We start from the raw sequence: 268,525 nt of genomic DNA, 5'->3' as shown, positions 1-268,525 counted from the left end.
GGATTAACAGCTGGGAGAGAGGGGTTTAGGAAAGGATCCTTGACAGCGTGGCCCTTGCTCTCAAGACAAGGGTACCGAGAAGTCTGTGGGAGGCCAAGGAGTCGGTAGCTCTCCTGCGCTTCATCGCGGTTCACCTGGCACAGGCTTCCCGATGCAAGGGACAAGGATTTTGGATCAGGGGACAGGGAAGGTGGGGGCGTTAGTTCAAGCTTTTCCTCCACTCTCCTTTCTTCAACTATCACTGATCAAATTTGCACAAACAAAAGAATTTAGCAACCGATGCATCACCTTTATTTGTCAAAGCTGTTAATTTGCTTCCAACTCCATCCCAGAAGGGGATGGTTGGTATTTCCTCTGTGGATACCCTTGGAAAGTGGAAGAAAAGCCACTGAACAAACTTTTAACAACCCTTTTGAAAAATTTCTTTTCCCACCCTCCAGGGTACCCAAAATTTGAAAATAGATCCCTCTCTGCTGTGCTGACAAATTTCCACCCATTTTCCTTGATGTTAAACTGCCGGCACAGCAAAAATCCACCCTCCGCTGCAGCAAAAGAAACAACTTAACAAACTAAAGATAAAAGTTCCAGGGCCGGACTCGGGGACAGGGTGCTTTCCACAGCCAACTATTGTGGCCCGTAGGTTCATGGCCCCACCCTCCACTGCTCTAGGGGAGCAATGTACCCTTCCCACAACTCATAAACACCCTCAGCCTAACTTGGGGTATACTCACCCTCCTTTGGTCCACTTTGGACAGGGGCTGCAGGGAAGTCCTCCTCAGGCAGGTGGTCCTCTGGATGCTAGAGTGTTATCACTTCCTCTCCCCTCAAGAGCCACCGGAGAAAAACCAGTCTGCTGCACTCAGAGGCAGCTGACGGCCAGAACTTCTTGGATAAAATCCACAGTTTGTCCGTGGGGTCCGTTCACAGGGCCTCACGGTGGGCACCAGCTATTGCAACCCACCGGAGCTTATCTGGCTCTATCACTTCGGCCTGCGACAGGAGTGGGTCACACCCCAGGAGCAGGATGACCCGAGGTGTGACTAGAGCACTCGCTCTACGGCTTTTGGCTGTCAGTCTGCACTCTGAGGAAACAAGGACGAGAGGGAGGTCTTTTGCATGGGATAACAGAGGATTTATTGCTCTGGGGAATCTTGGGGGCAAAAGACAGAAAAGGCGAGCGTGCAACAGCTGAAATAGGGAGGCGGTTCAAAGGGAGGGTACAAAGCATCAGCTAATCAGAGATATCCTGAGGAGGGTAAAAGGCAGGGTTCACAAAATCATCATCCTATGAGGGAGGTAGTGGGGGAAAGTTGGGTCACATGGACTAATCAAGTGTCGAAGTTTAGAGGATTTCTGAAGAGGAATTCCAAGCATGCGGTGGGCCTAAGATTGACAGGAGACTCAGGGTAGATTGACAACATGAGATGGGTGGGTCTCATTTGGATTAAACCGTCAACTTAGGTAATAACCGAACATACCATTAACAAGAAACACACTGCAACACTTCCTGTGCTGGGACCCCAGGGCTGAAGGCAGCCCTGCATGTGGGGTCTCACCAGAGCAGGGCAGAGAGGCAGAACCCCCTCCCTCCTCTGCTGCTCACAGGACTCTGGATGCAGCCAATACCTCTATAAGGACATAAAGGAATTAATTATTCTTTCTCAGTTTTTAAAGCAATCTACACAGTTCCTAGAAGTTCCAACAATATTCTCTTTCAGCAAACATTGCCACTCATCTTTGGAACATCAGGGCCTGCTGTACACAGTGATAATCTCTTTTATAGTAATTTCTTTATAACTATGTTTCATAATTGGTGTGTACAATGAAATTAGTCATATATTTTTCTGTCCTAATACTTTAATGCTAAAAGTTCATAGTTATTCATTGTTGATTTGGGCTTTGGGGTTTTTTTGTGAGGGATGTGAATTACATTTCAATTGGCTATAAGAATACCACTTTAAAAGTTATTATTTCTGGAATCTTATATCAATAGTATGACTGACGCCTCTTGCATAACAGAATACCTTCAAAATTGCTATATTCATCATGTTCAAATGAAACTGGTAGGTCCTCACCCTCAGCTGCATTTCGGGAGAGCACAGAGAATTCTTTCACAAGAAACACAAAGGAATTCCTCGACAAGAAAGAATGTTTTTCTTCTAAACTATGTCTTTCTAGCATTATCTCTTTCTGTTACTGTTTCATTTGGAGGGCTAAATGTGCCACTATGACAGGATTCATGCTGCAGGGAAACAAGACACTCATTGCCGGTGGTACATCTTGAAGTGGACGATCTGATTTGCTGCTGCAAACAGAGAAGAAGCTGTGAGACTCTGAGTCACCTCTGCTGCAGTTTATTTTGCAATTATTTATACATATTAAACAATGTTTAATTTGTTTGCCCAGGGTTGGGCCATTATCATAAATAAACTATTGCACTGTCTGTTTGGGCACTGCACAAATATTTTAAAAGTTTGTGTCTGTGCTTGTTAACATGTATGGAAAGGCAGAGACTAGTTCTTTAGCTGTCATTGCATGGTGCTCTAAGAACTTAAACCAGTGATACATCAGCCAGGGTCTGAGCTAGTCCATAACTCATCTTTCTTTCTACCTTCTCCTACTTCTCATTTATTTTTCCAGAGCTTGTCAGAATCCTTTTCTCTGAAAATGCAGAAAACCAACTTTTCTTTAACAGATGATGAAAGTATAAATGCAGGAAAAGAAGAATTAGTTAATCAGGATGCTGTCCATGACTACTTTATCAAAGCAAAATCTTCAAAGGGCAGGCAGGCTGCAGTTTTTTGCTGCCAAGAAGGAAGCTGAGATGTCAGGCATGGCAACTATTGAATGCCCACCAAATCCTCCCATCAGCAGCAGACATGACATCATGACCCACATCTGCCTACTGTCCCAACTCTTCAAGGCTTTTCATCCCTACTCTGCCAGCTCCCGGACTCTGTACTCTTCCAATTTTTGCATCAGAAATTTTAGCTAAATCTTGTCAACACTTGCCAACACTTAGAGAAATAATTATTTTATTCCTTTTGTTGGATTCTCTTAAGTGTGTACAAACAATAAAGTCAGAAAAATATTGTAGAAAACATGCATTATGTTTTTACTTGAATTGAAATTACTTTTTATTTTACCAATATGAAAAAACAGTTATTACACATTTCTACAAAGTCTTCAACAGTGTTTTTTAAATGCTATTTTTGACTGTCTTCAGATTTCCCAAATTATGAATAGTGCTGCATTGAGCTTAATTTCTTTTTTAATACCAGTATTAGGTCAGCTAAGTATTTTAGTCACAAGGGAGTAATTTTTTTTCCTATTTCAACATTCCATGTCTGCTGTAACAAATCTGTTCAGCTTTCACTCAGCTTGAAACCAGAGGTGAGACTGAGTAGTTTTTTTCCAAATTAGTGAGTGCAATTTCACAAGAGTTCTTTGGGTAGCTGCCAGAAGTGGAGAATGTAAATATGAAAAGATTGATGCTGCTGCTTGAAACATTGTTTTAGAACTATGTTAATATGTTTGAGACCAGTTTAAAAAATCCTGAAGATTTAAAGGCAACAAGCCATAGTTAAGTAAATCAAAGAAGTATATCAATATCACTATCTTAATTTATATCATTTGACTATCTGGTGAATGGCATCTTCAAGACAGATAATAAGCTGGCTCAAGTTCAAAATAGGAGAAACTTAGTATAGGTGTATAATTTACATATTTAATGTATTATTTTAGGATGAACTGAGTTTGCAGGACTGTTGCCGCATTATTTGTTAGTTTAAGTTACTTATACCCTGAGTTCAGAGCACACAGTGAAACTTTGTATTACCAAGAATTCATCATTAGCAAAGATAAGGCTCTAAATAAAACACCTGGAAGTCTGAATTTGGCTGAATTGTGAAATAATTTCTCCTTTGGATCCTAAAGCAGATCAATTAGCAGTCATTGCCAGATCCAATGTGCTTTAAGCATTATGTTTACTTAACAGAATTGAAAGATTACCTATAGAAATACTATCTTTGGGGAAGATTCCTGTTCAGTTTGATAGTTCCCAGGACAGGCATTATAATAAGGCCATCAATGGTTTTCTCCTCAATACCCAGGCCACATATTACTAAAACACTTTTCTGCTGCTCCATGGCAAATTAAACTTGTAGAAAGTTTTGTTCAGATGTTTTATATAAACTATTCAGCAAAACAATATCTTACATTTATTATTGCCATTAATTCATTTAATATTTTGCATCCATTATTGTCATTGTTTCAATTGACAGGTGTTACTTTGCTACTAACATATATTTTGCAAATATGTAAACATCTGATTTCAGGTGGTCTAGTGGCAAGGGAAACCTTACTTTTTTGTTGGCATTTGCATCGATGGAAACTAATTCTGTGAATAGAACGGTGTCCATTCGCAAAGAGAATTTCTGTACTCAATCATTTCAGTAGAAAATGAGGAAAGATATGAAAATGGAAAGCACAAATACGAAATGTTACCAATTTTCACAATCTAAAGTCTTCCAGCTGTTTTGTTTTCTTATCAATCTTTTAGCAAAATAAGATATTTATGTTTTAATTAAGCAATAATTCATTGAGGAGCCTCTACTGCCATTGTAAATTGATTCTGGTTGCTGGCAGGATTAGAAGAGAAGCCACTTAAGTCACTGGAAGACAAGTTAGTTTTAGGATAAAAGGAAACTGTAAATGATGTATTGCTAAATTGCTTGCACTTTAAACAGAATTTGAGTCCAGACCTAGGCAGCCATATTCTTGCACTTAATTTTGGTCCTTCAACATTACCCCCATGTATGTCTGCATGGAGAAAACCGAATTTGCTATCTTTTCTATAAAATCCTCTCTGCTCCCATTCCAAGTTATGCTAGCATTCTCACTTTCATCCAAAAATGCAATTAAAGGGTCGTTTATTCATCTTCTACCTTATGATAATGTGTCTATTGACTGTGGTCAAAAGAAACTGTTGATAACAATATGTCATCTTTATTTGAACAGCTACACTTGATTCTTCTTCTTCTCTTCCAACCAAATGGAAAAAATATTCCTTTTCTAAATAATTAATATTTTTAAAATAGATACATTGTGTATATTCCTTCTGTCTTAAGAAAAGTAGGGCATTAGTAATTTTTTCAATCAATATGTGAAGATTCTAAAGCAATGCCTATGCATTTTTCTCATTCCTCACATAACTAAATGGTATAATTTGATAACAGAGACAAAAAAGAATCTAGAATAGTCTGCTTAAAGAGATACAGATAATTCTGCTTGTTATCCATATGTCTAGATTAGAGATCTCAGAAGATTGCAGATATCATACCTTGAATACTGGTGAGCTAACAAAAAATGTACCAAGTTAAACACAGTGTAAATAACAGAAAGAATATTTACAATATTCTTTATTGGAAACAACAGAAATTGAATTGCTAGGAACACTAATTGTTGAAAAAAGGAATGTCTGTCATTAATATGTATTTCATTATTTTAGAACTGAAGTACAAAATACAGGATGCCATATACTTACATATACATTCATGTTAATTCTGTTCTTCCTTTTATGTGAATGAACTCCTGCAAATAGAAGCAGAAGAAGAGGTCCAAGATATGTCCAGAATGTACCAAAACCAGGGTCATTTTGAATAGTAAGGTGAGCATTTCACAATATACACCTTGCAGTACTGTAACAGAAACTAACAAAATATTTATGACTCCCAAAGAAATAAATATTTAAAATTTTACAGTTAAATAATATTTTTAAGTATTTAAGATAAAATTAGGACAGTGACCATCAAGTACAAAATGATGGACACGTTACTGAAGAAGCTGCAGCTATGATGATCTGTTTTAGGAATCCATTTCTTAGTGGGAGTAATTCAAAAACTGAAGCACCAAGAATCACTCATTCCTTTGGAATGTGAGTACATTATAAAGAGACAGACATTAATCCTAGGAATCAGTTCTAAGTGATACACTTAGACAATGTAAATATAATACTGGAAAGGTCTGTGTACATTGCAGTTTGACCTTCTGCAGGGTTCAGGAATTGATTGTCTGCCTTGTAAAGATCAGCATACAAGAAGGTGGTATCACAAGCAGAAGAGCTACCTCATTTTTCCATAGACATCTTTCCCACCTGCCTATCTACTTGAAATCTCCCACTTTATTCATTTGATGGCAATGTGATGAAGTCAGTCTAGAGATCTCTAGCTACACACTCACTCTAGTTTCCTGCCTCAGTGCCTTGATCTGTGTAAGAAGGTAAAAGTCCCGTATCTCACTCATTTACGTCTATTTGTTGGCTATTTAGTAACCATCATGAGATTTTATTGCCATGCCTAAAACTGGGAGAATATACTCCTTTTCCGAGAACACTGACGAAGAATATTTGTAGGCAGTTACACCTTCAGCATTCTGCAAGATTACATCTTGTCATTCTTATCTTACTATAATATTAATATATTAAAGGCCATTTGGACAGATATTTTGATACTTTTGGGTGATAACATTCAACTCTACATCACTGTGTATCAGCTCTTCCCCCTCAGCATTGTCTTGCAAAGACTAATGTTTGAAGACCTCAGACAGGTAGTGAGTAAGTGAGCTGAATCACAGCAGAAGTGGCACCCTCTTTACTGAGAAAGGATATGCAGAAGTTATTCTTCATGTTTGTATATGGCTCTTGTCACATAGAAAAATTATTTGCAGATAGCTGTCACAGACAGGAGTATATGGTGAAAAAGATGCTTTTTGCCTTACTTTAGGAAAAAAAAAATTGTGGAAGTCGTCAATGTCACCAATATCCAAGTTTAAAATTAAATAAATAATAATTAAATAATTAAATTATTAAAAATTAAATAAATTTAAAAATTAAATTTAAAATTAAATGATACATGCAGTTATTCATACAGACAGTGATACAATGTATCATGTAACGATACACGCAACATTCTGGAATATGCTATTAAAAACAATTATCTTCTTTTATCATATGATTGCTCACATCTGTGATTCTGGATTCATCATTAAAACAGTTAGTAATAACCAATGCTTTGGCCATTTTTGAACAGTGAAGAGTGACAAGGATTTATCTTTTTTCTAATTTGCACTCCCCTTACTGAGTGAGCAGGCTGGGGAATGGGCAAGAGACTGGGAGGGGACACAGCCAGGATAGTTGATGGCATCAGGCCAAAAGGATAAGAATAAGAGTAAGAATAATTTTTATATTGATCCATAAAGTTTTCTTGCTTTTGTTTTTCCTATTCCGTTTACCTGTTTCACTAGGCAATGGATGAATGAGTGAGTAGCTGTGTGGCGCCTGTATCCTGGCTGAGTTTAAACCACCATATCAAGAAGAAATTTGGGAATTTCTTGTGAAATAAAAAGAACAGTTCACATTACATTTCTGGAGCTGTTTTTAACAGTTAGCCTTTCCTCTTTGCTTTAGTTTCAATCCAGATTATTTCAGATTCTAGGGAAGAAAAAAAGAAAAATTCCTAATAGAAATTTGCTTTGCAAGACAAAATTTACTTAAAGATATTTTAGCAAAAGTAAGTACAAAATTACAAAAACAAACAAACAAAATCAATCAGTTTCATGTGGCAGCTATAGCTGCACAGATAATTTGGCCATGACAGATAGCCTAGCTCTTTAGAGAATAGAGGTAAACAAGTCCCCAGTTATGAAATTGACTGGCTGAATTCAAGCTCAAACAAGCGGACCCCAACCAATCCTATGAATCATGGATGCATGCACATTATTGATTAGGTGAGCTGGGTGGTGCTAAGACCCCAACCAATCCCCTGTGTAAGTGCGGGGCATCTGAAGCCCCTATAAAAGAGGGTGCCCATCAATAAACTTTGGCTGTTGCTGCATGAACTTTGTTCGTGTTGTGTGCCTGTCTCCAACGTCAGTGACAATTGGTGACCCCGACGTTATGCAACAAGCTGCTGCAGGGAGATGGGGGTAGCAGAATTTACTACGGGCAGCTGATGGAGCTATGAAGAGCAGCGGATATTGCCGCGGGTAGAATTGCTGCTGAGTCCTGGAGCAGTGGAATATTGCTGCAGGCAGCAGAAAGTACTGTGGTAGGCAGTGGAGTGTGCCGCGTGGGTCCAGACCCTTCTTTTGTGGTGTAGAAGACATAGCTGCGAACATGGGAGCATGGGCTTCCCTCCAGGTACAGACTCTTTTATGTTTTAAAGCCCTTGAGGCTTAATCGAACTTGCTGAGACGGTTAAAGGTCAAGAAGCATATGAAGGCGGAGGATGGGATGCTGTGAGCACTGCTCCCCTGAGGCACATGGTGAGGACAGAGCACCAGGCGGGGCACTGTGGAGTGTGGACGTCGCACCAGGAAAGCATTATGTTCCTGCTGGCCCCCTGCCTCGCCCACCACACTGCAGAGCCACCCTCATGCCGCCAGTCCACCATTGCCCGCCGGTGCGTAGGGGGCTCAGCTCTTTAGGTGGGCAGGTGGTGCTTGGACAAGGCATCGAGGGACAGATCAGTAGACAAGGGCAAAGAGTGAAGGAGAGAGACAGGGTGGGAAAGCAGCATGGGAGGCTGCTGGCAGCGGCCTTCTTGAGTCTGGAGAGATGCATGCAAGAATCTGGAATGTCAAGTGATACTGAAAATTCTTGTAATTTAGTGTTAAAAGCTGAAGATGTGAAAACCTACAACTCCTCCAGAGGAAGCAGTCCTTCAGGAGATTTTAGGGAGGACTTCCTTAAAGGTAGGCAACAGAACAAACTAGATGAACTTTTGACAAATTTGGATGTGGATGAAAAGTTCAAGCTTGCAGATGGAGTGCCTGATGTTGAAGAAGAAAATAAAACTGAAACTGAAAAAAGTGACTAAATGCAAAGTGAACTGTGAATAGCTATCAGGATTGCCATTAAATGACTCAAAAGTAAATCTCTTCAGTGAAGCTACAGAGATGAAATCCTGGACAAATGGTTACAAATCTTCAGGAAGAAGTACTTTACTGCATTGAATAATTGTGGCGATTTTGAGCCATGGAAGATGGAGAAAAATGCAATTGCTTCTCATTCAGTCCATCAGATTCTTGATGCATTTAACTTGCCTTGTAAATACTGCAGGTATTATTTCATGACATCACTTGGGTGTGAAAGAACAAAATGCTGGTTCTGTCATGTTCCAGGACAAAGGGATGAAAAGATTTGCATGGCAATTCTTAGGACATACATTAATATCAAAGAATTAGGCCTCCTAATATGTACAGTCCTTTACTATAAATGTACCCTAAATAGATCAGTGAAAAGAAATGGCTTGTGACAGCCTCCTGTTACCTTCTTACATTAGACAAAAGACAGGTTCACTACATTTTCAAATTCAAAACCACTACTTATTTTAAGGATCCTAAAGAGAACATTCTAAATTCATGAAAGCAAACATAAAGGTAGTAATTTAGTTTAGTGGAGAAAGTGTTTGTACAGTTGAATAACTGCTTGCAAGTTTGCATGTCTAGGGGGATTTATATGTTTGTGGTCACCTTATTTAAGACAATGAGCACAATGTAACCTGACACTATATTTAAGATCAAATACCTTGATTTAAATAAAGCACACTGCTTTCTTTAAAATCACAGAAAAATATATCTGAGCTTTTTAGGACAAGCAGTTGCCTTACCAATAGACTAATATAAAAGTTAGTTTTTAAGGAGTAGGATCCCAAGGTTGTAAAGGAAATGCACATATGCTTTTCATAGTTTTATAAAATTTTCTTCAACATAATTTGATTTTTCTTAAACTTGCCTTGCAAATGTTATAAAGGTCTTGTTAAATTTATTACAAAGGCAACAGTGATATTTTGCATTTCCTTTCAACAATGCTTGTTAGTTCTTCCTGTACATAACTCCTAGAACTCCCTTCTTTAAAATATGATTTAATTTATACAAAGGAATTGTTATAAATGCAAAGGCAGATTTGGGTTGAATAAAAACAATTTATTATAAAACAATTTCTATAAAAAATAAACAATGAGGAAAAACCACAATAAAACAAACAGCGCAGCGCTGGGTGGACAGGGGTCTATACCCAAAGGTATAGGTGTTCCCAAATCCACGAAGGAGGGTAGACTGTCCGGGGTTTTTATAGGGATTTTTAGCCTTGAGGCCAAATTCCAGGCAGGCACCATTCACCAAGGGTCCTTGATTGTCGTATGAATTGATTTCCTGGCGTTGGAGAATAGAGTCAAATGGACGTCCGGACAGAGTCTCCTCATATGTAAAGAAGTTCTGGGTGTTTCTTGATTTCATTGTGGTTCAGGCCATCTGGATGGGATGGTTGGATCCGGGTTGGAGCTGGTGGATATCTCGGCTGGATTTTTTTTCCTTTTGTCTACCTGATGGCTTCCCCCAACGGTAGCCTGCAAGGCGGGGTGTTCAGGTCCGGTGATGAGTATCTCGTCGGAGCCTCTCCTTGTTAGCTTGATGATTTGTGTCCTGTCTATTCTTTCCCGTTGATGGGCACCGAGCCTGTCCCTGTCAGCTTGATGAGTGATGAGCCTTGTCCTGTCTATTCTTTTTCGTTGATGGGCGCCGGCTATGATCGTTATCCTTTGAGTGGGAATTCGCGACTAGATCTGGGAAGGGCTTGTGTGCCATACTGTACTTTATATTTTATATCATTATTGTTATATACATTTATTTAGATTTCTACGAATTTTTACAAGTTCATTTCTCACAGAATGTTACTGTTTTAACACTGATTTGCCAAGCTTAAGTATTACAGCACTCAAGAAGAGACGGAGACTCAAACCAGAACAGATGCTTTACATTAATTTATCTGATAAGATCACAAGGATTGTGTTGGATTGGTGCCAATTCCTCTGACTGAAGACCTGCAGTGTGTCATCTCTTGCACATATTTTGCACAGTGTTTTTTGGTATTGTGACTATGCAAAAGCATTCTACAAATGTTATTAAACAAATAAGCCTTCACAAGTCCAGAAACTCCAAATGTGCACAGTAGACCATCTATGAGGCTCTTGGAGTGACAGTTTGCTTATGCCTCTACTCATACACCTTGAAAATCACATATACTAATGACATAACTGAGACAGGGATGTGTTGCTTTTAACCATATGCCTGGATGTGATCTGTAAAACCTAAGACACAGGATGTTTCCTTTGATAATTGTGAATTGATTTGGTAAATGGTACTTTAAAAGGTTTTGTATTCCTCAGTAAATACTACACAATTCCTACAGCTCTGGGGTGTGCTACACTGCTGGTGTTCCCTGAATGGCACTTTAAAACACATTCATTTAAACAGAAAAGGATGAATGCCTGTTGCTGTGTATACCCCAAATCACTTGACACTATTAAGAAGGATTTTATATATTTAAAGATATGAGGACCAAGTATTTTCATCTACTTGAGGATATGAATCTAAGGATATGAATCACAGACCTGACCTAAGACAGATTGTTTTTTCCTTTTGGTTGGCTTTCCCATAGTTGCAAGCTTGAAATGTTTCTTTTTTATAAAGTTGTAACTTTCTAACATTTAAGTAATAAGACTGCAGCATGACAATTTGAAAGCTTGTATTGTTGCTACTCCCACGTGACAGCTCCTGGGAATGTAACATCTTCAATTATAAGCGGAATGCATCGCTGGCTCAGAGGAGCTAGGCTTGTCGATTTGGGAGGAAAATCTTATTCAAATGAGGTTTCATTACTCTGTCATCCTATCTGCCAGAGGCCTCGCAGAAGGTGACAAAGGACACTTTGCAAGTTTTAGACAAAAAAAGGGGGAACTGTGACAACTACAGCTGCTCTATAGCTGCACAGATAATTTGGCCGTGACAGACAGCCTACATCACATCTGATTGTTGGGTGAGAACCATGAGTAAATATCACTGCTGAATATCACTGCCTTTGTCTGCATATAATGTATGTGTTGTAGAGTTAGAATATATATTAATTTTGGAAATAAGTTGACGATATGGGGATAAGGGGTGGAATGTCCTAAGGTGAGTTTATGATACTTGTATCCCCAGTTGCCTTGTTTATGTTACATATTAAGTTCTGCACCTTTAAGACTGGCTCTGAGAGCAAAGAGGGGGAAGAAGAAGTGCGCAGTTTGTGTTGAAGAAAAACATCACTCCCCCGCATCCTGCTGCTGGACTGTGGTGTCTGCAGCACGGACAGACAGCGGGACAGAGCTTCTCTTTGGCTTTTAGTTAGTTTTAGCTAGCTGAGGCAGAGGAGTTCTCTGGACCTTTTTTCCCCTGTTTTTTCTTTGGATCTGTTCAAACCTGCTCTGGACTGAAAAAAACCCAGACAAACCCTGGCGACTCATGCCTGTGGCCCACCAAGCCTCGGTATCTTCCAGTGCCAGAGGGACTGATAAGAACCTGAGTGGGCCGAGCTACACCACATGAAAAGGACTTTTTTCCTGGATTTCCCATTTCATTGAACAGCGAGAAGTTTTATTGTTTAATATTATTCAATTTCTGTTAAATTAACAGGTTTTTTCCACTTCACTCCAAGGAAATCTCTTTTCCCAAACCAGATCGGGGGAGAGGACACCTGGATTTGGTCTTCTGAGAGGACTCCATTTGGAGGTTCTCTCCCAAATATTGCCCTAAACCAAGACACTAGGGAATCAAGAAAAACAAGTCCCCAGGTATGAAATTGACTGGCTGAATTCAAGCTCAAACAAGCGGACCCCAGCCAATCCTGTGAATCATGGATGCATGCACATTATTGATTAGGTGAGCTGGGTGGTGCTAAGACCCCAACCCAATCCCATTTGTAAGTGCGGGACACTTGAAGCTCCTATAAAAGAGGGCACTAATCGATAAACTTTGGCTGTTGCTGCATGAACTTGGTGTGTTCTTGTTGCGTGACCGTCTCCAACATCAGTGACAATTTCATATTTCTGTTATAAAAATTTGGTAGAAAAACATAGCTAGTTGTCAATTCACTACTGACTTCAATGCAGATATTTTTTACTTCATAATTGCTTTCATTCCATTAATTTTTTCTTTTCATACTACTAATGTGGAGTCTATTGGTATGCCTATGCTTTAAAATAAAAAATGAAAAGATGACTTAACAAGATAGCATAAATAGGAAAAGTTTTTATTAAATTGAATGTTTCTACTTAGCACTGAGATGATCAACTATAGTGCATAATCCATGCCAATATCATGTGTCTTATTGCTTATTTTATGGTATTGGCTGTGAGATCTCATATTACTCACAAAAACACTATTTTAGCATTTGATAATAATTGTATTATGTGTAATCTACCAAGAACATTTTTGTCAGCCATCATTATACCTTCTAATTGCCTGCTTTTGTCCCACAAGGTCCTGTGGAACAGGACACAGAGGGGATCATTAATTAGCATTATTTACCATCTTTATGGGCCATAGACTATGTTTGCAAAGCTTGCAAAGGTGGAATGACAAAAAGAACATGGTTGTAAAATGGAGGTAATAATCTTTTCCTATTGAATACTAAGAGCATATGGAGATTGAAGTGATTTACTCTTCCATATGACATCTCCTTGTCTGCAGATGCAGAACAAATGTGATCAACTTTTCTGCTGAGAGAGATCTTTTGTCTTACAGGAAACAATACCACTGTTCTGGCATCATCCAAAATTCATTGTTTCCTTATTGTCAGCAATCTACTGCATTATTCCAGAATTTTTATTTTGTTTTGGATTTTAATATAATACCTTTAGATGTGTATTACCTAATGCTTAATTTATAAATATACCACACTTAGTAGATACCTGCTATTATTGAAAAACCTCTAAGTTTCCAGGGTGTCCTCAGATTTTTTTTGTACTTACAGAATATTTGCTATTTAAAATCCAATTTTTCCTCTATGCAACCTCCTCTGAATACAAATGCCACTGAAGCAAGGCTGATGCATTGGTCCTGACACATCAGGACACACCAAATTTCCTTTGGCAAAATTTAATGCTGTACCCCACACTTAAATTTTTCAGTTTTTGTAACCCTGAACCCTTTAATAGCAAACATGAGGAAATAATGAAACTGTCTCTTGCAAACATACTTGTAGCACACTGCAAACTTCCTGCACCCTCTACCTCATTAATGGTAAAGTATTCCATTTCAATTCATAGGGAACATATTCAGAGTTTCTCAGCATCCTTAGAGTGAAACCTGGAAGTGCAAAGAGGACTCCATCTTTGGGAGCCAAAGAGAGTTGAGAGTCTCTACTTGCTTTTTCTAACAAGCAGGTTTAGTTATGCATAGGAAAGGAAAGAAGATTTGTAAACTTGTATATGGAGGCTCCTCTAAATTGAGGGTTCCTTTTTCAGCACCAAAAATACTGGGAAAAAAAAATTGCTCATTCTCAAAGATAATGTATGCCAGGTTTCTTTCTTCCAACTTTCTGAAAATTCTCTGTGCTCTCTTTGGTTTTATATGTAACAAAGCTAGAATCTAGACTTTCTAGTAGACAGGATAGCTGTGTGAGAATATGGACTAATCTTATATACTGGAAGAAATCTGGAGGGAAAAAAAAGGATGAAGCAGCTACAAATCCTGTAGTGTCAAATGTACTAGCCTGTGTGTAGGCTGAAATTGGCAGCTGCACAAATGCAGAAGTTAGCCAATCATGTGTGTAAGAGTTTCCATGTGAGTTCATAGTGGTTTGCAAAGCTGAGCACATGAGTCATGCAATATAATTCTAAAAAAAATAAAAAACCATGCAATATAGTTTAAAAAAAACACAATCAAACAAAAAACAACAAAAAGCCCCACCTCCCCAAAACCAACAAAAAAACCCCAAAGGCCAACCAAACAAAAAAGAAAGAGCACAGGTTCAACAAAAAGAAACAGAAGATTTGAGAACTGTAAATTCTGTTTTCCTTCTATACTTCAATAGCATGGTATTTGGGCATTTGCAGGGTATTTTTGCACCATGCATCAGGGTACATATGGATCAATAAGGATGAGAGATACAGAGATGTTCGAAGATCAAGACAGTGTGATCTACGGGGGAAGCTTGAGAAGCTGCAGGAAAAGAAAAATTAAGGGGAGATAAAATTCATAAAGGCCTTTCTTAAAAGGAAATGGTAAAACTGTTCTACCTAAGCTGAATAGCACGTTTGCTGCAGGGAAGATTTATGTTAAACAGTGAGATAAATGGGTGAACAATGATGACTCTAAGAAACCAGAACAGATTTCCTGATACTGTTGTAGTGTTTCCTTCACTGGAGGTCCTTCGGACTAAGTTAAACAAACCTTATGTTGAACACTTTGAAGGCTTGGTAATTAACATGGCTTTGAGCACAGTTAGATCAGGTGACATGTTAGTCAAGGTGAGTACAAGGCTTTACAGTTCTGTGAAAGAATGACTAATTTGTAATGCAAAATATTGCTTGGAATTAAAAATTGAAGGTTTTTACAAAAAAACTTCCAGAACAAATAATCTTCACATCTTCATAATTATCCCTATTTTTTCCTTCAGTCACTTGATACTCTGATTATAATTTCATGACTGTTTTTTATACCTGTTAGCTTACTCTTACCTTTTAGGTATGGAATTTTTCTTTTCAGCATAGACAAAAGAAGGCAAAACTATTCAGTATGGCTGCATACTGGATCCTGAATTTGAAAAACCTACTGACAAATATATTCTTTCCTTCCCCATGGTGACTGTAGTACCACAAGGCAGATACTCCAGCTATTAAATTTTCATTATTCAGTTTTCATTTACATGGTTTAGATATTGAGAGTAACATGTAAATTTAGAGTAGGACATTAATATTCTAGGAATAAAAGGAACACTGGGTGTTCAGACACATTTCAGCAGTCTCACGGTCTATCAGAACCTGCTTTAAAATTCCTAGAAGTAAGATAATACAGTATGTTTTGAAGTGTAGGGACCTGATTAGAAAATTGCCTATTTACATTCTCCATATTATAATGACATATAAACATCTTTGTAGGAAGCATTTATGCAGTTCAATGAAAACTAAGATCTGAAATAGTCTTTGAATTAATCATTGTGTATTTCAGGAATTTCAGATCATATGTTCACACTGTTCTGCTTGTTTTTGCAGAGAAGGAAAACCAAGATGACCATTGATTTTCACAAAGATGGAGTGGTCCATGAAATTACAGAAAGGAGAGTCCTTGTGCCGTATAGAGCCTTGTGAGAGAGATATAAAATTTGCTTATCTTGTCAGGGAAGTATGATCTGACCAGAGGAAATATGAAAATGTTGGCCCCGACTTGCCCCACCATGTACCCTTGGCTAAATTAAAATTTCCACTGATTTTCTTTTGAAAGTGTCTGGTATAGACAAAATGTTGATAGGGCTAAGAGGGACCATATATATATATATATATATATATATATATATATATATATATATATATATATATATATATACACCCCCATCTCACAACATTCTCACAGAATTTTTTAAAAGAATGATCATAATGCAGAGCTTGTCTGTTCTACTACAGCTCTGGAATAGAAGTTCACAATTTTAAAGGGGATTCGGGATGATTTGATCTTGAAACTGGATTAAAGAAGGACAAAAAAGATTTAATAGATTGAAATGCATAGACAATGAGTGTCACAAGTCTGCCCCTAGAAAGGCCAGGCTTTCTTTACTCCTCTTGCAACTATTCCATAGGTAATCCTCCATATGATATTCTTCCATAAATTTATTATTGAAGAAAATACTCTAGTCTAGGATAAGATATCTGTGAATCTCAAGGGCTTCCAGACACTCCTTAAAGGAAATATACATTATTTAACTACCTATTCTTCTGCTAGGTACCTTATTATTGCAGGAATATGATTTAAAAAATAGACAATAAAAGCATCAGGTAGGAATTTTGAGAATGTGATGACACAGTGGGACATACATTCCATTTTGGGATGTCTGTGAATCAAAGATAGAAGGTCAATTTCATTGCATACTAGAACTGTTTCAAATAATTTCATGGTGGCAATTAGGTAGCACTGCAAATTGCAGTGGTCAAACCATTCCATAGATGACATGGCCAATCTGACACGAAACATTATGAGGAAAAAATTACCTGGTTACTTCTGATATAAAGTCAAAGAAGCACTAGAAATTCCAGTAAATGGCAAAGACAAGTAGTTCTACTGAATATTGAACCTATGTCTCTGCAAGCTTTGTGTTACCACAGTGATGCCAACACCAAACAGAGCCTTTCCATAGATAGTTTTGTAACCTAAAATTCTCAAAGACTAAAATTAGTTTCATAAAATTAACCATTTTATTTATATTTCCTGGTTTAATTTGATCATAATATGTATTACAAATTGTTCCTTTTTTAGAAGATTTCTTAAATTATGGTTTTAAAGTGACATTTTTCAACTGTAGAATTAAGTTAGACTTTGAGTTGTAATAAAATGGCATGCACATAGTGGTAGAGAAAAGGCAAGAAAAGGAGGTGCAGAAAAAAAATATGGTGCAAAATTATACAAGATGTCACAAAGATGTCACAAAGACTGTGGGTTGATTGTTTTTGCATTTTCTGTACATGCCACAAGATGGCATCAATTAGTTTTTAATGGCCAGAGATTCTCAGCTGAAGAATTACTTTCGTAGTCCAGGTTTGGGAAAAGCATTAAAAGGGAGAAGTTGTACCTTTTTTCCCCTAACAAAATGCAAAAGCTTTCAAAATACATTCTGTATTTACCAATGGAATGAGAAGAAAGATATTGGTTAAATAAAATATTTGGAGAGCTCTGTATGTAAAGTGATTCTAAAAATGGGAACAGAGGAAACTGATATTGAAATTTATTAGACTTACACTGATTCAATAACAGGTACTGCCCTAGCAGATAAGTTATTGGATATGGCTAAACATCCAAAGGAAATATGGAGCAGAACATACCATCCTGCTCCACAGAAAGCTCATCACGGTTTTCAAAAAGTGGCTTCACCTAAGAAACGTGACTTTGATTCCAGGTTTTCTAAAGTTGTGTGTTTAGACTCTGGATTTTGTATTTTAAAAATAATAAAATTTCTGGTTTATCTTCAATGTATTTTATCTTCACAATTTCTTTAAATGGGTCTTTCTTAGGCTCTTGAAGACCAGGAGCAATAGATACAAAGGAAAGCTTTTGAAAATAACATCTGTCACAAAAGTGATTTCTCTGAAGGGTATTTAGGAAAGCAGGCATTGTGCTGTAATCATGTAAGAACAACATAGTAAGAAAACAGTTAAAAACTGAGGAAGAAGGAAGTAAATGCAAACAAAGAATGGAGAAGTTAAAGAAGTCTTGGAGTAACAGAAACTGTTTCAGCTGAAACTTAGTTAATGCAATTAAATAATTATATTGATATTTCAGAGTTTATCCAAACCTTGGGGTTTGGGATTTCCCCCTCCTAACACCCAAATTACTCTTTCCAAAATGTTGCAAAATGTTTCCAGGAACTGACCATCCATGGCAGGTCTTTACTCAGCCTACAAAATTAACAGAGACAGTAAAACTAGAATCTGTAACTCAGAAGATGCAGAATCATTACTCCCAATCTAAAAGGGAAGCCTTCTAGAAATATTTTTATAAACTTTTAGGAGCATATTTTTGGGGGATGGGAAGGATTATTATTGTTAATAATGAAAGCAGACATCCAATGTCTGTTTTCAGAACAGTGAATGCCATCTCAAAAACATCCTTTACAATTGCTAGAGCTTTTACAATGACATAATATTGGGATGCTCTGCTTCTCTTCTCCTTATCTTTGTGGGACAGTAATTCTGTTTTTTTTGTTCTGTCAGCTGCATTAATAAAGACTGAGCATATCTCATATAATAGCTAGTATTTCCTTGGTGGTATAGGACTGAAAGGAGTTCTTGGACTGTTACCAAGTATCTGAGAGCTCTTGATTGTCTTACATCTTAGACAAAACTAGGAATTACCAAGAATTGCATCATGCTCTTTATACACATTTTCATTGTATACAGGTATAATTTTCCATCATTATTGTCATCATAATTGTTGTAGTTGTAATTTTTGTATTTGGTTATTATTAATTTGGTTATTGTTGTTGTTATTGCTAAAATTATTCTATGCCTTTGTCTAATGTCAGGTTAAGCCTCAAACAGCATTCTGAAATCCAGCACCACCTCTTGCATTGGACATTACAGATTAAACACAGGAGAGACTTCAAATAACAGATCTGTCTGCTGTACAATGTATCAGAAGAAGCCCTCAAAAGCAGTATCCTGGATAAGAGGATAAAATAGTTCATGCTGCAAAAAGGGAATATTTATGGCTGATTCTTTGTATGTCTACTGCGGAAAAAAAGGGTCAGCATGAGAAGCAGGAGAAAAGAACAAAACCCAGGAGACTGACAGAAGATTCAGAAGGCTTCTCACACCAGTGACTAACATAACTGTCATTTTCAGATGAGCTAATGGACATGTCTTCTATATTTAGACAACCTTGTATCTTAAATGACATCACAGAATTACATTTGTAATTCTACAACTGAGTATTCAGGCACTTACAAGTATCTCTGCATGAATAAGCAAATGTATCTCTTACAAGTGCTTGTATCTTTGCAAACATACAACTACAGCATTTTGCCACTAGAATTCATGTTTCTTTCAGCAACTAATGAGGGGATTCTAAGTGAGAACCAGAGATAGAACAAGAGTTGGAAATTGATGGCTGACGATGTCCTGGATTTATCTGGGGAGAGTTAATTTCTTAGTAGGTGTTGTTTTGGATTCAGTATGAGAATAATGTTAATTGTACATTGATGTTTTGGCTGTTGATAAGTAGTGCTAAGGACTTGTCAATGTCTCACTCTGCCAGTGAGGATCTGCACATGAAGCCAGCAGGGAGAATAGCCAGGACAGGTGACCTGAACTGACCAAAGGAATATTCCAATCAGAGAATGTCATGCCCAGTATACAGAATGAGGGAGTTATCCAGAGGGAGGGTCATGTAAGGACTTAAAGAATGCAGTTCCCTGTCTCAAAAGGCCACAGAAGAAACTTTCTGTAAGATTAGCCACCAGAGCAGGAACTTAAGATAAGGAATTTGCAAGACCAAGTTGGTAATTCAAAGCCTGGCAGAGGGGAGATCTGGTTAGCACATCCTAGTTAATGCATCCAGACAAATATTCCCATACTGGCAAGCTGTGGGAAAGGAAGCAGCTGCTCATATATATAGCACCCCAATAGGTGGGAACAGCATGTACCACTACCCCGTGGATTCCCAGAACACGCACTGTATAAAGGTGGTACTCCCAGAGGAACAACTCTGGTGTAACTTTTTTTAAAAAATATTTTTTATTTTCTTTTTTCTCTTTCTGATTCTGCTGCACTTCTGGACTTTTTTTCTACTCCTGGATTTCTTAGTCTCCTCTGAGCTGAGTTCCTTTGCGATACTCCTTCACGGGGAGTCCTGCTTATCACAGTCCTCCAGGTCAGGACAAAAACTCCAAAGCCTGTTAGGATCTTGTTTCTCGTGTTTATTAGGATGTTAACAAAACTTTGCAGGTCTCTCCAGACTATCTGCACAAGTTCAGTTCACTGCAATCCGGCTCATTTTCTTCTGATGGTACAGAATGACCTTGTGGCTCACTTTGTGGCTCACTTTGGCTTTGAAAGCACAAAGTGGCCCCAAAGTATGCAGTTCTTTTATCTTTATACTTATTCTTATACAATTAACAATAGACACGCATATTATTTTTCTTAATGACCCAATGACTCAACACCTGTGTGCAGGATTGTGGCATTTTCTGTCCAATCACCTACTGTTACCCAAAAACCTCTAGAAGAAGAACATGAAGAAGAAAGAAAGAAAAGAAACAACATTCTAAATCCTCCATCTTGTCTTCTGCTTTCTAAACTGTTTTAAACGCTAAACTTTAACTTTTTCACCCAGTGACTTAAAAAACTTTCTAGTCTATACACTCGCACTTTTAGCTTTTCTAACTTTAACAGTTGTTTCCATGTATCACCATGAAAACATGCTCATAAATTTCATATTGTATGAAATTCAGTGTTTTTCTGGATCTTAGAACTAAGTGTCAGAAACAAGGATGTTGCCCTGAAAACTCAGCTTCTGAGCTTGCTGACATAGTTGTCTAAGACTTTCCCAGGACAGTAACTGTAAACATAGAGATAGGTATACATTCCTTCTGTTACACATCTTGTGATGGACATCTCTCATGGCCAGTGGAGTGGGAAAGTTTTATCCTGACCATCCAATCCCTGGCCATGGTTAGAAACCTGTAAATCCTGGAAGGAAAAATAAACTTTCTCTTCCTTGCACCACACCTTGAGCAGTGTCTGTGTGATCTATTCATCTTCAGCGGCAACACAAGGGCACACACTCTCAGACTTCAACATCTGGGACCCCCAGTTTCAAAAAGCCTGGTATGAAAATGGACCAACAGGACACAGCTAGATCCACAGCTGGTGATTACCTTTTGCTGATCTCTCTCTCCCTTCCCTGCACAGTTTTTTTCTATTTTTAACATCTTTCTACTTCAAATTTACTGGTAATTAAGTCTGTATCGTTGACTTCAGCACATGGTCTCATTTGCACCTTAATTCAGATAGAGGCATCTTTCATTAATCCATTCATAATACACTGACAGAGATTCAGAGATGGTCTGGACATCAGCAGGTGATGTACAATTGTATTGTGCATTGCTTGTTTGTTTTTTTTAATTATCGTTGCTGTTATATTTTACTTTATTTTAATTCTTAAACACTTTCCTCAATTTTCCTCCTTATTCCACTGTGTGCTGCTGTCACACTATATTAGGAACAGCGAGAAGTACGACACTGACTCTCTGGCTGAGTTGTCCAAGACAGTTAAGTTTATTATCTTTGATCTTCTTTTATAGACTGGTCTGAGAGGTAAAACTCTCATTGGTCGTTAAACCAACACATCACCATCATTGGTCAAGTGGAACACCACCCCTTGACTGTCTCATGCAAGTAAACAACAAGGATCCTAAACAACACCTGCAAAGTTTGTTGTCTCTCTCCAAGGATTGTTTGGATTTTTCCTTATGCTTTCTCAGGCCAGAATGAGAAGCTTGTGTGACTTAGTTTCACACAGGCTATGTTCCCTGCTTGCTTTTTGCAAGTATCCACATGCTGCTTACCTGTCAGCTGGGCTTAAACCACAACAGACATTTACCTAATTTTTGAATGAAAAACATCTCCTTTGGCTGTGCATCTATTCTGAAATGAATCAGTGTTAAAGATTGTGTAAATGGTTTTCCTCCCTGGAAATATTTTTCCTTGATCTTGAATGGTAACATATTTTATAGCTACCATAAGATTTAGAATAAGTAGAAAAATTTACATCATATTACAAATAAAGGCTATTTTTGACTAGTGGGTCAGAACAAATTATGTAGTTACTTAGATCATGTGATCTCCCATATCATCATATATGTGATAAATATTGTGTTAGCTGGTTTGTTTAACATGACAAGGACCTAACAGTCAGTTTCAGTCGCAGTGGAAACAGCAAGCTAGTTGTACATCTTTTAATCAGATACTTGACAGAATGGAATGCTTTTTTTCTGTATAGGTGAGTGAGACTGAGGGACTGGTATTCTGGCAAAATATGCTGTTCTACCTAAAGTAATATGAAAATAAGAAACCAGTAAAAAACATATTTATTCTATTGTACAGCAAATTCAGTTCTTCTCAGCTGGATTTTGCTCTTGTCCTTGTGAAGTTGGGAAAAGTATTTCCAATGCCTTGGTTAAAACAAGGACTGGATCCACCATGATAATGAAGTGTGAGAGAGATAGTAGTTTTGATGTACAGAGGCTGCTGCTTTGAATTGCAGGATCAGTCATGCAGTTCAGGTTGAAAATACGACAGACACAACATTTACCTTTGGAGTCCATGCGATATTTTAATTAAGGGTAATGTAATTGTCATATAATCCTGTCCTAGTATAACTGTCTTCTGTTGCTCGATGAAAGCAAAGAAAGCCAAATAGTTAATGAACATAAACTCTGAGATGCAAATATTTCCAAAGAGTGGACACATGTCCTTGGGGTATAATTTAATTTCAATTGTTTCTGTCAGAGAAGGTAGTTAAAAAATTAAATAAGACATTGAACATGGATACATCACTGTGATGATTTTTTACTGCTAACCAGACTATGTCTACAGGAAGGAAACTACTCCATACACTATTTGCTGCAAAGAGAGGCTTCTCTACTTAAAATAGCAGTAAAAGGTTCTGACACTTGACCGGAAGATATCTTGAATGCTGCCTTTATTTGCCAAAGATGTTCTCATTTTCCTAGTGTTACCAGTTCTGATCTAAAGCTTTGCAGCATAGCTGCGTACAGCTTCTCCCCATCTGCTTTAACTACTTCAAGTTATTCTCATGGATCTGCTTTATTATTTATGGTGGGCTAATGTTTAAGAGGCTTCAATGTAAATATGGACCCAATTGTGATGCATCCTAGTAAGATTCCAGAGTCTGTTCCCTATGGAATTTAATAGTTTCCTAAATATTTGTGTGTTACCTTATGATTTACAGCTGTTTGTATTGCAATGTCTCTCCTGAAACAAATATCTTCATTTTATCCATGAATAAGCCTGGTATTCAAAAGTCTGGGTGCTAGTTATAGAAAATATTACTAAATCCATCTTGTCTGAATAATAAAGTTTCACAACTGCCATAAAAGAAAGCAATAGAGAAGACAAACAAACAGCTCTTCATAGGCATACAAAGAACTGGGACGTAGAAGACAGATGGCAGTTTGGTCTGCTGATATGTTCCTACCAATCAATTTTTTCTCCTAGAGTATGGGTATCTACCTCTCTTAGTCTTTCTACAAAAATCACTTGAGTCTTCATATTTTCTGTAAATGTCAGTGACATTAAGATTGCATTAAGCAATCATTTAAAAGGACTGAAACAGAAAGACTTTAATATGGCTGTAAGGGAAAGACATGCTGCCTCACAGGGAAAAATTTCCTGAGCAGAGGGTTTGCAAGACTGAGGAACAATCTCCCTATGGAAATGATGTTGCGTTACTTACCTTAGATGCTGCCAATTAAACTGAACAGATCTCTGACAAAAACAGCTATGTGAAGCTAGCTTCTTGGAAAAAGTGTTTGTCATTTGGTTATGAACTCAGTGTGAGATCTGCAGCCTGGTGGGCCTATGGATGCTGAATGCAGGCAGGGAGCACAGTGCCTGTGTGAAACTAAGTCACACAAGGTTCTCACTCTGGCCTGAGAACGCATAAGGAAGAATCCAAACTCCTTTGAGAAGGACAACAACCTTCGCAGGTGTTGTTTAGATCCTTGTTGTTTACTTGCAATAAACAGTCAAGAGGTGCATAGTACCCAATTGTCCAGTGGTGGTGATGTGTTGGTTTAATGTCTGATGAGAATTTTACCTCTCGGACCTTCTCGGACCTGTCTATAAATGAAGATCAGGAAAAATAAAACTTGCTCTCTTGAGCAACCCAGAAGACAGTCTGTGTTGTTACTGCTTCACTGTTCCTATATAGTGTGACTGTAGGCCTAGGTTTACATTTTTAGTATATAAGACTTATCAATCACAATTTTAAGGGTAAACAGGAGATCATATAAACTGAAAATGGGACTTCCCTGGTATTTACCCATTTGCATTGTATTAACTGCTCCTACTGCTAGAAATCCATGTGTAATGTGAGTACAGCTTCATTTTGAAATTTTTACTTCAAAAAAACTGATGCTTATTAATGCATGTCATTCATTTTGAAAAGTACTGAAACTGTTTCTAACAGCTTTCAAAGTAATTTTGCAGCCTTCTTCTTCTAGAAGTCTTATAAATTTAGAAAATTTCAGTATTTGGAAGGAAAGAAACCAAATAACTGAAACGAATATTTTCTCTTCTTATTGCTGATCACTTTAAAAGACACAAAAAAGATTTCCAGAAATCTATTAACCTTGATTTTTCACTTGCACTCTGACCTTTTCCATCACACTGACAGTACAAAAGCCCTTTCAAATGGAAATAACTCAGTGGCTCAAGAGGTTCTTCATGTAAATGAAAATCAGGTTCAGTGTGTAAAAAGAAGGGTGAGGAAAATTAACCCTGTAGTGAAGAAAGTAAAATGCATTCTTCTAAAAGAAATGCTAATTACATAAGGGAGAGAAAGTTCAAACACAACCCTGAATTTCAATGCACAAGAAGTCAAACATGAACACAAGAAAGGAACTGCTGCACATGTTACTCTAAAACAGGCAAGGAATCCTCTGCCTTCCTGCCCACATCTATTGATTTTACAGCTGGATTTTACAGGTTCTTTTGTTGTTTTTTCTTTTCTTGTTCAATGCTTTATATAGTGATTTTTTCATTTCATAGAAGATCAAAATCTTGTCTGAAAGAACTTGGACTACCATCCCAAGAGTATTCAACTCACTGAGGCATTAAATGCATTCCTGACTGCACTGCTCACATAATTGCAGCATACAAGACAAACTAACTCAGGAAACTCACAGTAAATTCAAGATGACTCTCCTTTTGTTTTTTCAATGAAAAGTCAAACCATAAAGCAAGCAGCAAGTGTTATTATTTCTCTCTGCATTCACTGACTTTTGGGGTAAAAATGCAGTTAGGTATTAAGAATGTATCATATATCATGAACTTTGTCTCAGAGACTAAACATTAAGCAGCAAGTGTCCAAGAAACATCAGTGTGAAAACAAACTCAAATTTCAAGAATTTCTTAAGGAACTGTTATAGTCAGGCAAACTATAGAAAGAAACAAAGAATTCTTCTGGAGGCATATTGTATGCATTTTCTAACAAGCCACAGATTTTATTACTGATTTGTTTTTTATTGTCTCCTTGGTGAAATTAAACATGCAATAAGCTACACACTATTTGTCAGGAGTTACATAAATCATCCTTGCTCTAGAAATTTGTCTATATGAAAATAGTAATTTAGTCCAATAAGATCTGTAATAAAAGGAGTGCTTCAGTATTATAATTATCTCATAGAAATACCACCTTTCCATATACTTCTAACAGAAAGATAACTTATGATTAGTAACCAGTTTAAAGAAAAAAACCAGTTTAATCACCTGGAAGTTCCCTAATCAGACAGGCGCTTTAAAAAGTAATGCAACATAATATAAAATATTGGATTATATGGTGTTTTGAGAGAGCTTGCAAATCTCTACTGCCAGATCTGGCTGACATTAAGAACTAGTTGTCTCACCCAGGAAAGGAGAGACCAGACAAACTGAGCTCATCAACTGAGCAACCAGGCGTCAGTGGTGAATTTGAAAATAAAGCTCTGTGCTATGCAATACATTTATTGATGTGATACTTAAATCCACGTTTGCGTATGAACACACCCTTGTGATTCCATATATTTATTGTGAACTCTATGATACTTACTGCTCACTGAACTGGGAAGAAAGCCTCTCTCAGTAATTCAGGAATGAAAACATTGTCTTTCACTTCCAGTTTGAATCGAACAGACTTCAAATGAAGTCAGTTATAAGACTGTAATTGTCCCATCAGTGACAGATGTGAGTATCAATCTTTCTCCTTTCAAGCTCATTACAGAAGATTTAACATGGTGAATGACAGCATATTCATTAAGGAACTGAGGTGTTCAGAAGATTTAATCCAAATGAAGAGAGTTTGCAGCCATTAAGATTTTTGTAGAAAATGCAGCAACTCAAATCCCCAGAGGAACCTTATATTGGGATTTGCTCTCTCTGCTGGGTTATTAATGAATGTGTGAGGCTGGTGCAAATGAGTCATGCAGAGCTGCAGCATATTTCTGTTTTCTTAAACGTCTCATTACAGTATGTGTTAATATGGCAATTCTACAACTACTAGGCACAGAGAGACACAACTAGACATTAACATCTGAATTTCAGCAGTAGTTTTTAATGCCCTAAATGTTAATCAGTGTTTTCCACAAGGAAATTAAATAGAATCTGAACAATACGTTTCATTGCAGGGTAAAATGTTTCATTATGCAAAATTCAATATCCAGAAGACAATTGTTCAAACAGAACCATGTCCTTTTTTAGTATCTCCAGGATAAATAACAAAAAATTATGTTTTGATTACCTACAAAACACTCACTTTACTCAAACTGAATTTTCTTTGAGATGCCTGTATTTTCAGAAAGGATGGCATTTTGTTCACACAATTTATAAAATCATTAAATAATCTTTTCAACATAAAATAAAACTGAAACACAGCTCTTTCAAAGAACCGTTTCAGTTATTAGTCAGTTATATACATACAGTTTATTAGTCCTCTGAGGAGTGGACCGTACTGTAGAAAACATAAGCAAGGAAATACCTACCTGTATTAGGAAGATTAAAAGACAGAATTTTCTTAAAATGTCAATGTCACGCAAAACAGTCACTGAGAGTCTCCTGCACTGAGGAACTCTACACGATAGTATACATCAAGAGCTATTTCTTCGTATCTAAAGAATAGATTAGGCTATGTCTAACTTTACAAATACCAGGAGGAAAAAATAATTTTGTTATGCCTGCTAGAACAATATTCTGTTTCTTACCACATGCATTTAATATATTTTCTTAATCCTCTTTAGAACCATGAAAATCCCAAGGGATCAAGACATGACCCTTACTGATTTTTTTTATATATACATAGCTGCATTTTACAGATTTTTATGATAGAGCATATTAGGATAAAATGAAACATAAAACATTAATTAGCAGTTTTTCTGGAAGCATGACAGTTCTGCAAAAAGAATCAGGAAACTGGAGGAAATCCTAAATTTGCCAGCTCAACATGCATATTTGAAAGAACTGGAACTATAACTGAAAACATGAGAGTTCAAATGTAAAGAATGGTTAAAAAGTGTCAGTTTTAATATTTGAAAAGTATGGTTCCACAAGAAATGGAGGAAAAAGTTTTCCATACATGCATTATTTGTTAAGAACAATTTATTGAATGCTGCAAGCAAAACTAATAATTAGCTGAAAATTATTGCATTTTTAATTACCTTTCCAGTATAGCTATTTTTTACCACAATAAATCTAAGGAAAAGAAAGATACTATGACTTTAAATTAATTTATGTTGATCACAGTGGATACCAGAGTAAATTTGTGTTGCCATGACAACAGACACTGAAAATTTAAACATCCAATGACAGGCTGAATTCCCTGTAAAGAAGCTACTCTGCATTAAAATTATATACCAATGAAAAATTAAACAGATCTACATGCAACCTATTTATGTTAAGCAGACAGCTTGTTTATAGCTTTTAAAGAATTTATCTATTCAGACACTAAGTTTATTATTTCAGTTTTAGTTTCTCTGAGATTTAAAGAGCAACCTGAAGACCACTAAGTGTTGCAGTCCGCAACCTCAGGATCTCGTCCAGGGAAGCTGCAGGGTTCTGGGGACCAGCATGGAACACCAACGAAATGTTCATGAAACCATTTATTCAGCATGGGAACAAACTCGGATCCAGAACAGAGAGCCCCTAACAGAGGCTGAGCCGGGGTTTTTGAGGGACAGAACCCCTGAGGGTCTCCACCCTTGAGGGTGGAGTTCAGGGTCAGGAACCACTAGAAACACAAAAAGGGAGAAACTCCCCGGGGATTCAAACCCAATCAGAACTCCTGGGCCGTCCTTCACAAGGGGTTTGGGGTGGGACAATATAACTCTTTGTCCCCCCGAGGCACATCGTAACAACCAAGTAAAAAAATGAAGTAGCAAATTAAGAGGGATTCTTGAAAGAAGCTACCTTCTAATTTTTTTTTTAAGGAATGCAACTGCATTATCTGTCTATCATATATATTTCATTAAATTGTCTCTGCAAAATATATCATCCCACACAAAATTAGGCCTGTAGGTTGTCCTTTACATATTCATTACAATAAAGTATTTGAAAGCTTCATAATGCATAAATATTTCTCAGAAGGTTCTTTAACATTGTATAGAATTACTGAATTTGAGAATGAATATGTTGTGCTTGCACTCAGCAGTTTTTATATAAACCAGCCTCGTATATTCTAAATGCAGAAGAATTTCTTGCACCTGGGCAGAAAGTTTCAAGTCATAGCCATAAATCAAGTGGAGGAAAAAGCATTTCATTATCTACCAATTATTATCCAATTATCCAATAAAAGGTTACTGAAGATGTAGACAAGAAGTTAAACTCCCACCATGATTTATACTCTGAAAAATCACCATTTGGCCTTACATGGAGCAGAAGACTCTGCTTCAGATCTGGTGGGCAGAATTCCTCCCACAACACACCTTTAAAAGCATTGCATTCTGAAAAAGCTGCATCAGTTTTTGAAAAAGAACTAATTGGCAATAATTTTAACCTAAGAGGATTTAGTTAACTATTCCTACTTCATGGTGTATTTAATTTATGCATTAACAACATACAAACATTGCCAAAATTTATGTCTAATTTTAATTTCCTTCTTAATAGTCCTCAATTTTTTCTCTTTAGCTCCTGACACTCCCAGGCTTCTACCATCTGTGAGACAGCACAGGAAGTTCAGACCATTGAAAAATCCATCCTGGAGAATTCCAAACATTTACAAAAACAACGATATTATCTTTCTCAATATCAGCTTGTTAATATGTTCACAAAAGGACCCTTTGCATACCACCTTAGTCATTGCTGAAGAACAACACCTGAATAAGCACTGGCATTCATTGACCTCCAGACTCTGCAACCTACTTCTGTCCATCCATCCATCCATCCATCCATCCATCCATCCATCCATCCATCCATCCATCCATCCATCCATCTCCTCCTCTTCAGGATTTGTCCATTTGTGCTCATGACATCTCCAACAGAACATTTATGCTCCCAAGTTGCTGGGAGCAAAGCTGCAGAGCAGGAACTGTGAGAAGTCCCACGGAACACTTCCCCTTCTCCTGGGATCTGCATCATGCTCTAGATAAAGTCTCTTGCTCGAACTATCCTGCAAGTAACCCTGTGCTCTTGTGCCTGGTCATGCATGTCCCTGTGCCCAGCTGTGACCTACCCTGGACCTGCCTCACTATCTTTGTGTAGTGTTCCTGCTGGGTGTCCCTGGCTGTTGTCACTGCTCCCTGCTGTCCCTTGTCCCCCAACACTCTGAGGCTGCATCCTGTCTTCCTGCCTGCTCCACTGCCACCCCGAGCTCCAGTAACACCCTCCTGGTACCTCCTCATATCTCACTTGCTCAACTGTTTATCTGAGCTTTTACTGTGAAAGTTTCTTGCCTTGTTTGAAACACTATTGTTTATTTACATGGGATTTTGTAGCAGAATAAGGAAGGAATGAAACGTGAAAAAAACCCATAGCAGTTACTAGATCCAGTTATCCAGCTGCATCACGCCAGCATGTGCTTAACCCAAGTGCCTTCCTAATGCTCATGAAGGAATCCAGGTGCTGTGCCCAGCAACAGCACAGCTACACCACGCCTCCACAGTGACAAACCCAGAATAATCTGCCTTCCCAGTTGTAATGGAGATTTGGAGCTTGCAACTTCTTTCACTGGTCAGTCCAATGTTTGTTTATCTTCTTCCCTGCACAATGTGCAGAAGATTTTTGAGGCGAGGGCTTTTCTCTACCGTACCATGCCACTGTTGGTACAATATGGTGAGGGTTTTTCAATAATTAGTCCCTACTTATGCATCCAGGATGAGTGAGTAACTGAATACCTCTTTTCAGGGCCTTCAGTAGACAGTGCTTAAAGAGAGCTTCTCACACAGAGAAGCAAATTGCCTGGAGTAGGAAAACACCTGGCATCCTTCAGTGCTCCTGCTGAAGGGGACGTCAAGACTGGTAGAGTACCCATGGGGATATGAGAGGGAAAGCAGAGCATCCCTTCAAAGAAACAGATGGTCTAATTGTGTTCTAGGAAATAGACCAGGAACAGCAGTGAAAATAACCTCCATTTTCCACCATTCTATTCACCAGTTCTTTCTCCTTTGTCTTCTGTCTTCCTTCCATGAGAACTGGTAGATGAGCTCTATCCACTCTGACCCATCTCCTGAAATAAAACGCTATCTTTGGTGCCACTGAGAAGCCTCCAGAAGATAAGGACATGTCTTCATCATCTCTAACATGCTGCAGAAAGGAAATTGACAGCACAGAATATTCCAGCTTAATTTTACCAAACAACTGACCTGTTTCTCACAAAAATGAAAGACTAGATTGTACTTACCAACGATACATCTGTTTTGCACAGGGCATGGATGAGTGGCTCTAGCTGGGGGCAAAGAGCACGATGGGCACCCCAGCCCTGGGCTCTGGGAATCCCCCCAGGAATGGGGAGACAGTGGTCAGGCTGAGATCCACAGGCCCCTGGACCTACAGGACAGGGCTGTGGGGAGCCAGACAAGGTCCTTGCTGGGGCATTGCTGGGGCAGAGACTGTCAGTCCTGAGACTGAGATGGGATCCTGAGCTGAGGACAGGTAACAAGAGCCTCAGGGGCCAGGCAGGGATACTCAGGGCTTCCAGTGCCCATGATGATGCCTTAAGTTTTTAGCTTTTATATTTTTCAGATCCTTTACTGTGTTAGTGTATAACTCTGAACTCCATATAGAGTGTTAGTAAGCTCCTTTCACATTTTGTCACACAAAACAATCCTTCCAGGCCTGAGGACTTCAGGCACCAAAAAGTATAAAAAAATCTAAATCAAGCAGAAAGCAAACCGAGGGTATATGACTTCATTACCTGGAGCTATATTTGGACAATTAAGCTCTGATATGCAAAGATATATCTGATATGCAAACTTATATCTGTCTGAGAAGCTTGTGACTCTCGTTCATCTTGGGTGCAGCCTCTGTGAGGCTTTTGCACTGCCCAAGGTGTACCTGTTGAAGGTCTTCAACAAATACCTACTTTATTCTTAACTCTGTCTAGCCTCTGCTCTAGGTAGCCACTCCAAGGCATCAATGGCATAAGTGACTCACGCAGCCTGTCATTCCAGAGGAAAATGTGCAGCCACTAAATATTGCTGTTAGCATCTTGCGAGGAAAGGCAAGGCTAGTCAATGAATTTTACATTAATTTTTGCTTATATTTAAATATAATTGTTTTTTCACTACCCTTTCAAATATTCATGATGAAAATTTGTATCATTCAATTTAGAATGTCCTCAGCAAAATATATCCTGCTGCTCCTTCTCTGGAGGTATAACAGCTGACAAATATGAAGTTTAATTTTCATATAGGTCATGACTGAAATGTCTTTCAGGGTTTACTGTGCTACAAATCTAGTCTGCCAATGCTTTCTATTTTTTAATTACACTACACACATGGCTATATAACCCTATTCATAGTGCAGTGGATTCCATTTCCTCTAGCAAGCTCATGCTTCTCTATGTCTTAAAAAAATTTGCTAAGACAATAAATTAACACAGAAATTCTTCTTTCACTTTCAGATTATGAACAAGACTGCCTTTTGCCATGAGAGTAACTTATGACATGACATATCTCATAATAACATTAGATGGCACACAAAGAACAGCAGGTATAAGTTTTAATTAAGATAAAGGGATGAGCCGAGTAATGTGGTAATAAAAATTGCATCTCAGAAATGAAACATCCAAACATCCATCAGCAGTTTTTGCTGTATGTTCTCAAGGCTTATTTAGGAACAGTAAAACAAATAAATCTCTTACAATAAATTCATTAACTTCTAAGACTTCAAGAGACTCGGACACTTCTGACTGTTTTAATCATCAAATTTTTCGACTACTTCATGTTCCAATTCTTCTGGAACTGCTGAGTAAACCACAAAGTTTATATTGATAAAAAGGGGAAGTGCGGGATGGGTTGGTAGTGGTATTATATATTTAAGATTCTTCAGCATAAATCAGCCCAAGCACATGAAGTCAAGTCATTACAAAATTAGCTCTATTGCTTTTAAGTGGAATGCATTTTTTTCCTCTGCCATCCTAAGAGTTTCATATTTTCTGCTGTATAACACAGAAGCTAATCCTTGGGATGACTAAGAGCTGAAACAGCTTTGGTGATTCATCTTAGCTCAAGAATGATCATGTACAAACATAAAAAAAGTATGTACTCAATACAGATTTGGAGATCTGCTTTACAACAACAGAAGTATACCACTCAAGGCAGGCCTGCAACAATAATAGCACTGCCTATTTTTTTCTCTTTCCTATGACTGAAAGTAATGTGCATTATTTATGAATTGCTCCTTCTCTACAGAAATGCAGCCACTTCAGGGACATACCTGAAATTGAAATGTGTCTTGCAATATTTTGAGAAGTAAAAGCAATTTCAGTGGAATGAAAAGCAAATAGTGAAAAAGTCTTTAATAGCCTTAGACAACACAAAGATATTTTCATAATATTTTTTATTATTTTTTTAATAGATGGTGTGTTTTTCCAAAAGTAAAGTGGTGTATTTTTTCAAAATCAAATGTAAACTACAATAAGTAAGATTTTGTAGAAACAACTCAATTTTTATAGACAATCAAGGATTGTATTTCTTTATTTTACAGTTACAGATGCTATCCTGGCAATACTGCAGACATCGATAGAAGACTCTGAGACAGAATTCTGAAATAATTTTATTATGGCATGGAAGATGGAATCAAAAATTCACTTTCAGATTTTGTGGTGCTTGTACTAAAATATATTTATTTCAGGCTTAGCACCCTATCAAAAATCATAGTAGAAGAGAGACACTTTAGAAAATCAGAAGGGGCCCCGAATTTTCACATAGAGGCAAGTTTCCAGAATGACAAGGGCATATTACAAAGTTCTTGTAACGTGGTCTTGTCATTTTGGAAGCCTAGATCAACAGTATGAGTATTAAGTTCTGCATGGTTCCCTATACTAAATGCTCATTAACCATTTCTATAATGACATGCTTCAACTTAGTGATCCAAAAATTCAGTTGAACATTGTAATGCCATTAGTCTTTGCACTTAGATATCAGCATCTTGACATCCAACAAACACTGCTCAGAAGTACTTCAAATTATCCTGAGACAACAGTCTATGCCACTAGCTGGTTTTAACAATATCCTAGAAAAATAAATGTACCAGCTGTAGGCACTGGGAGTGCATCAGATGCAGAGGATAAAGCCTTAGGAAAAGTGGGGGAGGGCATATCATTCTTGTGTTTATTGCAAGATTTACGGAAGATTAAGAAATGCTATTATCTTTGGTGTTTGCTCTTAGTCATGGGTTAAAGTGCAGCACTGTCTGTAGTGTAAGACATGACTATAAAGGAAGTCTCTGCTGATGAGGTATTTTAGTGAGTGAATTAAACAGTACTGAGACTAGAAGTCTTCTAAAATCACTGCCAATTTATTGTGACTGTGTAAAATGCCAACTTTATCATCTGGATTTTTTTGATTTTTACTTGTCAGAATGGAAGGAGACGCTAGCTGAAGTTACCCTCAGCATGTCATGAGTAATGGGAATGCAGCAATTTGAAGCTGTCCACATGTTACCTTGTCAAAAGAAGAATGAAATACAAAACAAGGTCTAGAATGCCAATTTTTCATTTTTCTTCCACAGAGGTGGGGGGAAATGGTGAAGACAGCTCTCCTAGCTATGGGAAAATTTTAAAAATAGCTTACCAAGAAAGAAGGCTTGAGGTGATTAAGATGAACACAAACTGCAAACACTATGGAAGCCTTGTAACATGTTATATGTATTAATGCTAATTTGGTAGATCTCTAGAAGCTTCAGCTACAACTAGACATTAGAATCAAAATTCCACTAGTAGGTTCAGATCTTTTCAGATATGTGTCAGAATAATAATATTGAGTCTTAAAACAGAATTACAGAATGCTAAAAGAAATGTGGTGGTACGTCAAATGTCTTGTATTTTTTCTGGTTCTTTTCATCAAGGTTGGGATTAATGGGTTTAATTAATGATGGTTTTCATGTTCAGACTCAGCTGTTTATTTTCTTTTATCTATATTACAGTGTGTTCGTCTGCACACTAAGCTAACTGTCTAAAAAAATGGAGCCTCAGGTATCTCTTTCCAAAGCCTTTTAAACGTCAACTACCCAATTATAAAATGTCAACTAATTTATTTTTACTTTTAACCCAATAAATAAACACCTGTGTTCCGCAGTGTGGATTTTTCTATCCAATCACACAATATTACTCAAATCCATGAAGAAGGAGGAAGAACAAGGCAAGTTAACGCCCTAAAACCTTCATCTTGTTGCATACATCTAAAACTTTAGAGTCTAAATTTTCCACAAAGTGATATAACACATTTCTATTCAAACTACACACTCACAGTTTCAGTTCTATCTATCGATTTTGGAAGCCTTTTCCTTGGCCTCAGGTTAAACACAATGTTCTTTTGTGGGTCTGTGCCTGTCAGCACAGAAAGAACGAAATTCTCTGTGCCCAGGGTTCCAACAGTGGTAAAGATAGATACAGGCATAGAAGTCTCAAAGACTTTTTTCCATATAAGACATTCCAGTGAATACCCCACAACATGTATCATCCTTATATTGACGAACCACCTCTCCAGGCTACAAGATAAATCACTTTCCATACTGTATTATCAACAAGGAGCTGAGGTGTTCAGAGTTAGATGTGAACAAGGGTTTAAGCTGAAGTTTAATGTCGTGGCTCAAGGACAGATTGTGTTAGGGTTCATACTCAGAGATATAAATCTGATGTGCCCTCCTCAGAAGGAATAAATTAAAAATTATATCCATTTGAAATAATGAAAACTTCACAATATCTGCCAATACTGCTGGATTATATTCCTACACTTGGAACAGCACCGAGATTAAAAACTCATGGACAGAACTTTGGCTCCAGCTCAGTAAAACATACCAAGAACACACTTCTTAACCATGACCTGATTCTCTGAAATGAGGTTCTGACAAAATCACCTCATTGGCTTGCTATCTTTCAGTCAGCTGAAATGTTACCTTGTTTGCAGAGGTTTTAGATTATGAATGACAATTAATTATCATAACAATTTATGCTATGACATTGACTGCATGTATAATATGTTTAAGAATACCTTACAACAAAGAAAACTTAAAGAAATGTATACAGTAGGAAGCTTGTTTTTTGGCTTATAGTATAACAATGATGCCATTTCCAAAATGCTTTGGTTTATCCCAGACTTCCCTTAAAACATGTAATGGGTAATTTTATTTTGTCTGCATTTGTGGCTACCATTTCACAAGAATGGATGGAATTCATGCTGTCATATTTAAAGACTCAGCTGGATGAGAGAAAATAACTGTCCATTGCTCCAGGCACAATCTCCATGTATTAGTGACACATGGAAATGCTAGTTTAAGATCTGAAACACATTTTTCAGTTCCAAACTTAATCAAAAACAAAGAATGTTTAAATTAGTGTTTAAATTAGCTCATTATCTACTTGTGTCTTTAGTCTTGAAGATTTGCCCTTGACTGAATTTTAGTTTAATATATGGTTTAAAAGCTGGTGGTTTTGATTTACTCTTCAATCAGTATAGAGCATTCTCATGTTTATCCCACAAAAGTGATGAAGTATTATTGTGTTTCATAGATACACTAGTTACATAGTCTCAAGCATCACTTCTGTGGAAAGTAAACAGTGAAAAAAAATAAAACAGGGGACAAGAGTAAATTATATTCTCAACAGCAAGAAAAAAGACTTATGATAGCTGCACGGTGCTTTCCTCAAAGTAACACGAAGAAAAGTGGTCTTGTAGAAGAACTGAAAAAAAGAAAAGGTAAAATATGTAGAAGTTTAAATTTGGACTTCCATATAGAACAAATTATACTAAAAATGGAAGATTAAATAAAAAGTAAAGAATTTACATGTTAGGGAGCTGCGCTGGTGTCACGATCCACAAGGTGGGATTCGTGATGTGGTTCTTTTAGTCGGTCTTAGAGTACAAAAGATTATCAGCAAACCAGGGACTTAAACAGCAAAACACACTTTATTGAGGGCTCATCAGCACTAATATGCGATAGAGAGAAAAGAGGAGAAAGCAAAGCATAAGGAAAAGAGAGTAAGGGGATCATAGCTACCAACGTTGAAGTCCACTCAGCCGTCCACCGATGCAGAGTCTTCTGTCTGTTGGGGAGATCTCAAATGAAAGTAAGTTTTGGGGTGTATTTTATAGTCTTTTAAAAAGCGAGGGGCACAGGGCCAAAACCAGAGGACATTGATGACCATAGTGAAGAGGCCCATTGCTCAGGGGGGGCAGGTGTGGGGTACAAGTCTCTACTCGCCAGCAGGAGCGAGGGCAGTGTACCGTGGTAGCACAGCAAGCACACCTGCAAACAATCACTTGGCAAACATCCACCTCAACCAGGCCAGAGCCCCTGTACCGAGTCCCTTGTGATGTTCAGGGTCTTTGCGGCAGTCGTGAGACAGATAGGAGAATCTTTGGGCCGTCTCTTACAGCTGGTGAGGAAGTGGGCAATTTAATTTCTCTGCAAGCATGAAATTCTAGCATGAATTAATTTGCTTCATGCAGAGTCCTGCTGTTTTCTCTTCTTTCTTCAATCGCTGTTTACTATATAAATTCACACCTCATGTTCTTTGATTGTTTAATTTTAGCAGGATTCTTTCATGGCACCATTTGTAGAAGTAAGCTTTATTCTGCATTTAATACATAAACATATTTTAGCCCACAAGAACACTAGGGCTTTCTCAAGTTTGAAACAATATTATTCCAATTTTTTTTTTCCAGTATATCATTTAACTGAATTTTTTAATGTATCAAAGCCATAATCCAACATCATTTTTTCAACAACTCCTACTTTCTTCAGTGGATGCCTTGGATTTCTAATGAATAAATTAACTCCTAAAGAAAAACAGGAAGATCAGCTCATCTCAGTAAGCCCCACTAAGCTACTAGGGCTAATTTTAGTATGTAAAGTAAGAAAACCAATAGGACTGGATCATGTTTGTTGGACAGAACCACAGAGAGACAACTACGAAGCTTTGGAAAGGCTTCAGAAATGTTTGGAGAATACAGATCACTAGAGAAAAAGGAATTTTTAGGTGGTAAGCATCCAGAGAGTGAGAAGTTTTGGACTGTATATTCAAAAGACAATAATGTTACTGTTTTGGAGCACCTAAAAGAAAGATCTATAGGAACAGATTATATTTTGTCTGTGTAGAGAGACCTTTCCTATCAAAACCTAAGTAGCTCGAACATGCTTACATGCAGATTTCATTATTTTAATAACTGAACTAAATATAGAAGAAAGATAGAAACATATGTATAAACCACAATGAATTCTCAGCAAATAAAGTGAGAAATTACTTATGATAAATCATAAATTTAAACTAATTAGGTGTAGTGTACTAATTATTACACTGGATTTCATAAACAAAAATTCACCTAAAAAACTGTTGCAATGGCAGCATTTTACATATCAGTAAAATGATATGTAAAATGTCATAGTACCACAGAATTTATTATACTCTTGAAACAGTGAGCCCTATGTATACAGAATATGATCCTGTATTACTGAAAGGTTCTTGTAAATTCCCCCTTTTTTGTCACTAAATAGATCAATACAGCCCAAACAGTGGAAAGGCTGGCCATCAAACTGGTCAGATCGAAATTTGTCATCATAATGTGACGATTATTTTTCATACAAGTCACATCTCAGAGATTTCTGTCACTGCCTGGAGAATTATGTTTTTCTAGACCACTAGACAAAGTTATGGTTTTCCCTACATTGTTCTAACTTAAACAGCATCTGAGAAAATTTCCACTACCTAAAGTAGGTCTCAGTCAGTCCTGTTGTTAGTAATGTTAGAGAAAAAATACTGTGTTTGACCTTCTCAACTCACATCACCCCCTCAACAGTAATGGAAAATGACCTGCTAATAAGCATCCATTTCCCTGCCTTGCAGTCTGAAATCAACAGTATGGAGGTGGGAGAAGCTGATAATATGTGGAGGTAAAAGGGAAACAACCTTCATGAACAAGCAGGAAAACTGTATTAGGAATCCCCAAAAACAAAATCAGATTTCCAGCTATTCATTGTGAATGAGAGAAGGAAAACAGCAGGAAGTTCCTTGGCTTACCTGATAGTTTTGGAGCTAGCTAAATTTAATGTGTCCAACTAACTCACATGGACTAGGACGTAAGTGGGATGTAACTTCTTCAAATTCAGCATTTTGCTGCCTCTCAGGTAATAAATGGTCCCTTGGTAGCAACACATTGCTCATACATTTACAGATATCTCTGGGCTCTTGCAAAGGTTGGATTTATTATAAGGGATGACACTGATCAGAGAATCACTGAATCAGGTTCCTGGTGGTTTTATACTTTATCAGCGGATGTTACAAAACATTTGTCCTGAAGCACTGTAGATCTGATTTGCAAATAAATGGTAAGATATTTTCAGACTAACTTATGAATATATGTGAAGGACAATGCCTGCAGGAACAGAAGTGGAGTGCAGTCATTGATATGTTCTGCTATGATATCTTAGCATCATTTTTTGTTTATTCCCCGAAGAGAAGCAGCAATTTCTGAGGTGAATGGGGACAAGAGATAAAAACAGAATTTCCATGAGAAGACCAGCTCTACCCTGAGAGGCATTAAGCGCAACATAGCTGACCAGTCAAAACCCATTGTCCCACTACATCCACCACTGATGCGTCCTCACCTCAAACACTGTAGATTTCCCTCCACAATATAAGAAGGAGATAAAAATATCAGAATGTGTCCAAAGGAGGGCAAAAAAGATGTTGAAAGACTACAAAGCATGGCTTATGGGGAGCAGCTAAAGATACTAGGTTTTTTCTGGAGGAGTCTGAGGGGTGACCTCATTTCTGTTTATACCTTGGTCATGGTTTGATACTGGCCCAATGCAGGGCACCCATGAGAATTGCTCGCTCGCCCTCTCCTTCTACAGCTGGGCAGTGGAGAGGGAAAAAAATTAACTAATGTATCATGAGTGAGATAAGGTCCGGGAGAAAACACTTCAAGAGCAAAACCAGGCTCAGCTTAAGTTGCAAAGCGAATTTATTACTAGCAGAAGCATGGGGGATAATGAGATGTAAAATAAGCCCTTAAACCACCATTTTGCTCCCAACCTCTCTATCCTTCCCACGGACAACGCAGGGAGACCAGGCATGGGGTCAGCTCACCACTGAGATTTTTTTCTACTGCTCTGGGAGAGGAGTCCTTCCCCTGTGAGGCCGAGGGGTCCCTCCCAGAGGAAACAGCTCTCCGGGAACTTCCCTGGCGTGGGGCCGCTCTCAGAGCAGCAGCCAAAGCGCACCTGCTGCAGCGGGAGCTGCCCCCACGGGCGCACAGCGCTCCCCAGACTGCTGCAGCGTGGCTCTCTCTTCCACGGGCTGCATCCTCCAAGGACAGGCTGCTCCGGCCTGGAAGCAGGGCCCTCGCTCTCCTCCGGGTCTCCCACTGGATCGCGGCCTCCTCCAGGCACCCACCGCTCCGGCGTGGGCACCTCCCCCAGGGGCTGCGGGTGGATCTCTGCGTTCCCCGGGGATCCCCATGGGCTGCGGGGCACGGCTGCTTCACCGTGGTCATCAGCACGGCCTGCAGGGGAACCTCGGCTCCAGCGCCTGGAGCACCTCCTGCCCCTGCTTCCCCACTGACCGAGGTGTCTCCACCTTGTTTCTCTTACGTATTCTTACCTCCTCCTTTTCTCTGACTGGAAGCAAAGCCCACCTGAATTTGTTTTGATTTTCTTCTTAAATAGATTACCACAGAGGCGTTACCAGTCTTTCTCATTGGCCAGCAGCATGTCCACCTTCAGAGACATCAGGGATTGCCTCTGCCAGACATGGTGGAAACTCCTGGCAGCTTCTCACAGAAGCTGTCTTTGTGTCCCCTCTGCTACTAAAACCAGGCCATGCAAAACCAATACAACCTTCTGCATAAATGGAAGGGAGCTGCTGATCTCTTCTCTGGTGTCCAGTGAAAGAACCCATGGCAATGATTTAAAACTGCAGCAGGGGAAATTCAGATTGTGGATTAGGAAAAGGCTCTTTACTGAAGGATTGGTCAAGCAGTTGAACAATATTCCTAGGAAAATAGTCATGTCCCCAAGCCAAGTGTTCAAGATATCTTTGGACAACAGTTTAAATTTTAGTTTCCTCTGTGTGAAGTCAGAACTTCCATGCTCCTCAGTTGGAAGTCCCTTCCAACTCAGGTTATTCTGTTGTTTATGGTTCTAAGAACTCTCCCACTCTTCAAAGAAAAGAAAGATCCATATAAGTGCCTGTGTTCCCACTTCTCTAAATAAACAACTTTGCTACTTTCCAACATTTTTCCATGTGCGTAAGTAGAACTGATCATCTCAATAAAGACAATATCACAGTGAATATACAAAAACATCCTAATTCTAGCATTTCTTACAATTCCCATTATTCTAGTGAAAGCTTGTTCCTGCTAGATGCACCATCTTTTTCTATACTGTGTGTAGTATAGAGCTATTTAATATAACAGGACTTAGGACTTTAAATATTGAGCTGGTTTAGATACTTGTGGAGTTAAATTTCTTCACTGCGCCTAGTGTAGGACTCTGTTTTAGATTTGTACTAAAAACAGTGCTGATAATACAGAGATGTTTTAGTTATTGTTGAGCAACACTTGCACAGTGTGAAGACCATTTCTGCTTCTCACCCCACCCCACCAGTGAGCAGGCTGGGGGTGCACAAGGAATTGATAGAAAAACAACCAGTACAGCTGACACTGACCATGAAGATATCCCAGACCATATGGAGTCATGCTCAGTACATGAATCTGGAGGAAGATGAAGTAAAAGGGGACCATTTGGAGTGATGACATTTGTCTTCCCAAGTCATTGTTACCCATGATGGTGCCTTGCCTTCTTTGGGATAGCTGAAGACCTGCCTGCCCCTGGGAACGGGGGAATTAATTCACTGCTTTCCTTTATTTGTTTGTGTAGCTTTTGCTTTACCTCTTAATCTGTCTTTATCTCAACCCATGAGGTTTTTTTACTTTTATTTTTCTCATTCTTTCCCCAGTTGTGAGGGAGTGAGCAAGTGGTTGCCTGAGGCTCAGTTCTCAGCTGGAATTAAAGCACAATAAATATTCTTACATTTCAGTAAAAAAAAAAAATTAACTAGCTCCTAGAACCAGTTTTGATTCCCTGGGAAGTTTATTCTGAACTTCAAAATGCTTTCCCAGCAAAAAACTATAGCAATTAAAATGGATGTCTCTGCATTACATAAAACAATGTTTAAGAGTCAAATGCCTACTCTGAGGCTATGACATTGGCCCAGAAGTATTCCTGTTCTTTGATCACCTAGCCTGTTGCAATCTTGGTATGAAAAAGGAAGGAAATAATTTGAGTGGCAGCAAATTGCAGCTGCTGAAAGACATAGAGCAGGAGCTCAGAAAGGATTGACAAATTGCTATAAATTATTTTTCACTGTTTGAAAAGGAGTCCTTATAGAAGAAACATGTTATGTTTTTAACTGATTGTACAGAGAAGGTGAGCATCTTCTTGCCATCTGCTGTATTTCTAAGTCAAGAGTCCTTAAGGATGTCACTAGTGCAACAGTAAGGTAGACTGCAATTAATCAAGAATTGCATGAGAAGAAATTATGTTTCACAGTTTTTTTCCTGTGCAATCCTTTTTGTGGCTTCAGAGCATGAGACTTCACCTCACAGCACCTTCGGCATTTTTCCAGAGAGCTTCTAGTTGAGTAATTCTTCCGTTAGCATTGCAAAAGAGGAATGTAGCAGTTATGTCTCAACAGGAGATCAACGTTCAGGCCAGGGGAAAAGATGAAGAACACATTAGAAAATACTTCCCCTTTTGTACTAAAATTGATGGGGAAAGGGAAGGAAGAATGAGTTTAAGTAATGCAACTGCCAGAAACTTATCAACTGTTCCTTCATGAAATAACCAAATTTTCAAACATACCTGTCCTGGGTAAAACAGAAGCCAAGTTGCATTCTTTCTCAAGAGGGGACATGGTCAAAGGAAGGAATGGACAGGCTGAATTTACTCAGTGATTTACTTAGTGATTATCTCATCATCTCCTTCAAACTCCAGTGCTCCTGGGAAAGCAGATTACTACCTCAGATAGAGGTTCCCATATTCCTCTTGCGTCCTAATTTGCTCCTGAAATGCATATGATTTCCAGAATACTCAATAAAATGCACTGAGTATGTATCAGGGTCATAATTCTCATATACCACATAGATGGCTTACAGCTGAGTGGAGTAGCTGGTATGGTGATAGACTCCTGACATGAATTTCCTTTAATAAAAACAGAGAATTCCCTACAGAAACTTACCAAATTTTCAAAAATGCCCAGGAGAAAAAATATCTTTGTTCTGACCAGAACTTTGCAAGCTAGAGCATACTTAAGGGTAGTATATGGCAACCTTGAAGAGAAAGGATTAAATTTGTAATCCAAAATGTCCTGAGGACAAGCAGTTTTGTGACATTCATTTGCAATGTCTCTGAAGTGGGGATAAATAATACTTACTTTCCAAATCCATTGAAATATATGAAGTACCTCTCTGAAAATCTTTTATAAAACTTCATACTTCAATAGCATTTGCTTATTAGCATGAAATTGGCTCTCAAGCTGTCCTTGGCTTTTTCATGAATTTGATTTTCTGCCAAAGAAACATATTTTTTCTTCTGTTTAATTTGTCTTTGTCTATTTACTTTAAGGCTTGCCATTCTAGATGAAGTTCAGTCAGTTTCATGAAATTTCAGTTTCATGAAAATGCATATGTTTCTTACTTGCTGTCTGTGATACAGTTAGCTCTGCAAAAGGAATGTTATGTCAGTCAGCACTTTGCCACTCTGTGGAAGAATCCTATGCATTTGATTTCTCTTATTTAGTGTGGATGTGGTCTTTCTCCTTATAATTCTATTGTGTTAAAGCATAAGAATAGTGGATTGAAAGAAGATTAAAGAAAAAGTTTTTAGTCCCATGTAAAGTAGCATGTGCTTTTATCTATCCTACCTTTTCTTTTTATCAAGATTCAGGCATATGATACATTAAGGAAATAAACAACTTCTGCAGGCTAACCTGACTCTCTTGAGCAAGGGGACAAAGACATTTCAAATATTTGGTTTACACATAGATCTGCATTATTTAAAGTTTAATTTATTCTATCAAAAGAAAATGCTACCCAGGGCAAGACTCAGAGCAGCCACAGCTAGATGAGCACTTACACAAATGCACCCTGTTATAAAAGCTTGGCATGCTCCTGTCACATATTTCTGATGGAAACTAGGAGAGCGTAGAAGAGACTCATTTATGTATTTTGTTTAACATTACACTTGGGGAATGTTTCCAATTAATATGCTAGGTTTCTGGACCTATCTATTTCACAAAAAAATCATCAAATTTGGTCCAGAACGGATGTTTGAAAATCTTGCTCAGCCCCCCCTTAATATTTATAATAGAGTAGAAGCTCTATTGCTAGGAGAGTTTCTAGGATTAGCATTAGGGTTTAGATTTAGGGTTAGGCATATAGGCTACCCATGCTACTGTATTTCCCAAGTCAACAGCTGAGTTGAGGAAAAAGATTTTGAAATTAGCATTTAAAGACTATAATAACACATAAAACCACTTTAGTGTTACACAGTTGTAAGCAAGGAGAGAATTGCCCTTATCTAAGTAATTAAACTCTTATCAGATTAGATATCTAATGCAACATACACAGTTTATGAAGGATATCTGCTGTGCTTAAAAAAAGGATGTCAAAAATTTATCAAGTGTACTATATATGCATAGCACTCAAATTTAAGTGTGTTTGGAATAATGAGATAAAAAATCTAATTAAAATAATAAATTCATAGTATTTAGCCCTGCAAAACCGCTTAGGCATTTAATTTGTCTTTGAAATTCTATGTTACAACCATTTTGCTGCATGAAATGTTTTAAAACAGGTCTAAAAAGATCCACATTGAGTTATAAACATAGTTAGGATATTATTTTAATTTGTAAAATTCTGAAATCAATGTTTCTCCCATTTCTAAATTAAATTTTAAGAAGTGATTGTACTCTAAATGTTATCTTACAATTTTTATTTTGTAGTGCATTAAGGAGAGAAGACAAGGAGGTTAGTTGAAGCTGAAATTACACATGGTCTTTTAGTTGTCTTGCAAACTTATGCCAAAGCATTTTATGGATGATTTATGCTCACTGCTTCCCTAGGAAAAGATTAGCAGTCGTGCTAGCCTGCATAGTGGTTTTCATCTGCTGAAAAGTATGCATTAAGAATTACATTTAAATGCTCACTTATTTCACGTGCTGGCCTGGGGAAGAATTCAATTGTGGTTGCAGTTACCGCTGTGTCAGAGGGCAGACTTCTCAGCACCCTTCTCCTTAGAAATGTAGCCAGCCTTTTTTTGTCAGGTGTGGATATAATGTAATTTTTTTTTCCCAACAGTAGAAAACTGTTGCAAAATATAATAATTTATAACTATGTTTGAAAGGTATCCTCTTAATCATAGTGTACAAACTTGGATTTCTCAAAATGCAAAAGGTTTTACAATATTTTGATAGTTTTAATGTCTGGAGCACATAGAGGTGTGTCGAAATGTGAATGTTTGGGGCGGGGGGTATGTGCATTTCCTCTGCCATCACAAGGTTTTCCTGGAACAGCTGCCTAGTCTGTATGTTTTTACCTTGGATAACTATCATCAAAACTTGTATCATTCCTGAAAAAAAATCCTAATTATAGGAGGAAAAAATCTTAAATTATGTCACAAACTTTACCTTTCTAAGGTTTCATCTTCTGGTAAAAAACCATTTCATTCTGGTTGACCTACATTGTTACTGCCTGAGTGTGTAGCCTCCAAACAGCTAAAATACTTACATCGGTGTCTGTGACTCAGTACATAAAGCATTCTCCACCAAATTTTTCTACACTTGGCCATTTTTTTTTTTACTTTTTTTTTTGACAAGTAGAAAAATGCAGAACAAACCATAGGTGAGATATTGTTATATTTCTTCTAGGGTGGCAAAGAGAGCTGTCTGTTGCTAGACATTCGTTTCATCTCAAGACGAGAGAAGTGAACTGCCCAGACACAGCTCCAGGACTCCAAACTGGTTGGTAGACCTGACTTGAGAAAGCTATAAACTTGTTTCTACAAAACACCATTTCTGGTGAATTATCAGTTATGAGGGGAAAATGAACCCCAAACCCTCAACTTTCCTTTACCCAGAATGCTCTGTCATTCAGGAAAAACAAAACAAAACCAAAACCAAACAAACAAACAAAAAAAAAACCCAAAAACAAAAATACCCAAAAACAAAAAACACCAAGAAACAAACTAAACCAAAAAAATAAAAAAAACCCAACAAAAAAACATAAAATAATTTTTTAACCTAGCTTGTGCATCACACCTTTGATCACCATTCGGTGAACAGATATGAAAAACAATTAATCTGCCTCTATGCTTCATATATAATGTCATCCTAATTAGAGACTGGATACCCAAGCACAAGTAAATGTGTAATAAAAGTGTACCAATTCACCTTCTTTGAAATCTCTGTATTCCCATCTAGCTGGCTCCCTCATTATTTACCTTCAGATAAGCTTTGGGAAATGTTGCTTTTAATGTTTGTGAAATACATCCATAATTTGGAGATGAAATTACCATCAAAGCGCTTTATATTATCAAGACCTGCACAGGATTTGGAGCAAGTTTGATTGCTTGGTTTTTTGAGCAAGATGTTGGCAAAGATACTGATCCTATGTACTTTTTAACTTCCAAGTAATAAAAATACTCCTCTAGACTGAAAATATCAAAACCAAATCTCTTCCTGAAACTGCATACCCCCTAAGCAGAGATCTCTTATGAGGTATCTTTGTAATAACCTCTGTTGGGTGAAATTATAAATCAAATGCCAGTGAAGCTCTATGCATTTTCACTTAGTAGCTTTCCTGCTTCATTAGCTCCTGATCCCTCCATCAGCTGAGTGATTTTCTGTTTCAAATATTAGATGCTTATATTTGTGCTATTGAGTTTTGTAAATACCTAGAAGAAGGAAACAACAGCACAGCTCTCTTTTATTTGCAGATTTATCTCAAGAAATCCACTGTGATTTGTTCTGCCGACTGCAGCTCTACTGCTGTTGGGACTGCTGTGATTTATCTTCCTATGCAGGGGTCTTTTACAGAAGCTGTAGGTGTTACAGAATGCATTTAGAGGGGGAAGAAGAATCCTGTGTCTAAGGAGCAAATTTGTATTCCTGAAGGACATAGTTGGATGCTAGTCTTTCATTTGTCTGATCTTCTTGCATAGTCCATCCCCTGTAACTATTCTGTCTCGGCTTCCTTTATTTGATGTGACAGCCATGATGGGATTGGAGTAGTAAATGCATGCTATCAGTGCTTAAGGAATGTTTTATCCTCTTATCATCGTATTTATCAGTTTAAATGTGACACTGGCTATATTCCTCTTCCTAGGCAGATAATGTGAGCACAACAGCACAAATATCACCCCCTCTGTCTCCAGGCACAGTCCTGTAGTAGAGATTTGACATTTTAAATATTTGCTTCATATGGCTCAATGAATTCAATCATGATGCAGTAGCTTGGGTAACAGCAGTTTGATATTTCCACATTGAACTGAAAAAAACCAGCTCTTTTTCTCTACTTCTTGCTGCTAAAGTGATTGTAGGAACTAAACTAGACAGGTTTGTTGAGCACAGACTGTGGGAGAAAGCAGCTTCTCTTCTCTTAGGAAACAAGAGAAAAAAAAAAGATAGAAAAATAAAGAAAAGGCAAATGGAAGACAAAGAAACAATTATGTGGCTTTGGAAAGAAGATCTTTTCAAAACTTTCCTAATTTCAAACAAGAAAAATAGTAAATTTTTTTCTCCTTTGTGCCCATTTTATTTTATGGGTTTTTTTTTGGTTGGTTGGTTTTGTTTTGGGATGTTACTTTGGGGTTTGGTGGGGGAGGGGAGATTTTTTTCTTTCTTGTGGGGTAGGTTTGTTTGGCTAGGCAGAGGTTTTTGTGATTTTGCATAAAATCATCCACCTAATATTCTGAATCAATAAATATTGCTGACCTGAGTACTAACAGTACCATTCACAAAGCTCTGCTCCTGGTATTACAAATTAATTATACACCTGAAAGATGCAGGACAAATCTTGCTGGAGGAAAATTCTTTCTCAGGGTCACACAGGTATTTTTTAGTAGAGCTAGAAATGGAAAGTTAATTAAGTGCCTTTACCACAACACATTTCCTTCCTTAAACAGACTGGCTAAGTGCACCACATTACAAATTGCTGCATTGGTCACCAAGAAATAAAGCATTTAAGGGATTGTGGAAGTTTAATTTCTATGGAAGTAGAAACATCATCAGATTCCCACACTTTCACTAATTCTGCCTTCCAGTGTGGCTCTTTCTTATGGCTTCTCACCTAAAAAGACACAAATCCAGTCACACCATTGTCTGAGCAAGCCTGGGCTGTTTGTTTATTAGGACATTCTGGTGTAGGGATGTGGCTTCCTATGAGCCTGAGGCTCTACCATCTCCTAGGAGAGCTGGGCTGCTACAGCTAGTTTGGGGACCACTGAAGACTATTGGAGCCTTGCAGCAACATTCGTTCCAAACTCCACAAAACCAAAACCCCACTCAGTTGTTCTACAGAATCCCACTTTTTCTCCCTTATCTCCACCTCAGTGTATAGCAATATTTTTTAAATTCTACTTTTTCTAGTTTTACTAAAAGAAGTTCTATTTTTTATTACATAAATATTAGCACTCTATAATCACTTTTCCTGGGAGGAAGAAAAGCTGTGACAATAAGCAACCAATTAGGTCTTAGCTTCCATGTAATGGCTTTCATTTCAACACGGAAGCATTTATCAGTGGAATGTGCACTGGAAAACAAGGTTCCATGGAGGGCAGCCAGAACTCAGCATTGTCTGCACTGACCTGCCAGAGGCTGCCAAGAATAGCAAAAAAACCAGGTTTTTTTTCAAACTACCTGAGCTGCTGAGGGTTGTTTTCAATTATTTATTTTAAAATATTAATTTCTTTCTAATAGAAATGTGATTATGGTGTCTGCCTGATGCAGTATTATTATTTTTAATTTTTCATTATTTCTTTGAAAGCACCTGGTAGAATACTTCTATATATCAGCAGGACAACAATTTTATTTGCAATGCTCATTGTCTTTTCCTTCTTTTTCTTCTGTCTCAGCTGTTTCAATTTAATCCTCTGTTTCCTCTGGTAGAGTGGTTGACTTTTTCTATACTGCTGAGAGCCAGCCAGATGGTGTTTTGGGCTTTCTCCTAGAGCACAGATCTCGTTAAGCCAGGAGTCAGTGGCTTAACAGGTCTTTATCCGTGTTACCTCATGGTAAAGACAGAAAAGCCAGATCAAATAACCCAATTAGATTCTGCTCTTCAAGACAGCTTTGCATTTTTGTCTCATTCCTTCAGATGATAGTGTAACACATCTTATACTACATGTGTGTGTGTGTCTGTCCGTGTACAAACACACGTGTGCCTGCCCCATGCCTTTTCCCTGTGAATGCAATTTTACCCTCCCATTTACTCTACTGAGGCACAAACTGCTCTAGCCAGATGTCATATTACTTGCTGAAGATGAAAAGGGCAGCTGAGTGAATTGTGTAACAGTACATCTGACTTCCTTATTTTTCTGATTATTTGATAAATTATGGACTGTAGGAATCAACATCACATTTTCTAAGTTTTTTCCAGTGTTACAGAAAATATATTTCCATATATTTCTTGTAGTGTGTTTTACTATACTTTAGTGTTTTCTACTATATTTTAATGTTTTCTATTTGTGGCATAAGACCTAGATTTCATATTTAAAATTCATACATTATAAAAAGGTTACCAAGAGAGTTTTATTAATCTCTAATTTGTAAGACTTGGTGATATTCAGTTAGTGTCCAAAGCTAAAGTGTGCCTTAACGCAAGTAGTCAGCTGTCAGCCTTCTGCTCTTACAGAAACAGAGAAAAACAAACCTGTCTCCCATCATGTAGCTTTCAGGTACCACAAACTCCTATATATTTGATAGGGACTTACAAAAATGAAGAATCAGGGGAAGAGAATGCTTTCCATGTTAGAAATAACATAAAAAGTACAAAGCAAACAGGTAGCCTCCTGATGAAAAAAAAGGTTTATTCTTTATACTGGGGCATAACTTGCCTTTAATAAGACATGGCTCTGAGACAGCATTTTTTGAAAGGTCAGGGAATAAGATACTGTATTCGATACCAGAATATTATCCAAGTAATTTTCATGTATTTAATGGACATTGTCTGGTGATGGAAACTCTTTCAACAGGAGTTAATACTTTGCATTTACAAGACATCTGAAGATAAAGGCTTAAAGTGCTTTGAGCATACGTGCTTATTTCAATTTATCCTCCTGCAATTAGGTCTCAATGATGAGACTGTGGAAGGAAGAGGTGGAAAAGAAATGCAAGAAAAGGAAGTAAACAAAAGAAATGGTCATAGTAAAATATATTGATAAATTACTGCACTTTCTTCTTAGGAGGCTTACTCAGCATCCTGAATCATATAATTAATACACAATTATGGAACAGGTTCAGTAACCTGACTGTTCTGCTGCTGTAATCAAAGTGGTAGGACAGAGCTAGATATCTAACAGAGACCTGCAGCTTTTCTCTCATGAGCTACCAGTAAATACCATTCAAGATAGCCACAGTGGCACACACCAACAAGAGCCATGCACACAGTGAACCCATCCTGGCATCAGCACAGAGAAAATGGAATGGATGTTACTGTGGAAAGATGAGGAGAGGGAAGGGATATGAGGGAACTGAGCAAGGCTGAAAGCTAATACAAAAACCAGTCTTGCTAATTTTGGCCCAGTATGTTGGTTTATCCATATGCGTCAATGTGAGATGCCTTCACACAGAACCAATCTAGGACTGTGATAGAAGTATAAAATATGTTTCTCCTTTAGCATCCACCATGAGTGATTTTTGGTATTGGTCTTTGTTACTGGAGTAAGTGGATGACCAAAAGATCCAGTCATATATATCATCTTTTGTTAACCCAAAGACACAGCCTTTGAAATCTACCTGGATAGCCTAAACCAAAGAAACTCTGGAGGTAAATGAGACTCACATTAACTAGAGTGTGTTTAAGACCATTACTAAATTCTTCATATTCCTGCATACTTTTGTCAGCTCAATGAAATCTATTTGCTTTTAAATCTACTTGCTTTTTGTGCATGCAGAAGAGTTTACCATCTCTCTTGTAATTTCTCCTGGTAATCTTACAACTTCAGAAGAAAACTATGTATGTTGTGTAAGTTGCAGGTCTTGAAAAATTAATAACTATAGCACTGCTTTTTCCTCTGCTGTTCTGAATATGAACAGAAAAACCTGGAAGTGAATCAAGTACTGGATAGAAACAGACCAACTTAGATTCCCAAGTCATTTCACCTTAAATTTCAGTAGAACATCAAGACAAAACAAAGCATTGATAATGTAATTGTGACAACACCATTAAAATGAGAACGTAATAGCAGGTATGAATGGACACATGCAAAATCTGACCATTTAGTGGGAAATGTGATTTCCTTCATGACTCATTCACCTATGCCTCCAAATGCCTTTAAAATGGATAGCCTGGTTAGCTCTCTGCTCTGTATCACACTTCCAGGAAGACTGTCAGACCAGATGCAAATCTGTTGTGATTGCAGAAAGATGGGGCCTATGCCTGTAGGAGACAGCTTCACCCATGGATCCAAACGTCTGCTCATTTCTGATGCCAAGTCAGCACTAAGATTCTTAATTTCTTGTTGTGTGAATGTCCTGCCCCCCCAAAACCTCTCCACTATTACCAGCCTAATGTTATAAGCACTTGATCTTATATGATGAGTGCCAGGATGACCACCCATAAAAGGGTCAGGGCCTGGCACATCAAGTAATAGGCCCACCCTGATGCTCTACAGATGGTGGATAACTAATTGCACAGTGCAACTAAGAACTCTGAAAATTTAGATTTTCTTTTTTTGATCTGCGTTCAATCATACTCATGAGTGTTCAGATACTTGACAGTTGTTTTATCACATTCAGAGTAGCGTAAAGGGTTTTGAAGTTAATTTTTTCTCCATTATTTTTCTCCCCTTCTTACCTTCTGTTTTTCTTGGGGTACCCTAGACTCCCCCAAAATGAAACAAATCACTCTTAATTTAATTAATATCTTATGTTTTGCTTTTATTTCAAACAATTAAAATAGTGATATTTGTTTCTCTAGTTTCAAATCCCCTAAACAAAATCCCAAAGCAGGAAAAACAGACAATTACCTCTTTGCTTATTTCCTTACTTGCAGCCTCTAAGGCTAACACATTCATTTTACCAAGGCAATATTCTTTGTCTACATTAAGTGGATTTAAACCCTCAAGAAGCAATTCTCTAATCTGTAAATATCTATTTAACTCTCTGTCATTACTTGTAAAGTGATTTCAGGCTTGAACTGATTTCCTCTATGTTTCTCTGTCAGGAGAGATGCAAAGTAAATGTTTAACAATGCTGCCAGTGTTATAGTATCTCCTCCTTATAAACTGTCCAGTACCAATTTGAAGTGGCCTGGTGGTTTCTTTGATCCTTTGATTAAGTGTTTCTGGGATAACATTTCAAAAGTTAGCAAAGGTCATATCATTAATACACAGGTACCTGGGTTGTGCACCCACTCCAACCCAACATGAGAAGCAGGCAGCCTCATGAACATGCAGATGCATGCAAAATATTTTGTTTCACAGAAGGAATTGATTGCTCTTCAATTGATTGCACATTGATTTTACTGCTGTAGAAGTCTCAGACATCCATTTTGGAATATTCTGAGAGCATCTGAGAGATGCAATAGGCAGCATCCCTTCCTAAAAACTTTTGCTTGCTAAAACTATTCCTTTTGTTGAATGTGTTTTTCATAGGACTTCGTATTACTGGTTTGACTTGCAGATATCTTGGTTTTCCTGCAAAGAAATTCACAGTGATTGTAAACAGAGCTTTGAAAGAGCAAAGCAAGGATCTACCAGATATAATCATTCCAGATAAGAATTGATGCATCTTAGGAGGTAATCAAAAAATTCAGAGTATCTCACTTTTTAATGCTTTTGTTAGCAAAATAACATGAATTTTCTCTGAGTTTAAATGCCAAACCAAACAATCCAAACCAAACACTAAGATATGAAAAAGTTAACATATAAATGGCATAAACAGGAGAAGACTCAGAGTAAACAAGAGGAACAAGTTGCTTTAGACACTGCCTTTTCACTGATTTACATACTTGTGATACAGGCTTATTTTCTTGACTCACTACCTTTAAAATGGAGTAAAATGGACCAAATTTTTCTCTTCTCTGTTTAGAAGTTTCTTTTGAACTAAAATGAACATGTATGAGTTTTCAATAAAAAAAATATATCTGTTGCAAAGTCTGAATCCCTAAGTCCTCTCCCTGAACACAGCGATGATTCAATTTCAAAAATTGCTTATGTTTAATTCCAGTTGGTATATAGTATACTTTTTTGATTGTTCTTAAAAAAAGATCGGTTTTCTTCTCCATCATCCATTTTATGCCTATTGGGACCTCAGTGTCTCAGAGGTTTCTGGGATTGTCTTCCATTGAGAAGCAAATACTGGAATATTTCTGTTACAATGATTTTTCCTAAGCCAGAATGACATTGTCAAACACATGCGGCGTGGAAATGCTGTATTTCTTGCTGCTCACCAGCTTTATGCTTTAAAAGTGGCATTGTGTTGAGTGGTTTTAGAAATATATTTTCTTTTCCTTTTGCAAATGACTATTTTAATGTGTAAGTTCTATATTTCTACTGTGTTGTCTGTATTTTGATATATGGCTTCCCTTCCCTTCCCTTCCCTTCCCTTCCCTTCCCTTCCCTTCCCTTCCCTTCCCTTCCCTTCCCTTCCCTTCCCTTCCCTTCCCTTCCCTTCCCTTCCCTCCTCGCCCCGTCCCACCCCACCCTTCTCATTTTTTTACTTTTCTTCTTTTTCTCCTTTTCTTGCTTTTCTTCTTTTTATCTTTTTCTTTCTGTTCTTCTTTTCTTTAATTAAGGGATCATGACAAATGTGTGTGTATCAAAACCACATGCTATAGGTTGCCATTTTCAGTTTCAGTGCCATTTCAGTTGTAAAACAACTTTACAAGTGACCTACCTGGATGTAATCACTATAGCATCACTTGACCAGATACAAGCTTCAGACATACCAGGCTTTGACTAGGAGACAGACACTACCTTGTTGCAGTGTGTTTCTTGTTAATGGTATGTTTGGTTATTACCTAAGTTGATGGTTTGGTCCAAATGAGACCCTCCCACCCCACGTTGTCAATCTACCCTGAGTCTCCTGTCAACCTGTCTTAGGCCCACTGCATACTTGGAATTCCACTTTGGAAATCCCCTAAACTTCAATGCTTGATTATTCCATGTGACCCAATTTCCTCCCCCACACTCCCTCATTGGATGATGATTTTGTGAACCCTGTCTTTTACCCTCCCCAGGATATCTCTGATTAGCTGATTCTTTGTACCCTCCCTTTGAACTGCCTCCCTATTTCAGCTGTTGCACGCTGCATTTTCTGTCTTTTTCCCCCAAGACTCCCCAGAGCAATAAATCCTCTCTTATCCCATGCAAAAGACCTCCCTCTCGTCCTTGTTTCCTCAGAGTGCAGACTGACAGCCAAAAGCCATAGAGCAAGTGCTCTAGTCACACCTCGGGTTATCCTGCTCCTGGGGTGTGACCCACTCCTGTTGCAGGCCGAAGTGATAGAGCCAGATAAGCTCTGGCGAGATGCGATACTACCTAAGTGTTTTACTGAACCTCTACTTTACTATTAGTTCCTGAATGTAAGAAAAATAGCATAGTAGCAGTATTCATCCACGTACATTTTTTTCTTCCCCACTACTTGCTTCCATAAGATCCAAAAGACCTACCAAACCACAAATATTTCTTCTACTGATCAACTTGCACCATTCTTTAAACTTTGTGCTCAGGGCTATTGGCTTTGCTCTGTCTCCTCTTTTCTGTGGGGCTTGTCTGTGTTCTTGTCTGAAAAAGTATCCTTGTACCTGTTACATCCAGAACAGTCCAGAACCATCTCAGACTCATCCCTTATCACGCTTTCCAATACATCAATAGAAACATTATACAATCTGCAAAAGAGGATTGACTTGGCTGCATCTAGGCTTCTTCTAACACAGTTCATGACATGGAAATGATTGAATAAGGCTACATCACATATTTATCACCAACTTTTGAAAAAAAAGAAAAAGTTACAAGAATTGTTGTAATAAATGTAATTGGTAGCAGTCTACCAATTTGCACAATTGACATTCCTGATTAAACTTAAAGTTTACATTAGAGATAAAGATGGTGTTAAACCTTTTTGCTTTCACTTAAGAGGAATCCAGATACATAATATGAATCACTACATCTGCCACAATGTTAGAAACTGGATGAAAAACAACCTGGTTGGTTCCAGCAATCCTATGTTCAATTACTTCAGAAGAATAATGGACCAAGGCAAAAAAATTTTCTTGTATCTGCTCTGAGATCAAAAGAAAGGACTGAATTTCTGTAAACCTGAGTCTACTAGCAAGACAAATAAGCATATCATGCATGAAGGAATCTCACATAGGTTCACATATCTTGCTCAGTTTTTTTCATGTAAGCCAGAAGAAATTTAGTTTTGGTGGCATGTTGTTGGACTTCACACCCCTGACAAATTCCAAATTCACTCAGTGGCTTGCTGTCCTTCTCCATAAGTGATCATTGTTCACTTAAGAGAAAATGACCTCTGCAAATATCTAAGCATAACCTAAAGGACATATGCCAGGTCCCAGCACTTTCTTCTGCTATTTTCTTAAGGTGATTGGAGATGTGTCCAGAGGGAATCTTTTGACACATAAATATCAATAACATATAAAGGAAGTAAACTGGGAAAAAAGTAAATATATGACAAAAAAGAGAAAGATGTGTTGTTGTTTTAAAATTTAAATGCATTTCTAAGGCTTTGCATAGAGAGGATGAATTAAATCTGTCTGAAAAAAATGGTTGTATATCTTTCTTCAGAGACCACAAGCAATGCATGGACTCCTTTTTTAGATGTCAGAGTGCAAGTGGATGTCTGCACTGGTAGATCTATTTTCAAGAAAGAGCAATTTTCACATCATCTTCAAACATTCCATGTTAATGGGATCCTGCCTCCTTCATTATGGAAGAGGGACAGTTTGTGATGTCTCCTTTCTGGCATAATTCCTAGTGTCTCTTTTGCTCTCTAAAGGACAAGTAAATCCTGGGTTAATGAAGAATAATGGAAATACGTTAACTAAGCCTTCAAATAATCAAACAACAGAATCATGAGACCAAAGAATCCCAGAGTGGTTTGTGTTAGACAGGGCATTAAACACCATCTTGTTCAAATTCCTTCACCATGGGTTGGGACATCTTCCATTAGACCAGGTTGCTCAGAGCTCATCCAGGCTGGTCTTGAACACATCGAGTCATGGGGCATTCACAGCTTCTCTGGACAACCACTTCCAGTGCCTCATCACCTTTACAGTAAAGTTCTTCCCTATGCTATGGGTTCTTTCACTGGACACCAGAGAAGAGATCAGCAGCTCCCTTCCATTTATGTGGAAGATTGTATTGATTTGGCATGGCCTGGTTTGGGGTAGCAGGGGGACCACAAAGAAAGATCCTGTGGGAAGCTTCTAGAAGCTTCCCCCATGTCCAGCAGAGCCAGTCCCTGATGGCTCTGAAGATAGACATGCTGCTGACAAAAGCTGACCAACGAGAGAGGTTGGTAACATCTCTGTGGTAACATATTTAAGAAGAAAATCAAAACAAAGTCACAGGGTTTTGCCTTCTAGTCAGAAAAGAGGAGGATGAGAGAACATGTGAGGGAAAACAACATGGAGACACTGCAGTCAGTGGAGAAGCAGGGGCAGGAGGTGCTCCAGGCGCTGGAGCCGAGGTTCCCCTGCAGGCCGTGCTGATGACCACGGTGAAGCAGCCGTGCCCCGCAGCCCACGGGACATTGTTCATCCAGTCCCTGTCTTGAGGTTTAGGGATTTGACAAAGGTAGGTAGAACGACAGCCAGTGAAAAATAAGGAAAAAGAGTACAACAGTCTTCTCTTTTTCAGGGTTCATGTACCTGCACCCGCTGCCTGTGCATTTCCTTCTTATTCAGCCATGATTCTATCCTGTCTTTGTTGCCATACTTCTTACACATGGTAACACAAAGCATTTTAGTTTTAAGAAAGAAATTAGCTACCATCTCTGGTCTGCTCCTGTATCCCTGAGGGCAATTTTGCAGGGGATGTCTTCCACTAATTTCATGAACAAGTGAAGCCTTGCTCTCCTAAAATTCAGGGTAATTTTGACTGATAGTTCAATAAATGTGCAATAGTATGGTGAGTTTGGCAGATTGTTAAATTCATTCTGTATCTGCAACTGGGTATCTTTATTTTTAGTCTTAGAGAAATGAAGAATTTAATGAAGATTCTGTGGGACATGGTAGAAAATGGGGACAAAAATTTCTTTTATCTTCTTTACACTGCTTTTGCAAGGCTCAGTTAGCATTTAAATACTCCTAACAATAAATATAAAGTAATAAGTAAATATTAAACAGATCTATTTCATTTTTTTCACTGCCTCTCTTACCAGAGTCATAACTTCATTCTTTTTCAATAATTTTGAATGGATAATTATGTGGCACAGAGTTTTGGTCACGTTGTACATTAATGCCTGAATAATCTCCCTCAATGTTCACTTGAGGCTACATCCTTGTCCAGAATACTAAATTTGTAATATTTTGCACTGTGTCTAATAATTAGCTTGTAAGGAACCCACTATAAGTTATCCCATGACAAATTGAACTACCTGGATTTTCAAAAGGTGTGGATGCATGACTCAACCCATAAAAAGGTGCTTTAAGCCTGGCACAACACTGGCAAATTTACCCAAGATAAATCACAGCTAAATGTTGACAATGAAAAACATTGACAAATGTTTTTCAAGGGCTTATTTTCCCACACTTCTAAATAAAATCTGCTTATTCAGCTGTCACAGCATGATTTCCTCTGGATTGAAGAATTACCTCTGTTCATGTGATTCTGAATGCAGTTACCTCCAAAAACCCAGGTTAGCATAGAATAAACAAATTCGAAAAGTTAAACAACTATTGTTTTTTTCAGTAGACTTTGTTAGCAGATTTTGCCTTGTTCTAGGAAAACAATCAGTTATATGTATAGTCAATTAAGATCATATATGCAAAGGACTACTTGAAATCATTACTCTTCTGTATTTATCTTCTTATGTCTCCTATTATGGCTATTTTTCTTTCAAGAACTGTAGCAAAGAATTACCTTATTTCCCCACTTTTCAGTGTGCCCGAGTTTGTTTTCTAAAATCTGTGAATATTCAGTAGTTTAATCTTGAAAGAGTAGGGGAAGTATCTTAAATGCGTGTAATATAACATCTGCACAACCCTCCAGAGCAAAAAGGACTACTGATAGACTTAAAACATTTTTGTTTACAAGTACCTCTGCTTCTGTAAAAAAAAAGTATATTTGCACTAAGAGAAATGAACATCTGGAATAATGCATCTCACTAGAGACTGTATCTGCAGCTTAGTCATCAGGTGTTTCAGCACAATATGTCAGAATTGGGTAGTGAGCTACTAAATCCCTAATTTAGTAGGGATCTACCCTCAGTCACTGATTAATACAATTAAGTACCAACAATGAATGCAAATCCACTGTTTTCCTATACCAAATTCTTAGAAGACAATCTAAGGATGGAATATAAGTTCTAATTCAACTCCACTTTTTTTGCAAGTCTTTCATTATTACATCTGACTTTTTTTTCTCAGAACAAGCAAGCAAATAAAAGGTAAGTACAGGAAAAAATCCCAACCCTTCAGAGATATCTATGTAGATATCCCAGAGCCAAAAGGGCAAGAGTAAGATTATTTAAAGACACACAAAAATCCATAGGAAAAATGTACACCATTTCCCAAGGACAGTTATTTGAACTGTCACATTCAAAATAATGACAACTGGATTACCTGCATTGAGGCACCAGTGATCACTCATACATATGTTCAGCCATGTCATGTTTGAAGATTCAAAGGATAGTATATATGTAGGATAGCAGCACACAAATAGATGAGAGATACAACAATAAACATTTTCTGTTCTGAAACAATTAGAAACCATTTTCAGTGGTATGCAAAATAGGAATCACTCTAGGTGATATGTTATCCATAATTTGTCTTCAAAACACTGACAGAATTACTGTTATATTCATTAAGTACTATCTTACCAGAGGTAGAGAGGAACATCCTTCACACATGGGAAAGGCATTATATAAACCAGTGGCCCAAAAGGTTACCTCATCTTCAGAGACCATTTACTGCATGAGAGTTGAGGTTTTGCTAAGCTTGCGTAACTGGATTTGTTGCATATTTCCGTGCACCTGAATAAAATTAAGCCTCCAATATAAAGGTATTTGTTTTGTATATTTTTGCTTTACACCAAGGTATATATTATTGGTATATATTTATACAAAGTGCTTTAACGACAGCTGTGTTACATATCTTTATAATATATATCTCTTTCACTGGGACTCTTTTTTAAAATTGAAATTTATCTTGGTGAGTGCTAGAAAAAAAAATCTGGGAAACAGCAATGAATAAAATTTCAGCCTGAAGGAGATCATGGGCTGATTTCTATCCTCAGAAGAGCTCTTCAAAGGCTTTCATCCTTTTTGCTGCCAGGACGCTGCTCCATTTTCAAAGTAAAATCTCCATGAAGCTGTCTACTGTATGATGCAGTCTGTACACTTACATATTCAAGAGAATAAAGAGAAAATTTGTGTCTTGTTTTTTAAAAAAAAATAAAAAAATAAAAAACATAATCCAAGGAAAAAGGAAATTAAGAATTTGTGGCAAAAATGGAGTAAATTGTGCTCAGAGGAAAGAGCTCAAAGCCTGGAATCAATTTTCCTATCTAAAATACTTCATCAAGATATATGATACTGACCTTTATGATTTAATATTTACTATTGTTGCTTGCCAGTAACGCGTTACTATGTTATGGAAGCATAAGCAAGAAGACTGTATGACTCAAAGGGTTTTGCACAAATTGAAACAGCATCTTCTTACAGATCTATAAATGGCAGGTAGTGATGGTCTAGCATGGTTCAGGCATGGGTAATGAAAATTTCAAGGTAAGTTTGCCATGATGCAAAAGCTTAGGACAGTTTATTCCTGTATACAAGGAAGCCCAAATACTTTATAATGAGATAACAACCACAGACCAAACATATCTTTTTATATAACTTCCATGTCAAAGGTCTAAAATTAATTGCTTTAGCGTGTACCTAATCTCAAAATTCAAGTCCTTGCTGAATTTGGACCTAATGCAGATGAAAAGATTGGCAAGCTAAAGAAAACCCTACGGTTTTATTTCTCATGAAAAGCTATTTTAAAGGTAGATATTAAGTCATGCAAGATGAGAAACAATTTTTCAACTCAGTGAAGTCACTCTTACAGGAGGTCCAGTACTTTACAGGACCTGGGGTTTGCTTTGTTTATTTTTCAGTATTTTAGACTAGGAAATAACAGTGTAAGTCACACAATAAAGTTTAGTAGTTATTTTGTTTTCCTACATTAGAAATTTTCAAATTCGATGGATAGGACACTGTAAGCCAAGTCTCAGATTTCACATGGAGACAAAAATTAAACATCACATTCTATTGTATTAATTTTATTGCCTTTGTGAAGCAATATGAAAACAGCATTCAAAGTAATGAAAGCAGTATGAGCAAACTGGGAAAAAAAATCAGTAGAATGATATAAAGAGTCATTAAACATGAAGTCTAAGGTAGACTGCCTTATGTTAACCATAAAGGAAACCAGTAGATTTGACAGGTTCTACTCGAAAGACTTTGATACAAAGGTAGCCATAAAAAGCTGAGATTTTAATTAATTTTCTCTAATATTCAAGAAAAACTTTTAAAATTCAGAAAGAAAACTTTAAAGCCTATCCTCTTAGTAGGCCCCAAGGTCAATCTCTTTCCCAGTTTCTTTTCAAAGAGTTGATAATATATCTTTTCAATGCTTTTCTCTTTTTTTTCCCCAAATACTTTGATTTCTTTTATTACTACTTGTAAGCCAGATGTTCCCTACTTAGAAAAAGGACTGAATTTGTAGGCCACTATCATTGTCATAAAATAAGACCTTCTAATTCAGGGAACATTCACATGCTAAAGACTACTTTGCTATTTTGAGGTCCTCCAAATTCTTGTCCATGCTTTTCTTTGCAAAGATTGCTTTGAGAATGCATTAATCTACACCAATTAAAGAATTTGCAGGTAGCTACTTCTAGAACAGGATGTAGGCCCCTGTGAAAGACTGCAGAGCTGCACCCTTCATGCACATGTGCCACATGGAGCTTAAGGTGGGGGCAAGCCTTTGTGTTATAAATAAAAATCCCAATATTGTTATAAATAAAAATCCCAATGTTCAAATTATATGTTCTTTTTCAATCCCCACTTAGGTCCCTGGATAAGGGGTTTTGGTGTTGCAAGTCCCAAAAGGGCTCACTGTTAGGAAGTTCGTACTTGTTTTATCCTTGCATTTGTACCCCCATCCCTTACTCCCTTCAAACCTGTTGGGTAATTTAGCCGCTGCTACTCAGGATGAACTTCCACATTTCCCATAAAGACTTGCACACGGGTGCATATTAAAATCATATTACCACCTGGGAGCAAAGACAGCCCTGGACAACGAGCCACTCTTGAGGAACATCTGGAGGACCACACTGTGGAGGCAGCGGGGACCTGGGGAGACTGGGTGCGCCAATGTCAGTCCGGCAAGCTGGTCGCCATGATCTGGCAGGACTTGAGGGAAGACACCCCTGGATTTTTGCGCCTGAAACAGAGACTCTGGGTGATCCCAGTGAGGATAGAGGCTCCAGTCCTGCTGACAGTGGATGACAGGCCAGCGTGGTCCTCCTCCTTGACGTCGACCACGGGGAGCAGCGGCGGCGGCATGCACCCCGAGCCCCCAACTCTAAGCTTATTAATAAACTCTAGGCTTCCTAATAAAGGCTTATTAAAGGGAGCAGAAGGTCTCCTGGCCTTTTAATTTACGTAATTTGGGTTGCTCCTGCCTCAGCAACAGGTGTTTATTGATTTGTTATTTCACGAAAGCACTATGTGCTTTGCTTAGGGCAAATCCTCGAATTCTTAGACCAGGTCTTTGCACTTACAGTGTTAATTTTCTTAAGCCAGACCAATAAATAATGTCATGGCTTGGTGTGACAAAGAGCTCTACAAAAAAATGCTGGTGTGACTCTGCAAATCAGTTGGGGCCAGTAAGTCACCATTTCTGTTCAAAGAGCTTAATATTTCTTGCCATCAAAGAATGAAAGCATCTGTTGGACATATTATTCACTAATTGCTTGCTATGTCCTATAGCCCCACAAAGGCAAATTTTCACCTTCTGAAGAAAAAGGACCAGGCAATTAAAACCAAGCCAGAACTTCACTGAAGTACTTTAATTTGAGAAATATTAATAAGCTTTCAAAGAATTAATTTGTGTGGCATTTTCCATTTTATATGAATGAGGAAAATGCTCCATCTTAATAACACATCTAGCCTTTTTAGAAATACTGAAACATCATCCATCATAGACCAAATTACCCAGATTTGTGTTCATAAAGAAGTCAGTACATCTACTTAGGAAAAAAAAAATATTTTGAGGGTGGCAGAATTATGTTTTACCATATGTATTTTTTATATTTTTAAGGAGCATTGGGATAGTCCTGTTTGAAAAATGAATACTTCATCACAATGCCCCTGAAAAACAATACAGATCTAGGTCCTAATTCTTCCATTTTACCTATGCAGATAAACTTTTTGAAGGTCTCCTGCAAAACCTGTTCAGCAAGAGATGTTGAGCAGTGAGAGGAATGACTGATTTGTCTTTACAAACAAGCTGTGGGTCTGCTGGTAGATGAAACTAGCACTGAGAGATAAAAGAAAGAATGGGATGGATTCCACTGATTGATGAATGGAAAAAGATATTTGCCTTTACAAACATTTTAGGTTTAACATGTAGGTATGCTGGTAAATGAAACTGCGTATTGAAAGATGAAAGAGACAATGGAGAAACACCATAAATTCCATAAGAATTAAAAATTAAGAGGGAGGGTTATACATTAGAGAGGAATCTTAGGTATCAGGCATTCCGGGAAGTCTGTACCTCTCAAGTGCCTCAGCCAATGGGGAAAGAGAGAGGGACATGCGGCTGGGAGATCAGGATAAAAAGGAGGCTGCGCCCTCCAAAAACCGAGACCCCAGGGGAATGCCCCATGGCCTCTCCCGTTATTCGAATAAAGTAAAAGGACTCCTCTGTCTCCTTTTTGGAAATAAACCGCTGGTGTCTGTGGATTAATTTTCCTGATAGAAGGGTTCCCATGCGGTGGCTATGCGCGGTTGAGATAGAGCTCATTTTAAGTGCCCAAGCTCCAGCTCACTATTTTATATTATGAATTTCACTGAAAACATCACCGCATTGAAGTACACTGGAGCTCTGGACAAGCTTACAAGCCACAATCGGCACACCCGCCTTGGATCATTAGCTACCAGTACTGCCTTGTGCCATGCCCAGCACCCGTCCCTCGCAGGACACCATTCCGTGGCTCCCCGCTGTCCTGAGTCCGTGTTACGCCCCCCCGCCCCTGCACCCCGCAGAGGGGTCTGCAGACTTTACCCCTCAATTCGCTGACCACCGCTTGCAGTGGTCAACCTCTCCTATCCGGGCAGGAAGCGGCTTCACCCCCCGGGCCTGATCGCACACGGACCCGCCCGTTCCTGCCGGAGGGCAGTCGGAGGGGCACCTAGCGCTTTGTTCCTTCCCCGCGGGCTCACATGGCTCGGAGTCCTCCAAGCGGACCCCGAGCCCGTTCCGCAGACTCCAAACCGTTACCTGTGGACCCCAGCCCGTTCACTGCGAACACCGAACTGTCCCTGGAGGACGCCAGGCCTTCCCCTGAGAACCCCAGCCTCTCCCCTGCGGCCGCCGCTCCACCGGGCCCCGCTCCCGACCCGGCGCGGACCACAGCGGGCTCGGACAGCGCCCCCCCGCGGCGCAGTCCGGCGCAGCGATCGGGCAGACGTGAGCGCCGCCGCGTCCCTCGCGCCGGGCGGGGGGGGGGGGGGGGGCGCAGGGGGGGCGGCCCGGAGGGGGGGCAGGAGGGGGGGGGGGGTCGCGACGGCGGCCCCTGGTGTCGGTGTCGCTGCCGGCAGCGGGGGGAGGTCGGCCGGGAGTCGGCGGTGCGGCGGGGCGCACATTCCTCCCGTGAGTTCCACCTGCTCCGCGTTCGCCCGGGCACGGGGGCTGCGGGGGGGGGGAGGGGAGGAAGGAGTAGGAGCAGGGGGGTCCTTTGAGTTGCTGTGATTCTCCCGAGCCCCGCGGCGGTGCCGGCGCAGGTCCCGCGCTTTGGTCGGACGCTCGTCCGGCCGCGCTCTGCGCTGCCTCTGCTTGGGCACACGTGCGGCGCCGCTGCTTCCCTGCCCACTGCCCGAGGCGCGGCACCTCCCGCGGATGCCTCGAGGCGGGTTCTCGGACTCCCGGGGGCCGCTTTAGCACTGCCCGGGCCCGCGGGCGTGCGGGTGCCAGAAGCAGCTCTTCCCCTGCAGGCTGCGGCGGCTGCAGCGTTGGGAGGCGGGGGTAGATCCATCCCGCCCTCCTCGTCCCTGGCTGAGCGTTACCGCCGCCGCCTGAGGGGGTGGGTACGACTGATCCTTCGGTCCCCGCGCCGGGACTTTGTGCGAGGCCGACGGGAGGGACGGGCTTACCCGGGGCTGGGGTAAGGCGCGCTTCCCGACCGCCAAAGTTTCCCGTGGCGCCCGGCGCCGGGAGCCCGAGCCCCAGCGGGCAGCGAGTGGTGCCGTCCCGGGGCTGGTGCCTCCCGCCTATCACAGGGTCCGGGTTAAAGGGCCGGGCGGCATGCCGGTGGTGGGAACATAGCTGAATGCGGAGAGGCAGAGCCCCTCCGGACTCAGCACTGCCCCGCTGGCGCTGTCATTTCTTCACCTTTGGGTGTCCAGCCATGGGAAGTGGTCAAGTGCTGACATTTTGTTAGTTTCGACTTCCAGCTGTTTCGAGTTGGGTATGGTTCCCGGTAGTCCCTGGGAGTGGCTTTTTTTTTGTTTGTTTGTTTGTTTTTGGTGGGGGTTTCTTGTTGCGTTTTTGGTTTGGTTTTTTTTGTAAGCCTTTACTCCTCATTCAGTTCCTTTAAAACTCATGTATTGCTTTCAGGCATTATTATCAAAATATGTATGTTTTGTATTTCAGTCTCTTAGAAATTGATTTGCGCGTATTTTTGAATGTGCTAGATAACTATCCACTTGACAGAGCATGGCTGTGCTGTGAGAGCTGCTATGTGAAGGGGTGGGTCCCCAAGCCCTTCAGCAATGGTAAAGCTGTGGTCAGTTCTCAGGCTGGCTTATGGACTGAAAACCCAGAGATGCTGTCATTGGCAGGTTGGTAGGTTTTACCATAGGCTATTTTCACATTGCCTGCTGTATGCTTGCAGATGAGTGCTCTTATAGATTGGAGTAAAAAAAAAAAAAATAAAAAAAACCTAAATCACTGGCATTAATTAGAATTTTTAAGCTGCTTACAAGGTAGCAGACATTTTTAATATCACAAGTCTCTGTTATCTGTCACTTGATATGAGTCAGGTGTTTTGTTTCCTTTTTGATTTGGCCCACTCCTTTTCTGTCTTTGCAGGGGTTCTCACATTAAAACCATCAGTCATAAATATATAGCCATCAAAAAAATGCAGTTTAATACCAAAAATTTAACTGAACTTAAGTTTTTGAAGTTCTTATATATTGGATTGTTACTTATATTTCTTTTTTGTGCTGTAGATCTGAAATCACGAGTCTGTCTTGTACTCTAAATCTGAAATCAGGAGCTAGTTTTCAGAAAAAAAAATTGCTGCAAGACTGAAGCTGACTAGTTTTCTGACTAGCACATGCAGAAATAATGGAAACTGGCTTGAATTTAGCCCTTAAGTACTTGGCTAGCTTCACAACTTGATGCTGTGATCTCAACGTTGGGACAGGTGAAAATAAGAGGTCTAGGAGGTAAGGACTAGCAAGTCCTTAGATACTTCCTTTGATATGTGGAGGCAGATCTGGAGAAGTGTATGTGCAAACAGGCTTAGAGTAATCTAAGAGATCCAATCCAAAATACAAACCCACCATTTTGATGCTTTATCTGCTTCCTTGTCAGGTGAGAGAATCTCAGGGCTGTTGCGTATCAAATAATACAAGATAGGATTGAATCTGCTTGTTGTGGAGGTTATTTCCCTGCATGTGGCTGATACTACAAAATGGTCAGAGAGAATTTTTTTTCTTGATTACTTAGAGGTGACCCCATAGGAACTAAGCTGTAAAATGCATACATATTGAAGACAATTCTTGTTGTGTTGCTTCCATTTTACATGTAGTAATGGCTCAAAAGGTGCCAAGAGGGTGGTATTTGTTCTGAAGTTCTCATTTTACAGATTGACAGAATTATTCATGTTGCATACTCAAAAACAATGGCATGCACAATGCAATTAAGACTATACTTAGAAGGAATTTCATAACTTGTCAGGTTTCTGTTTAATCCTTAATTGGATCTGACCATTGCTTGTGATATTCAAGATGAATAAATCTCCTGGGATGCTTATAGTAATACTATCCAAAGTTCCAATTACTACAAACAGATTTTTGAAACAAATGAAGGGAAACAAGCTAGAAAAAGTATTTCTAGTGTATACTTTGAAAGAATCGCTAACAATTAGGATTAAATACTTAGAATACCATATCTACCATATTCTGTATGGTACTGATAGGCTATATCATGTTAGTTGTCTTGAGGACAAGATACAGTGCTGGCTGATCCGAGCAAATTGTTGCTGGACTGGTTTACCAGCCTGGTCTAGTATGGCAATCTGTATAGTCAAAATAATTTTAAAAATGTCTCTACTTAGGCATCCAAGTTCAGTCTAATGTTAAAGTGGCAGAAAGAAACACTGGACATTCTCTAACTAGTGAGAAGTGTTTTCTTCTTGCTCCAGAGCTTGAGTCAATCAAATGAATGCGGGGTGTTTTTCAGACACAACTATTTTTCTCCTTTTTTCTCTCTCTTTTTTTCTTGTCCTACTCCCCTCTTTTTTTCTCCTCCCCTGTTCTCTTTTTCTGTTCTCTTTTCCCTCTCCTTTTCCCCCTTACTTTCTTTTCCCCCTCTTTTACTCTTTCTTTCCCCAACACTTTTTTCATTGCCTTCCCCCTCTTTTATCACCTTCCCCCACTCATGTCACCTCCCCCCCTTTTCACCTTTCCCCATTCTGTTTTGCTTCTCCTCACCACTTTTCATCTTTTTCTCTCCCTTTCATACCTCTTTCATACCTTCCCCCTCCCCCCTCTTTTTTCTCTTTTTTTTTTTTTTAATCTCCTTTCTAAGGCAGTCAGGAGATAAAAAATTGAAATTCATAGGGGAGCAGAAAGACAGTGAGAATTTACAACATACTCCTTAATGAATAACCCCCTTCATTTCTCTGTGATAAGTGAAGGACTCCATTTCCTGTCAATCTTGCATGTACTCAAATTCAGTTTCTTCCAATAGCCCAAGGCAAGGAGGAGAGGGTATTATTTATATATTGTTCAGGCATGTTGAATCAACTAGAAACATTTTCCTGCTTTGAAAGATGTAAAAGTTTTACTTGAAAAACTTGGTTCACTAGATCTCAAATTTTATGGGTTACTTTATAACTTATGTGAAACAAATATTTCCGTGTGAATTTTTATCAAAGATATGTCAAAGTGTTGGGTGCTTTTGTTATGACAAAACTATATATTCTGGAAGCATAAAGTAAAATCAAGTTGAATTTTGGCATATAACTTAGGACCATATGAGCAAAGCACAAGTACTCACAAAAATTATGTAGTGTATATGGGAAGCAAAATGGTTATGGTTAGTGCTGTTTTTTGAAGCACTGTTTTGGAGGTATACCTCTAAAATTTTGGGATTTATTATTACAAGTGTTGAGAAACATAAGTTAGGTAGAGATTCTCTTTCAAATCTATGTAAGAATGTGGATGAAACTGAGCATTAGCCCGTGAAAGGATACCCATACATTGTATATGAAGAGATCCCAGAAAAAAAACCAAGCTTTTCCGATTTTTTTTTTTAGTAGGTGAAGGTCAGGCAGTGTGTTTCTAAGGAAGACACTTTGCAGTCATTAGTTGGAAGAGCTCTGTTGCAGCAATACTCCAAACCCTGTGAGCACTTGCTGTGTGTTTTAGAGGAAGGGGTTTTCTTGCTTTCCCACCAGCCATCATTATTAGCAATGAAACTACTCATCAGAAACCACCATTTTATGCAAAGAACAAAGTGTGTTTTCTTGAAAGTGAGAGGCAATAAATGATAACTTGGGCTGTTCCTGCTGTAGTGGTGAAGTTCCTGCATTTTAGGCAACAGATGTCACTTTGCAAGTCCTGGTTTAAGATTCTAAGGTTCTATAGTAGCCAGAGTGCGTCACCATGTGAGATGGAAGTTTAAAGTGCAGCTGCTGACAATGGATCACTGAATAGGTGGAAACATGACTTCTATTTTTGAACAAATTAATTTTCATGAACTTGTATTTGAAATCTATTCTTAGATTTTTTTCATGCTTTCATACTCTTGCTTTTGCAGTCCTGCATTTATGAAGACCAGGATAGATGGTTATCACATCACTATGATTACTTGCAGTGACAAGGGAGAAAGGAATGCTGGCTACCAAGTCCTCATTGTGTATTTTCATTTATTCTTGACTGGTAATGATGTTGCGTGATCTTTGCTGCATTTATCTTCCCTTTGGACAAAGAATGCTGAAGGTGATGTTGAGTCATATCATATTTCTGATCCATAGAAATCAGATCATACTCCATATGGTCTCATGTATGGTCTCATACTCCATCACTGCCTGCCAGTTCCACTCCACAGTTTATCAGTATTCTTTTTTGGATGTTAAGGGTCCACTTGGTTGTCTCAGTCCTGTTCTAATGTTTTAGTCTGTGCTGTTGTACATTTGTGGTCTTTGTGTACTAGTACAAGTACTTGTAGAAATCCCTTCAAAGCAATGGTATCTGGAAAGTTTATCTTCTGCAAAATCATCTAACTGTGTTAGAGTCCTAGTGTGTAGAGTTAATCAAGACTTAAATAAGCAAAAAAAAAGTTTTCTTCTGACAGTCATATGTTGCAAGTGGCCTACTTGTTTTCAGTCTTCTGTGTTGTGTATGCCTCAGGTCTTCATACTTGAACAACAAAGGGATTATTAGTCTTTCATACTTGGGAACAAAAAGGGATTATGAGGAAATGTTTATGTTGAACTTAAGGTTTGGGATTTTTTTTCCTGTTTTTTAAAGCACAGGACCTGATTAACACTAGAGGGCCACTACAAAACCATAGATTTGTTTTGCTCTTACCCTTTCCACCCACACATAAAAATGGGGGGGGGGGGGGAGGGGGAAGAGTTTGTTAGCTGTACATTTGCTTTCTGTTGCAGACTTCTAAGTAATGTCCTTTGATCCATATCATAAAACAGTTACTCATCTTAAAAATTAGGGCCCACCGCATACCATTTCTGGCTTGTTTCAAAAATGTCAGTCTAATTTTCAGTCCAAATTATTCACAGTCTTTGTACCTACTCATTGTTCTTGTTTAGCATCATTCAGTAGCTTAATTCTTAGTTCATTCTCTGTATATACTTCTTTATAGAGAACAGTCATGTTTACTTTTAGACTTCATATTGCTGGGCTTAAAAGTCAGGATTATCTTTGTTTCATTACATACTGGGAAAACTAAGAGCCTGTTGGGTTCAGCTTGGAAAAGAGAAGGCTGATTTCCATTGAAGACTACAGCTTCCTCTAGGGATGAAGTGGAGTGGATGGTGGAGATCTGCTCTCTCTGGTGATCGGACACAAGGAAGAGGAATGAAGCTGAATCAGAGGAAGTTCAGATACACAAATATAAGGCTATATTTATGAAACAGTTAATGAAATTACCACTTGTAATCTTGTTTTCAATTGTTTTTGTTTAACCACTCATTTTGAGTTGGGTTGTTTTTTTTTTCCCCACATCTTCTAATCTACTTTCCTTACATTTAATAATGCCTCATGTTTTAGTATGGATGAAAAAAAAATAGTTAATCACCCCACCCCTGACCAGGTCCACTGCATTTTCTTTAGTCTTGGGGAATGATCTTTTGTTTCATCAAAGAAAGATGGTAATTTGCTAAGATAATGTAAGAAAGTTTATATTTAATTTTTTTTCTGTCACTCTGTTTCTGATTTCTCTCTTTTCTTCTCTGTTTCTTGTAATTTCTCTCCATTTCTAATTATTTTTTACTTCAGAATCCATTTAGTTTATTTTTCTCTTTGGTTCTTTGTTGAAACAAAGGTGAATTAATGTACTTGTAAGTAGTAGTAGGTCTAAGGTACATTTCTAAACAAACTACAGGATGATGGTCAGCCTGAAGGCTTAGATTGCTGTCTGATAACGTCCCACAGTAAGTTTCTTTGGTCTACAGATTGTAACATTGACAAGTTACTGAATATTGGTGGTGAAGTCTTCCAGTTGAAGGCTGAGGTGTTGTTTTGCTGTGAAGAGAATAAGAGGAGTGCAAACAGAGACTAGAAGAGAATGTATGGAGAAGTAGGTGAATCGGGGAGGAGCAGACGAGTTGCATTGAAGGTCAGTCTGTGGAAGCAAATGGGGCTTAGTCTGCGCAAAGAAATGCGGTCATGATCTGGTAGGAGGGGGAGAAACTGTATGAACTCTTGGGTTAGGCTGACAATCTGGATTTAGGGAAGAAAACTGGAATAGGAGATGGGATTGTATGAACTAGTGGCTGAAAAAAAATTGAAGTGAAAGACTGTAAGGTTGAAAATCAGGCTAATGTGAAGTGAGGTGGAAAAGAAAAGGAAAGACTGAGTGGAACAGGTCAGTTATGACCCATGTCACAGTAAACGTATTACTTCTCATATCTTTAAGAGGTATTTAAAGGACTGCATTAAGAATTATTGAGAATAGTCAAATGCTTTGTTCTGAGATGCATTAACATGCATTCATAATTCAGCATAATTGGTATACAATTATGCTTACCTTCATCCTCATATTTTCAGGAAATCATAGCTTTTTCTTTTAGAAGTACATACCCATCTGTCATTTGTGGATCCTCCCTGTACCCCTTCCCAGTTGACATTGTGAAACTGCACCTTTACATCTATTCAGTACTGAAGGTGGTTGTAGTCCAGTGTTTTATCAGTAACAACAGTGCTTATGGCTTTGTGACTTTGTTAGTGATTATTTTGCTTTACGAGTCAGCTTGCTTTAATAAAATTCTCCCTGAACCTCCTTCATGTGCCCTAAAGCAGGAGTGAAGAAAAAGAATTTGAAAACAGAAAAGTCAGCCTTGCTTGCTTACAGTAGTCCACTTAAAGCAGGGTGGGAATGTTACTGTTTGTTTTAGATATCAGCTCTGTTGCAATCTTTATGCTTTAGTTTTTCATGGATTATTTAAATTCAGAGTAGTTAAATTCAGTTGGTTTTAATTCCTTTTGCAAGCATGTTGTACCCTGATGTCAAATTAAGGAGATGGATTTTATGGTATTAAGAATCCCAGTCTCATTATGGAAAAGATTAAGGATTTTATGCTGAATTTTAAAGCATCCTTTTTATCCCGACTTGAAATACTTTTTGCTTCCTTCTTGTTTACTGTTGTTTATATTGAGACAATGCTAATGTATTTGAATCATCATTTTAAGAATTTTAGTTTACTGTAGTCCTTTCAGAAGAACTTGCTGTAGTACCTAGTTTGGGAGAACCTAGCTGTTCTTATAAAAGCTCTTCATATATAACATAGTTTTTATCACACATGACAGTTACCAGAATGTTAAATAAACAATGATTTCCAGTTTTGTTTCTGTTCGACCAAAAAAAAGGTGGTTTTTTTGGTCCTTTCTTTGGCTGTCTCTCCCAGCTTTCTCCCTGTGAAAATAAAGGATCACAGAGTGGTTGAGGTGGCAGGGAGCCTTCGGAGATTATGTAGTGTAACTCCACCCTCAGTTAAATAGGACCAGCTATATCAGATTGCATATGACTGTGTTCACTCAGGTTTTGAGTAGTTCTAAGGATGGAGACTCCACAGCTCCTCTTGGCAGCCTTTTCCCATGCTTGACCACTCCTAACAATGAGCAAGTGTGTTCTTTTTTGCATGGAGAATTTATTCTGATTCAGTTTATTCCTGTTGACTCTTTTCTAGTCAGGGGACGCTGCTGAGGAGTCTGACATGCTTTCGTCCTATGCTGATCATTCTTCTGTTTATGTGTATTGATTAGGTTTCGCCCTATCCTAAGCAGGCCTTCTCTTCAGGTTGTAAACAGTCCCATCTCTCCTCATATGATAGATGCTGTAGTCCTTTGATCATCTTTGTGTCCTGTGTTTGGTCTTGATCAGTACGTCCATATCTCTTACACTAGTTTGGACTCCGCTTGTGTGTTGTGTCCACCTGCTTGATACATGTGAGGGTAAGGGTCCATGGTAAAGTTCCTCTGGAAATGGGTCGAGGCTGTTTTTACTGATGGCTTTGCACACCTGAAAATGTGTTTCTTTAGGTTGCGATCTCAAAATCTAAAGTAGGCTTAAATTGTTTGTTAATTAGCTAAAGTAGTAATTTCTGTGAAATTACCTTATAATTCCCATAAGAAATCTCCTGTATAATTTTCTCATGAAGGAAAATTATCTTTTATATTTTCCATAAGTCACAAGTTTCACAGCTTGGTAGTGTGTCATGTTCTACTGTGGTGAACTGCAAGGAGTTTTTTGAAAACAGACGGTCTATGATGAAATTCAGTCAAACAAGATAGTATTGTATCTGAGAACCGGTTATTGGTAACAAAAAAAAGAGAGAGTTGCCCTACAAAAGAGGACTAGAAAAGACAGAAAAAGGAGGAAGGAAAATGAAGAAGAATGCGGGGAGTGGAGGGCGGGCAGCGGGAAGAAGCCGGCATCACCAGCAGCAGTCCGGGAATGCGGTCGAGGTCCGAGTGTCAGAGTGAGTGTCGCTGTCTGCTGGGCAGCCCGCGCAGCTCTCGGAGGGGCTCCACAGGCAGCGCTCCCGCGGCCGCGGGGCTGGCAGCGGCGCTTGGGCGGCAGGCCCAGAACGCTGCACAGCCCTGCGGTGTCGTCGTGGAGGTGGGCTGGCTCGGCCAAGCCGGGCTGGAGGCAGGCGGGAATGCAGGAATGAAGCGGGCAGGGCGTCGGTCAGGGAGGCGGGGAGGCAGGCCAGGCGGCGGCTGGGACGAGCGAAGGGCAGGGCAGGACACGGGCTGCGCACAAAGGCAGCCGGTGTCTGGCCAAGTGCCCGGCGGGAGTGGGGCGACGACGTCAGGGAGAGTGAGGGCCCAGGGGGCAAAAAGGCCATAAAGGAGGCTGGAGCTGGGGCAAAAAGGACAGACAGGCTAGGGCCAGGGCAAGAAGCAGACAGCTGGCTGGAGACATAACAGAAAGCCCCAGAGCTAGTGACGCAGTTACTTTTATGTCCCCTGGCTCCTCCCAAGGTCTGCCTGCAGACAGGAGACCGCTGGCCCAGTCCAGCATTCCACTGCAGCCCATGGGTGCAGACCTTTTTCCATCTGACTGGAGAGCCCCTCTGGAGGGTACAGTATCTCCTGCCACCTGTCTGGCCCAGGTGAGACATGAACTGCCTGCCAGACAAAGTCTCCCCAGAGACGAGGGTTTCCTCCATCTCCTACTGCCTCCTGCAGTGGCACATGTGCAAACCCTCCCACACAGGCCTCTAACAATCAGTGTTGAGACAGAATCAAAATTAAATTAGCTCTTCACATAGTGGCAGTGAGGTATTATGGTCTTTCTTTTGTGGAATGGACTTACCTTACTAACTCTAGCATACCAAAGTTGTTTCAACATTTGAGTTTGTATGAAAGAAAATAAGTAACTCTCACTGGTAAAAATTATTTTGCTCTGTAAGAGGTCAGTAGTACATAGCAAGGGCAAGGTAAATCAATCTTTTCACGGGTCATCTGAACATGGAGATCTTGCCCCATAAACCCATTTTCGAGGCTCTCTTTGTGGTCATCCTTGGATGTTGATCACCTCTATTGGCCTTTTATTTCCCGCTGGAGTGTCCTTTGTGCCCAAAACTAGGCTGAGCAGGTGTGACTGAGCATCACTGTCACTCCCAGATTGCCAACAGATGTCGCTGCAAGTTTAGCGGTACTGAGAATTCCCAGGGTGAATGTCCATGTCTGCTCTGTTGAAGGAATAGGAATCACCGTTTTTGCAAAATATATGTTGTAGAACATATTGGCAAAGTGTTCTGAAATTAAGGACTTAGTTTTTAGTACCTGGGCCAGTGTCTCAGGGATCACTGAAAACAAGGTTGTCCTTCCAGTACCAAGGTGCACCCCCCTCTTCTGTCTCAGACAGGAACCTGGTGTCTGGTGCTGTGTGGCGATGACCTGACAGTAGTTTGTAAGTCTCATAACCTTGGACTCACGCCCTCCTATTCAGAATTATTAATGCTCATGTCAGCACTGTTGGCCAAATCCATTGAAGGGCAAGTAGGTGGAAGGTAGGTGGAAGAATTCACAACTGTTTTTTGGTAAGTCTTTTAGTGTGCTTTACTAAGCTAGCTCCACAAGGTTGATGGGGATATGTGATAAACTCATGTTACCTGGTGTTCACCATTCCACAGCTGGACCATTTTTGCTGGAAATGACAACCCTTATTTGATTTAATACAAATGGGAATGCCTAACCATTGGTTTAAAAAGCAAAGGCCTTTCATAATGACCTTCTGGTTGGTAGGAGAGGTAGGCAATACAATCAGGTGCTTGTACATGTATCTGCCAGCACCAGTATTTATTGCAGACCCCGGTCTTTTGAAGTGGCCCAGTGTAACATCTGTCAGGGTGGCCTTAACTGGTCAGCAACAGCATTGTGTTCCTGTAGTAGCTCACCATGATTTGCAATAGAGGCGTCTACGTGTCTCTCACAGCTAAGTAAGCAATGCTTTTATACACCAAACCCTGTGGGGTTTACCATGTATCATCCAGTCATCTGCTTGTCATTTCCTAGACCACAGTGCGAAACCTTTGTGTACTGCCTAAGAGTCAGAAAAAAAGACTTCTGAAGCTGATTGTTCTTCCAGCACTGTAGGTACAGCCATTAATTTAACCTACTGCTTGCTTCTTCCTTTCCTTGATAGGTTAGGAAAGTTTGCTCTGCCATTTCAAATGATGTTACTTTCCATTGCAGTTTTTCTTTCACATTTCTTGATGTCCAGTCAGTGAAACATCCATTCTCCATTACTCATACAGTGGGAACTGCTCTGCCCAATGTAGAGGCACACTGCTGTTACTTAGGACCATTTGTCCTGTTTTCTCCTGTAAGGCACTTTGTTTTGGCCAGGAAATATAAGCTTAGAAATGCACTATTTCCACTTGACCTTTTTTTTTAAAAAAATTTTTATAATGATTTTTTATCTGGACGAAATATGGTGTAAATTGCCTCTGAAACCACCATAGACCAAGAATTTTCTGTTTCTGCTTTGCATTTCTGCTATATAAAGTATGATTTGTTCAGTTGATTTGAGCAACATTCTGTAAAGTGCCTGCCAAATTATTCTTCCAAATTTTACTCCTGTGGCAGTGCTCTGAATTTTCTTGGGGATCATTTCCCAGACGTGATTTTACATTGCCTCAGTGGCATTGTGCAGTGCTTCTCCCACTTCTTGTTTAGTGATGTGGATAAGATCATCCCCCTAACAGCAGTTTACAGTGTGGGAAAGTATTGAGGTCTTCCAAATATTGGGCTACTAGCCCATGGCAAATTCTGGGTCTGTGCAGATGCCTCGGCAGCAGTGCTGTGGGGGTGTATTGCTGAACCTGACATGAGTGTGTGGATTGCTGCTCTGGCTCATTAGCAGTTGGCATTCCAAAGAAAGCCTTCACTGCATCCAATGCCACAGCTTCGGGTACAGCTCACTGGCTCAGAAAACTTGGGCACTTGGTATCTGTGTGGGGCAGCCTTGTTTAGCAGTCAGTAACCAACTGTCATTCTCTGAGAGCAGTCAGGCATCCTCACTACTTAGATGGGGCTGCTGAAGTGGAGAATGGGCTTTCTGAATGATGCCTGTCTCTGACAGCTGTAATGATCTGGATGATCTTTAGGTAGCCTCTGGTTAGCCCGTACCATTTTAATGGAGTAGTTTTGAGGAAGTTTCCAAATCAGGATCTGAAACAATTTTTCTCACAGTGATAGCAGGAACCCTAGAAGAATATTTGCCTCCCTGTTATCTTGAAAGCTTTTCCTGACATCAAGTCATACCCAGTAATGTAGTCACGTACTTAACCTACCTGCACCTTTGCCAGAAAAGACAAGTAAGAACCCAGCTGTAATAGCAAAGAAGTATAACAAGTTTCTACCTTCTCCCCTTCCCTGCCTCTCCAAGTGATTAATTGTTATTAGTTTATTTATTAGGTATAGGGGACCCTGTGAAATACAGTGACCTCAGGCCTGTAACTATCAGAACCATCACCCACTGGCAGATGTGTACTGCCAATACAATATAAGTTTTCTTAACTTTCTGTGAGATCTCAGCCACCCATTTCACCTTTGTGGGGATGACGCAGATCTAGTTAATTGATACAGAGTTTGTATGTGACCTACCAAATTGGGGTAAGGAATGGTTCTGGTATACCAGGAGTGCTCTTTTCCCAGTGTTATAAATGCAAAGGCAAATTCAGGTTAAATAAAAGAACAGTTTATTATAAAACAATTTTTATAATAAAAATAAACAACGAGGAAAAACCACAATAAAATAAACAGCGCAGCGCTGGGTGGACAGGGGTCTATACCCAAAGGTATAGGTGTTCCCAAATCCACCAAGGAGGGTAGACTGTCCGGGGTTTTTATAGGGATTTTGTGTCCTGAGGCCAAAACTCTGAGCAGTTACTGTTCAACAAAGAGTTTAGATGGCTGGTTGAATGAATTTCCTGGAACCGTGGAACTGAATCAATAGACGACTGGGCAGAGTCCTCTCGCATGTGAAAGGTTCTGAGTGCTTCTTGATTGTATCTTCGGTTGGGCTCTCAGAGTGAAGTGTCCAAGTCCGGTGCGGAGTCGATGGATATCTCGGCTGGGCTTCCACTTATTGTCCGGCCTGATTGCATCTTCAGTCGGGGTTTGCAGGAAGGGGTGCCCAGGTGCGGTGTGGAGTCGATGGGCATCTCGGCCTGGCTCCTTTCTTTGTTTGGCTTAATTGTTCATGTCCTGCTCTTTCTTTCAGGCTGATGAACGTCGCCTAGGGTCGTTACCGCCTGAATGGGTAGTTACTGCTGGGTTTGGGGAAATTCTTCGGCCACACTATATTTTATATACTTTTTACATTGTTACAAATCTAGTTATATACTTATTTATTCTTTCACGAATTTTTTTATCCAAGGTTACATTTATCACACCAGTGAACATGAAAACAGTAGGTATACTCAGTCTATCCACTGTCCTGATTTATTTTTGTGGTCTCTTTTTATCTTTTCCCTGTTTATATTTGTTTCATAAATAAAGGATGGTTTCCTGTCAGTTTTGTATTTTGGGACTGCAGACTGGAGTAAAACGTAAAACATTTCCTTTTGTGTAACTGTTTTCTGTTGCAGAGTGTAATATATGGTTGTATAATTCGTGTTTTATTGTATATATATATAAGCAGTAAGAAGAAATAAAAACTAGTTACAAGTATCAAACACACATGCATAGCAAAGAGTTACAACACCACAGCCAGGAGCCAGAAGAGAAGGGTCATTTGCAAAAGAACAGAATAGCACCAAAGAGAACAAGACCCACCCAAGCAAAATCAGCCTACTAACGACTCAATGATTTTCACCTGATACCGAACTGATCTGATTCTCCAGACCATGCATTCCAATACCCAGTTCCGGTAAAGCCACTCAAATCTTTCCTCCCTTCTCAGAAATCTAGTTAACAAACCTACAGTAAATATGAATATGCAACAAACCCTAAGAGAAAAAACTGTACAACCTCAAACTGCAGAAACTGTATAAAAACCCACTCCTCCAAAAGACAAGTGTGAACTTGGGGGAATCAGTGCAACAGAAGCTGATTCAGAGTTCACCCAGTGTCGACCCCAGGCTCGTCACTGACAGTGATTGTGATTGTTTCTATAACTAAACTTTAAAAATTTTTCAATAAAATTATTATTGATGAATTTGGCTCTATTTCATTTATAACACAAATTTTTAATGTGATAAATTATTAGGTGGGGGACTGTGATAAATATAACATTGGATAAAAATTCGTGAAAGAGAATAAAGAATTATATGTTATATTTGTAATACTGTAAAGATGCAAAATGTAAAATAATCCAGAGATACCTTCCCTGGGCAGTAACGACCGACCGGCAGCAACGCTTATCAACACAAAATAAAAAGCAGGACACAAGCAATCAAACCAGACAATGAGAATGGCTCCATCGAGATATCCATCTCCTCCGCACCCAAACTGGACACTCCATTCCAGGAAATGCAATCAGAGGACACTCAGAGCCTCTCACATGTGAAAGGACTCTGCTCCACCGACCATTGACTCAGCTCAACGAATCCGGGAAGTCTATTCAAACTCTTTTGTTAGACGGTGCTTACTCCGGATTTTGCCCCAGGATACGAAAACCCCTATAAGAACCCCGGACTGCAGTGCCTACTTTGTGGATTTGGGTAAATCTGTACCTCTGGGTATGGACGTCTCCCTGTCCACCCAGCGCTGCGCTGATTTATTTTATTGTGGTTTTTTCTCTCGTTGTTTGTGATTGAAATTGTTTTATAATAAATCGCTTTTTATATTAACCCTATTTTGCCATTGCATTTATAACATATATCACATGTATCTTCCTATGACAAGAGAGTAGGGATGTATCTTTCATGACTGCCATCTGCATGCAGCACAGGTTGGCATGGGCTGTGCACATTGGCAGATAATTTTGCAGGAGTGGCCTTTACTGAGAAGTTTTTACCTGCTTTTTTCTTCCTGTAGAATACTGAGAGCACATTGCTTTTTTTAAAGTGCTTTTATATGGTGTGATCTATTTCACCTTCTAAAGAAATGGAAGTGAACAAAGTAAATAGCTGCCAAATATTCTGCTTTGCTTGTGGCAAAGGAAGAAAAAACCTATTCCTATCTGCTTTCAGACATCCATGATTGTTTTTATGTGGTCTTCAAAAGACATCTCTGATGTAGAGATTGATCTTCTAACTGTATTCTGTGTCTGATACTTGGTCTTTTATTCTAAGGATGTGTGAGGATGATGCAGATAGATAATTCAGTCCTACATTATCTATATTACTGGATCAATTTGTGTACTTTAGTTTCTATCATGGTACATATCAGTGGAAATTGTGGGCTTGTGTAGTGAAGTAGTGATCAATTCAGTCATTCCACTTGCCTTACCTGGCCTTTTAATCTAATCAGAGTGGAAACAAAATTACATACTTAGTCTCTCTATTTTTTTATAGGCATCAAAGCTGGCAATGCATTAGAGAACTGGTAATGTTATTTTGGCCACCTACAAACGTCTTACCAACTTGTTGGATATACTTCTACTATTGCGATAGCCATTTGGGTCTTGTGTGTGCACTCTAGGAATTACTTGTTTTGATACTGTTGTGTTTCTTTACTATCTTTTTGCCTGCTGAAAAATGTATTTCATAGTTAGCTAATGTAGCAAGAAGTTGTCTGTTCAGTTGATTACTTGTGACTATTTCTTGCAGGAGTTGCTGGATCAGAAATTAATTGCAAGCATGAAAAAACTCATTCTGGAAAACTTGCTTTGAACTGGCATAGTTTCTCTCGAATGTCTGTGCTTAATCTCACACTACTGCTTGATCATGGGAGAGGATCTTTGATCTGTGGAAATGTTTGCTTCCTAGGCCTTCCCCAAGCAGCTTTTACTAAGGTTTATCCCTATCCTGTTCTTGTTGCTTAGGAGTAAATAATTAGCTTCCAGCACCAGTTCTTTCACTTTTTACACAAAGAGGTAGTAGACTCTACTACTCTTTTTTACTACTTTTTTACTACTCAAGTAAACTTGCTAGTATTCACTGGATTCATTATGTGAATATTTTATTCTGTTTTGCAACATTAAGCTTAAGGAACGTGTCCAAATTATTAACTTTTTGTTGGCTACTTCCCCTTAAGTGTTTCAAAAGAAATACATTCTAACTAATCTTTTTAACTTATTTTTGGTTATAACCTCATACTTTCAAGGACCATTTCTTTGTACTGCTGTTGATGCAGAACTCATGAGCTGTACAACATTTCGAGATGAGCCTGTAATTATAGAGTTAGAGTGCACTGTAGTTGGGTGATCTGGTGGTATGTTATGAGTAGGTATATCATCCAGATTGTGTGAACTTTCTGTAAGCTGACATAGGATTTAAATGAGTATCAGTGCTTTAAATGAAGCATGTTTCACGAGAACTGTCATTCATTCTCTTAAATTCTGTTTTAAATGTATTTTACTACAGTAGTTGAACCTTCACGTTCTACTCATAGATTTAGATTTTTCTTTGCTACTTTTTTCATATTTCAGAATAGTTGCCATGCTAGCTAGTTTTGCTGTTGTCTTTGTCACATGTTTTCCTGTCCCCCTCACACTTCTTGGTTTGATTTGTTTTTCGAATGGTCTTGCTCTAGATCCAGAACTCTGACTAGGTAGGAAATGGATCTAACAGGCGTGGAATAGTATCTCCTTTTTAGGGAAGTCAGTTTTCATTGAAGTACTTCCTTTATTGCCATCTCTGATACTTAAATTGCATAAAATGAAACTTAGAAGAAAATGCATTACCAGTGTGAGCAGCACTGGTCTTAGAGCTCTTGGATAAAGTGGAATAAAACCTGAGCTTATTGTAACAATAGTAACAAAGTGCTCTCAAACCAATATTGTTGCTTAGATAACTTAGAAAGTCTGCGCTGAGGCTTTTCCAGTTGTCACACCATACCCCCAGACAGAGGAGAGATTGCGTTAGGATGGTAGCTCTAAACTTCCAGTGTTCTGTAGTAGTTACTGTTAGAGCCAGACAGAGAATGAAGAGCAGCTGATCTTGGCCAAGCATGTTCCCTTGATTTGACTGTTTTTGGAAGATGGAACACCTAGGGCCTTAACTTGCAAACAGAAAGGCTTACTGATTTAATTAATATCAAACCCAGCTATATTTTTTTGCATAAGTACAGTTTCCTGTCTTCCTTGGGTAATTTGACGATTTTGCTGCTACAAATAGTGTTCTCAATACTTAGCTACCCTATTCTCTATAATCTTTTCTATTGAGATTCTGTTCTGTCTATCCATTTAGTGGATATTGGTACACAATACATTTACAAAATGGACTGTAAATGATAATCTTGTTAGATGTGAGTGCTTTTTGAAGAATTTGTATGTACTGAAATATGATATGAAAGTTTTTCAGGGTTCTTGTTTCTTGGTATGTTGACAGTTTTGGGTATAAGATACATCTGTAATTGCTGAAGTTTGTTTGTAGTCTTGACAAATATATGAGCCAGTAAAAGGGGTAGCCTTGGATTAAAGCCACCTTTGCCACTGTTATTTACTGCCCCCATGGCTCCAGATCCTTACCCTCCCTGTTTGCTCTTTGGGCTTTTACTTTATTATTTTCATTTGGTTTCTCTATTTAACTAGTATCAATTTTTTAAAATTTCTTAAACCAATTTCTTAAAACCAAAAAAGACTTTCAATGCAGACTGTATTTTTCTCAAAGTTGCTCCCATTAATTTTTCTCTCCCTTGTTCTAGTTGGGCAGTCTCCAACTTGAAATTTGTGCACTTCTTCTCTACAATAGAAAAGAAACTGGGAGAGGGAGGAAACTAAAGGAAATAAAACTTTATTCTTTATTGCTTTTATTTCAGATAACTGGAGCTATCACCTGACCTTGTCTTGTCAAAATCTTTTACGTCCTTGAGGAGGAGTGCTATTTTGACAATCTTCCCCACAAGCACTAGAATGTTAGAGCTGTTACTTTTGGTGCTTGTAGTCTTCTTTATTCCTTTTATTTTTTCTGTCAGTCACATTTATAACAGTTGCTTATTAAAAATAATATTACTGAAGGGTAATCTTAAGTGTTTCCAACATTTCTGAGAGTTTTTCTGTTTTCCTCTTTTTTTTTTTTATTTCTATGTTTCATTTTTTGGTGATTTTAAAAGTAACTCTCAGCTTCCTTAGTTATGTCTTCAAAATATTTGTTAAAAATAGTTTTTTACCTGGTCTTGGCTTTTCTGAACTGGTCAGATTTTCTGTAGGTTTTGGCGTTTTGCATTTCTGTTTGTTAATAGTTTGTTAGTTTCTTTGCTTCCTCTGAATTTCATTTTTACTTCTGTCATGTGGTATTTTTTTCTTGAGAAATGAGTTGGGGAAATCAATATGGAGTTACTTATTCATTGAATTCAGAAGGCCACTGTTGAAAACTGCACTTGAACTTTTGAATTTGTATTACTAGATTTTTTCAGGAGCAAATGTTTCCAAAGAATGGAATGTATTTTATAATAGTATGTGATGGGCATTCTGTTGATCAGTGTTAAGTACCTGTATATACACAGCAGGGCTCAGTCTTCTTATAGGTATTGTGGTTATCACTAAGCAATAAATCTGTTCTTTGGTTGATGTTCAAATCATGAAGATCAGCATTTGTGTCTTACTTTGTATTTTCATCCCTGTCAACTTGACCTACATACAACCAACAGTCGTTTGCTTAGGAAGAGTTTCTGATATTGTATGTGTGTATACATTATTTGAATATATAATCTCTTTTCAATTATAATAGTGTATATTCACTTATTAGTAATGAGCTGATGCTTTGACAAGGTGCTTTTTGAGGTAAGATCTTTGTCAAATACTATATCTGGTTGTTACTTCTATTTTTTTGTGGTTTGTTTTTTTTTTTTTATGAGTGGACAGTGGTTGTCAAGGGCAGCAATTGTCACTTGCTGACCGTGTTCTGCACTGCAAGTTGAAATTTCAGTTGAGGCTAGATTGGCATAGTCACATCTAAAAGTGACTTGCCTTGTTTCATGGCTTCATAACTACTTTGGTGAAATTAGAGTCTGAACAGTTGTGTCAATCACTTACTGTGTATGGGCTGTGTTGTGGTTTAAAACTAGTAACTAAAAAATTACTTTTTTTTTCTGTGAGATATGGATTTGAACAAGAGCAAAACAGGCTTAAAACTTAATAGGAATAGAAACAGTTTATTAACAAACTACAAGAATAAGAACACTAGAATAAACTTCCAGAAAACTCTTTTATCTCTCACTGCTTAACTATTCTTTTGTACACATGATAACATAGAGACAAAAAAAAAAACTTTAGAACTCTGGTGGTCAAAAACAGTCTCAATTTTTGCTAGAGTCTTTCTTTCATTCTTTGTAGAGAAACAGAAGTCTCTTTTTGCCAATCTATGGAGTTTTTAGAGTTCACTCCTCCCATTCCACATTATTCCGAGGTGTGCATGGGTCAAATGAGTCTAGGGATACTATTTTAAGGATGAGTTATTCAAAGGCAGAAGTCTTCTTCATCTGTCTCTGTGAGCTTTTCTGGAAAACAGCTTTTGCTTTGCTCTTCAAGGCTTCAAAAAATCTTCACTCTATTCATCTCCAGCAACTCACAGTATCACAATCACTCTCTCTTTTTTTAAAAAGTCCACACTTTGAATACTCTATTCCTCCCATACTCTAGTCATGAATTAAAGGAGTCTTTTAAACTACTATTACCCATCTCCATAGCTTTTACAAAAAGATATTTCAGCTGTACGCATCTCCTTATTCTCTCCTTCTTATTTAAACCTAACTCTTTCTCTCACTGTTTTTAGTAGTTTTATGATGTTTTTTACATGTTGATTGTCTCTCTCGTTCTCTGTCTTTTCTGAGAAAAAGGAGTAATCTGTTCATTTATTCAAGTAGTAAAAGAATTAAAAGCTTTAGAAAGCTGCAAGAGTTCTTAGTGTCAGGTTTCAGTCTTGCAGCAGAAACTAAAAACTAAGCTCAGCTGACCGACTCTGCTTCTCTTCCCCCCCCTCTCTGCGGCCTTGTCGGCCTGGAGGGGGGGAAGGAGGCCAAGACAGAGCTTGTTACCTTGTCAAAAGCCGGAAACCAAAGAGGGCAAGAGAACTTTGTCTGTACTTCTTAAGGAGGTGTTTACAAGTTGAATTCACTTTTTAATAGTCAGATCTGCTGTCAATTCTTGGAAATGACTGATAATTGGTCAGGAGGAAAAACTCCCATCAGCCACTAGCAGCTCTAACTTCCTCTCTTTCTAAGCTGTCTTAAAGGTAAAGCTACCCCATGACAGGCTGTTTATTTTAAAATCTTCATGGGATATGGTAGGAGTTGGCCTTGGCTGGCCTTGCCAGATCCCCACTCAGCTGCTCTTTTAGTCTCCCTCGTCAACAGCATAAGCTTAGAAAGTAGAGGTGGAACAGCTCAAGGTCAGGACTGGGAGATCACTCATCAGTTACCATCATGAGCAAAGAGATTGACTTGAGGAAAATTAATTTGATTTATTGCCAATTGAAAATACAGATGAGTGGGCTCACAGTGGGCTGCAGCTTCCTTCAGGGCATCTTCAGCTGTTCTGCCATGGGGTCTTTCATGGGTTGCAGGTTTCTTATCTGCTTCAGGGCTCTTCAGGGGCTGCAGGTCCTGCTGCTTGAAGCACCTCCTCCTCTCTTCACAGTCTGTGATGTCTTCAGGGTTCCTCACTTGTGGTTTTCACGCTCTGCTGTACAGCATTTTCACATTTCCTAAGTATACTTCTCCAGAGGTACGACCCTCCTGGCTGAGGGGGTCAGTCCCCTGCTCTGGTCATGTAGTACCCCATGCTTTTGGCACATTCTCTCCTCACAGAAGCCACCCTGCAGACACCTCACTGCTCGTACTTGGGCATGTAAACCAAATAAAACTATAAATGAAAAATCAAAACTTCATGCTTAAGATAATATGAACAATTATGGGGACTCTTGTTTTGTGTGTATAATTCTATGGGATGAGTTACATAGAACTAGTTAATGTTTTCTCATTGCATTTGCACATACATCTCTTCCAGTTCAAAATACCTAGTGATAGGTAAAGTTAGTATTAGTTTTCTTTACAGAGTCACAGGACAGTCAGGGTTGGCAGGAACCTCTGGAGCTTACTGTGTACACCCACCTTGCTTGTGCAGGACCACCTAAAGCAGGTTTCCCAGGACCATGTCCAGATGGATTTTGAAAATCTCCTAAGTTAGGACTCTCCACAACCTCACTGAGCTCCTACTTGCCCTCACAGATGATTCTCTCAGTCATTGTGCACCTTTCTCAATTGCCATGATTTATCAAAGATTATGAAGAGTAGTGGTCATGGGTGCATCCCATCAGGACCTATGGACTTATGTATGTCCAACTGGCTTAAGTATTCCCTGACATGATCAAGGGTATATCTTCCTTGCTCTAGACTACTCCTGGGATATGATAATGTCATGATGTTTAGTATGACATTTCCTCTAATTTTGTAGCATATAAAGAGACCAAGAGATTGGTTCAAGTAAGGTTCCTTATATGCCTCTAAATGTGTATAAAGTATTTTATGCAGTAATTCAATTCAGTTGATTTATTTCAGTGGTGGCCACTGCTGCTGTTGACAGTTTCAGTTCCTGTTCTGGATTAGTTTTTGTCTAATATGTGAGAGAACAACTGCAGACAACCGTATGCCTTGGAGCACTGTTTTCTGTGTCAGTTTAGTGTTTATATATAAGCAAAGAATGTTTTTCATGAAATTCTGATATTTTAGCCAAGGATGTATGGACTCTATGTAGGTTGTGTTGCTGTATTTAAAAGACAGCTAATATACTAGAGGGATCTTTTGATAAGTTTACATGCAGGTAAGCACAAAGGTGATTTGTTTGAAGGTCAGTCATAGTCCTGCTTCTCTTAGCATCTAGCTTTTTTTCCCCAATATACTATAAAGAAAATATCTTCTCTGCTTCTGTTTACGTTTTTCCCTGCACACTGACAAAGCAAGCTCCATTTAAGTAATAAATCCCCATTAAAAGCAATTTTATATATGTTTTTTACTCTGTCAGGAATTTATCAATTTTCATTCTTTATACCTACATGGGCTTATTATGCACAGGGGAAATAAATTAGTAACAAAAACATGATGCAATGGCATTGATTCTATTTTTTCTATCTATCCTTTCTTGTTTATATGTGAAACTTTATTTGAGAAAATACTACAGTTCTATGTATTGCTCTTGATTGTAGAGATCAATGCCATTATTTTAATTTCACTATCAATGGTACAAATTCTTTGTTTTAATTGATTAAATCAAGCATGTCTGTTGTCTTGTAATAAATTTGGGCATTTTGCTTCATCTTCAAATAAAAATAAAGCTTCCACCATAAACTGTGTTTGCTCACCTACAGGACCAGAATCAAAAAATAACCAGGAGTGTAAGTTGCTCATTTTGCTGTGAAGTTTGTCTCAGCTGAGCTAAATTAGCAAATGTGTCTTGCCTTGCTCAGGTTGCCTACCAGTTCTGCAAGGCATTCACATGTTCTAATTAAGTATTAAGGATTCCTTGATCGAAAATGACCTTTTATGTTTCTACGCAGAGGCTAGAGAGGAGCTGCTGGAAGACCGAAGTAACATATTTAATCTGTAAAACACTTAGCGTAAAGATGTACTAGTTGTGAAACTATAAATCACTTCAGAATGAAAACTAGATCCAATATTCTAATCCTTTTTACCTGTCCCTCTGTCAGACATTTTGTGGTTACAGGAGTGGGATTGTAGCCACGTGTCAAATTCTGTTGTTTTTTTTTTTTTTTTTTCTTTTCATTTAGGGGTTGCTTGTCTGGAAAGGTAACTCACAAAAGGCCACTGTCCCAAACTTCATCTTACAGTGGTAGAGTTTGAGGTTGGGAACATTAATGGGAAGTAATTCACCCTTGTGCTATAAGCAGGGTGAGGTATTTTCATAAGTCATTTTGCTATAAAAAAAAAAACTAGGCATCTGAAAATGAGGTGCTTGTGAAAAAGCCCTTCTTCAGATAAATTTCTGATTCCAGAATCGATTAGGTATGGATGTGTCACTGAGACCTCTTTGAGATTTGGAGGCACTGTAAGCTGAGCATGCTCCTTGAAATGAAAGTGTTAAAGTTACTGCAGGACAGTGAAATGGAATGAGGAATTTTGAAGGATGTGTGTTTGGTTTTCTGAAGTAATTAACTGACCTTTGGTGCACTTTTAGTCAGCCCTCAAACCAGCAAAGCAGTAAAGAAATGGTTGCAGTTAATGACTGAGAGCCAACCCTGTTTTAGGGCAAAGCAGGAAGTTTTTCTGTCAGATTTTTATAAAAAGCTGTGTTATCATTCCATTGGCAGAGCTGCAGAATGAATTTGGTCATTTAGCATGCATAAAGTTTAGGTGGTGGAAGAAGGTTAATATCTGTTTCTTTTTCAGTGTATCTGTGAGGAACAGTTGGAGAGAGCATGACTAAAATTTTTAGATGATGCAAAGTTGGGTTTTACTTTGAAATTTTTGCTTTAAATACAGAAATATAAAATGAAAAGAGGCTTAAACAGTAAAGACAGTGGTCTTGGCAAGTGCATAATTTTTTGCTCTCTAATGGTGATGTGTACTGTTCCATCCCTACAAATTTAAGAGGACATCGTATATTTACACTTAAAAATCCCTCCTGTATTCACTGCGAGTCCTTTTAAAGAAATTTTATCAGAATTATAAGAAGTCTTGTTTTCTAGGAAAAAAAATGCTTGTATGTTTCAAGGATCCATGTTACAGGGACTTACTGCCTGAGAGTATTTGGGCTCAGTGTTACATGCAGACCTTAATTTCCAGAGCTGTAGTTGAAGTGTTGAAAAGACCTACAGAGCAATTAGACTTTTCCAAATGTGAACATATCAATACAAGTGCCTAGGTAGAATTTGTTAATACTTTACACTGTGTCTATTTTGGAAGTCCTGTCTCTTTCTGGTGTTCATTTTTGTAGTTTGTCTGTTTTACATAAAGCAAATTTGCCCTTCTTTTAAGACGGCTAATTAAAGGGTTGCATAGACTTAGAAAATTAGGATGCATTCCAGGCTTTTAAGGGGAAAAGGTTAGTGTGACTAACCTGTGAGAAAAACAAGGTGGCCTGTTGAGAACACAGTTGTGCTGCTGCTTTGCTCCCCATCCCCTGCCTTTCCTTGAGGAGATTGATGATGGTAGTGCTTGTTCCAGAAGTTTGTGCACAGTGGTCCCCTCTTCCAACATTGCAATATCAGAATACATGTTTATTGTGAAGATAATGTACAGGAATAAACAATATCTGTAAAAAGGAAGTTGTGGTAGCATTCTGTGTTAATAGCACACATTATTGTGAAAGCCTTCTGGTACTGCGCAGTCCAAATGTTTAAGGTGGAACTCGTGCTAGGTAAAAGCCAGATTTGCAGAGACTTGATAGTAGAACCACATGAAGTAATTAAAATACTTTTCTGTATACAATTTCTGTAAATTATTGTATATTTCTGTGTATTTATAATACACAATTCTGTATTATTTATGTGTATGTGTTTGCCCCATGATATTACCAACTTCAGGAACCAATGCTATAGAGTAAGGAGTTGCTGCTGGAAAGTACTTTGCCTCCTTTTTGTCACTGATGTTGATTGTGATAAGATCTGTAGCTCTCTTTTGGCAACATGTCACTATAGAACATTAGAGAAATCTCTCTCATTTAGTTGTAGATGTATGTATAAAATAAAACATAATCTCCTAATTTAAAGTATTTCCTAATTTAACTTGGTATTTGTTATCCCTTACATTCTATCATTCCAATAGTATGGGTTTTTATGTGTAATACCAATTTAGTACTTGTTGTTTTGACAAATAATAATCTAATTACTTAACTGTTATTATTTTCTGCAGTATTTTAATGATGAGGTAAATGGTCATTGTTGTGTAAACTGGTACCTCTTACAGCTTGTTCTATACCTACCTGTTTAGCAGGTAGACATTTACTGCCTTAAAGGGCATATGCCCAGATTTCAATATGGAGAGGAGATTTTTTAGAAACTGATACAATTATTTAATGGTTTGGGTTGGAAGGACCTTAAGGATTATCTTATTTGAACTCCTGTGCATTGGTGGTAGACACATGATACTAGGCAGATTGCTCAGCGCCTCATCCAACCTGGCCTGGAGGCTCTTGCAGGGACTGGGCATCCATGCTGTCTCTGGACAACCTGTGCCAGTGCCTCACCACCCTCATATCTTATCTAAACATTATTATATATCATGAACTGTTTCAGTTCAAAGCCATTTCCCCTTGTACTAACAGTACATGTCCTTTTAAGAAAATATCTTTCCAGCTTTCTTGTAAATGCCTTTTAGGTACAGGAAGATGCTATAAGGTCTCCCTGTAGCCTTTCCTGCTCTAGAGTGAGCAGTTCATACTGAACTCTCTAAACCGGGCTTCAGAGGAGAGATGCTCCAGTCCTCAGATTAACTTCTTGGGTAGAGGAAGAGGTTTGTGGAAGAGTGCCAGGAAATAGATTGGAATCTCTCTTAACAAAAACAGGACTTCAGAATATGCTGTTGTGATTGCTTGAGCTATTCTTTGATTCTTTCTATTGCTGTAGAAATGAGAATCTTGAATGAAATGTTTGTATAATAGTCCTAGAAGTTTAGGCATAAGAGGAAACCATTACATACGGCTTCAAAAATGATGCCAAAATGGTTCTTCTACATGCCATTGCATTATTTGCAGTCCTATTCTGTACTGACATCCCAAGCTTGTGCCTGTTTACAGACATACAAAAATAAAATGACTACTTATTGATCCTTTTTTTTTTTGCCGTCTTGAAACCAGACTTTAATCAGCTCAAAGAAATACTAAGAAGAATGAAAACTGTCATCTGGTATGTTTAATCCACCCACCTCCCTACTTGATATCTAGCCTAAATTGGTTGTTTTTCTGTAGCAATTTCAAGAGGGATGTTGTATATACAGACGCTGACAGTATTAGCATTCCATATTAGGTTAAGTTCAAGGACTGGGCAATGAAGCCTTTTCTTTTATTTAGTTTTTAAAGCAGTCAAGTGAGTTAACTAGAGATGAACAGGAAATTGTGGAATTGGCCCAGAGAAATGCTTCTGCCTGGGATTCTAGTTGAAAAAAACTGAGACCATCATTTAGCTGGTAAATCAACGCAACTGAGGTGTTGGATTTATTTGATTGATTTATTATTACATCCACTGAGAAGCTGGATGTAATAGATTAGGTCTGCATCTGCTGTCTCATCCTCTCCTTCCCAAACCAGAATGGAGACCGTGGGAAATGTGTTTTGGAAAAATGTAACTTTAAAGGCTCAGTGTGTCATTTAGCAACTTAAAATCGTGTGTGTTTTCATTTCCATCCTTTGTAACTGTATTTTCCACTCAGTAGTCAGAAGTTTAGTGCTTCAATTTTAGAACAAGCTTTTATAATTTGCTTCAGGCTGATGTGGATTTTTTCTTCTTTTTCCCTTTTTTTAAAGTTGTTAACTTGTATATTAATTTGAGGTGGTAAGCACCTTTACATCTCATACACCTTGGATTTAGAAGTTTCACTGTTCATACTGTGGCTCTTTTGACTTTTGGGCTTCCTAACAGGAGCTATCTTGCTGTAACATCAGTCTGTAAAGGTGGAGTTGGAGGGAACAGAAAGGGAACAGAATGTCTTCTGCTTTTGTTGAGCTCTGTTTTTCAGCTGCTGTTTTTCTCTGTATTTATGCATGGGTGAGTGCTGTTAGTGTCTATTGGAAACACAATACTGATCTCAACAGAGGATCAACATTGTTATGACTTGCTGCATTGCTGCAGATAGCAGGAATTAACTGAATTGTAGTAGCTTTGTGATGATGGTAAGTCTCCAGCTGTTTTTTTACTTCTGTTCTCTCTCTGCCTTTTCCCTGAAGTGTGTGTAGCACTGTATGTGTAAAGATACTGGGGTGGAGGGCAGTACACTGTGCTGCTTAGATCAATGATTTTGAAACAATATATGTGTGCAGAAAATTTCCTATGAAAAGCAGTATGCATGTGAAGCATCTGAGGGAATTTGCAATTGTGCTTGAAAAGGGGGTCACAAAATGTGCTTTTTTAAAATAAGAGTGCAAAATTTAATTGGCAAGACCAAATGACGTCTAGTTGTGAAAATGGTTGGCTGAGTAGTGTTCTTAACCTATGCATTTGATGATCAACATAACTGTGGAAGGCATAACTTCTTCACAAGGATTTGATTAATGTTAGAATTGAAACAATGACATTAATTTAAAAATCTGTTTATGGTGGCCCTTCTAGATACTTTACTCTAGGGGAATCCTAATTAGCTCTGTAATTCTGATTGAATTTTTAGTCACATGATTATTCTTCAGTTTTGAGAAAACAAGTATCTGCAGAGCTATTTGTGTTCAAAATGAAGAGGCAGTAGTCCAGTTTTCTGTAAGATAGCCAAAATAATCTCATTCAACTGTCTTTGGGTCATATCATGTCACTGCTGATAATATTTCCTGAAGTTCAGTCCTTCTTAAGTGATGTACTGACTAATAGTCATTGAAGGTGAAAGACACATGATACCAGGGTGAATACCTTGTTTCACAGAATGCCAGTTTATATCACACCTGAGCTTTAGTATTAGCTGGACTTTAGGTTTTGTTGTGAACACTGTTTTACCCCCTGGTGCAAAAGAGCATTCTACGCTTAAAACTCTGCTGTGACTTGAAGAAGATAGTATCTCAATGTGATAGTGTCAGTGCATGGAAAAAGAGAAAATAGAAATGCTTATAAAATTGCTACCTGACAGTATTGCTTCTTGACCTGTGACTCCTGACAGATCTTGCAGATATCAGAAGACTTTAATAATGGATTTCAGCTATGACATTTGCAATTTAAAAAGTCACATTACAATTAATAGAATCAGGATTCAGTACAGGGTTTTTTTCTGCACAGTAGCACACTCTCTCCCTCTGTGACAACGTTCATTGCTTTCTAAGCAAATGGAAACCTAGTATCACAAGCCTCAGGAAGTTGTTTGAGCAATTAAAGGCTTCTCTCTCAGCACGTTGCATGGTTACCATAGTATCCTTTGCCTCAAAGTCTTTACTGATGATGTCAGTATGCATACAGGGGCTGTTCACAGCATCTACATGAAGATTATTCATCCCTCAATAAGATTATAAGCATCTCTCCATGCATTCTGTTATCCAGTGTTATTTTAGTATTTCATGAGACTGGAAGGTAAGTGTCTTTTGCTTCATATTGAATAATTTTTATATATTCTCACACTGAAGTTTCAGTGTTTTTTGGGGTTTTTTTATTTCATTGCATTCTTCATTATATGCATGTGTTTTACATGAACCAATTGCATAGCTTAATGTAATTTAAATGTAATGACAAAGTAGGTAATTTTCATAAATAGAAAAAAAAAGGAAAAATAAAAATCCCTGAAGTAAAAAAACCTGACTTATTAAATAGTTAGAAGGTTTTTACCAAGTAAAATTTGCAGAGCTATTTTTTTAATCATAAGATCATCCAAATTATGTAATAGGAGTGTTACCCAAGAGAAAAAAAAATATTATTAAAACAAGAACTCAGCAATTAACGCCCCTCTCATATTAAAAAAGGCTTTGATGTTGCAGGAAATTTTACATTAAGGTGGTATGTATTGTACAAGTCAACCAATATATACCTCGTTTTCTCCCACCCCCCATACATATACAGTATGCAAATAACTTTTCTTAACCTGTACCTGTCTTCTGTTTTTTGGTCATAACATTCCTTGGCTTATTTAGATGCTTAAACCTAAGTGTCTGTTTGGGGAAAGGGGTCCTTTATTGACATTTCTTAAGCAAAATGCTTTAATATGCACTGACTCATGTGACAGTTTTTAGTATTATAAATTGTAATAGATGTGATGCATTAGAAGAATAAGAAAGACAATCTAGTGACAATACTGTGCCTTTTGAGTTTCTTTAATTCCTTACGGACTGAGACTTTTTTCCTTTCTAATATAAAGATCTATGTGTTCTTTTTTCCTCACTCTTGACTGCATAGCTATTAGTTTGGATATTAATATAGAAAAGAATAATATTTTAGATAAACTGAAGAAACCGACTCCCCTTCCAATTCTGATACCTATTAATTTTGATACTTGGCACTTAAAATAAAATAAAAGAAAATAAAGTCTGTTTATGTATTTATGCAATTTTAATTGTTCAGTGTCTTTAAACCCTTTAAGGGTTTTACAGCCCTTTATGGTTTTAGGGATTGTGCGTCTTTTCTGTTTCAGCTTAGGAGGATAGACTAGGGGGTTTTTGTTCATTCTTTTTTGTTTGGTTGGTTTTTTGTTCAATGTTTTTTGTTTGGTTTGTTTTCAATTTGGCATGCTAGACACAGCCAGACATATGTTTCTTTAATCTGTCTAATGATGTAGTAGTAGCAGGGAGTTGGGAGCTTCTATTAATAAATTTGATTTGTTTTTCCTCCCACCAAGTCTTTTGACTCAGTGTTCAGATTTCATATTCAAACAGTTCATTACAGAAACAGGGTTTCTGTTTGTTTTTCCACAACATTCCTGTTAGGTCATTTATAGGGCTGTGTGTTTGGGTGCACTCCCGAGATTTTCCATTATAGAAATTTCATTAATCATTGCTATGTTTTCTCCATTCTGAGCAGAAAACAAGCAGGATTACAGGAGGACTGAGGGGATAGGATAAGGGCTACTTTAAAAAAAGAAAGGTGTTTTTTTCAAATAATATAATAGTGACCTACAGAAGGATATCACAGAATTAGAGTGAGTTTCAAGAAGATGAAGAGAGAGATAATTACCTTAAACATGGGCTGAAGGAGAAGTTCTTGAAGCAAAAAAAAAATACTTGAACAGACTAAATTGGGAATTCTTTCAGTTTGTATTATCTAACAAGAGAACAGATTAGAATAATTATCTAAGGTAATGCTAACACTTTTTGAGGATGTTAAGTTTATTCAATGCTGAAAAGAATAGTCTTGCTCTTCTGGTGCTCTTCTCTCCCTACAGCAGGCTTGGGGTGAGTTTGTTTAGTGGGTTGATGCAACATGAACCTATTCTGTAACAAAGCAAAGAGCTTTTCCACCAGCTGGCGAGATGAGCCTATTCCACTGGAATCTGTGGACTCACAGAGTCTGTCACAGTAGAGAAGACTGGTTTAATTGCCCTGCCAAGCTTAGCTCTGGGCATATTCTGCTGTATCAAATTAGCCATAAGTACAGCTAAAATCATGGTGGGTTTTTATGGAATTTAAAACCTCCCTGTTCAAAATACAACTGTGAGAAAAAATAGCTGGTTGGCACATGAGATTTTGTGGTCAGCCTCTGAATATTTTCTCTGATATTTAGGGAAGTTACTATTCAGATAGAAATCCTAGATAAATTTCTGACCTTGTTTGAAAAAGGAAATTGAATTCAAGACCTGACACTAGGAATGTGCTGGTTTTAAATTAGGATGCACCCCCTCTACCTCCCTCCTTGCCCCATGGCTGATCATGTGTACAATTATACATATGTTTTGTGGGGATATATGCTTAACCTCACCATGACTGGATGTGGGAGCTGAGACCACCTTGCCTTTCTTGGTCTGCATGATCTGGCCAGATTTTCTTCCAGTACAAAGCTTTAAGCAGTTTTGCACAAAACAAAGATAAGTTATATCTTTAAAGCATGGAGCTTGTCTTCGTTTGCACAGAAGCTATAATTATAATGGAGGAAATGCATAGTCTTTCAGAATCAATAAAGTTTACTCAATTGCATCCTATCTCTTCTGATGTTATTTGTACACATGCATATGGAATGGGACAATGAAGGCTCTGTGGTTAGCCTGGTATTTCAGTCAATAGGAGAAAAAATCTGCCCTAATCTTGCTAGAATTGTTTATAGAAAAGTACCTAATATTTTTGTCCTGAAAAAAATGTAATTACTAGTAGATAAGCATTCATGTATTTCTGTAAGTTTGGATAATTTAATCAGGAGTGTTAATGCAGAAAAATCCATAAGCAACTATGCAACAGCTGTGTCTTTTTTGTCTTTTTTTCCCCTCCTTTTTTCAAAAATCACACTTCAGCTGTGCCCCTGAAATGCAGTTTCCCCTCTGTAGCTGTATGAAAATGAAGAACAATCTCCATCTTTTTTTGTAACTGTTTTTTTTCCTAAGTGCTTTTCTTGGTCTGGAATCATGTGCACATTTGTTTAAATCTGTGTAACATTAATAATTAACAATAACAATAGTAATAGTAACAATAACAACAACAGCAGTAGTAATAATAATAACAGTAATAACAATAGTAATATTACAGTCCAAACCAGAAGGAAAGAACTTACATTCTCCTAAATGAATTTCCAAATTTCAAGGCTTTTATAAACACTTTCATTACATATTGACTTGTAACTAGCATATTGATTTCCAAAATTATGTTCTCTTGTTCTAAAAATATTCCCTGCTGGTGTTTGGAATATTGTCATATCCTGTGAATATGATCTTTTTTTTGTGACAGGTGGCTTATATGATATTTAAGAGGAAAAAACTATAAAGGTAAATATACAACAAAAATAATAATGTGCTAAGAAAAGTATTTTATCATTCTCTAGAGCTTGTGTTAATCTGAATTGGCTGGTTTGTCTCTGCCTTGTTTATGTGCAACATCTACTTCCAGAGACTTTTAAAAACCAAGAGAATCCCTTGACAGTATTCAGTGTGTTCTATATGTGGGGTAAATGGGACTTCACAGAATTTAATTCTGAGCTTCTTCATTTGTATATGCAAACATATGTAGCTTCTGTTGTGTTTTTCAATCTCCCTATTCCATACCCTCCAAGTTTTAGGGTTTTTTTATGTTATGCTGGTTTTTTCCCCTGAATAAAGGTCAAAATTTTGAGGCCACATGATGGTTTTGCCTTCTTATTTTTAATCTTTTGAGTATTTAACTTAAGAATAGAAGCAGTGTTGTGCATGTAGAAGAGGCATTAATTTACACTTCAGTGAAGTAGTGTCATTCCTAAGTTATGTCATATGTTTCCTCAGAGAGGAGGTAAGGTGAGGGTTTGTCTTGTTGTATACGCACTAGAATTAGTACTGAAGTAAATTATTTCATTTGGAGGTCATGCTGGACTCTTGGCTGAAAACAACTTACATCTACTTCAGTGAAAGCTACACATTATACTGGGCATGAGTCTTATTTTCATGTTTCTGGATGTAGATCTGTAGGCTCTATATGGTGGGAAAGGGTGGGAGTCAAAAAGGTCTTTGAGTCAAGAACTAAGCCAGTCCATTGGGATTTCTACAGGAATTAAAGTCTTGGACTTTCCTGCAAGGTTTCAATGTATGACTTCCATTACTTCCTGAGACAGTCTAGAAGTGTTTGTCTTTTCAAGGGTTTGTCCCTCCCTTTCCTTTTTGAAAAAAACCTACCTGGAAATGCAAATGCCTCAAGAGTTTCCTGGCAGACAGCTCTTAAGTTTAACCTAACTCCCAGCTCAAGTAATCACTGCTGTAGGTAGACTTTTTCTGTTATAAATTGGCATGACAAAATAAAAGGGACAATTTAAATAATAATTAATGAAAGCCAATTTTATTAATCCCGCAAGCAGTAAAGCAAGCAAAAGCCAGCTGGGGCAGCCTGGGGGACACTTCCTCTTAAGTGTCTTGCACACGGCGCGTGCCTTGGCTGAAGAGGTTCCTCTTTTTATAGTCCCTGCATCTGTGTCTTCCTGGATCACGTCGGTGCCTGAGCCGTCTGTTGCTAGGGGGTCTTCTTCTGCTTCTTGGTGGTCGTGGGTAGTCTTCCTCAGTCTTGTGATCAGGCATTGGTTTTAAAATGATTAAACAACTCCCTCCTTCTTAAGCAACCCCCCATTTTTACTTGCGCAGCCAGATACTGTGGGTTTTACCTTTTCTGCAGCTGCAGTAGTTTCTTGTTTTTGCAACAGGATGTTTGTGGTTAGGCATTTTTACAGTGTTAACTCTTTAACAATCATATTATATTTAACAATTATATTAAATTTGATTAACAAACAATAATAATTTATTACATTTTGGATACGGTAACTGTTCAGTGAATGACCAGTTCTACTCCAGTGTGGATTGCTTTTTCTTAGGCTTTTCCTCCATCCTGGGCCATGTAGATGAATTCACAAAAGAATCCTGGAACAATTAATCAGTTTGTCTGAGTATGAATCAGTGCAGTTTTGCAAAACTGCTAGAAATAGTAGCTGATTCCTCTTCTAAACTGATCAGATTCTTAAGGAGCAATGGATTTGCAGGGGAGATAGAAGGCTGATTCAGTTTCTTTTGTGTGAGGGTCATCTGGCATCCTCAAAGGAAAACGGAGGAACCCAAACAGCTAGGCATATCATCCATTCTATTAAAGACACAAAATGGAGAAAGACAATTGGTCCCTAACTTGTGATTTCAGGAAATCCTGGAAAGAGGACTATCTGGTTTCATTTTTGTTTATGTCAAATAGCAGATTATACATCCTGGGACATAAGAGATGTAAGGCCATCATATTTGGGGAAGTGAAAGAGTTGTAACCTGTTTCTTTCATCCTAAGAAGGTGATACTTGACAATTTCTTTTGTTTAGGAAGAACTTGAGTTTGTTTTAATGCAATTTTTTTTTTTTCAATTCATAAGGCTAAAAAAAAAGAAGACTCACAAAACAATTCTATTGTTTAGAGCTAATGAGGCCTTATAAATATATTCTTTCAATTAGAAGTTAGTATGAAAGTATGTGTTTTATTTTACTTATTGGTTAATAAAAGTTAACTTGTAAAATCTAGAAATGGTAAATATTGTATTTCTGTTTGTCTGTAACTAAAATGAGATATTGTATTTGAGAAATTGTAATCGGGAAATACTTGACCTTAGTCAACTCCCATTTAATTGTGGTGTGTACTTTCTCAGGTGAGCTTTATTGAGGGCAGCATGACTTTTCAAGAACTGGTGTGATGACTTTGCAAGTAGTGCTCTGGTATGGGTGGGCTTTTTTCTAGCACTTGATACGGTTACAAGAGATCTTGCATGAGCTTATGCTTTGGCTCCCAATATGTAGTGAATTAGCTACTGCCTTTTATCATGGAAGCAGTAGGAACAGGATTCCATGGAAGCACTTGTGAATTAGTCTCTTATGATATGTCTGAATTATATACAGGGTACACGATACCCATATTCATAGAGAAGTATATAAGGAGTTATTTTTTTTAAGTGTTTTATACTCCTCATCCCTGCTGTTTTTTAGGAATGCTTTTCTAGTATCAGTTTTTTCTTAGCCTAACTTATGTGTCAGAGCTCTGTAATAAGTGTGCTTTACTCTTCAAGTGTGATTGAATATTGTGCAGTTCTTTGTTACATTTAACAGATGTAAGTTACATTTTTTGTCTTTCACTGTTTTGTCAGGTTTATATGGGACAACAGAGTATGAGATTCTTCATTGTTAATGTAGCCTTAAAAGCTTTATTGGTGAATTTTAGAGTAGAATGCTTCAAAAAGAAAGATAGTATAATATTATTTTTTGTACTTGACCGTAAACTATAAGCTTGCATTTTTATTTTATGTGTGAATGAGAGTTTAAGAAAGCATTTTCAACATCCACTTTTACAGAAAACTGTTATTTTTCAGGAAGCTGTTAAACTTTACCAGTATTTCAATATTTTAACCATTTCCTCTGTAAGCACTGCACTATGACTACCATGGATAACTTCTTTTAGTTAAAATAGATTTTATCTTTTAGTGTTACATAACTGTGGAACCATTGGAGGTATAGTGGATGGTTTTGCTACAGTAATTAAAACACAGTTGAAGCTTGTAGGTGAAGTTTATCTGAGTGGCAGTCAATATTACTTAATGCTGAGCATGAGCTAACAACCAACCAACTAAAAAACCTCTTCAGTGAAGTCAGCTAGTTAGAAATATGAAGATACGTCTTCGAGGTACCATAGCCGGACAAGCATTTAATTTGTTGTATGGGATGTACAAGAGGGTGTGTGAAAAAATACATTATTTCTCATTTTTAATATGAATAGTTGTAGCTATCAGTGAAATGCATTTTTGAAAATGTTCTAGTAAGATTGTTTTGAACATGAAGACAACTTGACCTTTTTTTATTATATTTAAAAGTTGTTTTTGCATCTTGTGTATAAATAGATAAACTTCTATGTTTAGCTGGCAGATTTACATAATAAAACTACTTTGTTTCCAAAAGCAAGTTGACAGAATTTAATTTGTTGATTTCATTTATGGGCACAATTATTTGTGTTCTGATTCTTAGTTTGTACAACATTATTATGGACAAAACTGGAGATAGGGCTCCCATCAAATACCTGGTTCCCCACTGCATTTGCTAATAGATCTTTAGGATTCCTTTGTTGTTTAAAACCAACCAGTGCTTAGCAGGAAAGCAAACTTCAAATACATGCTGCATCTACTTTCAAGCAGCATCTCGGAAGGGCAGTTGTAACTAATGCCTTTTCGCTTAACTGTCTTAAACTGGATGGTAGGAGAGCACATAGTGCAAATAGGCTTCATTGTTGATCTGTTTTCTGCAGTGCATCAGCAGTAGCTGCTAAAGCCCCCTGGAAAGCTGTCAGGTGTTCTGTTTGGTTAGTGTCATGATGGAGAGCCGTACTAGCTTTTATTCATGTAGTACTAAATAAAGCTTGTTTTAACACAGCTCTATTTTTTGGTGGTGTTCATCACTTTGTTGTCATTCTCCAAAACCAGCACAATGGTCATCAAATTCAATCAGCCCTCTCTGATTTCTAAATAACTTAAAGAAGGTGAAAGTGTTTTTCTTTGCAGTTTAATGCCAAATCAGACTTAATTTTCTTTTGCTGGAGTACAGTGCCAAGACCGATAAATGATATAGCTGTTTAGTCACCTGATACAAAATACCTGCGAAAGTAGAGGGTAAGTAATGAGATTAAGTAATTATATAGAATTGCCTGTTTTGAGATGGATAGGAAAATTTAAGCATATGGGGAAAGCAGCAAATTGTGTTAGAATAAATTCTACCTGTTTTTACTAGAAAATGCTTGCTGCATCTTCTGTTCCTGTATTCCCCTTCAAAAACCTTAATGGTAATTTCATATGACATATTAAAATCTGTTAAAACTGTTTGACAATTAATTTGGGATGGCTTCAGTTCTAGCCGTGAGGTTTTGGGCTAAGTTCCTGTGTGGTGAACATATGACAAGGAAATGAAGGTAACCTTCCATCTATTAGTTATGTTAAAACATGTGAAGAGCTCATGCAACTAAACAGCATTAGGGTATTTTTTCTATACCACTTTTATGCTGTCTCCATGCTCTTCATTGTTTGCTTCTGTAAAGTTAACCTGTGTATAGAGCTGTCTCCTTATTTGAGTGCCTTTAAAAGGATCATGGAGCCAGAGTGAGGAATAAAGGAGTCTGTGGTATTTCTGAGCCATCTCATAATAGTGACACTGATGCCTAGTGCTTCGAAATTGCTTCTTTATACTTGTTCCAGACAGTTTGCTATCCTTCATCAGGTTGCCTGTAGGAAACAAAAGCTATGTGACATATAGTGGGACTTTGTTGATGTGTTTTTTACAGTTACAGTGCTAATAGATAAAGCCTTTATCTATGATTGAAATCCCATGCAACTACAGTGCAACTGTGCAGCTCAGGCTTCTGGCATCCTGACATAGCTTGTTGTGCGCTGCATGGGGAGTCTGTGAGCCTGCTGGTGTGCAGTTATACAAAAAACTTTCACTCCTGTTGCTTCAGGTTGCTTATGTAGAGGAGGCAAGCAGCACATACAGCCCTAAGCTGGGAGTTAAACTTCTAGGTGTGCTATGATGGCTCTCTACGACTAGCTGAAAGCAGGGTAGTCCTGAAAGTCAGGTGCCTGTCAGGCTTTTCTCCCAAGTAACAAGTGTTAGGACAAGAGGAAATGATCTAATGAAGTGTGTGGTTAATTTCTATATCACGTGGTAGATGTGGGATCTTTACCCATGATACACCATACCATTTCTTCCTTGAAGGCTTTAGCTAGAAATGGCATTATTCGCTGTATTCCTGCTCTTTATCTTCCTCACAAACACTGTGACTTAAAGTAAATAGCCATACAAAGGTGATTGTAAAAATGTGTTATCAAAGGAACCTGTAAGTGCTTACTATGCTGGCATGAGTAGCTGTTAGATTAATCCAGCTTTGGGGAGAGAAAATTGAGCTTGAGTTTTCAAGCCTTATTTTCAAAAGAAGACATATACCTAAAATCCATACTGTTATTTTAGACTACCTCAACAAACAGCTGGCTAACAATTTGCAAAGTCCTGATCATTGGATACAAAATGCAGTTTAGGCCGTGGAGTTTCAGTGGTGAAGTTTCCCTCCCACCATATTCCAGCTTCCAACTTCCTCTCTAGTAAACTTCCCCTTGAGTATCTCTGGCACATATTTGTATTTCATCATCACATAGTAATTCCAACTTTTTTTTCTTACCTTAAAACATCCAAATTTAAGTTTGCAGTGGCATTAGTTGAGTCCTTTATTCAGAAGACAAGAATGCTGACCCTCAATCCCCACATTGCTGTGCCTGCCACCCTCTTCATCAGGCATGTTGCCAGCAAGCACTGGCACTTCTATGGATTGCCATATCAGACTGTGTCTTGATACAAAGACAGATGTCCCTACAAAAACTTTTCTGAGCAGATAATTTGAAAGGCAGTGTGAAAGTCAGGTTTCTCATCTGGATTTTTGTGACAGTAAGTTTTTATGGGTTTTGCTTAAAAACTAGAAGAAATAATTCTGCTTATGATGCAATTTATAAATTATAACACCTTTACAGAGGCTACCCAAACCCTACCAAAAGTGTGCTGAGTAACAGACATACTGATACTACCCCTTCCTGCTGCTAAAGTCTGACTCAGAAGTTGGGTGGTTGTATGTCTACTTCTGGAGGATAAAAGAAGACAGAAGTCCAACATTTGAGTCACTGAGGCTGTCATCTTTGAGAAAAGCAAACAGCTGTGTTTGGAAAAGGGCTGCACATATTAGACCCACAGCCATATCTTGTGGAAGGGTTTGAAGGCACCTCTTGAATGAAAAAAGGAAAGGGAAGCCTAAGATGTGATTTGGACCTGAGAAGAAGACTAATCTCTTCTTGTCGGTTTGGAGGTTCTGCAATGTAAATTGTACCCTTGTTTCTCACACTAAAAATGTCTTGATTGTAGCTGAAAAATGCTTTTGATTATACTGTTTAATGTAGAATTCATTGTCATTTGGTGACCTGGCTTTCATTGTTGACTTTAGCCTTGATCTTCACCTCTCTATGCCATGTTCTTTAGAGGCTTGATTTCAGGCCTGAATTGCGGGATGGCAGTTTAGGTGAAAACAGTGGATTTATGGTATGTTTGTGAAACATATGCACTTAATTTGAGAGTTAGGGTAGGTAAGCTCCAACGTGAGTTTGGAGTATGTATTATGTTTCTGCCAAGGGATCATGCCCTAATGCTTTCATACTCACTTAAGAGTTTCAGAAGTGGAATTTATGTGTAATACTAAACTTCTTCTCCCCTTTCCACCATGGCTGGATCTTTTTAGAGCCCCTTTATTGTAGCACTACTTTATTTTTATTTTACATTTATTTGTATTGTTCGTTAGTGAAATAACTTGTCTCATATTAAACTGACAATGTAATCCGTCAGAAAAACAAGTGTTTCCCAACTTGAGATAATAATAAGAGTTAAAAACTTTCAACTGTTCTCAACAACAGAAGTAGGTACTTTCCGATAGTGTGTTTAGTCTACCGATAGCAGACCTGCTTCTTCATTATCATAAACTTGGGAAATTTTATTCTACAAATTTCTTGTCATATTTTACACCAAAATACATTTAAAAGTCTGTTTTGTTTCTGTATTTTACCAATGGCTAAGGAGGACTTAAAATGTGACAATGAAACATTTTTGTGAATGATATTTAATGCTGACCTGAAAAAATATTTATCTTAGAAGTTTTTTTTTTTTTATTTTAGTCTCAGATGTCTTCTTGAATACTTTCAACTACTGCATGTCTGAAATCAGTTGGGATTCAGAGTTTGGGCGTCAGCAAAATTCTATACTGGTCTTTTTTCTTTTCCTGAAAAATGCACTTTCTCGGCCCAGAAAGAAGAAAATTTAGGAAAACAAAATAATGTATTTATAATTTACCGAGTAATAGACATATAAAAAAATGGTGTCCAAAGTATTCAGTTGAAAAATCCTATTCAAAATATTGTCTGTTATTTCTATATAATGTGACTTTTGTATTTTCTCAGCCCATGCCCCTCACCTCCTGGTAGCTTTCACCTTATGTCAGAAAAATCAGTCTTGTTGAGTGGGGAACTGGGAATGGGGGATTTGGGCCCTCTTGCTAAAGAAACTGATGATGTGATCTAGGAGGAGCTAAAATGCTACTTTGACAACTTATTGCATGCAAATAGGTGAGTGGGTGTTACATTTGGAAAAACTTCTAATCAGCACTGTAATACATAAGAAATCCTTAAATCAACTGTTCTGGCATTATCAAAATATTCATTGATATACTCTTAATAAGCATTAGTGTGTTAATTAAAAAATGTTTCCTTTTACTAATCTGAAACTTCATTTTTTTACAGGTTTATAAAGTTCACTAGTGTGAAAGGTTTGTAATTGAACTAGACAAAATATGAATGAACATATAAATAAGTTTCTTCACAAATCTGATTTTGGAGGGACAGTCTCATCTCTAGTTTGTAGATGTTTCATGCTACTGCAGTAAGGAGAAACATTAAAATGTATTCTTAATATTAAGAATGACAATTTTGTACAAATTTTTGATAGCAAAGTAGTTTTCTTAGCTTGTAACTGAACTAATGTCAAAATACTTTTTCTTTATGAACTTGATTGTTAAAAACAAGCAAAAGACTGTATGTTATACTAGGAATAAAAGTCATTGCCACATTTTCTTGCAAACATACCTGTGTGTTTATGAGTTGGTGGTTGTGTAGTTTCGGCTCATAACCAGGTTTCCAATTCATATGCTCATGGGTGAGTCTTTTCATGAATGTTGCAACTGACTTCACAAGATTAGACTTGCACTCATATGAGCAAATCCTATCTCTTTTGATAGGCTGTATTTTTAAGACTATTCATTATCCAGTATGATGTTTGCCTTGGAGAATCTGCATAAAAGAATTGCATCCCTTTCTGAAATTTGGTTTGCTGACATTTTGCAGAGGGCTTGAATTTCCTTCCACATGCTATTTAGTTTGAATAACTGACTGTTGATTTTACACACTTTCTTTCTCAGATAAATGAAAATCTTGCTCCAAAATTTCATCTTACCTAATTAATAAAAAATATTTAGCATGCATCATATTTTTTTTTTATGTCAAAGGGATGAGTCCATCGTCTTGCAGTAGCTATGATATCCTTTCATAGTTTGTGATAATGTTTTTACTTTTGTTTTAAAAGGAATGTCGTTGCCCTTAATCTTGATTTGTTCCTGTCCTCTTTTGACAAGCCCAGAAACATTGTGGATTTCATTGCTTCTTCTGTAGAAGTGCTTGTTTTGTTCCCTGTTTTGGCTAGGATTTCATGTACTGTCTGAGTACTAAAAAGCTTTTTGTTACTACTTACAGAATTTGTTGGGGTAGCAAAATAAAGTGACATGGGATACAATAAACAATTTTTAAAACTGGGACCCAGTGTGGGTATTTTGGGTTGCTTTTTTTAATCATTCTTGCAGGAGTCACAGGATATCAGGTTGGAAGGGGAGCTTAAGGATAATCTGATGCAATCTTCCTGGCAAAAGCATGGTCCAGTCATGATCACCAGCACCTTGTCCAGTGGATCTTAAAAATCCAACATTGGGAATGGAATCACCACATCCCAGAGGTGATTATTTCAAGGGCTGATTTTTCTTATTACGACAGATGTTCCTTTGCTGTCCAACAGAATCTTCCCAGGAGTAATTTATACCCATTACCCCTTGTCTTTTCCTTGTGATTCCTTGTGAAAGGGGAGTCTCCTTTTTTGTAGCCCACAGTGATAAGAATTCCCACAGATGTTCTTTTCTCAAGGCTGAACAAACCTGCTCACTGTTTGCCGGCCCTAGTCCCTGTGGTTGCTTCCCAGGGCTGTTTCAATCCCCTGCAGATGCTCCTGCACTTCCTCTGACCCCCTGCCTGCCCTACCCTGCTAGGTGAACATTGTGCCAGGTGTTCTGAGGCTTTCCCTTTGTCCTGTTCCAGCAAAGGCCAATCTTTAAAGAAACACCTCTTCCTCTTTTCTCCAGGATGTCTGTTTGTGGTTTATTTGTTTGTATTGTTATTGTTAAATAAGTAGTTGAATATTGTTAAGCAAACTAGCAGAAAAGTTGTTAAAAGGTCATGTAAGTATAGGTTTCTCTGTTTGCTACTTGTATTCTGTATTCCCTTAGCAATAAAGGACAGTCATGTGTGTCCAATTAGAAGAGTGGGCAGTTCTGGAGGAAGGTGGACTAGACAAATGTAGGTGAATCACAAAAATTCACTTCAGCCTGTAAGCTGTTTTGTTTAGGTTGCTTTTACCTCTGTTCCATAACAGAATCTCTAAATAGAATGATGTTAGGGGAAAAGTGGTAGGGCTTTTGAGCTGGCCTGTAGTTAAAATGATCTTTGAGAGGTTTCTTCCTATGATGTTCAGTTTGTTGTCTGTGAAGCTGCTCCATCCCCTCCTCTAATAGTGGATCAATTCCAAATAAATTTTGTATTTCCACTCACTTTGTTCTTTCATAGGAGGTGTTACTTAACAAACACTTCCTAGAGAAGTATACTGCCATGCTGGCATGTGCAAGGTGCTTAACAACAGACAGGTCACCAAGGAAAACAGCTTTTTTAGTTGCTGCTTTTTCAGCTAATCAGAATAATCACTTGACAGATAGAATAGCACAGGAAAGAGACTTCATTCTGAAACAAAAGACAATAATAATTTAATTACCTAATTATTAGTTAATTATATTAATATAATATATTAATTATAGGTATTTTAATAATAATTACCTAATAATTTTTTATTTTCCAAATAAAAAAAAAATTATCAAACTTGACATTTAAATAGCTACATATTTACCATTGTTGTATGTGGGGGTGGTAATTCACTTGCAACACCAATATAGAGTCTGTGAGAGTGGGCATAAGCAATAAGACAAATACTGAGTCCTTTGCCAGCTGGGCTTAAATCACAACAATACTGAAGAGATTTCTAGCTCTTGAATTATCTTCCATTTCCTTCCTGGTAGTGGAATTCAGGAGTCCAGATGTGAGTAGGATTCACAGGTACTTTGGTTAGAAAAAGTAAACTTTTTTTTTCCGTTTCCTATTTGAGGTTTTGGGTACATCTTAAATTTCATTTTAATTTTCAGTGGGCAGTGGTTATACTTTGAAAGCTAAAAAATCCAGATTGGGTTCTAGCATGTTCCAGTTTCTCTTGCCAGATGTCTGCAGATCTCAGCAAGGCAACCTCTGTAATAAAATGCAGAGCTTTAATTTTTTGCTTTCTGATGTACAGGTTCAGAAATAATTAAATCAGACTATTTAGGTTCTGTTCAAACTGTGTATTGCAGAAATGCTTTTCAGCTGAATTAATTTCAACAAATTAGCTAAGTACAAGCTAAGTCTTAAGATTCTCCTTCAACCTGAAATCCATGGCCATTATGTAGGAGTCGGAAAATAAAAAGCTAGAGGATTTTGTGGAGTGGTATAAGAAGGGCAGTATGATGATTAATCTTATACCCATGTCTGTCAGATTTTTGTAGAAAACAGTAATCAGTATCAAGTAAAGACATTGGTTCCTATATTGTGATTTTAACCCATTCTGTGCAAGATTCTATTTAAAAACTGAAAAGAGCCTTACCAGACACAAATAATTGCAAAAATGGCAAAAAAACTTGTGTGTGTATCCCAACTAAAATGTATGTGATACCTGCCTGAAAATATATGGGTGGATTGTACTGGTCTGCTAAGAATGAGAACAGATGATCATTTTTTATGTAGCTTTAAATTTTATTATAAACACCAAAACGAAATCAAGCTGACATGAAATCTGGTTCTACCCAGTTCAGAGGAACTTTAGTCTACAGCAAAACTTTCTTGAAATTTTCTTCTTGTTTCATTGCTTTTATTGGTGGACTGAACTTGTGTATGTGTATATATACAAGAACTGAATTGTACATATGTGAAATCTAGTTCATTTTTGACACGGTTGAATGGGATTGCAGTCCTCTGTGTGTGTGTGTGTGAGATGTGGTTTTGTTCTTCCCATTTGCTGCGGTTCTTCACTCTCAAAGGTGTGCAGTTGTCTGTCACAGAACGAAATTTTGTTTCTTAATATTTATGCTTTGATTTGAAATATTTGAAATTTTATGGTTCATAATTTAAGTCAATGAATATGTGTCTATCAACAGATTTATCATAAAATATTTTTCTTTTTGTTTTTTTTGCTACAAGGGAACTAGTACCATTTTAAAGTTTGGAGTACTTTCTTGCAGATTGTCTAATAGGTGTCAGATCTTTATAAGGCAAAGTATATCATTAGTTTTTGGCACTTGGTAGGGACCTCATCTGGTAGCATGAAGGATTTCCTTCAGTAGTAGCCTCTCTTTCCTCCTTTTGTATTCAAGGTATCTTATTTCTCTTCATTCAAGGATAGGTCTGCTTTTAAACTGTGCTGTGAGTAATGCTGACAGTAATGTATTTCCTTTAGCTAAGGTAATCTAAAGTTGAGATAACTTGAAATTTTTGAAATTACTGAACATGCCCTGGGAGAGAGAAAATACGTATGACTCATGGCTGTTGATGTTTACTTTTTTTTAAATGCCAGGCAGATTTTCAGAATGAATAAAGCCCAGTGTTACTGAGAAACAGGAGTAACCAGTGTATAAGTAAGCTTTTAAAATTGCACTTGCCATTGCTCTCACATGTGAAAACTAATTGTATAAATAGTTTATCGCCTTAATAGTTTTTGCTATGCTGAGGGACAAGGTACTGTAGATTTTACATACATTTCCTCTATCATACGTACTTTTGACTGAACAATTAAAGGAAGTAAAAGAAATGTGAAGATGTTCTTCCTCATAAGTCAAACCTTGATGTTGCATGAGACAAAACAGGTAGTAGAATTACTGGAAAGTCTTAAAAGATTTGTCTGCCCATTCAGTTTATTGAAAAGGGAGTTAAGTGTCTTTTGAATCACCTATTGAAAACAACCTTTTGAAAACAAGTATTTCTATAAAAATACAATATAATTTTTTTTTAAATCCAGTATCCAGAAGGGATAAAGTGTCTCACCCAACCTGGCATAGTTCCAATTCCATATATCTTCTACAAGTATAATATTTTTCGCAGTAAAACAGTTTTTTGGGGGGATTGAGTCTAAAAATTAGACGTTGGGATGGATATCCTACTGTTTTTCATGTATCATCTTTTCAGTCCTAATGAATAGCATTTTCCAGGGAAGAACACTTGGTTCATTTTACTCTGCAAATGAAGAAGCTTGAGAATCCTCCTTCATACTCCAACAACCAGAGTAAAATACATTTCTACAAGGTAATCTTATCAGGAGGCTGGGGTGGAGGTTGTAGAGAGCAGGGAATATGTTCACAGTGGTTTAGACACTAATACTAGTTATTTGTTTTCCCCTTCATGGTTATTTCTCTTGGCTTGTTTTGTGTTATGGAGATGGCAAATAAAACTAGTTGTGATTTAAGGCTGGGAGGCATGTCAGCACCACGTAGATCCTCTCTCCCTGGCCCCCTGTAGGCTGGGCAAGACAGTCACAAGGAAATGAGAAAGCTCGTGGGGTTGAGATGAGGACAGGGACAGCAAAAACTGTGTGCACAAGCAAAGCAAAACAAGGAATTCATATCCTCCTTGCTATCAGCAGGTGTTCATCACCTGCAAGAAGTAGGGCTCCTTCACATGTAGTGGTTTCTTGGAAAGACAAATGCCATCACTCCAAATGTCCCCACAGTCCTTCTTTATGTGGTACGGGATATCTCTTTGGCCAGTTAGGGTCATCTGGCCCGGCTGTGTCCCCCACAGCCTTCTCACTGGTACAGTGGTATTAGAAGCAGGGGAGGCTTTGGCTCTGTGTAACCACTGCTCAACAACAGCTGAAACATGTTTTCAATGCTGATTTGCTTACAAATCCAGAGCATGAGTTGATATAAGCTTTTTGGAAGAAAATGTACTTTGTCCAAGCCCAAATCAGTACAAATTACACCTACAAACCCATCCCCAATTCTGTACTGTACTGTTCAGGTCCCATGTTACCCAATACATCCTTATTATCCTCACCTCCTACACACCACTTCCAGTGTTTTGATGTATACACAGATCCTTCATGTACGGACCACCCTTGTAAAATGCCCACAAACTTTCACTGAGTTCATTCAATCCATGACTTGGAACTCCATTTATTTGTTGAATGCTCAGGACAGAGAGGTAGTGTGTTGTGGGGAGCTACTGGGTTCAAAAGCCAGCTCAGCTCAGGTCACAGCTGCACTTGGCGCTAACTTATGTGAGGCTTGTCTGCTGCTGGTTAAGGTAGGAATAAAATTCCTCTTATAGGAATTCCTGTAACATAAAATGCAAATCACCAATTACAGCAAATTAAAGGTTTTTCCATTAAGTCTCCAACCCTTGTCCCTTTGGACCAGGCCATAGGATCTAACATTGCAATGGACTTCTCCGCTCTCCCCTGCTCCCATGCAAGGTCCCCTCCTGTGGCATATGGGATATAATCCTTCAAGAACTGATAAAATTTGAGTCCTCTCCTTTGCTACAATCTTTACAGATGAGACTTCTCTAGTGTGAGAAGACTGCAGTGCCACTTCTCGTAATGGGTGTCATCAATTGACACGATTTAGATCATTTAATGCACCACTGTCAAAGGGTTTTAACAAAAGAGTTACTAATAAGCTGTTTTAAAACTGTGAAGTACAGTTTGGTGCCAAAGTTCACTCTGTTACTGTGTATTATTTGAACAATAATACTGTGTATTATTTGAACAATAATAAAAAATTACCAGGAACAAATCAAAGTTACTGTTCTACCAAGGGTATATGCGATATCCATCACGTTAAAAAGACCTGCCTTGGGTAAAATGGTCTCTCTGCTTCAAGGAGCAACCTTGAGAGGCCACCCAGGGGAGATCACTGCCACACTGCCTGGCAAGGAGAACTCAAAGAAGGCTCACTTAGGCTTCACATATTTATGGAATAACATGGTTTGCTCATAGTCACATTGTGTACAATGGGAAAAGCATGCATGAGACTCTTTGCGCCCATAATTTCCTTTGTTCCTTGACAGATGATCCTTGGAAAAGCTACTCGCTATTTATTTTTTAATTGCATGATCAGTGTTCCAAGCTCATGAGCATGGATGCTCACTGTGTCACTCTGCTCCTTTGTGGGTTTTCAGAGAACAGATGAAACTGGAGTTCTTGGACCTTTAATGGCTCAGATCTTTTTCTTCTCTGGAAACTTTGCTGTTTGGCTAAGGGGACATGTGCATCTGTCACAATGGGTATACCTGTATACATGCCACAGGACCTGCCGAGAGCTGGTTCTGATGTGGGGTTTCCATAGGCTGAAGCTTGCTTTAGAACACATTCACTTGCTCCAGTGTGGAGTCCCTTTTCCTGGCTTCTGCCATGGCGTTGAACATTTTGTACATAGCAATGGAGCAGGGTATGTTCTCAGCACTTCTTTCTTGAACTGGTTTTCATTTCTGGTTTTCTTTCCCTTATTCTTGCTTTCTGGTGTGCATAATTTTTCTTCCATTTTCTCTTGTGAACTCGTTTTCCAATGTGTAATGGTGCCTTCTAGCCAATAAACCTGGGCTTCTCCTTAATTATGCATTTATATCCTAGTATATACTGTATTTATATTTAGGTACTTCATAGAAGAACCTAGTGCTAGTATAATCACAGGCAACTGTGTTGTGTTTAGCTTTATACTTCTTTTTAACTTCACATAATGTTAAGACTTGTTCTGCTGAAAAACTGTTCTGTTTTATTGTGTTCAGTTTCCTTAGAATGAGCATTTTTATATTTTGTGATATCTTACGTTGCTCAGTTGTTAACAAATACTAAATGGAATTGGATTCACTGGCTTGGTTTTCATCTTCTGCTCTCTTCATTATCCTTTTCCTTAATTAAGAGGTGGTGTTATCTCTGCAACGTGGACCAAGAAAAGGCTGTAACATTACTTTTGTAATGAACTGTAACAAACTTCTGTTTGTCAGCTTTCTGTTGACTTATTTTCATTAATTGAAATTGCTTGTAACTTCTATGAAGTTACAATGCTGTAAATCTCAGTTTAACTACATGACCTAGACTGGATATATGGGAAGACGTTCCAGATTTTTACCTGGAATTACTTGAAAAAGACATACAATTAAAGGGGTCAGAACAAAATTCTTTGTTTTTCTTATTTTTATTTCTAGTAGCCATACATTTGTTACCTCAAGAAGGCTTATTGAGACAGGTTTTTGCAGGGGATGTGTCTGGAGTTGGGGGGTGTTGTCATGAATAGTATTTGGATTGGCAGGTCATTCCAGCATCCTACTGAGCAAATAGCAACTGTAGAACTAATCACTCCAGCATTCTCATAAGAATGTTACATTGTGCCGGGAATTACCATTTACAGAACAACAGGAATAAAGGTGCATTACAACTCCATGTCCAAGAAGAGCTAGCAGCTTCCTTAGCATTAGCATTAGCAGTGTTCCTGCTCCTACTGCTGTTCTGACTCCTGGCTACACCCTGCTGTTTCTTTCTTTTTTTTTCCAATGCTTAACTTCATCTAGTACCTTTGACAACTGCTCCAACTCAGAAATCTCACCAAAAAAACCCTAGCCTGTCTCTGCAGTGGGAAGTTCAAGAAGTTCAGGAAACCTTTGGACAATGCTCTCAGGCCCATGGTGTGACTCTTGGGGCTGTACTGTGCAGAGCTAGGAGCTGGACTCAGTGATCCTTGTGGGCCCAGTTACAGCTCAGGATATTCTATTTTTTGATTTATTAGCAATTAAGTGAAGTAGGATACTGAGAAATAAGAACATATTTACAACCAGCTTCCTTCAGCCTTAGCTTCACTCTCCATTCTTATTTCCTGAGTTGTGCAGGGGAATGGGGAATGGGAATTGCAGTCAGTTCATAGTGCTTTCTTCCTGCTCCAGTGTGGGGTATCTCCTGTGGGAGACAGTCCTCCGTGACCTGTTCCAGCATGGGTTCTTTTCATAGGTTCAGCTCTTTGAGAGCAGACTGCTCTAATCTAGATCCCGCATGGCTGCAGCTCCTGCCAGCAGCCTTTTCCAACATGGACTTTGTAGGAACTGCAGCTTCCTTCATGGTACATCTGCCTGCTTTGGCATGGGCTCTGTGGGCTGTAGGTGATCCCTTGTGCCTGGACCACCTCCTTCTCCTCCTTCCTCAAGGGCTTTGGGGTCTGCAGAGTTGTTTCTCTCAGTTATTCTCACCCCTCTTAGCTGCTGTGCAGTGTTTTTTTACCTTTTCCTAAATACCTATAGCAGAGGCATCAGCAGCATGGCTGAGGGGCTCAGCTTTGGGCAGCAGCAGGTCCATCTTGGAGCTGACTGGAACTGGTCCTGTCTGACACATGGACAGCTTCTGGTGTCTCTCACAGAGCCCTGCAGCCGAGCCCACCTCAGTTCAACGTCCTTCTTAGCAAAGGAACATGCAATGAATTTAATTCATAGTTCATGTGTAATTCATAATTGAACTTAAGTATTTGAAATGATCTCTCATCTGCTTTATCCTTGGAGGCTAATCCTAACTCTATAAAACATTCTCCCTTTAATATTTTCTATTTTTGTGTAGCAAAGGGAAAACAAAGGGTATTTCAGTGAACTTTAATTTTTATTACATTGTGCTACTTATAAGGATTTGGATATTAAATGAAAGCAGAGGCATCTTATGTGTTTTCCCTTTTAAGCAAGTAATTAGTACAATCCAGTTTGTTCATTTTTTCAATATATGAAATCAGCAGTTTGCTAAGATGTTGTCTTTCTATAAAAAGTGTTGATCTTTCTTGACAAGAGAATTTTGCCTGTTTTGATACCTGGTCAAAGCAGAAGCATTAGAAGGTGATTTAATGTGAATAAAATGCTTTTCAAATGCTATTAAAATGCAAACTGGTAGAACCAATACATGCTGTCTTGTTTTCAGACTTTTGAAACATACCTGTGACTCCCAAGAGAAGATTGTGAGTATCTCAAGCAGTTTCAGGCTGTAAAAGTGAATTTCTGCTTGAAGTCTCCTGTTTTACTAATGCAAGCATAATTGTATTAATATGAACAGGGAAGACTTATTTTTTGGTGGTTTGCTTGCATATTTCTGTTCTATCAAAGAAAGTACAATTCCTTGTTCTTAAAACAAGTTTATACCAAACAGTTTACAGTATGGTGATGGAGAAAATGAGTAAATAGTCTTAACTTGAACTGTGTATTGTGTTTTGAAATTCAGAATTCAGAAATTAATGTAAGTTTCCAGAATTTCAAAGACATTAATTTTATTTTGGTCTGAAATGCCCTGGCAAGTATCTCTAGATTGTGCAATATTAAAATTCCTTTTTTCAGGTGTTTCTATCTCTCACACCTAAGTGTGTATTGTGTTGAGCAGTGGCATTTGTAGTATTTACTTTGCAAATGGGAGGAAAATGTAACTGAGAAGGTAGTCCTAGGACAGCTTTACTTGTTGGCTAATAACCAAGTCTTAAGCAAAGGCTGCTCAGTAAGATCACATTGAGAAGGAGTAGTTAAATCTTTCCTGCCACTTTTTTTCTTACACATTTTCTTCTGTTTCCACTGAGTTCTCACACAGTGTTAAAAAAATAACAATTCTAGAAGTTTATCTGGAAAAACCAAATCTGCTAAAACTTTTAAGTTTGTCCCTTCAATGCCAACTTGGGAGATGCTGTGGGCGATAGCTATGTGCGTAGGTTGGTGACAGCAATTCTGACACCTTGAATTGTGGGGGTTTTTTTGCTTTCCTTTGTTTTTCTGTGTTTTCTCATGCTTATCATGAGGCTCACAAGAAAATCTGAGTCTGGTTTTAGTTTCTATACATTCTATAAACTTTTGCCCTGTCCCCCTAGAAATAATGTCCTTGTTTTTTCTTTGCATAAACATATATAATAATCTGTTTCCTGGAATCCTTCTGTTTGTGATTTCCATAACTACTATTGCTGTATGAGCTGCCTACTAAATACAATTGAGGGCTTCCATTATTGTTTAATGAATAGGGTTTGCTTATGGGTTGGGGCCATAGGGTTTGATTTTCTCTTGTTATAGTGGCTAGCAAACTGCAAGTTGTGTCATGAACATATTGGCCTCCCAAAGGGAAGCTTGTATATGACAGTTCTTCATCCTCCACTTCTTTGCTGTATAAAACTTCAATTAATTTTAAAATCAAATCAACAAAAAAATCTGTCTAGTGTATAAAACCTACCATACTTATTGAATTGACAGAGCATTTGAAGGTTTCTGCTTTATTATTTTCTTGGTACAAATAGTCTATCTTAAGATAGTAAGTAGAACTTACTTTCCCTATAGGTAGGAAACCTATAAAAATGCTTAATGGGTCATCAGAATCTCTCAAAATAAGCTTAGATTCAAGTACTGAACTTTTTACATATCTTATAAACAATCCTTTTAAGGATTAATTACCATTATATTCATTTTATTCTTCTAGTTAAATAGGGAAAGAAATACACGTCTAATTTGCCTCATATTTGGAAGGCATTCAAAGAGTAAATCCTATTAGAATGAATCCAGTTTCACTGCTGGAATGCATACAAGAAAATTCAAATCACAGTCCTTTATTTAATGTATTAATATTATTCTTCCTTTGATGGACTGGGCAACAGGTTTCTTTATAAAATATTTCTTCTAAAAATAGGCATCATACTTATTCTCAGCATTTTGGAGGAGTTTCACAAAAACAGCATTAAGAACAATCATGTTTGTCTTTTTTTATTGTTCCTTTGGTATTAATATCTGAGGTTTTTGTTGGTAGCAGAAGATAGGAATTTGCACAATATAAATTAAACCAAGAGGCAAGCTGTATTTGAAAAGCTACCATTTTAATTTTTAAAAAATATGTTTAATACATATACCAAAATACCAAATCCAGTATGGGTTGCTGCACAAGCTGGAGGATGCTTTATCGCCCCAGCTGTATGCTCACACCTGTTCTGTTGTGAGAGAAGGCCAGCAGTTGCCTGTGAATTGTAATTCACAATTACAATGTGGCTAATTACATTTAGTGTGTTAATTAATATCTAAGCAGATCCCACAACATATTGATTCGCCTGTGTTACTAGAAGCAGAGTGTTGCAACTAGGATGCCCAGCTGCAGTTTATTTACTGAGCTGGCTATTGCTTGTATACCCAGTTGTTGTCTAAGCTTAAAATTTTGCCTGAGACAAAATGTGAACTTGGTTCTAGCTGAAGACAGAACACAAGGAATCCTTGCTCATTTCCATTACTTCAGTGCATAAGAAACAAAAACAGAGATTCGTGTATGAGGAATTACTGCCTATGATAGACTTGCATATTAATCCCCATGAATTTTGATCATCTAATTTTTCTTTGAAGGTAGTGGTGGTTGAGGGTGTGGTTTCTGCTTGTGGCTTGTTCTCGTGGTATTGAATATAAGATGTTCTAGTGACTAAACAAAAAATAAGAAAATACTATAGTGTGGTTTATAAACTTGCGGTTAATACAAAAATTTGTGTAGCTGATCTTTGGAAATTAATCTCTATGCTTTTAAAAGACACACTTCTAATTTGTATAATGTCACATTGCTATATTGTTACTCTGTTTTGCATTCTATTTTGAATTCCAGCTTCTTTCCTGCCTCTCCTTCCCCCCACCCCCATTCAGTCTTTGTGGTACTTGCTTTAGGCTGGTTTGTTTTTTTCCTCTTTACTCCCTTACTTTTTGCTTTGTTTGGGTGGAGCATGTGAGATAACATATTTGCATTGCCCAATCTAATTTTCATCTCCCTTTCTCTACTTTCACTGTAGTTTTTGTCATTAATTATGTCTTTTTACTTTATTAGTTCGGTTCCCTTGGGATCTCTTACCCCAAATTGAAAACATAACAGTGGTATCTAGATATCCACACAATGAACCTTAATTATGTAATCTTATCTCTCATCCTCACTTTTTCCCTCATCTTACATTTTTCTGTATTGCATCATACCTAAAATTACTTTGGAATGACTTCAGGGTAGTTCTGCCTTCTTAAATTTTTTCCCTTCCCTTCTTTCCAAGTGTAAAATTTAATTGTGCAGGGACCTAATCTGAAGTATTATGTTCATTAAACTTCATATTTCATATTCATCCAGCTGATAAACCATAAAAACTACTTGGGGATTAAATGGGACCTTTTTAAGGTTGAATATACAAATGTATATTTATGTCACAACAGATTAATTTCTTCGGTTTTTTAGGCTGTTCCAAATTACTGCTTTACCCCCACCTCCTGTTGTCAGCCGCAAATTGTCACATATTCTCTTAACATTAAGATGTGTTCTGGTAATTTTTGCTATTACCATGCTTAACATGTAATGAGAATTGAAAGCTGCTATAAAGAAGCCCTTGTATTTCAGATGAGGGACCGTTAGTCTGGTTTCTTAGTTCCTTTCCTTTATTTCTTTTATATGAAATTAATCTCCTTTATTAAATTGAATACCCTGTAGATGTTTGTAACAGACTTGATGTAACAGATTTCAGATTTAGTGAAGCCAGCATAAACTAAGCATTTGTGCTTATTTCTAGTTATTGGAAAATATCTTTTCATTTAAAAAAAAAAAAAAATTAGAATATTGTAGTTCTGTGTGTGTTACAATTTATTGTATTATTCCTGTCCCTGTTTTTTAGATTTCTTGCTTGTCAAGTGCATTTCTACTACAGTATAGGAAAAAACGGAAGAATTTCTTGGGTAATATGACTAAAGGCAGATAGTAGAACTTCAAGTCAGGTAGTTTACAAAGACACTGAACAGTTACTGTTGTGTAGTTATTCCTTAAAGATTGAAAGTAGTAAAGCCTTATTATAGTTAACTTACATGAAGTATATCAGCATGTAACGCTAGTCTTGTTTGTTTGTTTGTTTTTAAGTTATTTTTGGCCTTCATCACAGCACAGTCCTTCGTATGTGTTGCAGATTTGTATAGTTTACCAGTGAAAACTATTTAAGTTACTTCTTCTAATGAGGAAGTGGATATATGAAAATTTACATTAAAAAAGGAATTAAGATTATATCATTGCTTGCATTAATGGTTTTAGACAGCCTTGGCATAATTTTTGAGAAGCTGGAAACTACTGTGTATTTATTTTCAGTAGTTTGACACTAAATTTTTTTACCATCCTTCAGTGAATAAAATTTGCAAGTTTAATGTTGGTTAATATCAGCAGATTTTTTTAATCTTGTGACTAGTCCAATGCAAATCTAGTGTAGCTGTTTAACAGCAGACAGTGACTGTTTAGTCAGTATGGCTTCTTAGTTTAAGATTTATAAGAAGCCTTTTTGGTACATGTGCCCTGAAATGGGAGTGATTGAGTGGAATTTATTTATTTATTTATGGATTTTCATTGGTTTCATTTCAGAATCCTTACTTTCTATTTCATCCTTCTGATAGTATTTTGACTATGTTTTCCAGGGGCTGGAAGATATTTTAATTCGGATCAGTGTTTTCTTATTAGTATTTATATACTACTACACTATTTAGTATATTCTATTATACTAATTTAGACCTACTACATAGTGGAGTTAAAAGATTTTGATTATGACTGGAAACTTCCCTTCTGCAAAACTGGAATTCCCAGAAAATAAAAGAATACTAATATATATGTGTTCATTAAGACATGGTGTAATTTTCTATCATAATTATTAATAAATACAAAAAATTTTGGAATTAAATACTGTGTCAACTAAAATGGGGAAGTTGAACAGGGGGAGATTAGTGGGTTACACTGACATACCCTCAGTGTATGAAAGGATAGAAAACTACGCAACTAATAGAAAGCAGTCTGATGTCAACAATTCTGGTTACTGTATTTCCAAAAATATTTGTTAAATATTTGTTTCCTGAAATGGATATAAAAAGTAGCTAAAGTACATAAGAAACAGATACTTATTAATGACATAATGATTTATTACATGTTGAATTAAAAGTAAAATATTCTCCCAGTCTGCAATATGTGCAGAAACATTTGGTGATAGTTAATAAAATTTACTAAACTTGATTCTTGCTATGTGAAGTTGGTGCTTTCCCCCCACCCCTGACACCCCCCCCCCGGTTGTAGAACACATTATACTAGTGTTTGCATATCTGAAATACTCCATGCTTTGCATTTTACATATTGAGGTTTTTATCTATCTTCCCATCATGTAAAATATATTTGAGAATACATTTTGTGTATCAAAATGAACCGTGTCTGTTTCTGATCATGTACGCAGGGAAGGGAAAAAAAAAGGAGGAATCAGCAGAACAAATTCAATCTTAACTGGGCTGGGCTGGGCTAAAGGTCATGAAGGAGCTTACTAATGTATTAAAATGCCTCAACAGTGAATTGCTGAGAACTAATGCCCTAATGTGTTAGTCATCCTTAAGCTCGTTCTCTTTTTACAGGTTCTGAAGGATGACTGATACTGATTTCCATAATGCCACTTGAAGTCTCCAGCGCTGTGAATTGATAAGTAACGTGCAGATTTAACTGCTCAACCTGGGCAGAGAGCATCAGGAGTACTAGTCCTTTTCAGCTCCTTAAGTGGACAGAAGAACAGTATCATCTATCTGCAAGGGAAGATTTTCCAACAGTTTTTTATAGCTAATAAAAAAGACAACATAGTATCATCTACCTTCCTGATTTACAGTCTATCACCTTCCAAGACAGATGGTCTGTCAGAAGCTGGAGGATGCCTGCAGAGCACATAATAATGAAGTAGTAAAATAATACTGCTTCAGCTGCCCCCTGATTGTCAGGATCACAGCTAATAGAACTGCACTGCCCTTTTTCTGCTTTCTTTATCAGGCCAGAAATAGCAGGGTGGACATGGCTGGCTTTGTTAACAACCTGCTAATACTGGTTCTTCTGTTTCAAAACATCTGTTTGGGTTTCAGAGGCCCACTTTCAGTCTTCAAGAGGTGGGTTATGTAGGAAAATACTACATGTTGAATGCTTGCGGTCACAATATTACCAAAGTATGAAAAAGCATGTCTTAGATAAAAATGTGTTAGGTTTTGATCATTGCTCTGAATTTTCTTTTTGCACTTTTGAAATGGCACTGTTGTCATACTGAAGACAGAAACTCATGTTTTATCCATAGGATTGCTCATTAAAGGTGATGTGTAGATCGAAGGATAAAATGGCAACTAATACAACATTTTTAGTTAACATTACAACTGTATTTGAGGCTAAGAAGTAAATTTCAGATGCTGGAGTTAGATTGCAGGATAAGATAATGTCTTAACAGGAAAACATCAACTAACCCGAACAGTCCTGAGAAATTTAGGGGTTGTTTGGATTTGAAATTCCATAGGAAAACTTTTATGGAGTGTGGACAAGAAGTAGCCTATTAGCTCCTGGGAAAAGGATTTTACTGTTATTGAGGTTGGATACCATGTCACTTCTGTATACATGAATATATATAGTCAAAACTTGTATCAGTGTTGCATCACCTCACATCTTACCATTCAATCTACATTTTTCTTATGGTTCGGTTATATCTTGTATTCAGTACAGACTTTGATATTTGTTTGATGTTGCCAAGTTTGCTGTTTTACTTTGCTACTTGTAGTAGCATAGAAGTTGCTATAAATACCAAAGTGTTTGAATTAAACGTTGCCCCTTTGCTTGTAATTTAAATTTAATCTGTATAGAATTGTGAATCATAGTCTCAAAAAAAAAACAACCCAAAACTCTTGTGATTTATTGATAGTACTTGACATACTGTAGTGAACTAATTCTCTATCTGTACATCCATATACCTCAGACAATTATTAGGATGAGATAATAGGTTTTCAACTAACATTTTCCAAACCAGTCATCTGATTGCTCAGATAAGGAATTTCTTCAGTAAGTGCTGCATAACTAAGATGTTTTCCTCAGCTTGTGATGGAGTGAATTTTCAGATCACTCCTGGCACTACTCAGCATTGTCTAACTTCTTTACTAGTTCTCTAAAGACCCTTCTTTTAATAAAGACATAGCAAAAATCAATACCTAAAAAAAAAAATCTTTCTTCCTTCCTTTTAAGATATAAATATACTAGCAGATCTCTTTCTAGTGAATGCCTTGGAAGCGACCAGACGGTGATTTCCTTTGGTCTGTCAGATTTTGCATTGGACATTCGCATGCCTGCGGTGACACCCAAGGAGGTGAGAGAATTGCAGTTTTTGCCACTTCTTTCAATAAGCTAGGAAAACAAAGCCTTCCCTACAATGTCATTCAAATAAAATGAACAAAAAATCAGGATAACTCTTATAGATACATATCCATGTATACTTTCCAGAGAAAAGCAGGCAATAAAAAAGTAATATAAATAAAATAAAAATCTTTTCATTGAACTACTTTTATTTGTAAAATGTTGGTTTCATAAACTGAATTGTTGAAGTTTTATTATGTGAAATATTTCTAGATGTGCTAGTAAGACATGGAGTTGCAATTTAGACCAAATTTCAGATGATGCATCAGTGAATCTAATTACATTAAACTGTACATTACTGCAACTTCGGCGAGCTGAGAGAAAACAACCAAAATGCTCTTTAAAAGGGGTAGTACTTCTGACCCTGTATTTTTAACTCTCAAAATACACCATGAAAGCTACCATAAAGAAGTTATGATTTTATATTCTTTCAAATATGAAGTGTATTATATTCTTCTGAGCCAACTAAGTAGAAGTGAAGACAGTTAAGATTTTTAAACTTAGCATTAGCATTTTTAAGATTCATATAGAAGTATTGAGATTCCACTGTTGTTTTCACATCTAATTTCATTAAGCAAGATAAAAAATTATTTTATTTTTCTTTTTGCAGTAGCCATTGCAGGGAATGATATATTATTTTTATATAATAATATAATAATTATATATTATTAAGAGGTCCACATCTCTTTTAGAGGGCTGCAGATGCTTGAAAAGAGCAGTATGTTGTGTTGCAGTAGTTGATGACTCATTGTTGCAGATAGCACTTTTTAAAAGAGTGAAGGGAAAGTGAGGTTTCCAAGTTATCCAGAGGAAAAATCCCTCTGGAACATGTAATTTAAAACAAGAAGTGTTATTTCAGCAAGTGCAAAACAGAAATATGGTTTCTACTAAATCTTCTTTGCAGCAAAATATTAAACTTCTCCATCAGAAAGAGTGAAAAATACTCTCAGTTCATCCATGTGCACATTTATAATTATGTGTGATTGATTTTACCTCAGTAGCCACCAGTTGAACACCTAGGGAACACATACAAAGAGATCAGTCAGTTCAGATTCCTATTAAAAAAAAAACCTCTTTGTGTGTTACATTGTCAAGGCTGGGGGAAAGGCTGCCAAAAACCCTGCATTTTTTAAATTACATACTGGGCATGTTGAAGGGGATTGTTGAAGGGCCAGGATTTGTCTTACAGTTCATAACTGCAGTTGATCTACGGGCGCATGAAAGTCAACCAGCCACTTACATGACTTAGGAGTGCTCTACCTATACCTGAGTTGTGCATTCTTTTGGCAAAGGTACTACACAGAAACATTCATTGGAAGCTGCTCTACTAGCTTCTACTAGGAATTTCTGCTGCAGTGTGAAGCATCACTGCTGTTGGCTTTCAAAGTTTGAAAATAAGGTCCCAAATTAGGTTGTGCTTTTTTAAGAAAAAAAAAATATCTTCTGAACCCATGTTAAGAAGAAATAGAATATTAAGAAAAACAGAATATTTCCTTTTCTATTTCTAGAAGGCTTTAATATGTTAACTGTATAAATGCATGTAGCCACAGTACACAAAGGCATTCACATTAATCGTATCAGTTAACCTCCATGCATCCTTCCCATTTGCTAGCAAAAACACCAAAAATGGTTTGTTACCTGTGCAAATCACTGCTCTGTAATCACATATTGTTATCACTATTGTGCCTTCCTTCTCAGTTACATTTAATTGTTCACACCTATCCACAGAGTCTTCTTTTAAATTAATTTTGAAGTTATTCGTAGCAGGAATTTTTATCTTTATCTGTTTAGTGAAGGCCTTTCAGATACTGAGTTCATGGGGGTAGAGAAATTCTAGTAGGTGATACGTTCCCTTTCCTAAACAGCCTTAGAAATTGGAAAAAAAAAAAAAAAATTAAGAAAAAAGAGGTTTAAAATAGTTAATTGTGTACCTACCAACCTAATAGCCACTTTGATAACCTTATAGCCTGATCTCTGTTACATGTAAATAAATTGTGGCAATGAATTTATTTCTTGTAGTGGTAAACCAGATAACATATATCATATTTGCCTGAATATCTCAGTAAAGTATATGATGGTTTTTCTAGATGGTCGTGTTCTTTTGTTCAGTATTCCCACATTCATCTTCAGAAAGTGTAGGAACTTTTGATGCTTTGTTTCTATTCTTTAAATTCCAGTTTTTCCCAATTTAAAGGTAATTTCTGTTCTCTTTTCTTTTAACAGTCTGATACCTACTTCTGCATGTCAGTACCCCTGCCGGTGGATGATGAAGCCTATGTAGGTGAGTACTGGTTAACTGAAAGAACGTAAGCAAGCCATTTTGAAAAACCTCAACATTTTCTTTTTTCTCTTTCACTCATATTAACTTAATCTTTGGACATCAGAGTTTCCAAAATGCATTTGTCATGTCTAATGTGGAAACAAACTAGAGAGAGATACTTAGAGTGAAGATAAAACTGTATCTGAGGAGATGAATGAATAATAGCAGTTAAGGGGCTGCATGCAGATGCCTATGGCAGTCAGCACCAAGCAGTCTGTTTGTAAAGTATTGGCTTTCTGTCTCCAGCCACATACTTAATTCTGCACTGCTGAGAAGACTGTTTATTTATCTCCTGGTACAGGATGTAAGTCCTTTGCACTTACAGTCAGTGTTGGCTGATGAAAGATTTTACTTGGAGGAGAAACCAAACCCTCTCCCTCTGTTATTTATTTTTTTTTTTAATGGCATGGCATGAATAACAGACAGCAGACAAGTAGAGAGTAATACTGTGATGTGTTGGAAAGGCTGTCATCATAGAGATCAGGAGAACACCATTTGTTCAGAAAATCTTTACAGTAGTTGAAATTTTGTTATGCTTTGCCATGAATATAGAATTGTTAAGGTAGAGACAAGGCTTATTGGTTTGGCTGAAGATAGTTTTGCTTTCAGAACATGCTATAAACTGTGTAAAAGGAAACAATATTTTTCTTCCTTTACACTTTTGTTGCCTTTTGGGATACCGGCACTTAATAAAAGTATGGTGGGAATCAGATGTAGTTGTTGATGTAGTTGTTCCGTGTGGATTTTCTTGTGAAAATCCCTCAGAAGATAGAATATTGTGTTTTGATTTTTCATGTTGTATTACGAATTAAGAAAATTGCAATTAAGAAAAATGATTACATTTTTTTCAGTGCTTTCTCTATATATCTGTTTTGTAAAGTGGTAAGAATTTGACCTCACATTCTGGTAGTAAGTATGACCCCAGAAGGAAAAATGAGCACAGAAGGAAGGGAGTGAGTGTTCACTCTTGAATAAACAGTGCTTGCTGTGCTGTGTGTACAATAGATTTCTTCTGCTTTTGTTGGTTCATAGAAAGGGAATACTACTTACTTCCTCCTTAAGCAGCTTTTATTGAGTGTTTCACTGAGTTGAAAAATTCCATCGTTCAATGCATTATTAGGTTGCTACACATCTAGTTCTGTTGTTTGTGTTAAAGGAACATAAACTTCTTTTGATGATGTGTATGCTTAAAAGGACATACTGAAAGAATTTGCTTAAAAGTTATGCAAAGTCTCAGTGCAAGTCATGCAATGCAATCTTTTTTTTTTTTCTTTTTCTGCAGACCTAAAAATTTATATATTCTTCACCTGATTTTTACAGGATTTGGTCACTTTTCCGATGATCACTGTTCCTGAGTACCTGTCATTACAAAGCAGAATAAGATCTCTGGACAGAGAAACCATTCTAGTTGTCATGTAGAGCTTTGAAGAGCAAGAGGAACTCAATGAGCAATCTTTTAAAAAACCCAGCTTGTTGTGTGAACATAGTGTTCCATGATAGTATTCCTTACAAACTCATATTTTTGTATGCTTTAAAAGTAGAGGAAAATTATTGGGTTTTTTTGTCACTTCCACAGAAAATTAATCGTCATAGGGTCAGTCTGAAGCATGTGATCATTCCATTTTGCTTCAGTAAAATCACTTGAAAGTGATTTCCTCATGGAAAAGTCTCACATCGGAGTCTTCACAATCTATGGAAGTTACCTGATCATTAGAAAGAGTAGACTCAATCATATCCAGATGTAGAGAATAGAAAGAATGTAGAATGACCTACCTTATAGAATATCTAAATAGAAAATTAAACGTTTTCTGGAAAGAGGTTTTTACGATAGGCATATCACCTAAGAAATAAGCAATGAAGTTTTTCCTTAACTATTTTGAATACTTGAGTTGTGAAGATACTCACTTGCATACATGTATTTTGTGTTGCTTAAACAAGCACAGAAGATTGGCACACAGAAAATGTTTTTTCTTTTTGAAAGGATAGTCTATATTTTTATAGTTTAAGTGGAATCTGCCTTCGTTGCATTGCCAATAAATGGTGTAATTAACTTTCCTTAAAACATACTGTTTTGCTTTGTGACAAAAACAACGGAAAACTAGCATATAAACTGTCACTGGGTTGCTGTTTAGTGATGTATTGAGAATACCATGTGTGTTCTGAAGAGCTTCAACATGAGGATGTGTGAATACACATAACTGAAACAATAAATGGGATTCCTGAGACAGTTTGATGGCTAAGTTACATGTGATGCCTTCAGTTCAGTTTATTTGCTAAGTAAATGCCTTGTGCTTTGTTTACTTTTATGGTTTAAAAGGACTTTATTATGACCAAGTTTCTTTACAGTTTTACCAATACTTGCTAATTCATTCCTTTTTTAAACTTTGCTTTCCTGTTTTTACCCTTGTTTCTTCCTTCCTTCTTTCTTCCTTCTTCCAAGACATTGTAGAAGAGAAGGGTCCACATAATAGACCCTTCCTTGTGGAAGGGTCTATTATGGAACCTGCAGCGAGATATTTTTGTTGTATATCGGTGAAATGTAGGAGCCTTGGAAGAGACAGCTTTTTTTTTCAGTTTTGTATATGGTCAGTACGTTACATTTGTTAGTAAGTAGAAATTTTTTTGGTAATAAATTTTTCACTATTTTAATTAAATTTGTATTTAAGGACTTTGAATTCAGTCTTAAACTTCGCTGTTTCCCTAAAGGAGACCAGTAAATATGCATGCTTGCACAGGGACAGTAGATATATTTTGAAGGACTTTGTACTTCAAAACTGGAGGGGCTGTACCAGAATTCACGAACTTATTCACTCAGACACTATGAGAGGAAGGAATTGATCACACTTAATAAAATAATGCCAGCTAGAAGGAGAATTAGAGCAGGTTTTGCCGTGTGGATCTTTTTCAGCCATGTATCTATATTTTTGCTGATGTGTTTTCTGTATTATGTTCTTTAGTGGAGGGTCAAGGCTGAGATTTCTGTTTGAGCCAGTTTCTCTGTACCAACGGCTGTAAATACTGACAAATTTTATTAGGGTGAGTGGGTTTTTTTGATGTGGGTTAGTGTTCATTGAGGTTTATGCTAGGAACATACCTTTTGCTCCTGTGGAGTGAAATGGCTGTGAGATTAGTATGTAAAATGTTATTAGTGTGTGAGACTAATGTGTAATCTTTCAAGAAAGTATTGCTCCATTTATATTTTTAAAACATATTGTGGTTTTCTTCTTCTGCATCCTGTTTGATCAATGTTTATGAATAAGTTGTCAAACTAGAAACTCAGGTGAGTCTTTTATGGTGCTGGCATTGGTAAAAGTCAGTTTTTCATTACTAAGCTGTAGAGATAGCTAAAGGGTGCTCTAAAGACATCCAAAAAATTGAGTCTGACAGCAGGCCACTCAGCCTAAAACTGTCATCTTCACCTGCTTACATTCATTTATATGGGTGACCAATAAATAAGTGTCTTTTTCTTACTGACTCATGGTAAGTCCCTGTCTGTGAGATTCTGCTGTAGAAATTAAATTGAGCCTTCTACATTCAGCAACACAGGTTGAGGTAATGAAGTGGTTTATTACTTTTCATCCATAAGGCACTCTGAGAAGCTCTAGGTTTGTTACTCCATTATGGCATTTATAAACTTTCCTATTGCCAAGCAATGATGTCTTCACTGTATTGGAGGCCTCTAATGTCTCCCTAATTTACCAAACTCCAGGCACTGAATTCTTGAAAAATTTCTTTAAAGTTAATTCTGTGATCAAGAGGACAGTAATATTAAAAACCAAGAATCTATCAATTTTTTAATAGAATTGTTGTTTGTAAAGATTATCTTATTAGAAGTTAGTTTTTTAAATACATAGCTTAAATACACACTGTTAAGATTAAACTGATGTTATGGTCTGTTCATTCCTATTTCTCTTTTGAGTTTGTAGTTCTAAGTAGTATTTGATCAAGAAACTTGGTAAGACTTCAATTTAGTGTGTATATACAAATTGCTACTGTTATTTTAGTAATCATTTGTATCACTTCTCCATACATTAAAAAATGAACTATTTAATCTTCTGTTTATTACTATAAAATGTGGAAGCTGTCAACTAGGAAAGTAGGACTCCTGTTTGTTATTTCTTAGGCCTTTGGTAGTGTCAGTTCCCAGCACAGGAAGTGCAGGAATGTTGCTGCAAATCCAGAGCAGGGACACAAAGAAGATCAAAAAGATGCAGCGTCTCTGCCATGAAGAATGGCTGAGATAATTGAGGTTGTTCAGGAGGAGAGAAGACTTCTAGGTGACCTAATTGTGGCCTTCAGCCAACAATATGGGGAAATGCTGTTTTTAGAAGAGCATGGGGTGACAAGATGAGGGAAAAAGGAAAGACAGGTTCAAATTAGCTGCTAGAAGAGAATTCTTTACTGTGAGGGTGGTGAGGCCCTGGCGCAGGTTGCCCAGAGAAGCTGTGGTTGCCCCATCCCTGGAAGTGTTCAAGGCCATGTTGGATAGAGCTCTTAGAAACCTGGCATAGCGGAGGGTGTGCCTGCCATGGCAGGGGGATTGAAACAAGATGATCTTTAAGGTCCCTTTAAACCCTGGCCACTTTCTCATCCTGTGACAAGTACTGCATTTGGCTTGAATCCCACATTAATCTTCATGGCTTTTGCAGCACAGGATTTTTTAGTTGGATTTTTCATTTGTTTCTTTTAACCTTCTATTTGGAAAGTTATATACCTGGGTGTGCTGCTAAGAAGATAGTTGTACAGGAACCATACTGTAACCACCTGTACAAAGCTGTCTTAAGCCCATAGACTGACTGTGAGGTTTTTCAATGCTTCCTTTAGCAATAATGAAGTACATCAGCTAAAATCGTGTATGGCAGAAAGATTTTGCTTTGTTAGCTCTGGTGCATTATTTCTCTTAGTAAGAATAGCATTTAGTAAAGTCACCCCAGGACATAAGGTATTTGTAGTAAGTTTTATAATAGTGTTTAAAGGTCCTGTCCATGCTTTAGGTTATCATTGTAGTAGGCATTATGTGGAATGAATAAAAGACTTTCTGAAACACTCATTAGAATTAATACTTGCAGTGGGAGAGCAGTAGAGAACTAAAAAGAACAGAGACAGTATTGAGCTGCAGGACAGGTGGTGGCTTTAGCAGCTAGCAGGCCTAACCTTCAATTTTAACTTTATTGAGGGCTGTCTTTATAGCACTTTTTCTATAACAGCGCATTTTATAACAGCGCATTTTTCACAGGTCTTATTTTTAACAATAAAGTTAATGAAATTTCACATTTGCGAACTGCTTATAAACCCCTTCAGAAATCTAATCTCTCACAGCAGTAGCTTGAAACACCCAAAACATCTGAAAACTAAAGTAGAAATTCCACGGAATGACATGTTGCCTCTGCCGTGCAAGCATAAGCCATTATTTCATTACTAATCACTGCTGATAAAAACATCAAAACAAAAACTGTCTCCATAACACAGATTAGGTTTTTATCTATTAAATTATAGAATTTACTTGTAGAAAAATAAAGCTGTTGAGTGGTCTCTAGACTTCTCTTCATGCTGGCAATGTTTGTAGTTCTGAATTATATATCACTCAAAGTACCTTCACAGGGCATTTGGGTACATCTCTTATTTTCCAGACCAAGCCCTCAGCTGTGACATGCTCATTTCCTTACAGTCTCACCACCTCTCTTCGAGCTAAAACTTGACTTGTATGTCTTAATTTTTGTCTGATTTTCCTTGCTTTCCACAACAGGTCTCAGCTCCAGTAATTTGGTTAATAAGCTATTTGATTATTTTTCCCCTCTGAAACTGGGACAATAACCCACATCATAATTCATTTCAGGAACTCTGCCACAGTTCTGTGTTAAAATACTGATCTCTCAGTGCAGGTAATGCCAAAAACCTCATGAGTAGAATAGTGTTTCACTGATTTGCAGCTCTACACCATCTTCCCATGTTAACAGCTAAAAGACAAGTTACTTGGAGGCTCCTCATTATCTGTGTACATGTAAGGGGCAGGAGTAACTTATTTTCAGAATTTCTGCTGTAGTACAAGGTTAAAAACTATTGCATTCCCTGCAACTGGCGTATTTTTTCAGTAGTAATAAAGGAATTCAGATTGCTTTTGGAGATGCCATCATTGTACATTCATGGTAAATATTACTCCCATGATGTTGGTAAAATTTTTACTTTGCTAAACAGGATCACAAGGACTTGAGAAACCAAAACAGTGTTTTATCTGTGGCATAGTTTAAAGGAAAGACATTTGAGAGGTGAACATTCACATCTAAGTTTCTAATAAAGAGAAATATTTCCCAATGAGATCATGCTGACTTTAAACAAATCTTGTTTTTCATTCCAAAAGATTTGTCGTATTAGTGAGACTCAATCACAGTCCCTTCTTGGAACTGTTTTCCCAAGAAGGAAACAGAAAAAATATAAGCCAGGTAGAATAGTGGAAGAAGATGTTACTAATGCATAAGATTTAGTTGCTCTTTACTATAACTTTCTGCTTGTTTGTATTTTTTATGAAGTACAAAAGAAGTAGAAGAGTATTGTTAAATCACAAGTCCATATTTCAAAGGTAGATTGCAGCTAGACTGGTGACAGTAAAACTTTTTGGTTGGGATACATTGATATATTAACTAAGTATCATATTTAACTTTTGTTGGAAATACAGTGGTTTTGACAGGGAACTTAGAGTTTCTTTTTCTTACTAATAAATGAGGTACAGTGTTTTAGCTTAGAGGGAAGGCTGTTGGATGAAAATTGAAGGAAAGTGTGTAAGTGGAATACAGAAGGCAAATAAATGGGTGGGGATGTACTTGCCTTATTTGTAGTATTACAGGGAAAAATGGCACAAGATGATCTTGGTTATGTAACCAAGTTTGGTTATGGTGAGATTATGGATACCTTACTTGTTTTGACATTTTTTTGTTTTCAGTTGACTTTAAGCCTCATGCCAGCATGGACACAGTGCATCACATGTTACTCTTTGGATGTAATGAACCTTCCTCTACTGAAAATTACTGGTAAGAGCTGCATCTTGCTTTTGTTGTTAGCCAACTCTTTTTCAGTGTTAATTGCTTCAATCTTTTCCAGTGTTAGAATCTCTTAGAAGAGCAGGAAAATTTGAAATGAGGAAGAAACGTTTAACAATCAAGTCTTTCCACACTTAAAGTGCTTTATTTTTTTTTTTTAACTAACTCCTCCATATTCTTCATGACTAATTGACTGTCTTCAAGGCGGAGGTAGAAGTTATAGTAAAGAGAATGTCTTTGAATAACAAGAAATCTAATCTTCAATCTATAGTTGGTTGCTTTTCTCTGTATGAGGTTGTGTATGAATGCGTGCAAGTGAAACTGATGGAAGGATAAGCTGAAGAAGTTTATTGAGTGACTTGGTTGTTGACTTAAAATGCCTAAGCAGTGTGAGCAGAGGGAAACACCCAGTGCCAGTAAAATAGGTGTGTGGAGGCAAACTGAATGTGAAGGTGGGTGGAAATTAATCATCTGTCCAGTAATTCTGCAAATTTTCTGTAGGTTTTCATAAAAGAGCACATGAGGTATTTTTGCTAATGCTGCAAAGATTATATGAATTACTCTGAACTGCAGAGAAATTTTAATATAGGTGTTTTGATAGAGTTTTGTAATCATAATTTATTTTTTAAGTATTTACCAAAAAGATAGCTAGACCTGGAATTAAGAACTAACAGTATGGTATAATATATTTTCAGGAAAAATGCACCAAAACATTTGAATGCCTGTTTTGGGGAGATTATTTGATTAATATTTTAAACATACACTATAAATTTTCTGCAAAAGTCTTATCCCTAGTTTTCCTGACAACCAATAGTTATAGTATTGAAAATGTAATCTTCATGGTTATGCAAGAAAAGCAGATGCTTAAGATGTTCAGACCAAAATAAAACTGAAAGCATAGAATTTCTATGGATTTCTTTTCCCAGCAGACAGCTTTTCTGTGTTCTTTTTTATTTTATCTCATATGATAGAGTATGCTTGAATACTTTAATGTGAACAATATAACAACAAAAATTTTTTCCACAAATTCTGGCCATTTAAAAGAAAGTGGGTGTCCTATTTAAAACTGAGTAGGTTGTACTTTCTTTCAGCTTGTGCTATTTGCATATTTCTGGAAGTAGTTTTAATAGAGGTGTGGAATAATTTGTATGTGATAGAATTATGTTGTTATAGATTGGTCAGGAGCTTGTGTTGAGGTGAAGTTATGAGACAATGCCTCAGTCACATCTAACTGATGTTATGAGGTTGTAGAAGAGATGGATCCAAAGCTATAAAACAAAGTTCTTCACAACTGAATCAGACTGATGTATTAAGTCTAGAGTTCAGGCAGCTTGAGCAACCTGACTGTACCTTCACTCTCCCAGCAGAAGACTCATTAATGACAGCTTATGCAGTGTGGCAGCTAATGTTTCATCTGTTCTTGATTGCTGTACTTAACACCTAACACCTATTTAAACGACAAGATACTCATTTAGTTGTGGCGGATTGAGCTTGGCTCTATCCCTCCACTCCTCAGGATGCAAAAAAACTCGTGAGTCAAAATAAAGGCAGTTTAATACAGAAAAAGCAAATGTTAGGCAGAAGTAGAGAAAAACAAAATATTTTATTCTCTACTTTTCATCACCAAGCCATTTCCCAGGAAGGAGGACTTCAGCACAAGTAATGGTTGCTCTGGAACACAAATGTCATAAATAATAAACGTGTACGTGTCCCCACCCCCCTTCTCCTCCTTTCTCCTACCTTTCATTGTTTAGTGGATATAATATGGTATGGAACATTTCTTTGGTCATTTTGGGTCAACTGGTCTGGCTGTGGCCTCTACTAAGATTTTTCCCAGACACTGGTGTGTTATCAACACCTTTCTAGCTACTTATGCAAATCCCAGCACCATGAGGATTGCTGTGGGGAAAATTAACTCCATTTCAGTCAGACCAAATACACTAGTGTTGTGTTTAAATCTGCTATTTCCAATCTTTCATATGCAGATTTTGATTAGATCTTGCTGTATTTTTTTAAAATGTGTAGTATCTGAGGTTTGGATTTGCTTTGCATTTTCAAAATGAAAGCTCTTCATTCACTGTCTCATCATTTCACATCCCTGTTTTTGCAGCAGTTTGCAGCTTTTTGTCTTGCCCTCCTTGCAGTTATTTGCAAGACTAAAAAGATGATCATGTATTTTCTACATAAAATAGACTCGAGTGCTAGAAACTTCTAACCTAATTTTGTTAAAGTAATTCTGATGAATGTGTGTTACTGGTCTTCATTGTTGTTTATTTTGTTTGGTTATTTGCTGTTCCTTTAGTTACCTGAAGGCTAGCAAGTGATGACTTCTTTTGCTCTTCCATCTAGTAGGGAAAGCAAAGTTGTTTGAGCAGACTGCTGTAACACTTGTTTAGAAGGGATCCTTCCCTTACTTTCTACATTAACATTTTTACAGAGCCAGCTTTGATTCAATTGGGCATGCCACATAGATTTTTTTCTTTCTTCTAGTTTCTTTTTCAAAGTTCTGGCAAGATTAGTTACATATGGTTTTTCAAGTCAAGTTGTTTTTTTTTTTTACCACCCTGATGTGTATTAGTTGTTTCCATTACTATGGAAAAATAGGCTGTTAGAAACATTCAGAATGCAAGGTCAGAATTAGTTTTCCTGAAGTGTGAAGTTTCATTCAGGCCGGTTTTGAGTGGAGAGGAATGAGAAGCATCCAGATGACTGTTGGGATTAGCTGTCCTTTGGCCATAGCAGCACTAAGACAAAATCTGTGATGCCCATCTGGCCTGCTGCCTTTTGTGGTGATTTGACACTATTCTTGCAAATGTCCCTGGCCTTTTGAAAGGTTGTCATGTTGTGTGGAACCTGTGCTGGTTTCAATGTTCACTGTGCAGTGTGGTAGAATCTTTATATGAACAAACGCTAAAGGTTATATTCCCCCTTCTTGAAATACACAGGTCTTTCCACAGGAAAAAAAAAATAGTTTTGCAGGTGTTGCCTCAGGTGTTGCTCAGTGTATTAAAAAAAAGTGTAGCTGCTTCTATTCTTTGATCAGAGTTAATCTAAAAACAGTTCAGCAAAACAATGACAAGTTTCACCTGAGCTGACAAACTGTGTTGAAGTAACATGCCTGAACTGATTCATGCAAGTTCATATTCTATGTAGATAATCAGGAATGCACTTGAATACTTTAGAAGAAAATGCTGAATTATTCAGAACTTGTGAGTCTCCTGGCAAGACAGGTCTTGTGCTAGGTCAAATCTAATGCTGAAATAAACTCTCATGAATGAGCTAATTCATAGACATAGTCTTTATTTTGAGATCAGGCAGGGCAAGTTTAAATTGTTATCTAATGCAAACAAATGTTTAAGTGCAGGTCATAGATGACCACCTGGTAATTCCTCTATCAGACTAGTTGTTTCAGTTGGCACGAAAGAATGGGTTTGGATGCCTTTGATATCAGTAGTGCAGTGGAGGTTGCAAAAGATGTCATGACTAGTTCAGTGAAGGACTTCTATTTCACTGCATGAGGGAGAGTGGGGACAGTACAAAGAATTGTAGTTTTAGGTGTAGTTTCTTACCATTGTCACTGCCCCAGAATGTTCTGCAACATTCAAGAGATAATGATGATTTGACTTACTCAATCACCTCAATTACCCTTTTTTTTAAAGTCTTGGTTAGTATTGAGGAGTGCAGTGTAATAGAGAAAGAAATGAAAGTTATTTGTCACTATAACCAATGCAAATGTGCTAAAGGGATAGCCAAATACTGCTCTTGCTGACATAGTGAAATATTTTACTTTCAGTCTAGGTAATCAGCCAAAACCCCAGTGCCATTAATAAAAGCAGCTCTGAGCTTGCCCAAAATTGGAGAGAATGCCTTTGGGAAGTCTAGGAGAGTTTGCAAAAAAAACAAAGATCCAGGAAGCTCTCCTCTACCCCACTCAATCCCAAATTTTGAGTCAAAATCAGTTTTTAGAACAATACTATATAATATGCAGCTATAGTACAATTTTACGGAATTCTGTGTCACTCAGTTGGTTTTGAATCTCATTTTTTGTATGTAAAGAAGCTATGAATTTCAGTGATCTTTTGTTTCTTAAATTTATACTTTTTACTAGCTCCCTGCTTTTCAATCTGTTTATCTTATTACCTCTTCTTTCTAATCTCCTCTAGGTTTGTTTTTTTCTGAAAATTTAATGTTTCAAGATTATCACTGATGGCAAAATGAGAGGGTTGACCATTTTTCAAACAAAATGAAAGACCAATGTCTGTATTTCATCTTTGTCCCCTGCAGTCTTCCTCCTCCATTCTGGTAACCTCTCGGAAAGAAAGTTTGAAGCAGCCTGCTCAGGGTTTTTTTTTTTTTCCTGATGAAGACTGTTGGGCCCAAAGTGTGGTGGTAGAGCTGTGATTGTGCTTGTAGTTCCTTCTGGGTGGTAAAGCTGTGACTATGCTTATAGTTCCGTCTGGCATTCCTCATAAACAGTTGCTTCAACGCATTTCCAAATAGTGCAGCTCAGTACCAGGTTAGATCCATGAAGTCTCTTGGGTTTTTTGTCTAGTAGCAGTGGGAAACTGCATAATTTACAGCTGCAGCTGCATTCATCAGAATATTTCACTTACCTTGAAATATGTTTTGTTTGTCCTTTGGGATGTGGGCATGTTTGAAGGGGAAGGTGACCAACTGTTAGTAATGAAGATCTAGAATACATGTTGACAGTATAACTACTAAAAAAGTTGTGTGGTCCCTTTTTTCTTGATACTCTCATGATTATGAGTGTCACCTGCAAGGTGCTAGCTGCAGAGGCTAGGGTCAACTCAAGCTCTCTGTTACTGTAAATATTTGTGACCTGTTTGTGGCCTGTTAATTTGGCAAGCCCTTCTCTTTTCTTTCTGTTTTCCCTTGGGTCTTTGTCTTGCATTTTTTGGTTTGTTTATTTGTGATTTTTTTGGTGATTGTTTCATTTGTATGTATATGTTGTATGTATGTGTATGTGTGTGATTTTTCTATTTTGAAAACAAGAAATCATGCAGTGGAATAAAAATTAACTTAAAGCAATGAGATCATATTAAGTACATGGAAGAGCATGAATGCCTCCTATCTGTGGGTTCATGAACAGCTTCCCACCACTTTTTAGAAAATAATTTTTAAATTAATTTTAAATAACCAATATTATATTTTGTGGGGGCTTTTTTTCTGCTTTGTGCATGAGTCCTGTTCCTCTGTGTAAATGTAGCAGCCATTGTCATTTTGTATCACATGAGTTGAATTACAGTAGAATTTTCATACAGTTCATTACCATAAAACATTCCTTCATTTTTTCCAGCACAGATTAATAAGCTAACAGAACTCTCTAAAACTGCTTTAATGCAAAGGGAGGGAAATAAAAGAAGGTGGAACATGTGCCAGTATCTGTGAAAGCAATCTACATTAAAAGAACTGTGTTTAATCAGCATACATTCAAAAAAGCATTATAGATCTTAAAATTATTTATTATAAAATTTGCATGTAAGTCACCTATTGTTTTCCGATTTCAGAATTTTAAAAATAATATTCTCTTTTCTTTCCTCGTATTTCTAGGGATTGTGATGAAGGAACATGCAAAGATAAATCTAACATTTTGTATGCTTGGGCAAGAAATGCTCCACCCACCAGGCTGCCCAAAGGTATTGGCTCTTAAATGTGGAGTTACTGTGTGCAGGGGCAGGGGAAAAAGGAGGACATGGAAGTAAGAACCTGGCGTATCTGGGAACATCCTATAATATTTTTATTACGTCCAATTGATAGAAATTGTAAAAACCTGAACCTTATTAACTATGAAATACATTATGCTAGCTAACATACTTGTGGGTTTTTGTCATTCTGTTTGCTATACCATTTTGGGTTGCTGTAGGGGGAAAAAAAGGCAGAGGGAGAGATAACTATCATAATATACTATTTATTTTTATATAGCATTAATCTTGCATTTCCTACTATATGTTGCTGTAAGGTTACCATTTATGTATCTTTCAGCAGCACACAAACTACATTAAAATATTTTTTGCTTGTTTGGGAAAGCACAAGCAAGTTCAATCAAAACACTTAATTTTCCTGTTTAAAGTATACATTGACAATTTAATGTGTTTAATGCTTTGATGCAGTTGAGCAACACGCTTGTATACCCATTTTCTTGTATGAGAGACAGCTCTGCTGAATTAAATCAAAACATTTTAAGCTACTTGGAGTGGTATGTCTGGATGGCAGGGTGAAGTGCTTCTTTGTAATAACTACTAACGGTCTTAGAAATATTTACCATCTATATGGCCTTGATCTGAAAATATCTTGAATTCTAAGTATTTTTTTCTTTCATCTTTTACTGCCCGTTTTCATATCCAGGGGCAGTATCATGAAAATGCTTTTTAAATAATCCATTTACACACTTACCAACATGAATGTTACTTGATTCGGTTATCAAAATGTCAAGTTGAAAAAAAAAGGTTACATGGGGGAATCTATACAAGTTTTGTACTCATAGTATTCTTGCTGTTAAACTCCAGCCAGTAATACTTTTCTTGTTGGTGAGCTGTGTAAAAATACAAGGTTTGTAGGGAGTATTCATAAAGATGCCTCATTTGTGCACAGAGAGGCTGCAGTCCCATTTATAAGTTGGCTTTGCCTCTTACTGTGGGGTTCTCTGACCAAATACGAAGAAATTGCTTTCTCTGCTTCTTTTGAAAAGTGTTCATTGTAGAATTGGTTTAGAGAAATCCCTTTTGGTGATGGTGATAACTTGCAATTTCATTGTTTCAAATTATTCAAGCTTCTTTACTGTGTTTTGTGCCTCTGCTTGCTTCTCTCATCAAGTAACATAGCTGCATAATTTCATCAAGATTTTTTCTGCGTGTAATACTAATTTAAATCTAAAAATATTTTACTGCAGACCTTTTTCTCTTCTCATTCTCAATGTCTTCTTAGTAAGTTAGTGTTAGATAGTTTTTATCATGCAGAGATTGTATGAGAAGTGAAAGTTCCACCAAATTCTACATAGATGACAAGACTTCATTTTTATTTTGGATTTTTATGAGATCTGTGTTAATGTTCTTTTATTGAGACAGTTCTCTGCATAAAGCAGATACGAATTAATTAATAATTAAGTTATAGTCCTAGCTTCTTAGTCTGTTTGGGATCATGTGCTGGTGGTTTTCCAGGGTTTTAGACGGCGTTTTCTTCAGTGGTGTCTGAAATTTTCTACCCCTTCACTCTTAGCCAATAAAGTGATTTGTATCTTTTTGTATTGTCAGTGATGGTGAATCATCTTACATTTTATTGTTTCTGAAAATAGTAAATTTTCCTTCTTTTAGGTGTTGGATTCAGAGTTGGAGGAGAAACGGGTAGCAGATACTTTGTTCTCCAGGTACACTATGGAGATGTTAGCGCATTTAGAGGTATGCATTTTGGAAATTTGCTCTGTAAATTGTATCAGCTACAGCATCAAAAACATTTAGCTGTAGAAAATAATTTTCTGTTAGTGCCATTTTCAAAGATCCGTGAGCATATTTGTAATACAGTTTGTATATTAACTTCATAAACTTGATTTAGCTCTATAAATATTTGAAAGGTGAAAACCATTTTTTTCTTCAAAAAATGTGGAGCAAATGACTTAAAGTAATCAAGAAGCAGATAAATAATTTTACATTTAGGGAGAAATTTGGGGGTTCCATATATAATTCAGTGTTTTCTTTAATGAAGTTGAAACTAATATGTGTGAACGCTCTTAACCTTCATCTTGAGTAGATTGTGAACAGATTATATTCACTGGCCAGTCAGAGTATTTGTGTTTGGAAAGAATGTAACTCATGGAGACAGTGTCTTGTTTGTTTGGCTTGGGTTTTGGGTTGTTTTGTTGTTTTTTTTAAGATGAAACACTCATTTCAGGCATAGCAATATACTTATCCTTGGCATCGAGTGTTTCACAGAATCACATAATGGTTGAGGTTGAAACAAGCCTTTGGAAGTCATCTGGCCCATGCCCTTCCTGCTACAGCCTGTTGTCCAGGCCCATGTCCAGGTATATTCAGTGGTAGAAACACCCCAGGATCTCCTCTGCCAGTGCTTAGTCATCCACAGAGCAAAAAAGTTTCCTGATGTTCGGTGGAAGCCTCCTGTGTTTCAGAGTGTACCTATCACCCACCTCTCGTCCTGTCACAGAGCACTGAGAATAGCCTGGCTCCCTCTTCTTTGCACCCTCCTTCCAGATCCTACTCTTCTTCAGGCTGAACAGTGCCAGCTCTCTCAGCCTTCCCTCATGGGAGACAAGCTCCAGTCCCATCATAATCTTCGTGTCCCTTAGCTAGACACTCTCTGTGTCTTTCTCACACTAGGAAGCCCAGCAGTAGACACAGAACTCCAGATGTTGCCTCACCAGTGCTGAGCAGAAGGAAAGGATCCCCTTTATGGTCTGCTGGCCCTGCTTTGGCAGATGCAGTAGACAGCACCATCTACCTTCTTTGCAGCAAGGCCGCATGGCCAGGCCATGCTCAGCCCAAGGAGCCCCAGATCCTTTGCTGCCAAGCTGCTTCCCAGCCTGCTGATGCCTGCGTGTGTCCTACATGCAGGACTTGGCACTTCCCTTGCTCTTCATGACGTTCCGGTCAGGCCTTCTCTCCAGCCTGTCCAGGTCCCTCTGGATGGCAGCACAACCATTGGGTACATCTCTCACTTCACCCATTTTGGTATCATTTGCAATTGCTGAGGTTGCACCTGTCCCACCATCCAGGTCATTGATGGAGATGTTGAACGGGACTGAAGCCAATATTGATTCCTGAGCTATACCACTAGTTGCCATCCTCTGACTATACAACCATTCAGCTGGTGTTCAGTCCACCTCATTTCTCATTCAGACCATATGTTATGAGCTGGGATTTGGGAAATTTGAATTTCGTTAATGCACATTGATGTATTGGTGATCAGCGATTTTTGGAGATTATTTTATTTATTTGTTTATATTTCATATTGCACTTTGTTCTTTAAACCTGAAAAATGCCTTGTTCAGACACCTTTGAAGTACATATATTCTTGCTTTTACTCTGTAAATCACATCCTGAGCAGAGTTTTTTTACAGCCTCTGGTCATCAAAAGCAAAAAAGCTGTGGGTTGTCATTCCCATGGAACTCATCTGTGATACATTACTGATGTAGGATTTAAGCAAGAATGTGAAGAACCTCATGGGCTAATGATAAGAAAAATGTTGGATTTGAAAGAAGAGAAAGATGAGTAAGAACAAAAAATTAAGGGAGGAATATGCATTACAACAGTAGTTCAAGCTATGCCTGTGGCCTCTCTATCCTGCACATGGTATCATGGTAAATGATCTACAGACTGTACTTGGTTTTGAAGGGAGAAGTTACCAGGTAGGTGCAGCTTCCCAGTGCCATGCAGCCTCTCTTCTGTGCATCTCTAATAAGGTTTGGGCAATACTTAGCTAGAATTTTAAGCAGCACTCTCTGAAGCAGAAGTTGTGGTTTCTGACATGACATGAAGATACAGTATGGCTTAATGGCAATATTGGTAGAGGAGGAGGAAGGAATAAGCTGAGTGTGCCATCATTGTTTGAATGGAGCATATATGCAAATGTTGACAGTTAAAGTTGAAAGAATTGATTTTCATGAGAGAGTTCAGATGGATCCTTAAAACCCATGTGATTCTTTGCCTGCTAAAATCCTGAATAATTAAAGGTGGAAACCTCTAAAGAGAGCATATTCATCAACAGTCTGCTCTTCATTATTGCTTGGGGACATTGAGAGTTCCCATTGTTCATTTTCACTCTTAAGTATAATATATGAGTATGGAGTTATTGAAAAAATCAGATCAGTAACCATCACTGCACATTAGTTGAGAAAGTCTTTGGAAATTTTTATTAACAACTTGAGTTGTTAGTCAAAGCTTTTACCCTACTTGCACACTTAGAGAAACTGCAGTGAAAGAATATTTTTTACCTCCTATAGACCCTCTGCAGCAGACTCCTTATTTTTTGCCTAGCATATATATGTAGGACTGAAATGCCATAGATGTAAGCCTGCAAAATTATGAAAGTTTAAGAGGTGTTGTTGACGTACAGATCATGATGTGGGAGATGATACCAGTGTCATGTACTATTTCAGCTGTTACAGAGTATGACAGAGTGCCCTTCATTTTTCATTTTTGCTTGGTAGTCTGTGGTCTCATTTTTAAAGTAAAAAAGAATATACCTTTTCTGTTATTTGTGAGAAGAAATGTTTTTAATGTTGCCTGCCTGTGAAAATTCCAATTAAGAAAAATATAGTTTTAATCTAATAAAATGTCCTAAACCTTCATAGTGGTGTTCAAAGATATTCAATTCATAATCTTCAGCTAGTTTCACAAGTATTTTTTAAATTCCAGGAATACCCTAAAGGGATTTTTCTTGTTATGACATGTCTGTTGATAGCCACAAACATAAAAATAAGAGTAGAGCCAAAGCATAAGAATACAGTCACTGAAGTTTATATTTAAGCACATGCAGTTGTGGCAATTTAGAACAGACGATAAATGATGTAACTTGTTATGCTTTCAGTAGTACATAAAGGATTCCAAAGCATTGTTCAGAGTTTACTATTATGACTTACAAGTAATTGTAAATATCAAATATTTGACTTGATGTAGTAGTTATTTATGTATTAGCACCCAATTTTAATTCCTATCAGTTTTGGAGAGAAAAAAATGCCATTGTTAAAATCATCAAATCTCACGTTCAACTCTTCTAAAAAGAACATTCTGAAAAAAACATTTTTCATTTTATTAACCAAGTATTAAATTAATTAATTCTGCTTTCCATCTCTTCTTACCTATAATTCTGAGCTAAGAATTAGTATTCAGATTTCCACGTTACTCTCAGTTAACAAAATAAACTTACTATGCTGTTGGGAGAGGGAAAAAGTTAGCGTGACTGACCGGAAGATGGAACGCTGTACGAGGAGGCAGGGCCCTTCCTCCCCACCCCCCGTTCATGTTAATGGTTATGCCAGTTATGCTGATAGTTATGATGCCAGCTGCAGGTGGCAATGACGTAAGCAGGCGGAAATGACGCGCCGAGCTGGAAAATATGAAAAGCAGAATCACTCCCTAATAAATGCCATTTGCCATCCACCACATTGGTGTCTGTGAGCAGTGGTCCGAGCAGGCTTGAGGTAGTCGCTGTGTCGTTCCCGAACCAGGTCGCCTAGCCGGTTTTACGGCAACACTATACCTTGTCTAAAGTAAGCAGATTAAAATATAGGCTGGAGAATCAAAAACACATTCTACAAAAAAAACATGTGAAGAGCCATCTTAGTAAAATATTGATTTCTCTATTCAATTTTCTCCACTTTTTGTACTGTAAAGCAAAAATTATTGTGGAATTGCACCTGATAGTGAATTAAGCAAACAAGTATAAAATTGTCAGAAATTTGTCTGCCTTTTTATAGTCATAAGTGTTTCAAGTTCAGATTAAAATTAAATTAAATCTAGCAATCTTTAGGTCTGTAAAGAAACCCAGTAAGCTTTGAACTTGCGCTGTAGGGATATGCAGTGCAGACATCATCCTGGTCTTGTTTTATTCTTCTATGTAAGCACCTTTGAATCTGAATTTTGAAAAATGTGATATTTTTCTAATCCCTAGAATGTTTTTTTTTCCTTCCCCTCCTATAACAAAGACTAATGTTGTTTCTAATCTGCCATATTATTATCCTTCCAGTGCATGTGAGAATATAATTGTTATCCCCAAGTATCAAATTATTTAGAAGTTACCAGTGATATGGTCTTTTAGCTATTCTTTAGTGGAAGGTTTTCACATTCTGTCATTTGTATGTGTACAACTGTTGCACTGCTTGAAGCAATTAATTTTTTATCAATATGTTTGGAGCAAATTTATGGGGAAGCTTTTCATCTTTGTTCAGCTTTGGCTTTTTTCTTCATTCCCTTTCTTATTCTCTCTCTTTTCTTGCACAATAAGCAATATTGCATTCTCAGCTTCTTCCTTTAACTCCCACCTTTTCACTGAAGGTATGTTTATTTCTCCCTGCTATCACACCATGCAAGGATTATGTTACCCGCATGACATATAATAACATAGATGTACCTGCTTTTCTTAGTGGGATGTAGGGTACTTAGTGTTGTCTTACGGTTTGGATTTTTTTGGTTGGGGAGAATAACTCATTTTGGCTAGTTCATTCATTAAGCTAGTAGATGCCTTAAAAAGATGTGTTTTCTCATAAGAATGTGAATTGTATATTGTCCTTTCAACATTACTCTGAACATTATTCTGAACATTAGATTCAGTGCTGTTCTCTTTGACATTCTCTTGAATATGCTAGTGTCTTGAAAAGTTATCTTTGCATATTCACAGAGATTCATGGCTATGATATGTCTTTATATCCTTTTAGCAAATCAGTCATCTGACCTTTATGAGGTCTTCACCTGTTAAAAAATTTTGAACCAGGATCAACAGTTGTCTCCTTTCTGTTTGGAAAATAAGTTGTGAATATGTCACTGGGGAGTCTGTGTTTGCATTTTGTTTTCCACAAATTGAATAAAGGTACAGTTTCATTCCAGATTTCATACTAGACTTTTAAAAATAATTTTTCTGAATTGATACTGGATGAGTGAACAGATCAGCAAGTGAAAGCACCTTGACTTACATGAAAAAAACAATTTAAGATAGTTTTATGTATCAAATATTAGATACCAATATTGAGTGCATTATTCGTCTCATTCTTTACTAGGACCTCAAGTTCATTTCTTGTGCTACATTACCTTGCTGTTTAAATATGATTTGTACGAAGTTACTTCCCCATGGGCATTAGCTTTGAAATTGCCTTGTCCAGAGGTTGTGCTCATCTTTGAGGCTACTTCTTACCTTTAATGAAGCAAAGCCAATTCTGAGACTGTATGTGTGAAGATTCTGGTACAAATGCAGGGCTGACTTTGAAATAACAAGGGGTTTGGAGCTTCATAAAAAGGGCCACTCTGTTGCAGTAGAAGCTTGTAAGTATTCTAGTCACCATGAACAAGTGCTATACTGTTCCTATGAAATACTAGAAACAGAGCGCTAAAGAAGCTGAATAAATAGTTTGACCAGGGTGCTCAATAATTTATAATCCCCATACTCAGAGTGCAAATAAAGTAGGTTTTGAAGAGTGTCTGTTTTTATGAGTAAAAAACTCACAATTTTAAACATATAGGAAGTCCTAAAAGTCTCAATGTCTGTAGCAGATTGTCATTCATGTGATTGAAGAGTTCAGGACTGTAGATCTGGAGAGACAGATTAGCAGAAAGCCAGTCAGGCTTGCTTCAGAAGTCTTAGCAAAATCAGCTTACAGAAGAAGAATGTTTCTCTTTAAGATAATTTTCCTTCACATCAGGTGTGAGTATTTCTAGTATTCGAGATATTTCTCCTAGAAAACGTTTTAAACGGGAGTAGCATTGGTGATTCTTTTAAACTAATTTAAACATTTATTGACAGTTAAACTTGGAATAATCGTTACAATGTTGTCATGCACAATTTTTAAAAATTATATCCTAAAATCTAAAGCCAGTTTAACATGCACCATTGGCTTTGTTTGATATGGGTAAATAAAAGCAGGGATTATTTAATATGATTGTGTTACATTTGCATAGAACACAAGGCGGAGCACAACTTGTCGGCATTCTTCAGTGAAGTGTTCAGAGCTTTGAGTGTTTCAAGGAGGTGAACTGAAGGAAGGAGAAGCAGGAAAACATCAGATCTGGCATCCCTCTGTAGTTATTAAGAAGCATACAGTTCAGTATGAAGGCTAAATATAGCTACAGACAGAATTCTAAAGCACTGTAGGAATTCCTGAAAGGTTTAGACTAATGTATCCATCCATTCTTCTAACAAAGCACTGCAGATCAGATACTTGTGCCAGAAGTTCATTTGTGCTTCTCCTGATACTGATTTAGATGGTTGCCTTATATAGTAGCAATTCTAATAATTAGTAGAACTTTCCAGGTATCTTCAGTTCATTTTGAAATTGCTCTATTTAGATGATAATGCTGATTAAAATTTCTTCCATGCTCTGAAAATTCAAATTTTGTCAAAATACTTTAATATTGCCAAACTGAAATATATTTGAGGTTTTTTCCCTCCTCCTATGGTGCTACTTTTAAGAGACACTACAATGTAGTAAGGGCTAAAGTGTTCAAATAAGAAGTTAGTCGGATGGTTTGGGGATGATTTTCCAGCAGTTTTCAAAAGATAGAATGGTGATGTTTTCAACTAAAATTCCAAAACTGGGAGACACAAAATGACTGCTGGGATTTTAAAATTTTAAATTTTATTACTTTAAGTAATAGTGTTCTGAGAGGAAGCAAGCATTTTCCAATTCCCATTGAACGTCATGTAGTGCAGAGTTCTAACAATATTAAACTTAGAAAAACTGAGTTCTGGAGCATCTCCAGTGTTATTTATATAAGAAAAATATACTTTGAAATGAGGAGAATGGGGTAGAAGAGACTTTACAGAGACCTTTGTAGCAAACACTGAAAAGGAGTTTAGTTTCTCTTTCTCTTGAATGTTTTCTTACCATTCCCCTTCTTTTGTCCTAATAGCTTACTATTTTTGTCACTTTTGGGTTCTTGATTTGGTAGTCTTGATTCTTGTAGGTAGTCTTGATGAAAGAGCTACTGTTCTTATTTTTTTTTTCTGTGTACAGTGAAGACTTTGCTTTTTTGTTGCTATTTGTAAAGGTGTAACTGTTATTCAGATTTTTAAATCCAAAAGTGTTTATTGTGATGCACAGAGCTGGAGTAACTAAGAATTTATAGATGCCATAATGATAAGCATTATGAGAACCCAGTGAAATTGTGTTAGCAGCTATTTCACTTGAATAACACATGTATTAATTTACAGATCTACTTTATGAACATAGTGAAAACAGATTCTAGTAAATTCTATCAGTGATGGTGAAAAGTAAACTGATTATTATCTGTTTATTTACTTTGGAGTTAGGTCCATCTTCTAACTACAGCTATTATTGTATAAACATAAGAAAAAGAAACATAAGAAAAAGAAACTTGCTTAAAAAGGAGCAAAGATTGAACTCCAGATGGCCAACTAAACTAGTAACCATTAAGACAACTGGGTCTTTAAATTAAAATGTCAAACAGATCAGCTAATGATGATGATACCAAACACTGGCAAATGAACTAGCTATTTTTACTCACCTCCTAGGATATCCAATTTTCAGCAGAATTGCTGTCTGAATTGGTATATCAAGTTCACTTCTGACTTCATTAAATTGTTTCTGGCAGCTGCAGTATTAATGGCTAAAATTTTTGCTTTTCTGAAATCTTTCACTTTTCTAACTTTGATCAAAATATAAATTTGTTTGAATCAAAGCTTCTTTTTCTGTTAGTGTAGACATTATGCTGTTTCATTTCCCAACTGCTTGTTCATAAAGATATACATTTTCTAGTGCAGTAGTTTTCACCACCAAAGTTTTTCTCTGTATTAGCATTTCTACAACTGCAGTACTGAGATGATCAGCTTTGTGCAAATTTCAGTAGTGTTTCCACAGTATAACAGTTTTACTGCACACAGTAAGATTAAAACTTGTTTTGTCTTCTGGTATTTTTTACACAGCAGAAAAATCGTTTTAATATGTAATAATTTGCAGGGGTTCAGTTGCTAATGATGAAACTGTTTCACAATTTGTACAGATAAACACAAGGACTGCTCTGGTGTAACTTTACATCTGACACATCAAAAGTGAGTATTTTTAGAATTGCTTACCATTCTTTTTCCATTGGAATAGAAATTGTGGATTATTTTGAAAACATGTGAAGTAAAAATATGTTAAGAATTTTGAACTTGTGTCATCTGTTGGCAAAAAAATTAATTTCTGCTAAGAAACTTGACACAGCTGTGCTATGAGTACTGGGTTAATCCAGTTTAAGAGCTTCTTATTTAGAAATCTCGGATAAGAACAGCAATTATGCAGATGATAGCTTTGTCCTGTTTCACATACTTAGCAGAAAATGCTTGAGAAATGATAGCAAAAAAGATAGGGAAGGGGAACTGCTGTGAAACCGCTTCTTTTTCAGAAGACCTGTTTCAGATGTAATCCAATGCTTAGAAATTAGTAGTATCAAATGGCATTGCCTATCAATTACTTGATATATTGTGTTTTACAGAGGACTTGTTTACCAGAGTTTGGGTTTTCCATTGCAGGCAGCCCTTGATTGCGGGAATGTATCTTATGATGTCTGTGAACACGGTCATACCACCAGGCAGGAAAGGTGAGTCAACATTTTATGAAGTGACTATATGATTTCAGCACCTGATCTAATATTGTTGCTTGTTGTGAAGGAAGATTTGACAGAGGCTTGCTGATATGTAGATGGACAAAGTAATTATTTGATTGATTGAACAAGTGAGGGAAAAAATAGATATGTTTAAGATTGTATCCTATTTCCCTATGACTACATCAATAAAGGCAATCAGTGCTGTATAAACATGAGTACAAATAACAATGAGTATTTCTTAATTTATTTTAATCTAATATTTTACAAAAAAAGGCCCTACCTCTTTTCTAATTCCTCCTCTCTCCTCTAAAAAGCCATAAACGGCTTTGGACTCTTCTTCTCCTTCATTTGTCATTCGTGATATTTGTGATTCTACAAAGACTTCAGTTTTAAAAAATTAATTTCTACCAGTAAGGATCCGCTATTTAAGAATTTTATTCCTGTGTTCCTAGTTGGTTAAAAGATCAAAATCCTGAAATAAAAATAATCGTAATAAAAAGTTTCCGAACTGTTTCTATTCAGAATCCTGGATTTTATCTGAAACTCAGCTTGGAAACTCCTAAAATCCTTTCTTCAGTAGTGCATGGGATGTTCTATTTTAAGGAAGTTGGACACTGACTATACTCTGCTATACCAAAATTTTTAAGGTTATAACCAAGAGCACCATTTATCCCATTCACAGTTAGCTGACTAAATATGATGAGGTGATCAAATACTCAGCTGACTCCAACTGTTTAGTGAATTCAGCAACTTGAAACATTTTTAAATCTTAATTGAAATTAAAAATACTTTGATCTCCAATATGAAAACATCAAATTAATCCCCCACTACCCAAAAGAATGTTTGATCAGTGTAGGAATTTAATTTTTCAACTGGAAGGGTGAGTGAAAAGGGCAAACAAACAGTTCTGTAATTCCTGATAACTGCCTTCTCATGTTCAGTCAAATTTACAGCTCTTAAGTGGAGCATGAAATGTGTAAAGTAGGAAATGTGGCGATAGCTCTCAGAAAGGCATTGGGATTTCTTTGTAGGCTCTCCCTTAGGTACTGTTACTGCACCTAACACAAGTACTGCCCTGTAAACATTGTGCAGCACTTCTCTGACAAAGTCTCTTGTCTAATCCTAAATTAGGTCTGTGCCTTTATAATCAAGACTTCATTGTAAATTGTATCAGTTTAGAAATATATCCATTTATTCTAATTTTCCCCTGAGTATATCATTTACCATAGCTATGTTTATTTTAAGCAACGCTCAACATAGTCTGTAAGTAAATTTATTACTTTATTTTGTTAAACAGCGGTAGTGTACACCGGAAGAAGTTCTTCTGGCTTTCAGCCAGAAAGAATTTATATGTATGTAATTTTCAAGTAACCTGCAGTATATATTAGTTTTTCTTTGCAGTGGCTTGAGATGGACACTGCAGAAGTATAAGATATTATGTATTATCTTTTGAAATCATCTGTTGTCCAGTGTAGGTATGCTTTTTGTAAACCATGCCAAATGAAGTACAGTAATTCAACTTTTCTCTGTTTGATAAATGATCTGTTTGTCATTGCTTATTGCTGTCATATTTTCACAGTGATTGATGCAGACATTGCCTGCCATTACAAAAGGTCTCCAATGCACCTTTTTGCCTATAGAGTTCACACGCACAGACTAGGTAAGAGTAACATAGGAATATCAAATACTTAACAGAAGAATGTTGAGTCTGCAATGTATTTTTTAAAGTATATCTAACTTCTCATGTTTATTGATGTTCTTGTAGGTAAAGTAGTGAGTGGATACAGAGTGAGAAATGGTCAGTGGACATTGATTGGTAGACAGAGTCCGCAACTACCACAGGTTGGTTAGGTTCTTTTTAGTTCTGAATGTAAATTTTAATTATATTTGTTTCAAACTGAGAAGCTGAATTAGAAATCACATGTCCACAGATTTGCATCATGAGATTTCCACTGGTTATGTGCTGTTGTGCTCCTGTGAAGTGGAAGTGAATATTGCCAGATATTATCACAATTAGATTATGATTCAAAAGTTGTTTCAGATATTTAGCACTGTCCTTCTCATCAGTGTCTATTGACACAGAGAATATCAAGCACTTTCACTGATGGCGGTTAATCATCCTCTATTTCAGGCATTCTACCCTGTGAAATATCCAGTAGACATTAGCTATGATGACATCCTAGCAGCCAGATGTGTGTTCAGTGGGGAAGGAAGAACTACAGAGACACACATAGGGTAAATTTTATCTATTTACTCCATTTCAGAGCTTGGTTTTTCCAGGGTATTGGTTATATGTAGAAATATTTTTGTTCTATGTCTTCTTCCAAGGTAATTCTAAGAAACAGTTTCTGCCAGAATGTTTTGTTATGCTGTCTGCTTCAGATTTTAACTCCACACTATGTTCATTGATGTTACTTGAATATTCACTTTGCTCAGTGTTCAGAACACTTTTGAAGTGAAGCTATGCTGCCAAACAACTTGCTCAGGTGTTGGACTGATCTTTTCTTAGAGAAGGATTCAGAAAATCAATTCTAGAAAATATATTTTTTAATCAGGTAACATTATTAACTGCTTATAGTGAAATAATAAAGCTTCACAATTCTGAAAGAAAATTTAGAGAAGCTAATAAAACTCTGATATTATTACCTGCTGCAAAACCTAGCCTTGAAAAATGTGAACTGATACTGCAATTACCTTTTTTCAGGCTTTTATGAAAAACAATCAAACCAGCAATTGTTAATAATAAAAAATAGGAAAATCTGAACTGTGTTAGTCACTGATGCTAACTGGCGGCAGGTGACAGACACAGCCCTGTAAGATCAAGTGGACAAATACAGCTGTGAAAATACATATAATATTAATAAAGTCTTAACTGGCTGTGGTTCTTTGATCTGTAATTTAATGCATATGTAAAGAAACAAAGATAATCTTTGAAAATCTCTCCATTCTGGGAGTGTGTGCTGAAGCATTCCAAGGAAAGAAATTATTTTGCATTAAGCACCCTAGGTTTGCATCTCAGTGGAGAGTTAAGAAATCAGCATGGATTTATCACCTTCCAGTGGACAATTAAGATTCTCATGTGTAACAGTTGGAAAAAACGAGTTGAGAAGAGGTTTTTACAAAACCTTGATTTAGCTGCTGACATTTTTTCACAAGTACAAAAAGTTTCTGTCATGTTTCTGTGACTTTCCCCAAAGTAGTTCCTGTTTGTTGAATAATCCTTACAGTTTAAGAAACAATCTTAGGAATATTATGGTATTTCCTTTCAATGTAGTAATATGCTTTCAGTGGGGAAACTCTCTGTCCTTTCCATTACAGTAGTTGTTATTATTATAATTATTATTTTATTAATTTTTTTATTATTTGCACTATAATATACGAAGGTTATTGTAAGAATAATTCCATATTGTTTATTAGTATTCTCATTATTGTTTTTGGTATTAATATTATTTGTTTATTAATATTTAATATTATTATATTTTACCATAAGTTTTGCTTTGTCCCACTCTGGGGAGGGCAGAAGCGGGGGCAGTGAGCAGCAGTACTTAACTGCCACCTGAAATTAAACCACAACAAATGCTTAGACACAGTAGCATGTCAGGTGAACCACAGTTTGTGCAATTTCCACATCCTGCTTTCTACTGGAGTTTTAAAGAGGAAGCAATTACAGTGATGGATATTGGAGGTCCAACAGTGAAGTTAATGCTTTCTAAAAGCTTAAGCAGAGCTTGCCCAGTCAGAGTCTCATTTTTTGTCTCCAAGGGATGCCAAACTTCCAGTGCATGGAAAAATAACCAATTCCTCTTTTGCAACAGTCTCTTCTCCCGTGTTTCCCTTTCTCCTCTCTGGCTTGTGCTGTTATTGTTGCTATGGTGAATAAATGAATGCTGCAGAATGCTGCTGGAAAAGTCAGCACTGATGTCTTTTGCGAGCAGTTAATAGACCACCTCTGTATTTTTTTAATGAGTGTAGGCTCATTGTTTAATTGTGAAAGCTAATTAAAAAATCTTGGTGTAAACCCCTATATTTTATGAACTTCTGTTAAAAAGTCCTAGCTTATTCATTGTCAGGATTGTAGCTCTAAACAAAAGATACTATATGGCAGAGGAAGAAACAGACCACAGTTTTAAAGAGGCCTTATATACTCTGCTTCACAAAGTAGTATTTTTCAGAAAAATACCACTTACTTGTGCCAGCTGTTTTTTCTGTTGAAGACAGGATTATGTAGCAGTACAGAAGAGCCACTTCTCTTTCAAGTGCATGCACAACATTTATTGAAGAGATTAATTTTGCTAGTGTTTTATCATCCCCCTTGCACTCATGTTTTTGTTACAGAAGCTTACTGACAAGTTATTCTCAAGATGACAGTGCTGCGTTCTCTTTAAGAGATACTTATGGTATCTTAATATGTAATGAAAATAAGTTTTGCAGTATTAGAATCAGTGTGATTGGACAATAAATGAATGCACTTGATGAGCAAAGGGGGAAGATTTGTCATAAAAATAGTTGCTGAAATAAACATGTATGTTATTTGCAACAATTTCAAATTACATTTGTTCAATGTAATTTTCTATTTTTAGAAAAGTGAATAGTAATGAATGATACAGCTGTGTCATATTTAATCAGCACTTGTGCACAGTTGATAACACAATGCAAACTGTGTGGAGTATACTGGAGGAATGAGAAGGAAGAGCAGTTTAAATAGATGGTGCAATTTTCTGTAAAATCAAAAGCAAATTGCTAGAAATTTTTGAGATACGTGGGGGATTTTGTGCACACTGCTTTTCTCCAGTATAAACCAAAAGAAATTTCTGATATTCACTGCAATGCAGGTATTGCATGTTTTAGTTTGGGGTATCTAAACATTTGATTGCAGTGTTTTAGTATCCCGTTAAACAAGTTGTATGAATTAAATAACAGCTGTTCAGCTTATTATTTTCTAAGAACCACATCTTTTCTGTGTAGGGGTACTGCCAATGATGAAATGTGCAACTTTTACATTATGTACTATATGGAAGCCAAGCATGCTGTCTCGTATATGACCTGCACACAGAATGCAAACCCTGAAATGTTCAGAAATATTCCACAGGAGGCAAATATTCCTATTCCTGTCGAGTCTGATGTGCTGAAGATGATGCATGGACATCATGAAGGTGAAAAACACTTGTAATCCGTTTTATTCATGCCATCTTAATGCTCACTGATGTATTTCTCTGTGTTGTGTTGGTAAGCAAAATTTTCACAAAGAGGTAATGCAGTTCTGCATAAAATTCAAATTGCTAATTAATAAAGCATCATGGGATTCTGCTGTTCATTTTGTTAGAAATGTCTGCCATAGTCTTTTTTCTGTTTCCTTCTCATTTTGTCTTCTGATTTCCAACATATTTTTACAGCTGTGTGACCTGTATGCCCTAAAGACTGGCTTCTTTTTCTATGCCAAACTTTATATTTACAGTTTCTTAATGTTTACTTTATCTTCTGTCTATTTCCCACAAAACTGAATTATAACATTGCCCTAGTTTTCTAGAACCCACTGCCATGTTATGGGAGGAATCAAATTTTTACATTGAACAGTTGTAGCCACATAAACTGCAGCAACAGTATTATCCAGAGGTTATCTGACTGATGTGTCTGTGTAGCAAGTACAACTTGTAGGTTTTTTATTTCACTTTTTAATTGTTGCATTGTGTGGTATGACTACTGTGATAAAAATATCAAGTATTCATTTCAGAAGGGCATTTTTTCCTCCATAGGGAGGTAATTCCCTTTACATGCAAAGGTTAACATTGTACCTTAACCCATTTTTCAGAAACCAAGAATAGTGATGCAAGTTCTTTGCTGCAGCAGGCCAGAAAAGAAGAGAAAAATATTTTGGATCAGGGTATGCACTTGCTTATTTCTATGTACATTTATTATTTCTATGTTTATTTCTACTTCTATCTTCTACGGCAAATCTTTTTTTTTTTTTTTATTCCAGTTGTTTTAGTGCTGCATTGTTTGATACAACTACTTTTTATATATAAAAATGCCAAATGTTAATTTCTGAAGGGCATTTTTCCCTAGCAGGGAGGTAACCAATTCTGTTCCCATGTAAAAGCTAACATCATGTCCTAAATCAATTTTTCAGAAACCAAGGATAATGATGCAAGTTATTTGCTGCAGCAGGCCAAAAAAGAACAGGCAGAGATTTTGGATCAGGGTATGTACTTGTTTATTTCTATGTCAGGTAAAGGACTTATTAATGTAAAATACTGATAAATTATATCCTGATCTTTTAACGAGTTATGAAGTTTTTAATCTGTTGATCTTTAGTTGATGCAATTTTGCAATGTCCTGTAAAGCTAATAGGGTTGCATGTTATATAAGAAATAATAAAAAAAATTAGTTTACCACTGATCTCTAGCCTTGTAGGTAAAATTTATTAGCGCATTTTAATCTTATAATGCTTTCCTGTTCTTTGTTTGATATGCTAACAAAAGTTGTGATTTATATGTATGTGCATGTACTCTGTATGTAACTCTTTCCTATTGACTCTTCTTTGATTTCTCAGTTTGTATTATTATGTGTGTATTAGGGAATAATGTTCTTATGATTCAGTATTTGCTGTACATGCAAATGTTGAATTGAGGCTGAGTGCAGCTGTTTAATGCTATTATTTTCACTATATTTGTGTATATGTGCATGAGTGCATTACAACTCACATTGAAATGTGTGTCGTACTTAGCTCAAGGAAAAAATCTGACTGCTATAAAGAATATAGAAATACTCACAATATTATTTATGTTTCAGAAATACCTTAGACTCTGAAGTTCTTTTGAGTTATATACTGTTAAATAAAAATTGCTTCAGTATCAGGATTTTCTTTATACTGAGGGGTAAACCTTGTCAGCTACAGATTCATACACTTTCTATTGAACAATGTTGAGGTTCAAGGATTAAATTAAATTTCCTTTTGCCTTTAAGAAGAGCAAAGATTGGCCAGCATATAGAATTTTTGATAAAACTAGCTTCTAGAGTGTGAAACTGTCTTGAGTGAAAGAACTTTGAACTATTAGAAACAATATTTACAGTGGCATATCTGATGTTTATCTTAGTCAATTCAAGATGCATTTTTTAAGAAAGAAAAACAATTCAAAATTTTTAATCCTGTTTCAGAGCAGAATGAGCTATCTGCTTAAAAATTTGCATCAGAATTCGTGCTGGCAATCTGTTTTACCCTTATGTTACCACTAAATGTGTTACCATTTGATCAAGGTTCTTGTTATGTGTATATTTTATTGAATTCGTTAGTGTTTGAAAAAAAGGGTTGAAAAAGGTCCTGCTGTTAAAATCTTTTTCATTTGCCTTTGAAATGTATGCAATGCTGTCTGGTTTGCTGAGAGCACTGTTTAATATAGGTCCTCATCTAACCTGTTTCTATGGAAACACACAGAATTGTTTTGTTTGCTTGAAATTACTTGGGTTCATGATGTGAAATACCAAAACACAGTAGTTGCTGTGAATTCAATTTCATATTCTTAGTTGTTAGATTAAGATAAATTCTCCCATCATTTACAGGAGCCTCTCTTCAATTTTATATTGATACAGCTCTAACTTCAGTTGAATTATGTCTGAGTAAGCAAAACAACAGGAAAAACCACTTCAGATTTGGGTTTTTTTTTGTCTCCAAAGAGGGAAAGTGGGGTGGCTGGCTTATAAAGTAGGTTTTAGTACTGTAAGTGCTCCCCAGATACACTGGGGAAACTGGGAGCTGAAAATGGTCTGCAAAATGTGCCTGTAAAAATTACATAAATATCGAAGTCCAGTTTTGTAGGGCAAATCAGTTTTAAGCAATGGTGTTTAAAATTCATCCATCTCCTCAAGTAACTTTAGTGAGTTAGCCAGTAGGAACCAAATTTGAACAAGACCTTAATGACAGGAAAATTCTACAGTTTGGAGGGAGGGGGCAGTGGACCCTACACCCACTGGGTTCATTATACAAGTACATCCTTTCACAGAGGTAAAAGACATAAGTCTTTCCCTTTATGGTCTGGCATGACATATTCTGTATTATAACCTTATCTACAAAGCACAGAGACACCAGAACTGAATCTTTGATTAGTTCTGTTGCTGCTGAGCAGCAATAAATTCAGCCTTTGATTTACTCTGAAGAAAGCACATCAACAATTTTCCAATAACTCTGTGTTTTATCCTGCATGGGTTTCTTTCTCTGTGATTTATTATGTTTTAGCAGCTTATTTCCCCCTCCTTAGTTTCAGGCAACTGAAATAAACACTGTTATTTCAGTGTTACCTCAATAAACACTGAAATAACTGTTAAATTGTTGTGCTGCCATTGAGGTGATGCCATGATGATTTTTTTGCCTTTTCTTTTTATATACCTGTTATGTATTCTCAGTATTGTTAGTACACATACTTCTAACTCTCTAAGCCTGATATCTTGGTATAGTCCTGATATTCTGCTAGGTAAAAACCCCAAAAATCCTAAAGTCTCACAGCAGGGGGCCAAAAAGCCTTACACTGTCTTGAGAAACCAAATCTCTCTTCAGAACATACTTTATAAACTACAGTCAACCCCCATCTAAGGAAAAATACTTTAAAATAAGGAAATGTCATGCCATTCATTTAAACTTCTCATTAAGGAATCTGTGTCAAATATACTAATCTACAAAGTCTGTAAAATTGAAAATTCAATATACCATGTATGTTCATTTCAGTGTATTTCACCTTGACGAATTGTTGATCCTTATAAATACCCAGATAGCCCTTTTATCCCTTAACTGTGTTTGGCTTATAATTCTAGAACCAGAGAAAAGGCATTAGAGCTACTTACTAACCTGAAGGTTAGAGATATGGTCAAAGAGACAATTTTTATGTCAGTACCCTTCAATCTAAGGATTTGCCTCAAAAGGGAAAACAAAAAAGTCTGCCATATGAAAGTATCTGCCTAAAAATATTGTGTCTATCTTGTTTGCCTGGGCAGAAGTACCTCCTGTCACCCACAGGATTTTTATTTTATTGATACATCCAGGTTTTATCATTGCTTTTGCATTACATTTTCAATTTCATCATCTTTGCTCATCAGAGGCATATTAATAAACAATGAAAAAGATATAGAAATAAGCAGTAACCATCACAAAGTGAACCAGCACTCTGCATGAAGACAAAGCCAAATCCCTGCTCTGTCAAAATTTAACTGTACTTATCTTAATGAAGCTGACCTCATTATATAGTTTCTGAAACAGCAGTGAAGATAACTGTCCATAGGAAGCTAATTATTGTAGGAAATGCAAATGATTTAGACATTTGGTATATTGGAAGGTTTCCTGTTACTGCTGAAGCATCAAGTCCCTAGTAAAACAAATAATATGTATGCTTATTTTTTGTTCATCAATACAATAGAAGTTTGATTAATTGTACTCAATAGATACAGGAGAGCAAAAATAATTTATTTTTTAGCATTCATGGTCTCTGCCATATGTCTTTACTTGTTGAAAAAATACCTAAATGTGTTTCATTCTGCTTGTTCATCAATTTCCTGTGGCATAGTAGAGTGTAGTGTAGTTTAGGTTTGTTTTGGTATGCAAGCAGTGAAAGCAGCCTTTACTACTGAGAAAGTTTGCTGATGGTCTACCTGAAAGCTTTAGAAAGTTGTGCATATAAACAGTAACAGGAGTAGTTTCTTAAGAACAAGGAAAGCCTAAGACAGGTGATGGTTAATCAGATGTCCAGTATTTAATATTTTGATTGGCTCATGATTTGATATCTCATTTTTTGTATATTAGGTATAAACATAAACTGAAGCAGAAGGGGCAAAATTTTTACTACTAAAATTAATATAATTATTTGGTTGTATTTATATTATTATAATATATATTTCATATATTAAACATAATTAAATAGAATTATGTTTAAATTATTTAAAGTAAAATTCAAGGTTGGCTTGACCTGAAAATTCACTAGAAGCATATAAACCAAAAATCAGATTTTAAGTTTTGTTTTAGAACGGCATATGTGTACACATATGTATGTCACATACACATATATTGGAGAGAAAAGAGGTGAGATTTTCATTCTCGTTCTGGTATTACGTTTGCCATGACACTTACTAAAGTACGTTTTTACTTCTGTCTGGCTTAGAGAATTTAGGAGTTAGTACCAAAAAAGTAATACATATTTTGCTTCTGATGATGGACTCTGAGTCAAAGTTGCAGTTGCTCTCAGCACTGGTGTTGGTACTATGCATACAGTGGGATCTTTTTTCCCTTATCTCTCATTATTTCTTTGTTTCCATGAGACTAAATTATTACAGGAATTCAAATGAGAAAGTACAGTATAAAGGAACATAAGATCTTTCTTTTGCAATGTCCTAGATAGAGTCATGTGAGGTCCCTTTTTCACAGCTGAATGTGTTAACAGAAATCCCATTAAACCTCTTATGTTTAAAGTAATACTGCAGTTTCAGTCCAGCATTCAGATATAAGCTTCTATAAAGCTGTGCTTTGCATTTGCAGTCATTACTATTACTGTCCTAGTGGTGAGATAGGTTGCACAGAAAACGCCTCTTTGCACATCTACCTTGTTGTTTTAGAGGTTAAACTGTGTAGTGAGAGAAATAGTACACAACAGAAAGAAAGCAATATGGCTCTGTAGTCTGAGGCAATCTGATGCTCTCTGATTGCAATGTGTTTTTCTCTAGACTCTTAACGAGAGTTGCAGAGTGGCTGGTTCTAGGTAGCTGGGTAGTCTGAAGTCGAGATCTGTTTTCCCAGTATTTGAGGATATACAAAGCAAAGAACTGAAGTTAAGTCTGCATGTGCACAGCTCCTGCTGAAACTACCTGGAAATGTGGCTTGAATGTAAGGTGTAGAATATGATACAAAGTACCCTGCAAATTCACACTCTGAGATGTTTCTAGGTGGATATGCAAAATAAATGACCATTCTTTTTGTCTAGCAAATTAACAGTAAATGTGGACCTTAATTTCACAGTACAGGCTGAAGTACTTTAATGCAAGCATGTGTTTCAGAAACAGAGTTTATGGAATAAAAATGCTAGGAGAATTCTTTCTGTCCAATTAAAATATTTTTTCAGGAGTTCTTGGAAAGGGAATCTTTATGTATATTTAAGCTTATTCAAATTGTAATGGCTCATTGACTGTAGGAGGAAGTTTCTTTGTAAGAAAGTTTAACATCATACATTTGTACAAAATTGGGTCTGAATAAAAGTTACACAAATCTCCTATTTATTACCTGTTGGATGCATACCCCACCCTTTAATTATTTTCAGTTGTAGAGTATACTTGCATATGAGCGCACACTCACACATGCACACACAGCGATAAGTATTTTGCACAAGCTATTTGTTAGACAGCTGGAAATATTTTGCTAGGTGGTAGCTGAATCTGTGAGTTGGGAAACTGAAATGTCTGTGTTAAGTTGCGTATTTTCTGTAAAGTTCTGGATTTCTAAGGAAAGTTTGGTACAAGGAAAATACATTGAATGAGGTCTTTTTGCATCTGGGATGGAAATCTCTGATTGGTTGAAGTGAAAGAAGGAGATACAGCTTGCTGCCCATCTCTCTTTTGTTTCCTTAAGGGGAAAAAAAAAATAAGAGAGAGGGAAATGTGAAGGGAGGCCTGCAGTATATTGTGGGACAGGTGTTGAAAGTTAAGTTGAATCAACGTGCAGTCAGGTCTTTAGTTTTTTAATAGTGTGTTGTTGTGATAATGTTACATGGCAAAGCTGTGGAAGCAGCATCAACCAATAAGATGATGTATTTTTATGCCAGCATGGGTTACATTTCATTCTGAAATAAATTTTTTATAATCTACCCTTGCTAGTTTGTATATGACTGTAAGAAAAGAGAGGAGTTTGATTTGGTAGGTGTTGAAAAATCCTTAGGAGAGACTTGAAACAAAAGACAAATTTGTGTTACAGTATTGATGTGGGATGTGTAGAATAAAGTGTTTGAGATATTTTCAGATTAAGGCCAGAGGTTCAAGAAAATCTTACGATGTTTTCAGACCTTGGCAACATGTTTAGGGCTCAGATTGTATGGGCTCTCTTAAAGAGAGTACAAAAGATAAAAGTGACTGAATTAAACCTTGGAAGAAAATACTACTGAAAGAGGTACTAAGAGTGATATATACTGCTAGGAAATTATAAATAGGGAGGTTCAGAATAGCAGGGGTTTTGCTTGCTCTGTCAACACTGAATGATCCTGCTTGAAATTCTAAATAAAAGATGAACCTTTGATTTGGTTATGATAAGATTATTCTTTATCATTAAAAAGGCATCTTCAGGACAGTAGAAAAGGAATATCAGATCTAAGCAAAAGAAAAAATTTTAAAAAATTAAAAAAAAAAAAAAAAAAAAGACATTTGGTGTAAGTTGCATATCTAAGCAAGAAGAGAGTATAACAAGCATCGAAAGAAGGCATTTTAAATTGAATATTTTGGTCTTCACTGCCTGGCCCTTGATTTATGTTCTCTGGCTCTTCAAATTACAGAGGGACGTTTCCTGTGTGTTTCCTAAAAGGCTGTTTATCAATAAACAGCTACAAAAACTGCTTTTATTATCTTTAGTGTGTCTGAAGAAATCATAAGTATAGTACATTATATTAGTACAGTGGAGTTCAGAGAAATTAAGTTACATCACAAATCTAAAACAAACCAAAATTACTATTATTGTTGTTGCTATTATTGGCAAAATGTTTTCCTTTTTTATAATTTTGCTGTCTCTTTTTTAAAATAAAGCATAATGATGCTTAAAAGAATAAACTGAAGATAGTAGAACTCCTCTGTAATAAACAATCTCACTTATGTAATTTTGTGAGACTAAATGTATTTCAAAGTATATACTGTACAAATTAGAAATTTGAGGTGGAACTGGTGCACCCTATGCTGGAATTCAAATGTCTGTAGTATATCTAAATGAGCACAGTGAAGTGCTGTGTAGTAAAACCATTGTCTTTATTGCTAGTCATCTAGAAATAGCTAGTAAATATATTTTATTGTAATAAAATGATTGGTTCTTTTCAGGAAATTATTACTGGTCAGGAAGGAAAGAAAAGAGCAGGGCAGTTAGGTAGCTGTAAGCAGCTTTAGTTTTGACTATCAGGTTTTGATTTGTTGACAAGGAACACATCTGAAAAATGTCAGTGATCATTTTTCATTTTCCTTCATATTTTAACTTAGCTTTCACACTTTCCCATTTAGAAACTCCTATAACCTAATGATTTTTAAAAAACTATGCGTTCTCAAAACATTTCTACATTAAAATACTTTGACAGAAAAAGAAAAGGTGACTGGAAACCAAAATGCATTTACCTTGTGGCAGTAGTAAAAGCCCTTCTTAGGGACATGCAAACATAGAACTAAAGATAATTTTATTTATTTATTTATTTATTTATTACCTTTCTTCCATTCTTTTTTTTTTTAGCTCTGTAAGTGGCTTAGAATTGCCTTGAGAGCAAATGCAGTTCCTGGATCTTCAAAAATATGTCAGTTTGCCTATGCTGTAAGTGCACATCACTGTAGGGCAGTGAGGGTGGCCAAGAAGCCCTAGAGCAGCTTAACTCTTTTCTTTTCTTCATATCTATGCCTCCCGGCCCTTCAAATCCCTTCTAAAAGAAAACAGCCTTACTTAATACTTTTTGGTTCTCAGGAATCTTTCCAATGCTTTCATCAAAGCAACAGATTAAATCATGAATTGCATGAGAAGTAATAGCAGACTAGAAGACATTTTTAAAGGTTTTTGGCCTACTATGTCAAACACTGTTATATATTGCTTGAAACAGGCATTAGATTTTGTTCACTTATGTAATGTCATTCCATTCTTTTCTCCCATCAATTTATCTTATGTATGTCATAAAGTAAGTCAAAGTTTGACCCATATCATTTGACCATGACTTCAGTATTTAGGAAGCAGGCAGAACCCCTGACCACTTTTGCCAGCTGAACCCATTAAACAGAAGCACATCATGCTAAGACAGAAACACACAGTCTCAGAATGCACCCCATTTTATTCAGAGATAATTGGGAAGCTCAAAGTCATCTGTGTTTGGTCCTGTTATGATGGGTCCAAGGCATGAGTTTGGAAGGAAGAGCATGAAGTGTCAAATGCCAGTGACAGACTAGTCAGACTGGTTCAGACTCTCTGAACCATTACAGTGAAACTGTGCAAATATAATTTAAAAAATACAGATATGGGACATGAAAATTCTCAGACACCACCAGGGTGCCTTGTCTTTTTTTCTAAAATGTAGTAAAATGAGATTTCACCTGTGTATCTTAACAGGTACACATCCAGGCTCTCTGGACAGGCTTACCATTGCTGAACTTCAGGTCTGTCTAGCTTGATCCTGCAGTACCATGGCTAGATACTTCATGTAAACTGGAAATTAGTGCTTCGGACAGCACCATGGTGTGCTGCTGAAGGACCACAGACAGCGATTGCTCACTGCAAATTGGGGAAATTGGGCTCTAGTGCTGGAAAAATTGGAGTGGTTTTAGAAATAGAATCATAGAATATATAGAAGAAACCCTTAAGAATTTTTAAGACCACTCCCTGCTCCTCACAGGACTACCTAAAACTAAACCACATGACAAAGAACATGTAAACTGCTTTATCAACCTTTTCAACCTATCTGACCTTTTATTAAGTCAAATGAAGGTCAACTTGCTATAATTTCTATGTCCCCTGCCTCCCTGTCACCACTATCCGGCCAGCAGCAGCCAGGGAGACAGAGGAGATAGTTTTAGCTTAGCAAAGAAGAACCTAAAAACGAGGCTCTTTCCCTTAGCTGAGATGGAAGTTGCAGCTTTATTTCTTGGGATCCTACAGTGTTGGGGAGCAAGAGGGAAAGAGAAAGAGGTACAGATAAGCCCTTCTTTTTGAAGGCAGGGGAAAAGGGTGGGTTACACTCGCACAACCAGTAAGGAGAACCGGGGAGAAAGAGATAAGGGAAAGAAACTTACAATTCTGCATTTCCGGGGGTACATTCTTTGGGTCATACCATTTTTCCTAAATGCATTACAACATCTCACCCTTTCTTATTATATAAAATTTTTAAAGGGTTATGAGATTATTTTGGTGCAGGTCACGAGTTTGTCCACCACTTGTGATTGGTGGGCTGGTTAAGTTGCTTCCAGTCCTGCAGTTCTATGCGGTTGATCTCTGAGGTAGTAGAGACTAATTTTTTGAGAGCTTTTAAAACTAAACAATGGACAATCCTGAAGGCTAGCACGATTAGAAACAGAACTACAAAAACCAACAAGATTGTTTTGATTATCGAGGTCCACCATCCTGTGAGTCCCCAGCCTTTGAACAGCTCACTAAACCAGTCCTCGGCTTCTTGCTTCACTTGTCCGATGAAGTTCTTCATCTCTCGAAGGGCTCCGTGGACGTTGGGAGCTTTTGAGGACAGGTTTAGGCAGCAAAGTCCTTCAAATTCCTGGCATTTGTGTACATGCAGCAGCAGAAGGAAATTGATGGCAGTCTGATTTTGGAGTGTGGCCTGTCTGGTAATTTCTTCGTCTTCGAGGAGGGAGCTGAGGGCGGCTGATGTTAAGTTGGCCTGTTTAATCACCCAGCACTCGAGCTGTCCTAATTCACCTAAATCAGTGCCTTGGCAGCTGCAACCCATGGAAGAAATATGGATGCAGCAACCCTTTTTGATTTTGCCAATGAAATATATCTGAATCACAATTTGAATCTAGAATATCAGTGCTTCATTTGTGGATTTCATGAGTCGAATTGTCTTTCCTAGTCCATCTAATAATTTGGGTTTGGTTGGGTGCAAACAGGGACAGCCTAACAAAAGTGCAAGGCCCCCCTTGAAGGCGAGATGGGATCTCTGCCCATGCTTTATCTCCACATATTAGAAATATACCTTTAGGGAGGATTCTTGGATGTGAACGGCAAGGATCGTCCGCTAAGACCTGACTTAGCGCACCACACCATTGTTTGGCTTTGTATTCTTTTCAATACTAGATTATGTGATTGTATAGTTTTGTATCTGAATTGTACTGAATTGCACTGAATTGTAAATGAAGTGAACACAAAAGGGTGCAGGGGAGGAACCTAATAGCTCTAATTCTTGGGGCTCTTTATTGGCTCTGGGCAGTACTGGTAACCACTTTTCTATAGGATTTTTCACTGCCACAGCTCGCCGTTTACGGTTTTCATGTGGTTGGTCATTGTTTGCTTTAGGAATTGTATTAAACTTGGGATCACTAAAGCTGGCTGTAAAATCTTCAGCCTGCAGTGGGATTCCTACCAGACAGGTGGACATAGGGTCTTTTGCTGCTGCAGTGGACAGGCAGATACTGTCTTGTTGAAGTGTGTGCCAGAGTCACCCAGATGTTCTGTCGTGGCTGAGGGACGATCCAGGCAGCTGCCAGGCTGCTCAGAGCAAGCAGGAGAACAGCTGAGGTAAGGCTCATCATGGGTTTGAGTGTGAGGTAGGTCTTTTCTAAAAGAAAAGAAACAAATATTTTTAAAGCACATTCACAGTCAATGCGTGCAGGTCAGAGAGTAACCAGAGGTTAGGAAGGTTTCTTTTTGTTTTTCCCAGCAGCGTCTTCTTTTGGAAGCAACTGCCACTTGTCTCTCTTCTTCTGCTGGGGCTGGGTTTTTGGGAACAAAAGGCTTTACCCATTTTTGAGGAATCCATCGGGGGCCTGTAGGGGTGGATACACACGCATAACCACGCCCCCAGGTGACAAGTTCATAGGGGCCCTTGGTTTGCCAAGTTTCAGGGTCCCTGCTTGAAACTGGTGGATGCTGTGACAATTTAAACTGATCACCACTGTTAAAGTGCCGAGTAACTGGAGGATTCATGTTTTGAAATGAACAGTTCAGGAAATTGATGGTAAACATGGCTTTGCAAAGCTTTTGTTGTGAAGACATCCACACTGTTCCACTACTTTGCCTGGCTAGGACTTGTTTGAGCGTCTGGTGGGTACGCTCGATCACAGCTTGATCTGTGGGGGAGTGGGGGATGCCAGTTTTGTGGTCCACACCCCACTGCTGGACAAATTCCAGGAACTCCTTGGATTTATGCACTGGGCCATTATCTGTTTCAGTTTCCCTAGGGATCCCCAGCACTGGAAAGGCCTGTACTAAGTGCTGTTTGGCACGTACAGATTTTTCTCCTGCATGAGCAGAGGCATACACTGCTATGTATCAATATTCACATGTACATATGTAAGATGACCAAAACTGGGAATGTGAATGATATCTGTTTGCCACACCTCACAGCTTCCAAGGCCTCGGGGATTAACCCCGATGCCTAATGATGGCACTGCCTGGAGCTGGCAATTGGGACAGGTAGCCACAATGGCTTTAGCCTGACCCCGTGTCAGCTGGAACTGACACATCAGTCCTGGCACATTTTGATGGTATTTCTGATGACTCAGCTTAGCCTGCTGGAACACATCTGGGAGACGTACCTTTTTGGCTGGGGCAGCAAGGGAATCAGCTTTCCGGTTCCCCTCAGTGATTTCACCTGGCAAATTGGTATGCAGTCTTACGTGCATCACATAGAAAGGATGCTCTCGAGTTGAAACCAAATAAATCAGTTTTGAAAGCAATCTAAAGAGATGTTCGTTCTCAGTGTCCTTGAGAACTGCCTGTTCTGCTCTGGACACCACTCCTGCTACGTAGGCTGAATCAGTAAACAAATTAATCGGTTCTGAAAACTTCTCAAAGGCTCTTACGGCTGAGGCCAGTTCAGCTACCTGGGGTGATCCTTCTTGTCCTGGTTTAGGGCAGATTTGGGAGAAAACCTCCAAGGGGTCTCCCCTGGGAAGCAAACCCATGTGGCCCCTTTCTCCCACCCCGCAACCGGTTTGGGAAGAGATTTCTCTGAGAGAAGTGGAAAAAACCTGTTCATTTCACAGGCACAGCACTACCCAGCACAAGAATGAACAATATCAGATTACAAAACCTCTCGCCGCTCTGAAAAGGTGACAAAATTCAGAGGGTCTCTTTCCTGTGGGTGTTCACTCTGTTATCAGTCCCTCTGGTGCTGGAAAATGCTGCTGCCTAGTCTGGGCTCCCGGTAATCCACGGGTGCAAGCTCCCGGTGCTCCCCTGAGCCCCCAGTCCAGAGTAAGTTCGATCCGTTCCAAGGAAAGGAAAAGAAAACAGTCCAGAAAGACCACACTGCTCCGGCTAGCTGGAAAGCCAAGGCGATCTGTGTCTTGTTGTCTGTCTGTGCTGTAGTCAAAACCTCCTCTCGGGATGCGGGGGGAAGCAAGTCTCTGATAACAGACTTGGTGCTTCTTTTCCACTTACTTTTACTCTAAGATGAAATTTTAAGAATACAAAACCTGTGTCTGGGTTAGGTGGATGAATGGGGATACAATTTAACATCATAATCAACCCAGGACACTTCTACAAACTCAACATCAGCTTCCCAAAGCTGAGTCGTTGGATTTCTCCAAGTCACCACCGACTTGTGAGAGGTTCCAGATGCATCAGTGAACACTGTAAGAGCTTTGAGTGGGCTTTGGCTCCTTTTCTCACAAGGAATGAGGTGGAATTCCTCATGAAACAATTTGTGTGATGGTGTATGGACCGAAATTTGTCCACTGTAGATGTCCAGAACAAACTGGAGGTTAGCACTGTTCTGCAGCAGGTGCTCAAACATCTCCTTGGTCAGTTTCTCAGGGGAGTGTTTGCCTTCTCCAGAGAGCCTGACTGGGAGGTGAATACACATAAAATCACAACCTGCCAGTTCCCGCAGCCTTACTCTGGCTTTTTGGATCAGCTGAGCCATCAGCTCTTGTGGCTTGGTGATAGTTTTGGATCTTTGATGGGAGAGGAAGACCCACTCTATGATTAAGAGTGCATCTCTCTGCCCCTCGGCCCATTGGAATATTAACCCATGTAGATGTGGTAATTTCCCCAGGAAAATAAATTTGAAAGCCAGCTCCGGATTGAAGTGATGTGCCTGTCTTTCTGTCAAGGCCTTTTGTGCTTTTTCAATTGCAGTTTTTGCTTCTGGAGTCAGCTCCCTGGGAGACAGTAATTCTCTCTATCCCTTTTCAATAATTTGAGCAGGGGGCTCAGGTCTTCATTAGTGAAACCTAGCCAGGGTTTGACCCAGTTCAGTTATCCACACAGTGAATGGAGATCTGCTAAGAGTTTTAGGATTGCTAATGATTTCGAGATTCTGTGGAACAACAGTCCATTTAGTGATCTCCAGGCCTAGGTATTTCCAAGGAGGCATTATTTGAACCTTTTCTTCCTGCAATTGGAACCTAGCAGAGGTTAAAACTTCAACCACTAGGTCAAGTGTGTCTTGCATCATGTTGTTATTGGTACAGCACACTAACACATCATCCATGTAGTGCAAAATGATAGCCTTTCTCTTTTCAGCACGCACTGAGGACAGCAATGACCCCACATATCACTGGCAGATGAAGGGGCTCACTTTCATCCCCTGAGGTAATACTGTCCAGTGGTACTGTTTCATTGGGGCTTCTCGGTTAATTGTGGGAATGGAAAAGGCAAACCGTGGTGCATCTTCTGGGTGCAGGGTGAAGCCTTTCAAGCAAGGCAGACACCCTGGTTCAAGGAACAGCACGGTGGCCCCCCTTGGCCACTCAGACCATTACCCACAAGACATCAATGTGATGGATGGCGAAAAATGGCATTTATTGCTGGAGAATTTGACCTTTTACAACCTAGGGTCACTGTGTTACTCCCATCTGCTTTCATCACAGCTAGGTGCTAATTGCAGAAGTCATTACCATACACCAAAGATAAGGGGGGTTACTAACTTTCCGTTACATTCTGAAATCTTCCGTGCTGCCAGGCCCTACTGCTACAGCAGGGGAATTTGGAAAAAACAGTCTTTAGCACTGCTAATAGCCAATTTTATGGTAACATAGTCGGGGAGGCATACCTGGTTGAAGAGACTCCATGTCCTCTATTTTTTTTTTTTATTTCTCTCAAAGCCTGAAGGAGGCGCCACTTATCTTTCCCTGTCTTTTTTATTACAAATATTGGGGAATTCCAAGGGCTGTTTGTTTCTACTATGTGTCCCTTGGCCGATTCTTCTTCCACCAGTTTTTCTAGGGCCCTGAGTTTCTGTTTGCTGAGAGGCCACTGATTCACCCAGATTGGATTATCATCAAGCCAAGTTAGCTTTTGGGTAGGACAGTGGCCTCTACTAAAAATCCTGGCGGGTCTCTGGAATTGTTAATTTCACTCCCCACTGGGACATGATGTCTCTTCCCCACAGGGGGCAAATGTAATCAATGACAAGCAGACGGACACTAGCCAATCTACCCTCCAGGCCTTCAATCTGAACAGTAGCTTTAGAGATTTTTGCCAGTTTCACCCCTCCAACACCCTGTATTTTGCCTGCCATAGATTGCAGTTCCCAATGTGAAGGCCGCACTTTTCCAGGTCTGATAGTCACATCTGCCCCAGCATCAATCAACCCTTCTACATGGAGATGTTCTGGTTTGTGTGTCAGGTTACATCCCATAATGGGTTTGTCTTCACCCACTACTTCTGCCCAGTAGACTCCTGGTGCTTTGTCATCTACTGGGACTTCTGTTGGAACAGGGATCACTTGGGCTATTATCTGCCCTTTGGCTACATAGAAGGGTGGTTGAGGACATCTTGCCAAGAGAGTGAGGTGTGTTAGGTCTCCCTTAATTGTCATGGGAGCCACCTCAATCTCTATTGGTGTGTGTGCTGTGTCTCCAATAACAAAATACCTACTATCCAGTCCAGCCAGGTCTTGTGAATTGTCCTGCAAGTCCACTCCAATGACAGTCCAACGATTAGATCTGAAACAAAAAGCTTTAGCAGTTACAAGTCTGAATCACTTTTGCGGTTGCCAGATCTTATTAGGCATGTGTTCCCCACAATTATGTTTCTGCAGTCTCTCACCCCTTTCCCCTTCCTCCCCTTTTCCCATTAAAATAGAGTATTTTTCTTGTTTCAGGTGTGTCATATTTGTGTCCTTGCACTCAACAGAAAGGTGCTTTGACTTCAGTTTTTTTGTTGGTTACAGCTTCTTTCTGGTGTTTCCCTTATTGCTGGTTTTGAGGACAGTTCCTTGTGAAATGTCGTGGCCTCTTGCACTGGAAGCAGATGATGTGCTGTAGCTGTTCTGGTGACATCTGTGGCTTGTTCATTCCTGGTGTTACTGCTGCTACAGTCCTTGGGTTGTATGGTCCTGGTTTCTTGTCGTGTGCACTGTACAGATCTGCTTTCTTGGCACAGGCTTGGATCATGTCTGCTATGGTGGGTGGAGGATGGATGGGCAGATTTAAAATCACTTTACGGCAGGCCTCATTGGCATTTCTTTGAGCCATTTCTGTAATTAATTCTGCTTGCGCTGCTGGTTCTTGTATTTGCTGTTGTATCTGCAGTCTGAGGCCATCTACAAACTGCAAGAAACTCTCGGATGGAACTTGATTAATATTAACACAACTGATTTGGGTTTCAAGTGTAGGTATTTTATTGTAAGCCTTTTCTGCTACATCACAGATCTTATCTCAAATAGGTTTTGTTAGAACCTGCGCCTGGTCTTCAGGCTTGGCCCACCTTCCTTCCACACAGAGGTGCTCAAAGGTAATTTCATTATTTTCTGCAACTTTTGCATCCTGCATGCTTTGTTTGAGTTCATCTAGGAGGTAATTTAATGACCTTTTCCATGAACCTTCCCAAAAATCAAACCCAGTGGGGGTTAGGAGGCACCTGAAGAAGTATTTGAGGTCAGCCGGAACTAACTCCAGAGATTTTAAAGTAGCTTTAATCATTCTTTTTAGTATTTCACTATTTTTGCCAAATTCAGGTTGTATTTTGCATATCTCTTGGATATCATGGCAAGAGAAAGGCTGATATTGTCTATTAGTTCTTTTTTTACCAGAAAATCTCACAGGTGCTGCTGTAGGCATATCCTTATCTTCCCCAGAGCCTGTATCTGTGGTTTCCCTGTCCCGCCCCACCCCCACCGGGCAATGGAGGCCCTGCTTCCCCACCAGATCCATGAAGATACTCAGCCCCACCCCCAGCAGGCCCAGGGGGTCCTGCCTCACCCCCGGGTCGGTGAAGGGACACACCCACAGCCTCACAGGGGCTGGGCAGGGACACATCTCCCCTCCCCGGGGGGCACGGCCAGGACACTCCTTCCCCCACCCCTCCACGGGGGCAGGGGGCAGGGCTGCTCCTCTCACTTCCCCCCTCCCTGTGGGGACAAGAGGCCGGAGAGCAAGATTGCAACGTTTGGAGGCCTTATTGCAAGGTGATGTCATGCTTGAGCAGAGTGTAGTAGGGGGAAGGGAAATGTGGGAGGGAGGGGAGGGGTTATGGGAAGAGTAAGAGAATTGGGTCGAGTGAGGTGGATGGAAAGAGTCATGGGAAGGGGGAGGGAGATAGGAAGGGAGGTTTCTCCACATGGGTATCTAGCACATGGCCAACTCCATCTTGTATCCCAGCCACGTGGCGGTAGGGGGGTTTAATAGTCGGGATATAGGGGTGCAGGGGAAGGTCTCTGATAGCTTGTGCAACATTATCAGAGATGGGGGGCTGAATGACACACATGGATCTAGAAACGGCATTATTACAGTGCATTTCCTGAGTTTCTGGATCTGTTCCATGTATCTTTTTCAGATCAGGGGCAAAGAGTTTAGGAGAAGTAGGAGAAACTGATGGAAACTGCAGTGGCTGGATTTTTATGTCTTTTTCTCTGTTAATCAGTTCTTTTCGAATTATAAGAAAAAACGGGAGATATTTTGAAGCATTTTTGTCTCAATTTTCTATTTTTAGTGTTAAAAGGTTGCTAATTTGATCCCATGCAGAGATAGAATTTACTTCTGACAAATCAAGCTGTGGAATGTTACGAGATAACCATGAGATGAAGTGTTCTAACTTTTTTCTAGAGATCTTAACCTTAATAGTGCTAAAAAATACTTGCAGTTTGGATTCTAAATTTGGTTGGGGTATAGATATTTTTGATCCCATTTCTGTTATTAAAAATGTGTTTGCACAACTCGTTTTTATCTTGTTTTACTGCAAAAGCAACTAAGCAAGCAGAGGCAGGTTTGTTTTTTTTTTCTTTTTCTCTCTCAGCTTGCCACCCCCCGCACACACTGTGGTAAGATAAGTTCAGCTGTCCCGCAGCCGCCGTGCACCCGCGTCGCGTGGCTGCCCCACACGACGTGCTGCGGCTGGCTGCGCGCGGAGCCCACGGCTCGGTCCCTGCGCCTCACAGGGAAGGGAACACCTCCTCTGCGCTGCGGCTCCCGATCGCACGGTTTGGGGCGGCGCCGCCGCTGCTGCCGCCGGCGCTGCCCACTCCTGCCGCTGCCGGCTGTTCCCTGCCACCCACTGGGACACCTCTGCCGTTTGCGTGGCCTGTGGTTCTCACAGCTGCCGGCTTGGACGCGCGCCCAGCTGATCCTGGCTTGGCTCGTGCATGCTTGCTGCACGGGCCGTGCCTGGGACCTGCTCCGCCTCAGTTTCGCGTTCCCTGCCACCATCGGCTGGCATGACTCACCTCTCCTACGTTGTTGAGTAGTAATAACTTCTTCTTTGTGAATCGACTTTCTCTGGGCTTGAGAAGGCTACTGATTCCTCCCTAGTAGGCTATATTTGTTTAGCTTTTCAAGGTAGTTGACGTTCCAGGCTTGCAAAACACACATGTGTGTTTCCAGCCAGTTTTTGGGGGTCTCTCAGAGCCCCAGTTCGGGCGCCACCTGCTATAGTTTCTATGTCCCCTGGCTCCCTGTCACCACTGTCTGGCCAGCAGCAGCCAGGGAGACAGAGGAGATAGTTTTAGCTTAGAAAAAAAGAACTTAAAAACAAGGCTGTTTTCCTTAGCTGAGATGGCAGTTGCAGCTTTATGTCTTGGGATCCTATGGAGTGAGGAGCAGGAGGGAAAGAGGAAGAGGTACAGATAAGCCCTTTTTGAAAGCAGCGAAAAAGGGTGGGTTACACTCACGACCAATAAGGAGAACTGGGGAGAAAGAGATAAGGGAAAGAAACTTAAAATTCTACATTTTTGGGGGTACATTCTTTGGGTCATACCATTTTTCCTAACTGCATTACAATATCAACTCACATTTTGCAGTGACTTTGCCAATGTTATGATTTTGTTTGTATGACATTGTTCTGTAAAGGAGTTTTGATAGTGTAGAACCACCACAGGAAGTTTAAACTTACTGGAATATGCTTGTGCATTGTTTCATTCTTGAGATGCTGGTCTTGGCAAATATCAGTTCTTTCAGAAAGAATAAATCACAGGTGTTCGTAGCCAATTTTCTTTTCCATAGAGGAAACTGCTGATGGCTTGGATGTAAGAAATACAAGTGTCTTCTCTGAAAGTGACCTAATCAGGCAGCTTCCCAGAGACTGCACTGCTAGATTTGTTTCTTCAGTAAGATCAAGTTGTTGATTCACCCATGTCTTTGTCTAGTCATACTCAGGCATTCTAAAGGTCAGGCTGTCTCACCACATACAAGACCAAGCAATGTTCCTTTCCTACTGGGTATCTTCAGGCAAACATCACCATCAGCTGTTCCAGCTGGTACAAGACAACTGCAAAGCAGCGACACAAGATTGTGCCTCGATTTTTGCTGGATATTGCTTTGCACAGAGCAGCTTTTACTCAGAATCAGCAGGACTCTGCTCTTTGCTAGTTATCTCTAGCAAATTCTGAACTATTTCTTAAAATTAGACTGCTTACAAATTACTGGAATCTGCCTGGATATTACAAGCAAAACTGAAAAAAAGCTAGATGCACATTCAGTGTGTGGAATTTAGGGTGGGGTTGCAGACATTAGGTAATCAGGAAACTTAAATTCTTCACTTTCATGTGCCTTTTAAATATTCTGACTTCTTTCAAAATGCCAGGACATTGACAGGAGACTCCAGCCTAGTGTTTGTGCCAGAAGTATGGAGATACTGGTCATGTATGTAGACTTCATGGGTGGTTTTTGAACTTTGTGTGTGGAGATTCCACATTCATTTTCTCAAGCACATTCACTTAAGGAGAGGCTCATCGTTGCAGGGCAGCTGTACTTCTGACCACTTCTGTTCTCTGATGCACACCCTTTTCCAGACATTCAGACTGTTTCTAAATATTTTTAACTCTGTGGTTACAAAACTCCTGCTTAATGGAAGCTCTAACAGGACAACCTGAGCTTGGAAAATAGCTTATCTAAACCCATGGATAGTGTCTGTAATACTCAAACTGCCCTACTCTATACAGTTGTGTTCAAAGGTTCCTCATATATCTTATGGTCATTGTCTCAGCTCTAGGAGAAAGCCAAAACAGATCAGCCTACTTAGACTTGAATCCCCAATTAATAACTTCATAAGGACCACTGGAATTTTCTGCGGAGACATCCTGTCCTAAAAATTATTCCCTGGGCATTTTTTATTTGTCAGATAGGTAAATGAAGGAACATCTTTGTCTTTTTTTTATATTTTTTAAATTGACAAGCAATATCTATTTTAGAGACTGGATTAATTATTCTGTGACAGCACTGGTACACCAGAGAGAGAATGCAGTGCTTTTGGCTGGAGCATGAAGTTGTCGAACTTCTTCACACAAGTAGAATGAGCATATAAGCTGTTAGAGTTCTGAAAAAACTGTAGTAAGAACTGTATGTAGAGTTCTTTGTAAAAACTGTAGTACGTTGTTGTCCTTTTGCAGCCAATAATTGCAAGTCAGTTGATTAAACAGTTGATATAGAACTAGGAGAAAGTGCACTGGGCAAGGATCATTAAACTTGTTTTAAAAAGGCCTGCAGTTTGAAATAGTATCAGGCTTGTTTGTTTAGGGAGACTTCTCATAGTTACATTACAGCAGTGCTTTTACCACTCAGACCTCTCATTTGAAATGATTGCATATAAGTCTCCAGCCACAGATAAAACCAAAACATTTGTTTTGTATGACATTCATTTAATTTTTAAAATGCTGGGGAAGAAAAAGGCCAGTGTAGAGTATTTTAATACCAAATGTTTCCTTAGTAAATGGAAATTTCAGCTGCCTTTCTGCTTTAGCACCGGTTGCTTTAATAATTAAAAATCTTTCTCAGCATGGATAAGGTTTGTATCCAAAACTCCTGTGATATATTTTTAAAATATTTAGATTTGTTTTGAATCAGTACTTGGACTCATTAAATGACAGTATTAAGATAACGGAGTACTCTGGCTTTAAGAATTGCACTTGAAGCAAATAATTCCTATTTGTTATATAGCTAAATGATGTTGTCTCTTCTCTAATTTGCTTTGTTAATTTCACTGAAATTAGCCCTGTCAGTAATTATTTTATAGCAGAGTGTGTCATCTGGGATATTTCATTTCCAAGGGCAAGGAAGGCAATCCTTCCCTTGGATTGCCTTGATTCAAAATCATTGAACAGGGACTGTTTAATAACATGACAGATCCTCTAAGAATCATTTTCAAAAGACTTTATTTCCTCTGTCCCAGTCTGCAAGTGATGAATTCTGGTTCCAAATGAGTTTTCTTGGGTTTTGATTTTTTGTTCGTTGTGGAGGTGTGGTGGTGTTTGTGTCCTTGTTTATTTCTTTGATTTGTGTGAAAGCTTCATTATTTATAGTTTTACTTTTCTAAAAAATGTCCTATATAGCCTGTCATAAAATAATACAATTTTTTAATTACAAGTGTTTTGTTTTTGAAATAAAAGGATACTACTTGCAGTTACAAAGCACGCTGAATGTGTCTTTCCACTCAAATGACGTAGCAGTATTTGATAGAAATGATAATAGTTTCAGGCAGCCAAGATACTTGGTTAATAAATTCTGTTTTCATGTGGTTTTTTTTTGCTTTGAGCTATTGTTCTGCAATATACTGAAATGTTTGTTGAATGCCTAAGAAAGTTACAGTGTATTGCTAGCAAGCACATAGAGAGAAGATAGTTGTCCCTTCACTGACAGATGATACCATGACTAAGGATACTGTTTGGAGTAAAAGGAGTAGAACCCAAACTGAATAAATAAAAGCAAATTTAATGGGTCATGTCTTTTTTCTGCAGTGGATTTTATGGAATCCATTTGCAAATGGGAAATTCAGTTTTCTTACAGCTTTATCTTCTTATACAATGACAGACTTACAAGAAATATGTTTTTAAAAGTATCATGATTGTCTATTACTGTCTTTATAAGTGAAAAATTTTATAAAACTATAGATTCTTTCCCTCTTTGTTTCATGAAAATATGATAATTCTGCAGTAGCCTGAAAAATCCAGATAATTCCATCATAAATATTCTTTTACTGAAAAATGCACACTTTTTCCTTTCCCTTTTGCTTTCATTCTCCTTTTCTCTTTCTGTCTTGTTCGTTGTTCTCAAAAACATCTCTCCAGAGGTGATGATGTTTTGATGCCAGTGTCAGGTAAAAGTGAGCATCTATGTGTAATTTAAAGTTGGTAATGATTTGACTTTTATCTTTTTGTACTAGAAACCTGGCTCCTTCAGTTCCTGAGGGTGAAACCGTTCCTATTTGTTACTTTTGTCAATAACTGTTTGAATAACTTTGTTTCATTATACCTCACTGAAGCCTTCTAAAACGACTCAATCTGTTATAATTGGTTTATTTTCTGGTTTACTCTTATCTTTTCTCTTTTCTGTACAGGTGATTTCTATTCACTCCTTTCTAAGCTGCTAGGAGAAAGGGAAGATGTTGTGCATGTGCATAAGCATAGCCCTACAGAAAAAGCAGAATCGGATCTTGTAGCAGAGATTGCTAATGTAGTCCAAAAGAAGGATCTTGCCAGAGATATCGCAAATCATGATGAGAGGGGCAATACTATTCTTGTCAGAGACAGAATTCAGAAATTTCACACACTAGAGTCTACCTTGAAGCCTCGAGAGAACAGATATTTCTTTTTACAACAGTCTAAACATGGTGAGGGAAACTGGGAAAAAAAACATAAAGGAGGTGGGTTGGGGTTAATTTTATGCAATAAAATGCAATGTAAAAGCTGTGATCCACATTAGCAAAATCTGAAGGGAATTTCAGTGGAGGCGTAGAAGTGTTTTACATGATGTTCTTCCTAACATTCTCCCTCTAATTTTGAGGTATTTCACTGAGGTTCTTTTCCCCTCAACACCAGTACTTTCTGAACAGGACAGTATTGTTTTCTACTCTTAAGACTTTTACTTAATGATTTTGTATCAGTTATGCTAAAACAAGGATGTAGTAGTCACAGGAAGTGAAGAATTTAATACAAGTAACTACTGTAAAATGGTCATTGGAATAATCAATACATAATACATACATCAATACATAATCAATACATTTTATGAGTATGCTGATTATCTTGATCTATCAGATACACAATTTTATAAAATTTATTGCTGTAATTCTATCAGATATTTTTCTCTCATTCAGAAAGAGTGGTAGGTAATCCTGAAAAATTCTTCAGAAGTAAAATTTTCTGCATATTGATTTCAAATTGGGCTTGATTCTCCAGACACTCTTGTACAAACTGTTTTATTGTGCTAGAAACAGAATTTATTCCCTTCAGGTTTCTATGACAGCAGAAACCATGGAATTACAGTGTTTGTTTTACTTGCATTTTGGTCTCTGTGATATTGATTGTCCCTTAGCCTTACTTGCTAATGTGGAAAGCCAAATAATGCAGCATGTGATGAGTATCTCATAAAAGAAGCTGATATGTATGCATGAAAGCCATCTGTAGCCATAAGCTGTAGCCACACATGCCAGCTTTTATGTTGCAACCACCCAGATTGATGCTTCCAAGTACGTTCGTACACATATATGTATAATCCATCAACTATTTGATTTTTTTTTTCTGCTCATAATGTTAACATGTATTGTCTCTGCTTATATGAGGTTCTGTAACAGCGTTCAAGCACACCAAAATCCTGGGTTTGTATTTAAAAGAAAACCAAAGATGAGGCCTTTCCAGTTTTACATTGTGTGATCCAGCTGAATAAGAGCCTGTCAAATTGTTGGCATAGGGCCAAAGAAATAAGTGGTATGTTACTATGTGCCTGACATATGTGTAAATCATAAATAATTCCATAATCCTCACTGGAAATAAATGTTTAGGAAAGTAATGTGGATATCATTTCTGCAAAAGCAGATTGTTCAGTTTAGACTAATAATGTGTGGTGTGTATGAGGCAAAGAAGAAAATTCCTTTCTGTTTTCACTGATCCAGAGGAGGGAATGTCAGTGAGCTGAATAAATGGCTTAGTTTGACATCCCTTGTAGCATGAATTCTAACTACAGGAAGTATTTGCTTGGATATGTCAATAGCCATATATTCATTTGGAGAGAATTTGTTGGTGGAGGACAAATTAATAAATGAACTTTCAAATGATGCAGTTTTGAGATACAGGAAAAAAGAAAATGGACATTTTCTTAGTTAGCATTTTTGGGGGTGTTTTTTTATGTTTGTAATACCTTTAACTTCAGGAATTCTTGACCTGCAGAAGCTGTCAGTACCATTTTTTGGCAGAAAAGCTTCTGTAGCAAAAAAAATCTTTAAGCATATATTTTGTTTCTTTTTAGGAAAGTATTTACATATTTAAAATCTTCCATAAGTGAGTTTTTCTCCTCAGGGGAAGAAGTAAAGTTGTCTTGATTTAATAAAAAATTTATTCTCTTTGTAAAAAAAATTTGTATTGACTTGAAAAATTCTGTTTTCTCAGGACAAAACTTTGCTGTTAAATTAATTTCATTTAACTGTTTAAAAATCACTGGTATTAAAATTTTTTAATATTTTTAGTTTTGCAAATATTCCAATTTTTAACATGTAATTGGCCTGAAATAGCAAGTCGGTAATACAGTAAGTAAAGTTGTTATAAATGTTCAAACTTTGTACTACTGCTCTTCCTGTGCTGTTGTTAGTTTCTTACCCTAGAGTGGTCACTAATCTGTCAGGTTGATTTATATCACTACAGCTAGTACAATTACACCCTCTAAATAAGTCAAAGAGTGTAATTTTCCAATTTTCAAAACTCTTGCTGTGCAGTGCTTAATTAAATTTGTCAGGATTTGAATGAGTGCTCTGATGTTAGGGAGTAAATGCAATATTAGTTGAAGTTAGTAAAGTTAAAAGCTAGAATGATCTTCCAGGAAATTCAGGACAGTAAATTGCAATTGTGTCAATAAATAAGGCTTTCATCTTTCACTTGTTTAGAGACTTAATTGCATATTCTAAATCTAGGTAATTCATTCTTTATTTTCTTTTTTTTTAAATGAAAAGAACAACTTTAAGTTGAAAGGTAGATCTGGTACGTAGTTTAGAGATCTTTTACAACAAAACTGGTTATCTTGTTTTTTCTAAGTAATTATAAATTACTTCAATGGAGAAAATAATTTTCATTAGTCTCATATAAAACTGTTCTACGGTTCTTGTAGGGAAATAGTAATAAGTCTTAGTAATAAGATAAAGGAAGCCTAAATTTAATGAGTTTTGTAAAAACCTAGTTGCCTTGAGATAAACCTGTATAAAGGACTTTCAGAATGGATTTTCAAAGGAAAAATAAAATACAATACTAATTAACCAATTTTGGAAAAATGTGATAAAATCTAAAGATTTTATTGAGGCTGGAGCTCTTGTGATTAGATTGTATTTCACTGTACATTCATTTTACTGTTGATCTATCATAAATCTTTTATTCCTTTAAGTATAAACATTTTCTATTTTATAGTATGTCTTCTAAGAGAGTAAATAGGGGTAAAAATTTAGTGTTCCTATGTTTAGCCTTTTATTTTTTCTAGCTTTTTTAAAAACGCTCAGAGGCCTCTATCACATGAAACATAGACAAGCTTTCTGGAATTTAACATAAAGTGATACGGGATGAGCAAGTGGGCAAGTAGACACTCGATTTCCATTCTTTTATTCCTTCCAAAATCCAAACATCTGTGAATATACCTGGCACTACACCTGCTATGATCAACTCAACTGTACAGAAGTATGAATATGTATCTTTTTTTCTTTATTTTTAACAACTTTTCCTTTAGCTTGCAGTTTTTGTTCAGCTAAAATTTCTACAGGGCAGGATACCTTGTTTTAGAAGGTTCTGATTACTATGCTGGATACACTGCAGTTGCCGATAGATTTCTTTTAGCTCACCTATTCTAACTATGAGATTGCAGTCCAGACAGATAAAACATCTCTTAGTCTGCAGGAGATTTTCAGCACTGGTTTCATATTTCTTTTGGATAGGTCGAAGAGAATGATTTTCCCTCCACTGCATTTCTGTTGTTACTCCTCAGACTACATCTCTTCCAAGTGAAATGCAAGGGGAGGGTGTCAGGACAGATGGGTTGTACAGGTGGATTAAAGATTTTATACATTGTTTCTCATTCATTTTGGCTTTCATTGGAAAATCACTTCCAGGTGAAGGTGAATGCTTTCAGACTCCTTGGGTGGTGTGTTCTGAGGTCTGTGATCTGCCTTCTTTCAAAGCAGGATGCCCTGGCACTTTGTGAATTTGGATCTCTGTTTCACCTGCCTAGATGGTACCCTGGCAATTGGTGTTCAGGATCACATCAGAACTCACAAACTTTGGGTGAACTGAAAGTTGAGAAGTAAAGCATGGTTGCTTTCAAACATACTGACTATTAGTGAAGTGGCTCCAGTTTCATGTAACTTGAAACAAATTGCTTCTTATTCACCATCAGTTTGGCTGTGTATGCCTACATGCAGATTATGCATTGTGGAAATACCTGAATTATGCTCAACAAATTAATTTCTGAGAGGAAGCAGTGGTGGATTTCCTGACACGCAGAATGAATTTTATAATTTTTCTTTTATTTTTATTTTATCCGAATTAGTGATATCTCTTTTGCCATTGCATTTTTATTGTTGATATTCTAGTTCATCTGTCTCATAGTATACTATAAGAGCAACTTCTTGTAAATAGTATTTAAGCAGGTGATCTGTGAGAAATTAATTCTTGCAGTCAACTCTCTGCAATTTTTCATATATTGAACAGTTTGTGCTTTTTATCCTCGTCAGTCTGCTTTTACAAAAGAGATATTGAAGAGACCATATTTTTATCTTTTTCATGTTAAGTTTAAGACAAGTACAAGAAGTCTTCTTAGTGTTAAAAGTTTTAATAGAAAAGAAACCCCATGATTTACCTTCCACATATTTAATTTACTGATTCATAGTATTTATTATGCATTTTTTTAATAAAACACTGTTAGTTAATATTTAGATTTGTCTGATGATTTGAGTTGTATATTTTTGTAATCTTCCAGTGTAGAAAATATTTACAGAGCTTCTAAAACTTCTAGAGTCTGTATACATGTATCCTTTCAAGATGGAATAGAATGGAGTCAAAAGCAGTTAGATAGAAAAGAATGGAGTCAAAAGCAGTTTCGACATTTCTGTCAAATATATCTATACATAGCAGGTTCCCAGTGCTTGTACATGCTTTACTATATTAAAACTGTGCTTGGAATTAAATTGCAATGCATTGAATGAAAATACTGCATGTAAGAAAATGTCCATGTAATTCCCAATAGTCTGTACCAAATGCCAGTTAACCATATTTGGATTTTTTAATAAATATGCTACATTATTATCTGATTTATTTATTTATTTGTTTGTTTGTTTATTTATTTGGTCAGATTTCCATATAGAAGAGGCTATGGAGTGGCCTGTCTTAGACCTCAAACTAGGCCAAGTTTCTGGGTTGGCTCTGGACCCTGAAAATAACGTAGTTGTCTTCCACAGAGGTGATCATGTTTGGGATGAAAAGTAAGTAGAGAGCCTTGCTGAATGGTGAGGTAAAAGGTTGAATTCCTGTGTGCTGTTTATATACCTTCTCAAGGAAAGACAGATTGAAATCCTTTTTCAATTTAGAATTTTAGTTCTTGGGCTGAAACTGCCTTTCAGAGACTCAGAATAGAAATGGTGACTGACAATTCAAGATGATGAGTTATTAGATCTTTAGAAGTAAGAATGTTTCTCCAGAGGAAAAGAATATAGTACATTATGTCCTTAAACTGTATGATCGCATTAGTATGACATTCACTGAGATTAATTATCCCAACTCTCTGTGTCTCTTAGCAGGAATAATTAGCCTGGGTGAATAATGTTTTAGTTTGGTATTCTACAATTAGTACTTGGGTTTAAGACATGCAAAGCTATGTCCAGTGTATCTTCATTCATTTTTGTGTTTATGTACACTGAACAAAATGGGACTGTTACAAGTTACTCTCTCAAAGCAAACTTTTCCTACTCATTTGGTAAAATTTGTGACATTTAGAATCACTCAAACTAAAAAAAAATCTGAACTTTAGAATAGTAGTCCTAGTGTTTGTAAAGTGATGTAGTCAAAGGTATATTATTTTAAGAACAATACATTCCAATAAAGGGTACTGTCTTTATTTTTACAGGGTTCTTATGTCTTTGATTTTTAAAATTGTGTATATGTTTATATGGGTACTTTTGAAATTGTAACAGAATACTGGAAGGAAGTAGTACAAGCTTCTAACATGTTATGTGGTACCCTTTTTAAATACACCCTTTTAAAAAAATGGGGTTTTTTTCTGTCTTCTTTTTAAGCATCTGTTCTCCATATATATAACTGTAAGACTAAAGGGTAGGGCTGTTACCAAATCCTGATGAATTCATTTTAAGATAACATAATGTCTGAAAAATAGGTGAGGATTCTGAACATCATGATAACAAATTATGCTTAGAATAGTGTTTTATGAAAGAAAGTTATTTAGGTTTTAAGCTAAATAACATCATGCAGCAGAAAAGGCAATCATTTATTTCTCATACAGTATTCACATGCATCAGTGATATCTGCAGCTCAAGTGTATATAAATACAGACTGTAAAATTTGAAAGGATGCATTAAACAACTTGTATAACTCAGACTTTATCTGTCTACTCATGAACATAAGTGCAGTTCTTTGTGTTGTTGAATAAAGAATTGTAAGAATATTTTTAAATAGGCTGGTCCTTCTGAAATACATATTTTTGAGTATCTGGCAATTGAAGTATACCAACAGTCCAGAGCACAAAACTTGAGTTTGAGATCCAGCAGTATTGGGAAAGCCTATAGATTTTAAACAAAACAAAGGAAATTAACATTCCCTAAAACAGCACATGTGCATGATGAATCAACCATGTTGAGAGACAGGCAGAACTTTAGCTTCATTATGCTGTGGCAGCAGAAGAGGATTGGAATTGTGATATATTGTCTGGAAATCCATGTATGTACTACCAGTGTTCAGTAACACTACACGTGGCCTTCCATAAAGATAATTAATCATTAAGTCCTACTTCTTGAGGGGGCCTGTACCCAAGTTCTACTTTTTTTATTTTTCTTCTTTTTCTTTTCCTTCTTTCTTTTCTTTTTTTCTTTTTTTTTTCTTTTTCTCCTTTTTCTCCTTTTTCTCCTTTTTCTCCTTTTTCTCCTTTTTCTCCTTTTTCTCCTTTTTCTCCTTTTTCTTCTTTTTGTTCGTCTTCGTCTTTGTCTTCTTCGTCGTCTTCTCTGTCGTCTTCGTCGTCTTCGTCGTCTTCTTCATCTTCTTCGTCTTCTTCGTCTTCTTTTTCTTCATCTTCTTCATCTTCGTCTTCTTCGTGTTCGTCTTCCTCTTCGTCTTCTTCTTCGTCTTCTTTTTCTTCTTCGTCTTCGTCGTCTTCTTCGTGTTTTTCAGCATAGTTAATCGATGTATAGGAAACCTAATGTGGTAGGGACCCTTAAGTCAGCCAAACTACAACTCTGTAGGTCTTTTATATAGAGTATGGTGATTTTAAAATGTGTTTTGAAAGCAGACCTGTTGTTAAGCTGTTGTTAGCAACATGTTATTAACATAACATGTTGGCATGGGGAAGAGACACACAGAAATGTGCTCACCCAGTCAGCCTTCCCTTTTTATCTTTGGGTACATACATGGGCATTAAGTTTGAAGTCCCTTTCATGCATTGTGGTGAAAAAGGAAGGAGTAATAGGTGTTCTTATTTTTCAAGGAAAAAAATAGGGTATTTGGAGGGAGTTTATCATGACAGTTGTATGAGGGAGGCATAAGAAGTTATCAGACTTTTAAGTTAACATTTATTACTAGCTGCAAAAATACAGTTAATCAAATATTACATTCCTTGCCAAATTGTAAACATGATAAATCAATAGCCTGAAAGCCCAGAATTTATATTCTATTTCAGTGCTTCACCAGCTTAGTATAGAAGCAAATTAAGCAAAAAGAATCTGTGCTGTTAGGCTATGCACAAATATTTCCAGTGAATTATTAACATATGCCATAAAAACTGGATCCTCCATTCAGCTAAGTATAGCTGGTTGAATGATCTATGTTGTTGCGAAAAGCAACTTCAATCTACTTTAGAGCACAGAAGTTAGGCAGTGACAAGCCCTGTAATACAGTAGCAGCTTTGCAGTGGCTGTAGCATTCCTTCAGTATATGATTTTTAAAAAATAATCCTCTTAAAGAAGTAATGTTCTTCCACAGCATTGTCTCTTCAGTTTCAGAACAGTCTTTGCTATAAGCAGCATGTGTTGTGTAGAATGAAAAAAAATACGACTATTCAGCTGGCTGAGCAGTGAATCAACTGGAAGTTATTTTGCATTTTGTGATGAAAAATGTATGGTATTTATCCAATTTATAAAGAACTTACTGGAGAATATCAGTTACATTCTTGTTACTGCATTCTTACCAAGGTAGGCAGGCTGAGCGCAGTACTGCAATGGTGATGGATATTGATCAAGAATAGACCTCAGGATTGTGCCTTCAGAGGTTATGAGATCAGGTGGTCTGTCTAAATTTACTATGTGGCCCACAAGAAGGATATTAGATTTAAGAAGAAATTGTTCACATTAGTGTGAAATGGGCCAGATGAGAGCGAGAAACATAACTGTGAAATTATATTGGAGTCTGAAATGAGAAGTAGTAGATACGCATTGAATTTTGTTTGTCCTTCAGTATCAAAGTGCAGAACCTATCAGAAAGCCATGTTTTAGAGCAATATAACTAACAACTGTGTTTACTTGTTCTCTTTGTGTGGTTTCGGTCTTGCTGTTTTTAAACTAGAAGTCAATATTGTTTGTGTTATTATTTACCAGTTAAAACAAAGGAAGATTGCCTGAAAATTAATGTCAAACACTGGGAAGAAAAGAGTGACTGTGATTTTGTAGCATTGTAGTTATCCTGGAAAAGAGATTTGACAGGGAGAAGATTGAATGGAAGATCACTACCATAAACTCATGTTCACTAGAATTTCTCTGCTTACCATACAATCTCTTATTTATACTTAAAGCACTTAGTTCCCAGAGGAATTGGGAACAGCAGGAAATACTTAGGTGTCTGGACAGCACCGTTACTAAGAACCAAAATCATAACAAGGAAAGCCAATAATTATTTTAAGTAGTCTAGATAGTAAGTTCTGCAGAGATACAATCATGTTTTCTGTAGGGCTTGTTTTGTACAATATCTACTACCACTAAGATTCTTTCCTGTGGTGATTTGTGTAGATGTTCTGCAATTATCTATGTAGATTAAAAATCTGGTTAGTTCAGTCTGTGCATTGTTGGATGCTCCACTTCTGGTCATCCATAGCTAGAGCAAGCCCTTATGAGTATTAGACTCCTTTTAAAATGAAACTTCAAATTTAAGAGAACTTATCATGGCAGATTACTGTCATGAATGATAAAGAATGTAACAGCACCTGCTGAATCATGTTCAAACAAGAGGGTGCAACACCAGCCTTTTTGTGTCATTATCATTTATCCATTGTCTCCCTCTACATGATGACAGAACTCTGGAGAGTTTTAGAAATTCTCACCTTCGGCATAACCATTCATAAGTAAAAGGATTACTTACCATGCGACATTATTTCTACCAGAAATTAAATAGTTACAGATAGTTACTAAATGCAGTGGCAGTATATAAATATTATTTTTTAATCATAGCCTATGCAGAAATTTAAACACATTTTGCATTGGTTTTTCTGGTTCTATATGAAACCAATATTGTTTTTCCACATTAAAAATTCTAGATATATAAATATTTAATGTTATGGAGATACGACACTGTTAGAACTGTACAGTATGTTTGATGCTTTATTCATAGCCTTCTCTATGACTACAAAGTATATTCTTGTTTACCAAGTAGCATCAATCATGGCTGGATTTCTCTTGGGATTAACAAATGGATTTAAAAATACAAAGTGGGAGCATGGAGTTGGTCTTGTATTCATGCATTTTTCATTCACATTAAACACCAAAATATTTTATTCTGCTTACCTTCACTAAAAGCTGAACATACGTTTTAACAGGTTAGAGTAATAGCCGGCTTCTCTGTAAGGATACAGATAACTATATTTTTATTTTTTGGAAGCATATGATAATTTCATACCTAGTAAATGTCCTCTGAAAAGTTTATCCTGATTCTTAATGTATGAAATAGTGACATGTTCAAATGTTTTTTTATGAATATATTCCATGTGCCCTGAAAATTGAGTGCAATTTTGTGGGATTAGGAGTAATGTAAATAATATCCTATAGTCTTTTGTCAGCACACTGTGAAAAGGATAAGAACCTTTTCAGAACTTTAAGAACCTTCTTAAGAACTGAATCTTGTAGTAGTAAGCTCTAGTAAAATACTGAACTGCATATGAAATAAGAAAAAGCAGAAGACACACAAACATGCATTTAGACTGCCTTAGATGATACAAAGTTTACCTGATCTTACTGGCAGGTATGCCCTGCTGATTACCTATATTTTTTCTTAGGCTACACTGTTGAATTTCTCATTTCTGCGTTGCTATGGCAATGAAATGATTTTTTTAAAAAAATTGAAAAGGGGTTTTTACTTACTTGCTTTAGGATTTCATTGTTGCTGTGTTGCTTTGGTGCTCCTTTAGTCTGGAAGTCATAACCTCAGTAGAAAATGCAGACATACAACACTATTAACTTGAAATCATACAGTAGTGTGCTGGAGTCTGAGACACAGAGTGTGTGCTTTTGTCTTTGATGCCTGACTTTAAGATTTAGGAGAACACTGAATTTCATATAGCATGAAATTTATGGCTGTGTTTTCATGGTGTTACATGAAAACAAATGTCAAAGTTAGATAGAAAAGCTAAAAGTGTGAGTGTGTAGATTACAGAGTTTTCTTAAGTCACTGGGTGAAAAAGTTATAGTTTAAACTAGTTTAGAGAGCAGAAGACAAGATGGAGGATTTAGGGTGTTGTCTCTTCCTTCTTCTTTCTTCTTCTTCATTTTCTTCTTCTAGAGGTTTTAGGTAGTAGTAAGTGATTAGATAGAGAATGCCACAATGCAACACACAGGTTATAGGGTCATTAAAAAAATAATATACGTGTCTATTGTTATTTAGATAAAAGTAGATATAAAGATGAAACAGCCACATGGTTCAGAGCCATTTTGTGCCATCAGAGCCAAAGTGAGCCAAAGGAGCAGGATGAATTGGACTTGTGCAGAAAGTCTGGAGAGACATGCCAAGTTTTGTGATAACATCTTAATAAACACGAAAAACAAGATCCTAATGAGCTTTAGAATTTTTTTCCTGACCCAGAGAACTGAGATAAACAGAACTCCCCATTTTATTTTTGTGGGAATCCATGAACCTTTAGACAAACGCATAAATCAAATCTTTCTGGTTCATAAAAGGTGATTATTGCAAGCAACTTTCATGAACCAAGCTCTTCCTTGGCTACTCAGTAGTTTATATTGACTCTCCATGGTGAAATTCAGGTGTTGATGGGAATGCTTGCTCTAGGATTGTACTGTACATCAGAGAAAGCTAGCAGGAAAATGTCACTGAGTGCCATTCTGAAATATCAGTTGTCCTGAAGAACAGGACAGAGAGAGTGTATTCCGAAAGAGCTCAGCTCAGAGGAGACTGAGAAATCCAAAAGTGTGAGAAGTGCAGAAGAAATCAAAAAAAAGACGTTTCATAATGTAATAAGGTTTATATTTAAAGAAAGAAGAACCCAATAACTCCACATTGGAATTGAGCTACAAAACTTGGCTTTAAGTTGTGAGTATATTATTCATCAGTAGACTCTTCTAATGCTGGCTTTCTATTCAACTCTTTTTGTACAGTTCTTTTGACAGCAAATTTGTGTATCAGCAAAGAGGCCTTGGACCAATTGAACAAAACACAATTCTTGTACTAAATCCAAGTAATGCAAAACTGCTTCATTCCACAGGCAAAAATCTGTAAGTTGGGGTTTTTTGTTCTTACTAATTGAACTAGTATTTCTGTATATTTTATGCCAGTGTCCCTAAACTCATTTTTGTGTGTTTTATATTATGTTTGTGCATTTATATACAGCTGTGTAATTGTAGCCTCTAAGTCTCTTCAAACAAATACAAAATCAAAAAATACATCTGGCATCTCTATTCCCTCTGCTTTCTAACATTTCATACAATTGCATCTATCAGCCACATGAACAGAAGTGCAGAGCTCATGAATATTATACATTGTCCGTATAGATGCTAAGGTAACCTGAGTGAGATATCTGAGATCAACAGAATTTCAATACTGAGACACTCTTGTAAAGAAAATTTTAAGTTGTAAAGCTGTATTTTTCATTAAATGCTACATGTAGTTAGTATGTACAGCATTTGTTTGTGATCTGTAGATAAAAAATTAAATCTTCACATCTATATCATCCTTCCAGAAAAATGTTTTTAACTTCATTCTTCTACATTTGTGCTTGCAGATTTTATTTACCACATGGTTTGAGTGTAGATAAAAATGGTAACTACTGGGTCACTGATGTAGCTCTTCATCAGGTATGTGTCAGAAGCTTTAGTACCAGGACCTTAATATTTTGCTAAAAAATATTTTCCTTTTCCTAGAGATTTGTCATACATTGCTTATCTAGGTCTGTTAAGAATAATATTAAGAATATGCCTGCAGAAATTGACCCCTGTGCACTTCATGGAATATAGTTATGTTGAAAAATTTCCTACAAGGACATAGCATGTAGAAATAATAGAATCATAGACTCAAACCATAAAATCATGGTCTGAGTTGGAAGAGACCTTAAAGATTATCTTTTTCCAGATGCCCTGCCATGGGCAGGCACATCTTCCACAAGGCCAGGTTGCTTAGAGCTCCATCCAACGTGGTCTGGAACAGTTTCAGAGGTAGGGCAGCCAGCTTCTCTGGGCAACATCAGCAGTGGCATCACCAACCTTGTGATAAAGAACTTCCTTGTAATATCTAATCTAAACCTACTCCCTGTCAGTTTGAAACCATTCTCACTTGTGCTATCATTACATGGACCTGTTAGAAGTCCATTTCCATCTTTGTTGTGGCCTCCCTTCAGGCACTGGAATGCCACAGTTAAGTCACCGAGAAGCCTTTTTTTCTCCAGGCTGAACAATCCCAGTTCTCTCAGCCTTTCCCCATAGGGGAGGAGCTCCATCCCCCTGATCACCTTGGTGTCCCTCCTCTGCAGTCTCTCCAGCAGCTCCATGTCCTTCCTGTGCTGGGACCCCAGAGCTGGAGGCAGCCTTGCAGGTGGGAGTCTCACCAGAGCGGGGCAGAGGGGCAGAATCCCCTCCCTCCCCTGCTGCCCACGGGGCTCTGGTTGCAGCCCAGGACATGGCTGAATCTCTGGCTGTGAGCACACATTACCATCTCATGTTGAACTTCTCATCAGCCAACACCTTCTCCTCCAGGAAGTTTCCTAGAGTCAGCACTATTGAAAAACTAATAATAGATATTATGGTCAATATATTAAGATTATTTTTGGTATATAAATTATTTTATACACAGTAATGGGAATTCTTCCCTAGCCCATCTAGGTCTTAGGTTACACCTTCCATAACTGAAACCTCTTTTCTCTTCCTTTTGACTGAAAAAAAGGTTTTCAAACTAGGAGCCAATGACAAAGAGCCATTACTGATCTTAGGAGTGGCTTTGCAACCAGGCAGCGACAAAAATCATTTCTGTCAACCAACTGATGTGGCTGTGGACCCGATCACTGGCAGCATTTATGTTTCTGATGGCTACTGCAACAGTCGAATTATTCAGTTCTCTCCAAATGGACTGTATGTGATGCAGTGGGGAGAAGGTACAGTCAGGGCTCTTGGTACTTTATCCATACTGCTGTTACCATGAACTCATCATGAACTACAAAATTGTTGTTACTACTAATTTTTTTAAATTAATTTCTATAACTGAAATACCTTCCAGGCTCTACATGAATTTCAGTCTTGTCATTGCATCCAGATTTTGTCTTGTCTTTTTCTACAGCTACTTGTAGTGGATAAATATTTACTAAAAATAAAAAGTGGGGGGTTGTTATCTTGCTTTCAGAATAAATATTCGTGTGTCCTATTTTGTCAAGAAAATATTCTGACTTTTGTAAAGTTGAATTTTTTTCTTAAACATATAAGAAAGGAATATTTTTTTTGCTAGATTTATGCTCTGATTTCATCTATTTTAAGTTTTATGAATAATTATATTTCTGCCCAACTCAGATTTATGTATCACATTAAACTACGCTGAATATTCTCAGGAAATTGAAAATTCTAAATTTGGGATTTATAAAGAAAACACAATAGGCTACCTGTGAGTTATCTACCTAAATGCTAAAAGAAAGCTAGCTGACCTCACTCTTTTCCTAGGGTTACGTTGTGTGGCATACTGCTGTTTCTAAGTAAAGCTGATAGTTTCAGTGTGTACTTTAACACAAATTCGGGGTTTTTTTATTGCAGAGACTTCTCTAGGCAGACCCAGGCCTGGACAGTTTTGTATCCCTCACAGCTTAGCCCTGATCCCTGATTTAAGTCAGCTGTGTGTTGCAGACAGAGAAAATGCTCGAATTCAGTGCTTCAGGTTGGAGACGGGAGAGTTCACAAGAGAGATCAAACACACAGCATTTGGAAGAGAGTTGTTTGCAGTTTCCTATGTTCCAGGTAATCTTTTTTTCTTGTTCTTCATATTTTGAGTAGTTGCTTTGTGGCAGGATGTCAGTGTTATTTCCTGAAGTCCTATCATGTTAGCTTAGTACAAATACTAATTATCTTCCAGAGTAGTCCCAATGCAATGGAAAATTTGAGAACTACTTGTGGATGAGGGAAGCTTGCATCTAATCTCTGCCTCTAAGAACTGACTGATTAAAGTTATGTCAACAAGTAGATGATCTTGCTGCTTCCTGGTGACTGCACAGTTAAACAGTTAATAATGAATTATTATTAATAATAACCCTTCTAAGTATTCATTTTGAACTCCGTTGAAGAGAACAAAATTAAGACCAAATGATGAAGAAGGGTTTTTGGTTTCATAAAACAAAAGAGTTGAAAGCAAGCAGAAAACATCATGGTTTTTATTATCACAGACTGGTTAACAATAACTGTATTAAGTTTTGGGATTAGGTTTTTAATACCGATACTGAACGTAAATGTTAAGAACTGGATGAGGAATCTTGGCATGTTGGGCTCCTGACTCCTTAATACCAAATTTAATATCATGTTTCTCTCCTTTATTGTTGCCTTAGCAAGGCAGACACCCTGGTTCAGGAACAGCACGGTGGCCTCCCCTGGCCACTCGGTCCAAACTGCACACAAACATCAATGTGATGGATGGCAGAAACGGCATTTATTGCTGGAGAATCTGACACTTTATAACCTAGGTTCACAGTGTTACTCCCATCTGCTTTCATCACAGCTAGGTGCTATTGGCTCATTACGGGGCAATTACCATACACTGTGGAGGAGGGGGGTGACTATCTTTCCGTTACATCCCGATAATCTTCCTAGCGCTGGGCCCTGTCTTCCACACTTTGTATCTGCCAAGAATGTAAAAAAATGCTGTGCTGGATGAGATGCTTGATATATATCTCTGATGGTGGAAAGTGGCATTCTGAGTGTGTAAGCCTGGATGCATTTTGTAGTCATCCCTCTCCTATTCACCATGCATCCACAAACCCTTTATTTAGCAGTTTTAGGAGGTAACCTCTCATCTCTTCTTCATAGTATCTTTCTACAGACATAGAGTTCTGCCATTAAGTTCTAATCCCATTTTGACCTGACTTCTATTTTCTGGTTCATTGGCCTTCCACTGTTGCAGGCTCCAGTAGTTCATTATCCACTTGAATTTTATTTTTTTAAAAAATAAAAGGTGACCTAATTTCATTGAGTGCTTCTCTATCTCAGAATTTTGGGAGTTGAACAACTCAGAATTTTGGGAGTTGAATGGGAGTTCCACACTCGCCAATCTGGTGCCCCTTCATCTTGCCTTATCCTCTTCAAACCAAAGAACCTCAGCCACCTTAGTCTATCCCCATAAGCTATTTAATTGCTTCAGCCCCTTGAGTATTGTATTTACCTTTCTCTTCCAGCATCTTTAGCTTCATTGGAACCTTTTTGAGATGCAGAGAGTGAATGAGCACTCAGTACCCAATATGTGTGCATGCTAAGTTTTTGCATAGTGTAGAACTGTCCCCTTAATTCCTAATTCTCCTCCTTAAGATGCCAGACATTCTACTGAAATTTTGTCTGACACTCTATATGGAGACAGAGATTTCAGGAATCTTTTAGGGATGGCTTGGAGATGTCTCTCCTGAGCTGTAGCTACCAGTTCCAAGTTCAAACATCACATAGGCATGATCTAGATTATTTTTTTTAAGAAATATCACTTTAATTTGTCTTTGCAGAAGCTCTTCTGTCATCTGTTTAACAACTTATTCTTATAAAAAGTCTTTCTGGACTTCCTTAGTGTCATCAAGCTTTCAGCTTCTCCACAGACATCAATCTGCTATATGTCATTGTTTGCTGCAGTTTTCAGTCATTGATGAAAACTGTTGAATAAAATTTCTGACTCTGATCACTTCAAGATCACATTATTCAGACTTCTCTCTCCTGAAGAATTATAAGCTCCGCCCATAAGCTTTGCTCTTTGCTTCCTGTTTATTAGTGGATCTTTCATTCAGCCCTTTGATAACTCATGTTCAATAACCTCTGATACATTACCTTGCCAAGGGTTTTCTGAAAGTACGTCTATAGACATACTTGTATGGTATGTAGTTTGTATATATATATATATGTGTGTGTGTGTGTGTATATATGTATGTATATATGTATATGTATGTATATATGTGTATATATATATGTGTGTATACACACACACACACACACACACATATATGTATGTATGTATGTACGTGTATATAGTATGTCTGTAGAATCTGCTTGCCTCTGTGCTTTTTCTCTCTGTTCAGAGCTGAGGCACAGCCCTTAGAGAAGCCATACCAACTTGTTCTGACAAGCCACACTTACCCATGTCTTTTTCTTCATTATGGATTCTACCATCTTACTGGAGATGGATGCCATAATTGGTAATGTGTGTTCACAGGCACACTTTGGAGTCCTTGTAGGTGAGCACTACTTCAGCATTCTGCTAGCCTTCTGGAGACATGGCTGTTTGCAGTGTTGAGTTACTTAATTTGGTCTGAAGTCTGTGATTTCACATTTTGTTTCCTTCTAAATTTGAGTGAATGCCATCTAAACCTCATAAATTACTAACCTCCAAATTGTCTTAAACCTTGTGCTACCAGTTGAGCTGTCTCCTCCGATCTCTTTACTAGTAAAAAAAAAAAATGGGTGTTATAAACTTCTCAACATAATAAACAGAAAAAACTGATGAACCCATTTCTTTGCCATAGGCATCTAATCCCTGAATCCCCCTTTCACATCTCTTCCTTTTGTGGTCCTACTTGCTCCGCAGTTGACATTCTGCTTTTGATGCCTTGAAAGAACTTTCTGGTATCAGGTCAACCATCTGTAGCAAAGCTTTCTTCAGATTATTTTTTTAACACCTTCACATTCCTTTTACATTTAAACTATGTGTAAAATACCTCCTTGCTGGTTCTTCTCATTTGAACTAACTGTGCATCTCTTAAATGACAAAGTTTCAACTGTTACACTTCATTTAACTTTCCTCTTGTAGTTTCTTGTTATCTTCTTATTATCTCTGTCTCTCAGACAGCCTTTTTTCATCTAAATTATTAAAATTCCATCTTCACTGCAGTTTGCTATGCGTGGGTTCTTAAGGCAAATCTAATGTTGTTGCAGGTGGTCTCCTCTTTGCAGTTAATGGAATGCCTTATCCTGGAGAGGCAGAATCAGTGCAAGGATTTGTGATGAACTTCTCTACTGGAGAAATAATTGATACTTTCATGCCACTTAGAAAGGTAGAGTACTGCAAAGAGTGCCTGTTGCATATGACTATATATATGAGAACATTGGTAACATTCTACTTAGAAAAGTCCGTAAGATTATTGCAGAATGTTTTATAATGTAAGTTATTCAAAAGGAATTCTTTATAGTACTATATAAAAACACTAGAATTTTGGGTTTTAGCTTCTACATGTGGTACACATTTGAAAATTACACTAACTTTCAGATGATTCCTACAGATAATATTTTCAGACAGGATAAGCCTACTTTATTATTGCTGGTACAGTTCTTAAAAGTTAATTTAACAGAATGATGAAGGAATTTAAATATTCATATATTTTGATGCTAGTAATTTGTCAAAAAATACAGCTTATTCCTAAGCAAAATAATATCCAACTGTATGGTTATATCCCTCTTTACAGAATACTAGTGTGTAAGTTAAGGCTGAATGTTCTCCATGCAGTGTTGTACATAAAAATTGTGGGTTTTTTTAACAGTTTCTAGATATTGTGTTAGACTAAAGAATGAATGTTAATATTCTCACTTCTTGGTTTCACATACACTCTTTATTTGCAGTCCAACTATAATTATACTGAGAGTTATTTTTTCTGAAAATAGCAAGTAGCTGTTTTGCATACAAACTTGGCTAAAGTTTGGGCTTCAAACCAAGATTCCTTGTATTTGAAAATATGTAGTTCAGTGGATAAAATGGAATATAATAATGCTAACAGAAATAATATTAATATATTTTTTTTAGCAGTAATACATGGAATAACCTCTATATTGTTATTCCTGGAGAAGGCAAACATTAACTAGAAATGAAATTCCTCTCCTTTTACACCAGCACCTACTTCCAGTCTAAAGCAGGACTGAATATGACCAGGCTCAAGTTAGGGGTTAAGGAGGCCTCATGAAAGTGTGGGCACTTAAGGGTAATCTGTGACTGCTTGTCTTCACAGAGCTTTGAGATGCCACATGATATTGTTGCTTCAGAAGACAGAAGAGTATTTGTTGGAGATGTTCATGCCAAAGCAGTGTGGAAGTTTGTATCTGCTGAAAGTATGTTATTTTTGTTCTTAATATCCTAACTTTACATTTTATACCTTCAGGTCAGTATCACGTATCTGGTACCCCTGGCCAAGAGCCTGGTGACATAATGAGAGATTTAAGTGCACTACAGGCTTCACCTGCAGCAGTTATGTGCTGCTGCTCAGTTTTCATTAACAGACCACTCTTCAGCATTGTGGTGTGTTCTGTCAAAGAAGAGTCCTGGGCACATGAGTTACTAGGCTGCTTGCCTAGGATTCAGAGAAGTTACATGTTTTACAGGAATAAAAATATAATCCACTAATCCACTATATGGGATAAAAAATGGATGACAGACATAAAGTCTTAGGCTTCAGGATGTTAGTCAACCAGTAAGGGTCCACTGCTATACATGACTAAGCTAGTTATTCCTTATTTGTCTTGTTTATAATTAATGAATTTTCCTTTGGGGTATTTGGTATCAGCTGCTCTCAATAACTGGAGACTGGCCCAGATAAATTGTAATTCTGATTGGATATGTTTTTATCTGCATCTAGTAGTCTGAATATGAACGATTCTCAGCTTTTATTCAAAGAAACATGAGAATAAAAAAGTAATGGAATTTTTACAGGTTAGATGAGGGCAGTCCTTGTGTAAAATTTTATTTTTCGCTGAAGTATAGAAGAGCAGTGGCTAAGAAATCCTGATTCAACCAGCCTTTAATTCACTATGATTTTGATTATTATAAACAGTTTTATTTTTGTGGGAATACATGAATCTTTAGGCAAACGCATAAATCAAATCTTTCTGGTTCATAAAAGCTGATTATTGCAAGCAACTTTCATGAACCAAGCTCTTCCTTTTTTTTCCCATGGCCTTTGGAGCTAGTAATAGTTTATATTGACTCTCCATGGTGAAATTCAGGTGTTGTTGGGAATGCTTACTCTAGGATTGTACTGTACATCAGAGAAAGCTAGCAGGAAAATGTCACTGAGTGCCATTCTGAAATATCAGTTGTCCTGAAGAATTATTTTGTTTTACAGAAATGGAACATCGGTCAGTTAAAAAGGCTGGTATTGAGGTACAGGAGACAAAAGGTTAGTCTGATTCATAATGAAAATGAAAGGATCAGTATGATCACACAGACTAGGGCTGCTTCTGCCAAGCTGAAGGGAAGAAATGCTGGCTAGTTTGACTGTTTTGATTTTTGTGAATTCCTTATGGATGCAGTAGAAGGAAGCTTGTAACACTCTTACCTGGTAAATGCTGTTACACAGCCAACCTAAAAATCTCATTTTCAGTGATGACAAATGTTTCACAGAATAAAAATTTAACTAGTAGGTTAATTCCATTCTACCATCTGGTATGGTCCAGATTGGTATCTGTGGCATCTCCTTTAGATACAGAAATAGCTCTGAAAAACAACTGCAACAGTAACTCCTCAGCACCCTACCCCTGCTCCACAACCCTCCACCACCAAAAAAAGGGTTATTTGAAATGGCAATTGGTTTATATTCTTGTGTAGTCTTTCAGTACACAGCCTTGTCAGTCACACCATATGGCAAGAAATGCCTTTTTTTTTCTATTTACATTTCTTCTCATAGATTTACTAGACTTTTTATAAAATTGATCTGCATGAAATTGAAAACAAAAAGGAAAAAGAAAATGAAAGCATGTAGCAACAATATAAGGAGATGGTACACACAGAAGAGATTGAAAGGGGCAAAATGCTAATTAAGGTAGATGAAAGGTAATTTTAATCATTTGAATTCTATTATGTAGATAATTTCCCTTTCAGGAAAACAGTACCAGATTATGGTACTATTTATAAAGGCATTTAAAATATTCAAAAGTTCTTAACTGGTTTTCTCTGGTTGAATTTAGAGCTCACGTAGTTTGCTTCAGCCATGTATACACAGACAGAGAAAAGTCAAAAAAATACCAACTGCCAGTTGAAAGCATGTAGAATAAGGAAGGCTAACATTATGAAACAATGAAATGCTTACTGCCATCACTGTTATCCTTTTATTTTATCTCCACTGGTAAATCAGCCTGCCTGAAGCACTCAAAAGGGAAGTGTTGATATTACAGAGTGCTGTGTATCTATGGATATATAAATACATTTTGCCTTGCTTCGGCTGACACTTCTAATGTCATAGAGAAAAAATGCTCTAGTAACACCAGAGTAAGAAAATGGTTTTAAGTAATAATGTCTGAAATGGTTAGAGTAGGTAGGCTGCAATTAACATCTTTCAGCTCCACTGGGAGAGAAGAGCCAATGGATTTTGTGTCGTCTGCTTAATAAATGGAAAGGAGTGGCCTGCATTCTCACAGCCTCCTGGTGACAGACTGTTAGTAGTGTTTGTAGTGCTGTGACATGGGAGAAAATATATGGAGAACTGTAGCTTTGTCCAGAGGTGGGGAAGATGATGAAGGAAAGTTTTCCTTAGCAGTATCTACTTCTTGAATAGACAGCATGTCTTCATTGTGTCATTGTTATCCTTATTCTTGTGATAGCAATGATATTATTATTGTTTTATTAGTTTTGAGTGTAAACTGAACCATTTTCTATTCCTTCAAAGAAGAATATAATTTTAATTTTGATACAGAATCAAAACATAGTCGACTGAGTGTGTTTGTGATGCAGCTGCTTGTTAAGACATGCTGTTGAGTCTGACTTCAAAATATATAGCTAGACAGTTTTATTTACTGAAAGTTATCACAAAGCATATGCAACATCATAAAGGTTTTTCCCTGAAATAGTTTTTTTTCTTTAGGTATGGAGTTAACAAATGGGTCAGGAATGACTGGATGCAGTTTTCAAAAGCTCTCCAGATTTGTAGAACCAAAATTCTTTCATGGAATGTCACAGTTCTTAAAATTTAACCCTTTTGTCACAGTTTTAATATAGAGATCTTTAAAATTTTCCTTTTTGTTTTTGATAATATACTGGCATTTTTTATTCCTTTTAGAAGTTTGTTGTTTTGTTGTTGTTTTTTTTTTTTGGAAGGAGATATTTAATTGTTATTACACCAAACAGTTATTTGCTAAAATGCATCATTGGGGTAATTTCCTATATTTTAAATGGTGGATACTTTTTAGGACAAAACTGTTTGACACATCTCCTTTCCTCATTTGAGAAAAGGGGAGGAAATCTTTGCTAGTGAGTGGTATCATTCAGATTTTCTCTTCCTTTAATTTGGGATAACATCAGCAAAAGCCAGAAATGTCTCCATAAGAGTTTGCCTTTTCTTTCCTTGTTACAAAGCACTTATATAGGATACAAAGGTATCCTAGCTTGTTTTTTTCCTATAGCACCTTGTTCTGTGTTGCTTGATGCATATAGATTACATATGGAAATTGTTTTCTTTTAAAGAATCAGAAGCAGTTGTTGAAGCCAGATTGAAAAACAAGCCAGAATCGACAGACCTTCTAAGGAGTGTGGATAAACAACACTTGGTCCAAAAGGCCAGCAGCACTGGAGTTTCCTTTGTTCTTATTACAACTCTTCTTGTTATCCCTGTTGTTGTCCTGCTGGCAATTTTAGTATTTATTTGGTGGAGGAAGACAACTGTCTTTGGAGGTAACTGTAAGTGACTGTTCTAGAGAACAGGCTTTTATTATTCCAGTTACAAATATCACTGAACACTGGGGGCTGAGGGTATGAAGAGAGCAGCTCCCTGTGCCTTTGCCCTCCTGAACAGTTGCAATGGTACTGCATGCCAACTAAGGCTCAGCAGGGACGCAGCACCTGCACCCCCTGAGCCTTTAATAGTACATCTCAAGCTGGCATCTCTTCAGAACATATGGAAAAACTTTATTTGGTGTCAAGGCAAAAACTGGTATCTCAGAAATTAGTAGAATAAATTCATGTTGTATTGTCTAGAATTCAGAAATTTTAATACTGCAGTAGTTTGATTTTTAGTATGGGATCTTTAAATTGCTGAGAACAAAAGACTGCGTGGGTATTACAGAGATACAATCAAAATGAAAGGAGATACCATTATAAGAGGTTATGTATTATTGTTCTCTTCTGCCTAGTCAATTCTGTGAGTCAGACATGCCTCCATAATGTACATTAATCCATAGCTCTGAAAGCTTTAATTGGTACTTAGAAGTTATGTAAATGGTTCTAAATTTGTATTGTATAATAACATTATTTTTCATAAGTTGGCAGACTGTGATAGGTGTTGATCACTAGGCTTTTTACTAACTAAATATTTTTAAATAACTAGGTTATTTTGTATCACTAAATTGGTTTATCATGATACTTTCATCCCAAGAAGAAAACGTACATGGAGTAGACAACACAGTTCTGCCACTGATCAGGACCTACTGGCCATTCAGCAATCTAATGTGGCTATGCAGCTGAACTGGATGTCTTTTATTTTAAGATTTCAGCATACAGTTTCCAGACTCTTTGTAATCATAAATGTTAGCATACCAAATGTGCTAAATAGCATATCAAATACGCTAACACTCTAGTCCATTGCAGTACTGCCATAAATGGACTAGACTTCTTAGAGCTGCTGATGGGTTTGTTTAATGTGTGTGATTTTTATCAGAAAATACAGGTACTTATTTGATCACAGAACATTGGGGGTTTAGCTTATTTTTGAAATTTACTTTATTTTTCAGCTGATGGGGAACACAAACTTGATTCTAGTTCAGGCAGAATTTTAGGCAGACTTAGAGGTAAGTCACTGATGATGTTTTTAAATGCAGTAACTGGAGGCTTTTTTTCTGTATTCATGTTGTACAACAGATTTGATGGAACTTTCTCAGAGGAAGGATTGGGGGCAAAGATCAGGGGTTTTTGAAAATGTCTTTTACAACAACTTTCATCTGTCATTATCTGCCTACTAAAGTGGATGAGTCACTGCCAGTGGGAGAGCAGCAGCTATAATGAGTTACTGTGAATCTGATGTATGAAATGAAGCACTTTGAAACTAAGGGGAAATGGGTAGGAATGCCAATAACCTGAGTAGAGTTAATGAAATAATAGATGCTAAAAAAGCATAGTCTGAAACTTCTACGTCAAAGATGAATATTCTTCTTACTAATATATACACCTAGCTTTTGTGGCTCATGAGTTAAATCTTTAAAAACAGTTTCTGGAAGGACACTTAAAATAATTACCACCAGACTGTTTAATTAGTAGATAGATTTTTATTCCTCCCTTACAGTTAAAGCAAACCTTGTGAAAATCCTTTCCTTTCCATAGGGAAAGGCGGTGGTGGAATTAACCTAGGGAATTTCTTTGCAAGTCACAAGGGCTACAGCCGAAAAGGATTTGATCGGCTGAGCACTGAAGGAAGTGATCAAGAAAAAGATGAAGATGATGGCACTGATTCTGAGGAAGAGCGTTCAGCATCTCCACTTCCACCAGCATCTTCATCATCTTGAAACCAACCTTTGAGTTCTCCATTATACAGTTCAACCCAGAATGTCAGATTCCTTTTCCCTTAAGCACGTTTAAGATCTTGTGGATTTAATTGTAAACTGTTCTAGTCTCTGTGGAGCTGTACACTGGTTCCTTTATTTTTTGTCTGGTTTTAGTTACGTTTTTTATGTGGAGGAGTGTACGGAATTTCCATATCAGTGCTGTTGGTTTTTATGAGAACATCTTAATTAAGCAAAGTATTCTAATTGCAGGACTGATTTAAAGCAGTAGTATTTTATCATCAAATATGGGGATCTTGTAAATAAGTCTTACTATCTGCTTCATCAAAATATTTTTTCCATAATTATTCAGTTGCTAATTTCTGTTTTGTGCCTTTCCTCTTCAATGTCTTTAACCTGATCAGTACAGAGAATATACAGTACCACAAGAAAATGAAGCTGCTAAGTCTTCTTCTATTTTTTTAAATCACTAACATGATATTGCATTGAAGGAAAGAAAAAAGTCTATTTAATTTTTTTCTTCTTCCTAACTTGATGTGTTTCTGGAATGTCTTATTTTTAGATGGTATCACTGTTAGAACACTATTTTCAGAAGCTGAATGTAATTTGTGTAATAAAGTATTCGCAGAGCATTGGCTGTCAGAGTGTACTTTGGAATTTGTGCTTTCATTTTTTTTGTGTATAACTTTTGTAGAAGTTGCAGGGGGCACTTAACACAGTAAAATTTTTAATGTGTTCTCCCAGCAGAGAAAAAAAATGCTATTTTGTATGGAAGCTGGAAAAATATTTTGCTATGTCACAAGGTTGTTTGTTGTTTGTTGTTAAGACTAATAATCTGCATACATGTACAAAATCAACCTTAAACATTTAAAGAGGGATTTTACTTATATTATAAAACTGCAAGGTATTTCCTTAATAAAACACATGGTCACAGCTAAGAGGAAACCTGTGTCTCAAACTAAATATGCAAATTAGTCAGGGTAGGCATCTAATACTAGCTGATTAGAAGTACATATTTTCTTTTTCTCTCCACACTTCTTTTTTCATTCATTCAACACAAACCCTCAGTCTTGTAATGAGCTCTCATATTTAGCAGCAGACTTACGGAAGTCCTGCTGGATAATTACCCTCTCTGTATGAGTCATCTGTACTGTGAATCATTGTGTAACATTATGACTAATCAGTCCAGTTTGAGGATCAGAGCATAATTAATGTCCTTTTAAAACTGCTATTATAGCAGAGTGTACACAGCTGTAATTGCCACAGGGTTTTATGAAACAGTTTTCATTATCGTCATTGCAGGTGTTGTATGTAATAGGCTACTGCTGGCATTTAGGCTGGAAAATAGGCTTTAAGCGCCTTGTGGGGATTTTGCAAGGTTTATGGGGAAATAAGGGTAATGATAGTGGAGAAAAAGGTAAGATTTCTTCCCCCAGCAAGATTTTATAAATCCCCTTTTTCTAGGGAAAAAAAAAACAAACACCAAAACCAAAACCCCAGACTTCAAATGCATTATAAGCTGGTTTCTTTTCTCACATACAGCAAAATCTCCAGGAGAGTCATCTGAAATTCTGGAGTACAGGCAGTTTCATGTGAAATGTATTTTCTGCATACTCTTAAGTTGCTTCCTCTCCTGCAAATTTTTGTTTTCCTAATGTTATAAGGAAAACAAGGTGTTTCTTTCTCACTTTTGAATGCAAGTATTATTTTTGGCTGTGGCCTTGATCCTTGTGTATATGAATAAAAAGAAATCAGTTAGTTGAGAAGAATCCTCTGAAGCTGTCTGCAAAAATGCTAAGTCACTAGTTTGCAGGAAGTTTCCAGTGACAGCAGTTAAGAAAGCTGTGGTGACACTGCTTTCATAGATGGTGTATATGCCATCAGTTCTAAAAGATTGCAGAGTTTTCTTAAAAGTAGTCAATAAGGGTATATTTTTCTAACATTTGGTTAGCTCACGTTTTGTCTAAGTGACATAATGTTCTTGGCCTTCATTAGCAGAGCTCAGTGGAAGTAATGTGCAGCTTCCCTCTTTGTCCTTTCCTTTATTTGAGCTGTGTCTCCAATTCTAGATAATGCTTTGATGAGAGGGAATCAGCCAAACAGTTTAATTGCAAGTACAAGCTAAAATAGCTTTAATTGTAATCTCAGCTCTGTGGAATTCAGACATTGGTCTCTACAATAATCCTGGGCTGCCTATAGAGAAGCAGGATGGAGGACCAGATTGGTGAGACCCCACTTGCAGTGCTGCATCCAGCCTTTGGGTCCCCAAAATAAGAAGGATGTGGACCTCTTGGGTGGGTCCAGAGAGGCCACAAGGATGATCAGAGGGCTGAAGTACCTCTCTTGAAGTTGGGGGTTTTTCAGTCTGGACAAGAGAACGCTCACCAAAGATCTCGTTTCGGCCTTTGAGTACTTAAAGTGGATTTATAAGAAAGACAAAAACTTTTTACCAAGGATTGTAGTGATATGACAAGGGGGCAGTGGTTTTAAACTGAAAGAGGGATATTTAGGTTGGATATTAGAGAGAAGTTGTTTATTCTGAGCATAGTGAGGCACTGACACAGGTTGCCCGGAGAAGCTGTAGATGCCTCATCCCTGGAAGCGTTCAAGGCCAGGTTGGATGGAGCTCTGAGCAGCCTGGTCCAGTGGAAAGTGTCCATGCCCATGGCAGAGGGGTTGGATTAGGTGATCTTTAAGGTCGCTTTCAACCCAAGCTATTCTGTAATTTTTAATAACTGCATGGAGAGGCAACCAACTACTTTCCAGCAGCAATCAAATATCAGCACCTCAGTTTCATGCTCTAATTTTGTACAGGTACAATGGCAAAACTGGAACATCTGAAGCTACTTGAAGGCACTGAATGTTCTTTATCTCTTATTAAAGCTGCATTTTATGAAAACGAGACTTCATACTTCAATAGAAAAATTAATGTAAAAAGGAAGATACAAGCTTTATGAATCACAGTTCTCATTCCCCACCATGCTTCACAAATTCTGACTGTCCCAGGGTGCTTTTTATATGTTTTCAGGTTTTTCAGGGGTCTCTTGGAATACACTGCTTGCAGATAAATATTCATGTTGGCCTTGGTGCATATCACTATAATCTTGTCAGAGAAGGTTTCCTGGAAATATGCTAGGATTCTTATCAGACAAGATTATAATTTTAGCACAAATTTATTTATGCTATGTATTACATCTGTATAGCTAAGCCTTACTGGCAGAAGAGGAGAGCTGACAATGTAGAGGAGGATTTAAAATCTACAGTGATAGCTACTTTTCCAAGCAAAACATGCAAACTTCTTGCTATTTCTAGATGTGGTGGCCAAAAAACCTAAAAGAACATTCAGCTGGTGTTATTTTGGAAAGATAGTGCATGGTAGTCAACCTGGAAGCTGCACTAGATTTTTTCTAAATACTTCAGGTCATGAATGCACTTTACACTGTTTCTTTCTTTATCTCCATTCCACTCATGTTTCTTATTAAATTAATGAGTTGCATGTGAAGCATGACATCATGTGAGTGAAGTTCTGTCTGATTTCACTGCATAGCTTTTAGAAAATATACAGGTGATGTATGGGCAGTATTCTAGGGCACTGTGCCAAAGTACTGGTTTAAAGATGCAGTGGAGTAATTTTTTTCCCTAGAAAATAGTGGTAACAGTTCAGCAAACTAGCGAAATTATTAATTACAGACTACATTTATTCTTCTGAGACATAAGATGCTAATGTTTTTACTTAGGATTGGAGATTTTTTTCAGAATGGAGATTAGGCAACTGCCGTAAGAAGCCGAAGTTTGTGCTACTTATTATTTAGGGTTTCAGGGCAGAACGCTGCCCTGGCCACTGCAATTCTCAGTGCTCTGAATACCCTCCGGCCTCTGTTACTTCTTCCTTCAGCCCTGACACGTCCTAAAATGGCTGCTCAAGAGATAATTACTTGGAAAAAAAAGGGACTGAGTCCCACAGTTCTGCCATGTTTCCTCAGATCGGCTCTCAGGTCACACACACTGCCACACATAAGGAAGTGGAGGCATGGCTTTATTCCAGGCGCTTCCCTGTGAGATCCTGCTCACCGCAACCAAGTGAAAGATGAGCAGTTCTTGGGAAGGTGTAAAGCTGTACTGAAAGTTTACCATAGTTGGCAGCTGTGGCATAAAACCAACTAATACACAAGTTGTTTTATACTCTGGATTACATAACAGGTCAGTCACGCAGCCTTCACAAAATGCAGGTCATGTTCTCTTGGAAATGTAATGCTCCCGTAATTATCGACAGTTCTATGTGAAAATTACCGAAAATTGTGCTGTGAACGTAATTTCGAGAGAAACCCTCGGAAGGACACTGGGCAGCAGCTGCTGCGAGCCCCGCGAATTCCCGCAGGCGGTGGCTCCCGCGGCTCCAGGCTGCCACCGTGCGACCGACGCTCCAGCACAAATCCTGAACGTCTCCAGAGGGAGACAAATACACGAAAGCTAAGGCTCTAAAAAATTATTTTCCGGTATGACACTGTAACTATGCGCTCCGCTTTCCTTCTTCTTGGTCTTTTAATCTACGGGAGTGATGGAAGAAGTTTCTGACTAGGTAAAGACTCAGAATCAATCTGGTGGGGAAGCACAGGTATTATTTACTGTGTATCACTGAAATGCTGCACAGAACACAATTCATTTTCTTAAGGGCTTTTCTATAGGGGCTTTTATCACTATGTCTTCCAGCTTTGTGAAGAGTAATGAGTATTTTTTGCAGATTGTCTGGAATCTGATATGGTGTTACTTATTCTCTACAGAAGGAGGAAGTGAGGCATAAGGATATTAAAGGCATCAATTGCCAAAAATAATCAACTAATTTTGGGTACTGAATTTGTGAAATCTGATTTATTCCCTTTTAACCCACTTACTCAGATAGCACTTTACATATTCAAGGCACCAATTCTTGCCACCAGCTGCAGCTCTGAATGCTCCAGCTCTGCTGATGAGTTTTGAGATGCTTCTCAAGCATCTAAAAAAGAGCTCACCCATGTGAGTAATGAGTAGTACATGGAAATACAGAAATACAGAAAGTTGTATCCAAGTGATCTGCTTGTCACTGCACTAGCAATCTGTAGCAGGGCAGCACTGCCTGGAAGAGGGGACATGCTCTATCTCCTACAGTAGTTTTTTTTTTTTTGCACACCTGCTTCTGCTACCAGTGCAGCAAGGTTGATGCAGATTCCTTCATCTATACACAAGTCGAAAGGAGAACTGACCAGGGAATGCATCTCTCAGGATTAACTGCACCAAAATCAAATGTTTTAAAATTCAGTTTACTGTCTGGTTACTGCTAGCTGGAAAAGCCTTCCTCTTCAAATTAAAGCTTTTTGTGTACTGCTTTTCATTAAAAATTTCTACATAGTTTGGTTACCAAGACATAAACAGAAGACGAGCAAGTCTTCTATTAGGTGCAGAAGAGAATAGTACCCATTTCCTGAAGACACTGCTAAATCTTGCTTCTTTGTGTCAGTTTTGGCAAAACAGTGGGGTTTTTTCCAGTTTCCAGTGATGTTCTTCATGTCAATAGTTTGAAAACCCTGTATTTTATTTCAATGAACCCCATGCAGAGAAGGCCACCTTTCAGTGCACTGATAAGTCACTAATACCTGCTCGTTAATACAGTAGATCAAAATACCAGGAAGCCTGAACAATCTGCAATATGGTAAATGTACAGAGTACTTAAATGTTTCTGTGTTTTCCTCATTATTCTCTCACTGCAGCATCTGCTTTCTCTTCAATGTAGCTCTAACAATTCCACACCCGAGAAAACAGTTCTGCTGTACTGTGCACAATTCAGGAACTGAGTACTTGGAGTAAGAAAAAAATAAGAGAGGCTGGTTCTCTTTTGCAGCTACCAAAGCAGAAATGAGTCTTACAAACAATGCCTTACTCTCCATTTTTATCCCTGACACTAATATTTACCTCAAAAGCATGACACATAAATATTTATTCCATTGTGTGCACACACACAGTGTATTCAGGAAGACTCTTTCTGAAGTCTTGGTGGAGAGAAACTGTATCTGTAGGACTGCATTTTCAGAAGACACACAATAGTTTGGGTATTAATTATTTTTCATTTGAAGTTTGAGATAGGATTCTGTCATGGTGCTGTGCATCCCACAGATGCATTTCATGATATCAAAGACATACTGCACTGTACATGTCAATTTCTGTAGGAGGCAGGCACTTAATCCGCCTTAATGACTAAGTCTAATTGCCTAAAATTAACTGAAAGCTCCTAATAAATACTACTTTCCTCCACCTGTGTTATAAGTCACATGACATTCAGGAGCAGAAATGAGAAGGAACACACAAATTCAGAGAGCAAGATAAGCAAATCTTCCACAGCACCATCCAGAAGTTGCAGAATTGCTCAGTTCAGTTGTCTGCTAGTTTTCTTCATCTTCCTATCAATCTCCTATTAAAAAAAAAAAAACAACCAGCCAACCAACACAAAACAAAAAAACTAAAAGAAAAACCCACAAAAACCCAAACAAACAAAACCCCCCCCCAAAACACCAACCAAACCAGATCTCCACACATCAGTTTTCCATATAAAAAAATTCCTGTGCTACTGACTTTGAGAAACGGTGGTCTTATCAGGAAGTCCAGACCATTAACAATGTACCCAAGAAAATCAGAGAATAACTTAATACCAGTGTTTCACCTTCCATAGCCCACTGTCCATGGAAAATCTCACAACGTGCACAGGCTCAATGAAGAGGTAACTGAAATGGAGAATGTGCTTATGGAAAAAGCACAAAAGAATATTAAATGCATTTGAGATTTTTTTCATGTGCCTGAAATATTAAAACGGTCTACACTAGCAGACTTTTGATGAGCAGGGAACAGCTGCAGCCCTCATTGTTTCATGCATAGAACACCACACGCATTTGATTTTGGCAGTTATATTGTTTTGTGAGATCTTAAATGGATTAGACTAGAAATTAAAAGTTGTAAAAGTCAGAGGCTGCAGCTTCCCAGAAAGAATAGAAAACTGTTATAGAACAGGAAAAGGAAGACATGAGCTTCTCTGTAGTGGAGGGAAAATTTACACCAACTTGCTTAGGTTTAATTCATCTCACTTTGAACAGACACATAAGGAATGAGTCATCCAAGGGTTAAATGGAAAAGGTCATTACAGTGAAATGATGCATTGTCCTGGGAGGATAACAGTAAGGCACGGCCACATTGCCATTCTACCAACAAAATCTGAAATTTAATTGCATGATCAGAATATGTGCTTTTTCTTAACACCCAGACAAATTAGATACCTGAAGCACTTTTAGACCCACAAATGAGTAAAACAGATTGGGCTAAATAAGTTGGAGCTATTACTTTTTTTTTTTTTTTTTTGTTTAAGTTTGTCACAGTATTTCTAAGCTGCTTGGCGATGAAATGTGATAGAAGAGTATGCTTAAATATCCTCTGTCTTTGTCTGAAGGGTCCAACAAGGTGAAAGCCATTGCTCTGGCTTTGCAGTGTTTGATCTGATGCAATGATCTTCTCTCACCTCAGACTCATCAGCTGACACTTGGTCTTTGCTGGCTGCAGGTAGAATCTGCACAGCAGACATGACATCTCTTTTGTAGTCATTTATTTCTTTTTCAGCAACAGAGTCTGGTTGGTTTGAATTATCAGATCTTTCAGATAAGCCAATATAATCATGGTCAGAAACTACTGCACCTTGTAGAATGTAATGGTTGCCTGTAAAAGGAAAGAAGCTATTAGTTCAGATCCCTGTAGCCACTAAAATGTTAGTGAGGTGCTAACTTACTTTTCAGAGCAATTTCCAAAAGAGGACAAGAATGTTTGAGTGACAGCAGACTGATAATGTGAATTTCCCAATTTCACTGAGCATCAAACGTTTGGCATCTCCTTAAATGCACAAAATAATTCTTGTGATGATCCACACTTAGAGCTTTTCTTAGCTAAGTCAATGACTAGCTTGATGTCTATCATCATCACCTATTTAACTAACAGCTTGAATAAATGGACATGTAGATTCTTTCATTTTGTGCATGCACACAGAAAAATGTAATTTCTTCAAGCTCTCGCTGGGAAATCTTACTGCAACGGAGATGGCTTTCTTAAACAGTAAAAAGTTTAAAAACTAAGTGAAGTAGGGAAGTAAAAAACAAACAACAACAACAACAACAAAAAAACCCAAAATCTATCCCAGCCAAGACCAAGACAGTCACTTCCTGAAAAAGGGAATTCTGTTTACACACTGTTTCTGCAGTATTCAGCGGTAAACATATTAGGCTCTAATACTACAAAGACCACTACTTTCAGCTTTTTATACAGTGAGACAATTTACCCAAAGTTACTGTAATAGCTGTTCATTATCTATATGTTTGATATGCATCAGCATATATGCTCATGCATCAGCAATTTAATGAGGAACCAGAAGGCACAGTGTGATTGTCAAAAAATAGTGGCCCCGTGACATGACATGAAGTCAGTATCTTAGTTACAAAATGACGACTGACAAATATTTCAACTTGTTACATGAAGTTCCAGAATTAGTTTCAGCTTTGCAAATCTCTCAGCTTTAAGAGGTGCTGGAAGAAATTACCATATCAGTGTAGTTTATATATTTACAAGAAGCAAAGTTTGACCACATGTGCCAATAGTGTGGGAATTGTTCTGCTTTTCAAGAATTCTGAAGTAAACAGCAGCTTGTTCTGTGACATAAGTCTTCTGTACACCAAGTATTTAATATTTTTAAAAATGCCTCTGGTGACTCAAAGACAGCACGAGCAGAAAAGAAACAGCTGCCACTATTTGATTTGTCAAAGGGCAAGCTAACAAGAGTAGAAGTTGGTTATCCAAATCTTTGTAAATTTCTAGCCATCCTACCACAGAGCATGTCAATTTTATTTTCTCCAGTAAGAGAAACACTTGACTTCTTTAATAGAACAACTTAAAATAAACTATTCCAAAATCAGTTCTCTGATGATGTAGTCTTCCTAGTTTAAGGCTTTAGAAGACACTCCAATGTTGAAAAAAAGAAAGTTTCCATTGCACAAACAAAATTTATGTGAATCCTGCCTACACCAGAACCGAAATACAATCAGAAAATGCTCCTTGGACACAGTTCAGCCTGCTTATACTTCTAGATTGTTTCTACACTTCTATCAGCCAGCACAAATAGAGCCAAACCGGTGACTAGAAGCAACTTTAATAGAGGCTATTTTTAAAAAGACTTTGAACAATATTCATGAGCTCTGTTACATGCTCTGCATAGTTTGATGTCACTCACTCACTCACTCTTCTCCTTACTGAAAAGTACAGTACTGAAAAGTACAGCTTTTTTTTTTAAACACATTACTGTGTTTGCTAATATAATTCCCACTGGTGAGTGAATGACACCTTTTCATTCTAATAACCTAACACCACAAAAGAGAAGTTAAAAAAACAAAACAAAAAACCAACTTTTTTTACATATATAAAAATACAAACTTAAAAAAAAATCATATACACCTTTTTCACTGGACCCTCTTATATAAGGCTTGAGGTGAGACATCTTGATGGGTCTTTTCAGCCTGGATCCTGTGGAATCTCTTAGTATTGCACAGCCATTTTTCTGTGATGTAATCTATGATACAAGGACCAATCCATTCTGACTGGAAACGACCATCTTTCCACCAGTTTTTTCTTTGCCTGAGGACTTCATGTCCAACTTTAAGCTGAAGGGTATTTAATTGTTTTGTCTTCCTTTTGACTGTGATTTTGGGTCTGATTTTTTGTTCATCTGAAGTTTTTTCGTCCGCCTACAGAAAGATACATGTAAAATTTTTTTCCAAAAAGTAATAATGCAATTTTGTAGCATTGGTTAAAAGTGCTTAAGTATGACATTGAGTGGTTTTGGATGTGTGTAGTTTGTAATTATGTGGGACTGATGAGTGATGAAGAAATTGCTTTTAACTTCAGAAATCACTAATCCATAGGCAATAGTTTTCAACTTCTCTATTCTGCCCTCTAAGTCAGACATAGTAAACTTCTGACAATAGGTCTCTTTTAAGGTTACTCCCTCAAAATACATATGAGATGTGTTACACTGAAATTAAGAGGTCACGAGGGAAGGAAAACAAACTGGAAACCACCACTCAAACCCCCACATTATTTTAAAAGGTTAGTTATACTTTATGCCTCAGAACTTTTCATCTTTATCTTCAGTCTTCTTACTAGTAAAATTCAAATACACAGCATTTACCTGGAAATCTGAGGTTTTCTCTTCTTCCAATGCTTGACTGAGTTTTTTAGTTGCTTCAAATATTTTGGCAAAACTGCTGTATCCTCCTTCCACAAATATATTCATGGGCTCAACAACATGTGGGTTACGGTTGAACATTTGGAAATATGGGGTTTTTTTATCTGGCTCCTATTTATATGGGGACCAAAAGCAAGCAAATTTAGCATCCAGCTTCACAGACATTTTGGAAGACTTCAGTCAAAAGAAGAAGAACCTTCACATACCAAATTTGTCGAATTGAAAGCATAGGCTATAGCTGACAAATGCTCATCCCAATCATTTGGATGGTCAATGCAATACTTGTTAAGGAAACTTTTGATTGTCTTGGACATTCTTTCATTTCATCTGTCTGAGGATAAGACAATACAATTTGTTTCATTCCAAACAGTGCAAACAGTTCTTCATTTATCTTCAAAAGAAGAAGAACACAATTAGTGAACATTTCCCCTGTTCTGTATCTCATTTCAAGTAAAAAACCCCCAAGTTTTTCACCCCTTTTGTTGATATGATGGTGACTGGGAAAAATTTTGCATACATATTGGCACAAAACACACCAGGACTGTGAATGAGAGGTAAAGCAGTAAGTAGGGCTTAGGAGCCAGTGATTGATGGTTCCTAGCAATATTTTTGCCACTTAAATCAATCTGTCATTACCTCCATATCACAGTCTGATGACTTCATCATCTCTGAGAGGAACAAAGTGCAACAAGTCCTTAATAATCACTATAAGCCAATGTCAAAAATACCCTTAGCTATTGCTATACTGGGCAATATGGATGAATTATATACAGCAAACTGCAGTGTACAAATTTATGCCAGCTCAGGTAAGTGACAAAACCTGCACTATGACTGCCAGGAAATAATTTTACTTTGTTCTTTCTACAAAGAATAAAGCCCTGGGAAACACTGCATAGCATTACAATTGCAAATAATTGGTTTAACACTTGTTGTATGTGCAAACTTCATTGCTTTTTCAATTAAAGAAAAAAAAATACTAAAGTCTTTCTCAAAAGCAATCTAAAATTCAAATCTTATGTAAGGGAAAATGTGTTTTTTCTTGAGGGGAAAACACAACAACAATAAAAAGAGATTAACTAGCCATGTAAATAATTACCTGATAAACAAGCTCCTTCCCTTGATCAATAGGCATCTTTTGAGGTGGCCCATATAAGAAAAACACATTTATGATGGCCTTGGCAATTTCAGCTGCTGAAGTGTCACGCAGTGGTAAGATAACAGTCCATCTTGTAAACAAATCTGTCATAATGATGATGTATTTGTGACTTCTGTTGGTAACACTGAAAGGTCCCGTTAGGCCGATAGTGACTGCAGCCCATGGGTCCTCTGCTTTGATGTGGTGTATTTTGGGCACTCTGGTGGCTATGTTCTTTGCTGCCTGGCACTGCTGGCAAGCATACACCTAGAGCAGACATCAGGAAAGATGTTATCAAAAGAAAAGTGATAGTAAGGTGATGACAACCACCAGTTACAGATCTCTGCTATTTGTCTGTAAATCAGGTCAGATCAGGCAATGCAAAACAAATTTATCACCGTTCTTACAATTTTTTACCCTTAGATTTTTCAGAAACAGCATAAAAAAAAAATAAGACCAAACAATACTAAAGGCCAGATGAGGGACATGTAAAAGAACTTATAGCTGAATTCTCTCCATTCTGAAAGCACTGTGCTCTTTCAAGTCCACAGTACAAATTTTAAAATCCAGTACTATCTCTAAATAATAAAGGAAGCAGGAAGCAACTTGGAGTGAAAGGAAGTCCTAATCATTCCCCTTTTGGCTCATCTGTGTTTTAACTTTTCAATTTGTTTTTCTTCTCTCGATTCTGATGCACTTTTTCTGTCCTTTTCTTAACTCCTGGATTTCTCAGTCCCCTTTGGGCTGAGCTCCTTTGGGATACTCCTTCACGGGGAATCCCGCTTATCTCAGTTCTCTGGGTTCGAAGAAAACTCCCGAGCTCGTTAGAATCTTGTTTCTCATGTTCATTAGGATGTTATTACAAAACTTGGCAGGTCTCTCCAGACTATCTGCACAAGTTCAATTCACTGCAAACTGGCTCATTTTGCTCTGATGGTACAAAATGGCCCTGAACCACGTGGCTGCCTCATCTTTATATCTATTTTTACCCTATTAACTAGGGACACATGTATTGTTTTTATATTTTAACAAAAAAGTTTTCTGTATCTACTTATGTAACTAAAACTGCGACTAACTTTCAACCAATCACTCTCTGTGCTTTTAAAAACTGCAGAATCATGGAGAAGGAAGAAGGAGAGCTAAAAACCACACCTTTTTTCCTCCATTTTTACTCCATGTATTAAACCATCTAAAATCTGTATTTTTCATCTTAGTGGCATACTAAACATTCTACTACCTTCTACTCATTTTTTTTATAAATCCTGGTTTACCCAGGGATATTTGGAAGCCTTTCTGTCAGTGGCAAATAGGATAAATCCTTTTTTGGAGAATAGGACAAACAGAGAAATGTCTCTCCATTTCTGGATTCCTACATATGTATGCTGTGGTTGAAAAACACTGGAAGTATACATAATCTTCCATGTATAACAACTTAATCTATGGGACAGAGCACCTTTGTCCAATCTAAATTGGAAGGAAAGATTCATTTTAATTTCATGTAACAGTTTCGTGTGAACTCCAAGTATTCAAGTGATGCAGCAAGCCGATAGCAACGGTAATTTGGCCTTAAAGGGCATTTACATACAGTTTCCTGAAGGATCAGATTCTTCTAGGGGTCCCTGCTCCTGCATCTTTGGGTGAAGGAGAAGGAACTTCCCCAAGCTTTGATGTGTTAACTATTTCCTGAACACACCTAATTGTAAAGCAGAGATATTATCTGCTGGAAGCTACTCTGGTCACACATGCTTGTGATGGCACATTGCATCCTAACAAAGATATGTGAGAATTCTCAAACAAGAAATCTCTCTCAGGGACCAGATGTGCCCTGCCTACCAAAAGAGATCATGGCTCCCCACCACACCATAGAGGTGTGCAAGCCAGTGGTAAAAGAGTAAAAAGAAATGCCATGCTTTGCCAATATGACCAGCTGTAGTGTGACTGCAATTTCACATTTCCTCCTCATGAAACAGCCTGGGTACTTGCTGTACCAAAGTTCATAGGATTACCAAACGTTTGTAACAGACTACATAAAGCATCCTGTAGCTATGAGGCCATACCCACTGCTTGACATCATTTGTTACAGAGGTCCAGTAGTAATTAGATTAGTAATCCACTAAAGTCAGTGTCCTTGATATACCATGATGAGTGCCAGCAGCACTTTTGTGGCATTTCTTGAGGACCTTTTTCTTCTCTTCATCTGAAACAATTACCAGGCGCTTTTGTTTTCTGTCTTTTCCAACATAGAACAACTTGTTTTCTGAAAGAAGTACCAGCAAATTATAAGCAAGTGCTTTGTCTTCTGTTTAGTTTACGAAACTACTGAGCATGACTCAGAATAGAATTTATTACAATAAGTTCACTTTGGTGTAAACATAGCTTTTTGTTTATAAACATTTCAATTATGTCCTCCGAAGAGCCATTAGTTCAACCATGTTTATTATCCAGACACAAGCAGTTAGAAGGGCAAGTCAGAATGCAAATAGCATTCCACAGGAAGTCTGACTGAAACACAAACACTGGGACTGGAAAGGGGAGGTAGGAATGTTGAAACTGTTTTTTGTGAAGCTGTTGGGTGACTGCCAGCAACCTGACACTGATAGTCATAGATTTAACTCCTCCCTGCCTTCTCTCTACACAACATTGGCAGTTTTGACGGACTGGACAGCACAGCAGTCTACAAAGGTTCATAAAGGCTTATATATCTCCCAGGGCTGCAATAAAGTCAGGAAGGGCCTGGAGGCTTTCAGGTGACTGATGGCAAAGTTGCTCTTGCACTTCTGCCCAGACATCCCCCAGACTGGATGGAGCATTCCTCGTCTCTAGTTGGAGATCTATTTCCCTTTCTGTAATCCTTTCAGTTGTGGACTGCAGTGGCTACATATTTCTACAGAATATAAAATATGGTTTGGTTTTTATATAAATAGACCTGTCCTGAAAAAGACTAAAGCAGATTGAGCTTCCATTTCTACAAACATCCTGTTATATAATAATCAGGGATTTGCAGTGCATTTGTCTCATACTGAATGTTTATTAAAATCACAGAATGCTGCAGAGCAAGATCTCACTTTTTGTTTCATATTAGCAAATCTTCATGTTAATATCTATTTTTAGCATAATTTGAGAGAAAAGCTTTACCCTTGAAAACAAATTTTTTGGCAGCTTTCCTGATTCCACTTCTTTCACTTGATAATGTTGTGGGATAATATTCCCCTGTTTGTTTGTAGTATGCAATCTGCTTCAGGTGGAGCCCACCACTTTTTCCACTACGAACCATTGCAAATCTGAACAAAATGCACAGAATTTATTAGATAAATTGTCAAAGAAGCACTTCTTAAAGTTTTTACTTTGTAGCTAAGAAGCACCCTGGTTATGTAGCCTCTAAGAAGAGGCTATACACATCCACTATCCACAGTCAACTTTAGCAACAAGGAACACTGCTTGAAACATTAATTTTGTTCTAAGCAGAGTTGGTTTTGTCAAACTATATTTTAAAATTTCCACACAATGGAGACTTCTACTACACTCATTGGACAGGGAAAGGAAATGGTATCAGAGAGAAAGAAATTCTCATTGTTGGATACCTCTCAAATTCAGTTGTACTGGAGATTGTTCAAAGATCCACCTCAGTTGAGAAAATCTACATAGGCAAATAGGAAAAAAACCAGCTTCCCAGAGAGAAACTAATATAAATTAATTTTTTTCAGTAATTAATCAGACAATTAGATTTTGAAATTCCAAACCAGACTCAGCATGTGAGCTAACAATTTGTTCCTTGACATGGGCTGACTTCCCTGAGAACATCAATAAGCAATAATGTCATTAGGAAAATGGGCCACTGATACAGAATATATTTGGGTTTAGCAAGAATAGCACCAAAATAATTGTGTAATAATGAAAATCAAAACATTCACAGGCAGGATTATTGTTGCAACCTCCATATGATTTGAGTGATTTGTTTTTTTTCAAATCTGTTCCAGCAGCATAGACAAAGCAGAAGTTTAATCCTGCTCTCTGCAGGAGCAGGGTCAAGCTTGGGTCTGCTCCAACTATAACATACAACTATGTTATAATTTCATAGTGAATGCTGGCTACCCAGAGCATTAAGTAACTTCTTCCTTATCCTGCTACTGTTCCAGTGCCAGATTGTGACAATATGTAGCCTGCTAAAAAAGTAAATAGTTTGTCTGCCATATGTGCTAAGTGGCTTATAATTATGGGTGACAGTATTCAGTCACTCTGTAACCAACATCATCTCATTATGTGGTGATGCTATCAGAAAACAGTATGTGTAAAACAAAATGTCTATTTTTCAATTTATAGATTCTCATCTACCTTTACTACGCTGGTGGTGGGAAGGAGATAAAGATCTCATAAGAGCAATTATATCCACTTTCATTTCATCCTTTCCTCACAGAAAAGAAAATGCTATATGTTATTTTTGGAACTGCACCCTGAGCTAAGCACTGCTGGTAGCAATGGCAAATGCATGCCAGGAACTTCCCATTCAAAATGTGACAAGACTTTTGCCTCACTGAATACTTCTTTTTATACAACCTAGAGCTAGTTTTCAAAATAAGCCAAGTCTGTCATACAGCAGTTGTGTTATAAAGTAAAATTTTCATACCTGAGATAACTAACACAGATGTACTTTCCAACACCACGATCTAGCCTGTAAAGAAAGAGGGTGTTTCAGAACAGGGAAGGAGAGGAGCCAGAACACAGGACTGTTCTGACACATTAGTTTCCTGTAAATTTACAACTGACAGCATGTGCTGGTAAATTTGTTAGCTAACAGCAGAAAAGCAGGTGAGGCTACCATGAAGTAAATTCATGTTTCTGTTGTTTAAAAAAAGCCAATTAACAAGTATTTCTGTGAGTGAAAGAACATTGGTGAAGGGCAATTAAAATATCCCATCTGCCAGGGGGACACACTCAAGTTAAGTTTTAATCGGGTTTCCTCAAGGCCAGTTCTGCATTTAAGTCACCTGAAGTCAAAAGTAGCCAAGTATGACCTGTCACTTAACCATAGGGATGATGGACTCTTTTGGCTTGACACAGACTTTCACACATGGGAAAAGATCTTACAGAACAATCTTTATTCTTCCAGCTTGAAGAAAATATTCTCCATGAAGCCCAAAATTGCCCATTTTAGTAAAATGAAGTTGCACAGCAACAAGATACTTCTAAGCAGGACCACAACATACTCTTCAGCTAAGCAGACACAGTATCCACATTTCTGCAATGGCAGTTTCTGTTATAAGCCTTTTGAAGAGCTTAGGTAAGCCAATGAAGAAAGAATGTGCTATGTAGCACCCACATACATTAATTTAGTATTATAATTAGTAAGATTCTGATCCAGCAAACTATTAAGTGCTGAAGTCTGCTGGATTTCCGCCTAATATTAGCTTCCTTCATGGATATTTAGTTTCCTATGCCTTTACTAATCTTTTCCCCCACTACCTAATTTACTTTGTTTGGCTGACTCCTAAAAAATGCCAAAAAAACCAGCTCTGAAAAAAACAATTTATAAAATTTTCTGGTTTTCTTATCTATTCAGGTAATCCATATGCTATGTCTCATATACTCATAATGCATCTGGTAGTCTAAAAATCAAAGGCATAAAATTAGCTATCCATTTTCTAATACCTTTGAAACTCAAAAAGTATATACTAGAAAGTACTTTTACAAAGAGAATGAAATTTCCATATAACCAATGGTCTTTTTGCTTAGTGGCTTAGCCAAAATAGTCATATCTGCTAATACTCAGCTATTTCATCCTTTAGTGCCCATTTTCTCACAATCCTAACTGCAAAACTGTTCGTTTAGTCCAGTTTTTGACCAATTCCTCTACCTCTGACTGCTGTTCCTACAAGAAACAGAAATTGCCTGTGGAACCCTGAATCACCGTCACAGAGTGGTTTGGGATGGACTTCAAACTTCCAAACTGCTACATGCTACTCGCAGCCCCAAACTCACTTGTGCTCGAACACTTCCAGGAATGGGACAGACAGCTTTCCTGGGCAACCTCTTCCGGTGTCTCACATCCTCTCAGTAAAGAATTTTTTTTTCCTAATATCTCATCTAAACTTGTTCTCTTTCTTTGAATCCATTCCCCCTTCCCAGTATATGCTCACGTAAGAAGACTCCCTCCAGCTTCCTTAAAGGTTGTGTTCAGTACAGAGCTTCAAAACACCGCTTTTCTAACCCAGGTACTTCAAAGAAAGTGTAAATCAGACTAACAGACTCGCCTACACTCCCCCCTGGTTTTACAAGCGTGACAGAAGGCGCCTGAGAGGCCGAGTGGCTAGGCACGTGAAATCGCGTCTTGCCGCCCGCGGTAGCGTCAGCCGCCATTCAGAATTCCCAGCAGCGATTCCTCTCGGGAAGGGAAGGCACCTACACACCCTCCCTGCTGCCCACACCACTACACAACCCAGTGTACATCGCTCCCGCGCACGGCATGCCGGGAGCGGCGGTCGAGTGACGGTTCCCTGGGCCTCGCACCCCGCGCATGCACCAAGCGACGCCAGCGCGACCTTTTTGCTTCCAGCTACCGCCCCCCCGACTCGGCCCGGCGGGCACAGCCGGAAACATCCGCCATCCGCCGTGCCGTGGGCACACACCTTCTGCGGCAGAGGTACCGGCAAGACCCGTCGCGGAGGGCCACAATTTCCCGGCCAGGTCAACCACAGCGACGGCCCACCCGAGACTTTTGTGGCGCCCCCGGAAGTGGCGGGAGGGGCGGGGCGGGGAGGGGAGGGGGCGGGGCAGGGGCGGCACCGCCTCCTGTGGGGACTGCGGGGCCGCCGCACGCAGGGGGGGGCGGCTGCTCCCTCTTTTCTTGCCTGGCTTTTCTGCCTTTCCGTCCCTGGCGCGGCCGGGACGCAGGAAAGCAGCGCGGTGGCTGAGGCAAGTAGGAGTTCCCGTGAGAAGCGGTGTGGCTGTGGGTGGGGAGCGCGGGCGGTGCGGCGGGAACCGGCCCCGCATCGGAGCGCGCGTTGGGCAGAGCCCCGCGGCGCGCTCCCCCGCCTGTTCCTCGTGCTGCTGCTGCGGCGGGCATGGCCCATGTGCGCTGTCAGCGCTTTGTCTCTGGGTCGTTCTGCTCTCGGACGGGGTTTCGCTGAAGCAGCGGCTGTGCTGGACGCGGGCTGTGTGGGGTTGTAGCGTGCGGTGCTGTCAGTGTCAGGTGATGCGTTTTGGTACAGGTGAGCACGGGGTGAAAGGTGGTGTGTGCTTAAACGGGGAGGGAGAGGGAAGTGGTAGAGTATCTCTTGGAGCTTTGCGTTTGGAACACCCTGTTAACATCGCAAGAACTGATGATAAATTCAGTATAAAATAAGCTGGAGCAAAGGAGACTGCTGTGTGTAATCAAAATAGGGTAAAAAAAAAAATATCACCAGCAGCCCCAAAACTACACGTCGGGAGCAGAGATGAGAGAGCTGTAAAGATTGCATGTCCCGTGTAGCATTTATTTTTGTTTTCGTGGTGTTTTCCAGAACTTGGGAAGTTTATAGAATATTGGTTAGCTTTGAAAATGCTGGAGGTTTTGTACTTCTATTGTTTCTCTGTAGTTAGTCAAAAGCAGGAAGCTTTGGGGATATCAGTATCACAACCACAAGGAAATAAGTAGTTTTCTTTCTCATACAAACTACTTCTAATGCTGGCATACCCTTCACAGCTGTTCGTAGCAGTGTTTCTGTATTGTTCTATTGGTCTTTTTAAGGGCTGTTTCCCTCTATCTGTTTAGCCTGTATATTTCTATCTTTTCTGCATCCCTTCTGTATCATCTTAGTGCTCTAATTAACAAGGCAAGCTTGTTTTTTTTTTTACTTGGAGTACCGTAATTCTTATTGAATTCATCTTTGTCTAGGTGAACAAGCAGTACCAAAACATTTCTTGCTATGTAAACCTTTTTTTTTTTTTTTTTGTGGTATGTGGTGATGTAGTATGCCTCTTATAGGTCAATATGTGAGAAATTCGAATTTTTACACTGATTGGCTTGTCTTGGTTGTCTGATTCTTTCTATGGAAGAAAGTTCGAACCTTCTGGCAGTTGTGATTAGAACAGATTGGGCCTCCAGAGGCTCAGCCAAATGAGCTTGGGTACAGATTTTTTTTTTAAAACCTCTCATCTCTACAAAGTTGCATTAAAATTCTTTGTGAGAATGTGGAGAAGCTGTTTTGACATCTGTGAGTGGGATCTTTAAAATTTTGGAAGCCAGCCTTCCTGAAACATTCAAACTTGTTTCAAATATAAATTACTTTATGTGATGTATTTGATAGAGTTTGATTTAGAAAGGAACTTGGAGGTTAATGAATGTGAAGGTTTACCTATTCTGTGGCTGTGCAGGAGACACTTAAACACATGCCAGATGTCAGTTTGTGTAGTTTGCTAGTTTAAAATAACACTGCCTTTCTGTCTGGAAGGTAGGAGAATGATATTTACCAGACGGGTTTTTCTAGACTTCTAAGGCTGTTTTAACGCTTCTGCTAAGGGAATGTTTTATTTTGCAATTTAAAACTGAGAGTTGAAATATGCCTGTGACACTGCAATATATGTAAATAAAACTCAGAGTTTTACAGTGCTGAAAACTCACTCTTCTTCTGCTAGTGAACTGTTACAGAAAAATAAGTTCTGCCAGCAAAGAACTTGGTCAGGAAAAGACCCACTTTATTATTAAGTTATTTATTAAGTTATTTTACTTTAGGTTTGATGATTCAAAATTGCTGAAAATACTTTGCCTAACTAACTATATAATTGCTGTGGGAGAAAGCAGACATGGGGAAATCAGCCAAGTAATTATTCTTTGAAAACTGGAACAGTTGTGCTTTAAGACTAGAAATCTTTTTCTTTAGCAACTTAGAAGGCATGTATTTCCTTGCTGCAAAGCTGGCCTCTTAACAGACTCCTGACTTACATGGCATGGCAAAACTCTTCTCAGTTTCCTGTCCCCTAAGATATTGTAATACAGAGGATAAGACTGAATATTACTTTTGTTACAAACATTACTTTGGTACACACATCCATTATTCTTGGAAAATAATAAGGGTCCCCAGAAAAATATTTAGGCAGCTGAGGCTTGTTAGCTAGCCTAGATATACAGAATTTTGAGAAATGTTAGGTATTCCTGAGCAGAGTAGAAAATGCCAGTAAGGCAGGTATTTCTAGATTCCTGATGTTTGAGAGTGGGTGTGTGGAAGTGTCTCATTGGAAAGATTTGGCAGACTAAGGACCTGTCTTCTGCCTGGAATACAGATCAGCAAGCCCTTTCCTGTAAAAAGCAATCCAGAGGCCACCTTAAGAAAAAAAATCCCAAAACAAAACAAAACAACCTACATCAAACCAAAGGAAAAAAAAAAAACTGACAAAAACCCACTTAGTGGTGGATGAAGAATGTGAAGTTGGATTATGGTAACTTAGTGATTAGAACAATTGAATGGAACAGGACATATACTACCTTCTGTATCAGAGGTTTCAGCTCCCTATTTTCTATTAGTTGGAAGTGTGTACTAACCACCAAGCTGAAAAACATTGGGTAAAAGCATCTGCAAGTTTACATTACTGCTGAAGATGGAGTGCGGGTAGCTGTGCTGTAGTTTTTTTTTCCCCAGAAAACACATTCACTGGCCACCAGGTACTTATTAAGCAGAATCATGGAGGAGATCCTCCTGGGATACTTGGAAAATAAGAAGATGATGGATGACAGGCAGTGTGACTTCACTATGGCAAATTTGACAAATTTAGTGGCCTTCTATGACCACCTTAATTAAAGTTCTTGTAGTCAATCTCCCTTAAGTAACTAAAGGGAGATTGACTACAAGAAAGCTGGAGAGGGACTATTTACAAAGGCATGATAGGACCAGGGTGAATGACTTGTAAGATTAGGAAGGAGAGATTTAAATTAAATATTATGCAGAAGTTCTTTACTAAGAGGGTGTGGAGGCACTGGCACAGGTTATCCAGAGAAGTGGATGCCCCATCCCTGGATATCTTCAAGGCCAGGGTGGATCAAGCTTGGAGCAATTTGGTCTAGTGGAACATTCCCTGCCCATGGCAGGGGTTTGTAACCAGGTCATCTTTTGGGTGCCTCTGAACCAAAACCATTCTGTTATGCTTTACTATACAATGACACATTTTTTACATAGCTTTTCTAATATATTATTTTATTTGTCCATAAAGAACTGCTTGAGCACTGACTATGATCCCCTAAGTAAAAGAGGGCTCCGTCCTCTTTGGATGGAACAGCATTTCTTTGAGGCTGGGACTGGGGGTCTGTCTGACCCCCAGCTCTGCCATCAGCTATCCCAGATAGGGGTCCTGGAAGGAGCAGCCATCCAGGGAGTCTGAGGCAGTTTCCAGCCAGAGGTAACCATTAGGAGCGTGGCCTGAAGCTTCACGTGATCAGCTCTTTTAGAAGTGATTTCTGCTCTTGTGATCAGCTCAGCTCAGCTCACCTCTGCTCATGGGTTACCCCAGCTGATGCACAGACAAGAGACAGGAGACAGTGTAGCGTTCTGTGGAGTCCTTTATTGGCAGGCTTCAGCGAAAGGAGCCAGTGACAATCTTCCCCTGAACTGGGCAAAAGCTGGGGTTTTTATAGGGAAGGGGAGAATTGGGAAAGGGACCAATGGTCTGAGACTGGGATAAGATGACCAATAGTTAACAGGGAGATAACATGGGGTCCCGAAGCAGGAAGGGGTCCACAGTTTAGTCACCATGACTAAGTAGTTTTGTCTTACCTTGGGGGACAGATTTCCAGAGAGGAGGCCTATCAGAGGACTGGGCTTCCTCTACACACTTCTGTCCATGTGTCTGCTCCATGTGCCACAGCTCCTGCAAGTGCACATAGACTCTCTGTGGGTTACATCTTCCTTCAGGGTACATCCACCTCCTCCAAGGTTCCCTGTGGTTCCCTATGGTCTGCTGGTGGATCTCAGGTCCACTGTGGACTTCTGTGGGCCTACAGGAGCACAGCCTGCTTTACAGTGGGCTGTTGGGGAATCTATTAGTGCCTGGAGCACTTCCTGCATGTCCTTTCTGAATGATTTTGAGGTCTGCAGAGTTGTTTCTCTCAGTTACTTTCACCCTTCTCAGCTGCTGTGCAGTAATTTTTACCCTTTCCTAAATACCTATAGCAGAGGCATCAGCAGCATGGCTGAGGGGCTCAGCTTTGGGCAGTAGCAGGTCCATCTTGGAGCTGACTGGAACTGGTCCTGTCTGACACGTGGACAGCTTCTGGTGTCTCTTAGAGAAGCCACCTCTGCAGCCCACTCACTGCCAGAACCTGACTGGGTAAACCCAGTGCAGGCACTTACCTGGCAAGGAAGACTCCTTTTAGTCTTAAGAAGGTTTTTTCAGGTTTCAGTACAGTGAAACTGGAAGGTGCATAGTCTCTTTTGGAATGGGAACTGCTGCAATTTTTCTGGTGGAGTAATGCTGCTATTAGCCTAATTGCTAAATAGCGATGCTTCTGGAACATTGTAAAAAATATCTGCAGTGTTCCTACAGACAGAAAGGCATGACAGCATGTGCATAGTTGTCATTTGCATAGATTATGTCTTTTCATGTGGCAGTCTGAGAGCTGTGCTTGGCTTGTAGGCAGTATCAGTGTCTGGCTAAAAGCAACAAATAAAGGCTAATTTTCATCTTTTCTGGGAGTTTCTTGTCATGATTAGGGAATATGTTAGCATATTATGAAATCTAGAGCTCAGTGTTTTAAGCTCAGTATTTGGTGCAATATTGGAGCAGATGACTTAGTTCTTGTAAAGCTGTGTGATGTAGTCTCTTTAATAATAATCTTTTTTCTTTGCTACCCTCTTTTAGCCTATTTCTTGTCTGTTATTTTGCACATCAGTGGAGTTTCTTGCTTACTGTTACTGAGCAGAGCTGAATTACTGAAGGTGATGATAAACTTCATAAGGTTGTTGAAGTTTGTTTTTGATGAAGAGAGCTGAAGGTTTTTCTCAGCTTCATGTACTATACTTGGACATTATAAATTCCAGTACTTACCTGAAACCCTTATATCCCCTTGAATATTCTGTGATTATTGTTTGATTTATTTCTTTGTGTTGATTTGTTTCTTTTCATTGTTGGAGTTTGGTTGGTTTGTTTAGGTTGTTCGGGTTTGAGGTTTTGTTATTGTGTAAAAGTATAATCAGGAAGCAACTATAATGTACTTTGTGATTAAGAGATATTGGGATAGAGCTGCTCAATAAATTTTTATTAGATTTTGTCCATCTCAGTAATATCCTGACAGCTACTGCTCAGCATCTCATAGGATGCATGGTGGAACAGAACAACATCTGTATGTAAATGTTATTTTTTTTATTATTGATTACATGACCCAGGAGAAATTTTGTGTTTAAATTGTGTAGAGTTTTAAATTGGAGAGAATACGTATCTCTTGCTGTGTAAGGTGCAGCAATAAGTCAGGTATGGTTTACTGACAGCATTGTCTTCAGCAGCTTCTGTGTTTGGCATCCTTCCCCTCTTTTTCTGCCTTTTGACTGTCCTGTCTCTTCTCCCTTCCTGATAGTTTGTCAGACCTGAAAAAATGCTATTATTGAATATGGGTTCTTGTTAGTAGTTCTAAAGTCCCACATTTAAGTTTGAAGTATTATCAACTTTTTTTGCATCATCTGTAGAAAGGTGTCACACATGCACAGAGATCTCTTGGGATTGCCATGCTCTCAGCTGTCAGACTCCACTGGTCATGTCTTCTTCCTGTCTGTCATCTGCTTCCACCTTGTTTCCTTTTCATGCTTTCTTTCTTGCATCACCAGCAACCCAACAAACTGTCTGTCTTTGGTGGTTTGTTACACCATAAGTTATATTGCAGAATTGGAGTTTTAAAATGGATGAAATGCCTCAGCAGGAGTCAGTCAAACATTTTTGCTGTTAAATGTACTGTTAGTGAAAATATTAGCTATAGGGGTTCTAGCAGGAAGATATTGAAAACCTTTTGTCAACTCGAGACTATCTGAATAATTGCTATTAACATTATTTTAATGTGTTTTAATGAAATAATTTAAATTGCTGGAAGCTGGTAAGGGATGCAGTTGGAATATGCCTACAGCAGTAAAAAATGAAACTTTAAAAGGAGCAATATGGAGGTAGAGCACAGGGCAGTGGTCTATTTTGTTAGTAGTATGTATATATATGTGAACAGTCACGTAACAGATGAGCAGAATCCTGTGACAGATGAGCACTACTTATGATTCTTTGTTATTTGTTTGATAAATTCCACAATGTAAATGTCACTGCTTTGATATAATGGCATTTTTAAAAGTTGTTTTCCTGAGTGGTTGGTAATTTAAAAATATTTTGTAACTATTGAATGCATGGTGTGCATGCATTTTTTTTTCTTGAGGTAACAGATAAGAAGCACTTTCACTATACTTTTACTACAGTTTTGTTCCATTAGTTTCCATTGGTGTGCAGTATAGAAAGTGTTTATTTGTTCTTCTGATGGCTGCAGAGACAGAAGAAAAAATCAGGTGAAATACTTCTGTTTGTACAGGAGTTGTATATGTTCTTATTAGTATTCAAAATGTGAGTGTTAAAACTTAGAGCCCCTTTTCCCTTTTTCATGACTGCTCAGACCACTGCTGCTGTGTTGAGCTGACTTGTTGCTGACAGTTACTGGGATAGTAATCTTTATTATGGTCTAAGTAAATATGAGAAACACCAGTGCTGAATTCCTGAGCTGCTGAAACATGAGGAATTGGGACAGGAAAACAGTGGATATATCTGTTAACACAGTGAGGATGAGGTTTTGGCTTATTCTTTCAGAGCATGCTTTGGAATTCCTTTAGAATATTCTTGTGGAAATTGAGAGATGTTCTATTAGAAGAAAAATCTGTAGAGTGCCACTGGAGTAAATACAGAACTTAGAATGCAGAGCACAGACTATCAAAAATCTCTGATTTTATATATTTATAATATTGTTTCTTGGGATTTTACTTTTGGGGGGGGGGGGGCGGGGGGGGCGGTGCTTTGTGCTTTTGGCCAAGACATACCGTGTTGCAGACAGGTGACACATTTGGTTGAAAATATTTTTAAGAACACCAGTACATTTCTCAAAAGTGAAGATTTTTTTTGATCTATAAACTGTGGAAGAAAAGTCTTGTGTAACAGGTGATGTTTAAACAGAACATAGTCTAGTTAATTTTACCTGGAGAGGTCGTAGCACAGTGGGAGGTGGTTGTCTGGACGTTATTGACTCTTTGGAAATTAGGTCAGTGTATATTCCAACACAAAGCTTTGGGTTTTGTCTTGCTTACAGTGCAGTCATTCATGGCTGAGATGAGTACATAATTGTCTAACATTCACTGTCCAGTGACCTTATGCTCATGTACCAAGGGCAAGATCTAAACATAAAGTATCTCTGCCCCTTATATTGCTGTTGCTGCTGCTGTTGACTTCTTAATACAGAAAAATGGTGCTGGGAAGACTCTTACATGCTCAAGGGGCAGCAAGATGGAATTCTGCATAGGGCACTGTGTACTGGAAGCTTCTTCCATCAGCACTAATAGTATTTCTAAAGCAGGAAGACAGCACCATCTTCTTGCTTTGCCATTTATTATTTCTCCTTGGCATACAGCTAGAGAACCATGTGTTTACTCAAGCATGATCTTACTGTATTATTGATGTCAGATAACTGTAGATGGTGTTTGGGAGGACTTGAGTAAGTTGTTCACTGTAGTTCCAGTCAATTCGTATTTCTCTTTGCTTGTCTCTTTTCTTGCTTTATTTTTATTTCACATATGACAAGAAAGAAGGGAATAGCTCAATTTTTACTGTACCATTTGTGGGATAAGAATTTTAATTCCCATCTCTGAAAGCATTAATTCTAAAAATTAGGTAATTTTTTTAATATATCCCGACACAAATTTATGGTAATGACAGTAGTTTACAGTATCTGCTGTCAGGGAGATAAACTGGCAACCATCAGCAGTCAGAATGCCACTTTATATGCAATTCAGTGAGTTCATGCAGTAGTTTATAAGCCTGAAAAACATCAGTATCCTTTTCTGATCCGTAGCCTTCGGTGTTACTTTCACAAACAGTATGAAAGCTCTGGGGTCTAGTGAAAGTAGCATGGAGTGGCAATCTAGTTATTCATTTGCCTTCAAATGGATGAACATTGTTAATCTTGGAGAAAATAATCTGTTAATTCCAAGCGAGCTATGTGGCTGTTCAAAGTCTTTTCTGCAGATGAAGCCCTATTGCAATGTACTTGCCACACGTAACACCAACAGTCTCCAGATTCTTGAATGGGGAAGGTAGCAGAACAATGAGTTTTCAGATACGTCTGTTGGGGAAGTGTGTCAGGTTGTATCTGTCTGCCATTTGTAGACAAGTATAATGCTCTTTCCCTTCAGGCTATTTGTGTGGGTTTTACTTGCTTTGAGAAGTAATCCTTTTGGGCTAGAGAGACTTAGTTAATGCTGGATATCCCCATGAAATAACCAGTCACCAATTGTACCCAAACTTCATCACTTCTGCTGCTCTCACAAAGTATACTGCAGGAATAGGTAGGGGAAAGAAGCCTAAGTCTTGTTTTAAGACCTTCAATTTATTTGAATGTTTCAAGTTGTTGTTCTTCCTTCATTATGAGAAAATCTTCAGTTTTAGAAAGCTGTTAAGAAACTGATTACCAATGTACGTATTTTGGGTAATGGGTGATACAAGACAAACTTCATTTTTTGGCTTTATCAGGGGCCTTTTTTGGTTTTAATACCTTTATAAAATTCTGTGTTAGTTGCCAGTATATTTTGGCAATAATCTCTGCCTTTCTGAAGCTTGCTAGAAATAGGATTTGGGAAGCTCTCTTTCTTTATCGTGTCATAAACAGGATTAATTTACCTGAACACCCAATTTCTGACTTTTGTTAAGATTAGATGAATTAGGTGTTTGAAATTTCATCTTGTTCTTATTGCATGAAAGGCAAACAGCTGCAGTTTCACATTCTAAGGGAAAGTAATTTTTTTGTAATCAGAATTGAAGGACAACGGGTACGTAGCAAATAATTTTAAGAAATAAATCTTTTTAATTCTCTTCCGTGAGCCCAGGATCCTTATGCTCAGAGTTCAGTTTCAACTTCTGGATCCGATGTTTCTGTATATGCCTTGGGGTGATTTTATGATGATACTTTATTCCCTAATCATCTGCTTTATGCCCAGAAATGTCTGCAGTAAGAGGAACCAGGGGCGGAGGTTAGAGCCCGGGAACGCTGGGCGCGGGCTCTGTTCAATCTCTGCGGGTACTCCTGACAGCGTGGACCGGGGACCTTGCATCGTTCTTTTTGTTGGATTGGTTTTTTTGCGAGCTTGAAGCAAGGCTGTTTTTTTTCCCTTTGCCTACCCCTAGCCTGGAAGCTGTATCGGGAATCGTCTCAGCGGCTTTTTGCATTTTTGCTCCCTTGAACTGTTTTCGGTTTGGCTTGGTTTTGTTTTCGGCCTGTCCGGGGAGCCGGCAGGACCGCCCTGAGCCCGAGGCCTCAGAGGAGCTGAACCAATATGAGAAAGGACATCAAAATCCACAAACTTCGTCTGCTGCGAGAAGGAGACTCACGCCAGAAATTCAACAGTTTTCCCACCTGCTCTGCTCCGGGCTGCTGTGTGATCTTCTCTTCCCGTTCCCAGAGACAAAAGGGTCCAGCTGTCATTTTGTTTTCTGGGCCACACGATCAGCCTGTGTATTTTTTTTTTCCCCGGCATTTTTCTGAGTTTTTTTTTTCACTGCTGTTGGTGGATGTCTGGGTGTATGGAGGCTAGGTTTCTGGGAATTCATATCTAGCATTTATTCAGTCTTTTTCTGTGCCTTACAGGCATCCTCCTGCTTTTTTTGTTTGTTTGTTTTGGTTTGGTTTTTTGTTGTAATAAGCAGGTGTTTTGGGTTTTTTTTTTCACTTTCACCTGCTGATACTGTTATAAATGAAATTAGAATTTTGGCAGCTAGGTCCCTTGAGTTAATAACAGTTTAATTAAAAATGAATACAATTTAGTAAATTGAATAGTAATTTGGTATAAAAGGATACAGTTTAGTAATAGAATACAATTTAGTAAAAATTACAATTTATATATAATTTGCCAGTAATTAAGTGTGATTAAAGCATAAGCAAAACGGACTGGGGTACGGGGAGGGCTTCTCACCCCACCTCACATCCGAAACAGACCGGGGTACAGAGGCTTCCCACCCTGCCTCACGTACAAAACAAGGCACTTCAAGCTAAACTTATACACTGTGTGCTTATACATATTCATTACTGTTTCCTGTAAGTTTCCTCCTATTTCCGATTTTTCTGATTTTACATCACTGTTCTTCACAGCACATGCTTCACTTGTTGTTAGGGGGTCTTCAGTCTTCTTTTGGTGGTCTTTTGGCAAAGGCTTCTCTTCCTCTTTGTCCTTTGGATAACCTTACAGGTTTGTGTGTGCGTACTAAGCGTTGTTATGTAAGTCTACTAATTAGTCTTATATTTACTGATTTTTAGGCCCAATGCCTAAAGTGGTTCTAATTTTGTCCATCTCAAGGCTGTTTTCGTCTTGGGACACCACTTGTCTTCCAAACCACATCCTGTACCTCAGTTTTAACATGTGACATCTGTAAAGGGGTGTGTTATAAATGAGTAGCAAATTTGATTAATAGAAAAGAATTTATTAAAAAATACAATTGTGAGAAGCCATAAGCAAAATTCAGTTCGATGCTGTACCAGGCAAACAGCATCAGATGAGGCAGGGAAGGGCTCTCTAGCACTGCTTCACCATGCTTCACGAACTTCAACTGCCCCTAGGTGCTTTTTATATGTTTTCAGGCTTTTTGGGGGTCTCTTGGAATACACTCCTTGTAGACAAATATTCATGTTGTTTTGGGTGTATATGTTGTAATCTTGTCAGGTTTCTTGGAAATACACTTCTTCCAGATGAACATTCATGAGTTACAATCTTACCAGACAGAGGTTTCTAGAAAGCATGCTCCCTACAGACGCATATTCATGTTGGCCTTGCTGCATATCACTATAATCTCGTCAGAGAAGGTTTCCTGGAAATACGCTAGGAATTTTATCAGACAAGATTATAACTTTAGCACAAATTTATTTATGTTATGTATTACAGAGTGTATCTGTCTTGTAATACTGATTCTTTTGATTGCTTGTAATAATAACTTTAATAACAGTTACAATTTAGTTAGCAGGAATCAATTCCTTTTATTACAGTATCAATTTCTCTCATTGGCAGAAGAAATAGGAGTTAACTGAAGGGCCTTTTCTCTTTAGATGAGACGTTCATTCCAGGGTGTTGTCTCCTGAAATTTGTCTCCAAAACCAAAACGGTATTATTGATCCACAGCCTCTTAATTAGAACAAATCCTTTCTGGGCAACTTTTGCCTTGCTTACCCTCCCCTAGACAGGAAGCTGAACGGTTTATCACCACTGGGAATTTACTATTGCTTCACTTAGTTCATAGGACAGCCAAAGTCATTTTGACTAATATTTAAAAACAAATTCAGTTCTGCTGAGACATCATTGTTGAATAGCACTTGCGTAATGACCTGCAAATAAACCATTTAACCCATTGGATCAGACGAGCTTCTAAAGAAGTAACTGCTTGTTAATTTTCTAAGAAGTGGTGATGCATTATAATGACTCTTATAAAGCCATATACGTCTCACAGCATCAGTTACCTTGCAAAAACAACAGATGACTGATCTGTGGGTCTGTTTCTGTGTAGAAGTTATTTTGCCAATATTTTATTTTCACATGACAGTTAAAAGGGTATAATATGTGTTCACGGCTACATCAGTAGTTAGAAGTCCTTATTTTGGAAGGCAGTGCTAGTGTCCATCTCTGTAATTTCTAATTTTTCGGAGTGAAAATAAGGCAACACTGTTGCAAGCTGTCACATACATTTTGTTCTCGTAGGAAAGATTCAATCAAGTTTTAAGACTAGGGTTTTTTTTTGACAGTCCTAATGGTGGCTTTATGTTTTTTATTAGAACTACTGCCTGTTTGCCATTGCCATTTGGTTGCAAAACTTCTGTGGAAAAAAACAGTTGATAACATGGATAGTGAGTAAAATAATGTCAATATTGGAGAATATTTTTGTCGTATTTCTCATGTAAAAGATATACTCTCCACTTAAGCCTTCTTAAGCTAAGAAAAAAATGCATTTGCCAGCTTTTATTTCTGAGTCACATTGTCTATTTCTAAAATTTATGCATCGGTAGTTTGATAATAATTTTGAAACTATTCCCCATGTTTAAATATACCTCTAAAAGTAGACTCTGTGTGGCGCACACTGTTTTCTTTCTGATGCTTTGCTCAGAGGTACATAATTGTCCAAACACTTTTTCCTAAATGAGAAGAGTTTATTTTATCTCCCCTAATCAAGTGTGTCTTTTTTTTTTTTTTTTCTCCTCTATTTCTTGTAGGTTAAAAAGTCACACCATCTCAGGGAAAAAGCAGCACATTGTTGGTTTCTTGAAGCAGCAATTCTAATGAGTAATGAGCAGATGATAACAAGTTAAACAGTGCCTGGTAAACAACGCAATCATAGTGGCAGCACTGCACAAGCAATATCAAAGAGCAGGAGCTTTGGTGTTCCTGAGTGAGTAGGAAACATGCCCAGGATCTCACCTGCCAGAGTGCCTGCAATTTTTACATAGATTTCTATAGGTCTTGTAACCATGTCTGTTAATGCAACAGAGAATGATCCTCCCAGATTCTTTGTGGGTGGAGAGGATGGAGAAGGATTACTGGATTCAGCCAGATCTACAGATTACGAACACTTCTATGACCATGGGGAAGAAGAGGAGGAAGAGTATGACTCTGTAAGTACTGTAGGGACCTTTGTTTACTATGCTTTGTTCTAGAACATTATTTTTGATTTCCAAATTTTTTTCAGAAGTGGTTTAAAAAAATTTTTTTTCAAAATGTTTTTCAGTATTTAATTATTTTTTAAAAATGGCATTAGCTCACGTAAGTCTAGTACTGAAATGGTGTTCCAAATTGAGAAATCATATTCGATATGATATTGATAAGATAATGATCTGTCAGTAATGTTTGGAAAAGAGGGATGCTAGAAAATTAAGTATACCTTGAAATGTGAAGTAGATGTGCTTGATTTTAGAGAGTTTCAGGGCAACTGAGGTTGATGTGCATGATTTGCAGACTTGATTTGGGTTCTGGGAATGTACTTGATATGGCATAAGCTTCTGTTTTATTTATTTGGTTAGCTGGAAGCAAAAAAACTATTGGGAATTTCTCTTCTGTGTACTGTCCATTGCTTCATAATGAATTTTTTTTTAAATTTTTTTTTGTTCTTTCTTATCTTGGTATTTTGAAAGTGCATAATAAGTTAATCTTAAATTATACCTTAGTTTATTATCTTTATAGAGTGTTCTGAATTTTATTTGAGCACTGTGCTTATTGGTTTTTAGCTTGCTTAAGACAAACTCTTAATTTTATTATACATGAGTCATGTAATTTTTTTAACTCTTTGTTGATCTTTTTGCAACATTGCACTTTATGGAATAGATTAAATTTTCTCTAATTGTAAATACATCTAAAAAGCCTAAATGCAAGACAGCATTACTAAAGCACTTCCCACGATTAAAAATAACTTGGGAATCTAGAGTAGCAGTGCAAAATTAGCTGAGGTAGCTCAATTCAGTGAGTCTGTTTTGGCAAGGGAAGGTAGCTGACTAGGTTTTCAAAAAGCATTAAGTTGAATTAAAGAATTGCTCTGTGGGGTTTTTGGGTTTCTTCATAGAGCACAGTAGGTTGGTGTTGCTTTTAGAAATACTGTTGACAGAAAAAAAATATTGAAAGTTCATTGTGAAAGTAAATATAGAGTATACAAAAAAAAGTGAAACTGTTTATGCACTAAATAGTTCAGAAATCTACAAAAGTAGTTTCTTGTTTTCTAGTTTTCCTTTTCATAATTCACTTACAATATTAGATGATGAGAAGCCTTGTGACTGTTATTTAGACATAAAAAAAATGACATAATTGAAAAATCAATTACCAGTTAATTTCAGAGTAAGCCATAAGTATGATTTTGTTCAGATTCGACACTCATGACTTAGCTTTTGATCATATCTGTTTGTTCTGGTAACAATACTCACAAAAAGTAATATAGAGCTGTTAAATAGTTTCACTCCTGGGACATTTTTTTGTGAAGATGCAGTGTGATATGCTGTTATGCTGCATTTTGTTATCTGCTAGCAATTTACCTGAATAAAAATTAAATTAAAGTTAGCACTTGAATTTTAAGAGAAAATACCTGCTCTAGTATTGTGCTGCTAAAACTCTTTTGTGTTTTGAGAGCACGTAATAATTATTTTTCCCTTCTCCCCACCTCCTTTCCAGCCACCAGAAAGACAAATTGCAGTGGGGATTTGTTCAATGGCTAAGAAATCAAAGTCCAAACCAATGAAGGAAATTCTTGAACGCCTCTCCATGTTTAAGTATATAACTGTGGTGATATTTGAAGAGGATGTTATTTTGAATGAGCCAGTAGAAAATTGGCCTTTATGTGACTGTCTCATTTCTTTTCACTCTAAAGGTAAATCTTGTAATAATACCATAAATACTTGTGACATCTAAATTATTTCTTTGAAATAATTTAAAAATTTTGAAAGCCCTTTTATGTTTTCTGTCTTGCAGTTTTTTTGGGTTTTCCTAGGAAGTGGTTCTTTTGTCTTCTTTAATATAATACAAATTACTTTTAAAGTGTAAGTTTTTTAAACTGTACTGTTTACATTGCTTGAGAAAGCCCTTTCTGACAGGATACAAGAATAGCTGCCCCGCTGGTAAGTACATTTAAAGCCAGTGGAAATAGTCATCTAATGCAAAGGTTCCAGACTATTTACTGGTAATGTGTCTTGTAATTTTAATTTGTTTTTCTTAATAAACATTTTAGGGTTCCCACTGGACAAAGCAGTAGCTTATGCAAAACTCAGGAATCCATTCATAATCAATGACTTGAATATGCAGTATCACATACAGGACAGGTAAATAACACTTATCACCTTTTAAATCAAACCATTTTTGTCAGAGACTGTGAAAATTTCTTGTTATTGCATAGCAGCAGTTCCAGTGTATTGTCCCCACCCATAGTGGAGGGTTTGGAACTAGATGATTTTTAACATCTCTTCTAATTCAAACCATCCTCTGATTCCATGATTGTACAGTAATTTAAATAAAATTACAGTGAATGTTACACTTACTAATCTTCAGATATGTTTTTTGTTTTGCTGTTTTTACACTGATCTGTCTGAAGACTGACCAGGTTAGAAATTTGGTGATACAGTTTTCTAAAGCTTAGCAAATAAAAAAATTTAAACTCTTAAAATACATATAGGATAGGTATGTATAGCAGCTGTACAAGCTCAGATAATTGTAGAACTCATGTGATTCAGAGTATTTTTTTCTGTAAAGATGATACTTAAGTTGTTGGTACTCAAAAGTCATGTGGTTAGTGAAAGCAGATTTTCTTTTGGAGCTGAGGTCATACATAGCAAACATAAATAAAACAATAGCGAGCAAAATACATAAACACTGGAGCTTTCTGAACAGTGAGCACACTTACTATTCTGGAAGCCTTCAGTTACTGTTCTGTATAAATTTAAAATGAACAGCTGCAGATCTCCTTTAACAAGACAATTGTTTTGTGCAAATGTCTGTTGCACTGTCAGAGAGGAAAGGACTGGCATTGCAAAGTGTATTTTTATTGATGTTCAAGAGATCACTACAAAGGTACAGCTGTGTCAATGACCTCTAAAGCATTGTATTACTAAATAGAGTATTATATATGTAACTTTATCCTATGTGATTTTTTTAAAAAATTGTGTTTATTTTTCTCCTCCTTTGTTCGTGGATTGTAATCCACAAATATTAACAGGATTTGCTGGCTTATTGTGCAGTATTTGTTCTTTTTTTCTAGAAGAGAAGTCTATGGTATTCTTAAAGCTGAAGGCATTCTACTTCCTCGCTATGCAGTTCTGAACCGTGATCCAAACAATCCCCAAGGTAAGAGGAACAGAGAAAAAATGTCAACCATTAGCATCTCTTCGTTTCCACTGGAGAACAGTATGGACATTGTGGAAAGCTAAATTTCGCTGCCTGGACAATTCATTTTTGTGGTTTGGTTTCTTCGCCAGCATTTGAAGTGTTGTGGATTGACCCCTACTGGCTGTGGGGGGCAGTATGTGAAAAAGAAAAGAGGTTGAGGCTGTGTAAGCACTGTTCAGCATTAACAAAAATATGAAGACTTTTTTGTCACAAGTTCAAAACAAAAGCACCATACCAGCTGCTGGTAATTTAAAGAGAAAATTTACTCCATCCCAGCCAAAGGCAGCGCAAGTATGGAACTGAGAAGTCTGACTCTTGACACCATACATCTTACAGACATCATAGGATGAATAGAATAAATATAAGGGCCTCCCTACTCAAACTGAGCTTCTAATATGTCAGCAAAAAGAGCAGCATTCAGGATATTATATTAACCACAATTATTAGTAATTTTCATTAGTAAAGTAATGACAGAAACAAGTCCGGCTATTGAATACTTCCCCTTCTGAGTATAATAAGCAGCCATATATTTAAAATCTGTTCTAGATATATCTGTAGATGCTGTACTATGAATATAAATTGGGATTAATTTTTTGTGTAACTGGAAACAAACTGAACTTTTTCTACTAAAATAAAGATTTTAAGCAGCAGTTAGAGATTTCAGTGACAGGTCTAGGGGATTTTGCATTAAAATGTTGTGTGATCTAGGGAAAAAAGGACATATTTATGCTCCAAAAGTGAAATAAAAGCTGCTGCTTGCAGTTAACCAGTATTGAATACCAGATTCGTGATTGCTGATACCAGAGGACCTAATCTTATATGCAGGGTGCATCTATCCCACAGTATGAGATAATATGAGTTCTAACCCTATGGACGGTGCTGTAGCATCTGACATCACACTGTGTACTGTTCACTTGTCAGCTTCTCATATTTCAGAGAAGGGTACTGAAAAAAAAGGACAAATAGTGTTTCCCTCTCTTCAAAACATTTCCAGAATATACCACCTTATGCAGTTTATGCACCTGCAGGAGACAGTTTCGTATCTGACACTGAGGAAATCAACAGAAATTTCAGAACATAGTATTTAAATAATATAGACATGGTACAGCAAACATATACTGCATGTTATCATCAGTTGTTGTGCAGTCAGTAACAAATCAGAGAAACAAAGATGTAATGGAATATTACTATTTCACCCTGCAAATTAATGCAGATCTCTTAATAATTTTATGCCATTAGTATACCGTTACAACTGTTCTTTGTACTGTTCTTCAGAATGCAGCTTGATTGAAGGAGAAGATCATGTGGAAGTGAATGGAGAAATTTTCCAGAAGCCCTTTGTAGAAAAACCAGTTAGTGCTGAGGACCACAATGTTTACATTTATTATCCAACATCAGCTGGAGGTGGAAGCCAGAGGCTCTTTCGAAAGGTGAGGTTATTGTACTAAAGCTATTGAAAAGCTTTAGGTGTCTTAACAGGATTGCAGAGTAATTCTGTCATGTCCTGCTTGCTTCAGGAATAGTGCCAGATCAGAGAAATTTCAGAGGAACATGTAAATTGAATGAAGGCCTATGTTTCTTGCAGCAGATAGTTAGCTTCTGCAGATTCTTAGTACACACCATGAGTGTACTTCTAAAATCTTACAAAAATATTTTGGCAATGATCAGAAGTCTGCTTCATTTGGTACAGGAAGTGTTTTTTCAGTTTTTTCAGTGTGTTATTTTAGGTAGTTTTGAAGTTTCTCAAGCCATACCCTATGAATTTTTTAATGGAAAAATACGTCTTTCAGATTGGCAGCAGAAGCAGTGTTTATTCTCCTGAAAGCAGTGTAAGGAAAACAGGCTCCTATATTTATGAGGAATTCATGCCTACAGATGGAACTGATGTGAAGGTATGACAACTGCACATTCTTATTTATATTTAGAACAATCAAGTGTTCAGAGCTTGTAATTTTTAAAGTTAATAGTATATATTGGTCAAGGATTAATTTTAATTGAGTTTTAATACATTCCATAAATAAAGAATGCAATTCTGATTCTAGCTAAATGTAGTAGTTGTAATGTAGAGCAGCTGTGCTTGTGTGCTGGAGGCTTGCTACTCAACATAATTGTCTTTTTTTGCATTGATTAGTGCCAGAACAGCATCTTCTTTCCCATGCTAACAGATGCTTAGATATTTTGTCTGAAGGTTAAAGGTTATAAAGAAATCTAACTGAAGTAGATCTTAATATGCTAATTAATAAATGAAAGTTCTTTGCTAAAATTTTATGGAGTCAAAGAAGATAACCTTTGTGGATCTTACCTGTAACAATTTTCAGTCTTTTGTTCATTTAAGTTCTTAACAGAGGTAAAGATTAGGTACCATAAGAGAATGCTAAAACAGAGAGGTAACAAAGTAGCCATGGATGAAGATTACTTCCTTTCCCTTTCTGTTCACTTTGGTTATTTTAAGCCCATTTAAAACCATGTGAAACCAATGTTTTGCAATATACGTAAGAGATCACCATATTTAGACGAGAAGGTGCAGGTGTGGAGAGTGTGAGGACTAATCCAAAAAGCCCTTTTATTAACTGCAGTCAGCTTCTTGGTATCACTTGGTGCATGAGGGGATTGCTCTTTTCATGTTCTCAGAAAAATGCCCTGTTGTACTCTTCCAAAGGTTATTCTGTGTAACACTTTGCAATAGGTTAATACGTGTTTACAGACGTTTGTGTAAGAGCTTTACAAACTTTCTGCAAAGTTTCTTGCAACAAGGAGAGATGCAAATGGCTTGAGGGGTAGGGACTATTTTGACTAGTTGTAGTGTAGTCAACAAGCAACAGTGGTCTTTTAACACTCCAAATAAATAATGGATTTTTTAACAAGATTTTCAGCTTTATATTCAGCAGTTTCACTAAACTTAGGCTCTTGCCTGAGTTCACTGAGTTGGCAGTTATGGAACTCATCTGCTTTAGCTGAATACAGTTTTTTATCAGTGCTTGGAGTTTGTTTTTTAATTAAAGAAACCGTAGCCTATTTTTGAGAGCTGCTGACAGATCTCTTCTAGCCTATGCCCCAAACCCTCCAGTGAGCATCAAAACTGCAGTAGGGAAATAACACAATTGTTCTCTCAAGTTCCTGCCTTGCCATCTTAAAGCTGGGTTGATCCTTGCTTGGTTTAGTCCTGTCTAAAATGTAAACATACCTTTTAAATTAAGAGAATCACTTAGTCCTGATGCCAGATTTCTGTAAGTAAACTGAATAATTCTCAAATTAACCTGTTCTCCAGGTTCTGCAGATGTTTTGGAGAAGAAAACATTTACATCTCTATCATAATTGAGAAATTAATTTTTACTAACTGAGCTTTTATAATGACTCTTTTTCTTGTTTTATCCTAGCCTGTCTGTTAATGTTGTGTATTCTCTGAAGGCAGAGAATGCCACTGAGGAAGATACTTTAGTGTAATGTTTTCAATAATGAAAGCAGCTAGTATCTTTTGATGTTGTCATGTTTCAGTTATATGCATATATTTTGCAAATTTTTGCAACCTAATTTAAATACACTGGATCAAGAGCTCCTTTTTTTCAATACAGGTGTACACAGTAGGTCCAGACTATGCTCATGCTGAGGCCCGGAAGTCTCCAGCGCTGGATGGCAAAGTAGAACGAGACAGTGAAGGAAAAGAAGTGAGATACCCAGTCATTCTTAATGCAAGAGAGAAGTTAATTGCTTGGAAAGTATGTCTTGCCTTTAAGGTAAGCTGATTGCTTTCCTATCTGATCAAACATTTAGTGTTAATTGCTTGTTACCTGAAACTTCCATAGGGTTTTAGTGCATGAGCCAGCAGTGGTAACTGCTGCAGAACTCCTAGGAAGGTGAAAAATTAAACTTCCATATCTACATCTTTTTTTTAATCAAGGATTCTTCCTTTAATGTATTGCAAAGTTCTGGATAAGTTGCTTGTGTTGCATTAGTTCCCTGAGTTTACATGTTGCTATTGTGCTCTGTTAGCCCACAGTGTATCCATTTTCTATGTACAATATTTTCACACATTTTAATAATAGTTTCTAAATTAGCAAAACACAGTTTCAATTATGTTTTTGTAACTTCTGTTACGTAGTATTTACATCTGTAGATTAATTGTTAATTTGGTACTGACATGATTAAGTACTTGGATAAATTGATATTAATTTGATAGTTTCCATTTTTGTATAATTTTAAGATTGCTATATAGTATATGGATTCTTTTGTTCAGAACTTCATTCAGTCTGTCATCCTCTGTCTCAGTTTTAGAAGACAGGTGTCTGCTAGGGAGGGCAGGAGCCTCCCTTGGGATGAAAAAATGTAGATCCCCCTCCCTCTGAATTATTATAATTTTGAAATCAAGGGGCTCTCAGGCAGAGATCTGGGGATAGGAATAACAGTTCTTTACTAATATTTATAACAAGGCAAACAAACAACAATAACAACAGCATTAGCAAGAAAACAGAACCAGGGACCCCATGACAGCCTTCTCGGCTGAGACTGGATGGAGGAGAGGCTTTGTTTCACAAACCCCTCGGGCAGTCAGTCCCGGTGCTCCTGCAGGGCTCTGAGGAACAGTCGGCTGGAACAGCAGGGATGAGCTGAGATCCTGGGCCGGTGGATGAGGTGGATCAGCAGCTCCGTGGTGGTGCCTGGCACTGCCACACGTCCTGGCAGGACAGGGGGTGCGAGGCCGCCAACCAAGAGGGGAGAAGGAGAAGAAGCAGCAGCTCCGTCTGGGTGATGGCGAAAATTCCCTTCTCCCCACCGCAGCAGCTCTGCACCCAAAGTGTCCTTCTCTGAAACTGAAGAAAGCTCACCAAACTGTCCCCGTCCTCCTGTTTTTCCTGCCCCCTTCCCCACCTGGGCCCGGCCGACCTCTGTCTTCACTCAAGCACCCACCAAGTACTCACAGTTAGGGTGTCCCCACAACTAATGGTAAAAATTCCACAGGCAAGCCAGAACTAAAAAAAAAAAAAAAAAAAAAAAAAAAAAAAATTAAGGAAAAAAAAACCAACAAAAAAACCCAAACACCTAACCCCCAACATCCTCCTTTCACCTGTTTTATAAAGTCTCCTTTCAGTCTGTCTCCTTTACCTGTGTGTGTGACTATGATGGCATTCTGGAGCCTGTAGGGTGTGAGCCTCTATCAGCAAAGTGGGCTCTGAGATTTTAAAAAGTAATCTGTTGAAATAGCTTCTAGTATCCTCTACTAATTATATTACGGTATTATAGATATTATATATCAATAGTATGTCAAAACTATCCTGTCAAATTTTGACAAAAATGGTTCTTCAAATTTTTTTGTCATTTCTTGCCTGCCATCATTAAAAAGTACAGGTAGTAGGAAACCACTGTCAGAAAGGGGGGCTTGTAGGCCCATGGTTGCTGTAAGTCTTGAAGTTTGTGCTCGTGTAAACTTGGCCTTTAATACTAAGACAGCTAGGGATATGCAGGAGGCATAAAATAAAGTTTGGGATAGAAAGTTAAAAACAGGAAGATGTCTGCATGATGTGGGTGAACCTAACATGGAACTTACATGAGGTACTAAGTATAAAGTGTGTCATGTTTTTGTTATGTTTCCAAATGAATACCCTTAAAATATAAAGTTCATTTAGAATAAGCAATCCTAAATCACTTGAGCTTTTATTCTTTAAAACAGCAAACAGTTTGTGGCTTTGATTTGCTGCGTGCTAATGGACAATCCTATGTCTGTGATGTGAATGGCTTCAGTTTTGTGAAAAACTCCATGAAATACTATGATGATTGTGCTAAGATACTGGGGTAAGAGTTTCCTGATTTATTTCAGATTTGCTTATTAAGTCCCTTGCCTATTATTGTCGTTTATATACGGCCAAATTTCTTACTACTATTATTTACTTAGTACTATTCATTATTTCTTATTACTATTAGTCAATTAATGACTAAAAGTCATTAACATATGTGGCATCTGCAGCTGGTCTGAAGCTGCACAGATAAGTTTGGCCATGGCAGACCCCCAAACTCAACCAGCCTAGATGTAAACAAGTCCCTGGGTGAGGCAATGATAAGGTTGTATTTGAACTCAAGCAGGAGACCCTAGCCAATCCCATCAATAAACTTCAGCTGTTGTTGCATGACCCTTGGTGTGTTCTGTCGTGTGTCTGTCTCCAAAACTGTGATCCCAACATAACAAAAAATTAAAAAAAAAATCATTAAAGAGAATCCTAAGTCAATAAGTAACTACTAACTAAATTACTTATCCCTAAAATCTGGCTGAATAAGTATTTTGAAAGCAAGATGAAGTTCTTAAAGGTAGATGAGATCTTTTCAAGTGGTGAAGCACTACAACACAAATAAGCGAAACCAAACTGAAATAGAATCAAAGTGTCTTCTATCATACCATTTTGTCTCTGACACAGGAGGCAAAAAAAGGTGTAACAAGGGATCATAGAATATTTGGAATACAACTCTGCCAAGGAAATGTTGTCCTCAAAGTAGGCTAAGCCCACTGTGACTGGCTTTATAATAAGACTGATGAGATACAGCCTATCTTTTTGCATGATCTAATTGTCTGGAATCTTATTATGTGAAGGATTTTGCAAGTTTTTTCAGGATATTTAGCAACTATATTTTGGCTTATTCTATTGTAACTTGGACATTTTTTTTCTCTGTGTTACTGCTTCTTATGTAGGTACTAATCTGGAGTTCAGTGTACTTTGATGAAATATTTGTGAAACAGAAGTAGACAAATTAGAAATATTAGACATGCCATCCTTCTTGAGGCGGAGACTGCATTGTCACTTTATGGTTACGACAAGAGACTACCTATCTTTTCCAGTTTTGTCACAAAAACTTTTGAGAAACTCCTGGTAAAAGATAGCAGTTAACTCTTTGATGAGAATGGCTTGGTTATTGTTAGGCACTTTCAGTTAGGCAGTAAAGCCAATTGTCTGCATATACAAATGAACAAAACTAATTCCTATCCAAGGAATTATTTTAGGCTCCAGAGTTGAAAAGCTGAAGTTCATTACCAATATAGGGCCAGTAGTCTAGCGTCCCTGTAGTAGTTGTAATAGCTCTAAGTTATTAAGTAATCTTTATTACGCAATTAAAAGAAAAATATGCATGTATGCATACATTCATGGCTGCTAATAATGAATAACTAAATTAATAAAAATGCATATATATAATCGGTTTGGTTTGGAGTTCCTGTGTGTTGTATAAGCTGTGCTTTGAACTTATTTAGTTTGATTTTTTATTTTTAACTTCTATTTTAGAAACATCATAATGAGAGAACTTGCTCCCCAGTTTCAAATACCATGGTCAATTCCTTTGGAAGCTGAAGACATTCCTATTGTGCCAACCACCTCTGGAACAATGTAAGAAAAGAGTAGCTACACCTGACTTGTTCAAACTCTCAATGTAACTTTTCTGTGAATCTTTTTTTCTCTTTACAAGGTGTGCCCACATTGGCCTATGAATGCTTGTTGTGTGTGCTGAAAACAAGGAAGGAATCACAGTTGCTATACCAGCAGTCAGAGTTTCTCACCTTTAGTCAAGCTGAGTATAGAACAGCAGATTTTCTAGTGTAGCGTCTTCTATGCATAGCTTCCACTGCTAATCATTGTTCTAGCACCAACTTAATATGCGCTTCTAATAAACATGCTCTCTCATTTAATGATCCTCAAAATTGTTGTTTAAAAACTACTTAAAGTAGATATCCTATAGTTACCTAAGTCTTAAAATCAATATTTATATTTTATACTTTACATCATTTTCGGTTAACCATATATTCTTGCATATGCTTCCATCACTTCTGTAGTTATGTCAGATGACTACAGCTTTGTCAATTGTCTTGATTGTGGTTGGTTTAACATTAAATAAAAGACCCTTGTGTACAGACTTGTTAAATACAGCGCTTGAAATTTCAGGATGGAGCTTAGATGTGTTATAGCTGTAATACGCCACGGGGATCGAACACCAAAGCAAAAAATGAAAATGGAAGTAAAACATCAGAGGTAAGTAGAATCCAGTTTTCCATATTTTAGAGTATAGGATTTTAGGGCTAAGCAAGCAGTGAATTGACCAGGAACTGCACAATTTGCAAGGGTTTTTTTTGTTTTGTTTTCCTCTAAATCTAACAGTTTTAGTTACTGCAAATAATTACAAGTATGCACCTCTCTTTCCAGCAGGACTGTCAACTTGTGCAGATTTCCTTCAACACATGCTGTGCCTTGTAAACAGTCCTGTTTGATTTTATGGAAAATGCATTTGTGTCTATAAATGTCTTCGTTAAAAATAGTGCAGCAGAGAATATTTCTGGCTCTCCATTAGACCAAGACTTCTGCCTTCTGCTTTTTATCATAACTGTTCTTGAATGCAATGTCATACTACTTTTGGTAGTTGTTTTTGTCAAAGTTTAATGACTCTGAATTTCTGGTAGATACCATCTCTATGCTGGCATTCATAAGAAGAATAATTAAGCTGGAACTAGGTGCAGTTTTAGTAAAAGGGAATTACGTACTTTGGAACTAAATTCTTGCATTCAGAACATGCTGAAGAATTGTAAGACTACTCACTTGGTATTTGTGGACCCTACTTCTGTTTAGGCTCATTCTTGAAGATTAAGAATTGATATAGCTGCATATTCAAATAGTATATCATTCAAATGTATAGAATATCCTCTTTTCTTTTTTCAATACTTAGCAATTCAGAAACAGTACATTTTCAATGGTCTTATTTCCCTAATGCATTGAAGACTTTTTAGGGAGATGGGATTTGGATAAAACTTGGTTTGACCTCTGTACTGCAGGTTTTAACCTGGCTTTCAAATACTGTAAGGGTACTAATTTTATACCACTTTAGAGCCTCCAGTACAAATAGTAGTAATTTAATTTATTAATGGAATTTTAAAATTACTTTTCTTTATCTTAAAGATTTTTTGATCTCTTTGAAAAATGTGATGGATATAAATCTGGAAAACTGAAACTGAAAAAACCAAAACAGTTGCAGGCAAGTTTGTCTTTATTTTTTTACTATGATACTTTGTAAGTAGAAACCTATTTATTGAATTAAATCCTATGTTTTCTTCCTTTAGGAAGTGCTTGATATAGCAAGACAGCTCCTTGTAGAACTTGGGCAAAACAATGATTCTGAAATTGAAGAAAGTAAAGCAAAACTTGAACAGCTAAAGACTGTGTTAGAAATGTAAGTGGCTAATTTTCAGGTTTCATAGCAATGAAGTTGAATATGCTGTTATGACTTGTTTCACCAGTTACTGTGTGGATTGCAGTGTTATCAAATATGTATTTGATACATATTATATATAATATGTACATATATGTACATATTGATACATAATAGTAAAATAATTCAAGCACAAAGTTTTTGAAGAGAGATGATGTCATGTTTGAAATGGGTCATCACTCTAGTTTTTTCTTCTTGACTTTCTAACTTAGTGTCTCAGTATACATTCAACAAGAGGTTACTTTCATTGATGTCAAATTTTGTCTTACCACGTGTTTTTAAAATAAAAATACTTGTAAGCAGGGTCTGCTTCTTGCAGTGTGACATAATGACGTCTGATAGAGCCAGTAAGAACTTTCACCATGCTTACTTGCCTACTTAGAGCAAAATTTGAGGATTGAAGATAATTAAGTCTTTGTATACTAAGCCTGAAATATTTAGTAATTAAAAAAAACCTTGAAAAACCTGACAAAACAAAGAAAACAACAGAAAAAAAATAAGACGTTAAGGTTTGTTTAGGATCTGGGATCTTAGACTGTGAAATGGTAGTAAGAATTTTTAATTAAAAAAAGATTATTATTATATTGAAATAATAATATGGAAAAGATTATTATTATTATTATTATTATTATTGAAATTTATAGTTGTTTTAAATACTGAGTTTTGCTTGAGAACTTAATGGGCTATAAAACCAGTAGCCATCTACACTGTGAGACCAGTTTCTGGATACTGATAGCCACTGTGGTTTTAGATCTGAATAGACAAATTACTTGTGCCATGTCCAATACTGCCTGTTGTTGGGGGTGGCGGGGTGTGGGTTCCAGTTGTATGTTCAGTGTTGTAAAAAGTAGAATTAGATAGTATTTTAAGATGTTTCATTATAGCATAGTTGTTATTTCTGCTAATTCTGTGCATGTTGAGTTAATGTTTATTCTAAGGACTACTTCAATAAATTTTGGTCAGATGCACAAGCCATTGACCAACAGAGATTTATTATAGCCTATTACAGGATTTTAGCAGTTTTGGAGGAAAATATATAAAATGTTTCTCTTCCTCTTCCCCTCTCATTTTCCCCTGTTCCCACTTAAGGTATGGGCATTTTTCAGGCATAAATCGCAAAGTTCAGTTAACATATCTTCCTCATGGCTGCCCTAAGACTTCCAGTGAAGAGGAAGGTATTGTATTATTTTTGTACATAATCACTTAATATTGTATGTATATAAATAGTCACAGACTACATGTCTTGATGTTAAAAGTGTTAGTGTTCAGGAACATGGAATCACAGAATGATTATTTGAAGGTGCTTTATTGAGAGCTCTGGGTGTCAGGGGTACACATACCCAAATCTGACCCGATTTGGTTTTGAGTTGAACATGTTTTTATACTCTATCGTTATATAACTTTGATATTAATTACTAAATTTACATTGTTCTATTGTATGCATTGATTTTAACCAACCAAACCCTTAACATAGTTTCTCATGATTCTTTAAACGATAATTATATCTGATCACATCTAACAATTATATAATTTATCATATACCGACTACACAGGTGCAGTTTCACATGATCTATCAAGCACAAGGCCTAACATTTCCCAGGGCCTACTTTTAACACTTTTCCCAGGGCTTGACAAGCCTAACTTTCTTTCTAACTCCTCAAATTTTCTGTGATTTTAAAATCTTTTACTATCAAGAGGAGGGAATATTTTGTTTTGAAAGAATTTTTGAATAGTTAACACATATTCACATTATTTCAATCGGCCAAATTGTGTACATAAAACTGTACTAACCATGCTCTTTTGCAGTAGAAGAGTAACATGAAAAAAATTTCAGTGATGCACCTTAATGTAGTTGTACTGTTGTGAGCTAGCATAAGAAAATCTCACTCAACAATTACCATCTTTAAAACATTTACATACTATAGGGTGCTTAGCATCCAATTTGTTTTAATTTTTCTGTCTTGATTTACTTTTTGCTTCAGATTCATGCTAAATAGTTTTCTTGTATATTTTCTTCATAGTGTTAATACTTTTAGTATTAAATACTTAGTTTTCTCTGTTTAAAGTGCCTGTTTAGTTCACAGGTCAGTATTTCCTTAATGTTAGAATGCTATTAAAGATTCATGATGTTGAAGAGATCTTTTGACGAAGCTTTTCATAGACCAAATATTTTTTGTTCATTTGGGAAAAAAAATTAACAATATACTTCACTACTAAGCTCCTCTCCCTCTGTACAACTAGATAATAGAAGAAATGAGCCATCCCTGCTTCTGGTCCTAAAATGGGGAGGAGAGCTGACCCCTGCAGGCAGAGTTCAAGCAGAGGAGCTTGGAAGAGCTTTCAGGTGTATGTATCCTGGTGGACAAGGTAAAAAGAAAATTATAATAATAATTTTCAAAAAAATCAATTGAGTGTCATAAATTACTTTTGAGGATAATGATGAGAGTTTGAGCAACATGTTTGTTTGCTAGGAGATTACGCTGGATTTCCTGGATGTGGTTTACTTAGGTTACATAGCACTTACCGACATGATCTCAAAATCTATGCTTCTGATGAGGGACGAGTTCAGATGACTGCAGCAGCTTTTGCAAAGGTACAATGTGAAATGATACTTTCAGTTCTAAAACTCTAATATTCTCAGGGTTGTTTTTTTCTTGTGAAATGTGGGAGAGATTTACAGTTTATTAGAAAAAGGCATTTTCAAAGAGTAGTTCAGGGTGAAAAAGTATCCAGATAATGTGCCAAACATTTGAAGTTCTTTGAGCAGATGAAGACAGTTTTTAATTAAGCAGCCCCATCTAAGGCTTTTGTCCTGCAAGGCTCATCTCCATAAGATTCTGTGAATAAGCAAAAGTATGCTTACTTAAAGTCCTGGGCTCTAATGCAGGTATTTGTCTTGTTCACTTCTCCATGGATCTGTTAAAACATCAGATTTCAATTACCAAGACTGCTACCTACCTTTACTTTGCTGACATTTGTGAGTAACAGGTCTAGGGCAATGCCTGTGTTCTGCCGTTCATCAGTAACATCTGTCAAAGGATTGTCCTAGGTGTTTTCCAGAAATCTTGATTCCTTGTCCCCTGCAATATTGCCATGGAGGTATCCAGGGCCAAGAGCACCCATGGAAACAAGGCCTGCAGTTATGTGGCTTTCTCCACTTGTGTTGAGGGTTTCATCCGTCTCCCCTTTTAATTGGCTGGTCTGTAGCAGAGGCCTGCCATGATACTGTGCTGCCTACCTGGCTTCCAAGAGATCCTGTGTCTAGTTACAGCAAAAGTCCATTAGTGTGAAATATTCTACCGTATCTCTGTAATTTGAATTAACTTAAAGCTCTACAAGTGTTCTGACTTTGTGTTTCTCCTATTTATTTCAATGCTGCATGTGCTTGTACAGAAATATTTCAGCCATCTGAGCTGCTTTCCCTTGGTCAGCAGGCTTGAAGAGACACCACACCATTTCCTTCTTTATTCTGGAGCCCTTCCATTGCCAGAAAAGTTATAAAAGTTTCCAGCCTTCTTCATTTTGGAATTCTCCATTCTCCTGTTGTTCAAGGCCTTTGATTGTCTTGTGACTCACATTGCTTGGGCTTTGGCCTCTGTAGAGTCTCTGTAAGACCCTACCTATCCGCTGTTTATCCTGCTAGATGCTATCTAAGCTCTAAGAGTTTCCAAACTCTTCCCATAGCTCCTCTCTGGTAAGGCAAGTCCCTTGAGCAAAGCATGTCACCCACAAGTCAGGCAGCTGTTGCTTCCAGCCTTGGGGAGAAGGCACCTGCACTCCCCACTCTCCAAGACCTGAACAGCTGGTGTTGGAGACCATTTTATGTGGCATGTCACCATTTCTGTTGCATCATCTGTATCAATCCTGCACACCAGTAGTGTTTAGGGAGCCATTTCTCTGTAATTACATGCATTGTGCCCCTGTTTATCTAACCTATAGCCGAGTGATACCATCTTGAATTTAAATTAATGTTTTGGGCATTTCTTTTAAGATACTCATTTTTTTCATCTTCATTTATTTGCCTGAATAATTGTATTGTTTGCTTCAGGGACTACTGGCCTTAGAGGGAGAGCTGACTCCTATTCTTGTCCAGATGGTAAAAAGTGCCAATATGAATGGTCTGTTGGACAGTGACAGTGATTCTTTAAGCAGCTGTCAACATCGTGTTAAAGCAAGGCTTCATGAAATTCTCCAGAGAGACAGAGAATTTACTGCTGATGACTATGATAAGGTTAGCATATGATTAGTTTCCCATGAAATAATATAAATAATTATGAAGATGTCTGTGCAAAAGTACTGATCAGTGATTTTGTGTATCTGTTTTGCAAAATTTTTGTGTGCTTGCAAGTACTGAATACTTTGAACTGCAAAGGTGGCTATACCAATTGTAGCTGTAGATATATTGTTTTGTGATTTGGATAATCAGAATAGCAACAAACTTTGAAGAAGTATACAGGGATCTCCTTTGTAAGCCTTTTTCACTATTCCATAAAAATATTTTAGTTATTCAAGAAACAACATTATATTGTTTGCATTTTTTATAATCTTTACTGTGTGATCTTTACTGTGAGTGTGTGATGTAACAAAATGTTTTCCTACTGGCTGCAGGTGTTTCAATCATTAATCTGCTGCAAGGTCTATTTGTTTTTACTTAGAATACTAAGATACTGAAAACTTTAAGTGAATGTGTCATTAACATGCTAAATTAGCACATAGTAATATAGTTTATGTTGACTTAGTACACATCATTGTTCCTGATTTTACATGTATTGTTTGCTATAGTTAAGAAACTTCTTTCTCTTTCAATTGCTCATACTCTGTCTCATATAGCAACTAAATACAAGTCCTCAAATTAGGTTTTTAACTGCTATTTTTGAAAAAAGTATTGAGATTAATTAAATTAATTAAGAATATGTATATACTCCATGTGGATTCATTTAAATATATAAAGTAGTAGATTCAACAGTAATTGGAAAATGCAAGGATTTACTGATGTTTGTTTTATAGATATAATCAGGTTTGAAATGTTGCTAGTACTAATAGAGTACTCTTTGGTCACTGAAAGTTACTAACCTTTGGGATTATAAAGCAATAAAAACTTTTGGGGACTTCATTTATTTGTGGAGGCTTTCTAATTTACTTGTGATTTGGAAAAATTGTATGGGGTTTATTCCTGTGCCTCCCTCTCTATTATGTATAAATAATCAATTTCTTGATTTAAATCATAATAAGCAGAGATAGGAACTGCTTACTGTTAGGAAGAGAGTGGAAATTTTCCACGTCCAAATTACTCCATCCATTTCAGGAAACTGAGGAAAATGCAAATAAGTGTGTGTTTTGTGTTTAAATTACTGGTTTATATCGTTGGTCACTTTGGACTCTGCTGACTTTTCTGAAAAAAATTAGGCTAAACCTCACACATACATTTACTTTATTGTTTTAGTGACATTCACCTTTATGGTGATAGTTTGTAGCTTTTAGCATTTCTATAATGAATTCAGTTCTGAAGAACATCTCATATGTTGTTGATATATGTGCATTTAAAGGCTTCTTTTTTGTGTTTTTGTCCTACAGTCCTGTAGAAATAAAAACCTAAGACAGGAGTAGGCAAACAACGATACCAGTTACTACTGCAAATCTGGTTCCTATAGAGCAAAAAAAATTTTGTGAGGCATGTAGCCTAATGACAACATTTCTAACAGAATTTACTTTTGTAAGCTTTTGAATACAGAACTTATTTGAAAGGAAGGTGTGGAAGCTTGCTAAGTATATACAAAGGTTTAAACATCTTCCCAATTTTTGTGTCTTGGAATAAAAGAAATAGTTTTATGAATTCTGTAGTTACCCACATTTACTTTATAGAATTAGTTGCTCTATGAATTTCTTATTACCTTTGAATCTCTAGCAAATGGTACTGCATTTTGATGTATTGTCTTAATGCCTCAAAGGTAAAAGATAATTGATAAGTCATTAAAAATATTCATAGCAACCTCCTTGAGTGCTTTTTCTCCCATACTTGGTATCTTTGACATGTTTCATCTTATCTTACCAGGTCTTTCAAATCTAGTCTATTCAGTTAATTTTGTGTTTATCTCAAATTGCAGCTCACTCCATCTGGAAGCATCTCACTGATAAAATCAATGCAGATTATTAAAAATCCTGTAAAGACTTGTGACAAGGTCTATTACTTGATCCAGAGTTTGACTTCTCAGATCAGGCAGAGAATGGAAGACCCAAAGTCTGCAGGTATTGAAATGTTTTTGTACTTGTATTTAGTTTCTCTGGTTAACATATATGAAAGAGAGCTGTAACATAACTTTCCTTCACTAAACTCACTTTTAGCAGAACATGAGTCAACCAATAACGGATTAAGTATTTTCACAGTCTTTATTTCATATGCATAGTTTTGAAGTAAAAAGCAAAAGGAACATGTGGTTATATTGCAGGTAAGGGCTTTGTGGTGTTCAGAAATTCCAGTGTTTGCAAAAGTTCTTATCTTAGTGATTTGAAACTCGGCATTCCACAAAATAGGAAGAGTTGACTGTACTAAGGCTAAGTTATATGTCTTATGTTTAAGGGCCAGTGGTGCATTTCTGCAGCAGTGTGTTTTACTATCATAGTGGAGTTATGTAATTGTGATGCTTTCAGCAGTAAAATTAATGTTATGCCCAGCTGTCCCTTCTTAATAGTGATGCAGTTAACTTATTTTGAGCCCTCTATAATACAGTCATTACTTCTATGTAATTAAAATGTCGTTTTGTTACTTGAATGGCCTTAATTACTTATAAGAGATACATGTCTATCCAGATATTCAGCTGTACCACAGTGAAACGCTAGAACTGATGTTGCGTAGGTGGGCCAAGCTGGAAAAAGACTTCAAAACAAAAAATGGAAGATACGATATTAGCAAAATTCCTGATATTTATGACTGTATAAAATATGATGTACAACACAATGGATCGTTAAAATTAGAAAACACAATGGAATTATATAGGCTTTCAAAGGCTTTAGCTGACATTGTGATTCCTCAGGTAAGCATTTTCAGTTATTAAATAGAAGAAAAACGTGTAGAATAAATGCTTTTTTAAATCTTTGTGAAAATGTCTACTTTGTATTTTCTTTTGCAGCTCCCACATTTTGCAATAATAGAAGCCTTTAACATTTTCTCTCATTTTTCACTAGCAAGCTGGGATTTTTTAAGAAAAATGTCATTCATAATTAATAAACCTGTGTTCAGAGTGAATTTTTTTAGAAATTTAAGGTGTGAACAAGTCTCCTTCCTTTACACCAGTGTATTAAAATAAAATAGTTCATCTCCACCATTCATCCTGGATTTAACTGTTGCTTTTGTGAATAATTCTGTTTTCTGAAACTGCTTAATTTAATTTCTCCTGCTTATAGAAATTTCATTTTTAGGCTCCTTGCAAATGACACTGTTAATCCTAATCTGTGTAATTTAACATATTTTAAACTGTTTTAATTTAAAAAGACCTTTCTGCTTTTTCAAAATGCTAACATTCCATGACGTGAATGTAGACATTAAATTTCATAGAATTTCAGGCCAGAAGTGGACAAATTAAAGTCATATGCTCTGCAGGCTGTTAAACTTGGGTTAGCTGTAAAATCTTGCATGTGGCAGGACATGAAATTGATTTGTGATAACAGGACAGAACAAACTAAAGTATTCTCGAGGTGTCCCTGCAATTACAGAACAGCCTTATAACAGAGGTATTTACCCATATTGTGTGCAGCATGTGAAGGCAATTCTTCCTCTCCCCATCACTCAAATTCGACATGGAGGACAAAAATAGTAGTGACGGTTAGAATTGTGTTTTGTGGGTTTGTTAAGCTGAAATTTTGAACAGAAAATTAGAGAAGAGCAGGTAAAAATGAGGACACATACTGAAGATAGAAGAAAAAAGAAAACTTGCCAGCGTGCACAATGCAAAGGGAGAGGGCTTCTCTTCCTCTCTTGGGTAACAAGAAGATTCATTCTAACTGTGAGAGCACGTTCATACTCTGTGTAGCACAGAGTATGAAACTCCTAGAAGAATATACTTTTAAATACATTTAATATCAGTAGTAATTTCACAGTTGTACATAAATACTATTTGTGTTATTTTTTGACATAAATAGATCTTCTCTGGGTTGGTTTACCCCAAACTAAGACTTACATACAAAATATGTCTCTTTAGTTAAAAGTTTAGTTTCATTAAAAGAAAGGAAAAAGCAAAAACCAAAAAAGCAGCATTGCGGGGGGCAGGATAGGAGATGGGCATGGTGACAAGAAGGAGGAATGACTCTGTAGGTGTTTTGGTTAAGAAAAAGAGCTTTATCATACCAGAAGGTAAATCCACTTCTTTTATTTAACTAGTGAAGGAAAAACTTCTTCTCTGTATCAAATCAAACAGCAAAAAGGCAATCTGCAAATTCATTGAAGCTACATCAATGATCATGTTGAATAAAATTATTTGTAGCCAGAGCAAACTAATAGATGACTAATTTGCTTTAATATAGAAGCTCTGAATTGGAAGGCATTTTAACCTTTAACTGAATTGTAAAAGTCAATTTGTTTTTACACAGGAATATGGGATTTCTAAAGCTGAGAAACTGGAGATTGCCAAAGGTTACTGCACTCCTCTAGTCAGAAAAATTCGTTCTGACCTTCAGAGAACTCAAGATGATGACACTGTAAATAAGCTTCATCCTCTGTAAGCCATTTACTTTTTTACATGGTTACATTAATTCCCATGAAAATTGGACACAGTCTATAGCTTCCATATTTGAAGTATCTTTTTAGCTCATATAAATTAGAAAGATTTATTTATTTATTTATTTATTTATTTACAGCTATTTTGAAAATAAAGACACATCTTATCATGGTCTAATAACATTATCTAATAACATTTTTCTTTTTTTAAGCTACTCCAGGGGTGTTATGTCCCCAGAACGCCATGTTCGTACCCGACTGTATTTCACCAGTGAGAGTCATGTCCACTCCCTGTTATCCACCCTTCGTTATGGTGCCTTATGTGATGTAAGTTTCTCTGTTGGAACCCTGATATTTAGAGAGGAATCTGAATCTTCTTCTGACTGTATCAGCTGAAACCTTAAGTATCTCTGAAATGTATCACATTTTTTCAAACATTTGATTTTCTATTACTTATGCAGAAACATACTGCAAATTGCACATTAATTGGTATGTTTTGATTCCGTCAAAGTAATGCTGTGTTCCATTGGCTGTATGCGTTAGAATCAAAAATATATGTGGAAAAGCCAGATACTTTTTTTTTGTCTTCTGTTGTCACCAGTAATTCTTCCAACTTTTATTCCTAAGTTATGATTCAGGGTTCTCTTGAATTTGCTTTTGCACTGGCTTACTATTTTTGACCATTGACATATTGTCAAGACACCCCTACCAAATTTCAAGACTGCTGAAAGCTCCTCCTGTACAGCAAATTTTCTTACTATCCTATACTGTTAAAGAATATTACAAAGGTGGTGCATTATTCTCCATCTGATAGTCTTTGACACTGAAAAAGATAAGGTCTCCTGATTCAGAAATTACTTAAACTGAGCTCTTGGAGGAGATACAAGCAGATAGGTTTGTGATGCTGTATATAAGATACAGCTTGACTTATACTCTACTTTTCAAACTGGCATACTGGCATACTTGCTTCTGGTAATGTATGACTAAACTCAGCGATGGCAAAAGCATTTATAAACTTCTGTGACATGCTATAACAGGTACACTCCAAGTTTAAGTCTTTTAATAATAATAAGTTTAATAAACTTCTAATTTTTCTTCAAGGTGAATTACTAAATGTTTTTTTTCCTACAGCATGAAAAAGGTGACTATTCATTTAAGTAGTTTGGAATGTGACAGTTGTACCTCCTTTATATACTAGAAAGCTTTGCTTACTAACTCTTTGACTGGTATCTCTGTTAGTGTGATATATAAAAACATTTTTCACAATATGCTAGCTGAAATGAATTTGTTGTAAAATTAGCAGTTCTCATCAGGAGAATTGAAAACAGTGCCTCTGTCTATGTATCATCATTGGCGAAAAACCATGAAAGACTCACTGAAATAATATATGAAAAGTTCTGCTCTTCACTTTTCAGTTGTTTGATGAGCAATTTTAAGTCACTCATGGAGGTTCATAGTTGTTTTTTTTTGTTGTACCTCTGCATTTTCCTTAGCTATGATGAGCTTTGCACTTCTGCTATGAAAATCTATGTAAGTGGAGGAAAAGTGAGATCATCAGTCTTTTTAAAGAAAGTAGCTGAGTTTTACTTGTTGATATTTTTTTTTCTCCATAAGGAATCAAAAGATGAACAATGGAAACGAGCTATGGATTACTTAAATGTGGTTAATGAACTCAATTACATGACACAAATTGTTATCATGCTTTATGAGGATCCAAATAAGGTATTTAAAATGGATAAATATCTTCAGATATTAGTAAAGCTGAGCTATGTGCTAAAGTATAAATCTATTTAATTATTTTACTTCAGGAACTTTCTTCGGAAGAACGTTTTCATGTAGAGCTGCATTTCAGTCCAGGAGCTAAAGGCTGTGAGGAAGATAAGAATTTACCGTCTGGATATGGATACAGACCTGCCTCCAGAGAGGTAATAGTTACGTCTTTCTATAAAGCAAAATTTAGGTTTTTTGGATATGGACATACCTAAAATAAACATTGGAAAATTGTTATGTAAAAAATACAAGTGTGATTTTTTTTTTTTTAATAGAAAAATGTGCAGTAAAAGATAAGTAGTCCAAATATTTTCCACTTTGAATGGGTGCTGAGGTGAAGGACAGAGATAATTTGGATGTTCTAAAGCTTTCCCAGAATTTTTACTAGAAATACAAAATACTCTTAAGAAAAGTGATAGCAGAATCAGAGTGCCACATGAATAATATTCTGGGAAATGTAAGACATATTTAAGTAATCTGGCATGCAGATTGTTGAGAAAAGATTGACGTTTTCCAAGGTACATGGTCAGGTACATGGAGTTATGACTGCTTTTTGAGAAAGGAATGAGAGCAAAGCTTGTCTGGAATTCTTCTAAATAGAAAAATAAAGAAGAAACAGATTATTATACAGATTATTAAAGTCTAGAGCAGTTTTTTAGTAATGTGACATCTTGTATTTTTAAAATCAGCTTGTTTCATCTTTATGCAGAATATTTATTTAAGAGCCTGTCTATTTGAAGGTGTGTACACAAATTGAAAGTGAATTATGTATTTTCTGTAGAATGCAGGCTCGAAGAAAACTTCTCATAGAAATGATAGTGATGAGGAGGTACATGCTCCTAAAAGAGATGAAACAGATCGATCAGTAGTGATGTTCAAGCCAATGGTATCAGACCCAATTCATATACACAGAAAGTCACCCCTTCCAAGATCCAGGAAGATTGGTTCTGTTGAAGTAAGTGCTGGTGTTCCAGATAATTTCTGTCAAAAACATTAACTTTTGCTTGCTTTTAAGAAAACAAAACCAAACGTAATTCTGCTTTTGATTACACAGAACCAGCATGATACATCTCACAGAAGGTTTGGCCTTACTCGGTGGGAAATCCTCCATGACAACAATTTCTCTGAAGGGATATTTTTTAAAATAAATATTTTATGACAAGACTTATTTTTTTTTAAAGCCATTTTAGAAAAGTTGATATTTGAAAATGAAGACTTTCAATCTAAACCTACCTCTACAAACTAACATACATTGCTTTTCTATTCATCCTTATAAGACAGCTACTACTGGGAATTGAGCAAACTTTCAGTGTTATTTTGCTGAAAGGTATCACAGGGATTAGGGTGGTAGGGGAGGTGCAAGAGGTGAGATATCTTCTGCTGTATTTGCTTTCTTGTGGAGTGAAAGTGACTCAATTTGTCAAGCTTTTGAAGGTAAGAAAGATAAAGTGGAAGCTTGTTTTATTAAGTGGCTGGGGTCTGTGTTTCATGAATTCTGTAGGCAACATCTTGAATAATCTAGTTTGCTGTCTTGAAAGCATGACATATAGGTGTGCTTAACAGATATGGCTTAATGTCACAGAGGTGGGGAGATGCACAGCTGTTTCATTGATACCATTGGGATGGCTGCGTGAAAATTCAGATGGTGCATAGTGGCACTTCTGTGATATTAATGCTAGAAGCAGACTAACAGCTTCTTAATGCCTCATATTCAGTTGCTTAAAAGCATCAGAAATAAAGATTCACACCAAAAGCTTTTTCTTTCATATTTGTGTTGGGAATGAGTTGTCTGTATGCCATAAAAGTATTACAGATATGGAAATTATTTGGTTACTGGCAGTATGGAGAGAAAAAGATGCATGATTCCCTTCTGTAGGGATATCTGTATAACTTCACATGACTTCCATAAATTAACAGACATAATAAATGTTAATGTCTTACATTTTCTATTTCCAAGTTTTTTCATAAACAAATGTTCACAACATCAATATTTTTGATTTTTAAAAGCTGCTTTTGTGATGATCATGCAAACTCCCCTCCTGGCTATGAGTTCACTTATACACAGCTTAATAGTCTATTACTTCAGACTTTCAACCATTTTCATAAATTATATGGGAGTTAATTTTCATAAGATATCAGAAGCACAAATTGCCAAGTTTTGACTGTGCAGATATTATATGTTACAATTGAATGTGTTTCAGCATTCAGAGCTTGCTTATTTCCTGGAAGGAAATAGCCAATTTAGAGGAGACATACATAAAACATTTTTTTTCTTATAAGTAAAATAGGAAGTTTCATCTGGCCTATTGAAATCTCAAAAACTAGTATTTGGAATATTTAAACTAAACGGCATTTTGGACCAATTTTAAAAATTCACTGCAACTTAAACTGCAACTGCCTTGAACTTTTTTTTCTATTTATTTCCTTTTTTTCCTTTTTTTTTCCCTTTTTTTTTTTTTTTTCCTCCTGTAAGGCAATTCTGTTTTCACCTATGTCCATTAATTTGAAAGGACACTTTCAGGTGTGAGATTATATGGAAGTTTTATTCTGGGTTATAGTCAGCAATATTTACAGAAAGGAAGGCAACTGTGATGAGTCGTGAAAAGTAAAAAAAGCTGAGTTATAGTTGTAAAACAACAATGTAAAGCTCATTGACATTGGGAAGCAAACTCTGTATTTTAAAGAATATTAATTGCTAATCATACACAATGATGTAGATGTAGTAACCACATAGGGGGATGGTTATCCTCTATCCTCCCTTGAAGTCCTGATAAGGTGTCCCACATAAGATAATTTTTAGGACATTTTTAAGTTGGTGAAACTGCTACCAGTCAATTTGGTGCTATTACCAGTGAGTCAACTGTAAAGTCTTAAAGGCAATTTTAAAATTCAAAAAGCAGCTTTCACATAAGCTTATAGAATAGAAATTGAAACTATTAAGTAATAAATAGGAAAGTTTATTGTACTTAGGAGGGGAAAAACTATTAAACAGTATTTCAAGGGTAACAGAAGTTTTGTTTCCAACATGTGAAAAATTCTTAAAATTATGAATCAATTATTGATAACAAATGTTTTCTCTCATATCTAATACTAGTCTACTAGAAATTTGATTAAAGTGTTGTAGTAAAATATATAGTTGGATGAAGAGATAAAAGTGAAACTGATAGCTTTCTAGTATTGTATTATTATTCTTCTTTCTTCACTGTTTAATAGTTTTGAAGTAGTATGTAAAAAGGGTGCAAGGAGATCGGGTTTATTTCTTTTCTGTTCATTTGGCTCTGTTGAATCTAACTTTGCATGCTTTGCTGTTTTTTGCCCCCTTTCTCACTTCCAGGAAGAGAGCCCCCTGAGTGTGTCTAGCCCAGAGTGTATTGGTACCTGGCTGCATTACACCAGTGGTGTGGGTACTGGGCGTCGAAGACGCAGATCAGGGGAACAAATCACTTCTTCCCCTGTCTCCCCTAAATCACTGGCTTTCACATCCAGTATTTTTGGCTCATGGCAACAGGTTTTTAAACTTTACTTCATTAAACATTTTATGCATTCCAAGCAACAACTGTCTTTAAGGACATCTAATCCCTTGTTATGGATTATGTTTCAAGTAATACCTTCCACTTCTTAAAATTACTTGCCAAGAATGTTTGGGGGAAAAAGTGCATGTTTTTCCACTGAATGTGTTACACGCTTTCATAAACATTTGATTTCTTTATAGGAATTGCAAATGTTACTACAGTAAAAAAGACTTTGTGTACTGCCTAATGAAAGAGAATTATGCTTTGGTTTAGTTGTCCTTTAAGACTTTAAAACCAGCATTGCTTAATTTGGTGGTAGGTAAATTTAAAAAAAAAAAATTGCAACCAATACCATTTAAAATAATTTATTTGGTACTTCATGTTGCTATTCAAAACTTGTTTTGCATATATCATATTTTCAGTGGCCTGGTATTAACTACTGCAGGGAAAAAACTTTAGCACTAATAATTCTTGCCATCTATATCCGGAGGTATCTGAAACTCCCAAGACAGTACATCATCCATTGACTTGTACAATATTTTGAACTGTTCCTTATAATGGGGGGATGAGGAGAAAGCAGGGTAAAAAAGAAGCAGTAAATATTTTGGAAGTACCAGTGAAGATCTAAAACTATTCAGAATATCAAGATATTGTTTACATGTAAGACAATGGATGGTGTTCTGTAACCATATCCTTTTTCTTTGAAAATTTTTATAATTTATTGTAGAAAATTCTAAAATTATTTACATTGGAAAAAATTTTATCAGTAAAGGCTGTGAGCATCTGAAGATTGTACTGATTGAGCCTGTGCATGGTCAGTGATTGTATGGTATCCTCAATAGTTTGTCTGTCTTTCCTTCCCTCCCCTCCTTTTTTCAATACAGGCGCAGTTTAGGAAAGTGCATTTGGTAAAATGAAATAAAATGTCTCAAATTTCTGTTCTCATATCAGTCTTGGTCTGTGTCCTTTCTCATTCTGAATGCTTGCTTCGCACTGCTTCATTGCAAGGAACTCATATGTGAAATGGACTCCCTTCGGAAGGGGATATTGCATGATCTCTCATGTTTCCTTTACATATTTTTACTAACACTTATCATACAGCTTATTAACACCTGTTTGTCTGAAACAGGCTGCTGTATCAAGTTAAATGGATGTTTCATGCTGCTGTTCTACGTTTCCTTATTTTTCTTTTTCTTATATCCAGGTCCTATCAGAAAGCAATAGTAACTTACGAACACCAAGAACTATGCTGGAACAAAAGCAGAGTGGGCTAGGTATGTGCCTACAGTTGAAATTTTGTTTGATGTTTTCAGCTTTTCATCTGCCTGCTATTCTCTATATTTGTATATTCTTTGAATAGCATTTTTGTTAACAGGACCAAATAGTACTTGTTATCAGTAACATACGCTAAGTGTCTGCCTATGGACTGGACAATTTTTTTGCAGCAAAATTTTTAACTAAGTTAAAACTGAAAAGAGAAAAGTGTTTAAGACTCCTTGTACTACCGATTTTGTACTTCTTACAACAGGTACACAGGATTGTTTTTAACATAAAGCAGATTTTTAAGATACTGTAGTTTCTGACTGAGCTTTTGGATTTTGCAAGAATATTTTACATTAAAGTGGCCTGCTCTGGAAACAGTTAAAACACTTGTCTTGAAAATTTCTGTTTCCTACTGTAGGCAATTGATGAAAGTGAAGATGTTTTTCTGAGGGGAGGGGGATGGGGAACAAACATAAAGTTCCTTGATAGTATCAGGGGTTTTGCAGATATTCCTCTCCTAAAATTAATTTCTTCTTTTCAGCATTAGAATGAATCATGCTATAATTCAAAGGCTTCTTTCAAATTCTGTTAATTCAAGTGACGCTTTTCTATTACTTTATTAAAACAGGCATACATATGACTCGCAAAAAAATGAAATCATGCACTACTATAAATCAATATTGCTTTTTTTTCTGTGTCTTTTCATGGGAAACATTAAGTATTAAAAAATGCATCACCTATATGCATAAACTTAGAAGTAGCTTTTCCTTTATTTGCAAACATATGTGTTTTTTGTATGTCTAATCTTTCTGTGATACTTTTCTTCCCATTATATTTTTCCCATAGTAAAATACATACATCAGGTGCTCCTGGTTACTGAAGTCCTGGTTTTTATTCCATGCTTGCTAAAGTTAAATGAGTATTCTTTTGTGTGTCACAATATGGCTTGTGGAAGTTAATCCATGTAGATTAAGGTATTATATTTGTTGTGAAAGGCTTTTGCCACAGATCAGGCATCAATTTATTTTGGCTGTGATTGGTCACATGTGCTAGTAATGTTTCCCCTCACTGGACTATTATGAGTAATGAAAGGAAATATTGCTGGTTTAAAAAAAAAATATCTGCTGCTACTTATCTAAAATGTAAAAGATAAGTTCTAAGTGAAAAATTCTTTCTCCTTTCAACTAGTAATAAAACGTAAAGAAGAAAAATACAACTTTTTTCCCATTTTGTTCATTGTTGTATGTAAATTTCATTAATACTTGATGATTACAAAAGTTATTTTTATATTTTTGTCTGTGGCTTTCAGTGATTTGTCTGAACTCCCATTTTAGTGACAGGAATGCATGAGTTGTAACAACATACTGTCTCTTGCATGGAGCCATGCAAAAGTCTTCTCATGAAAGGAAGTCAAGTTAAACTTGATGAAACTTAGAAGTGTTTTCAGTTTATAACAATATCAGTAATGGTAGGTGAATTCCAAATACAGTATTTCCAATTTGGTTTAGATTTTGTTGGGGTTAGAAGTATTTCCACATACTAAGTCTGTGGAACTGCATGAGTACTTCATAGCAGCCTGTCATCTCAAAGGTTGATTTGGATGATAGCAATCAACAGTATTTTTCCAGTTTATATTTGTTTCAGGAATACAGGTTTTCAAAGACACAACTTTCACATCATCATCATCATCATCAATAATCATTATCATCGTCATCATCATCATCTTCATTTGGTTTTGTTGTTTTGTTTATGTTTCCACTGATGCTAACTGGTAACTTTTTTTTTACCAAAAGTGAAAACAGGACAAGAACTCACTTTGTTAAAGTGAGTCCTCTCTTTGCACATATAGCAGATTGTGCTGTTTCATGAGTAGAAGCACAATAAATTATGATAGTTGCAGCCTACAAGTTGCACTCTTGACATTACAAGCATATTGTGAACCTGTCCAAGGCACTGCCAAAAGCTGCCTTTTGTGTGGTAAGAGCCATTTGCTTGCATGCTGCATGCATCCCCAATGTGAATGGACGAACACCTGGTTGTTGTATGTATTTTCTCTAACTCCCATCAGGGTCTCACTGTGCGGGCCTGTTTAGCACCTCAGTGCTCGGGGGTTCTTCAAGTGCACCTAACCTACAGGATTATGCTCGTACGCATCGTAAAAAGCTGACTTCTTCTGGCTTCATAGATGGTATGTGCACACTCTCGCACATGCACGCACAACCCATGTGCCACATTGAACTTCTAAAGATTTTAATGGAATCCTAGAATCTTTAGCCTTAGTATTAATTTTATGAGTTTCTGTTGCTTTTTTATTGCCCATATCTTGCTTATGTTTAACTTAATAGCATAGTTAATTCTTGTTTGTCTTGAACACCAGATCACAGACTTGTAATGTGCGCCACAAGATTCCAGCAAGTACATTTTTTAAGTAAATGAAAAGTTTTTTTAAAATTCTTTAATAATTTTAAACCCTGTTTTTTATCACTGCTAATTGATCTTGAAATTAAATAAAGTATTTTGAGCATATACAAGGAATGAAATTATAAAGTAATAAGTTAAATACTGATGGTGAAAATTTTAGGATTCCTGACCTTTTTTTGGTGGGGTTTGGATGACAGAGGAGCAGGAGATTCTCAGTTTTGGATAATCTGGCATAGAGAAGAAACTCTCACTAGATTTCAGAATGTAAAGATACCAAAGCACACCTTTATAACTCCAAGGTGAAACAGTATTCATGCTGATTTCCCCCCCACTTCACTTCTCAGTGTTTGAGTCTAACCTGAATAACCTTGTATGCCAGAATTGCCAGCTCATTCTGCTTGTTTTCATACACTTCATTACACATCTAGTTACCAACAATCCAAATTTTCTTCTTTTTAACATCTATTTAGATTTTAGCCCTTTTCCTTGGTTCCTTCTGCATGCCACTCACTTCTCATCTTTTCTTTTTTCCCTTCTTCTTACTTTTCTTTTTTAAAATCTCCCTCTTTTGGTAGCTGTTACAAATTTCAGGTACCTGTTTTTCTCTTTCTCAGACACCACACGCGGTTCTGCTGTTAAAAGGTTTTCTATCTCATTTGCTCGACACCCAACCAATGGTACGTTTTGCTTTTATTTTAAAAACAAAATAGAAAACAAAAGGTTCCTTGCTTCATCCCTTTTATTTTTATTTCAAATACGGGTGTACAGTATCATCCAGCCGTCTGTTGTTTCTAACTTCAAGCACAATTCCAAATATATTTGTAATCATTATATATCCTAAAACCTTTCTTAACCATTCATTAGTATAAATACAGCATCAAAATTCATTACTTAGAAAAACTTGTGAAAAAAAAAATTAAGTGCTACTGTTAATCATGATCTCTCTAATAAATTATTCTTCAGAAGTTCTTGTGTGATCAGACTGTATGGTACAAGATACAGACACTGAAATCTGATCTTATTAGACATACACTTCTTGATAGCTGCTGCTTCTTCTTTGTCTTTCTTCTGCTGAACTGATTCTCTGAGCCTGCCCATTCTAAAATAAACCATTGACAGCTGGAGTTTATCTTCTTGAAGTGATGCTAAATTACAAAAACAAAAGCAGAAGCTTTGGTTCTATTCCTGCTAAATTGCTATATTTTTTATGGGATAAAAATTTATTTTACCTTATCATACTTCTCTGTTCATCAGATGTGCAAATTACTTAAATATTGCACTAAAAATCACAGCAAGAGAGCTGTGACTTCTTGAGCAGCACTGACCTCTTGAGCTTCAAGAGTGAGAGCTGTCTTCAGTTTGCAAAAATTCTCGTTTAACACACTGGACAGAGGTATGTCTTTTTCTTCCTCAGCAAAATATTTTGTGCCTCCCTTTCTACATGATTGAATAGGCCCCAGATATATCCTGTTAATGAAAAGTAGACTCAGTCTTCAGGACCCACTGGACTTCTCCGGATTTCTTAACTGCAGTTTTAAAAATGTGCGTGACTACTGTCTGAATTCAGTGATAGTGGTATTGAAATTGCAGTGGAAATCATCTCATATTAGATTCAAATCATTTCATATTAGATTCAAAATACATTTTCTTAGAAAGAAAGTTTTTAAAAAAGAAAACTTGAGTTTTTGTTTAGCTTTGTTTAGAAGCAGAGTAGTATTTTGTTATATTCATATTAAATCCATAGTGACTTTTTTGCACTGCAGTGCTTCTTGAAGGAAAACTATAGTAAGGCTAAATTTATACCATTAAGACTGCGTTTGATCTAAAAGGCCAAATCTAATGTCCTATCTCAAGTAGAAAAGTCAGGAGTCCATCTTTTAGGTTAGAACTCAAACCAAACAATATTCCCAAAACATACAAGGTCAGAAAGTAAGAACTGCATTTGAGAATCTGTGGCTAATAACATGATTACTTTCTGTTCCATTTAGTCACTTTTTGTGATTCCATTCACTAAAAAAATCTAAATAGCTTTTATTGATTACATTGATTGTACAGATTCACTTAATGCAGCAGTCTTACCACACATCTTTGACAAGATTTATGCATGCAGTATGAGCTCCTATGAACCCTAAGTAAATTGTAGGTTTCCAGGGGTTCTCTACTAACATAATGCCATATTGATGTTTTTTTGTCTGTCCTCTGGACTATGATTTTAATTTTCCTTGTCCCTTTCACTCTGTTTTTTTCATACTTCTATGTTGTTATCACACCCTCTTAACTCATTTCAGACTTCCCTCCCCCCCCCCCCTCATCTTTAGTTCAAGGAACATGGTGAAACAAGTATCTTCTGAAAGTGCTATACCTTATTTTCTGGGCCCCTGCAGAACACCTACACCTCTTTAGGTGCTGGTCCATTTCCTCTGTGGAATTTCTAGGCTCCAGTGGTATGTCTCTACAGCTTTTGAATCTTAAGAAGCAGGGTGGCTTTTTGAGATGCTGCGTTAACCCTTTCATTGTCTTGCGTTTTGATGCTTTATACAGGCAAAAATCAAAGGCTGTTAATGTACAGGAAATTGCCTTCTTAAAGGGATACTGTTGGGCTTCTTCATCATTAAATTTTATTCCTTATAACATCACAAAATACTTATCAGAAAACATTTAAATAAAATACCACACATAGATTTCCAGATTATGTTTTAAGCCATATCCCTTAGACATAAAGATACTACAATCTGCTGGGATATGACAATTCCGATTGACAGTGGAAAACAAAAAATTTGGAGGGGAATAAGAAAATTTTATTTCTTCTCTTTTTTCTTTTAAAGGGCATGAGTGCATTTTGGAATTCCTTTCTGGTTCTCTATGACATGCACTATTACAATAATAGTAACTAAAAAGTTAACCTGACTTTGTCCCACTTCATTAATTGCAAAATTAGAAAAATAAATTTTCATTCAAGTGATAGTGACATTTCTGTCAGGGTAAAGAGAAATCTTAGATTTTACTGTAAGGCAACAAAAGGGTTTGCGCTTTACATGCATGGATATAGTTATTTAGGATATTAATATGTATGGCAAGCATCTTAGTGCTAACACTGAAGGTTAACTACTGACTTCATAGGAGAATAGAAATTATATAGTATGGTGGTGGCTTTTTTGGACACAAAACCTAAGTCTTCATGAAGTGTAACAATTTGTTTATAATTTTGTATATAAGTTTATAAACAATTTGTTTATAATTTAAGTGAAGATGACATAAGTACACCTCAGTTGCTTTGAATATTGGTAGCAATGGTCCCCACAATTTGAATATGACTAAGGTGGATCTAAACATAAGCATAGACATTTGGGGGTTGAAATCTTGTTGAATTTCTTCTTTATGCTAAGTACTAATGGGGAGTGAATGGGCAACATTGGATATCACAGGAACATTGTTTCATATTATTTTATGGGAAATAACAGTTCACAGTCATAATGTTGCTTCTAATAAATGTACCTTGAACTGAAATTCTAAACATTATTGCATTCACTATTGCTTCTTCATTTAATTGTCTTAGAAGAAATTTACAGTATTGAATTGCCAAGTTATAATGTTACAGCGGTATGTTGAAAACACTAATGGACATATTTTCCTCTTCTGAAATGCAACTGGATGAAAAACCGTTTACTGAGTTACCAAACCTCAATCACTTCAGAGGACTGAGAATCTTTTTTAGCTAAGATGTTTAAATGCTTTTTAGTGTTTTAGTAATGTGGATATGCATGGTTAGTGTATGATCAATACTAACATAGAAAAGCAAAGTCCAATAAATCTTTAGATTCTTGGGTTGCTTTACTTACCTGTTCTAATATGAAACTTCTAGTTTTTCAATACTGTTTTTAAATGCATAAAGGTAGGTGTATATCTGTCTCAGAAAGTAAAACCATGTAACCTTAAGGTATAAAAATGCTAACAGTGGCTTTCCTTTGATATTAAAGGCAACAGTTTGTTTTCACAGAATACTGAAGATGATAGAACATGAATTCTGCAAATTTATTTCTTGGAAGATACAGCATTTTTAGGTCTTGTCTGCTAACAAAATAGTATACTTTCTTGCATGAATAAGTTACCTGTTTAGTCTTGTGCCAGGTATCAAAATGAGTAGAAAAAATCATACCTTTTCCTGACCTTTTTTTTTTTTCAGTTATCTGCTAAATTTATCTTAAAGGAAAATTATTTTTCATTAACTTATTTGGGAGGAGAAGATAGTTCTCATGTTTGAAAAATTTATGTGCACACATATACTTCATGTGTACAGGGGAGTTGTATCCCATGGTATGTTTCACAGTATGTTTAGCTGGAAATCGGCTAATCTTGTTCCAACCCCTGTAATATTTAATTTCCATGATTTCAAGAGACTTATGCCTGAGTGTGCTAATGTAAACTAAGCACTTCTAATCATGCATGAATGCAGTAGCTTAAATCCTGTCTTATGTTTGGAAATCTCTTTTTTTATTATTTTTTCTTTTAGGTTTTGAACTGTATTCCATGGTGCCTTCTATTTGCCCTTTGGAAACTCTACACAATTCCTTGTCTCTGAAGCAGGTGGATGAATTTCTTGCTTCCGTTGCTGCTCCATCAAGGGAGAATCTACAGGAGACATGTACTGGCTATAGTTCGTAATAATGTTAATTTTAAATTCTTAACTATTGTATAGTTAATCTTTGCAGTGCTTTGCAGCTAACAAGTAAACAAAGGATACTGCTTTTGAAGAAAATGAAAACATACGTAAATGATAATTTCACATTTTGCACTATCCTTCTGTGGGTACGGACATGTATAATTCACTGAAGTAATGTCTGTGGTGGCTGAGGTAGTAAATTAAGGATTTAATGAAATCACAGTTAGTTTACTTCCTTTGTTATTACATTGACTTCTCTGTACTGTCCACACTCATCTGAATTACAGGTAATGCTTTTCAGGGAGCATGCAGTATTTCCAGCTTTATACTGTTGTACTGTTGTACTGGCAGTAACATCAGCAGAACAGTCTTGCATTTATACTTAAAACTTTGTATTTCCTGTTTCTTTTAATATTACCTAGGGTATCACCTGTAGAGTGCTTTGCAGTTTTTTAACAGTTTGTGCTGCACATCTAAAGTTTAGGTGATCTTGAATGGAAATACTGCTGAATTCTATCCATGTGCATGTGTCTGGGGAAGTGATTTCCCATTGTGATTCTACTGCTGTATTTTTGGAAATGGTTTCAGTTAGGTCAGATTTACCACATAATAGGATGCTTATAAATAAATGTGTCAGGTGATTGAAAATCATTTTTCCTAAGGAAGTGTCTAAAGGCTCATGCTTTGATCAGGAAACTTGTACTTGCCAGTTCTGATACAACAGTTTGGACCTGGATACAACCTGTTTGGACTTGTCCCTTTTTTCTGCTACATGACTTTTCCTTTTTCCCCCCCATTATTTTATACAGTTTACATTTTAATCAACAGCTTATTTGATAGGACATGCCTCCTATATTTGCGAAAGAATATAATCGATTTAAGAAAATTTATGTTAGTGAGAAAGAGCTCAGAGAGGCTTACAAGTATATGAAAATTCTCAGTTACTTAAAAAATGTCTTTTTATACTGGTAAGGAATTTTGTGTGTCTTCAACATCAGTTCAGAATTCAGAGTATACAAGATGAAGAAATACAGAAAAACAAAACGTGTCACACTCCTAGCATATGATTGTCACCTTTCTGCCAACGAGTGGTTGGAAAATAGACCTGATACAATTAAAGTCATAGATATTTAGTTGGTTTTCTGTACCATTTGGAGGTTGTCTAGAAATAGTGCATTATGTACACTTTTCATAGATGTGTTGGACTTAAAGCCTATTCAGGTGCAATCTTCATAACCTATGAGAAATAACACTAAAGCTTTTGCTAATCTTCTGGCAAGGCACCTGTTAGTTCATGCTGTTACAGCAGAATTTCAGTTACTGTGTTGCTTTCTGTGGTTAAAAAAAAAGATTTTAAGACTTGTCTTTTATGTTGTGAAGTTTTAACACTAGAGTCAAAAATTGGTAGCTGAGCAGCTGGTTGTATAAATGTGGTATCTCTTTTGCTGCATGAATACACAGTCCTGTGGCTACAGTTTTTGACATCTGGTTTAGGTGAGAATATTTTTATTGTTAATGGTTTTTTTCCCCACAATTTCAGCTTCTCCAATTTACATGATGCCCCTTTCAGGAAGAAAAATTTCTTTAAATACATTTACCCCTGCAAAAATTCAACCAACTCCACTTGAAACTTTGCCTGAAAGGCTAGCAGTAGAGAAACTAACCCTATGTAAGTAAATTCTGTCAAAAGCAGAATGACTAACTTGATTATTTTCAGCACTATAATTCTTCCTTACATATTACATGACTCAGTAAGGCAGCTGTTTCTTAACATTCCCTGCCTAAGTAGAAAAATTTTGTGGGTCAGTGAGAACTCAGTAGCATTGCATAAATAGCTTTAACAGTAAAATGGTGTTAATAGTTACTTTCTCCAGTTCTCTGAATTGTTTCATTTTCTAAGGCCTGAAGTTCATGAGCTTTTGCTCTGATGTATGGCAGCTATCTTCAAGTAAGACAAAGTAAATTCATTTATTTAAATGGCTGAATTTCTAAGATGTTTTCTGAAACTTAATGTAGAGCTCTGTGACTCTGTTCTGACTAAAGCTACCAATAACATGGTGATGCATTCAGTCATTAGTATGTTCAGTCTGAACTGTTGGCCAGCTGCACTGTCTGCTTTTGGATGTTTGTGCTGTTTAGACACCAAATTTCACTTGGATTTCATACACCATTTGATAGTGTAGCTTATTTGTTTCTGTGCTAGATAACATGCATTTTCTTGCCTTCGATGCTTTTTAGTATGGATATATGGCTATTAAGACAAATGTAATATTTCTTTTCTCTCCATCTATACAGCTACCCGTGGATGTCCTGTAAATGTATCTAATATTAAATCATCTCTTGAAGAGGCCTCATTAGCTGCAGAACTTTGTGGCGAAACTCCTGAGAAAAAATGATCAGACAAAACTGGAAACATCTTCTTAAATGGTTCTTTAGTGTGCATTCAAGCAAATTACTGAACTGTCAAAAACCATTCATGTCTGGATCTGCAATTCGTAGTGCACTTAAGAATCTTTATACATGGTTAACTAGTGTACACCATATTTAGGTCAAGTGTTTTTCTCATTTTCGAAAACATTTCAGGAAATATACTTACCAGTTTGATGAACTGCACACCTTTTAATGGAAAAGCTGCACATGAACCTTTTCTGTGTCTTCAAATACCTACTGTATACCTGTTCAAAAAAATATCATATGTGTTACTGTGGCTCTGTTGATATCACTGTAATGACGGCACTGTCTGTTGTCATCATAAACTTCTATTTTCAGGAGTTTATAATCTCCCTGTGAATTTCTTCTATGTGCTGAAATGTAACACACATCTTGACTTTTTTAAAATTTAACTACATTTCCAAAGAGATCTCTTTTCCCTGTTTTGGAGATAAGCAGATATTTTCTGCATTTTAATTACTCTGTAATTATGCTGCAATAATTAAGCATGATGGAGTGAGTTCATGTATCAGCACTTCTATCTACTTCTTTTTTTCTGTTTACATTGGACCTGTAACATTCAAATCTACTTTCGCTTTTATTATTCAGTACACATGCTTGTATACAGGTGCCTATATATCATCCAGCAGATAAAACTGTCTTTTATATGTTTTTATCAAAACCTTATTTTGCTGACTAAAAAAACACTTTTCCTTGACATATCTTTCTAGAAAAAGGTGATATTAAAAAGCAGGTTTTGTAGAAAGACATATGACTACAGCGAGTCTGCTACTAGGTTTATTCTAAAAATTGTAAATATTCCATTTGTGCTTTATTATCATCCTTTCACCAGAGAGAGACTGTGGACTACCAGAACTTAGTGCATACTGTTCCAAAATACTCAGGATTCATAATGGCCTGGGAATTTTCATACCTCCCTCCTTCTGATATAGGTGGTTCACAGCAGCTCTCAAAACAAAAACCTCAAAAAATCCGAACAAACCAACAAAAAAACACCAGTAAACAAACAACAAAACAGCCGACCCCCTTAAAACCAAACAAATGAAAAGAACACCCAAAAAACCAGGAAAAAACCTCACAAAGCAAACAAACAAAAAAGGAAAAAAAACCAAACATTTTATAAGAGAGGTAAGAAGCATTTCTAAATTGGTGGAATGTGGCTTTGTGGTGTTATTTAGAATAATTATCCAGTCTAAGAAATTGTAATTTTTTTCTGTGGCATGAAACATTAATGGGTTATGAGTATCCCAAATGTATGAAAATATAGACTAGTTCTTTAAGTTCAAGTGGCTTAGCAGTAAGAATGGACTTCATAACTACAAGTTAGGTACTTCTTACCATGTTTCAGCTGCAGAAGACATAGCTTATGAGTAAAACGTTTAAGTAGGGCTCTTACTTGTCTCCAGAGCCAGTGCAACTATAGTTACATACACTTTGTCACAGGGTCTTTTTTCAGTGTTTGCCATATATGAAATGGCTTCAGCAGACTATTTCTAACAATGCTGGTTAAATACCAAAATTATGAAGGGTATCGCAGCTATATACTTCAAGCATTTCATTTACTGTAGTGTAATTGTGTTGCTGACAATGTTGGTCTTGCATACAACTGAATATACACTTCTTTACTGTATAAAAAACAAAACTAAAAATTTAAGTATATCATTCCAATCAACCAAAACTGCGGCATAAATTTTTTTATGTGCTCCTAAATAAAACCAAGGTTACTGGCAACTTCTCTCTATTGTTTTTTCTTTTAAAAGCACTGTGAAGTAAAGTGAGTAGCTGAAAAAGTAATCTCAGTGGAAAACAATTTACATATAAGCCATTAATTTACAAATAAGCCAAAATAATTCTTGGTGGTAAGGATGAGGCATGAAAGTAAAGACAGTATAATTTTATACTGAAATCACTCCTCAAATAGATCAGTGGCAGTCACACGTTCTGCAGTGTCATGTTCCAGAATGGTAACATCAAACACAGAACCAGTGTGAGTGCTCTGCTACTTCCTGTTGAGACCACTGGTTTTTGAAACCATATTCTTTGACCTCTGTCAAATCTGGTTGGAG

The 268,525-nt window shown here is 37.3% G+C and overlaps 3 protein-coding genes across 29 annotated transcripts; 2 read left to right on the top strand and 1 right to left on the bottom strand.

The window, feature by feature from the left end:
* The first annotated feature begins 64,256 nt into the window (after positions 1–64,256).
* On the top strand, positions 64,257–198,560 carry PAM (peptidylglycine alpha-amidating monooxygenase). 11 transcript variants are annotated; one of them, XM_014261482.2, is made up of 27 exons: positions 64,257–64,339; positions 118,895–119,410; positions 120,552–120,642; positions 122,913–122,970; positions 129,947–130,034; positions 135,615–135,700; positions 137,375–137,458; positions 145,746–145,794; positions 146,257–146,324; positions 147,910–147,990; positions 148,096–148,172; positions 148,462–148,565; positions 151,296–151,483; positions 152,140–152,211; positions 152,458–152,529; positions 173,962–174,267; positions 178,944–179,073; positions 185,407–185,523; positions 186,030–186,102; positions 187,184–187,391; positions 188,038–188,238; positions 191,395–191,513; positions 192,459–192,558; positions 193,569–193,622; positions 195,902–196,114; positions 197,164–197,220; positions 197,750–198,560. In XM_014261482.2, the coding sequence occupies exons 2-27, from the start codon at positions 119,319–119,321 to the stop codon at positions 197,929–197,931; spliced, it is 2,970 nt and encodes a 989-aa protein (XP_014116957.1). In that variant the 5' UTR covers positions 64,257–64,339; positions 118,895–119,318; the 3' UTR covers positions 197,932–198,560. The 11 variants fall into 11 exon arrangements, with proteins under 11 accessions (XP_014116957.1, XP_014116956.1, XP_014116958.1 ...); XM_014261481.2 differs by having other exon boundaries at positions 120,540–120,642; XM_014261483.2 differs by having other exon boundaries at positions 120,522–120,642; positions 173,962–174,234.
* A 3,414-nt stretch (positions 198,561–201,974) lies between these two features.
* Positions 201,975–216,099, bottom strand: GIN1 (gypsy retrotransposon integrase 1). The gene is given in 12 exon segments (XM_088054171.1): positions 201,975–204,370; positions 205,466–205,659; positions 207,439–207,538; positions 207,540–207,728; positions 208,172–208,339; positions 208,435–208,553; positions 208,556–208,619; positions 209,325–209,630; positions 211,421–211,620; positions 212,499–212,644; positions 213,988–214,032; positions 215,987–216,099. Coding segments are annotated over 10 exon segments (1,524 nt in total). The 5' UTR covers positions 212,638–212,644; positions 213,988–214,032; positions 215,987–216,099; the 3' UTR covers positions 201,975–204,325.
* PPIP5K2 (diphosphoinositol pentakisphosphate kinase 2) lies at positions 215,847–268,184 on the top strand. 17 transcript variants are annotated; one of them, XM_088054169.1, is made up of 32 exons: positions 216,345–216,568; positions 228,799–228,974; positions 229,073–229,197; positions 230,738–230,933; positions 231,291–231,381; positions 232,314–232,399; positions 233,717–233,871; positions 234,232–234,333; positions 236,014–236,175; positions 238,107–238,228; positions 239,704–239,805; positions 240,358–240,444; positions 241,363–241,438; positions 241,524–241,633; positions 242,762–242,847; positions 243,914–244,039; positions 244,144–244,265; positions 245,721–245,903; positions 247,777–247,918; positions 248,480–248,703; positions 250,256–250,383; positions 250,595–250,709; positions 251,997–252,104; positions 252,191–252,307; positions 252,934–253,107; positions 255,487–255,660; positions 256,869–256,938; positions 258,996–259,115; positions 259,963–260,025; positions 263,859–264,002; positions 265,549–265,677; positions 266,304–268,184. In XM_088054169.1, the coding sequence occupies exons 4-32, from the start codon at positions 230,774–230,776 to the stop codon at positions 266,402–266,404; spliced, it is 3,579 nt and encodes a 1,192-aa protein (XP_087910295.1). In that variant the 5' UTR covers positions 216,345–216,568; positions 228,799–228,974; positions 229,073–229,197; positions 230,738–230,773; the 3' UTR covers positions 266,405–268,184. The 17 variants fall into 17 exon arrangements, 16 of the variants coding, with proteins under 16 accessions (XP_014116941.1, XP_087910294.1, XP_087910295.1 ...); XM_088054170.1 differs by adding an exon at positions 261,733–261,792 and having other exon boundaries at positions 228,799–229,197; positions 263,859–263,990; XM_014261465.2 differs by adding an exon at positions 228,364–228,435 and having other exon boundaries at positions 228,799–229,197.
* Positions 268,185–268,525: the final 341 nt, after the last annotated feature.

The sequence above is a fragment of the Pseudopodoces humilis genome, chromosome 4, assembly GCF_049639895.1.
Source record: "Pseudopodoces humilis isolate 2021_Gansu_Grassland_sample_001 chromosome 4, ASM4963989v1, whole genome shotgun sequence".
NCBI lineage: Eukaryota > Metazoa > Chordata > Aves > Passeriformes > Paridae > Pseudopodoces > Pseudopodoces humilis.
The sequence above is the reverse complement of the archived record's forward strand: the minus strand, read 5'-3'. Positions and strand labels throughout refer to the sequence as shown.

Coding starts and splice junctions, on each gene's coding strand:
- PAM (XM_014261478.2), top strand. CDS start 119,319: ATGGCTGGCTTTGTTAACAACCTGCTAATACTGGTTCTTCTGTTTCAA. Junction 191,514..192,458: donor CTTTCATGCCACTTAGAAAG/GTAGAGTACTGC, acceptor TTGTCTTCACAG/AGCTTTGAGATGCCACATGA. Junction 193,623..195,901: donor TGAGGTACAGGAGACAAAAG/GTTAGTCTGATT, acceptor TTTCTTTTAAAG/AATCAGAAGCAGTTGTTGAA.
- PPIP5K2 (XM_088054170.1), top strand. CDS start 229,054: ATGTCTGTTAATGCAACAGAGAATGATCCTCCCAGATTCTTTGTGGGT. Junction 238,229..239,703: donor GATTGTGCTAAGATACTGGG/GTAAGAGTTTCC, acceptor CTTCTATTTTAG/AAACATCATAATGAGAGAAC. Junction 265,678..266,303: donor AGTAGAGAAACTAACCCTAT/GTAAGTAAATTC, acceptor CCATCTATACAG/CTACCCGTGGATGTCCTGTA.